Source organism: Bos taurus, chromosome 8, assembly GCF_002263795.3.
Source record: "Bos taurus isolate L1 Dominette 01449 registration number 42190680 breed Hereford chromosome 8, ARS-UCD2.0, whole genome shotgun sequence".
Lineage (NCBI taxonomy): Eukaryota > Metazoa > Chordata > Mammalia > Artiodactyla > Bovidae > Bos > Bos taurus.
In genome coordinates this window covers 83134290-83414634 of record NC_037335.1, presented here as the reverse complement: position 1 = coordinate 83414634, position 280345 = coordinate 83134290, and the positions used below count along the sequence as shown (strand labels likewise).

At 40.0% G+C, this 280345-nt stretch overlaps 3 protein-coding genes and 1 long non-coding RNA gene across 30 annotated transcripts; 2 read left to right on the top strand and 2 right to left on the bottom strand.

Moving 5' to 3' along the window:
• The first annotated feature begins 17606 nt into the window (after positions 1–17606).
• PRXL2C (peroxiredoxin like 2C) lies at positions 17607–35908 on the top strand. Of its 6 annotated transcripts, none has more exons than XM_059889251.1 (6): positions 17607–18387; positions 18862–18930; positions 19803–19856; positions 20171–20276; positions 25542–25583; positions 33816–35908. In XM_059889251.1, exons 1-6 carry the CDS (start codon positions 17722–17724, stop codon positions 33941–33943), a joined length of 1065 nt encoding a protein of 354 aa, XP_059745234.1. In that variant the 5' UTR covers positions 17607–17721; the 3' UTR covers positions 33944–35908. The 6 variants fall into 6 exon arrangements, with proteins under 6 accessions (XP_059745234.1, XP_059745235.1, XP_059745233.1 ...); XM_059889250.1 differs by having other exon boundaries at positions 17620–18387; positions 25452–25583; XM_005210408.4 differs by having other exon boundaries at positions 18174–18431.
• A 48317-nt stretch (positions 35909–84225) lies between these two features.
• Positions 84226–87590, bottom strand: LOC132345989 (uncharacterized). Its single transcript, XR_009495644.1, has 2 exons — positions 86688–87590; positions 84226–85240 (listed from the first exon to the last, which is right to left on the bottom strand). It is a non-coding gene; the product is annotated as an uncharacterized lncRNA (long non-coding RNA).
• A 26-nt stretch (positions 87591–87616) lies between these two features.
• Positions 87617–215917, top strand: CDC14B (cell division cycle 14B). 21 transcript variants are annotated; one of them, XM_024995726.2, is made up of 16 exons: positions 87704–87947; positions 96642–96668; positions 159334–159424; positions 159976–160051; positions 162124–162216; positions 174171–174247; positions 178148–178214; positions 180753–180815; positions 184706–184793; positions 185104–185334; positions 192095–192233; positions 192694–192853; positions 193560–193657; positions 202958–203074; positions 207470–207535; positions 207832–211484. In XM_024995726.2, exons 1-16 carry the CDS (start codon positions 87788–87790, stop codon positions 207866–207868), a joined length of 1590 nt encoding a protein of 529 aa, XP_024851494.1. In that variant the 5' UTR covers positions 87704–87787; the 3' UTR covers positions 207869–211484. The 21 variants fall into 21 exon arrangements, with proteins under 21 accessions (XP_059745081.1, NP_001180167.1, XP_024851509.1 ...); XM_024995729.2 differs by lacking the exons at positions 207470–207535; positions 207832–211484 and adding exons at positions 214635–214698; positions 215752–215917 and having other exon boundaries at positions 87705–87947; XM_024995730.2 differs by lacking the exons at positions 202958–203074; positions 207470–207535; positions 207832–211484 and adding exons at positions 214639–214698; positions 215752–215917 and having other exon boundaries at positions 87703–87947.
• Positions 215918–221520: 5603 nt separating this feature from the next.
• HABP4 (hyaluronan binding protein 4) lies at positions 221521–257624 on the bottom strand. Of its 2 annotated transcripts, NM_001081523.1 has the most exon segments (8): positions 221521–222912; positions 224947–225132; positions 228830–229001; positions 243245–243328; positions 245257–245325; positions 245538–245699; positions 252560–252722; positions 257165–257624. In NM_001081523.1, coding segments are annotated over 8 exon segments (1254 nt in total). In that variant the 5' UTR covers positions 257526–257624; the 3' UTR covers positions 221521–222855.
• Between the last annotated feature and the right edge of the window lie 22721 nt (positions 257625–280345).

Sequence of the window (280345 nt, the reverse complement as noted above, 5' to 3'; positions counted from 1 at the left end):
CAAAGGGAAAATGTACAGTAATACACAAAAGATTAAGATGAAGGGAATCAAAGCACATCACCATATAAAAGTCACCAAACCACAAAGGTAGACAGCAAGAGAGGGAGAAAAGAAGAAAGGCACAACAAAATAGTCATAAAACAATGAACAAAATGGCAATAGTAAGTCTTTACCTATTAATAATTACTTTAAATATGAATAGGTTAAATTCTTCCATGAAAAGGCAGAATGGTTGAGTGGATAAGGGAGAAAAAAAAGATCCCACAATATTCTGCCTACAATAGGCTCACTTAAACTTTAAAAACATGGGCTGAAATGAAGAAATAGGGAAAAGATATTCCAAGCAAAGTTATCAAAAGAGAGTAGGGATAGTTATACTTAAGTCAGACAAAATAAACATTAAACTAAAATTTGTCACAAGAGACAAAGAAGGTCATTATATAATGATAAAGTGGTCAATTCAAGAAGATATAACATGTTTAATATTTATGTACCCTACATTGGAACAACTAAATATGTAAAGGTCATACCAACAGAACTAAAAGAAGAAACAAACAGCACTACAATAACAGCAGGAGCCTTAATATCCTGACTTGTAACAATGGATATAACATTCAGCTACACTTGTGAGTTCAGTTCAGTTCAGGCACTGAGTCATGTCCTACTCTCTGTGACCCCATGGATTGCAGCACACCAGGCCTCCCTGTCCATCACCAACTCCAGGAGTTTGCTCAAACTCATGTCCATTGAGTCAGTGATGCCATCCAACCATCTCATCCTCTGTCGTCCCCTTCTCCTCCCACCTACAATCTTTCCCAGCATCAGGGTCTTTTCCAATGAATCGTTCTTTGCATCAGGTGGCCAGAGTATTAGAGTTTCAGCTTCAACATCAGTCCTTCCAATGAATATTCAGGACTGATTTCCTTTACGATGGACTGGTTGGATCTCCTTGCAGTCCAAGGGACTCTCAAGAGACTTCTCCAACATCACAGTTCAAAAGCATCAATTCTTCGGCCCTCAGCTTTCTTTATAGTCCAACTCTCACATCCATACATGACCACTGGAAAAACCATAGCCTTGACTAGACGGACCTTTGTTGAAAAAATAATGTCTCTGCTTTTTAATATGCTGTTTAGGTTGGTCATAACATTGACTATGCCAAAGGCTTTGACTGTGAAGATGACAATAAACTGTGGAAAATTCTGAAAGAGATGGGAATACCAGACCACCTGACCTGCCTCTTAAGAAACCTGTATGAAGGTCAGGAAGCAACAGTTAGAACTGGACATGGAACAACAGACTGGTTCCAAATAGGAAAAGGAGTATGTCAAGGCTGTATATTGTCACCCTGCTTTTTAAATTATATGCAGAGTACATCATGAGAAACACTGGGCTGGAGGAAGCACAGGCTGGAATCAAGATTGCCAGGAGAAATATCAATAACCTCAGATATGCAGGTGACACCATCCTTATGGCAGAAAGTGAAGAGAAACTAAAGAGCCTCTTGATGAAGGTGAAAGTGGAGAGTGAAAAAGTTGGCTTAAAGCTCAACATTCAGAAAACTAAGATCATGGCATCTGGTCCCATCATTTCATGGCAAATAGATAGGGAAACAGTGGCTGACTTTATTTTTCTGGGCTCCAAAATCACTGCAGATGGTGACTGCAGACATGAAATTAAAAGACGCTTACTCCTTGGAAGGAAAGTTAGGACGTCAGACACAACTGACACGACTTAGCAGCAGCAGCAGCAGCAGACAGCATATGGAAAAGCAGAGACATTACTTTGTCAACAAGGTCCATCTAGTCAAGGCTATGGTTTTTCTAGTGGTCATGTATGGATGTGAGAGTTGGACTATAAAGAAAGCTGAGTGCAGAAGAATTGATGCTTTTGAACTGTGGTGTTAGAGAAGACTCTTGAGAGTCCCTTGGACTGCCGGGAGATCCAACCAGTCCATCCTAAAGGAGATCAGTCCTGGATATTCATTGGAAGGACTGATGCTGAAGCTGAAATTCCAATACTTTGGCCACCTGATGCGAAGAGCTGACTCATTTGAAAAGACCCTGATGCTGGGAGGGATTGGGGGCAGGAGGAGAAGGGGACGACAGAGGATGAGATGGTTGGATGGCATCACCAACTCAATGGACATGGGTTTGGGTGGACTCCAGGAGTTGGTGATGGACAGGGAGGCCTGGCGTGCTGCGGTTCATGGGGTCACAAAGAGTCGGACACGACTGAGCAACTGAACTGAACTGACTAACTGATACCTACTATCACTATACTCTTAGTATGGAATATTTAACATAATTCTAATTAAGTAATTGAATGAATGCCCTTGGTATCTTGCTGGACTCCTGTTAAATTTGTCTGAAACTATCTACTTACTAAAGTATCAAGTGGTTTTAGAATAGAAGTGTTAAATGATTTCTATCTAGAGCATGATAAAGTTGAAATATTGCTATCTGTACAGTTAAATTCACATACAAAGAGAAACCACTGTTCACTCAGTTAATATTTCCAGAACATGTGACATTTTAATTTACGCTTGTACCTTACCACTTGAGGACAAAAGTGACAACTAAAATAGCAACATTGAAATATAAAATCAGAATAAAATCATGCCCTATCACAATATTCTATCAAGGCAAAATTGTAGACTGTGGTTCTCTAAGAATAACTCAGATGTGAAATTCCTCCTCCTAATATTCTCCACCACACTCCTCAACACCCCCCAAAACACACACTCACACATTCTCTTCAGGTTCTAACAAAATAAATTTAATTGTGAGCTTATCAATTATAAGGTAGAAGTTTAATTTATCTTACCATTACAGAAACAGCAAAGATTTTTCATTAAAAGCTAGATTTAGAAGCTTAATATAAAGTACCAGATTTATAATTTTAATTCATTTTGTAATACTGGTACAATAAGATTGTTCTGTAAAATATATGGGAAAATGTTCCAAAGTAACCTATTTTTCTCCTTAATTATTTTCCCAATTCAACAAGTTAATAAAATATCAAAGGAGGTATGGTTTAACATAACTACATTTATTTTTGAAAATTCAAAAGGAATTTTATGATCTTTCATCTGTATAATTAAATTATGATGCTAAAGATTTTAGGCCTTAGGGAAAGGAACTGCACTTTTCCTGATTCTTCCATTACTTTGAAAATATAAATACCAGGTTCCAATGTTTAAACAAATGGGAGTCTGATTTGTTTCTGATATGGATTTAAACATATTATAACATATGCATTTAAAAATATTTTAATTACCTATTTAACTTCATTTTTTAACTACTTGGGAGTGGATAGCAATGTCATCACTTGTTCCAAAGAATGACTCTCATAGCCTTCTCTTTTTGTTTTCTGCACTTTTATCTTCTCAAGACCTGTTTACACAAGAAACAAACTGTCTTCTGTTGTACTGCAATCCAAACACACCGAGTTTTAGCATTCATTGATCTCTCCTTGACATAGAGAAAATTTGAAAAAGTTTTCTTTAAAATCTGAATTAACTTTGATTTGATTTTGCAAAAACTGCATTAATTAAATGTCATGTAAATTAAGAACTTTATCATCTCTGAGCAATTCCAGGATAAGAAGCTGTAGCTTTCAACTGCAGACTGAAAAATCCCTATCATTTAACCTGTAAGTTTCTTTGTGTTCGGTTCAAAGCATCAGTGGCTCTTACAGCTATTTGATGGTCATCTGATACTCCATCCACTACCTTTATCCAATTAAGTCCCTGTTTCTGCTTCAGTTTTTCCTCCTGTAGTGGACATAAAAGAGCTTTAAAAGAAGAATCGAAAAGACAGAAAGAAGACAAGACCTATGAAGAAATAAGTCGACAAAACTGCCTTCTTAAGCAGTTTGGACAGTTCTTCTGAAGAGGGAAAGCTGAGCAGTGCATACCTGGTGGTAAATTCCCACCCTTGTATCTTTGAGATGGAGGTAAATGGGGAAGATGAAAAAAAAATGAAGTTTTCGTTAGAGCACTCATTAACATAATGAGATTAGTAAAAAGGTTAGTAATTGCCAAAGGTTAGAGAGGCAGGAGGGAAGGATGAATGGGGGAGCACAGAGAAATTTAGGGTAGTATATGATAATTTAGTATATGATACTATAATAGAGGATACATGTCATTATACATTTGTCAAAACCCATAGAATATACAACATCAAGAGTAGAATGGTAAAATAAACTGTGAAGTTTGGGTAACAGTGATGTGTTAATGCAGGGGCATCATTTTAACAAATATACATTCTGGTGCAAGATGTCAACATGGGAACTTACATACCTTCTGCTCAATTTTGCTGTGAACCTAAAATTTCTCTTTAAAAAAGCCTATTTTTTAAGTTGATATTTATTTCCCATTCATAGAAAAGATAATAGAGTTTTGTTGAGCTTATTTTACTATATAATTATATCCCTTTCATTCAACATACAGCTATATTCACTTTATTTTTTTTCAATTTTTAGAATTATTTTTCCTTTGTGTTTTAATTATGAAAATATTTGCATGGTTACAAGTCAAAATTATTCTAAAAAAGAACATTAATAGAAAATTTGCTTTCCTCCTCAACTCTGCAATTCTTTTCCTCCCTCTTTACACAGTTTTCTTAGTTTTGGTTTATCCTTTCATTGTTTCTTTTAAAAATACAAGCAAATGCATTTAAATATGGTCACACCCCCTTCTCTTTCTTACACAAAATTCAAATACTATAAAAGTGTTTTGCATCTTTCACTTTTTTTTGCTTAATAATATATGATGATGATCACTCCATGTCTGTAGACAGAGATCTTCCTGCTCATTTTTACAGCTACATAGTACTCCACCAGATGAATGCAACAGGTTTGGGTTTTTTTTTTTAAGTTTCCTGTAATAGAGTTTTGGGTTGTCATAACCTCTCTGTTATTAAAAACAATGCAGTGCTGCAATGAAAAACTTTGAAACATTGACAATAAAAAAAATCAAAGTTAGTTGTATTAAATGCAATAATAAGCTTATAGGAGAGTTCCAGCATCATGGTAATCATTCCTTGTTAGTAATTAGTAATAACCTACCCCCCACATTGGCTTCTTATTGAATATTGCTTTATTTGCCTAGATGTAAACCTCCCACTTTCACTCAGATACATGCTAGCTACCCAAGTGTTTACTATGGAGTTGTAATTCTCTTATAAGCCCCACATTCCTTGCCACAATGATAGGCCTATGCTGAGACACCTAATCCAAATTGGGTCCATCAAAGAACCTCAACTGGATGGCCTGGGTTTAGTAATTTGACTGAAACTGTGCCATTCAGAGCTCTACTCTGCCTTCTAAATTAGAGCTCTAGGAGGGGTATTTTCTGATCACCAATTCCAATGTGTGTGTTGTGGTGGAGGAGGGTGAGGGTTCTCTTCACACCTCCAAGCAATGCTCCAGATAGCAGAATTCAACTCAATTCTGACATTATCTACGAGAGATGGTATCAGATTCCACAGGCTATGGGTTCAGTTCTACAAGACTATCCCCACCTTACTGTGATGTCAGTCACACCTAGTAGGTTCCCAAGTTTTCCCCAACTTCTGTCCAACTTAGCTAAAAATCAAAGGTTCCCATGAGGACCCTCGGTTTTTATTAACTTGCTAGTGTGTGCACAGTCACTCAATCATGTCTGACTCTTTGTGACCCTTTGGACTGTAGCCCGCCAGCCTCCTCTGTCCATGGGATTTTTCAGGCAAGAATACCACAGTGGGTTGTCATTTCCTCCTCCCAGGGATCTTCTCAACCCAGGGATCAAAGCCCTGATTAACTTGACAGAGCAGTTCACAGAACTCAGAGAAACATTTTACTGAGTAGATCACTGGTTTATTACAAAAGAATATAACTCAGGAACAACCAAATGGGTGATAGGGCAACATAGGGGGAAAAGGCATGTACCTCTAGGCTCTCTCTCTGCGTGTACCACCTGCCCGCAAACCTCTGCACATTCACCAGCCTGGAAGCTCTTGGAACTTCCTATTATTGGGATTTTTATGGAGGCTTCATCATGAAGGCACAATCAATCATTAACTCTGTTTTTAGGCCTTCTCTCTTCTCAAGAACATGGTAAGTGGGGCTGAAAATTCCAAGCTTCTAATCATATGGTTCAGCTTTTCTGGTGACCACCCACCATCCAGGAGCTATCCAGAGCTACTACATTAAACTAAAAGATGCCCCTGCTGCTGCTGCTGCATCACTTCAGTCGTGTCCGACTCTGTGCGACCCCATAGATGGCAGCCCACCAGGCTCCCCCATCCCTGGGATTCTCCAGGCAAGAACACTGGAGTGGGTTGCCATTTCCTTCTCCAATGCATGAAAGTGAAAAGCCAAAGTGAAGTCACTCAGTTGTGTCCAACTCTTAGCGACCCCATGGACTGCAGCCTACCAGGCTCCTCCATCCATGGGATTTTCCAGGCAAGAGTACTGGAGTGGGGTGCCATTGCCTTCTGCAAAAGATGCTCCTATCACCCAGGAAATGACAAAGGTTTAGGAGCACCATCAGGAACCAGGGTTAAAGGCCAAATATTAGAACAGAAATGCCTCAAGAGCTCTTATCACTTAGGAAATTACAAGGGTTTCAGGAGCTCTGTGCCAGGAACTGGGGGCAGAACAAATATATATTTTCCATTACCTCACAAGGGGGAATATGTGAGGGGAATGTGTGAGACATGGTTCCGGGAGTAGCCATGTTCTCAGGCACTGTATAACGGGAGAAGCTGAGAAAAGCAACCCGACCATATAGAGATGCAGAACTAGAGAAGAAGGAAGAAGTTCCTGGTGGTGTTATCTTCTGAGACAAGCCATATCTCTGCCTTTCTTGCTATTTTGTTACATGGAACAGGAAATTTCTCTTTTATTCCAAAAAATAAAAAGGAAATTAGGCATTAAGATGTTACATTGAATTGAAAAAGAATTGCCAACCAAAAAGCTCATACTAGAGTCAGAACCTACTTTAATTCTTACTCTATCGTTTTCTCTTAGTCCATCTAGTTTTTCAAACAGAAGAGTTCACTGCTCCTGGGACACAGTTGGTGCTTGATAAGTGAATGTTGATTGAACAGATGAATGAGTAAACAAAGGATGTGCTATTATTTCTTTTCAGTGATTATTTTCTCAACAATCTAAACATGTATTAATAGATTATAATTCAATCTGAAATTATGTTTCTTAAATCTAAGAGTTACTGAATTTCAAGTTGGTTCTCACACAACTGATAAAAGCACTGTTTCATCATCTGTTTACTAAAGAAAGATTCAGTGTCCTGGATTGGCAAGTTTTAAAGAAAGACGGGAAATACTCTCTGACTGGTGTTTTTGTGTAGCTATAGAACATTTAAAATCTACCCACTGCAAATCAACATGAATTTTATCTTCATGTTACTAAATAATAGTTCGGTTCAATTCAGTCGCTCAGTCGTGTCCGACTCTTTGCGACCCCATGAATCGCAGCACGCCAGGCCTCCCTGTCCATCACCAACTCCCGGAGTTCACTCAGACTCATGTCCATCGAGTCAGTGATGCCATCCAGCCATCTCATCCTCTGTCGTCCCCTTCTCCTCCTGCCCACAATCCCTCCCAGCATCAGAGTCTTTTCCAATGAGTCAACTCTTCGCATGAGGTGGGCAAAGTATTGGAGTTTCAGCTTCAGCATCATTCCCTCCAAAGAAATCCCAGGGCTGATCTTCAGAATGGACTGGTTGGATCTCCTTGCAGTCCAAGGGACTCTCAAGAGTCTTCTCCAACACCACAGTTCAAAAGCATCAATTCTTCAGTGCTCAGCCTTCTTCACAGTCCAACTCTCACATCCATACATGACCAGAGGAAAAACCATAGCCTTGACTAGATGGACCTTTGTTGGCAAAGTAATGTCTCTGCTTTTGAATATGCTATCTAGGTTGGTCATAACTTTCCTTCCAAGGAGTAAGCGTCTTTTAATTTCATGGCTGCAATCACCAACTGTAGTGAATTTGGGGCCCCCCAAAATAAAGTCTGACACTGTTTCCACTGTTTCCCCATCTATTTCCCATGAAGTGATGGGACCAGATGCCATGATCTTAGTTTTCTGAATGTTGAGCTTTAAGCCAACTTTTTCACTCTCCACTTTCACCTTCATCAAGAGGCTTTTTAGTTCCTCTTAACTTTCTGCCATAAGCATGGTGTCATCTGCATATGTGAGGTTATTGATATTTCTCCCGGCAATCTTGATTCCAGCTTATGCTTCTTCCAGCCCAGCGTTTCTCATGATGTACTCTGCATATAAGTTAAATAAGCAGGGTGACAATATACAGCCTTGACATACTCCTTTTCCTATTTGGAACCAGTCTGTTGTTCCATGTCCAGTTCTGACTGTTGCTTCCTGACCTTCATATAGGTTTCTCAATGGTAGATACCACAAATTTATTTTATGAAACTACATTGCTTGTAGAGCAAACTTGTTCCATTCATCAAGGGATGCTTGCTCTTACTCTTATTTACTAAAACTCAAAAAGAGGCATTCTGTTTGCATAGCCTAGATAAGTGACATATCTTAAGATCTTTCATCTCAAATACAAACTTACTGAATTAGGGTCCAATGAAGAGCAATAAATTAATTAAATGGAAAAAATAATATAAAGAACTATTAACTATATACAGGCAGTAACCAAAGATGACTCTAAAGAGTATCCTAGGTCTGAGAAAGAGTGCTCAAGGAAGGAATAACTTGTGAGAGGCTCCCTCCCTATGGCTGAGATTCACTTTCTTTCAAGATGTGGGTTTAGCCTATTGGATGATAGAGAAATTTTCTCAGTTGCCTAAGCCAAAGCTGGTATACTGTCTAGGCAAGCAGAAGATACCCCTTTAGGCTGCAGGTGGGTAGAAACTACCAAATAGGCATGCTGAGGGAGCTAGTCATCAGGAGCCCACTGTGTGATACTAAGCCTGGCATGTGTGGTGTCCACATTGGGAGAACAGTAGGAAAACCCTCCAGGGTGCAAGTGGACTGAGGCTGGCAGGTAGTGAGCAGAGGGAGAGCACCAGGGCATCAGGAACCCCTCTCAGAGAAGTATAGTGTGAGGCTCATAATGTTCACATTGTGAGGACTGTGAAAAAGTGGGGGTGGGCCGGGGCTGAAAGCTCACCATGGGATCTCATACTCCCGAGGGCCCAGTGGAACAGAGCGTCACTAAAGTTCCACCCATGCAGTCCTAGTAATCGTGAATTTGGAGCAAGATAAGGCAAAATCAAAGCACATCAAAAAATACAAGAGAAGCCTTTGCTCCTGCAATATCCCTCTGGCACCCCATTTTAAATCACAGGTTTATTATTCAGGTATGGTAAGGCCAAGTCATAGCAAACACCCTCTTCCAACAACACAAGAGAAGACTCTACACATGGACATCACTAGATGGCCAACACTGAAATCAGATTGATTATATTCTTTGCTGCCAAAGATGGAGAAGCTCTATACAGTCAGCAAAAACAAGACCAGGAGCTGACTGTGGCTCAGATCATGAACTCCTTATTGCCAAATTCAGACTTAAATTGAAGAAAGTGGGGAAAACCACTAGACCATTCAGGTATGACCTAAATCAAATTCCTTATGATTATACAGTGGAAGTGAGAAATAGATTTAAGGGACTAGATCTCATAGACAGAGTGCCTGATGAACTATGGACGGAGGTTCGTGACATTGTACAGGAGACAGGGATCAAGACCATCCCAATGGAAAAGAAATGCAAAAAAGCAAAATGGCTGTCTGAGGAGACCTTACAAATAGCTGTGAAAAGAAGAGAAGCAAAGGAGAAAAGGAAAGATATAAGCATCTGAATGCAGAGTTCCAAAGAATAGCAAGGAGAGATAAGAAAGCCTTCCTCCGCGATCAATGCAAAGAAATAGAGGAAAACAACAGAATGGGAAAGACTAGAGATCTCTTCAAGAAAATTAGAGATACCAAGGGAACATTTCATGCAAAGATGGGCTCAATAAAGGACAGAAATGGTATGGACCTAACAGAAGCAGAAGATATTAAGAAGAGGTGGCAACAATACACAGAAGAACTGTACAAAAAAGATCTTCATGACCCAGATAATCACAATGGTGTGATCACTCACCTAGAGCCAGACATCCTGGAATGTGAAGTCAAGTGGGCCTTAGAAAGCATCACTATGAACAAAGGTAGTGGAGGTGATGGAATTCCAGTTGAGCTCTTTCAAATCCTGAAAGATGATGCTGTGAAAGTGCTGCACTCAATATGCCAGCAAATTTGGAAAACTCAGCAGTGGCCACAGGACTGGAAACAGTCAGTTTTCATTCCAATCCCAAAGAAAGGCAATGCCAAAGAATGTTCAAACTACCACACAATTGCACTCATCTCACACGCTAGTAAAGTAATGCTCAAAATTCTCCAAGCCAGGGTTTAGCAATACGTGAACCGTGAACTTCCAGATGGTCAAGCTGGTTTTAGAAAAGGCAGAGGAACCAGAGATCAAATTGCCAACGTCCACTGGATCACCAAAAAAGCAAGAGGGTTCCAGAAAAACATCTACTTCTGCTTTACTGACTATGCCAAAGCCTTTGACTGTGTGGATCACAATAAACTGTGGAAAATTCTGAAAGAGATAGGAATACCAGACCACCTGACCTGCCTCTTGAGAAACCTATATGAAGGTCAGGAAGCAACAGTTAGAACTGGACATGGAACAACAGACTGGTTCCAAATAGGAAAAGGAGTACGTCAAGGCTGTATATTGTCACCCTGCTTTTTAAATTATATGCAGAGTACATCATGAGAAACACTGGGCTGGAGGAAGCACAGGCTGGAATCAAGATTGCCAGGAGAAATATCAATAACCTCAGATATGCAGATGACACCATGCTTATGGCAGAAAGTGAAGAGGAACTAAAAAGCCTCTTGATGAAAGTGAAAGAGGAGAGTGAAAAAGTTGGCTTAAAGCTCAACATTCAGAAAACTAAGATCATGGCATCTGGTCCCATCACTTCATGGGAAATAGATGGGGAAACAGTGGAAACAGTGTCAGACTTTATTTTGGGGGGCCCCAAATTCACTACAGTTGGTGATTGCAGCCATGAAATTAAAAGACGCTTACTCCTTGGAAGGAAAGTTATGACCAACCTAGATAGCATATTCAAAAGCAGAGACATTACTTTGCCAACAAAGGTCCATCTAGTCAAGGCTATGGTTTTTCCTCTGGTCATGTATGGATGTGAGAGTTGGACTGTGAAGAAGGCTGAGCACTGAAGAATTGATGCTTTTGAACTGTGGTGTTGGAGAAGACTCTTGAGAGTCCCTTGGACTGCAAGGAGATCCAACCAGTCCATTCTAAAGGAGATCAGTCCTGGGTGATTTTTGGAAGGAATGATGCTAAAGCTGAAACTCCAGTACTTTGGCCACCTCATGCGAAGAGTTGACTCATTGGAAAAGACTCTGATGCTGGGAGGGATTGTGGGCAGGAGGAGAAGGGGATGACAGAGGATGAGATGGCTGGATGGCATCACCGACTCGATGGACGAGCTTGGGTGAACTCTGGGAGTTGGTGATGGACAGGGAGGCCTGGCGTGCTGTAGTTCACTGGGTCTCAAAGAGTTGGACACGACTGAGCAGTTGAACTGAACTGAACAGAAGGCCAAGTCAGGAGACAACTGCCATTGAAAAGATAGTTTGTTACTCACAGTTCCCAAGAGGAGAAAGGAGGCCATGCCACATAGGGCCACACAGGGATGCATCAGTCAGTCAGGAGGCAGAGGGAGTGAGAGGAAAACATGGGCAAGAGTCTTTATTTTGGTCTTCATGGGAAAGAATGGGAGAGGCAGGGTAAATAGGCCTAGGATTAAGCAGCTTAGATAATTTTAGTGAGCTCCAGAGGGTAGGGGCTGCCCCTGGTTGTCTTATAACTGGCCCTGGAATGATTAGTGAAAAGGAACAGTGGCATAGTGTGAAAGCCCAATAAAAGACTGGTTGAGGGGTATGGGCTCTGAATTCTTTAGTGTGCATCTTAAAGCTGTGCCTGCAAGCAAGCGCTTTGCTGTCTCTAGGAACTGGCTACCTGGCAGTCCCTCCAGGGCCAGCAAGGCCCCAGATGGAAAACCATCAGAAATACATGGTTAATACCACCCCCTACTGACAAGATGTGTTTACTGCAGAGGAAAAATGCTTTATTACCATAGATTAAGCAATGAAGGGGGGATTTGTAGCTGAGATGCATTCATTACTAACCAGCACAACTACTCAGATTATTGATCATCCTGTTTAAAGATTTTCAACCAGTTGAGTTCATCTCTGAGTGTTTATTTTTTTATTTCATTTTTTTGATCAGTGATAGCATCATCTTTGGAAAATTGATCACTCTGTGTTTTGTATTCTGTAATGGTCATTTTAGACTTCTCTCGTGGCTCAGATGGTAAAGCGTCTGCCTACAGTGCAGGAGACTCAGGTTCGATCCCTGGGTTGGGAAGATCCTCTGGAGAAGGAAACGGCAACCCACTCCAGTACTCTTGCCTGGAAAATCCCATGGACCGAGGTAGCGTGGTAGGCTACAGTGCATGGGGTCGCAAAGGGTCAGACACGACTGAGCGACTTCACTTCACTTCAGTGATCATTTTGGCTTATTTTCCAGTGTCCATTTTATTCAAATCATCAATTTAAACCAATCATAGTCTTTTGCCAGAGATTGGTCCAGAGCAGCGTACGTCTAAACTGTGTTGACCTGAAACAAACAGGCTGCCAGGCTTTTCTCCAGAAAAGATGGGTTTATATTCTGAAGCAACAGGGAATTGCAGTTGTAGGTCTGCAACCATGGTGAGCCACATGCAAGTTCACCCACCGCAAGGAAAGATGCACATTTTCATAGAGGGAAAAGGAAGTTGGGAGGCTACAGTAAGCAGAGTCCATAGCTCCTCATTGGCCAAGTCCTTGCCAGGAAAGGAATCTTTCTTAAAACTGTTGAGCTTGGCTATCACTGCAGGGTGTGAGGGCTCCCCCTTCTGGTTTCCCAACTCTATTTAACTCAGGTTTCTGTTTAATAAAATTTTTTATAGCAAATTTAGGTAAGCTAAACTAAAAGGCATGTAGCTGCCCCCTCTTCTGTCTAGAAAAGCTCTCACTCCCTACTTGTCAGAGGGGGAGTGAGTTGGCCTTTGGATAGACATCTACCACTCTCCCCGCCTCCTCAGTTGCTGGCATCTGAAACAAAGAAAACTTACTTTTCCACCAACCCTGCCTGCTTATTGGCTTTTGACTGGTGAGCAGCCGGATCCACTACACACCATTTGGTAACAGTCTGACAAACTGAAGGTCTTTCTAGGAAGCTGGAACAGTGTGTACAGAGGTAAAGAGGTAGAAAACGCAAGATACACTTGGGGACGTACAAATAGTTTAGTTTGTATGAACAATTGTTTCAAAGGCATAACAAAAGGTGTAACTAAATAAGGAGATATTAATAGGTTTATGTGACCTGGTAAGGAGTTTCAGGGAGAAGGCAATGGCAACCCACTCCAGTACTCTTGCCTGGAAAATCCCATGGACGGAGGAGCCTGGTGGGCTGCAGTCCATGGGGTCACGAAGAGTCGGACATGACTGGGCCACTTCACTTTCACTTTTCACTTTCATGCATTGGAGAAGGAAATGGCAACCCACTCCAGTGTTCTTGCCTGGAGAATCCCAGGGACAGGGGAGCCTGGTGGGCTGCCGTCTATGGGGTCGCACAGAGTCAGACACGACTGAGGCGACTTAGCAGCAGCAGCAGCAGCAGCAGCAAACTAAAAGTTTGCTAGAGCTTCTGGGGATGAAAATATCCTGTGTCTCTTCATCACATCTGAACTGGAAAATGCAGCTCTACTGCTACTGGGATCCAGCTTGTGACTACACAGGAGGCTAGCTTAAGGGCAATGCCAGAACAAAGGAGGGTAGAACTAAGAGAAGAGGTGAGGAAGGAATACCACTCCTAGAACCTACCTGGGGCTTCCCTGATAGCTCAGCTGGTAAAGAATCCACCTGCAATGCAGGAGACCCCATTTGATTCCTGGGTCGGGAAGATCTCCTGGAGGAGGGCATGGCAACCAACTCCAGGATTCTTGCTTGGAGAATTCCATGGACAGAGGAGGCTGGAGGGCTGCAATCCATCAGGTCACAAAGAGTCAGACTTGACTGAGTGACTAAGCACAGCACACAATCTGACTTGTCTCTGAATTTCCTGTATGGTAGATAATAAATATCCTTATGATGCAAAACCATTTGAGCCAAGGTTTTCTGTCACTTGAAACCAAAAGTACAATAACTGATTCAAGTTCTCACTATATTTTATTCATACTTCTGCTATATTATTTATTGCTTTTCATCACAACTATTTATTCTGAATTTATCTTCCTGACTATTGTCTCCTTGCCTTGAGCTTGTCTTAGTTAACTTAATCTTTCTAGATAGCAGATAAAAGCTATTATATATAAAATAAACAATAAAATCCTACTGTATAGCACAGGAAACTGTATTCAATATCCTATAATAAAACATAATAAAAAATAATGTGAAAAAGAATATATATACATGGGTGTATATATATATAACTGCATAACTGAATCACTTTGCTGTACATCAGGAACTAGCACCACACTATAAATCAACTATACTTCAATAAAAAAAGAAATGGACAAAAAACCAAATAATCATAACTGTAACGCAGGCTTTAAAAAAAAAAAAAAAAGCATGCAGTATACCAAATAACCAGAAATTAGGAGGTCAGGAAAACCTGATAAGTTGGAATATTTGATGAGCTAGAATATACGATGAACCAAGTGACATAGCCCCAAGTTCAACCAGGAAGTTTGGGGGAGTTTTGACCATCTATTGGGACACCAGTGTGAAGACTGTGGTTGGAGTTAGTTGTTACAGCATCTAAACCCAAGAAATCTGGGTATTGACTACCAGGTAAGGCTCATCTCTGAATAATCTGAATGAAATAGAGCTGGTTGGGAGTTAGGTTGGTGGGTTTCTGTGGACTGGCACACTTGCATTTGGATATGGCCTCTGAGCTCTGCCCTGCTTGTTTCAAACAGTGGAAAATACCAGTTCTATAAAGCACTCTGCCTACTTTTCTCCCACTCATACTGGATCCATGCTAGCTGCTGAAAACTCTCTGGTACCACCATTCTTGCACATTCCGTACATTGACCAATCGGACAAGATTCATAGAGGCCTACAGTGTGCCAGACTTTGTGCCAGTCTGTGAAGATATTACAGTGCTGCAAGAGGCAAGGAGCTTACTGTTTGATTCAAAGATTTCCAGACTTGCTTGGTTCACAGTAGTTTATTTGTTGGTGTCAATAGTTTATTCACAACACCCTTAGGCTGAAAGAAATTCCTATCAGTTTCTTTTACTTAGAAGTTAGATCCAAACAACTTCTGTCTGAACAACTTGGTAGCCATTTTAAGATACAACTATAAATTAAGGGGACTTCCCAGGTGGCTCAGTGGTAAAGAATCTGCCTGCAATGCAAGAGATGCAGAAGACACGGATTCGATCCCTGGTCTGGAAGATCCCCTGGAGGAGGAAATGGCAACCTACTCCAGTATTTTTGCCTGGAAAAACCCATGGACAGAGGAGCGTGGCGGGCTACAGTCCAAAGGGTTGCAAAGAGTCGGATATGACTAACACACATACACTATAAGAAAAAGTAACATCTTTATTTCACCCAGGGCATGCCTACCTGTTGGACATTGCACAACTTCTCCAGTCTTGGAATCAGATTGGACATCTCCAACCTTGTTCCCTAAACACAGTGATTTTTGTGAGGTTCTAGCTTTTTATCACAATTGTTAGAAACCCAGCTTGGCAAAGATTTGACATTATTCAAAATATAGTGAAAAGAAATGCAGTCTCATGGAAATCATGAACTACCTCCCCTCACAAGAAGGATGTCAAACAGATAACCTCTACTTCCCTCAAGTATTTAAAATATGCTTCAGTGCCCCTGAGAGTGCATCTGTGGTACCCCAGCACTGGCAGATCATGACTTAGAAATAGGTCTATGATTAGAACTGTCCCAACCCACAGCAGAGTTTCTCAAACTAGGAGCACTTAAATGTGTGTTCAATAATGGATGTCTTTACACAACCGAAAGCCAGAGGATTCTGGATCAGTCTCTCCTGTACTTTGTGGCAGAGTGAATACTCTGTGCTAGATAAGGGTGATCCTGAAGGTCTTCCACTAAACAAATACCATAAATTTTGTTGTTGTTTAGTCACCAAGTTGTGTCCGACTCTGTGACCCCATAGACTGTAGCACACCAGGCTTCCCTGTCCCTCAGCACCTCCTAGAGTTTGCCCAAATTCATGTCCATTGAATTGGTGATGCCGTCCAACCATCTCATCCTCTGTCACCCTCTACTTCTTCTACCTTCAATTTTTCCCAGCATCAGGGTCTTTTCCAATGATTTGGCTCTTCGCATCAGGTGGCCAAAGTATTGGCGCTTCAGCATCAGTCCTTCCAATGATTATTCAGGGTTGATTTCCTTCAAGATAGACTGGTTTAATCTCCTTTCAGTCCAAAGGACACTACAGGATCATATTTTCTGAATCACAAATCCAGAAACAAAGGTGGGTGAACTTTTAAAGACAAAGAACCCGAATGTTGTCTTGTTCTGCCCTGGAAGGCTTGGACACATTGTCACCATCTATGAGAAACCCCAGTGCAAGACCAACCTCCAAGTCCAGGACCAGCTGAGTCTCAAAGAGGCTGCAGAAATTCCTAAATTCCCATATGCACGCTTGCCTGCAGCCTGCACCAGAAGAAAGCAAGGTGGGATAGAAACAGGCTTAAAAGACTACCTGGTATGCATGTAGCGTAGGACAACTACAAAGCTGATGCAAAGCCAATTAAATCCATTTTTCTCATCCTTCTCAATCCATCATTTACATACATACATACACACACAGTCATCTCACTTAAGGACCCTAGTAAATAGCTTTAGCAAAACAAAAATTTGAAGAAAGAAAATGGACTCCTGAAACAACCTAGCACATTTATAAATAGGTTTATTATACCAGCTCTTAAAAAATATAATTGAGGGAATTTTCTCGATAGCAATGGTCCATATTTTTATGGAGTTGTGGCTCAGTGGTAAAGAATCTGCCTGCAATGCAGCAGGAGACACAGGAGACTTGGGTTGGATCCTGGGTCAGGAAGATCCCATGGAGGAGGGAACGGCTACCCATTCCAATATTCTTGCCTGAAAAATCCCATGGACAGAGGAGCCTGGCGAGTTACCATCCAGGGGGCTGCAAAAGAGGGACTGAGCATGCAACAATAAGTGCATAAACAGGGGTGAATAATCAGGCAAAACTCACCTAACTGTGGACAGATGCACTAATTTTGATAAGTAAAATGTTAACCAACAGTAGAATCTAGGTGGTGGATATAGGAGTGTTCACTGTAAAATTCAACTTTCTGGGCATGTTTTTAAATTTCCATGATAAAATTTTGACAAATGTTTAAATTTTAACTAAAAATAAAATTTAAATCCACACTTAAGATTTATACATTACAGTGTATGTTAACGATAGCTCCAAAAAAAAAAAAAGCACGAGAACTGAGGAGGGAGTGGATTTAAACCAGACTAAATCTAGCGGGGCGGGGGGATGTGCTTGGTAGGCAACTGATTCTCTTGAAAAGGTAACTAAGAGCTAACTGCAGCCCAGATGGCTACGGAGGGCAGGGGCTTTCTTCATATTCCACTCCTTTCTCGCCTTTGGTATCTCGCTCTCCTCTTTTCTCTCTTCTCTCTCTTCCCCCAGTCTCCCCGCTCCACGCCGTCTCTGTCTCTTTCTCTCTTCCCCCCACCCTGTCTCTTGTCTCTGTCTCTCCTTCTCTCTCCGCCCCCGCCCTCCCCCCATCCCGCCTCCCTGTCTCTCTCTGCGTCTCTGTCTCTCTTCCTACCACGAGCGGCTGGGTCAGAAAACTCGAGAGTGGCTCTGTACCCTTCTGCAGCTTCGGAACCATCAGAGCCACGTCAAAAGGAGACTCTCGAGGTCTTGTCTAAGAACCACCGGGTGCACCGGGTTAGGCCCCGGAGCTCCCCAGCGAGCCTGGGCCCCGGGCAGCTCCGCCCCGCGGAGAGCCCCGCCCCTTGCGCTCCGCTTGGCCGCGATCCAATCCACCCAGCCTCGAGCCCGCTCGGTCGTTCTCCGAGGGCCCTCGGACGTAGGGCGCGATGGCAGCCCCCTCCGAGGCCCCGGTCACGCGGCAGGTCAGCGGTCACGCCGCCCCAGCCCCAGTCCCAAGCGGCCCCGCGAGCTGGCAGCCCCTGGCCGCCGCCGTGGCCGAGCTGCCGGTGCTGGACGCCTCCGGGAGGCCTGTGCTGTTTGGTGAGCTGTTCCGAGAGCGCCGGGCTATCGTGGTCTTCGTGCGGGTGAGCACGGGCGACGGGACGATCCAGCGCAGGGACCTCACCTGCAGGCAGGGATGGAGGTTGCTTCCACGGCCTCCCCTGGGGGGAGTTATATCGGGCCTCTGGAAGGGTCCAGGACCAGAGAACGGAGCCCGCCCGGCCTGACCCTTCCTCTAGTGGTCGTCCACTAAAGGTTTCTGGAAGGCGTACTCCGCTCTCGCTTCCTTGAACGGAAAAGGAAAAGCAGCCCGCCAATCCAAGGCCATTTTCTCAGCGAGCGAAGAGGCCTAACAGAGACTGCGTGGGGCCCAATTTCAGTGCACATTTGGGCACCCTTGACATCTCTAACCGTCTTGGGTGTTGCATTACGTCACGCATAAGTACTTGGTTATTTCTGACTCCGAGAGTGTTAGTTGCTAACTTGTCCTTTTTGCCTGTGTTGGGATTTCAGCATTTCCTGTGTTACATCTGCAAGGAATACGTAGAAGATCTGGCCAAAATCCCCAAGAGTTTCTTACAAGTAAGTTTCCCTAGAGTGAGCAGCAGCGTGCCCCGCTTCTGGGCGGCTTGGTGAAACTCACCTGCAGTTTATGAGGAGTGTGATGGCATTAGGGGCGGAATGCACCGCCTCTCCAGCGCAGACGCTCACAAATCCAGATTATCACCATCCCACACATCTCCCCAACACCTCCAAAAAGGGAAGAGACTCATTGGAAGTGTATTTCTGTCCTATTCATTACTGCCTGACTGTAAAAGTACTAACCATAATAATAATTTTGATGTTACCTAATAACCTACCTATTCTCAAATGTTGATTCATAATTACCAAAAACAGAAATGCTAGAAATATTTTCTTTTCTTCAGTTTTATAATACAGACACTCCAAATAGTTGTTCATTACAGGAAGTTACTAGTATAACTTAAATGTGAAAAATTTGTATCCTTAATGGAATTACAGTTCCACATTCTTGTGACAGCCACGTACAGGTGTATTTCTTGAAGCATATAGAGATTTGTCCCCAGGTTAGCTTTTTAGTGAAAGCATTGGTAGCTTCTGTAAAATTAAGATCTGTTTTCAGCAGACCTTGTCAATTGAGATGTGAAAGAATAAAATTGTCTGATTAAATAACCCTACTTTAATAGTTTTTATTCTAGTTCAATGTATGCCTTTTGGGAAAATGTAGAGAATTACTATTATTTTTAAATTCTTACTTAGCAAAAGAATCATCTGAATTAATTGAATATTTTAGCATAATTGCTTTGACTCATACCATTCTTCTGGAAGCCTATAGGTGGCATTAAAATGGAAGAAAAGAATTGAATTAGGGGAAGTTATAATTAGGGGAAACATAATTTCTAATAATATGTATATGTCCTTTTTCTCTCCTAAAGGAAGCAAATGTCACTCTCATAGTGATTGGACAGTCATCCTACCATCATATTGAGGTAAGTATATAGCCAATTGGGACCCTAACAGGCTAAATCTGTTTTAGACATAAAAATTATATAATTACTTAAATCACTAAAGTGTTAGTCACTCAGTCATGTCCAACTCTTTGCAACCCCATGGATTTATAGCCTGCCACACTCCCCTGTCCATGGAATTCTCCAGGCCAAGAGTGGTAGCCATTCCCTTCTTCAGGGGAACGTCCTGACCCAGGGATTGAACCTGGGTCTAAGTTTGCTAAAATTTAGTCAGATTATCACTATTTTTCTCTCATTTGTCTTGATAAAAATTCCAACTGTACTTTTTTTTTCAGCCTTTCTGTAAACTAACTGGGTATTCTCATGAAATCTATGTTGATCCTGAGAGAGAAATTTATAAAAGATTGGGAATGAAAAGAGGTGAAGAAATTGCCTCCTCAGGTAAGACTGTCTCAAGTAGGAAATGCTAATAGTGTATTTCACATTTCACATAAGTATATATATGCATAGGGGAACAAATGGTAAATTCATAAATCAGCCTGCTCTTTATGATTCTAATAAGTGGTCCAGATTCATGATACTCTAAAAGATTCATTTCCTGGATGTAATGACATGGAAGGCTGTTGGTGAATTTCTAAATGAATGAAAAAATGCAAGTTCAAAGCAGTGTTTTCAGTGTGATTTCATTTTTGTGAAAATAAAAACCATTTTCATAAACATAAATATCTATACTATTATATATGTGTATGTGGTGAAAATTGTTTTAAAAGACATTGCAATGTTTACCCCAAGACATAGGAGTGAGAAAAGTGGCTTTTATATATATATATATTTTTTTTTTTTTCACAATGAGTATATTTTACTTTTGTATTTAAAAGAAAAATAATATTGCTTAAGTTAATATATTTTCATACCTCAACACATGGCTTTGAACACTCTTATGTTCTTTAACTGATGAAATGTTAGTTTTCATCTAAAGCCCAACTCAAAGGGGCTGTAAATAGCTCTACCAGCAGAAACAATTGCTTCCCTCATTGTTTTTTAATAGCACCTTGTACTTTATTATATACTCTATGATCGAACTTAAGGTGATTAGTAGAATAGTTAGTTGAAAGGTTTGATGTTTTATTCATCTCTATATGGTCCACATTCCCTGCCCTTGCACAGTTCTTTATAATTAAAAGTGCCATAAGCTTTAGGTGAACTATTGATATGTGTTTTAGATAAAAGGAACTTGGCTTCTGAAATACCAAGCAAGAGAACTCAACTAGAACTCAGATCACTTATTCTCAACAAATGTTGAGAATGACACCCATGGCACCCACTGTGTTGGCTGTTCCCAGGACAACTGTGACAAAAGATGCAGCCCCTGCCCTCCCAATGCTCATAATCTGCCCTGGGAGAAAGAAGCAAACAGTTAATTACATTACAGCTTAGGGCTTGTAAAAGAGGAGAGCATGTATTGGCAATACCTATAATACAGAAATGCCTGTAATACCAGAAAGGCACAGGGAGAGAAGAATCTGGGAGGTCTTCTTAGAAACGGTGTTGTCTAAGCTCACTCTTTAAGGAGTTAGCTGGATGAAGTAAGGCTGGGAATGCTGCAGCTGACAGAAAGTAGCACATCAGTATGAAAAATTTTGACTCTTGGAGAACTGCAGTTCTCTATGTCTCGCCAGAGCCTAGGAGCCAGTTGGGAATTGTGTCAGCCAAGGGACTGAGTCTAGGAACAAGCCAAGGAGTTTGGATTTGTTCTCAAGGCAGTGGGGGAGTCATAAAAGTGTTTGAGTAGAGAAGTCTTGTTGCCAGGTAGAGAAGCAATTGGAACGTGCCAAACAGGAGGTATCAATTGTCATTGGTATTCTTGACAAGTTTGTAGTAACAGGCTAGAAAGAAATGACAGGGCCTGAAGTAGAGACACAGAGGGACAGATCACAGAGCTGCTACTTATGAAGCGGAGTTGACATGATCCCTTCCTTTACTAATGTTTTTGAAGAAAGCGACCTAAACTTTATTAAAACTAATGATGAGGTACCATAGATAGAGAATTTGTTCTTTTTTTTCTCCTCTCTTTTTAGTATAGGAAATTGCAACAGTACAGATCGTGAACGTTAATCTTTGGTAAACTATTCCTGTGCTGTATCAGAGCCTCAGCATATGTAAGGTCTGTTTATCATTTAGCTGCTTTTGATATAAACTGTGAGTTTTACTTTAGTAACACCTCATCATTCATTGCCTCAATAAAGAGAGATAATTGCAAAAAAAAATGAATTTAAAGCAAAATACATGCTTATAATTATAAAGAAACTATATTCAAATCATTTAAACTCCTTTGATCTGTGTCAAACAACTCTTTTTCCAAACAGAAAACATTAGGTTCTCATGAAATCATTTTTTAAAGTTCCCACCTGAAAAAGCACAAGTCTTAGAATCAGTCTAAGAATAATCCTACTTGAAAACAACATTGAAAATAAAATATAATAATTTAAAATTAATGGGACAGGTTATAAAGACAAAGAATAAGAAAATAAAGCCACTAAATTCAAGGAAGTAATGGGTTTACCTGATATTTCATTTTGCCTTACTTGATAATAAGCCAGTTTATGGTATTAAATCTATAGTGATTGCTATAGACAGCAGATAAGTGCATGCAGGAAACATGCTTCTTACAATACTTAATCTAATATTTCAAATTCAAATTCTGGTCTTGAGTCCAAGAATCAAAGTAAAGAGGAAAAAATTAAAAAAAAACAAACAGGAGTTTTACACATAACTAAATTCATACTGGCAAAATTAGATTGTGCTTTACAGCCAAGACTGTGAAATTCTAGGTTGTGGAATCTTCTTCTATTGAATTTTTAAAATTTCAGAAATATTAAATGACCCTTCTTTGGACATAAGGGGATAGTTTGGATTTATGAACATTTATTTTAGGTATAAAATCCTTAAAAACATAAACTTTAGTCTCTTTACCCATGTCTCTAAGTTAATGAGAATGTATTTGTTTCTTGGTAAGATGAATGAATGTCCATCCTCCTATAAACATGAAAGAAACAGAAAAGTTGGAGAGATGAAGAAAATAATAGTTATCTGGATACATTAAGAAATCAGGCAGGTCAAAGGCAGCATAATCATTAAAGTAAAAAGCCCAAAGCACTAGTTGAAGCTGGACCCCAGGGCTGAGGGGTTAGCTCTGTGCTGTGACTCCCACAGGAGAAGATAAATGGGACTGGTAACTGGTGTACACTGGTTGACATGCACCTGGAGAGGCAGGAAGACCTGGGCTGCCATGTCTCACTGCTCTGTCACTCTCTGGCCTTAGAATTGGTGGAGTCCAGATTTTTTTTTAATAAAAGGCAGGGGTAGGAAAAGGATAAATTATTAGACAGGTAGTTTCTTTACTCAAAGGTAGTGAAAGTATCAGTCACTGTGAGAAAGGAAATAGAAAAACTGACAAGCAAAGATGGAGAGGTAGCTATAGTTACTGTTGTTACAGCTAAACCTCAAAGTCTCAGTGGCATATAAAGAATGAGGTTAGTTCCTATTCATTCACATTTCAAGAAGGATATTTCTATTGGGTGCTTCTCCAAGCAGCAATTGAGGGACACAGTAGGAAAGACTCAGGCCTCTTCCATCATGTGGCTCTGCCATTGTCAATCCAAATTCCAAAGGATGTATTTAGGTTGGTGCAAAAGTAATTGATGTTTTAGACCATAAATTTTAAATCATAACTAGACTCAAACACATCTTTATTAATCAAAGTAGGAATCATTACAATCAACACATTTTTGCCAACAAGAAATAAGTTGGTTTATTCCTGTAGTGTAAAAATCCATTCTTTGGGATTCAACGAACTCTTGGAAAGCATTTTCTGCCTCCTGCTGGCTGTGGAAGCATTTTCCCCGCTGAAGAAGTGGTAGTCAGTTGGCAAGAGGTCAGGTGAATATGGCGAATGAGGCAAAACTACGTAGCCCAATTCATTCAACTTCTGAAGCATTGGTTGTGCTATGTGTGGGCATTATCATGGAGAAGAGCTGGGCCCTTTCTATTGACCAATGCCAGGAGTAGGTGTTTCAGTTTTTGATGCATCTCATCAATTTGCTGAGCATACTTCTCAGATGTAATGGTTTCACCAGGATTCAGAAAGCTGTAGTGAATACAGTGACCACGACCTTTTTGTGGTGCAAGTTTGGCTTTGGGAAATGCTTTGGAGCCTCTTCTCTGTCCAGCTACTGAGCTGGTCATCACCAGTTGTCATATAAAATCCACTTTTCTTTGCACATCACAATCCAATTGAGAAATACTTCCTTGTTGTTGCATAGAATAAGAGAAGACAACACTTCAAAATGACATTTTTAAAAATTTCCGGTCAGCTCATGCGGCACCCACTCATTAAGCTTTATCACCTTTCCAATTTGCTTCAAATGCCCAATGACTGTAGAATGGCCTATGTTGAGTTCTTTGGCAACTTCTCATGTAGTTGTAAGAGGATCAGCTTTGATGATCTCAGTTGGTCGTTGTTGGCTTCCAATGGCTGGTCACTACGTTCCTCATCTTCAAGGCTCTTGTCTTCTTTGCAAAACTTCTTGAACCACCACTGCACTGTACATTAATCAACAGTTCCTGGGCCAAATGCATTACTGAGTTGTTTCTACTGCTTTATGATTCATTTTAAACTCAAATGAGAAAATTGCTCAGACTTGGTTGTCTAACATCATTTCCATAGTCCAAAATAAATATGAAATAAATAGCAAGTAATAAGTCATTAGCAAAAAAACATAAAATGAGAAATGTGCATTAAAATGATATATAACATAACCACATTTATTAAGAATGTATTCCAAAATCAAATGGCAAATTTCAACAATGCAAAAACTGCAGCTATATTTGCACCAACCTAATAGAAGAAACATGGATAATCACCTCTGGGGAGGTTTTTAGGAGATGCTGTGGAAGTGGCACACATTATTTTACTCATTGGTTTGATTGTAATCATACAGCCCTACCAAACCCCAGGAAGACTGGGAAATGTCTAGTTGCGGTCCCAGAAAGAGTAAACAAGTTTCGACCAGCATATAACAGTAGTCTGTGCCACAATGTCATCTGAAGAGGAATGTAGTTATCTATTACTAGGTAAGAGACGAAACCAAATGTACACGGGGATTAAAAAGGAAAGTGCTGCCAGTTGGAGAATTCTATAGCTGGCATTTTTCAGTGGCAGAAAATTGTCTGGGTCTGTCATCACTTCTTCTTTTAAAGCAGTAGTTCTCAACTGGGGACAATTTTGACCCCTCCCCCCTGCCAGGGGATATTTGCCACTGTCTAGAGACATATTCAGTTGTCACAGCTTGGTGAATGGTGGTTGCTATGGCATGTAGTAAGTTCAGAGAGCACGGATGATGGTATTCACCCTACGTTACTCAGGACAAAGACTTACCTGGTCTAAAACATCGGTAGTGAAAGGCCGAGAAACTGTTCCTCGAAGGAAGAGAAAAAGGCAAGTCAAGAGTAAGATAACACAAAAGAGAGAGACTGTTTTCTAAAAATACTAACATTATCTTAACATCAAGTCAAATATAAAATGATAACATCTAAAGACAATTCCTAATATTTCAGGACAGAGCCCCCATGTAAAATCAAATATACTCTCAGGAAGCATTCGGAGCCTGTGGAGAGCAGTAACTGGCCCTCTTTTTGATTTTCAAGGAGATCCAGCTCAGCAAGGTGGAACACTCATTTTAGGTCCAGGTAAGCATCAAAGCTGAGCTTCAGCAGTGTGCTTTTCATGCTTTCTAGAAGTCAAGAGGCCATCCACTTTCTTTATAAAGTAGCCACCATGTAAAAGTGGACATGGCAGCAGTCAGGGTGCTCTGCTTTCACAGGGGACATCGTTGGTTTTCAAACACTCCTGTATATTGTTGCTGTCTGTTTACTGGACGTACTGTGGCCGTCATTCCATGCCTGAGGGATTCCAAGTATTTGGGATAGGGAAAATCACTGATGCTTCGGTAATTTGTATGTGGCTATCATACTCTTTAAAAATTTCAGTGGAGGTGAGCAGATGACCCACAAAATGCAGAACAATTATACCAAAGAAATTCTTTGCACTGTTAAGAACGTTCTAGGACCCACAACAGATTTCCTAACCTGGGGATCTGGCAAAGGGACTGAGAACCCCCAGAGAATTTGACTTTGGAGGCCACTGAGATTTGATTACAGAAGTTACACAGGACTAGGGAAACAGACTCTTGGAGGGCACAAACAAGACCTTGTGCACACCAGGACCCAGGAGAAAAGAGCAGTGACCCCACAAGAGACTGACCCAGATTTGCCCAGGAGTGTCTAGAAGTCTCTGGTGGAGACATGGGTTGGTGGCGCCTGATGCAGGGCCGGGGGCACTGAGTGCGGCAGTGCATCCACAGGACCTTTTGAAGGAGGTCGCCTTTATCTTCATTACCTCCACCATAGTTTGGTCTCAGGTCAAACAACCGGGAGGGAACACAGCCCTGCCCATCAACAGAAAATTGGATTAAAGATTTACTGAGCATGGCCCTGCCCCTCAGAACAAGATCCAGTTTCCCCCACAGTCAGCCTCTCCCATCAAGAAGATTCCATAAGCTTCTTATCCTTGTCCTTCATAGGGCAGACAGAATGAAAACCACAATCACAGAAAACCAATCAAACTGATCACACAGACCACAGCCTTGTCTAACTCAATGAAAATATAAGCCATGCTTTGTAGAGCCACCCAAGATGGATGGGTCATGGTGGAGAGTTCTGACAAAATGTGGTCCACTGGCAAAGGGAATGGCAAACCACTTCAGTATTCTTGCCTTGGGAACCCCATGACAGTATGAAAAGGCAAAAAGATATGACACTGAAAGATGAACTCCCCAGGTCAGTAGGTGCCCAATATGCTATTGGAGAAGAGTAGAGAAATAACTCCAGAAAGAATGGAGAGACAGAGTCAAAGTTGTGGATGAGCCCAGTTGTGGATGTGACTGGTGATGGAAATAAAGTCCGATGCTGTAAAGAGCAATATTGCTTAGGAACCTGGAATGTTAGGTCCATGAATCAAGGTAAATTAGAAGTGGTCAAGCAGAAGATGGCAAGAGTAAACATCTATATTTTAGGTGAACTAAAATGGACTGGAATGGGTGAATTTAATTCAGATGACATTATATCTACTACTGTGGGCAAGAATCCCTTAGAGGAAATGGATTTTTTCAGCATTATGTTTCCCATGTAGCTTATTACAAAATATTGAGTAGAGTTCCCTGTTCAATACAGTAGGTCCTTGTTGATTACCTATTATATATATAGTAGTGTATATATGTTAATTTCAGACTCCTAATTTATTCCTCCCCCCATCTCTCCCCTTTGGCAACCATAAGCTGAAGTCTGTTTCTGTTTTGTGAATAAGTTCATTTGTATCATTTTTTTTAGATTCCACATGTAAATGATGTCATATGATATTTCTCTTTCTTTGATTAGTTCATTTAGTATGATAATCCCTAGGTTCATCCATGTGGTTGCAGATGGCATTATTTCATTCTTTTTTATGGCTAATATTCCATTGTGTATATGTGCCACATCTTCTATATCCATTTCTCTGTTGATGGACGTTGGGTTGCTTCCATGTCCTGGCTATTGTAAATAGTGCTGCAGCGAACATTGGAGTGCATGTATCTTTTTAAATTATGGTTTTCTCCAGATTCATACCCAGGAGTGGGATTGCTAGATCATATGGTAGTTCTTGGGGTTTTTTTAAAATTTTTTCTTTCTTTATTTTTGGCTGTGCTAGGTCTTTGTTGCTATGCAGGCTTTTCTCTGGTTGTGGCAAGTGGCGGCTATTCTCTAGTTGAGGTGCACGGGCTTCTCGTTCCGGGGGCTTTTCTTGTTGCCTGCGGAGCACTGTAGCACTGAAGCCCTACTATAGGGCTTCAGTAGTTGTGGCCTGTGGGCTCAGGAGTTGTGGCTTTGGGGCTCTAGAGCAGAGGCTCAATAGTCGTGGCATGTGGGCTTAGTTGCTGCTCAGCATGTGGAATCTTCCTGGATCAGGGGTTGAACCCATGTCTCCTGCATTGGCTGGCAGATTCTTTACCACTGAGCCACCAGCGAAGCCCTATATTTAGTTTTTTAAGGAACCTCCATACTGTTCTCCATAGTGGTTGTACCAGTTTACATTCCTACTGACCCTGTAAGAAGATTCCCTTTTCTCTACACCCTCTCCGACATTTATTGTTGGTAGACTTTTTGATAATGGCCATTCGAACCAGTGTGAGGAGATACCTTATTGTAGTTTTGATTTGCATTTCTCTAATAAGTAACAGTGTTAAACATCTTTTCATGTACTTTGTGGCCATCTGTATGACATCTTTGGAGAAATGTCTCTTTAAATATTCTGCCCATTTTTGATTGGTTGTTCGTTTTTTGATTTGAGCTGCATGAGCTGTTTGTATATTTTGGAGATTAATCCCTTTTGGTTGCTTCATTTCTACATATTTTCTCCCATTCTGTGGGTTTTCTTTCCATTTTGTTTGTGGTTTCCTTTGCTGTGCAAAAGCTTTTAAGTTTAACTAGACCCATTTGCTTATTTTTGTTTTGTTTTCATTACTCTAGTGGAGAAGGCAATGGCACCCCACTCCAGTACTCTTGCCTGGAAAATCCCATGAATGGAGGAGCCTAGTAGGCTGCAGTCCATGGGGTCGCTAAGAGTCGGACACGACTGAACGACTGAGCGATTTCACTTTTCACTTTCATGCATTGGAGAAGGAAATGGCAACCCACTCCAGTGTTCTTGCCTGGAGAATCCCAGGGACAGGGGAGCCTGGTGGGCTGCCGTCTATGGCATCACACAGAGTCAGACACGACTGAAGTGACTTAGCAGTAGCAGCATTTCTCTAGGAGGTAGATCCAAAAGATATTGCTCTAATATATGTCAAAGTGTTCTGCCTCTGTTTTCCCCTAGGAGTTTTATAGTATGCAATCTTATCTTTAGGTCTTTCTTTAATCCATTTTGAGTTTACTTTTATATATTGTATCAGGGAATGTTTTAATTTCTTTTACATATAGTTGTCCAGTTTTCCCAGCACCACTTATTGAAGAGACTGTCTTTTCTTCATTGTGTATTCTTGCCTTCTTTGTCATAGATTAATTGACCATAGGTGCTTAGGTTTATTTCTGGGCTTTCTGTCCTGTTCCATTGATCTATAAGTAGCTTCACTGATCAATTTGGACCACCTAAAATTCCTTTGGCTTCCCTCTGCTAAATGGTTGGGCATTGGAGCTCAACCATGTTCAAGTATTGAACACCCAAAAAGCCTAACTCACTGTCTCATAAACTAATTTTTCTTGGTTCTTCTTTGTCTTTAAAACTGTCCATATTAGTGAGTGTAGCTGCTCCAAGTTATAAAATTAACATTTACTTTAATAAATTCCACATGTCTAAAAGGAAGTCTTTAGAAGGAAGATTTTGACCAAGTATTGTAACTTTTTGCTGCTGAAGCATTATAGCTAGCTAAAATCTTTCATTTTATTTAATCTCCCTTTTCTTCTCACAGATTTACACTAGTTAGACTAGCCAAAAAACAAGCCTTGTTTTATGAGAATGAATCCTATAAATTCTCCTAGAATGACATTGAGTCATACTTCTGAATGAATTATTTCCATCCTCAGACTTGTAAGGCATTATTTTTTGAGTCCCTCATCTTTAAGTTTTGACATCATTTGAGCATGCATTCTGTTGTTTAAGAATGAAGAGCACACAGAAAGCATCATTTGTGTGCCAGGATGGGAACAGACTTAATAAAGAGAAAATTTTGATACTACACTTTGGAAAAATTATAGCTCCTTTAAGGAAAGAGCTGGGTTTACTTATTTATACAAATATCTTATCACGGTTAACCAAGTATTTTATTTTGGAATCCCTTAGAAGAAATGGACTAGCCATCATAATCATCAAAAGAGTCTGAAATGCAGTACTAGGATGCAGTCTCAAAAATGAAAGAATGATCTCTGTTTCCAAGGCAAACTGTTCAGTATCACAGTAATCCAAGTCTATGCCCCGACCAGTAACACCGGAAGAAGCTGAAGTTGAATGGTTCTATGAACACCTACAAGACCTTTTAGACTAATACCCAAAAAAGATGTCCTTTTCATTATAGGGGACTGGAATGCAGAAGTAGGAAGTCAAGAAACACCTGGAGTAACAGGCAAATTTGGGCTTGGAGTACAGAATGAAGCAGGGCAAAGACTAGTAGAGTTTTGCCAAGAGAACACACTGGTCATAGCAAACACCCTCTTCCAGCAACACAAGAGAAGACTCTACACATGGACATCACCAGATGGTCAACACCAAAACCATATTGATTATATTCTTTGCAGCCAAAGATGGAGAAGCTCTATACAGTCGGGAAAAACAAGACCGGGAGCTGACTGTGGCTCAGATCATGAACTCCTTATTGCCAAATTCAGACTGAAATTGAAGAAAGTAGGGAAAACAACTAGACCATTCAGGTATGACCTAAATCAAATCCCTTATGATTATCCAGTGGAAGTGAGAAATAGATTTAAGGGACTAGATCTCATAGACAGAGTGCCTGATGAACTATGGACAGAGGTTTGGGACATTGTACAGGAGACAGGGATCAAGACCATCCCCATGGAAAAGAAATGCAACAAAGCAAAATGTCTGTCTGAGGAGGCCTTACAAATAGTTGTGAAAAGAAGAGAAGTGAAAAGCAAAGGAGAAAAGGAAAGATATACCCATTTGAATGCAGAGTTCCAAAGAATAGCAAGGAGAGGTAAGAATCAGCGATCAATGCAAAGAAATAGAGGAAAACAACAGAATGAGAAAGACTAGAGATCTCTTTAAGAAAATTAGAGATACCAAGGGAACATTTCATGCAAAGATGGGCTCGATAAAGGACAGAAATGGTATGGCCCTAACAGAAGCAGAAGATATTAAGAAGAGGTGGCAAGAATACACAGAAGAACTGTACAAAAAAGATCTTCATGACCAAGATAATCATGATGGTGTGATCACTCACCTAGAGCCAGACATCCTGGAATGTGAAGTCAAGTGGGCTTTAGGAAGCATCACTACGAACAAAGCTAGTGGAGGTGATGGAATTCCAGTTGAGCTCTTTCAAATCCTGAAAGATGGTGCTGTGAAAGTGCTACACTCAATATGCCAGCAAATTTGGAAAACTCAGCAGTGGCCACAGGACTGGAAACAGTCAGTTTTCATTCCAATCCCAAAGAAAGGCAATGCCAAAGAATGCTCAGACTACTGCACTATTGCACTCATCTCACACGCTAGTAAAGTAATGCTCAAAATTCTCCAAGCCAGGCTTCAACAGTAAGTGAACCATGAACTTCCAGATGTTCAAGCTGGTTTTAGAAAAGGCAGAGAAACTAGAGATCACACATCTGCTGAATCATCGAAAAAGCAAGAGAGTTCCAGAAAAACATCTATTTCTGCTTTATTGACTACGCCAAAACCTTTGACTGTGTGGATTACAATAAACTGTGGAAAATTCTGAAAGAGATGGGAATACCAGACCACCTGACCTGCCTCTTGAGAAACCTGTATGCAGGTCAGGAAGCAACAGTTAGAACTGGACACAGAACAACAGACTGGTTCCAAATAGGAAAAGGAGTACATCAAGGCTATATATATTGTCACCCTGCTTGTTTAACTTATATGCAGAGTACATCATGAGAAATGTTGGACTGGACAAAGCACAAGCTGAAATCAAGATTGGTGGGAGAAATATCAATAACCTCAGATATGCAGATGACTGCACCCTTATTGCAGAAAATGAAGAAGAACTAAAGAGCCTCTTGATGAAGGTGAAAGAGAAGAGTGAAAAAGTTGGCTTAAAGCTCAACTTTCAGAAAACTAAGATCATGGCATCCAGTCCCATCACTTCATGGCAAACAGATGGGGAAACAGTGGAAACAGTGGCTGACTTATTGTTTTGGGCTTCAAAATCACTGCAGATGGTGACTGCAGACATGAAATTAAAAAACACTTACTCCCTGGAAGGAAAGTTATGACCAATCTAGACAGCATATTAAAAAACAGTGACGTTACTTTGCCAACAAAGGTCCATCTAGTCAAGGCTATGGTTTTTCCAGTAGTCATGTATGGATGTGAGAGTTGGACTATAAAGAAAGCTGAGTGCCAAATAATTGATGCTTTTGAACTGTGGTGTTGGAGAAGACTCTTGAGAGTCCCTTGGACTGCAAGGAGATCCAACCAGTCCATCCTAAAGGATATCAGTCCTGGGTGTTCATTGGAAGGACTGATGTTGATGCTGAAACTCCAATACTTTGGCTACCTGATGGGAGGAGCTGAGTTATTTGAAAAGACCCTGATGCTGGGAAAGATTGAAGGCTGGAGGAGAAGGGCATGACAGAGGATGAGATGGTTAGATGGCATCACCAACTCAATGGACATGAGTTTGAGTAAAGTCCAGGAGTTGGAGATAGACAAGGAGGCCTGGCATGCTGCAGTTCATGGGGTCGCAAAGAGTCGGACACGACTAAGCAACTGAACTGAACTTATTTGATAAAAAGCCTATAACTCAAGGTCTGCTTGTAAAGTCCACATGCTGAACTCCTACAAGTGGTAAAACAGAGTTGATGGGTTTATGATCCAATTTTCCAGTTTATTGTGATCCATACAGTCAAAGACTTTGGCATAGTCAGTAAAGCAGAAATAGATGTTTTTCTGTCCATGTGTGACATTACAGATTCTCTCAATTTCAAATGAACCTTGGGACATGACCTGAAATATGGGAATGTCATATCCTCGTGCAATGCCTATCTTGTTGACCCTCCCCAGCCTTTGAGGAGTTATGGAACCATAAAGAGGCTTTGTACCACTGGTTGAATAGCATGCTGAGAGACATCAGTTGTCAAAAATGTGGTATCTGTGGGTTTATGATATTTAATCGACAATGGTTAGTGTGGATAGCATATAGGTACAATGCAGAAAACAGGCCTCTTATGATATTTAGTAATCTAATGTTTTATGTTAAAATTCTGGTCTTGATTCCAAGAATTAAAGTAAACAGGATCTAGACTATACTACTATTTCATTTGAGCATGTAGAAGAAATATATTACATAACTGATTGTCTTAATGCTCTTATTTTTCAGCCTCTTTTAGTCTATGGTTATAATATGTGTAGGCTATTAAATTGGTAATTAGGAGTAAATTTTTTAAGGAAGTGGTTTATTCTGTTATCACATTTAAGAAACAGATGATTTTCTGGTTTGATATGTACACTAGTTCCATATTCTTCCTATCTGTCTGACAAGCTGTTTTCATTTAATTACATTTAATGAACTGTGGTTGGAAAAGACTCCTGAGAGTCCCTTGGACTGCAAGGAGATCCAGCCAGTCCACTCTGAAGGAGATCAGCCCTGGGATTTCTTTGGAAGGAATGATGCTAAAGCTGAAACTCCAGTACTTTGGCCACCTCATGCAAAGAGTTGACTCACGGGAAAAGACTCTGATGCTGGGAGGGATTGGGGGCAGGAGGAGAAGGGGACGACAGAGGATGAGCTGGCTGGATGGCATCACTGACTCGATGGACGTGAGTCTCAGTGAACTCCGGGAGTTGGTGATGGACAGGGAGGCCTGGAGTGCTGCCATTCATGGGGTCGCAAAGTGTCGGACACGACTGAGCGACTGAACTGAACAGAAGGTTATAATTTAAGAGTCTTTCCCTTTGGAGCTCATAAAGCATTAAGTACCAACCTTATTTAACCATAATTTTTGTCATGCTTTACTACCTTAATTAAAATTTATTGCCTCATTATATGGAGAATGCTATGTACTCCAGGTAAATAACTTTTTCATTTGGACTAATTAGAAGTTAAAATACTGCTCTGATTCTAGAAAGCAGTACATCTAATGAATAACCCTATATGTTAACCTTTACCTTTTATTCTTATTCTCTTCTAGGTAACAACATCCATTTTATACACCATGATAGGAATAGGTTGGATCATAAACCCATCAACTCTGTTTTACAGCTTGTAGGAGTTCAGCATGTGGACTTTACAAGCAGACCTTCAGTTATCCATGTGTGACATTACAGATTCAATTTCAAATGGACCTTGGGACATGACCTGAAACATGGGAACGTCATATCTCGTGCAGTGCCTATCTTGTTGACCCTCCCCAGCCTTTGAGGAGTTATGGAACCATAAAGAGGCTTTGTACCACCGGTTGAATAGCATGCTGAGAGACATCAGTTGTCAAAAATGTGATATCTGTAATTTTATAGCTTTTAAGGTTTTATTTTATATAACAATTTTGGTAAAAAAAAAAAAAAAAAAAACTAAATTTTACTTACACAAAGTAAGTACACTTACACAAACTTTAAAAGCTATAAAATTATAAATGCCATTCTTTATTTTGCCTTATGCTATATCCATTCAATGAAGATATTTTTGGCCATTAATCATACATTTTTATAAAGAACATATAAGGAGAAAGGGAAGTAACCAAGAACATTTGATCCATTGAGAAAAGCAGGAACTCAAACTCTGTAAACAGCATAATCGTATTTTTGTAGGTATACTTTTATATTTTTGTTTGTGTAAAAAGAAGGACAGGAAGTAAACACACCAGAGTATCATCAGTAGGTATCACTAGGTGGTAGGATTACAGGGGTTTTTTTTTCCTGTACTTTTTTATATTTTCCAACTATTCTGTAATGAACATGATTCATTTTTTGGCAAAGAAAAGGTCTTTAAAAATTATATGAAGAATATGTTCCTACATAGCAAGCTCCACAAAGATGCAGTTATACAGGCTGCAGGCCATACATTTCTAATTCTTTACTCAGAGGAAACACAGCAGACCAAACCTACGTATAGCCTATGTGCACAGGCTTTGAGCACACACCCAGTATCTATTTCACTAGGATTTTGTTTAGGGGGACAGGGGTTACTAGTAAAAGGAGAAAAATATGTTTGCAATATTTGATACGTGTTTAATATATAATCAATATGCTTTTTGAAAGGAATTTTAAGAATTGTTTAAACTGAAAAAATAAGAAATTTTGTAATTTAAATGTACACTATGATTTGGTTGTATACTCTCAAACAGCTTCTACTTCCCACCCCCAAGTTGCTTTTATTTAGTGAACAATTGTCGTCTTTTATTTTTCTTGAGTCTTAATATCTTTAGTGGGAAGTGTCCTAGGAATTCTGATGAAAAGTACAGCAAGATTAAAATATTGATAATTATTAGCAAGTATAATACTGCTTTGAACTTAAAATACGTTTATAACAAGCATATAAAGGTCATACACAAAATATACTTTAAAGTGTCCAAAAATCTGAATCTATTTTCATGTGTATACAGACAGAAATCATGTTTTTAATAATGGAAATGGGATAGCTCATAAAAATTAAAATTAAGGTGTTTTGGACTATTTTATTAAGTAAGGAAACATTGGTGGCCCACATCCCTTTATTAACTTTAGACTTAAAACTGCTGAATCATAGCTGACACAAAATTTATATGTTTACATTTATATTGTATTATAAAAATGTACATATAAAAATGCTATATTTTTTAAAGATACATAAATGCTTCAGCGAGGAACAGTTATATAAATACAGTGCAAGTGTAAATTGCCTACCCAAACAAACTGAGAGAAGCTGATGTTGAAAACAGTTTTTTAAAAAGCAAGCATGGCAGTTTATACTTTATTGTTATTGCCCACCATTAAGCAGACATTAGAAATGTTTGAAGTCTTGAGTAACTGGTCTGTAAGTCAATCTCTGCTGTCCTCACAACAGTGATTTTTTTTTTTTAATGGGTCCTGTATGTTTTGATTTCTTCTATTTAGAAAGTTGGAAATCTTTAATGAATTTAGTCAACGAATGATGTGGCGAAAAAAAAAACTATCACTTTTGAAGCTTTTAGCAAATTTATGATTGAAAACTAACCTTGCATTGAAATTGTAAGACATTGAAGACATTGAAATTGTCCCCTAAGAAGAAAACTAAACAAAATAAATAATGAAATAATGAAAGCTCAAATGGGATAGAGATATAATTTTAAATTCTATAACTTTGCTTTATAGTTTCCAAACATGATATGCTATGCTATGCTTTGCTAAGTCACTTCAGTCGTGTCCAACTCTGTGTGACCCCGTAGACAGCAGCACACCAGGCTCCCCCGTCCCTGGGATTCTCCAGGCAAGAACACTGGAGTGGGTTGCCATTTCCTTCTCCAGTGCATGCAAGTGAAAAGTGAAAGTGAAATTGCTCAGTCCTGTCTGACTCTTAGCGACCCAATGGACTGCAGCTTACCAGGCTCCTCCGTCCATGGGATTTTCCAGGCAAGAGTACTGGAGTGGGGTGCCATTGCCTTCTCCATATGATATAGCTCCTACTTCTAATTGGGTAAAAGTGAATTCTGCATCAGAAAGAAATGAATTTTTGTTGTTGTTGTTTAGTCACTAATCTGTGTCCAACTCTTTTGCAACTCCATGGACTGTAGCCCACCAGGCTGCACTATCTACGGGATTTCCCAGGCAAGAATACTGATTGTTGTTGTTCATTGGCTAAGTTGTGTCTAACTCTCCATGGACTGCAACATGCCAGGCTTCCCTGTCCTTCACTATCTCCCAGAGTTTGCTCAAACTCATGTCCATTAAGTAAATAATGCCATCCAACCATCTTATTCTCTGTTGGCCCCTTCTCCTCCTGCCCTCAATCTTTCCCAGCATCGAGGTCTTTTCCAGTGAGTTAGCTCTTCCCATCAGGTGGCCAATGTATTGGAGCTTCAGCATCAATCCTTCCAATGATTATTCAGGGTTGATTTCCTTTAGAGGGCTTCCCTGGTGGCTCAGATGGTAAAACATCTGCCTGCAATGTGGGAGACCTGAGTTCTATCCCTGGGTCGGAAAGATCCCCTGGAGAAGGAAATGGAAACCCACTCCAGTACTCTTGCCTGGAAAATTCCATGGGTGGAGGACCCTGGTAGGCTACAGTCCATGGGGTCACAAAGAGCTTCAGACATGACTGAGCGACTTCACTTTCTTTCTTTTCTTTCCTTTAAGATTGACTGGTTTGATCTCCTTGCTATCCAAGGGGCTCTCAAGAGTCTTCTCCAGCACCACGGTTCAAAAGCATCAGTTCTTCAGCACTCAGCCTTTATGGTCCAACTCTCACATCTGTACATGACTACTGAAAAAAACATAGCTTTGACTAGGCAGACTTTTGCTGGCAAAGTGATGTCTCTGCTTTTTAATATGCTGTCTAGGTTTGTCATAGCTTTTCTTCCAAGAAGCAAGCATCTTTTAATTTATGGCAGCTGTCACTGCAATGATTTAGAGCCCATGAAAATAAAATCTGCCACTGTTTCCATTATTTCCTCTTCTATTTCCCATGAAGTAATGGGACCAGATGCCACAATTTTCATTTTTTGAATTTGAGATTTAAGCCAGCTTTTTCATTCTCCTTTTTTCACCTTTATCAAGAAGCTCTTTAGTGCCTCTTATCTTTCTACCTTAAGAGTGGTATCATCTGCATATTTAAGGTTGTTGATATTTCTCCAAGCAATTTTTTTTTTTTTTTTTGCTTTTGTGTAGCAGAATTTTATTAAAATATGAAAAGGGACAGAGAAAACCTCTGACACACACATCAGAAGGTGGACAGAGAGTGCCCCCCTCACTAGTGTTAGCAAGGGAGTTATGTACTTTTTAATTAGTAATTACAATAAATCAAAAGAATGTCTTGAGGTTGTAAAGATCTTACTAGACCCACTCCCATAATTTACATTTTAAGATAACAGAATTAGCCAGAGGTTTTCAGGAAAGAGAAACTGTCCTCAAGCAGGATACATTGTTGTTATATAATCCTTCAGTTCAGTTCAATCGCTCAGTCCTGTCTGACTCTTTCCGACCCCATGAATCACAGCACACCAGGCCTCCCTGTCCATCACCAACTCCCGGAGTTCACTCAAACTCATGTCCATCGAGTTGGTGATGCCATCCAGCCATCTTATCCTCTGTCGTCCCCTTCTCCTCCTGCCCCCAATCCCTCCCAGCATTAGGGTCTTTTCCAATGAGTCAACTCTCTGCATGAGGTGGCCAAAGTATCAGAGTTACAGCCTCAGCATCAGTCCTTCCAATGAATACCCAGGACTGATCTCCTTTAGGATGGACTGGTTGGATCTCCTTTCAGTCCAAGGGACTCTCAAGAGTCTTCCCCAACACCACAGTTCAAAAGCATCAATTCTTCAGTGCTCAGCTTTCTTCACAGTCCAACTCTCACATCCATACATGACCACTGGAAAAACCATAGCCTTGATTAGACGGACCTTTGTTGGCAAAGTAATATATCTGCTTTTCAATATGCTATCTAGGTTGGTCCTAACTTTCCTTCCAAGAAGTAAGTGTCTTTTAATTTCATGGCTGCAGTCACCATCTGCAGTGATTTTGGAGCCCCAAAAAATAGAGTCTGACACTGTTTCCACTGTTTCCCCATCTATTTCCCATGAAGTGATGGGACCAGATGCCATGATCTAGTACAGAGTTTAAACTGAATTGTTTGTTGTGTAATCATGAGTTTTGGGCTTAAAGAAAAAAGTTCTATGTGACTAAGACTAAGGAATGTAGAGGGAAAAAAAGATGTTTGTCCTTTCCTCCTCCTTGAGAATTCCAGACCCCTATCTCCACTTCGAGAGCCCCAGACCCCTTCTCTTCAGGAACCCTGGACTTCTTATCAACCTGCCTAGGAACTGATTCTCTCATTCCCTCTTTTCTTTTAGGAGAATTATGTTGCCAAGGGAAAGGAGTGTCATTTTCATTCCATAACTACTTCCTGTTGTTGAGGGGCATGGTCCCTAAATTGTTGAGGCAACATATTCTCCTAACCCTCATATTGAGGCTTTCCGATCCAGGGGTCCCAAGTAATTGTTGGAGGAGGTTGTGGCACTGGTAGGAGCCTGGACAACCATTTGTAACTTAAAAGCTTTCAAACAGTTAGATACAAACCCAGTTGCACAGTTACAGATGCAGGGAGCAAACAGTAAAAACAGAACAATTATAATTATTATGATTATAAGACAGTTTTCCACCATGGGGAGCTAGTTACTGTTTCCCAAGTGAAGTGACTGAGGCTTTAGGAGAATCCATCGCCTGAATCATCTTGTTCATGTGTTTAGTAAAGAGAGTAACATTAGTACTCATATCTGGTATATATGTACAACATTGGGTATAAATAATGGCACAAGTTCCTTCTGGTGCAGCCATTAGAATATCTTAAGGCCAATCTGTTTTGTAAAACCACCTTTCTAATTTTGTATTTTTTCAGTATTAAGGGCTGAAAGTTAGAGCATCAACTGGTAGCATAACATATCATCTGTAGTTTCCAGAGAGGGAACAAATATTGTAGCCAGATAATCATACCAGTGAAATACAGATCTTACCCAACAAGTCTTAAGGTGTGGCAGATTAGGAGGCTTCTCTGGAAGTTCTGAAAATATGAAGCTATGAGGAAAAGTTAGACTTAGGGTGCATCTTCATATCCAGCCAGGGGAAAGCCACACCCATAGGTAAGAACCACATATCCAGTAGGTCCCATTGGGAGCAAACCAGCGTGACTGAGGGATCCAGTCCCAATCAGTTCCTGGCCAGGCAAAAGGAGGACCTAAACTGGGATTGGAAAACACAGGAATGTATATGTCATGAGGCAAAAATCTCACTTGTTTCCAATCATAATTAAGTTGTCAGCTAACTACTGGGGATGGCTCTATTTTTTCCCAGCATATAGGAGCATTAAATAGTAGGCATCACTTTTTAGGAGTTAGCTGTATCACCTCATCCCATATTTGATAAACATCAGGTAGAAAAACACCAGATCTAGACCCATTTACCTTCTATGCAGCAAAATAGTAAACCAAGTTAAAACATATCAAAGTTAAAAGTTACATTATGTCCATAGTTACATCAGTCCATCTTAGGATTGTCAGATGTCATCAGATCAAGAAGAGGCATCACATATGATTGTTGTTGGTGAGAGTATTCTCAGAGTTGAAGAAAGTCCTTTCCTTGAAGTGGAGAAATCCACCATGATAAGTCTTCAATTGATGAGGAGGGGAGTGCTCCACAGACCCAGCAATTAGACCGATTGTGGAATGGGCAGGAAGGTGCTGTCTTGAGGGTCAAACGGCAGGCTCAGGACTTTTGGAGTCAGCAGAAGCAAGTCCACCCAGATTCTCAGGCCCACCTCAGTTCCTGGCTCAAACAGTGGCTTGTTTGACTCAAAGGCTGGGTCAGGGGTTAATCTCCCGGTAATGTCTGTTGAAAAGCTAAAAGCTGAGTCACATAGTTAATTTTAAGGCTTCAGAATCTATGACAATTTCTATGCACAAAAACAGTCTGTCATAGAGACAGTCCCTTCTACTTAGGAGCAGTTTGAGCCCTCATTAAAGCTATGGATAAAACTTTAAACCAACTGCCTTGTGTTTCCTGAGTTAACTTATGCAGATGTCTCTTAATAATGTCATTACCTTTTTTCTACCTTTCCCGAAAGTTGGGGTATCCAGGAACAGTGTAAGTGATATTCTATTCCTAGAGCTTTCAACACCCCTTGAGTTACAGCAGCTTTAAAGGTGTGCATTGTTGCTCTGTCCCAAAGAAAGGCAATGCCAAAGAATGCTCAAACTACCACACAATTGCACTCATTTCACACGATAGTAAAGTAATGCTAAAAATTCTCCAAGCCAGGCTTCAGCAGTGCATGAACCATGAACTTCCAGATGTTCAAACTGGATTTAGGAAAGACAGAGGAACCAGAGATCAAATTACCAACATCCACTGGATCATCGAAAAAGCAAGAGAGTTGCAAAAAAAAAAAAAATCTATTTCTGCTTTACTGACTATACCAAAGCCTTTGACTGTGTGGATCACAACAAACTGTGGAAAATTCTGAAAGAGATGGGAATACCAGACCACCTGACCTGCCTCTTGAGAAATCTGTATGTAGGTCAGGAAGCAACAGTTAGAACTGGACATGGAACAGACTGGTTCCAAATAGGAAAAGGAGTAGGTCAAGGCTGTATATTGTCACCCTGCTTATTTAACTTATATGCAGAGTACATCATGAGAAACACTGGGCTGAAGGAAGCACAAGCTGGAATCAAGATTGGTGGGGGAAATATCAATAATCTCAGATATGCAAATGAAACCACCCTTATGGCAGAAAGTAAAGAACCAAAGAGCCTCTTGATGAAAGTGAAAGTTCAGTTCAGTTCAGTTTAGTCGCTCAGTCGTGTCCAACTCTTTGCAACCCCATGAACCACAGCACACCAGGTCTCCCTGTCCATCACCAACTCCCGGAGTCCACCCAAACCCATGTCCATTGAGTCAGTGATGCCATCCAACCATCTCATCCTCTGTCGTCCCCTTCTCCTCCTGCCCTCGATCTTTCCTAGCATCAGGGTCTTTTCAAATGAGTCAGCTTTTCACATCAGGTAGCCAAAATATTAGAGTTTCAACTTCAACATCAGTCCTACCAATGAACACCCAGGACTGATCTTCTTTAGGATGGACTAGTTGGATCTCCTTGCAGTCCAAGGGACTCTCAAGAGCCTTCTCCAACACCACAGTTCAAAACCATCCATTTTTCGGTGCTCGGCTTTCCTTATAGTCCAACTCTCACATCCATACATGACCACTGGAAAAACCATAGCCTTGACCAGATGGACCTTTGTTGACAAAGTAATGTCTCTGCTTTTTAATATGCAGTCTAGGTTGGTCATAACTTTCCTTCTAAGGAGTAAGCATCTTTTAATTTCATGCCTCAAAGTGAAAGAGAGTGAAAAAGTTGGCTTAGAGATCATGACATCCAGTCCCATCACTTCATGGCAAATAGATGGGGAAACAGTGACAGACTTTATTTTGGGGGGCTCCAAAATCACTGCAGATGGTGACTGCAGACATGAAATTAAAAGATGTTTAACTCCTTGGAGTTATGACCAAAAGTTATGACCAACCTAGACAGCATTTTAAAAAGCAGAGACATCCTTTTGCCAACAAAGCTCTGTCTAGTCAAGGCTATGGCTTTTCCAGTAATCATGTATGGATGTGAGAGTTGGACTATAAAGAAAGCTGAGTGCAGAAGAATTGATGCTTTTGAACTGTGGTGTTGGAGAAGACTCTTGAGAGTCCCTTGGATAGCAAGGAGATCCAACTAGTCCATCCTAAAGAAAATCAGTCCTGAATATTCATTGGAAGGACTGATGTTGAAGCTGAAACTCCAGTACTTTGGCCACCTGATGCGAAGAGCTGACTCATTTGAAAAGACCCTGATGCTGGAAAAGATTGAAGGCAGAAGGAGAAGGGGCCGACAGAGGATGAGATGGTTGGATGGCATCACCAACTCAATGGACATGAGTTTGAGTAAACTCCGGGAGTTGTTGATGGACAGGGAGGCCTTGTGTGCTGCAGTCCATGAGGTCGCAGAGAGTCGGACACCTCTGAGCGACTGAACTGACTGTTGCTCTGAACTTTAGAGTTTAAGATCCCACTTACATCATGAGAAGTCAGTATAGTAAGATTTTGCCCGTTCATTAACCTCCAGCTTTAGTGGATACTGCTTTTGATGTGACAATAGGTGAGGGTCATTGAGCTTGATAAAGATAGAAACAGCATTTTGTGTTCAACCCACAGTTTTTCCATCAGTCCACACTAGTATTTAAAGTTTGTTCCATTAAAAAGAGCTGGTTCCATATTCATGAAAACAGAGGCCTGGACCTTGTTCAATTTATCCATCCCCAGAAGGGGTGAGGGAGACTCTGGCATGATTAGAAACTCGTGAGAAAATAGCACAAGAGTCCCAGTTGCCACTTAAAGGAAGACTGACATAATGTTTGGCTCATCAGACAGTCCCATTACAGTAGTGGATCAGGAGGAAAGCAGGCCAGGGGCTTCAGTGAGCACAGAGAATGTTGCCCCAGTGTCCAAAAGAAATCGACTGATTGACCTTCCCCACAGTTATTAATACCCGGGGTTCCTCAGGTGTAATTAGGATGGGAGCTTGTGTGGGAAACCCCCGGCACCTTCAGTCCAGACTGTCTTGAGAGTCCGACCCCTGGGGCCTACACCTTGGAGGGCAGTCTCTTTTCCAGTATGGTCCTTTGCAGACCGGACCTGGAGCCGGGGACAGCTTAGATGCCTGAGGGCAATCCCACTTGAGATGCCCCTCCTTTCCACAGTCATAGCAAGTCCATCCCTTTTCACCTGGGTTCCTCTGGGCATTTTTTCCTCAGGCTGTTTCATAGCAGATCTAACCACCACGGTTGGAGCTTCAGTCTGTTGCCTGGTTCTTTTTTGCTTCTTCTTTTCCTCCTTATATTCTCTACCATAATATATCATCTGAGCCAGCTGTAACAGTTTTTCTAAAGACTGATTTGGTCCAAATGCCTGTTTTTTGTTTTTTTTTTAAGTTAACAGCAGATATCTGGAGCTGACTGAGTGAGAAATCTTTTAAGATCATTCCTCCTTCTGCACTTTCAAGATTGACGTCAGTAAACTTGTGGAGAGCCTCCCATAGTCTATACTAGGAGTTTATCAGGAGTTTCCTTCTCTCCCTGTTCTGTCAGCAGGCTTAGCATAGTTTAAAGTCTTAGCACGTGCTCTCTTGAGTCCTTCAAAAATACATCTGACAAAGTGGCTCTGTTATAGGAACTGCTTGACTCCTAGTAGGAAGGAGGGCTATTTCATGTTCCCTCTTTCCCTTTGTCTCACGTTCAAGCCATTCATCTCCAAAAGTAGTAGCTTCCCCCAAAACTAGAGTCAGGAGTCAGCGTCTGTCCCAAGACATACATTACATCTCTCCAAGTAAGCTCATAAAGTCAAGTTAGTCCCGTAAAGGCTTCTATGTACTTTTTGGATCCTCTCAATAATCTCGACCGCAATTGGTACTGTTTGAATTTCTATTGAGACAGAGGCAACCCCTCCTGGAAGGGTGCACTGATCACTCAACCTGTTCAGTTGGGAGTCCTGGATACAGAGGCAAGGTAAGAGAATGAGAGGCAGCTGAAGATTCCACACCAAATCTGCACCCTTAGGACACAAGCCTGGCATGTCCCACAGAGAGATAAAGAGCAACACATATGGGACTTCTACCCATTTCTCTTGTTTCCTACAGAACCGTTCTAGTTGTAAAACAGTAATAATTGAGATCCTTCAACAGGTCAGCATTCCCCGTCTTCCAAAGGATACTGTGGCCATTTAGTATCACAGAAGATCAGGCATGTCTTTTTAAATTCCAGGGATCAAACTTGTCCCAGCTTTTTTAAAAAATACATTTTAAAGGCATGGTTCTGGAATTGCTAGCTCCCATCTGTAAGAGAAAAAAAGCAGCATCCACAGCCATGGCTTTTTTCCACCGGAAGCATCTTTCCTTGCTCTAGATGGGGTGTAGACAAGACTCTCCACTGAAGCTTTCCTTCCCTGGCCGGACTTAGTCTGTCCCTTACCAACACAGGTGTCTTACTTGTCCCTCCTGGTTCTACCACCAAGGTGGGGTGGAGATGCACCAGGGGTAGACCTGATGGCATCCCAGACTAATTTAGTTCCATACCACCAAGACCTTTGTTTGCTTTGCCCTTTTCTCTGATATGACCCAGAGTGTAACAGAGTAGCTTTCCCGGAATGTTTCCCAAGCTAGTACTACTAGGGAAAGCATCCATCTTACATGTGCCCATGCCCATTCCTGAGTACAGTCCTGACCTTAATAGAAGCAGTGAGTCATTGCCACATCAGTATAGCAAAAGAGGTGGTGAAGGATTGACTAGTGAGGGAAAAGTGATTTTTTTGTCCTCGAGCTACTAGGACCAATCTTTCCAGTTCATTTCCACAGGTTCCACAAAAGAATACCTAAGGAGTTGAGACAAAAGCCACCAGAGAGCCTCCTATGGTCCACTAAGAGCTAGCGCTACCAAAGGAAGAAAAGCCCACTGTACTTCCAATCTGAACAGATCCTGCAATTCCCAATCTGTGTCCTCAAAAACCTCATGGTCACCATCAGTGCTTCTATCAATATAGATAGGAGGCACAGCCATGACGAAAGACTCACTTTCAGATCACTGGCCCCTGAGGCAGGCAGCCAAGCTAGTAACCTCTAGCCTGAGAGACGTTCCTAGAGCTAGAGTTCCACCTCGTTCCATACATGCCCCTAGTTCCTTTCTAGCAAGGATTGCCTAGTTTAGCAAGGCTAAGTGCTTGCATCAGTTCAGTTCAGTCATTCAGTCATGTCCAACTCTTTGCAACCCAATGGAGTGCAGCACACCAGGCCTCCCTGTCCATCAACAACTCCCAGAGTTTACTCAAACTCATGTCCATTGAGTAGGTGATGCCATCCAACCATCTCATCCTCTGTCATCCCCTTCTCCTCCTGCCTTCAATCTTTCCTAGCATCAGGGTCTTTTCAAATGAGTCAGTTCTTTGCATCAGGTTGCCAAAGTATTGGAGTTTCAGCTTCAACATCAGTCCTTCCAATGAACACTCAGGATTGATCTCCTTTAGGATGGACTGGTTGGATCTCCTTGCAGTCCAAAGGACTCTCAAGAGTCTTCCACAGTTCGAAATCATCAATTCTTTGGCACTCAGCTTTCTTAATAGTCCAACTCTCATATCCATACATAACTACTGGAAAAACCATAGCCTTGACTAGATGGACCTTTGTTGGCAAAGTAATGTCTCTGCTTTTTAATATGCTGTCTATGTTGATCATAACTTTCCTTCCAAGGAGTAAGCATCTTTTAATTTCATGTCTGCAATCACCATCTGCAGTGATTTTGGAGCCCCCAAAAATAAAGTCAGCCACTCTTTCCACTGTTTCCCCATCTATTTGCCACGAAATGATGGGACCGGATGCCATGATCTTAGTTTTCTGAATGTTGAGCTTTAAGGCAACTTTTTCACCCTCCTCTTTCACTTTCATCAAGAGGCTCTTTAGTTCTTCACTTTCTGCCATAAGGGTGGTGTCATCTGCATATCTGAGATTATTGATATTTCTCCTGGCAATGTTGATTCCAGCTTGTGCTTCATCCAGTCCAGCATTTCTCATGATGTACTCTGTATATAAGTTAAATAAGTGGGGTGGCAATATGCAGCCTTGATGTACTCCTTTTCCTATTTGGGACCAGTCTGTTATTCCATGTCCAGTTCTAACTGTTGCTTCCTGACCTGCATACAGATTTCTCAGGAGGCAGGTCAGGTGGTCTGGTATTCCCATCTCTTTAATTTCCCTGTCTCCCATTTCCCTGTCTCCTGTGAATTTTCCACAGTTTATTGTGATCCACACAGTCAAAGGTTTTGGCATAGTCAATAAAACAGAAATAGATGTTTTTCTGGAATTCTCTTGCTTTTCGATGATCCAGCGGATGTTGGCAATTTGATCTCTGGTTCCTCTGTCTTTTCTAAATCCAGCTTTAACATCTGGAAGTTCACAGTTCACGTGCTATTGAAGCCTGGCTTGGAGAATTTTGAGCATTACTTTGTTAGCATATGAGAGAAGTACAATTGCGTGGTAGTTTGAGCATTCTTTGGCATTGCCTTTCTTTGGGATTGGAATGAAAACTGACTGTTTCCAGTCCTGTGGCCACTGCTGAGTTTTCCAAATTTGCTGGCATATTGAGTGCAGCACTTTCACAGCATCATCTTTCAGGCTTTGAAATAGCTCAACTGGAATTCCATCACCTCCACTAGCTTTGTTCATAGTGATGCTTTCCTAAGGCCCGCTTGACTTCACATTCCAGGATGTCTGGCTCTAGGTGAGTGATCACACCATCGTGATTATCTGGGTCATAAAGATCTTTTTTGTACAGTTCTTCTGTGTATTCTTGCCACCTCTTCTTAATATCTTCTGCTTTTGTTAGGTGCATACCACTTCTGTCCTTTATTGAGCCCATCTTTGCATGAAATGTTCCCTTGGTATCTCTAATTTTCTTGAAGAGATCTCCAGTCTTTCCCATTCTATTGTTTTCCTCTATTTCTTTGCATTGATCGCTGAGGAAGGCTTTCTTATCTCTCCTTGCTATTCTTTGGCATTCTGCATTCAAATGGGTATATCTTTTCCTTTTCTCCTTTGCTTTTGACTTCTCTTCTTTTCACAGCTATTTGAAAGGCCTCCTCAGACAGTCATTTTGCTTTTTTGCATTTCTTTTTCTTGGGGATGGTCTTGATTCCTGTCTCCTGTACAATATCACAAACCTCTATACATGGGATCTAAGTGAAAATACACAATAACAGCCTGGATCACAAGTCCTTTGAAAGTCTATGATCCAACAGATTAGATTAGTAGTTTTGATTCCCCACACAATTATGAAGTGGTCAAATAGACCAGGAAAAGCTGACCAAGAAAGAAAAGTTTGGTCCACATGCTTCACCCATTTCTGGCTGCTCCCCTTGCAGGGATGTTGGGTGTCTCTTGGCATTGGCAGTTTGGTTAAAAAGCCTAATAAGGCTCCCCTTTTGGAGGCTGTCTTTATTCATTACAAGGCTCTCCTAAACCGCAGAGCAGGGCTCAATGCTCACTTCGTGCAGGGTGTGTCATTCATTCACACAAGCACACCATAGAGCTAGTAAAGTAAAGCAGAAAACGTGAGTACTGAGAAAGCAGAGAGGCTAGAGCTCTGAGTGTTCTTACCTTGTCTTAAAGATCCTGGACGAGCCCTCAAGATGATAGCTTACCATGAACGGTGTCTGATTCTTTATCTCCGAAGAAGAAGATTTAGCTTTGGGACCAGGGACCAGGCTTGATCACTCAAGAGCTTTCGTGTAGCAGAGTTTTATTAAAGTGAAAAAGGGACAGGGAAAGCTTCTGACATAGACATCAGAAGGAGGACGGAGTGTACCCCTCCAAGCAATCTTGATTCTATCTTGTGATTCATCCAGCCAGGCATTTCTCATGATTGTATATAATTTTCTCTGCATATAATTAAATAAGCCTTGAAGTACTCCTTTCCCAATTTTGAACTAGTCTCTTGTTCCACGTCTGGTTCTAACTGTTGCTTCTTGACCTGCAGGTAAGTTGATCTGGAATTCCCATCTCTTTTAAGAATTTTCCACAGTTTGTTGTGATCCACACAGCCAAGGCTTTAGTAAAATCAATTAAGCAGAAATAGATGTTTTTCTGAAATTCCCTTTTTTTATGATCCAACTGCCTTTTCTAAATCCAGCTTGTATATCTATAAGTTCTTGGTTCACGTACTACTGAAGCCTAGCTTGAAGGATTTTGAGCATTATCATGCTAGTATGTGAAATGAGCAAGATTGTATGGTAGTTTAAACATTCTTCGGCATTACTCTTCTTTGGGATTGGAATTAAAACCAACAGTTTCTAGTCCTGTGTCCACTGCTGAGTTTTCCAAATTTGCTGACATATTGACTGCAACACTGTAACAGCATCATCTTTTAGGATTTGAAAGAGCTCAGCTAGAATTCCATCACTTCCACCAGCTTTGTTTGTAGTAATGCTTCCTAAGGCCCATTTGACTTCACACCCCAGGATGTCTGGCTCTAGGTGAATGATCACACCATCTGCCTGGGTCATTAAGGCCTTTTTTGTACAGTTCTTCTGTGTATTCTTGCTACCTCTTCTTAATATCTTCTGCTTCTGTTAGGTCTATTCCATTTCTGTCCTTTATTGTACCCATCTTTGCATGAAATGTTCCCTTGGTATCTCCAATTTTCTTGAAGAGAGCTCTAGTTTTATTTCTTTGCATTGTTCAGTTAAGAAGGCTTTCTTATCTCTCCTTGCTATTCTCTGGAATTCTGCATTCAGTTGGGTATATATTTATTTTTCTCCTTTGTCTTTCACTTCTCTTCTTTACTCAGCTATATGTAATGCCTCCTCAGACAACTACTTTAAAACTACAATCCCACAACCTCCAGAACAAAAACCAGAATCACAGAAAGTTAACCAAAATGATCATATTGATCACAGCCTTGTCTAATTCAGTGAAGCTACAAGCCATGCCATATAGACCCACCCAAGATGGATGGGTCATGATAAAGAGTTCTGACAAAATGTGGCCCACTGGAGAAGGGAATGGCTAATCACTCCAATGTTCTTGCCTTGAGAACTCCATAAACAGTATGAAAAGGTAAAAAGGACACCAGAAAATGAGCGCTCCAGCTTGGTAGGTGTCCAGTTTCCTGCTGAGGAAGAGCAGAGAAACAGTTCCAGGAAGAATGGACCAAAGCAGAAACGATGTTCAGTTGTGAATGAGTCTGGTGGTGAAAGTAAAGTCTGATGTTATAAAGAACAATATTGCATAGGTACCTGGAATGTCAGGTCCATGAATCAAGGTAAACTGGACATGGTCAAGCAGGAGATGGCAAGAGTGAACAGTGACATTTTAGGAATCAGTGATGTATAATGGACGGGAATGGGTGAATTTAATTCAGATGATCATTGTCTACTACTGTAGGCAAGAATCCCTTAGAAGAAATGGAGTAGCCCTCATAGTCAACAAGAGTCCAAAATGCCATACCTGAGTGCAATCTCAAAAATGACAGAATGACCTTGTTTCATTTTCAGAACAAACCATTCAACATCATAGTAATCTTAAGTCTAGGCCCCAACCACTAATGGTGAAGAAGCTAGAGTTGAATGATTCTGTGAAGACCTACAAGATCTTCTAGAACTAACACCAAAAAAAGATGTCCTCTTCATTATAGGGGATTGGCATGCAAAAGTAGGAAGTCAAGAGATACCCAGAGTAACAGGCAAGTTTGACCTTAGAGTAAAAAATGAAACAGGGCAAAGGCTAATAGAGTTTTGCCAAGAAAATACACTGGTCATAGCATATACCCTCTTCCAATAACATAAAAGACAACTCTGTACATGGGCAACACATATGATCAATACTGAAACCAGATTGATTATATTCTTTGTGGCCAAAGATGGAGAAGCTCTATACAGTCAGCAAAAACAAGATCTAGAGCTGACTGTGGCTCAGATCATGAACTTGTTATTCCAAAACTCAAACTTAAATTGAAGAAGTAGGGAAAACCATGAAAATCCCATGGATCACAGAGCCTGGTAGGCTACCGTCCATGGGGTCTCAAAGAGTTGGACACAACTGAGCAACTTCACTTTCATTTTCAGGGAAAACCACTAGGCCCTTCACGTATGACCCAAATCAAACCCCGTATGATTATACAGTGGAGGTGATGAGTAGATTCAAGGGATTAGATCTGGTAGACAGAGTGCCTGAAGAACTATGGACAGAGGTTCATAACACTGTATGGAAGCAGTAACCAAAACCATCCCAAAGTGCTACATAGTAGGTCCTTATTAGTTATCTATTTTACATATACATGCATGCCAAGTCGCTTCAGTGTCACTTCAGTCATGTCCAACTCTTTGCAACCCTATGGACTGTATCCCACCAGGCTTCTCTGACCATAGGATTCTCCAGGTAAGAATACTAGAGTGGGTTACCTCTTCCTCCTCCAGGGGATCTTCCTCAGGGGTCAAATCTGTGTCTTACATCTCCTGCATTGGCAGGTGGGTTCTTTACCCCCATGCCACTGACAAGCCCCATTTTACATATAGCAGTGTGTATATGTCAATCTCAATCTCCCAATTTATCCCTTCCCCCAAAATATTTGTTTTTAATATGAAGAAATTAACTTGAAAATACCTTCATTTAGAAAACTTTGTCCTGAGCTTACCAGGTACCTCAGTACCTATAAAGATAGAATATTCTCAGATTGAAATGTGGACTACAGAGAAGAATCAGATGAAGAGGTCTACAATTCTAAGTCATTTTACTACAAAATTCAATTTTAAATAAGGTTTCAAGGAATTTTATGTAAGAATTAAAAATAATAAAACCATATTAAAAATAGTTTTCAGCAATATATTAATGACATGGTATTAGAGACAAATTCAGCTTACAAATGGACTTAAGTATATAAATATGGGCTAAGCATAATTATTCTGCTTATTCCCTTTTTTTTTTTTTTTTTGGCCATGTGGCTAGTGAGATCTTAGCCTCCTGAACAGGGATTGAACCCAGGCCCTTGGTTGCAAAAGCACAGCGTACTAACCACTGGACAACCAAGGAATTCCCTTTTTAAAGTTCAGATAGTCAGTATAAAAAGGTTTTAAATGTTTAGAAAAAAATTTAATAGTTTTTGAATAGACTATTATAGGTCCCTTCACATTGAAACAATTGTCAATATTTTAAGAAATTATATAATCTTAATTATTTTTGTGGATTTTTTTCACTCTCAAATGTTTGAGTTTGCACTGTAAGTTAGCTACATGGTCACTGTATTGATCGTCGTTGATGAATGAAGCAATAAAATTAATAAAACAATAAGAATTAGGTATCATTTATTATTATAGGAGTAATGAAGAGTAAGAATAGTTGGCACTTCCCTGGCAATCCAGGGGTTAAGACGCCACAATTCCAATGCAGGGGGTGGGGATTTAGTCCCTGGTCTGGGAACTAGGGTCCCACATGCAACACAGTGCAGCCCAAAATTTTTTTTAAAAGAATAAAGAATAGTTGAACAATAGACATAATAAGCTTGATTTAATTAACAGATAAGAATTAAAAACACCCATCTAGATGTCCATTAATAGAAGAATGGATAAAGAAGTCGTGAAATATTACTCAACCACAGATAGGAATGAATTTTAGTCAGTTCTAGTGAGATGGATGAGCCTAGAGCCTGTTATACAGAGTGACATAAGTCAGAAAGAGAAAAACAAACACCGTATAATAACTCGTGTGTGTGGAATCTATAAAAATGGTACTGATGAACCTGTTTGCAGGGCAGCAATGGATTTGTAGACATAGAGAACAGACTTATGGACATGGGGTAGGTAGGCAGGAGAAGGTGGGATGAAAGGAGAGAGGAACAGGGAAATATATACACTAACATATGTAAAATAGATATCCAGTGGGAATTTGCTGTATGACTCAGGGAAATCAAACCAGATCTCTGTGACAACCTAGAGGTATGGGATGGAGTGGGAGAAAGGCTCAAGAAGAAGGGGGCATATGTATACTTATGGCTGATTCATGTTATTGTATGGCAGAAACCAACACATTATAAAGCAATTATCCTCCAATCAAAATAACAAAACACCATCATTCTCAAGAACACAGAAAACATTGACCATATATTATCCCTTAAAGTAAATCTCGATAAATTTCAAAGACTCAGTTTCATATAGATCATGTTCTGTTACCACACTGCAACTAAGTTAGAAATCAACAACAGCAACAACAACAAACCCTCCATAGACATTTTTAAGTTTAAAAAACAATGCTTCATGGGACAAAATAGAAATTGTGAAGGATGTTAAGAGTAATAACAATACTCTGAATAATAACAATATTCTAAATAATAACAATACTCACAGAATTCTTCAAAAATATTCTATTGTAAATTTATACCCATATTATACTCATATCAGGAAAATTAAAAGGGCTGAAAATGAATGGACTAAGGGTTCAACTTTAAGTTACAAAAGGGGCAAATTAGGGAATTCCCTGGTGGTCCAGTGGCTAGGACTACATGCTTTCACTGCCAGGGGTACAGGTACAATCCTTGACTGGGGAACTAAGAGCCCATAAGCTGCATGGTGAGGCCAAAAACCAAAAAACAAAACAATCATAAAAAGGCAGCAAACTAAACCCGAATAATAAAAGAAAGGACATAAGAAAAGTTAGGTTGGCCTTTGATTATGTAAACAGAGACAAAGAAATAATAGAGAGATACAACAGGCTAAAATCTAGTATTAGGTAGACAAATCTGTGACAAAACTGGAAACAGAGGAAGTATAAATATTAGTAGCAAAAAAAGGGTCCTAACTACACACATAGCAGAGATTAAAATATAAAAACACTGAATAACTTTATGCCAATACATTGGAAAAGTTTAAAGAAATGAATATATTTTACCTAAAAAGTAGCTTTTCAAAAGTCTTAGAAGAAATAGAACACCTGTGTAGCCTTATAACCATTTAAAAATTGAACTAACAGTTTCCTCTTACAAGTAAAACACCAGATCAAGAAGTAAATTCTACCAAATTTTCAAGAAAAAGATACTTCATATCTTCTTTTTATTGAAGTATAGTTGAATCACAATCTTGTGATGTTAATTACTTCTGTACAACAAAGCGACTCAGTTACAGATATTTCCAATCTTATAGAAACTTTCTGAGAATAGAAAAATGTGACTAATTTTACCTTGGCTCCCAGGTGGCACAGTGGTAAAGAATCTGCCTGCCAATGCAGGTTCAATCCCTGGGTTGCAAAGAGTCCCTGGGGTAAGAAATGGCAACCCATTCCAGTATTCCTGCCTGGAGAATTCCATGAATAGAGGAGCCTGGCAGGCTACAGTCCATGGGGTCGCAGTTAGACAAGACTGAGCAACTGAGCATGCATGCATTTCAATCAGACTAGACAATAAAAGATAGGAAAATTATAGTTTGGACTCTCCCATGAACAATTGCAAAATTCCTAAAATGAATATTGGCAAGCAGAATCAAGCAATATATAAAATATTTAATTATCACAACAGAGTTTATTCCAGAAATGCAAATTTGGTTTCACAGTAGCAATTAATAACTCCACCACATTATCACATTTAAAGAAGAAAAAAAATATATGTAGCTATTTCAAAGGAAAAAAAAAGCACATGATAAAATTTAGCATGTGTTCATATTAGAAAAGAAAACCTTAAGAAATCTAGGAATAAAAGGGAATTTCCTTAATTTTATAAAATCTATTTGTCAAAAACCTATGACAAATATAGCCATAACTCTTCCCCTTAAACAAAGGAATATGATGACACTGCTCATTTTTACTGCTGGCATTTGACATTATACCAAATTTCCAGCTACTTCAAAACCACAATGAAACTAACAAAACATATAAGAATTAGAAAAGAAGAAAAACTCTCACTTGTCACATGTGCCGTAATTGTCTACATAGAAAACCAGAAAGAACCTAGAGACAAATTCTTAGAAATGGTAAGATACGTTGCTGAATAGATGTCAATGTTCCAAATTTAGATGCATTTCTACATACCCTTAATAAGAAGAAACCTAATTTTATAATCATTTATGGGAATTCCCTTACAGTCCAGTGGTTAGGATGCTGTGGTTTCGCTGCCAAGGTCCTGGGTTCAAATACTGATCAGGGAACTAAGATCCTGCAAGCTGTGCAGTGCAGCCAAAAAAATAAATCTATAAATAAACATATATAATAATTTATAAGAGCAATAAAGCTTATAAGGGACTCAGGAATAAATCCAACATGTTAAACCTGAGAAAACTATATTACTTTATTAAAGAAATATTTAAAGGACCTGATAAGTATAAAGACAGAACATATTCACCAAGAATTCTTACCCTAAAAATGTTAGGTATTCCCAAATTGATCTACAGATGCCTACCAATCCAGAGTTTTTCATGGAACTTGATATGCTGGTTCCAAAATTTATGTAGAGATCAAAAAGAAAAGCTAAGTCATTCCTGAAGAACAACAGGCAAGAACTGTGTTATTCTAGAAGATATAAAAATTCAGAATATAGCCATAACAGTTTAAGATGGTGTGGAATTGGCAAGATGTATATACACATATGGAATAGATTAGAAAACTTACATATGTTCACAGGCACTTGACACATGACCAAGTCTTGCTGCTAATAACTGGAGAAAGGATAGAGAATTAATAAATAAACGGTGCTGGGATATTTGATTCCATAGGATAAGATTAATACATTAGCGCCATATTTGTGTGTGTGCTTAGTAACCCAGTCGTGTCCAACTCTTTGTGACCCTATGGACTCCAGGCTCCTCTGTCGATGGGATTTCCCAGAAAAGAATATGGAGTGGGTTGCGATTTCCTGCTCTAGGGGATATTCCCGACCCAGGGCTCAAACCTGTGTCTCCTGTGTCTCCTGCATTGAAGGCAGATTCTTTATACACTGAGTCATTGGAGATCGGTTTTTCAACCAAATCTAATTCTCTTTAATGGATTCCTAACTCACACCAAACACACAAGCTTCACAGGAATTAAAGACTTAAATGTGAAAACCAAAATGTTTTTATTTTTATTTCCTATAGAGGAATGTATTTTGAAATTAGAGAAGGAAATTCTTAAATAAGATTTTAAAGAAAACAAAAATCATAAATGAAAGATTGAGACATCAATCAAATCAACATCTTCTAGTCAATGAGTAGCAAAGAGGGAGAAAATAAATTGGGAAAAGACATACACAATGCATGTAGCAACAAAAAATGATTAATATCAAGAATACATTAAGGGACTTCCCTTGTGGTCCAGTGGCTAAGACTCCACACTCCCAATACAGGGGGCCCGGATTTAATCCCTGGTCAGGGAACTAGATCCCACATGCCTCAACAGAGAGTACACAGGCTGCAACTGAAAAAGACCTCACATGCAACAACTAAAAAAGGTCCTGTGTGCCACAATTAAGATCCAGTGCAGCCAAATAAATTTTTCTATATCAGAAGTTCTACAAATCAGTTTTTTTTTTAAGTTAAATAATATAATAGGATAAATAGGCAAAAGAAATCAATCACTTCAAATTTAGAAGACATAGTGCACAAGATTACTCTCCCTTCTGACACCAGCTGCCACTTCAAGGGGGTCCCAAAACCGTATTTTCAGGTTGGATAATTTGTTAAAAGGACTCACTGTGGGGGTGGGGGTGGGGGTGGGAGAGAGGCTCATGAAAGAGGGGATATATGTATATCAACATATAGCTGATCCACGTTGTTGTACAGCAGAAATTAACACATTACAAAGCAATTATACTCCAATTAAAGATAAAAAGGACTCACAGAATTCACTGAAAGTTGTTATACTCACAATTACAGTTTAACACAGGGAAAGGACTAAAATCATTAGACCTTAAATATCTTTAAAAGATTTAAATGAGCCAAGGGAAAAAAGCACATAGGGCCAAGCCCAGGAAAGTACCAAATGTAGAGCTTCTAGTTGCCCTCTCCCCATGGGCACTGTTTCTTTCCCAGCATCGATGGTGATCAAAGGCATAGGGTACTGCCAACCAGGGAAACTCATCCAAGCCAGTATCCAGAGTGTTTACTGGAGCTTCATGGTTAACACCCCAGAAAGCTGACCTTGGTCTCCAGAAGTTAAGCTGATACTGCATGACTAAAAACTTCTACCATAAACTCTATGTTTAAAATTGAACAAATATTCCTTACAACACTGTATAAATTAAAGCTATGCAATGTGTTACTTTGATACATACGTGTAATATGATTGCAGTTGTAATGAAATCTATCACATTCCATTATTATAGTACAACATGTGTGTACTTAGTTGCTCAGTTGTGTCTGACTCTTATATCAAGAATACATTAAGAATATCAAGAATACATTAAGGGACTTCCCTTGTGGTCCGGTGGCTAAGACTCCACACTCCCAATACAGGGGGCCTGGATTTAATCCCTGGTCAGGGGGGTTGTAGTCCAGCAGACTCCCCTGTCCATGGCAATTCTCCAGACAAGAATAGTGGAGTAGGTTGCCATGCCCTCCTCCAGGGGATCCTCCCAACACAGGAATCAAACCCAGGCAGATTCCTTACTGTCTGAGCCACCAGTGAAGCCCATGAATACTGGAGTGGGTAGCCTGTCCCTTCTCCAGGGGATCTGCCCAACCTGAAATCGAACTGGAGTCTCCTGCATTGCAGGTGGATTCTTTACCAGTTGAGTCACTGCAACACTGTTATTTATATTCATATACTATGTATTATAGTATATGAATTATTTACTATGGCTTATTTACTACTTGCTGGCAGTTTGTACATTTAAACATCAATCTTATCCCCTCACCTCTCATGCCCTGGTAACTACCATTTTGCTCTATGTTTGTTTTTTAATGAGTTTGACTATTTTCAGTTCAGTGGCTCAGTCGTGTCCGACTCTTTGCGACCTCATGGACTGCTCCACACCAGGCCTCCCTGTTCATCATCAACTCCCAGAGTTTACTCAAACTCAGGTGCATTGAGTTGGTAATGCTATCCCAACATCTCATCCTCTGTCCTCCCTTTCTCCTCCCACCTTCAATCTTTCCCAGCATTAGGGTCTTTTCCAGTGAGTCAGGTCTTCCCATCAGGTGGCTAAAGCATTGGAGTTTCAGCTTCAACATCAGTCCTTCCAATGAATATTCAGGACTGATCTCCTTTAGGATGGACTGGTTGGATCTCCTTGCAGTACAAAGGACTCTCAAGAGTCTTCTCCAACGCTATAGTTCAAAAGCATGAATTCTTCAGTGCTCAGCTTTCTTTTAAGTGCAACTCTCACATCCATACATGACTACTGGAAAAACCATAGCCTTGACTAGATGGACCTTTGTTAGCAAAGTAATGTCTCTGCTTTTGAATATGCTGTCTAGGTTGGTCATAACTTTTCTCCCAAGGAGGAAATGTCTTCTAATTTCATGGCTGCAGTCACCATCTGAAGTGAGTTTGGAGCCCAAAAAAGCAAAGTCTGGCACTGTTTCCACTGTTTCTCCATCTATTTGCCATGAAGTGGTGGGACCAGATGCCATGATCTTCGTTTTCTGAATGTTGAGTTTTAAGCCAACTTTTTCACTCTCCTTTCACTTTCACTTTCATCAAGAGGCTCTTGAGTTCTTCTTCACTTTCTGCCATAAGAGTGGTGTCATCTGTGTATCTGAGATTATTGATATTTCTCCTGGCAATCTTGATTCCAGCTTGTGCTTCATCCAGTCCAGCGTTTCTCATGATGTACTCTGCATATAAGTTAAATAAGCAGGGTGACAATATACAGCCTTGACAGACTCCTTTCCCAATTTGGAACCAGTCTGTTGTTCCATGTCCAGTTCTAACTGTTGCTTCCTGACCTGCATACAGATTTCTCAGGAGGCAAGTCAGGTGGTCTGGTATTCCCATCGCCTTCAAAATTTTCCACAGCTTATTGTGATCCACACAGTCAAAGGCTTTGACATAGTCAATAAAGCAGAAATAGATGTTTTTCTGAAATTCTCTTGCTTTTTTGATGATCCAGTAGATGTTGGCAATTTGATCTCTGATTCCTCTGTCTTTTCTAAATCCAGCTTGAACATCTGGAATTTTATGGTTCGCGTACTGTTGAAGCCTGGCTTGGAGAATTTTGAGCATTATTTTGCTACCATGTGAGATGAGTGCAATTGTGTGGTAGTTTGAGCATTCTTTGGCATTACCTTACTTTGGGATTGGAATGAAAACTGACTGTTTCCAGTCCTGTGGCCACTGCTGAGTTTTCCAAATTTGCTGGCATATTGAGTGCAGCACTTTCACAGCATCATCTTTTAGGATTTGAAAGAGCGCAACTGGAATTCCGTCACCTCCAGTAGTTTTGTTCATTGTGATGCCTCCTAAGACCCACTTGACTTCACATTCCAGGATGTCTGGCTCTAGCTGAGTGATCACACCATCTTATCTGGGTCATTAAGATCTTTTTTGTACAGTTCTTCTGTGTATTGTTGCCACCTCTTCTTAATATCCTCTGCTTCTGTTAGGTCCATACCATTTCTGTCCTTTATTGAGCCAATCTTTGCATGAAACCTTCCCTTGGAAGCAACCTAGATGTCCATCAGCAGATGAATGGATAAGAAAGCTGTGGTACATATACACAATGGAGTATTAGCCATTAAAAAGAATAATCTGAATCAGTTCTAATGAGGTGGATGAAACTGGAGCCTATTATACAGAGTGAAGTAAGCCAGAAAGAAAAATACCAGTACAGTATACTAACGCATATATATGGGAATTTAGAAAGAAGGTAACAATAACCCTGTATACGAGACAGCAAAAGAAACACTGATGTATAGAACAGTCTTTTGGACTCTGTGGGAGAGGGAGAGGGTGGGATGATTTGGGAGAATGGCAGTGAAATATGTATAATATCATATATGAAACGAGTCGCCAGTCCAGGTTCGATGCACGAAACTGGATGCTTGGGGCTGGTGCACTGGGACGACCCAGAGGGATGGTATGGGGAGGGAGGAGGGAGGAGGGTTCAGGATGGGGAACACATGTATACCTGTGGCGGATTCATTTTGATATATGGCAAAACCAATACAATATTGTAAAGATAAATAAAATAAAATTTAAAAAAAAAGAAACATTCCCTTGGTATCTCTAATTTTCTTGAAAAGATCTCTAGTCTTTCCCATTCTGTTGTTTTCCTCTATTCCTTTGCACTGATCACTTAGGAAGGCTTTCTTATCTCTCCTTGTTATTCTTTGGAACTCTGCATTCAAATGGGTACATCTTTCCTTTTCTCTTTGCTTTTTGTTTCTCTTCTTTTCACGGCTATTTGTAAGGCCTCCTCAGACATCCATTTTGCTTTGTTGCATTTCTTTTTCCTGGAGATGGTCTTGATCCCTGTACAACATCACAAACTTTCGTCCATAGTTCATCAGGCACTCTGTCTATCAGATCTAGTCCCTTAAATCTATTTCTCACTTTCACTGTATAATTGTTAGGGATTTTATTTAAGTCATACCTGAATGGTCTAGTGGTTTTCCCTGCTTTCTTCAATTTAAGCCTGAATTTGGCAATAAGGAGTTCATGATCTGAGCCACAGTCAGCTCCTGGTCTTGTTTTTGCTGACTGTATAGAGCTTTTCCATCTTTGGCTGCAAAGAATAAAATCAATCTGATTTCAGTATTGACCATCTGTTGATGTCCATGTGTAGAGTCTTCTCTTGTGTTGTTGGAAGAGGTGTTTGCTATGACCAGTGCATTCTCTTGGCAAAACTCTATTAGCCTTTGCCCTGCTTCATTCTGTACTCCAAGGCCAAATTTACCTGTTACTCCAGGTGTTTCTTGACTTCTTACTTTTGCATTCCAGTCCCCTGTGATGAAAAGGAGAACTTTGGTGGGTGTTAGTTCTAGAAGGTCTTGTGGGTCTTCATAGAACCATTCAACTTCAGCTTCTTCAGCATTACTGTTTGGGGCATAGACGGATTACTGTGATATTGAATGGTTTGCCTTGGAAACAAACAGAGATCATTCTGTCATTTTTGAGATTGCATCCAAGTACTGCATTTCAGACTCTTTTGCCCCTCAGAACAAGACCCAGTTTCCCCCCCAGTCAGTCTATTTTAGATTCCACCTATAAGTGATATCAAAGAGTACTTTTCCTTGTCTGTCTGGCTTATCTCACTTAACACAATGTACTGAAGCTTTATTAACATTGTCACAGATGGCAGGATAAGCCCCCTTCTGTAGCTCAATAATATTCCATTGTGTGTATATGTATGTGTGTATATATGCCTGTGGGTATATTTCACATTTTTTTATCTACTCATTTGTTGTTGGGCACTTAAGTGCTTTCTTATCTTGGCTATTGTGAATAATGCTGCATATATCTCTTCAACATCCTAATTTCAGTTTCTCTGAGTATATACCCAGAAATGGAATTTCTGGATTGCATGGTAGATCTAGTCTCAATTTTTTGTTTTCCATAGTGATTGGACAATTGTTAATCATATCATTAGTCTATCTGGTATGACCTAACAGTCAGCAAAAACAAGACCAGGAGCTGACTGTGGCTCAGACCATGAACTCCTTATTGCCAAATTAGACTTAAATTGAAGAAAGTAGGGAAAACCACTAGACCATTCAGGTATGACCTAAATCAAATCCCTTATGATTATACAGTGGAAGTGAGAAATAGATTTAAGGGACTAGATCTGATAGATAGAGTGCCTGATGAACTATGGACTGAGGTTTGTGACATTGTACAGGAGACAGGGATCAAGACCATTCCCATAGAAAAGAAATGCAAAAAAGCAAAATGGCTGTCTGAAGAGGCCTTACAAATAACTGTGAAAAGAAGAGAAGCGAAAAGCAAAGGAGAAAAGGAAAGATATAAACATCTGAATGCAGAGTTCCAAAGAATAGCAAGAAGAGATAAGAAAGCCTTCCTCAGCTATCAATGCAAAGAAATAGAGGAAAACAACAGAATGGGAAAGACTAGAGATCTCTTCAAGAAAATCAGAGATACCAAAGGAACATTTCATGCAAAGATGGGCTCGATAAAGGACAGAAATGGTATGGACCTAACAGAAGCAGAAGATATTAAGAAGAAGTGGCAAGAATACACAGAAGAACTGTACAAAAAAGATCTTCACGACCCAGATAATCACGATGGTGTGATCACTGACCTAGAGCCAGACATCCTGGAATGTGAAGTCAAGTAGGCCTTAGAAAGCATCACTATGAACAAAGCTAGTGGAGGTGATGGAATTTCAGTTGAGCTATTCCAAATCCTGAAAGATGTTGCTGTGAAAGTGCTGCACTCAATATGCCAGCAAATTTGGAAAACTCAGCAGTGGCCACAGGACTGGAAACAGTCAGTTTTCATTCCAATCCCAAAGAAAGGCAATGCCAAAGAATGCTCAAACTACCGCACAATTGCACTCATCTCACATGGTAGCAAAATAATGCTCAAAATTCTCCAAGCCAGGCTTCAGCAATACATGAACCGTGAACTTCCTGATGTTCAAGCTGGTTTTAGAAAAGGCAGAGGAACCAGAGATCAAATTGCCAACATCCGCTGGATCATTGAGAAAGCAAGAGAGTTCCAGAAAAACATCTATTTCTGCTTTATTGACTATGCCAAAGCCTTTGACTGTGTGGATCACAATAAACTGTGGGAAATTCTGAAAGAGATGGGAATACCAGACCACCTGATCTGCCTCTTGAGAAATCTGTATGCAGGTCAGGAAGCAACAGTTCGAACTGGACATGGAACAACAGACTGGTTCCAAATAGGAAAAGGAGTACGTCAAGGCTGTATATTGTCACCCTGTTTATTTAACTTATATGCAGAGTACATCATGAGAAACGCTGGACTGGAAGAAACACAAATTGGAATCAAGATTGCCGGGAGAAATATCAATCACTTCAGATATGCAGATGACACCACCCTTAGGGCAGAAAGTGAAGAGGAACTCAAAAGCCTCTTATGAAAGTGAAAGTGGAGAGTGACAAAGTTGGCTTTAAAGCTCAACATTCAGAAAACGAAGATCATGGCATCCGGTCCCACCACTTCATGGGAAATAGATGGGGAAACAGTGGAAACAGTGTCAGACTTTATTTTTCTGGGCTCCAAAATCACTACAGGTGGTGACTGCAGCCATGAAATTAAAAGACACTTACTCCTTGGAAGGAAAGTTATGACCAACCTAGATAGCATTTTCAAAAGCAGAGACATTACTTTGTCAACAAAGGTTCGCTAGTCAAGGCTATGGTTTTTCCTGTGGTCATGTATGGATGTGAGATTTGGACTGTGAAGAAGGCTGAACGCCGAAGAATTGATGCTTTTGAATTGTGGTGTTGAAGAAGACTCTTGAGAGTCCCTTGGACTGCAAGAAGATCCAACCAGTCCATTCTGAAGGAGATCAGCCCTGGGATTTCTTTGGAAGGAATGATGCTAAAGCTGAAACTCCAGTACTGTGGCCACCTGATGCGAAGAGTTGACTCATGGGAAAAGACTCTGATGCTGGGAGGGATTGGGGGCAGGAGGAGAAGGGGACGACAGAGGATGAGATGGCTGGATGGCATCACTGACTCGATGGACGTGAGTCTCAGTGAATTCCGGGAGTTGGTGATGGACAGGGAGGCCTGGCGTGCTGTGATTCATGGGGTCGCAAAGAGTCGGACACGACTGAGCGACTGATCTGATCTGAAGCCCTGGCAAACAAAAACACTCCTGTCAGACATTCCAAAGGCTTAGAGATTATCTCTAAGAAACTGGGAGCAAAGTCCAGACCTCTTTCGGGGAAAGACCAGGTTCTTTACTATGTAACCACAAATTCATAGGAGAAAAAAAATCTCGTAAAAGGCTAATAAACATTTGAAAGTATGTTGAACCTCACTAGTAATTAAAGACTTGCAGATTAAAAATACAATGATATACTATTTTATACTCTGGAATTTGGTAAAAAATAAAAAGTATGACAATACAGGTGTTGGGAATATAGGTTCATGAGTACTCTCATACACTGACAGTAAAAGCATAAGTTGGGGAAACAATTTGTAGGACAATTTGGCAATACCTAATTATAAAATATATATATATACACATATATATATGTATATATATATATGTTAGGTAGGTAGAATAGGGAAAAGGAGTCCAAAATGGCGGTGGCTAAAAGACAAGGAAGGTCCGAGGACCAGAGTGAAAACTTCAGGCAGAACAAACAGCACTCCTGGCTAAGCCCAATTTGCATAGGGCAGGCCCAGGTGGAGGGAAAAAAACATATAAAAGGAGGAGCCAAAGCGCTTTCTCTCGGACTCTATCTCCCGTGTGCGTGCACGCGCTCTCTCTCTCTCTCTCTCTCTCTCTCTCTCTCACTCTCACTCTCCTGCTATCTTCTAAATAAAATAGAGCTGTAACACTGATTTGCCTAAGAGCTGTAGCGCAGTTTGTCCAAAACCCGAGAGCTGTGACGCGCCGAGGGCTTTAATGTCCGTCACTCCAAATCTTTGTTGTGACGAGACAAAGAACTGAGGAACATACACTCGCGTGACATATGTATATATACAGCTCTAGAATCAGTCTTATATAAACTAGATGAAATGCACAAGAGTGTCTACAGCAACACTGTTTGTTCATAGCTATAAGCTGGAGCTTCCTTGGTGGCTCAGTCAGTAAAGAATCTGCCTGCAATTCAGGAGACCCAGGTTCAATCCTTAGGTTGATAAGATTCCCTGGAAAAGGAAATAGCAACCCACTCCAGTACTCTTGCCTGGAAAATCCCATGGATGGAGTAGCCTGGTAGGCTATAGTCCATGGAGTCACAAAGAGTCTGCACAACTGAGTGACTTCACTTTCACAAGCTGGGGACATCCTAATGTCCATCAGCAGGAAAACAGATGAATTGTACAGGGCTTCCCTGGTGGCTCAGATGGTAAAGAATCCGCCTGCAATGCAGAAGACCCAGGTTCAGTCCCTGGGTCAGAAAGACACCCTGGAGAAGGGAATGGCTACCCACTCCAGTATTCTTGCCTGGAGAATTCCATGGACAGAGGAGCCTAGTGGGCTACCGTCCATGGGATCACAAAGAGTCAGACACAACTGCGCAACTAACACACACACACAGAGGTTTTAAATAGTATATATTGCCTGAAGTGAAGTGAAGTGAAATCGCTCAATCATGTCCGACTCTTTGCGACCCCATGGACTGTAGCCTACCAAGCTTCTCTGTCCATGGGATTTTCCAGGCAATAGTACTGGAGTGGAGAATGACTAAATGTATTGCAGTTTTAAAGAAATGTAAAGCAATGATAAATAGTAAGAATAATGAAAATATTTTAGGAGATGAAGGTGGAGGTGATTAGAGTGGCTATGAGGGGCTATGGCTGAGTTGGAAACATTTCATTCTTAAGTGGTGTGGTAGGTACATGGGTATCTGTAGTGTCATTCTTAATACCTTTTGTATTCTTAAATGGTGTGTAGTACTTTTGAAAATTAAATGTATAGGTGTACACACAGATACATATATATATCATTGTTGTTGTTCAGCTGAAAAGTTGGGTCCAACTCTTTTCAGCCCTCATGGACTGCAACACACCAGGCTTCCCTGTCCTTCACAATCTCCTGGAGTTTGCTCAAACTCATGTCTCTTGAGTCAGTGATGCCATCCAACCATCTCATCTTCTGTTGCCCCCTTTTCCTCCTGTCCTCAATCTTTCCCAGCACCAGGGTCTTTTCAAATGAGTCAGCTCTTCACATCAGGTGGCCAAAGTATTGGAGTTTCAGCTTCAGCATCAGTCCTTCCAATGAATATTAAGGATTGATTTCCTTTAGGATTGACTGATATGATCTCCTTGCAGGCCAAGGGACTCTCAAGAGTCTTCCCCAGGACCACAATTCAAAAGCATCAATTCTCTGGCGCTCAAGGGTCTCCTGCATTGCAGGCAGATTCTTTACCATCTGAGCCATCAGGGAAGCCCAGCCTTCTATATATATATATATACATATACATATATATATACATATATATATATATGTATACATATATATACATATATACACACACACACATAAATATATATGAGAATATACATATTCATATATATATATATATATATATATATACCATAGCCTATTATGTAAATGTATTCATTGCTTTGTGCCTTATATTATTACCCAATAACTGCCTTTACACCTTATGCATTGAAAGAGATGTCAGTCATCAATTTTATATTTATACATGGAAAGTAGAAAAATAATTTGTACACCTTTACAACATATAGCTCTACTTTCAGTTCTTACTTAATAACACAGAGGTGTCTTTCTTATTTGGGATCTATGCTGCATTTCTGCCTTGTCAGTGATGTAGACTGATAATCAAGGAAAAGATGTTTTTGAGTTCTTATTATGTGTTAGGTATTATGAGAGACTTAAGGGACAGATAAAGCAGAATTTCTGCCTTTAAGCATTCAGAATATATCTAGGTAGAACAGGGAGAATATCAAGGTAACAACAACAACAAAAAAGGATAATTTGAGGTAGTCGTGTCCAACTCTTTGTGACCCCATGGACTGTAGCCCACCAGGCTCCTGTGTCTATGGGATTTCCCAGGCAAGAATATTGGAGTGGGTTGCCATTCTCTTCTCCAGGAGTCCTCCTGACCCAGGGGTCAAACCCTGGTCTTTGGCATTGCAAGCATATTCTTTACCATCTGAGCTACAAGAGAAGCCAGTAGAGTACTAAAATAAATAATTACTGTGCAGGGGCAGTAAACCATTTAGCATTTTGAAGAAGGTTTTGCAGTGGAATGCAGGAGATTAAAGTGCTTGAAGAAGGTTTGCACATGAATTTTTAAAAACAGCTCACAAGGACCATAAGTGTAATTAGTCTTATTCATCATGAAGGGTTTGATCAAAGCTCTTTTGGAAGTAAAGCTTGTTTCTAGAAAATTATTTCAAATATTATGCCACTCTTCTTATAATGCCATTTTAAAAATAGGTTGCACTCAGAATATTTTAAAGATTTCTTTAGAAATAATTCCAGCTCTGTTATTTAACTTCACTCCGAGAGCAGCCTGTAATCACTGACATTTCCAGACTTTGACTCCCAAGGACTTAAAATGCCATATGTGAATGTATTTACTGATTTGATGTAAACAAAAAATAGCTTATATTTCCAATCAACGTGCCTACCTCTCTTATAACATTCATCTTTCTTGCCACCTAAACCTGTGTGCTTTCCTCTCCATTTTATAAAACTGAAAGCTCAACTTTTGATGTACTGTGTTACTTATTTCTATATTGGCAAATATAAGGGCCTCCTGTGAATTAATTCTGTTTGCCAAACAAGAGGAAAATGGACTAATAGAAAATACTTTAAAAAATATAGTAGAGACTTCCCTGGTGGCCCAGTGGTTAAGAATCCATGCTCCCAGGGCAGAAGGGCCCAAGTTTGATCCATGATGGGAGAACTAGATCCTGCATGTTGCAACTAAAAATCCCACATGCTATGATGAAGATCCTGCACCCAACGATGAAGATCCTGCATGCTGCAACTAACACTGGGGCAGCCACAAAAAAAAAAAAAATTGAAGGGAATTCCCTGCTGGTCCAGTGCTTAGAACTCTGCACTTTCACTGCTGAGGGCACAGGTTCAATCCCTGGTGGGGGAAGTAGGATCCTGCAAGCTGCATGCATCGGCCAAGAGACACAAACAAACAACAACAAAAAATGACAAACATGAAAACCAGAACAAAACAAAAAATGTATCAGAGATATTTTTCCAGGAAAACATACAGATAAGTACATGAAAAGATGGTCAACATCATTAATCATCAGGGAAAAGCAAACCAAAACTACAATGAAATATCACCTCACACCTGTTAGAATAGCTAATAATAAAAAGACAAGAAAGAACAAATGTTGGTGAGGATGTGGAAAAAAGAGAATCCTTGTGCACTGGTAGAGGGAAGGTAAATTGGTACAACCGCTGTGAACAACACTATACTGATTCCTCAAAACATTAAAAATAGAACTACCATAAGATCCAGAAAAATGAATGAAGGAATTCAAAAAGTACAAATTCCCAGTTACAAATAAAAAATCATGGGGGTGTAATGTGCAATGTGGTGACTATAGTTAATAGTAACTTTATTGCATATTGGACATGGTCAAGCAGGAGTAAATTGGAGGTGGTAAGAATAAACATTGACATCTTCAGTTCAGTTCAGTCGCTCAGTCGTATCTGACTCTTTGCGACCCCATGAATCACAGCACGCCAGGCCTCCCTGTGCATCACCAACTCCCGGAGTTCATTCAGACTCACATCCATCGAGTCAGTGATGCCATCCAGCCATCTCATCCTCTGTCGGCCCCTTCTCCTCCTGCCCCCAATCCCTCCCAGCATCAGAGTCTTTTCCAATGGGTCAACTCTTCGCATGAGGTGGCCAAGGTACTGGAGTTTCAGCTTTAGCATCATTCCTTCCAAAGAAATCCCAGGGCTGATTTCCTTCAGAATGGACTGGTTGGATCTCCTTGCAGTCCAAGGGACTCTCAAGAGTCTTCTCCAACACCACAGTTCAAAAGCATCAATTCTTCAGCGTTCAGCCTTCTTCACAGTCCAACTCTCACATCCATACATGACCACTGGAAAAACCATAGCCTTGACTAGATGGACCTTTGTTGGCAAAGTAATGTCTTAGGAAACAGTGAACTAAAATGGACAGGAATAGGCAGATTTAATCCAGATGACCATCATATCTACTACTCTGGGCAAGAATCCCATACAAGAGTCTGAAATGCAGTACTTGGTTGCAATCTCAAAAATGACGGAATGATCTCAGTTCATTTCAAAGGCAAACCATTCAACATCACAGTTGCCCCTACCACCAATGCTGAAGAAGCTGAAGTTGATCAGTTTTATGAAGACGTCCTAGAACTAATACCAAAAACAAGATATTGTCCTTCATGATAGGGGATGGGAATGCAAAAGTAAGAAGTCAAGAGATACCTGGAATAACAAGCAAGTTTGGCCTTGGAGAACAAAATGAAGCAGGGAAAAGGCTAACAGAATTCTGCCAAGAGAATGCACTGGTCATAGCAGACACCCTTTTCAACAACACAAGAGACAGCTTTACACATGGACATCACCAAATGGTCAATACCAAAATCAAATTGATTACATTCTTTGTAGCCAAAGAAGGAGAAGCTGTATACAGTCAGCAAAAACAAGACCTGGAGCCAAGTGTGGCTCAGATCATCAGCTTCTCATGGCAAAATTCAGACTTAAACTAAAGAAAGTGGGGAAAACCACTAGGTCAGCCAGGTACGATTTAAATCAAATCTCCTATGAATATGCAGTAGAGGTGATGAATAGATTCAAGCGATTAGAAATAGTAAACAGTGTGCCTGAAGAACTATGGATGGAGGTCCATAATATTGTATAGGAAGCAGCAAACAAAACTATCCCAAAGAAAAAGAAAAGGAAGGAGACAAAGTGCTTATCTGAAGAGGCTTTAAAAATAGCTGAAGGAAGAAGAGAAGTGAAAAGCAAAGGAGAAAGGGAAAGGTACACCCAACTAAACACAGAGTTCCAAAGAATAGCAAAGAGAGACAAGAAGAAGACCCTCTCCAATGAACAATGCATAAAAACAGAGGAAAAAAACAGGAGGGGAAAGACTAGAGATCTCTTCAGGAAAATTGAAAATATCAAGGGAACATTTTGCCCCAAAATGGGCACAATAAAGAACAGAAACAGTAGAGATCGAGTAGAAGCAGAAGAAATTAAGAAGAGATGGAACGAATACACAGAAGAACTATACAAAAAAGATCCTAATGAACCAGATAACCACGATGGTGTGATCAGTCATCGAGATCCAGACATTCTGGAGCATGAAGTCAAGTAGACCTTAGGAAACCCTGCTGCCAATAAAGCCAGTGGATGTAATGGAATTCCAGCAGAGCTATTCAAAACCCTAAAAGATGATGCTATTAAAGTGTTGCACTCAATATGTCAGCAAATCTAGAAGATCCAGCAGTGGCTACAGGACTGGAAAAGGTCAATTCTCATCCCAGTTCCCAAGAAGGGCAATACTAAAGAGTGTTCAAAAACCATCAGACAATTGCACTCATTTCCCATGCTAGTAAGGGCATGCTTAAAGTCTTGCATGCTAGGCTTCAGCATGATGCAAACCAAGAGCTTCCAGATGTCCAAACTAGATTTGGAAAAGGCAGAGGAACCAGAGATCAAATTGCCAACATTTGCTGGATCATAGAAAAAGCAAGGGAATTTCAGAAAAGCATCTACCTCTGTTTCATCAACTATACTAAAGCCTTCCACAGTCAAAGCTCTTCAAAAGATAGGAATACCAGACCATCTTACCTATCTCCTGAGAAACCTGTATGTGGGTCAAGAAACAACAGTTAGAACTCTGTATGGAATGACTGATTGGTTCAGGATTGAGAAAGGAGTATGACAGGGTTGTCTGTTGTCACCTGGTTATTTAACTTATATGCTGAGCACATCATGAGAAAGCCCGGGCTGGAATTAAGATAGGCAGGAGAAACATCAATAACCTCAGATATGCAGATGATATCACTGCAATGGCAGGAAGTGAAGAGGAACTAAAGAGCCTCTTGATGATGGTGGAGGAGGAGAGTGAAAGAGCCGGCTTAAAACTAAATATGAAAAAAAACTAAGATCATGGAATATGGCCCCATTACTTCATGGCATATGGCCCCATTACTTCATGGCAAATAGAAAGTGAAGAGATGGAAGCAGTGACAGATTTCCTCTTCTTGGGCTCTACAATTACTATGGATGGTGACTGTAGCCATGAAATGAGAAGACAATTGCTTCTTGGTAGGTAAGCTATGACAAACCTATGGCAGTGTGTTGAGAAGCAAAGATATCACTGCCGACAAAGGTCCATATAGCCAAGGGTATGGTCTTCCCAGTGGTCATGTACGGTTGTGAGAGTTGGACCGTAAAGAAGGCAGAGCACCCACAGAATTGATGCCCTCGAACTGTGGTGCTGGAGAAACTCCTGAGAGTCCCTTGGACAGCAAGGAGATCAAACCAGTTAGTCTTAAAGGAAATCAACCCTAGATGCTCGTTGGAAAGACTGATGCTGAAGCTGAAGCTCCAGTATTTAGGTCACCTGATGTGAATAGCCCACTCGCTGGAAAAGTCCCTGATGCTGGGAAATATTGAAGGCAGAAGGAGAAGAAGGTATCAGAGGATAAGATGATTGGATGGCATCACCAATGCAATGGACATGAACTTGGGCAAACTTTGGGAGTCGGTGAGGGACAGGGAGCCCTGGGGTGCCACAGCCCATGGGGTCGAAAAGAGTTGGACACGACCAGGTGACTGAATAACAACAACATTGCATATTTGAATATAGATTTTCAAATATGAATCTTGAAAGTTCTCATCAAAGGAAAAAACTTTGAAACTATGTATTGTTACACAGTTTAGTTTAGTTGCTCAGTCATGTCTGACTCTTTGCGACCCTATGGACTGCAGCACACCAGGATTCCCTGTCCATCACCAACTCCTCGAGCTTGGTCAAACTCGTGTCCATCAAGTTGGTGATGCCATCCAATGATCTCATCCTCTGTCAGCCTCTTCTCCTCCTGCCTTCAATCTTTCCCAGCATCAGGGTCTTTTCAAATGAGTCAGCTCTTCACATCAGGTGGCCAAAGTATTGGAGTTTCAGCTTCAGCATCAGTCCTTCCAATGAATATTCAGGACTGATCTCCTTTAGGATGGACTGGTTGGATCTCCTTGCAGTCCAAGGGACTCTCAAACATCTTCTCCAACACCACAGTTCAAAAGTATCAATTCTTTGGCACTCAGCTTTCTTTATGGTCCAACTCTCACATCCATACATGACTATTGGAAAAAACAGCCTTGACTAGATGGACTTTTGTTGGCAAAGTAATGTCTCTGCTTTTGAATATGCTGTCTAGGTTGGTCATAACTTTTCTTCCAAAGAGCAAGTGTCTTTTAATTTCATAGCTGCAGTCACCATCTGCAATGATTTTGGAGCCCCCCAAAATAAAGTCTGTCACTGTTTCCACTGTTTCCCCATCTATTTGTCATGAAGTGATGGGATCAGATGCCATGATCTTAGTTTTCTGAATATTGAGTTTTAAGCCAACTTTTTGCCACAAGAGAAGCGCAATGCAGAAGACCCTGGTTTAATTCCTGGGTTAGCCCATTGCAGAAAACAAGTGATAGTCCATGATCCATCCATCTCCCCACCTACATGCATACATACATATGTTCATACATCCATAAAAGGGAGAGAAAAGAAAACTTTGCTTTTCTATAAAATGCTGATTTTTTTTAAATTTATTGAAGTATAGTTGATTTACAATGTGTTAATTTCTGCTGTACTCAGTTATAAGTGCTTAGTTATACACATATATATATATGTGTATATATATATATATTCTTTTTCATATTCTTTTCCATTCTGCTTTATTACAGGATACTGAATATAGTTCCCTGTGCTATATTTGTTGTCATTTAACATTCTATATATACTAGTTTGCATCTGCTAATCCCAGCTCCCATCCTTCCCTCCTCCCCACCCCTACTTGGAAACCACAAGTCTGTTCTCTGTATCTGTCTTCCTGTTTCATAGATATGTTCATTTGTGTTATATTTTAGATTCCACATGTAAGTGATATCATACAGTGTTTGTCTTTTTCTTTCTGTCTTAGTATGATAAGACATACTAATACTAATACATTCTGTCTTTCTGTCACTTAGTATGATAATCTCTAGGTCTATCCATGTTGCTACAAATGACATTATTTCATTCTTTTTTGTGGCTGAGTAGCATTCCATTGTATGTGTATACCATATCTTCTTTATCCATTCATCTGTTGATGGACATTTTGGTTGTTTCCATATCTTGGCTATTGTAAATAATGCTGCAATAAACACTGGGGTGTGGGACTTCCCTGGTGGTCCAGTGGTTAAGACAGCAACTCTACTGCAAGGGGCATAAGTTTGATCCCTGGTTGGGGAAATAGGATCCTGTATGCCACATCGAATGGCCAGAAAAACCCCAAACAAACAAAAGAAACATTAGGGTACATGAATCTTTTCAAATTATGGTTTTGCCTGGGTATATGCCCATAGGATTGCTCAATCATGTGACAACTCAAGTTGTAGTTTTTTGAGGAACCTCCACACTGAGTTCCATAAAATGGCTGCACTAATTTACATTCCCACCAAAAGTGTAGGAGGGTTCCCTTTTCTCCACACCCTCTCCAACATGTATTATTTGTAGAGATTAAAAAAAAAATTGTTTTGGCCACACTATGTGGCATGTGGGGTCTTGGTTCCCTGGTCAGGGATGAAACCCATCTTCCCTGCAGTGGGACCAAGGAGTCTTAACCACTGGACCACTAGGGAAATCCCATATTATTTGTAGATTTTTTAATGATGGCCATTCTGACTGGTGTGAGATGGTACCTCACTGCAGCTTTGATTTGCATTTCTCTAATAATTAGCAATGATGAGTATCTTTTCATGTGCTGATTGGCCATCTGTATGTCTTCTTTGGAGAAACATCTAGAATTTGGAGAAATTTCTGTAATTTGGAGAAAGGTCTAGAATGTCAATATATGAATGTAGAAGACAAGTAGAAAATCACCAGTCTGCACTGTATAGTATAGTACAGTATAGTAGCAACTCATTTGGAGTCTTCACTCTGTACTGAATCACTGGGTGGAAGTTTATAAAGTATCTCTTCACAAATCATTTATTAGATACAAACAGAAAAAATACATCTTTACAGTGGAAAATCTGACAGAGAACTGCTTAATGAACGAAAGGTTTCATGGATTACCTGGAATGGGGGAGGCCTTCCCTGGTGGTGCAGTGACATAGAATCCACCTGCCAATGCAGAAGGTACTGGAGACGCAGGTTTGATCCTTGGGTAAGATCACCTGGAGAAGGAAGTGGCAACCCACTCCAGTATTCTTGCTGGGAAATCCCATGGACAGAGGACCCTGGCAGGCTACAGGCCATAGAGTGACAAAGAGCTGGAGATGACTGAACAACTGAGCATTCACGGAATGGGGGAAACGAACATTCTGGATTTTCTAATCTGATGTATCAAGGATGTACCATCACAGCAGAGAACTCCTGTAAAAATGTGCATCATGAAGCTAGTCTTTAGGAAAAGGATTTTTTCCTGGGTCAGGGGGGAAAATGCTATAAAAGACAGTATTAAGACAACTGGTGAAGTTTGACAAAGGACTAAGTTTTTGATAATATTTGATAATATGTTTGTGTAAGAAAATGTCCCTGTCCTTGGGAGATACAGTCATGATGTCTGTAACTTATTCTCAGATAGTTCAGATATTATTGTCCCTAAACTAACTTTTCCATAGGTTTTAAAACTTTCAAAACAAACAAAAAATTTTTAAAAACTCAAATCCTTATACTGTACACCTTAAACTTATACTGTGCTATATGTCAATTATATCTAAATAAAGCTTGAAGAGAAAAGACAAAAATTAAAGATGACTATCATGGAAATGTACAGAACAGTTCAGAAAATAAACTCAGGAAGGCTTTCCCTACATTGGGCTACGAGCTGTTAGAATATTTTAACTGATAGTAAATTATGATTAGATTTGCCATTTTAAAAGTTTACTAGGAGAAGGCAATGGCACCCCACTCCAGTACTCTTGCCTGGAAAATCCCATGGACGGAGGAATTTGGTGGGCTGTAGTCCCTGGGGTCGCTGAGGGTAGGACACAACTGAGTAACTTCACTTTCACTTTTCACTTTTATGCATTGGAGAAGGAAATGGCAACCCACTCCAGTGTTCTTGCCTGGAGAATCCCAGGGACGGGGGAGCCTGGTGCGCGGCTGTCTGTGGGGTTGCACAGTCAGACACGACTGAAGTGACTTAGCAGCAGCAGGGGAACAGGGTGCAACATAGTCCAGGACATGTCTGATCCCCAAACTCAAAACTTGGAATCTATAAATACATTTTAGTGTTATTTTCGCAGTTATATTTCAGTCAGAAGCATTAGTTTAAATATAATTTTTAGTAATACATAAACTGAAAGAATTAATATATTAAATGTGAAAACATAATTGCTTTTCTTTCAATAAATATTGTTAAATGAAAATACACCTTAGCAAACAATTTCTAGAAACTGCCTTTATTATGGATCATTTCAGGTCTTTGACATAGCCCCTACCTTTGGATAAAATGATTCACTACTCACTTGAATATCTTTAAATGGAAAGGAAATTAATGGAGAATCCAACTTCATCTGCCCATTTATTTGTGCTCTGGTATCACTGAGGAAGAAAAAAAATCATGAGTAGTGAAAACCTTCCACCATGTAAAAATTTAAAACTCTAGATCTGTACAATTTACTCTTTCCTGCCTTTCCTACTCCTCTAGGAAATAGTAGGTGCAAGTGGAGAACCAAGATTGAGCTAGGATTTCCTCATAGATGGGAAAATTTGTAACAAAAAGGCAGAAAATCCAGTGTATTGGAATTGGTAGCTAGTTTTCTTTGAAAGCTGAAAAAATATTTGTAGGGAATTTCCTCTTAGCCACAACATGAGATAAAGAATAATTTGCTTTTATCCTTCTAAAGGATATCCTACTAAAGAAGTGACTTGAAATTGATGCCTTTAATTTACTTCTAACTGTGTGGATAAGGGCAGAGTCAGACAAGGATGCCTTTCTTATCCTGCAACAATTGGAAAGAAAAATATTTGTTGTAAGGTGAAGGAAGCTATTAGCTACTTCAGATTACCTGATTATCTCTCCTGATTACTAACCACACAAGCTCTGTCCTACCACCACCAAGCCTCAGTGGGAGGAAGCCTGGTGGGCTTGGCCCAGCAGCTGGGGCCAAAGGCAGGGACAACTTGGGTCTGCAGAGTCCAGCAGAGAACAGCCAAGTCCTACAATGAGGAAAAGGACCAAAACTCCAGGAAGCAGAGACCATCCAGCTCAGTCAGGGTGGGAGAACAGGAGGAAAGTTCCAGAAACTGAGGCATGGCACCAAGAGGTGTCAGAGACGATGGAGAGCAGCAAGCAGGGGCAATGGAAGAGTGGGGGATGAATTGGAATGGCAAGGGGATGGTCAAGATGAAGGCCTGACACCGGGAACAACGCTCGTCTTTGCATGAATGGTATTTTTAAAGGGCCCATGATTCTGTATCTTGTTTTGGGTGATTGTTACGACCTCAGGTGGCCTCAGCCTGCAGTGGCTTGAAGGGGGCTTGCCGGGGTCCAGCCCCGGTGGATCCAGGGAATTCGAAGCGGGGACGGCGTCGGCGAGGATCAGGAAACAACTGCTTAATTAAACGTTAATTAAGGATATAAAGAGTAATAGAAGAAGGATAGCTCAGTAGGAAAATTCAGTGAAGAAAAGAGGCTGAAATAATGATAGCTCAGTGAGGAAATTCAGTGGAGAAAAGAGGCTGAATAATTCAGCCAGAAGGTGAGAGAAAGAAATGGGGAGACCAAGTTTCGGTAAACACGGCCCACACTTTATTTTCCAAAGTAGTTTTTATACCTTAAGTTATGCATAGAGGATAATGGGGGAAGGGGTAGAGTCCTGCAGCAAGCCAGGCTTTCTTCCTGCAAACTTATCATATGCAAAAGCTTAGGTGATTTGCATCATCTTCTGGCCCGGAGGCCTGTTAACATTTTAAGACCCTTTCTTCAGAAAACTTATTTTTCTCTAAAGGTGATTGGTCAGGAGCCACCCTCCAAAAGCATTAGATAAAGTTGCATTTCTACAGAGCAAAGGTGTGGTGGGCTATAACAAGAAAAAGAATTAATTCAAGGGTCCTATGTTACAAACATTAAAGCTACTACTTACACCAATTATATTAATCAATACACTGCCAGGGACACAGCAGGTAAGGGATATGGAAACTTAGCAGCAAACATTGGCCCAACAAGTGAAAATCCCTTCACCAATACAATTTCTAATCAATCTTTTAACTGCTCAAAGGAATCTGTATTTAGACAGTTTAGAACATCTCATGCCTCTCACAGTTGGGAGGCTCTGAGCAATCACATGTGGCCGGAAAAATCTATTCAGGCAGGCTAGAAGACTTCCAAAGGAGTTTGTAGGTTGAAACACTGTCACACCCAGGAATTGTTAACTGGAGCTGTAAGCTAACTCTTTTTTCAGAGAGAAGTAGTGGGGGACAGCCCCCCGTAAAGTCAGAGGTGTAGGTGAAAGCACAAAGCAGAAAGTAGGCAGACTCTGGTTTGGGGGGTAGATGCTTGAGAATTTCCAGGGGAACTCCTGAGGCTCGATCCCACCTTTGCGTATGCCAAGCCTCCTTCCTCATGACCTTTGCCACGGGTGGAGCTCGCTCCCAGCATCGGCTTCCGTTCCGGCCAGAGATTGAGGTCAGGTCATGGCAGTGAGAGCACCAAATCCTAGCCACTATACCAGTGGTCAGTGACAAGGCCCTGGCTTGTTGGCTTTGCAGAAAAAGTATTCCCATAAAGATGGAAAGTAGTAAAACAAGGATTTGTTAGGAGGAAAAAGAGATACATGTAGTGGATAGACACACAGGTGGGCTCAAAGAGAGTGGCGCCCTCGTGGTAGTTTGAATGACTTTTATGGGGTGTTTCTTCTGGGTTTCCTTTGGCCAATCATTTCGACTTGCCTGGTTCAGAGTCCATATTTGGTATATCTCAGCATCCTCCCATGTGTGCACACACATCTCTTAGCCAAGATGAATTCTACATATGGGCAGAGCATCTCTTGACATTACTCTCCTTTGACCTCCAAGTAGCTGCAGTCCATGGGTCACAAAGTCAGACACAACTGAGCGACTAAGCACAGCACAGCCTTTCTGCACATGTGTGGTCGAGGAGGTCTTCTGACTTCAAGAATGCGAAATATGTGGTCTTATATCTTCTACCTGGGCAAGGCTCAGCCACCTCTATCAATTGTCCTGAATATTTTCCTCTTGGAATATCTACATCAGATGAGGGTGAGGTCAGAGGGACTACCTCTTGCCTCAGTTACACAGGTGTATATAATTTTAAAACTCACTGAACTAATACCTAAAATCTTTGCTTTTATTGTATGTTGATGTTGAAGCTGAAACTCCAATACTTTGGTCACCTCATGTGAGGAGTTGACTCATTGGAAAAGACCCTAATGCTGGGAAGGATTGGGGCAGGAGGACAAGGGAACGACAGAGGATGAGATGGCTGGATGGAATCACCGACTCGATGGACATGGTTTTGGGTGAACTCCAGGAGTTGGTGATGGACAGGGAGGCCTGGCGTGCTGCGATTCATGGGATCGCAAAGAGTCGGACACGACTGAGCGACTGAACTGAACTGAATTATACCTTGATTTTTTTTTTTTAAAGCCTGCTGCTGCTGCTAAGTCACTTGTCGTGTCCGACTCTGTGCGACCCCATAGAGGGCAGTCCATCAGGCTCCGCCGTCCCTGGGATTCTCCAGGCAAGAACACTGGAGTGGGTTGCCATTTCCTTCTCCAATGCATGCAAGTGAAAAGTGAAAGTGAAGTCGCTCAGTCGTGTCCGATTCTTTGCAACTCCATGGACTGCAGCCTACCAGGCTACTCTGTCCATGGGATTTCCAGGCAAGAATACTGGAGTGGGGGTGCCATTGCCTTCTCCTTTTAAAAGCCTATCTGAAATAAATACAGCAGGAAATTTCTGTAGCTGAAATCACAATTTTACCGACCATACCCCCAGAGTTTATTCTCAACGTAAGATTAATAAATCCTCACAAAGCCTCCTTTACAATTAAAAGATGAGATGATGAGAGACTGCATTGCCCAAAGATGGGGCTAAAATAGAGTTGTTTGGCCTTGGTATAAACAAGAGTCTCCCAGATGTAGTTGGTTTTCCTCTTTGGTCAGATTGTAATAGGTGTAATTTCTTTTGCACCAGTAGACCTCTGGGCCTTGTGAGAAGTCAGGAGAAGGAACTAAAATTAGTCTGGAAAATAATTTAAAATGCTGTCTCCCCGGTGAACAAAAGAAGCTTGAGATGTATATATTTAATGAGAAAAAATTTGCATTTCTTACTATAAATATAGGCTATACATTTTAGTACCAATCATAGGATAAAAGAACAATGTGCTGTGTGCTAAGTCACTTCAGTTGTGTCCAACTCTTTGTGACCCTATGGACTGTAGTTTGCCAGGCTCCTCTGTCCATGGGATTCTCCAGGGAAGCATACTGAAATGGGTTGTCATGCCCTCCTTCAGGGAATCTTCCCAACCCAGGAATCAAAACCTCATCTCTTATGTCTTCTGCATTGGTAGGTGGGTTCTTTACCATCAGTGCCACCTGGGAAGCCAAAAGAACAATACATAAAGTCAGTAAGCTTCCTTATCCATCAGCAAAGACCAAGCAGAAATTATGTAAAAGTAAAAAAGGCCCTTTCACAACTGCAGCAAAATCATGCAATGCCTCCTAGTTAACCTATGATGGTTTACTTACTGAAGGGCATAAAAAGACATAAATAAATTGAAAATTATACCTTTACCATTAACTAAAGAAATTCAATCCTGTGAATATATATATTTTCCTCAAATTAGTCTAGCTATTGAATGCTATTCCAGGAAAAATCAAAGTAAGAATTAAAATGTATGTAGGAATATAAAGAAAAATTGACTTTGATTATAAACATTTCAAACAGAAAAAAGTGGAAAGACAATGAAAAAACAAGTAACCATTACCTGGATTTAACAATTTTTATTACTTTGCCATAGTTGCTGCATAGATAGAAGGACAGGCAGATAGAAGGTGATATGCTATGCTATGCTAAGTCACTTCAATCGTGTCCGACTCTTCGCGACCCCATGGACTGCAGCCTACCAGGCTCCTCCGTCAATGGGATTCTCCAGGCAAGAGTACTGGAGTGGGGTGCCACTGCCTTCTCCCAGAAGGTGATATAGGGTACACAATTACAGAACCATTTAAATGGTTACACTCTGACACTTTATCCATAAGTTCTTCAGTATGTATCTTGCTGCTTAGTCGCTTCAGTCGTGTCCGACTCTGTGCGACTCCATAGACGGCAGCCCACCAGGCTCCCCCGTCCCTGGGATTCTCCAGGCAAGAACACTGGAGTGGGTTGCCATTTCCTTCTCCAATGCAGGAGAGTGAAAAGTGAAAGTGAAGACGCTCAGACGTATCCGACTCTTAGCGACCCCATGGACTGCAGCCTACCAGGCTCCTCCGTCCATGGGATTTTCCAGGCAAGAGTGCTGGATTGGGGTGCCATTGCCTTCTCCAGATAAACCCTGCTGCTGCTGCTGCTGCTGCTAAGTCGCTTCAGTCGTGTCCGAGTCTGTGCGACCCCATAGACGGCAGCCCACCAGGCTCCTCCGTCCCTGGGATTCTCCAGGCAAGAACACTGGAGTGGGTTGCCATTTCCTTCTCCAGTATGTATCTTACTGGATGCATTATCTGGCTTGGGCTGCTATAACAAAAATACCACAGTCTGAGTGGTTTATACAACAGACAATTATTTCTATTATTTCCGGAACCTGAGAAGTCCAAGATCAAGGTGAGGCAGGAGATAGACCTAGATAGACCCCAGGCTGAGCAGCTGGAATCTGTCCCTTGTGGACAGATACTCAAGGCAAAGAATGGCAGGAGCAAGGAGGAGCTGAATCCTGCATGGACAAAAGATAAAGAGACCACATATTTCTCAGTCTTGAGGACAAGGAGATCTCCCTGACTACATATATGCAGAAAAACTCCTTGGGGGAGTTTTCAAAGATGCGGAGGGTGCCTCCCCATAATAGGTGGCATCAACCTCCCCAAGGCTTCTCTACTGGAATCCATGTTGGCAAAAAGATGCACATGCATGTTGGGGAGAACCCTAGGACAAGTCAGATATGGAAAAGAAATGCGATAATTGACCAAAGGTAAACAAAGATCAGGAAGAACTGCCCTGTATAAGTCACTTAGATCACCTCTCTGGTGTACTCCTCCTCATTAGAGAGGACTCCCACAAACTTTCTTCTCAGGGTGTCTGTCTCCACTCCCTTCTGTCTTAAATAAATAGTTTTTCTATGTGCTCCCCACTTATTGTGCTGTGTCTCTAGTAATAAACTTTGTACCTGTTTGTACAGTTTTTGCCTCCTTGATAAATTCAGTTTTCAATGAAGGCAAGAGTGAGGACAACTTATCTTCTAGCCTCTAGCCCCTGGAGGGCTAGGGGCTAGGATTCCTGGTTTTCACCCAGGCTACTAAGGTTCTGATGCAAAGAACTGACTTATGAATGGGATTCACCTGATGCAAAGAACTGACTCATTGGAAAAGAGCCTGATGCTGGGAAAGATTGAAGGCAGGAGAAGGGAACGACAGAGGTGGGATGCCATCACCGACTTGATGGACATGAGTTTGAGCAAGCTTCAGGAGTTGGAGATGGACAGGAAAGCCTAGCATGCTGTAGTCCATGAGGTTGCAGAGTCGGACACAACTGAGTCACTGAACTGAACTCAGGTTCAATTCTTGGGCAGGGAACTAAGATCTTGCTTCAAGCCACAGCTCACTGCTACCTCCTGGAGGTCCAAGGTGCTGCTGGAGTCGATTGCTGACGATGACGCCCTTCCTGGTTTGTTGACAACTATCTTCTAGATGTGTCCTCACTCTTTTCCTCTTCTTATAAGAGTGCTAATCACAACATGCAGGCCATACCCTCTTGACTTCATCTAAATATAATAACCTCCCAAATGCCGCATCTCCTAATACCATCACGTTGTTCAAAATATGAATTTTTGGGAGATACAATTCAGTCTGTACCACCAGAATAAGATCATTATCCTATATAGCCATATTATTATCATATCCCAAACATTTAACAGTATTTCCCTAATATCACATAGTGCCCAGTCCATATACAAATGTCTTCAGTTGTCCTAAACATGTCATTTCTTGCTGGAGAGTATGTTGGTGTTGTTGTTCAGTCACTCAGCCATGTCTGCAACCACATGGACTGCAGCACGCCAGGCTTCCATGTCCTTCACCAACTCCCGGAGCTTGCTCAAACTCGTGTCCAAGTTGGTGATGCCATCCAACCATCTCGTTCTCTGTGATCCCCTTCTCCTTCTGCCCTCAATCTTTCCCAGCATCAGGGTCTTTTCCAATGAGTCAGGTCTTTGCATCAGGTGGCCAAGGTATTGGAGTTTCTGCTTCAGCATCCCTCTCCTCCAGGGGGTCTTCCTGACCCAGGGATGGAACCTGCGTCTCCTTTGTGTCAACAGTGCAGGCGTATTCTTTACCCACTGAGCCACCTGGGAAGTTCAGGTCATATGCAATAAAACAAAAGAAAAGGAAGAATTCCTTACTAAAAATTCTTGGAAGTGACAAGCCACTATCACAAAATAAAACCTAGATTTAAAAAGCTAGTAATGAGTATGTACTTTCATTCACCCTTGGTAGAAGCGTTTAGCCAAGGAGCTCATGAATATACTGATCTTTAAGAATAATTTTCCATTTGTTTTCAAATTACTAACTTCTTCTCTATTGACATATTGAATATCTGAGAGTACGTGAAAGGCATTTAAGCATGTTTTACAAGGTAAAGGTAATGTGAAGGAGTTTGGCATTTCTCACTGAGTTCCTTAAGCACAAGCCTCTTTGGCTTTGGGGTGAAAGCATCCTTAGTCCTACTTGATCATATGCCTCAACCAGAATTCTCTTCTCTATCCCACCTTCACTCCAACATCCCATTATTCCATTATTATTACTATTATTATTATTTGGTGGGAAGAAATGAACATAACCAAAATACCCAAGTTACCTTCGGGATTATTGTTTTTAAAATCTACAACACTAGGGTCTGATCTGAGGTCCAAAAAAATCAATCAAAATTTACATTTACATCACTATAGTGTTTCCCTGGTGGCTCAGATGGTAAAGAATCCCCCTGCAATTCGGGAGACCTGGGTTTGATCCCTGGGTTGGGAAGATCCCCTGGAGAAGGGAATGGCAACCCACTCCAGTATTCTTGCCTGGAGAATTCCCCATGGAAAGAAAAGCCTGGCAGGCTACAGTCCATGGGGTTGCAGAGTTGGACATGACTGAGCGACTAAGCACACACAGAGGTTATTCAATTTCAGAAACCCACCTACAAGGAAAGATTTCTTCAGACTCTGTTCTCAACCTGTGATGAATTGTGCTGGCCCCAAGAAAGAGACATGGGTTTTCAAACCAAACTCATTGCAGAAGGTGGGTGAGGTAACTGCCTTGACCTGTCCAAATGAGGAAGTGTTCATCTAGAAAACAAGAACCATAGCATCAAACAGGGCATTTGTGTGGAGCCCTTAGTACTGTGTCCAGCATGTGGCGGTAGCTAAAAAAACAAAACTCTCTCTCTCTCTCTCTCTATATATATATATATATATACACACACACGCACACACAAATATCATATATATAATTATATATCTTTTTCTTTTTTCTTGGAATTCTAAGAGAATTTCAGTCTCAGGGTCAGGAACATGGGGGATTTCAGATTAACACTGAGATTATCAGAAGAACCAATGAAATAAAACCAATTCTCCTTAAATATGCTAGTGAAGATTTGAACTAGTGAAGATTTGAGCTAGTGAAGATTTCCTAACGTATTTAGGAAAAATACATTCAAAACTATCTAAACCCTATCTAAACCCTCTAAGTCTTTATGACAATTTGATCTTAAACAAATTATCTTCACATAGTTAAAGCTGTAATTCACTGATTCTGAAATCTATATTATCATCTGAGACTTTAGCATTATATATATACCCACTAGTTTTTATTAACTTTAGAGTAACATTTTAAAATTTTCATAATACGAGTCACCTAAAATATATAAGAAAATGTTCCATATTTGTTTTCCTTTCAGTGTCAATTTGCCTAGTAGAAAGGACTATTTTAGAGAACCCCTCCCTTCCCTTTTTAACTTTATACTGTGCTACCCATGATGTTGAGATCACAACCAGATGCACTTGCACTTGTTCTCTAAGCTCTGCCAGTTCAAGGAAAGACAATCAGAACCCTGGGAAATGTCTGGATTCTGGCCCCAAGCGCTGCCACTGCAACTTATGTGGGTCCCTATGTCCTTACTGTGAAAGGACAGCCTTACACCAAATATTGTCCAAGGTGCTTTCAGGCTCTAAAATTCTATGATCAATGGTCAATCTGAAAAACAAATTAGCCAACCAAAAAAGCAAGCTAAACTACATTTCCTGTGGCCAAATTCTCCAGAGCCCAGAGTTCAGCTTATTGAACAATGGAAAGAGTTAATTTGTTCAAGAGATGTGTTACACTCAAAACAAGTATCAATGAGTAATAGCACTTTTCTGCAACTGTCTAAACACAACCTAAAAACAAAATATAAATTTTGATGTGTATACTTCACATGCTATGGTGTGCTTGGTTATTCAGTTGTGTCAAACTCTTTGTGACCCTATGGACTGCAGCCCGTCAGGCTCCTCTGTCCATAGGCATTCTCCAGGCAAGAATAGTGGAGTGGGTTTCCATGCCCTCCCCGTCCAGGGGATCTTCCCAACCTAGGGATCAAACCCAGGTCTCCCGCATTACAGGCAGCTTCTTTACCAACTGAGCCACCAGGGAAGCCCAAGAATACTGGAATGGGTAGCCTATCCTTTCTCCAGAGAGTCTTCCCGATCCAGGAATTGAACTGGGTCTCCAACATTGTAGGAGGATTCTTTACCAACTGAGCTGTCAGGGAAGACTATGCTTCACATATGGACTACCTATTCCCCAAAATGGAAGATATTTCTACATAATTTCAAAGTGTCATCATGTAACTTCTCTCTTAATGATGTTATACTTAACAAAACCATATAATTTTAATGTTTGTAAAATGTGAAAATGTTAACAGTATAGTTATTGATATTTTTAACTTTTTCTTTTACTGAAATCATATGTATCTTAGTAGAGTTTCTAGCCTGAACATTGCATTTGAAGGTGAGAGAAAACAAATTGATATAAGTGAACTTCTTGACATCTTAACCTTAGCCTGACATTTAGATAAGTCACTCTCAAATAAACAGAATGTCAAAGAGTACTTGAATTTCTTTAATCTAAGGAGCCAACTGGACAACTCCCATGTATCCTCTATTCAAAACAAGACCTACTCAATGTTAACCAGATTTACTGTGATATTTTGCTCAAATTACTATTTGTACAACTGAAACTAATATAATGTTATATGTCAATTATACCTCAATACTGTTACCAAAATCTTAGCTCTCTGTGCACCAGTGCCAAAGGGAAATACGGAGACAGAATTACGGAGGAGAAAGAAAGAATGGCTTTATTACTTTGCCAGGCAAAGGAGGAACACAGTAGGCTAGCACAAGAACTGTGGCCCACTTCCTGGTGAGCAGAGAAAGGTTATATAGTCAGAAGGAGTATTGGATAAAGATCAAGGCAGTAACAGTCTTGTATTTTTCCTTCTGAAAAGTTTCAAGAGGGTGTGGCTGCTGACAAGATTACCATGTGTTCAGGGTCTTAGGTGGTCCAGTTTCCTAATCTTGATAAGCCTCAGTTCAGTTCAGTCACTCAGTCGTGTCCAACTCTTTGTGACCCCATAGACTGCAGCACGTCAGGGCTCCCTGTCCATCAACAACTCCCAGAGTTTACTCAAACTCATGTCCATTGAGTCAGTGATGCCATCCAACCGTCTCATCCTCTGTCGGCCCCTTCTCCTCCTGCCTTCAATCTTTCCCAGCACAAGGGTCTTTTCCAATGAGTCAGTTCTTTGCATCAGGTGGCCAAAGTATTGGAGTTTCAGCTTCAGCATCAGTTCTTCCAATGAACACCCAGGACTGATCTCCTTTAGGATGGACTGGTTGGATCTCCAGTCCAAGGGACTCTCAAGAGTCTTCTCCTAACGCCACAGTTCAAAAGCATCAATTCTTCGTCGCTCAGCTTTCTTTATAGTCCAACTCTCACATCCATGCATGACCACAGGAAAAACCATAGCCTTGACTAGATGGACCTTTGTTGGCAAAGTAATGTCTCTGCTTTTGAATATGCTGTCTAGGTTGGTCATAACTTTTCTTTCAAGGAGTAAGCGTCTTTTTAGTTTCACGGTTGCAGTCACCATCTGCAGTGATTTTGGAGCCCCCTAAAATAAAGTCTGTCACTGTTTCCAGTGTTTCTCCATCGATTTGCCATGAAATGATAAGCCTCTCTGGTCCTTTAATCTTGCTTCAGGTCGTTTCCTTGCTGTTCCTCTTTTCTTTAGCAACTGTTCTGCCATTTGGAACTGAGAGAAAGTCATGGAGGCTGGAGTCTTGCCTATAAGAAATGGGGTACAAAAAGGCCTCCATGCCCAGGAGTCCCACAGGGCTCTGCTCGGCATCAAGACAATAAAACAAAAACCAAGACCTACTCTTGTAAAATGACAGGTAGTCTGAAAAAACGGCAGCCTTTCTATCACTGAGCCTCAGTTCAGTGCGAAAGGCCTCCTCTTCTCAGTCAAAACAGAGGAAGTGGGATTGTTAGGGGAAGCACACTGATTGAAACTGCCCACCCTGGCCAGGCACCATAGTAACCATTTGCATGAGTTGTTTTATGACAGGAGATCCTGATAAGGAATACGGAACTAATAAGCCACCACCAATAAGCCACCACCAACCGGAAGAGTTTGGGAAAGGTCAAAAGGAGACACCGCGTGTCCGTCCACTTCCCAATCCCTCTCGCTAGCATCCATCTTGGCTGAGTGATGCGTGCGCCACCAGGAAAGACTCTGAATTAGAATGATTGGCCAAAGACCACCCGGAAACTAATCCCATCACCATAAAACTGGAGACTGCGACCCAAGCGGCAGAGCAGTTCTCCTAGGATCCCTTACCCTACTGCTCTCCACCCAGGTGCCCTTTCCCAATAAAATCTCTTGTTTTGTCAGCCCATGTGTCTCCTTGGACAATTCATTTCTGAGTGTTAGACAAGAGCCCAGTTTCGGGCCCTGGAAGGGGTCTGCCTTCCTGCAACAGGATGGGTAGGTTTCTGCTTGTATAGGCTCTGTTTGCACCAGTACTTCACAGCCTCCCAACTCTCTTGCTTCTTTGCTACCCTTACAGACAACATGTAGATCATTTTAAATTTAAGGCCTTCCCTGACTGATTTCCTTATGGGGAAAGGGGAGAATGAACATGATTACTAAGTTTCAGGTCTAAGTGGCAGACCTCTAGTTCCAGACTGTTCAAAAGCCACAGTCACACAGACACAGCTTTCCCCAAACCCCATTTCTCCTTAATTAGTAGTGCTTTAGGCAAAGGCCTTCAACTGTAGAAGTCAATGCCCCTCTGGGAGGTACTTCATGGAAATTTGCATTTCTGAGAGGCTTCCTGGGGAACTGACTCAAATTCATCTTTTTTCTTCTAGAGGCTGGCAGCAATTGCAGTGTAAAACGTTTACTGGTGAAAAATTAGGAATTTTGGGGATATGAAATCTAAATACTGCCCTCCAGTCTTGTCAACCTTTTCCATGCCATCATGGAAATTTAAAGGCCTTCCAAAATGACAGTTTTGGTTAAGTTCTAGAAAGACCAGGCATTATTTTAACCCAGTAGGAAAAAAAAAAAGGAATATAACTTTACAGTTTGCCTGATAAAAGGTAATGGATTAAATTCGTCACTTGCTTCAATACTGCAATACTGATTTTACTTCAACGTTCAATATAGTATTTTACCTAAGGACCTGTTGATACCTTAGGTTAAAAAAACAAAAACAAAACTTAGCACCTGGCATGCAATTTGGATGCAGGATTCCGAGATGAAGGACTTCGAGGTGCAAACCATTATGGCAAGTCGTTGTTTCCACGGTAGATTTTTTTGTCCTCTTAAGTAGCCCTTTGCCTGGTCTATTCGAATTGTGGGCATAGGTCAGAATGAAATAAAAAGAGCGTAGCTGATTTAATAGTTACTAAGTTCTGAAATCAACTCTACCTTAAGTCTATAATAACAGCAGACAGTTTAAGAAGTTCATACTCTTCCAAGCCAGTAGCCATTGCAAGAGCCCCTTTCACTCGGCAAAATTGCAGGGAAAACGAAGAAATACTTAAAATATATATACATCCCAAAGAACTGGAGTTAAGTTGTTAGGCTGTGTAAAGCTTCGGTGACTCTCTAAATTTAGGAAGTTAGGAACTGGGGTCTAGGCACTCCGGTAATACAGAAGAAGCAGAAAAGTACGGGAGGTTGCCAAGGGTCACGAGCACACTTTTATCTTTGATTGGCGGAACCACTCAGACTTTTCTTTATGGCGTCACCAACTACCTGCCGGTAGAAAAGCCCCATCTACGTGACGTCACGCCCCGCTGACCAATGGAAGGCCTCAGTCTGCGGGCCCCGAGGAGGTTTGTGGGCCCTTTTTTGTGAATGAAGCTCCACGGAACAGCCCTCCTGGGGTCCCCAGGAGCCGCGGCCCGCTGTGCTCCGGGTCCTCCGCTGCAGCGTCAGTGGCTGCGGTGGGCGCGCGCGGTTATCCCGGGCAGCTCCAGCCGCTGGCGGCAGCACCTTCGGCTTGGCCGCGCCCCCGGGCTGCGGGCACCTGGGGGCGGGCTGGGGGGCGCCGGCAGCGGCAGGAGGCGCTGTAGCGAGGGCTGCTGCGCGGGTCCCGCGGCGGCCGCAGGAGGGAGCGGGGCAGGCGCGGTGGGCCAGGCCCCTCCTCCGGCTCTCGCGCGGCCACCTCCCGCCGGGCTCCGCCAGCGCCTGCCGTCGCCGCAGCGCCGCTCCGCGCCCGCCGCCCCGAGCGCCCGCGCGCGGGGTTGGCGGGGGCTTCGGCGGGCTAGTGGGCGCGCGAGGCCATGGTCGTGGTCCCCTGACGGGCCGCGGCCGCCTCCATGAAGCGGAAGAGCGAGCGGCGGCCGAACTGGGCCGCCGCGCCCCCCTGCTCGCGGCGGTGCTCGTTGTCCTCTCCGGGAGTGAAGAAGAGCCGCAGCTCCACGTCGCAGGAACTGCACCACCTGGACCAGCAGGACGATCTGTACCTGGATATCACCGGTGAGCCGGCAAGCGAGAGCATGGCGCGGCGCCTGGAACACGCGGCACCCGGCTCGGGGGGGCGGGGGGGGGGTCCCAGCCCACCCACCCAAGGCAGCAGAGGCGTCTCCCAGGGCCGACTGACACGCCTCCACGCCACCCCCTAAAAGCCCCCTTCAGGGGGTGGCCACACCCCCCTCAGGATCCTGGCTCTGGGAGCGCCCCCCTACCCCGAGTTCCCATCTGCGTTTGTTGAGAGCTGTAACTTTATCTGTTTTGCATCCTCCTACCCCAGAAGGATGGCCCGAGGGTCACCTTTCTAAATTGCTGGCGTCTGTTCGGCGCCTCGGGATTTTCCTAAATTCGAGTTGATACCGCCTCTAGGGTTGCAAGCTCGGTTGGCCCTTAAGGAGTCTGAACCTTCGAATCACTCCAAAGGATTCCCCGAGCGCGCTGAACGCTCCGGCCCCGGAGCTGCAGTGTTTATTTGGCGTTTGCCAAACCTCCGCTGATCTGTGGGAAATCCCGTCTGGGGCGGCGTTCCTTGGCCGGGCGCGGAAGCCAGATCCTCGCCCTGGTCCTCATTGCACTCGTCCTGTCCCCAGCGCGCGCACTAGCACACCCCAGACCTCGGGATAATTCCCCTGTCTTGCTTCTGGAAGGAATGTCACGTTGATGGCACTTGAACCGTTCAGTGTGATGAATGCCCAGAGTTGTCACTTCTGAGAAATTGCAGGTAGAAAAGCAGCCGTTTGATAGCTGCTTTATTATTAGTGCCTCTTCTACAAGTCTTGAAGACTTTATAAATCCAATTTGGGAGCCGTAGGGTTTGCCAGGATTGACCCTGAAGCTTGTGGAAGGCGTTAAATGTGATGATGTATGTGGAAACGCTTTGTAAACAGCCCAGCTTAGTCTACATTTTGAGGGAATTTTCAGTCTGTTATTTGTGGCGTGGAGTGTGTAAACCTCGGTGTGTAGGGTTTTTATTGATGTAAACTGTTTCCCGCTCATAGCCTTTGATAAACCAGGTGAGCTGGAGTGGTCAGAACATTAATTTAGAAAATGTTCAAACACAGAAATTTATTAGAAATGTTTTTTTAGATTGATGGGCAGTTGGAAACTAAGGTGCATTTCACAGAAAGTAGAGTGTAGAGCGGAAGGTTTCTACATTGAATGAGAGGCCCCTGGGGACTGGAGGAGGCGGGAGGAGGAAGAGGTTGCTGTAAGGCCGTGTCTTCACTGGCACCTGCCCAGCTCCACCTTAGCGCCTGGCGCTGTAGGAGGTGAAGCCCTCTTGCTTAGGCTGCGCCCAGGTCCCACTGGTGTGCACTGCCGAGGAGATGGCCCAGGTGAAGGACACACGCCGTCCTTATGTCTTGTTATGTACACCTCTTCGAAGGACCTTGTTGAATAACATTTGATTTTAGGACAAGTAACACTTACTTGGTACAGAATTCTTAATTCCAAAGGTAAACAGGAGTACTATATATAGAGAAAAGTTGGTCTCAGCAACCGGGTGTCGAAACCTGAAGGCAGCTTACACTGCTAGTCTTTCGTGAATCCTTCTAGAAATAGACTGGCATGTTTACATGTATACATTCTCTACCGTACCCAAGCACCGCAGCATTGTTTTGGACATTGTTTTCAGTGTTTCTTAGCAAAAGGATTGTTTTGTATTAGTACGTGTAGAACTGCCTCATTTGGTTTTAATTACTGCTTAGACCAAAATAGATCTGAAGTATAATACCATAAAGTAGGATATGTGGATTTAAATGTATACATATATACTTTTAAATGTCTATGTTTAAAAGGAAGTTTCTGTCAGCAAAGTCATTGGAGTAAATCTTCCTTCTTTATGGAGAAAAAAATGCAGTGTGGCTTGCTCTACTGAGGTAGTGATCAATGAATTAATATCAGAAAATATCACCAAGCAGAATATTGAGGCAAGAATTGGTGCACCATATATAATCACAATACTCTTATTTATATTACAAGCCCACATAACGGACGGGTCTAATCTCAGTAAGATTAACCCAGGGGGTTAAGGAAATGAACTTCCCCTAGAATTGCTCCATGTGTCCCTTAGTGGCAGTCTTGTCTTCCTGGGAAAAATGGTACTAAATCAGTTTGTTTGGGTGTGATAAGTAAAGTAACTTAGGATGCAAAGTGGGGATTTCTTTTTACTGGGCTTGTAGGCAAGGCTTGAGACCTCATCCTCAGCAAATGGCAACCTGGTACCATCCTTCTCAATTTGTTTTTCCCTCAGTTTTCTGAAAATAGTGTATGCACATTTTTAAAGTCAAAACAGATATATAAATATAATTAGTCTCCCTTTCTGGTAACATCTTATTTCCCTTCAGTTTTCTACTCATTTAAGTTTCTGCAAATTGTGCCATACCAGCAAGAGTTGTTCTCTCTCTCTCTTTTTTTTTTTTTGCGCTCCCCTCCCCAGAAGAGTGGTCTCTTTAATGGTTGCATATTGTTCCATTGTAGGGCTTCCCTGGTGGCTCAGTAGTAAAGAATCCACCTGCTAACGCAGGAGGAGATTTTAGTTTGACCCTTGGGTTGGGAAGATCTCCTGGAGAAGGAAATGGCAATCCACTCCAGTATTCTTGCTTGGGAAATCCCATGGACAGAGGAGCCTGGTGGGCTATAGTTCACGGGATCATAGAAGAGTTAGACACGACTCGGTGGCTAAACAACAAATTGTTGCATTGTATGGCTTAATTGTCATTTATTTAATGCTAATAAATAAATGGCTATTTGGAGGTTTTCCAGTCCTTACTGCACACAGATAGCATCAGTGTGCTTATCTACCTACATGTGTGACTGTGTCTGTAAACATAAAGTGGCCAGGCCAGATTTATACAGTTTTATCCATTTGTGAGTGAACTTTTAGGGCAATTATGAATAATGCTGCTATGAACATTCACGTATAAGTTTCTGTGTGGACATTTGTTTTGAATTCCTTTGGATATATACCTAGGAGTAGAATTTCTGGATCACATGGTAACTCCATGAACTGCCAGACTTTTTTCCAAAGCAGCTGTACCACCAGCATTCTCACTAGCAATTATCAATTATTCCACATCTTCACCAATACTTGTTATAGGATTGTGAAGATTCTTTCCCAGTGGGGTTGGTTTGTAAACATTAATATACATTGTTCTGCCCACTCTGCCTTTAAATATATTACTTTTAATTTTTTTAAAACTTTGGTCCCTTGACATTTCTGTTACAATCTATTTTATCTGTAAGCTGAATTCCCATAGATCCCAGGGTATTTCATGTGTGTACATTTAACATGGAATGTTTAATTTCTATTTTTGCTCCTCTGTTCTTTGTTGCTGCTGCTGCTGCTAAGTCGCTTCAGTCGTGTCCGATTCTGTGCGACCCCATAGACAGCAGCCCACCAGGCTCTCTCGTCCCTGGGATTCTCCAGGCAAGAATACTGGAGTGGGTTGCCATTTCCTCTCCAATGCATGAAAGTGAAAAGTGAAAGCGAAGTTGCTCAGTCGTGTCCGACTCTTAGCGACCCCACCCCATGGACTACAGCCTACCAGGCTCCTCCGTCCATGGGATTTTCCAGGCAAGAATACTGGAGTGGGGTGCCATTGCCTTCTCCTCTGTCCTTTGTTATGTGGTCACTATTTGTTTGGCCCACCTCCTTGATAAACTGGGCACTTCTCTTAGAAGGAGCAGATTGACCCAGGTTTTATTCCTAAGCAGACCCCATCAACCTCTCATTAGCCATTCACTCAGTTCTTGCCGTATGCAGTGGCTTGAATTTTACCTGTTTTCCTGCTGCAGTTTCAGTGAATCATGTGAAAGAAACTATTTACATTAATGCTAAAGAGAAACCGAGTAAAGATAAGATCCTAATGAGTTATCAGTTAGGAAGCAGGAGGAAGAAGGGAAGTGAGAAGGGCTTTTAGTTGAATTTGGAGCCAGGTATCTGGATGAGAGAAATACCCAGGGAAAAAGTGCTGGACACAGTCAGGATCTTTTTTTTTTTGGCCACAAGGCTTGTGGGATCTTAGTTCCCCCAAATTCCCCAGTCAGGTTTTTTATTTTCCTGTGAACCTCCTTGAGGCCAGAAATCTGAATCTTTTTGATTGCTATATATTCTTGTCCCTTAAATAGAGCCCTCCATAAATGACATAGCACATTTCCTTTCGTCTTTATTAATATAGAAACAAAATTTAAAGACTGTACATTACTGCATTATCTCTGTGTTTGATAATTTATAGGATTTAATAGTTGGTACACATCTTCAATTTATTTTACTTTAAAAATTTTTTCCAGACTAGTAGAGAAAATTGACAGTAATTACTGCCTTAAAAGATATTCTTGGTGGTTTGTCTTAAATTGAAGAAAAACTCTTTTTCAGTGTCTGCCATTATATTCTACTGTTTAAAGAGTATATTGTAACAGTAAATAATTTTATTGGAGAAGCTCTAATTGAGGTCAGGGTTGTTATTTAAAAGCATCAATTCATGGTGTATTGGATACTCATCAAATAAAATTGAACAGATACAGCATTGCTCCTCCCCCCTTCTTTTTAGGATTTTAAAAATCATGCTAGATATTATTAGGGAAAATTTATTCATTAGTTCAAGAATTTATTGAATGCTTACTGTGTAAAATAATCATGCATTATTCATTGTTTGCAGTGATAGAAGCATAGTTTTCTTAATAGAAAAGGAATGCTGTTAACCTGGGGCACTGATTAAAGAGGAAATAATTTTTCTTCAAGAGTTTCATGTACTAGGTTACTGAGTTTTAGTAACTGAAACTCATCAAAGTCTGTAATGTTCATTTTTCTTCTTATTCATAACATGTGTATACTTACTCTGTGTATAGTGTGAATTTATTTTCTTGATTTGTGTACTTGCTTATTTCTTCAGCATCTTTATTTCTGATGGTATCATGTTAGTCATCTGCTTTGAGTCTAATTCTTAGGCAACAATAAAAAGGCGGACACTTAACACAGTTTCAGTGTTGCTGCCACATAGAGTGTTTGGGCACAAAGATGAAGGGAAAGTAGAATAACTGGGTTGCAGAGATGGTATTAATGCTAGGAGTCGACAGTCAACACAGATTAACTGCTCTGTGCCTTAGAATGAGAATGGATTTCCCCAGATTTCATTAGGGTTGGAGAGAGCTAGAAGGAAACCACTTTGTGGATTTTTAGGATGGAAGGAAGGCACTGGTGCATACCAGTGACATTTCTTGGATATTTCTGACATAGTCTCGGGGGAACTCTGAATTGACCGGACTGGTGTTTTCTGGAAGATTTTTAAGAGATTATCTAGAAATTTCACAGTTGTCCATTTTTCCCTCTGAGGAATTCGAGATGTTATTTTGGCAAAATTGATGCAACTTCTTTTTGGGAAAGTCTTGATTACCTGCTTTTTATTCTTTCTGACAGATAAAGCTGCTTCACAGTTATATATAAATGATTTATTGAACATCTAGTTATTCCTCTGCTACTTTGTAGATGATGCAAGACAAATAGTATTTATAAAGTTAAATTTAGAGAGATGAATAATTATCTAGTAAACTTGGAAAAATAAGCAAACTAAGTACACAATACAGGTCCTTCTGAGCTCATGCTATTAGGTTGGTACGAAAGTAATTGTGATTTTACATTGTTGAACTTTCCTGCTTGATATTGGGATATATTCTTACATGTGGTTATGTTATACATCATTTTAATGTGTATGTCTTGCTTTTTTTTTGCTAATGACTTATTACTTGCTGTTTATTTTATACTATGGAAATCAAAAAGCAAATTTAAGTGATTTTCTTATTTGAGTTCAAAATAGATCATAAAGCAGTGGAAACAACTCACAACATGAGCGACGCATTTGGCCCAGGAACTGCTAATGAACGTACAGTGCAGAGGTGGGTCAAGAAGTTTTGCCAAGGAGACAAAGCCTTGAAGATGAGACGCGTGGTGGCCGGCCATTGGAAGTTGACAACGGCCTATTGAGAGGACCATCGAAATTGATCCTTTTACAACTACATGAGAAGTTGCCGAAGAACTCAAGCCATTCTGTGGTCTTTGGGCATTTGAAGCAAATTGGAAAGGTGATAAAGCTCAATAAGTGGGTGCCTCAGGAGCTGACTGGAAATCAAAAAAATTGTCATTTTGAAGTGTTGTCTTCTCCTATTCTATGCAACAACAGCAAACCATTTCTTGATTGGCTTGTGACATGTGACAAAAAGTGGATTTCATAGACAACTGGCAACAACCAGCTTAGTAGTTGGACCGAGAAGAAGCTCCAAAGCACTTCCCAAAGCCAGACTTGCACTGAGAAAGGTCATGGACACCGTTTGGTGGTCTGCTGCCGGTCTGATCCACTGTAGCTGTCTGAAATCATTACATCTGAGAAGTGTGCTCAGCAAGTTGTTGAGATGTGCTGGATAAAAACTGCAACACCTGCAGCCAACCTTGGTCACAAGAAAGGGTCCAATTTTCCGAAACAGCGCCTGACCACGCACTGTACAACCGGTGCTTCAAAAGTTGAACAAATTGGACTATGAAGTTTTGCCTCATCTGCCCTACTCAGCCTCTTGCCAATCAACTACCACATCTTCAAGCATCCTGACAACTTTTTGCAGGGAAAATGCTTCCACAACCAGCAGGAGGCAGAAAATGCTTTCCAAGAGTTCGTCAAATCCTGAAGCACTGATTTTTTACGCTACAGGAATGAACCAACGTATTTCTCGTTGGCAAAAACGTATTGATTGTCACGGTTCCTATTTTGTTTAACAAAGATGTGTTTGAGCCTATTTGTAGTGATTTAAAATTCATGATCTGAAACCACAATTACTTTTTCACCAACCTAATACTTTGCAAGTTGGCCATCATTATAGCCCTAATTTTCCAGATATTTCATTCCTTCAACATGTAATGAATACCTACTCTGGCAGGCTTCCCCCATCCCTACCCGCCCCCTGCCCACCCCCCCTTAAGTGCTTAAAATAAGTTACTGCTAGAGATAGTTCCTGCTCTCATGGAGGTGATGTTTTCTGCCTTATTTGAAGCAATAGAACTTGGAGGGTTTGAATGAGAACTAGCCTGTAGGGGAACCATAGTATGGTTGAAATCTTTGGGGAAGAAAAACTGATGGTAGAGTTTTTAAAGAGCTAATTCTAGTAGTTAGGCTCAAGGACACCAGGGAAAGCTGGTGTCTCCCCACTCAAGGACTGAATACAGCTAGATTGTCAATAACCTTTTGGAGCCTGGATTCTCTCCTCTGTTTAAAAAGTCTGCAGAGTTGTTGGGAGAATGAAATGAAAGGGACGCATGTTAAGTGCCTGGCCTGGTGCCTCCATGACAACCAGGGCTCCTAAAATGGTCTCTGGTATACCAAGTGTGCTAGCAGCGGGCAAGGCAGGGGGTACAGCGGGCATGCTGAGGCAGTCAGTCATGGTTGGGAGGGTTTCAGGCTCAGAATCAAACATTTCCCTCATATGTGTGCTTGCACAAAAGGTTCGATGACTCAGAACAGTGAAAATGCAGTGTGTCCCTCCCCCTGCTTCTGAATGTGATCTTTAGGGCAGAAACGCTCCAGATGAGGCTGGCTCAGTATTTGTCAGAGCCGCGGAGGAGGTTTGGCGCCGAGCTGATAATCTTCTCTGCCTTGGGAAAAACATTAACGGTTTCTCTTCAAAGATTTCTTGTAAGAGGAGGAATAAAACAAAACTCTTCTGAGGCTATTGTTATGTATTTTTATTATACTAAAGAGTTCATATATTGCTTACTATTAAATCGCAACCAAGTTTACGGGGGGTGGGGGTGGGGGAGTTCTTCATAAAAAATGCAAAGACCTCATGGGAGAGCCTCAGGTAGAAGGTTATTTAAAGTTAATTATTTACTGATGAAGTACAGATTTTTCACAGTGGCTAACTTAAATCTTGACTGTGCTCTAGTACCTTCATTTTAAAGAATATTTCACAGATCCAAAAGCATTGATACTGGTGGTGCTCTTGGCAGACAGGGTGTTTGTTTTGGGTAAAACAAATTACCTTTCAAGAGGCCTTTCTAATGTTTAATGTGTGGCACAGAAACCTAATTTATTTGGAAGGGGTGGGAGTCAGAAAATAATATAAATAAGGTAAGAAATGATAGCTTTAAATCTACTTTTTTTTTTTTTTTACTACACTGGGAAAAAATAATTTTAGTAGCCAGTATTTTGTTTTTCTTCCCATGCTAGCTACAGAATATTTTTGATCTTAGTAAGTCCTTTAAGGCCTTCACATTAAAATTACTTTTATAATTGTCTTTAAATAGAAAGGAAAACTTGGGTAGATTCGTTTATCTCTATGTCAGAGCTGGTCCTCACTTAGGTCAGATACGCTTATGAGTGAGGTAAGTAGGTGCAGGGGTTGCTGAGGGTGAAAAGTGGAGAGATTGTATTGAAGACAAAGAAAGTGGTGCAGCAGGAGATAACCAATTTTCAAATTCTATTTCTTTACAGTTTTTGATTTTTAGCCTCCAAGGTTGTTTAGTCTAATTTATTTAATTTCTCGAAGTGCTGACCATATTAGCCAGGGATTAACTTAGAAAACAGTTTCCAAAGTGAAGTTGATTTTAACTTCTGAAATACAAGGTTATTTAACTGGAATGTGTACATCTCATCTCGATTCTCAAGTTTATTTGAAAGTTTTAAGCCCTTCTCTCTCTCTCTCTCTTTTTTTCTATAGCTTTTCATGGATTCTGCTCCAACAAAGGTATTCAGATCATTGACTATACTTTGCAGTTCTTTGATGATTTTAAAACTGTAGATTTAACCTGTTAGTCGTGACTCTTGGTTCCGTCCCTTCCTGTTTGCTTGTTTTAATTTTAGTCTTAGGTAGCAGTTTTAGTTTTTTTTTTAACTGTAAAGTATCTTTCGTATGTTTACAACTTAAGTTGAAATCTGTCTTTATATGAAAAGTTCTGTTGGTTTCTGTTACAGGTAATGCTGGAAGTAGTCTCTGTGATATTTTGTTGGGTTAATTATGAATGCTGTGTTTTAGATGGTAGATGTTTTTGGTAATACTAAATTTTTATTTAAAATGAATCTCACTTTTGTAGGCATTTGCTGAAAGGATACTTAGAATGAGCTATTGTAACAGCTGTTCTTGATCCCCACCCCGCCCCCCCGCAGGTTAGTTATTTCTTGGCATTTCTTTGCTTAGAGGCCAGGCATATATCTTACAGTGTTTGATAAGAGGGAAATCTCATGAAATGCCAATTTGAACTTTGGAAACAGGGGAGTTCTTTTATATCCTATTTTTTAAAAATATTCTGATTCTTTGTGATTTTCAACTACAGTTATTTACCAAAAGAACAAATCTGAATGGCCCATATATTATTTTCAGTTAAACATTTTCTGACTTTATTCTCTTCATCTTTTATTCAGCTCCTTTCTTAGTATCATTCATATTCTAGAGGAGCAGTTCTGTTAGAGTTCTTTATTCACCAGTCAGTTCAAAAATTTGGTCCAATTGTCTTTCAGTCTGAAAAGCTGAACAAGTTAGGCAGGGTAAATTTGTTCTAATTGCATAGTATCGCATATTTATTTCATTTCTCAGATAGTTCACTTTTATACTATTAAAATTTGGTTGACAATGTACTTTTGCACAAAAGAAAAACATCTTGTTCCTGATGCTAATGATATTTGTTGTTCCTTCAAGTTCTAATTTGAAACTAAAATTACTTTCTTGGCACTGCTATGCAATTTATGATATTGATCTTTTTATATCCAATCCATAATGCTATAATATCATTACAGATTATGAATTCTGCAAAGTCCTTTATTTTAGGACCATCTCAGCTGAATCATTCTCTGCATTTTGCTCATTTATCCTCATTTGTATTCGTATAAGTTGTGCTATGGAATTTATTCAACAAATATTTATTGAGCAACTGCTTTGAACAAGGCACTGGGCCAAGTGTTACTGAGGAAGGGAGGAGGGGATGTGAAGATTTATTAACAACATGCTTGTTATCACTAAAAGATTGAGAAAGGAATATACTCTTAAGTCATTATCTCAATGAAGACAGGCAATGAAGGAATAAGTCATCATTAAGTAATTTTGCTCTTTAAACAGCATTAGTTTTATAGAAACTTGTGATGGAAATGTCACCTGATAATTCCTACACAAAGTGAATTATTTTTTTCAATATGTGGTGAAAATGATCTGTCTTATGGTGTCTTTCTCATGCTTGTTTTTAACCTTTAAAAGAAACGAGAAAAAGCTTCATTTTGGTACATAACTAGTCATTATATTTATATATATAATATGAATATATGCATGTGGTTAACAATATACTGAAACTATATCTACTAAAACTAAAGTGAAAGTTCTAGATTCCAATTAATTATGTATCTCTAATTTGAATGTCAAAGTGTCACATAGGACATAATTTAAAATGAGATACTTTGTTTTCTTTTTAAGAATATCTTATTTATTGGTAAAGGAGGTAATTACAGAGCACCTTTTAAGTTGAGTATTGCTTCTTAAATTAAAGGCACTAAAGATGAAGATGGCTAAATATTTTAAGAACTAGATTTGGTGTGTGACTTAAACTGAAAAGCATTCTGATTTTCACGTTCTTTTATAGGTGCTGGGGAAGAATTGCTTTGACTCGAATGTGTAACAGAATTAACATTACGATTTTACATTTTGGGAGCTGTTCTCAACTGCTCTTAGAATTTTATATTGTACTTCTGTCATTAGCTTTTTGGAAGCACCAAGTGAAACAAACATCTTAACATGCATTTATTTCCTTTTTGACAATAAACTCAAAAAAGCTTAGAATTTAGCTAGCAAACACAACTGAGGTTGGGATTTTAACCCCACTATTATATTCTAATTTGAAACTACTGGTTTTTTTTTTCTCTGTTGTATTTTTCTTATCTTTCTTTTTTATTTTTTAAATTATGAAAATAAGATAACACATTTACAGGCAACTTGGAAAATACAGAACAAAGTTACATATAGTTCCACTGTACATTATAATTGTTTGTTTTGGTAGGTAAATTAAGATTTTTAATTGGAGTTTCAATATCAAACTCTGAGAAATGAATAGAATGAATGTACAAGAGAAGTAGAAGAATATAGTAGACCTGAAAAGCATTATGAACTAATTCGACATAATTAAGATTTATACAATTTTCACACAATAGTAGGATGCAAATTCAATTCAAATTCCCATAGACTATAAGCTAAGAGACACTGGAACATATCCAAAGACATAAAACCAGGTGCAGAAATTTCATGCTCTAAAGGTATTTAAATTATACACAGAGTGTTTTCTTATTACTGTGGAATTATGTTAGAGATCAGTATCAAAAGATACTTGAAAATGACCCACATATTTTCAAGTGCAGTGTGACATTTACCAGAAGAGTGGCTTAGCCACTGAAAGTCTCAATAAAGTTAGAAGACTGCAAAAACACAGAAAGTGATTGCAGAGAAGAGAGCATTTAAATGAGAAATTAGTATCAAAAATGAAAAGTTAATATCAAAGATATTTTTAAAACTCCCATGTATTTGGACATTAAATGTCTGCTTTTAAAATGAGGGGTATATCTAAGAAGCCATAACAAGGAAAATTGGAAAATGTTTGTAATAGAATAAAAATAAAAAGAGAATTTACCAGAATTTGTTGCATGCAGCTGAAGCTGATCAATGTAATTAAATACAATGTGGAGTCTTGAGTAATGTATGAAAACAAATAATGTACACTGGCATAAAATTTTGTGAGATTTGAGCAAAATCTGTACTTTAGTTAATAATGCTGTATTACATATTAATTTTCTTTTCTTTTTTTTTTTAACAGCATAATATTTCTTTATATTCTCAGAATTGGATTAGAAGTTTCAAGGGTCATTCAATTTTTTTTTTAATCACTAAGACAGAAAACTTTCTAGACTTTTAGCAGCAATACTAGATGCCAAAATACATGGAAGTATATAAAAATTTTGAGTGAATATAAATTTTAAATATAGCATTCTATTTACACTGAGTCAAATAAGTGGAATCAAAGTATAATAAACTTTTTAGCTAGCAAAAATTCATATGTTTTAAAAAATATATACATATTTTCTATATTTACATACATAAAGAAAATTAAAAAAAAAAAGAAACGGACAGATTGGAAAACATAAACTAAATGAAATGGGAGCACTGAATATGAAGTAGAAAAAATGAAACTAACTAGATAAAAGATCATCCTATAGTCCGGGTGTTTTTAAACATGGCTGCTTCTTAGAAACACATCTGGAGCTTTGAAGAAAAACAGTACCGGGGCATTTGTATTTTTCAAAAAGTTCCAAGATAAGTCTGATTTGCATCTGGATTTTAAAAAGTAATTACAGGTTTTTCTATTAAATGATAGTTTTTGTGATACAGAATTCTATTATTTTTCTATTGACCAATCATGATAGTTATTGCATTAAGCAAAAATCACAATAGTAGAAGACATTTATCAGTTTTCACAATCAATAGCTTCACAAAAAATAAAATCATTATAGTGGCAATAATGATCTTATAAGATGGAAACATGATTAACCTAGTAGTATAAAATAGTCACACACAGTTTGGGGGATTAAGTAGAGTGATGTGGTAAGTAGAAGTGCATACATGCAGGTATTTTCATCTGCCCAGCCAGTCTATGTCTTTTGGTTCCTGCATTTAATTCATTTACATTTAAGGTAATTATCAATATGTATAATCCTATTACCATTTTTTAAATTGTTTTGGACTTATTTTGTGTAGGTCTTTTTTTTTTTTTCTTGTATTTTTTCCTTGTCTTGTATTTCCTGCCTAGAGAAGTTCCTTTAGTATTTGTTGTAAAGCTGGGTTTGCGGTGCTGAATTCAGTTAACTTTTGCTTGTCTGTAAAGCTTTTGATTTCTCCATCAGATCTGAACAAGAGTCTTGCTGAGTAGAATATTCTTGATTATAAGTTCTTCTCTTTCATCACTTTAAATATATCACGCCATTCCCTTCTAGTTTGTAGAGTTTCTGTTGAGGTATCAGTCGATAACCTTATGGGAGTTCCCTTGTATGTTATTTGTCGTTTTTCCCTTGTTGTTTTTAATATTTTATCTGCCTTTAATTTTTGTCCATTTGATTTGTCAGTTTATGTCTTGGGGTGTTCCTCCTTGGGTTTATCCTGCCTGGAACTCTCTGTGCTTCTTGGACTTGGTTATTTCCTTTCCCATGTTCGGGAAGTTTTCAGCTGCTATCTCTTCAATATTTTCTCAGGTCCTTTTTCTTTCTCTTCTCCTTCTTAGGCCCCTGTAATGTGAATGTTGGTATATTTAATGTTGTCCCGGATGTCTCTCAGGCTGTCTTCATTTTTTTCATTCTTTTTTCTATATTCTGTTCTGCAGCAGTGATTTCGACCATTCTGTCCTCCAGGTCATTTATCTGTGCTTCTGCCTCAATTATTCTGCTGTTGATTTCTTCTAGTGTATTATTCATCTGTTTGTTTATTCTTTAGTTCTTCTAGGTCTTTGGTAAACATTTCTTGCACCTTCTCCATTGTTTTCCCAAGATCCTGAATCATCTTCACTATCATTATTCTAAGTTCTTTTTCTGGAAGGTTACCTATCTCCACTACATTTAGTTGTTTTTCTGGGGTTTTATTGTGTTCCTTCATCTGACACATAACTTTTTGCTTTTTCATCCTGCTTAAGTTTCTGTAATGTGGTTTTTGTTCTAGCTGTGGGATTGTGGTTCTTCTTGCTTCTTCTGTCTGCCCTCTGATGGAGGAGGCTAAGAGGGTTGTATCAGCTCCCTGATGGGAGGGACTGGCAGATGGAAAAACTGGGTCTTGCTCTGGTAAAACTTTAATCCAGTTGTCTGCTGATGGGTGGGGTTGTGCTCCCTCTCTGTTAGTTGTTTGGCCTGAGGCAACCCAGCCCTGGGGTAGGGCTCTATGGTAGGGTTAGCGGGGACCTCCAAGAGGACTTATGCCAAGGGGCCCCTTCCAGGACTGCTGCTTCCAATGAGCCTGTCCCCACGGTGAGCCACTGCTGACTGATGCCTCCACAGGAGACCCTCCAGCACTAGCAGGTAGGTCTGGTTCAGTCTCCTGTGGGGTCACTGCTCCACTCCCCTGGGTCTTGGTGCATGTAAGATTTTGTTTGTGCCTTCCGAGAGTGGAATCTCTGTTTCCCCTAGTCCTGTGGAAGTCCTGTAATCGAATCCTGCTAGCCTTCAGATTCCCTGGGGATCCCCCTTCCCTTTGTTGTCCCCAGGCTGAGAAGCCAGATGTGGGGCTTAGAATGTTCACAGCAGTGGGAGAACTTCTTTGGCATTATTGTTCTCTAATTTGTGGGTTGCCCACCCAGCAGATATGGGATTTGATTTTATCATGATTGTGCCCCTCCTAACTGTCTTGTTGTAGCTTCTAATTTGTCTTTGGACGTGGGGTATCTTTTTTTGGTGGGTTCCAGTGTCCTCCTGTCAATGGTTGTTCAACAGCTAGTTGCAAATTTGGTGCTTTCGCAGCAGGAGATGAGCACACATCCTTCTACTCTGCCATCTTGAACTGGAAATCTAACACAAAGTCTAGTTTTAAACTATTGTGACTAAAAAGGCTTGAAGTAAAAATCCACTCAGGATATGTTTGAGTGCATTTTATATTTTCTTCCTTGCAATGGGTCCTGCAAGAGCTGCGATAGAGATTTCATAGTTGACCCCGGATCTCTGGGAAGTGACATTAGTACACGGAACTTGGTGATATCTATATCTATATATGAGTATCTCTCTATATCATCTGTATTGCATGGAGGACTTATCTGTGAATGCCATGGACACTCAAAGACAGATGCCTCTGAAATAGTAGGATACTTGGAAAAGAGGTGTGAGCTGTGTTATAAAAGACTCTCTAATATTCCCATGCTGAACCCACAGGAACTGTTCTTGATCATAGTAACACACAGAAGTCTGCTTTCTCCTTCCTCCTGACAGTACCATTGCCACTACTCTGGTGACGTTTGTGTGTATATAGGATGATTGCTGGGACTGGAGATAGTTTCTATTCCGGCATGGGGAAAATATCCTCTTCTTCCCTCCCCCTTGTGTCCTGCTCTTATTTTCCAATAGTAACAAATGTCAAGACACTGCAGTTAATTTGAGTGAAAACAACTTTGCTCCAAAATGGAAAAATACTTTATTTAATGAAATCTGTCTTACTCAAGAGGGCAGGAAAAGGGAGATAAACCTTAAAGCATTATTTAATAGGACCTACTCAGATTATTTTGAACAAATACATTTTTAGAGGCTAAATTAATAGATTCAAAAAACAACCATTACCAGGCTCAGTGCTAAAGGATTTTTTTTTTAAATACTTTTGGGAATTTCTAAAATAAAAATGTTAAATATTCCAAAGGCTAAGCAATAAACTTGGATTTTAAAAAATCCATGCTTTGGATTAAGGATGGTATTTTAAAATTATTTCAAAAAAATGAGTATTATTCTAACATAAAGATTTATGAATAGGATTAATAAATTTTGTTGTTTTATGCCACAAAGTGAAAGTGAAAGTTGCTCAGTTGTGTCCGACTCTTTGCAACCCCATGGACTCTACAGTCCATGGAATTCTCCAGGCCAGGATACTAGAGTGGGTAGCCTTTCCCATCTCCAAGGCATCTTCCCAACCCAGGGATCGAACCCAGGTCTCCCTCATTGCAGGTGGATTCTTTACCAGCTGAGCCACAAGGGAAGCCCAAGAATACTGGAGTGCGTAGCCTATACCTTCTCCAGCGGATCTTCCTGAATCAGGAATCGAACTGCAGGCACATTCTTTACCAGCTGAGCTATCAGGGAAGCCCTTTTTGCCTCAAAAGCAATTTTTAAATAATGCCAAATTTTGGTGTACCTTTTACACAACCCATTTAACTTAGCCATATGTAGTACTGCTTTGTTGTTGTCATCAAAGCATTTTACTAGTTATAAATAGGCATACATGAAACTGCAGTCAGTGTCTTGTTTCTTGTACCTGTACCCTGCAAACAGACTGAGTTAAGGATTCCAAGGCAAGTACTTTCTTTAGGAGATGGTCCCAGGCAGTTGTCAAAGTAGAGTGAATAGGTAAGTGAGAGGGTCAGGAGGTGCAGGCCATAGACAGTTCATTGTCAAGCAAGTTTCTGTTGTGGTAGCTGAAGTTTGAGCCCACCGGAAATCTGGGAGCCACTATAGAACAAGTGAGGGTGGAGGGAGCTGAGGGATATTTGTACATTAGTAGCTCAGAGGGTGAGTGATAATTTTGAAGTGCTGTGAGAGCAGCCCAGATGGGCTCTGCAGGTGGGAGAAGGTCCTGAAAGAATGTTGGTATCATTAGATTATGTGCTGAGAAGGGGAGAATAGGCAGGTGACCCCTGCAGTTGGTTATGGTATAGTTAAATTTTTTTCTGCGTGCGCTTAGTGCTACTAGTGTATTCTTAGCTACTTAGCCCTCAACCATTATCTGAGTTGAATGTGTTATTGTCACTGCTTTGTCCTGGTGGGGCAATTTTGATTGCAAATGTTGAGAAAAGGCAAGCATTATGACAGAGTGCTATGACAGAGTGTGTTAGAAAGACCCAACAGGAAAGTACTAAGCTGTAAGATGCAAGCTTAAAGAGGCCTTTGCAAGGAATTGTTTAAGGAAACAAGGTGTAAAGATTTGTGTGTAATTAAAGATAGTTGGACCACTCAGAATGGCTGCGATCCAAAAGTCTACAAAAATAAATGTGGAAGGTGTGGAAAGGACCTCTTACACTGTTGGGGAATGAAACTAGTAGCATATGGAGAACAGTGAGATTCTTAAAAATGGAAATGAACTGCCTTTGGCAATCCACTGCTGGATACACACTGAGGAACAGAGGGAAAGACACGGTACCCTGTTCATGCAACGTTTATAATGCAGGAATGGAAGAACTAGATGCCATAGCAATAAAGGAAAGCAGCGTGTATATACACAATGGGTATTATCAGCCATTAAAGATACATTTGAATCAGTTCTAATGAGGTGGATGAACTGGAGCCTATTATACAGAGTGAGTGCCAGAAGGAAAAATAATACAGATTAACGCATCTTATGATAGAAGAGTAACAAATAACCGTGTACGAGACGAAAGAGACACGAGTAGACAGTCTTATGACTCTGTGGGAGAGGACGAGGTGGAAGATTTGTCAGTGAATGTGCATGAAGACATAAATATGGAAGGAAGCTGAGTCCAGTTCGTGCACGATCGGTGCTATGCTGGGCTGTGCACTGGAACGGCCCAGGATGTCTTGGGGAGGAGGAGGAGGAGGTTGATGGGAAACATGTATACCTGTGCGATCATTTGATATTTGCAAACTAATACATTTGTATTAAAAATAATAAAATTAGAAAAAAAAAAAAAGCGATAGTTGGAAGTTCTTTGAATTAGTGAAAAGCTTAATTAAGAGCACTGTACCTTGAGTTAACTCCAGTTGTGGTTAATCTAGAAAATAGGACCAGTCATCCTGATGTGTGAGATTGGAAGGAGTAGCATTGTAGGTGTAGAAGCCGATCTGATCTCTGGATCGCGATTCTGTCAAGTGCTTTCCAGGAACCCTATCTCGTCTAAATGAGTTTGTGCTATGAGTTACATTTCATTATTTTAGTAAAGCCAGGTAGCGAGTGTTAGGTACTCTTGTGAATGGTTCAAGATAAATAAACCTATTGCTTTATTAATGATTGCTCAAGAGTTTAACATCACTGTATAATGTGTATACAAAGTGTTACACAGATACAAAGTAGGGGAAATTACAGTTTACCTTATGTAGTGTAAATAAGAGTTCTTTTCCTACTTTTGGATGCTTTTCACATATAAATAAAGCTTTGCATAGCTCATTTTCATTTTCTTTGGAAACAGTAATTCAGTCTGTTGGGGGGGGACAGTGGGGGGATGGGAATCTTGTTAAGAGGTGGAATTTAACAATGCTGAAGCTTTCACAGAAGATCAAGATTCATTATTAAAAGCCTTAACTTTGGAGACATTAGAGATAATTTTTCATCATTTTCCTGAATATGAGTGGGCAGCTTTTAGAACCTATTAGAAGAACTAGTGCTGCGGATCTGTCCTGCCCTACGTAATCCTGTTCCTTGTACTTGAGGTGCATTCCTGATCCTAGGTTCCTGACATGTTTATCATTGGTCCACGCAAGCCCCTTTGTTAGGCTTTCTGGTTTTGAAATATGGCCCAGATCTTTTTCAGGCTTAGGCAACACTTTGAGAGGCTTTGGGGGCAAAGTGGGGAACTCTTGGGCCCTGGAAGGCGCAAACGGAGGCGGCAGCTATCGCCCCAAATCAGAAAGTGGTGGATAAGTTTTTTTTTTTTTTTTTTTAAAGTTTGCGCAGAGGGGGAGGTAGCTCGCCAGGGCGTCTGGCCACAGTGTCCTGTAAGTCCTCTCCTCTCTCCTCTGCTGATTTTTTCTTCCTTCTTCTCTTTAAATCTTTCTCAAGTTTTCTTTCCCTCACTCTCTTTTTTCCTTCCTCTTCTCTTCTCTTTTACTTTCTATCATTTCCTTCTTGTTTCCCTCTTTCATTCTCCCTTCTTCCTTACTTTCTCCTTACTACCTTCTCTTTCTTTCGTTTCTTTTCCTTTACCCTCTTTCTCTCTAACTTTTTCTTTCCTCCTCCCTCTCTTTCTCTCTGTATCTCTTTTTCTAACTTCCTTTTTTCCTTTTTCTATCTTGCTGCATTCCCTGATTCCTTCCTCCTCCGTTCCTCTCTCCTTTTCACTCTTTAGCTTTTTCTCTATCTTTAGATCTTTCTCTATTTTCTTTTTTCTTTTTCACTTTTTTATTTTTTATTTTTATTTTTTGCTTGGGTGAGGCCCCCCTGAGGGGGTTTTCTGCAAGGAGCAGGCTCTGTATATTGTGTATTTTTTAAAAGCTCCTTTGTTTAAGAGAAATCTTTTTTATCTTTTTCAGCTTTAGGCAATGCTCTGGGAGACTTTGGATGTAAACTGGGGAATTTTTAGGCCCTGGGAGGTGCAAGCGGAGGTGGAGTAGTCGCCTTAAATCAGAAATTGTTGGACAAATTTTTAAAGGTTTGTGTAGAGGGAGAGGGGGCTTGCCAGGGCGCCCGGCCGCAGCGTCCTGTAAGCCCTCTCACTCCTCGGGAGGTAGAGCACAGTGTCCCTCCTCTTCCTTGTCAATGGCAGAAAATATAATCTGCGCAGAAGGTGGAGACCCACTGCCATCCACCGCTATAGCCTCTCCCATAGGTCATCCCACAGCCTCATGATGAGGGTCCAGAACATTTTTAATCATATTTATAGGATAAGTTTTTAGTTGTTTTTTACCTTCACCCAAGTATCTAAATTAACAGTAGCCTCTTTAACAGTTTCAAGATTACTTGTATAAAGAGTTGCCATTTTTAGTTTCAGTGTTATCCATGTCAGAAAGTTAAATATAATAGAAGATAAAGCTTTTAGCTTTCAAAAGATCAGGCTTTTCTTTGGCCTTTTAACTTCAGAAACCGTTTTTTCTCTCTAACTCTTTAACACTTTCAACACTTCCCACTCCTACTCGCCCTGTCTATCCTACAGGGGGGTCCGCGGCACCCTGAGTGGGGTCCTATCCGTCCCTAAAATTCAACACTGAGGGAAAGGGTTGGGGACCTACCTTCGAATCGTCCCTGTATCGGGCGCCACCTGCCGGGGTCCTGCCCCGGCTGATCCAGGGTATTCGAAGCGGGGACGGCGTCGGCGACCTATTTATTTAAATATTTTATCAAAGATATAAAGAGTAATAGGATGAGGATAGCTCAGTAGGAAAATTCAGTGGAGAAAAGAGGCTGAGTAGCTTGGTTTACGAGGGAGACCAATAAAACTTCAAGACAAGAAGTTTGCACCACTTACATAGGCCGCAGGCGTCCTTCCGTTCAGGAGACACTGAGGCCTCCCCGGTCGGATCTTAGAAGCCCAGGCATAATTAGTAAGCATGGTGGGTTCCGCGCTCCAGATGGAGACTCAGCCAGAGTGAGAGAGAGAGCGACATGGGGAGACCAGTATTTCGAGAAACTGATCCCAATTCTTTATTTTCCAGAGTCTGTTTTTATACACTGAGATGTTATACAAAAGTCACGTGGGGACAGCAGTCCTGACTTTTATTAAAGTCAGGTGCTTCAGACAAATGTATACAGAGGTCTTAGGGGTGTTACATCATCTTCTGGCCAGGGGGGCCTGCTGACAATTTACGACCCTCTCCTTGTGACAGCGGTCAGTCAATCAGGACACTTATTTCTCCAGGGCTGATTATTCTCAAAACAGATAAATAAAAAGGAAAAAAAAAAGAAATATGGCCCACTAAACGGCACTCAGTATACTCTTCACCTAGAGTTGCCTGTTTTTCCTTTTTTTATTTTTTGAATAGATAATACATGCACATGGTTCACAATTTAAAAGCTACAAAAGGATAAACAGCAGAGAGTAAGATTCCCACTCTCATCTGTCACCTAGTGGCTTATTTCCCCTCTTCAGGATCAGTTGGCGAAGCTTGACCTCCTCTATGACTTACCAGAGGTTTTCTATGTGTTTACAAATATATGTATGTTTGTGTGTGCAGATGTATGTATGTTTGTATCCTCGCATGCAAATTATGGTCCATTATTCCCACTGATCTGTACCTTGCCTTTTTTTTTTTTTTCTTTACTGTTCTTGGGTTGCTCAGTGAGCACAGAATTGGAACAAAGCAAACTGGAAGATCCTAGTTGGTCATGCTTTCAAGCTGCTCTAAATTAAGATGTGATGATAAAAGCCTCTGAGTTAAGTCAGTGTCTGCTTCATGCTAAGGCCCATGCTAAAACCTGTGTCTGTCCTCCACCTCCAAATAAAGTCTCTTAAGATATAGGTGCTCGTTTTTAAAAAGACATCACATAAAGAAAAGAAAAAGATCAGTGATTTTACTAGCATGAGTGGTCTCTATCAGTTAGTTTAGGCTTGGTTATACTGTAGTAAGGGAGAAGGCAATGGCACCCCACTCCAGTACTGTTGCCCGGAAAATCCCATGGATGGAGGAGCCTGGTAGGCTGAAGTCCATGGGGTCGCTAAGAGTCAGACACGACTGAGCGACTTCACTTTCACTTTCCACTTTCAGGCATTGGAGAAGGAAATGGCACCCCACTCCAGTGTTCTTGCCTGGAGAATCCCATGGACGGAGAAGCCTGGTAGGCTGCAGTCCATGGGGTCGCAACAGAGTCGGACACGACTGAAGCAACTTAGCAGCATACTGTAGTAATAAGCTCCTTCTCAATCTCAGCCATTTAAAGTGACAGTGAAAATCACTGAGTCATGTTGGGTTCTTTGTGACCCCGTGGACTGTGTAGTCCATCGAATTCTCCAGGCCCGAATACTGGAATACTGGAGTGGGTAGCTGTTCCCTTCTCCAGAGGATCTTCCTAACCCTGGAATTGAACCCAGGTCTCCTGCAAGATCCCCTGGAGAAGGAAATGGCCACCCACTCCAGTACTCTTGCCTGGAGAATCCCATGGAGGGAGGAGCTTGGTAGGCTACAGTCCATGGGGTCACAAAGAGTCGGACAGGACTGAGCGACTTCACTTTCACTTTCACTTTCTCCTGCATTGTAGGCAGAGTCTTTACCAGCTGAGCCAGGACCGAAGCCCTTAGTTTAAAAGAAAGATTTAATTCTTCTTTCTGTTTCACAGCCATGGTGGATTGGCAAGGGTTTCTGCTTATTGTAATTGTTTGGGAACCGAGGCTTATAAGCAGAACAGTCTCTAACACAGCTGGTCTCTGTGCCAGAGGGGACAAGAATGCTGTGGAGTGTCTTGATCAACAATTAAATACCCATTTGCATTATAGTTCATTGGCTAGAATTATCGCTTGGTCCCACCCAACCACAGAGAGACAGGAATGTGCCTTTTAGGTGAACAACATTAATGACTACCACAGTTAGCCTATTAGATTGTTCACTGTATATTTGTATCTCTGTAAAGAGATATATTTTTATATGAATAAGATAAACATGAAATAACTTTATCATTACTTTTTTCCACTTATGTTACAGCAGAATCTTTCATTGTCCTAAAAATAAATATGTGTCTAAATATGTCTTCCCTGATAGCTCAGTTGGTAAAGAATCCACCTGCAATGCAGGAGATCCCTGTTGGATTCCTGGGTTGGGAAGATACCCTGGAGAAGGGAAAGGCTACCCACTCCAATATTCTGGCCTGGAGAATTCCATGGATTATACAGCCCATGGGGTTGCAAAGAGTCAGACAAGACTGACTTTCACTTTTGCTTTCAAATATGTCTTAGAGGATGTATATTATTTCAGTATATGGATATATAATAATGTATTTCTTTGTGGCTCCTCTACTGAGGAAAATGTACATTAATTTTCATAAAATTGGTAGAAATATTTATAGGTTGTAAGCCATGGATTCCTATCATGGTTTCTAGGTTGTAAATATAAGCTCTATTTAGAATAACCCCTCTTCATCCCCTTTGTCCCTTCATAAAGTACCTTTTCATAGTTTTTAAAACTTGGTTTATTTGGTTTGTTTTGTATTATTTTTGGCCCCGCCGCACATCTTGTGGGATCCCAGTTCTCTGACCAGGGATTGAATCTGGATCCTTGGCAGGGAAAGCATGGAGTCCTAACCAGTTAGGACTTGATATTATGGATAGGTAAATACTGTTGTCCCTCAGTATCCATTGGGGATTGGTTCCAGGAACCCCATGTATATTACTAGGAAATTATTATCTGTGATGATTTACAAATGTGTTTTCTGTTTGTCATTTGCCGTTTGATTATCTTAGAGTTGTGACTGTGATGTGTTTTGCCACACAAAATCTGTAAGGGAATCGGCTACTTGTTCCTCTTATGGCTTCTGGATTTTAAGTCATAACTTTATCTCAACAAAGTGATTAAGTAATTGTTAGGTGTTTAATTTCTCCCACCCTGGCCTGTATGCTGCTGTTCTTAAGCATTTTACTTACATGTATATTATAAACCCCATGATACATTGTTTTTACTTTTGTTAAAACAATCAGCTATTAAAGAGATATAATTGAGAAAAATCTTATGTATTTACCATGTGGTTTCCATTGCTAGTGCTCTTCATTCCTTTGTGTAGAGCCAGAATTCCAAAAGGTATCATTTTCCTTCTGCCTGAAGGATTTTTTTTTTTTAACATTTCTTATAGTTCAGATCTCTTTTATCTTTTGAGTGTTTAAAAATGCCTTTACTTTTGAAAGGTTTTTGCTTAGTATGGGATTCAAGGTTGGCCTTTCTGTTTTTTCTTTCTGCACTTTTAAAGACCTTGTTCTGTTGTCTTGTCACTTACATTGGTTCCTACAAGGAATCTGATATCCTTATCTTTGTTTCTCTGATGTAATGCATACTTTTTCCTCTGGCTGCTTTTAAGATTTTCTCTTTATCACTGGTTTTGAGAATTTGATTATGGCATATTTTCCTTCACTTTGTGCTTAAGACTCTTTGAATTTCTTGTATCTGTCAGTTTAAAGAGTTTATCAATTTAGGAAACTTTCAACTATTATTTCTTTAAATATTTTTTTCTGCCTGCTCCCCTTCCTTAATATACAATTACTTATATATTAAGCCTTTAAAAAATATATATATTAGGCCATTTTAAGCTGCCCAAGAGCTCACTGATGGTTCAGTTTTTTTGGATTTTTTTTTTCCCCTCTCACTTTCATTTGGATAGGTTTACTGCTATACCTTAAAATTCACTAATATTTTCCTATTTTTTTTATCAGCCATTAATCAAATCCAATGTAATTTTATCTCATAGATTGTAGTTTTCATTTTTAGAAAAGCTCAATTTAAACCTTTTTTTGTAGCCTCTGTGTCTTTTTTTTTTTTTTTTTGCTCTATTTAAAAGATAAAAGCACTTTGAGATATAATTCACATACCATATAATCCAGTCATTTAAAGTGTACATTTCAGTGGTTTATTTTTTGTAGTACATTTTAACACTAAGTCCCTTCAGTTGTGTCCGACTCTGTGCAACCCTATAGACGGCAGCCCACCAGGCTCCCCCGTCCCTGGGATTCTCCAGGCAAGAACACTGGAGTGGGTTGCCATTTCCTTCTCCAATGCATGAAAGTGAAAAGTGAAATCGCTCAGTCGCTCAGTCGTGTCCGACTCTTAGCGACCCCATGGACTGCAGCCTAACAGGCTCCTCCGTCCATGGGATTTTTCCAAGCAAGAGTACTGGAGTGGCGTGCCATTGCCTTCTCCTGTACATTTTATGTAGTATTTAAATACTAAATATTTTTTAAAAATATTATTTTGGGGGATAAATAGTATGTTTACAGAGTTGTATGACTATTCTCATAATCTAATTTTAGAACATTTTTGTTACTCAAGAAAGAAACCTTGTACCTAATGGCAATGACTTCCCATTCCTTTCAGCTTCTTCATTCCAGCCCTGGGTAACCACTAATCTGCTTTCCGTCATTGTAGATTTTGGGTATTTCATAGAAACAGGATTATGCTATTAGTGATATGACTAGTTTCTTTTACTTAGCATGATGTTTGTGAGGTTCATCCATCTTGTAGCATGTACCATACTTCATTTCTTTTTATGGCTGAAAAATATTCCATTGTATAACTAGATCACATTAAACATATGTGTACACGTGCGTGTGTAAGCTTATGTGGACATATATTTTCATCTACTTACTGAACATACGAACGCTGTTATGATAACTTTTAATTTTTTTTCTGCTAATTCTAACTTGACCCTCAGTTCTAGGTCAATTTTGATTGATTGATTAGTTCCTTCTTAATGGGTCATATTTTTCTGGTTCCTAGCATGCCTGGCAGTCTTTGATTGGATGCTAAATTTTGCATTAGTGGCTGCTGAATATTTTTGTATTTTTATAAATCTTACTGAGTTTTGTTCAGGAATGCAGTAAAGTTACTAATTTCATACTTTCAGTTCTTGCTTTTATGATTTATTAAGTGGGACTGGATCAGTGCTCAGTTGAGAACGAATTATTCATTATTGAGGCAAGACCTTCCTGAGTCTTACCCAGTGGCCTGTGCAACTTAGGAATTTTCACAGAATGGCCTGGGAAGACAAGTACTCTCACAGCTTGTATGAACGCCAGATGCTGTTTGCTTTAATCCTTTCAGATGGACTTCAGTAGTGTCCTAACATGTGTGTTCTGTACCCTCAAGTACTGGAGAGTTTTTACAGATCTCTGAGATTCCCTCAGACTTCCCAGGTAGCTCAGTAGTAAAGCTTGGCTTTGATCCCTGGGTTGGGAAGATCCGCTAGAATAGGAAATGGCAACCCGCTCCAGCATTCCTGCTTGGAAAATTCCATAAACAGAGGAGACTGGTAGGCTACAGTCCATGGGGTCGCAAAGAGTCCGACGTGACTGGGCAGACACGCACAGGTTCCCTGTCTTTGCAGCCTCCTTCTCTGGTACTCTGTACTGTGAACTTTTGCTGCTTAGTTCCTTGGATTCAGTTTCATCACAGCTCGGTGTCTGATGGGTTCTGCCTTGGTTTATCCTTTCTGTGCAGTAGCCATAAACTGGGGGTAATTGTACGGCTGATTTTTTTTTAATTTACTGTGTCTTGGGGATTGCTGCCTTCCATTGCCTGATATCCAGAGTCCTGAAAACCATTATTTAATGTATTTTGTCTGATTAAAACAATTTTTTAAAGGAGGAATGGTAAATCAGGTCCCTGTTATTCTATCTTGGCTAGCAGTGGAAATCCTGTTTTCTTATATATTTTCTGTTTTCATTTCATTTAAATATTTTCTCCATTTGAAATTTATTCTGCTTTGAGGTCATGGAATTGCTTTTATTTATTTTTTCAGGTGGCTACCTAATACTGTTTATTTATTCAACATCTGATTGGATTTTTCATCTTTGTCATGTGTTGAGTTCCTGTACGTGGCTAGTCTATTTCAGAACTTTTGTTCTGTTGTATATATATCTATTGGGTGCTAGGAATAGTCTGTATTAGTAATGGAGTAATATCTGATAATGCTAACTTCTTCTTAGAACTCATTTTTTAAAAAACCAACTTTTTCTCCAGCTATTCCTGTTTGTTCTTGCATATCTTTCCATATAAATTTTAGGATCAACTTGCCTATTCCATAAATAAACAAAAAATCTTGCTGGTTACTTACATGAATTAACTTGGACAAAAAAAATCTTTAGGATGATGGCTCTCCTGTCCACAAACGTGGTATAATATGCTCAAGTCTCAGTAGCTCATTAATGTGTTAAAATTTCATACTGTACAATGTCTTACATTTTTAACAAGTTTTAACCCTTTTTCTTAGGTACTTTAATCTTTGTTGTTACTGTTATAAATGGGATTTTTTCCTCTTCTGTTTGTTTCACCTATTAATAGTTTTCTGAGCAATTAGCTGAACTGTTTATGAAGAATATTTTAATTTTACTTAGGCTCCACAGTTTCTACCAAAGGGTTTGGAAGGTAGAAGTGGCTAGTCAATGTTTAGATGTTAGAATAAAGACTAGGAGTTACTCTAACTACATTAATACAACATTTACAATGTAGATGATTACCTCATGGCTTTGTTTTTATTATTAAAGTTTAGAGATTTATCATTCTGATCTTATTGGTATTTTATCTTAATTTAGCCCTTGGAAATAAGACTCTATTAATACCCTTGTTTAGCTACCTGTTTTTGAACTATGTAGATTAAGTTAGTATGGCTCATAGTGATTGTATTCAATGAACAGATTTCTTTATTTGATAGGTGAGTTAGGAATTTGCTTCTGAAGCCAATGGCCTTTTAAAAACTTAGAGTTGTACATGGCTGTAAGAAATTAAAGCAAAGACACAAATAAATGGAAAGACTTTCCCTGTCTGTGAATTGGAAAACTTAATATTATTAAAATGTCCATACTGCCAAAAGCAATCCCTATCAAAGTGCCAATGGCATATTTGTAGAAATTGAAAAAGCATCCTAAAATTCATATAGAAAGACAAAGCTTAGGCTTCACACTTTTGATTTCAAAACATATTGCAAAGCTATAGTAATCAAAATAATATGGTACTCAGCAATAAAAAAGGCAAGTATTTTAAAAACTCACTGTACCAAGTGTTGAGGAGGATGTGGAGTATTTAGAACTCTCATATACTGTCCTGAGGAGTGTGAAATGATACAACCATGATGGAAACCAGTTGGTCAGCTGCTTAAAAAGCTAAACATACATGTCCCAGTGATCCCACTCTTAGGTATTTACCAAAGAGAAAAGATAACACCTGTCCACACAAAGACTTCTACATAAATGTTCAAGGCAGCTTTCTTTGTAATAGGCAAAAATTAAAAACCAAGAAGTATCCATTACCAGGCAAATGGATTATCAAGTTGTTATATATTCATACAATGGAATAATACTATTCAGCAATATAAAGAAAAGAACTGTTGATAAGTGCAGCACACCGTCTGGACCTTGAAGTCATTAGGTGGAGTGAAACAATACTGATAAAAAGAAGCATATACTTTTAAGATTCCATTTATATAAAATTCTAAAATTGTTTTAAGTGACAGAATATAAATAAGTGGTTGCCTAGGGATGGATGTCGAAGGGGGTTGGATTACAGAGGCACAAGAAGAAACTTTAGATGGTAATGAAAATATCTATCTTGATTCATTGTGTATATGGATATCAAAGTTGATTTTAAATATGTGCAGTTTATTGTGCATAAAGTATATCTAAATAAAGATATTTTAAACAGTAAAAACAAAAGATAAAAAACAACAAACCAGTATTATACTGGCATAAAGACAGATATAGACCAACGGAACAGAATAGAGCCCCAGAATAAACCATCATGTATATGGTCAAATACTTTTAAACAAAGGTGCCAAGGTTGCACCATAGGGAAAGGATAGTCTCTCAACAATGGTGATGGGAAAACTGGGTATTCACATGCAGAAGAATGAAGCTGGACTCTTACCTTACATCATATACAAAAATGAGCTCAGAATTTTGGTAAGACCAAAAACTGTAAAACTCCTATGAGAAAACATAAGGGACTGAAGTTGGCAGTGATTTCTTGGATATGCGCCAAAGCACAGGCAACAAAAGCAAAAACAGGCAAATAGGACTATGTCAAACTTCTGCTTATTAAAGGATAGAATCAATACAGTGAAAGACAACCTATGGAATGGGAAAAATATTTGCAAACCATATATCTGGTAAATGAGTTAATATTAGGTGTTATATATCCAGAATATATAAATACTCCTACAACTCAATTGACTTCCCTGGTGGCTCAGATGGTAAAGCATCTGTCTACAACACAGGAGACCCGGGTTTGATCTCTGGGTTGGGAAGATCCCCTGGAGAAGGAAATGGCAATCTACTCCAGGACTATTGCCTGGAAAATCCCATGGACAGAGGAGCCTAGTAGGCTACAGCCCATGGGGTCTGTAGCTACAACTCAACAGAAAATAAACAATCCAATTAAAAAATGGGCTAAAGTTGAATAGACGTTTCTCCAAAAAAGATATACAAATAGCCAATAGATTGTACTGGGAAAAGATTTCAGAGTCTTTCCTCCTGTGCAATCTCCTTTACTCTCACACTGAACACTTCACTTCTGACATTTCTGGTTTTCCCCACGCCCAGCAATTCTGTGACACCAGCTGGGTGCTCTACAATTTAATTCTGACAGTATCTATCTGTTGCTAGTGTCAGAGCTCACAGGTTAAGTACTCAGTCCCACAAGACTACGCACCCCCTGCCAATCAGAAATCCATGTTGTTACCTGTGCTTTGACCAATCAGCTGGGTTAATAGAAGGCTTTCAGTGAACATCCCACTTTCTTTCTTCAGTTCAGTTCAATTCAGTCACTCAGTCATGTCCGACTTTTTGCAACTCCATGAACCGCAGCATGCCAGGCCTGTCTCTCCTGTCCATCACCAACTCCTGGAGTTCACCCAAACTCATGTGCATCAAGTTGGTGATGCTATCCAGCCATCTCATCCTCTGTCGTCTCCTTCTCCTCCTGCCCTCAACCCCTCCCAGCATCAGGGTCTTTTCCAATGAGTCAACTCTTCACATGAAGTAGCCAAAGTATTGGAGTTTCAGCCTCAGCATCAGTCCTTCCAGTGAACACCCAGAACTGGTCTCCTTTAGGATGGACTGGTTAGATCTCCTTGCACTTTCTTTCTTAAGTTTCTGCAAAGGTTTGCAGCTTCAAGCTGTCCTCCTGGATCCCTCAGGGTGTTTCTTCTGTGATGTCATAGCTCCCCAAGGAAGCAAAGTTTTGAAAGGACTTGAGCCTGGAAAACTGCAAGTAAAGCATCTTTATATGATGACTTTTTTGGTGGTTTTTTTGCGCCTCTTTCTTTTGGGGAAAAAAAGCTAAAATACTAATCTTGACAGATATATAAAGTAAGCAGTTTTTGGAAGTCACTTACTTGAACCATTTAATTATTTTTCCATAGGCTTACTTGAGGCCACATTTTTAGGGCGGTTATTCTTATGTATGCAATGATTTGGGATACATTTGTTGAAAGTTTTGTTTTATCCTGTTGTCACAAGTAACCTTGGATAAGTTACTTATTCTTCCTTGGCACTGCCTCCAGTCTAAAATGCGAGTGATAATACCTATATCATATGACTGTGGTGAAAAGTGAAATAATGTGTGTAGTGCCTAGATTAGGATGTACTCATAAATGAGAATTTCCTTTTCTTTGAACCTTGTCTGTCCTTCCATTTGTTAAATTTGTTAAACAGGCATTTTCTGAGTGCCTGTTGTGTCCTAGGCACTGTGCTAGGTAGGGTGTGTTTCTGACTACAGGTGCTCTCATTCTTTTCAAGCAGCTGAGAAAATCAGAGTTGTGCTGTGAGCCTGGGGACCAAAGGCCTAAAAGCAGGAGCAAAGTCATAGCTCCTTTACTTTTGTGCTGCTGACAGTGGAGTCCTTTGTCTCTTACTATCCACTTGTCAGAAGGTGTAGATTAGAAACCAAAGGACTTAATTCTTTGGTGTTTATCATAGTAACCATTAACCACATGTTAGCAGATATTAAACATTTCCATCACTGCAGAAAGTTTCATTGGGCTTTGATGTTCTTGGTAGTGTGAGTGAGTTGGATTATTAGTTTTTAGACAAGAGATGTTAGAACTCCAGAATATTCTGCTATGTTTATTTTACTTACAGCAAGTCTTAGTTAGAGGCTTATGACATGATGATATTAAGTCATTTTTCTCCTTATTCTCAATCCAGAGTACTTTTTAAATAATCTGGCTGATAGAATAAAATGGCAGATAAGCTTTCTATTAAAAAATAGGCTTTAGTTCTGTGAATTTTCCTTCATGATTTTAGGAACACTTTGTAGCCTTTTTCTTTTTATAAACTGACGAAGGATAAAAATATTTAATATTTTAAAACTCCTTGCAAGAATAGCTATACTATTTCTTCTTGTATGTTTTTAGTTTTGGTTTCTTTAAGTTGCAGTATAATTTACTATTCATGCATGGTTTGTAGTATATACTTAATAGATCAACGTAGTTCTTAATTATATTCTATACAAAATACTTTATTTTGTAGTGTTTTCATGGATCTGTACCAGTCAAGATTTTTTTTGGCTACCTCAGCTCCTATCTCCTCTGCTTTTAAAAAGCAAAGTTTAGTTCGTATTTAGTAAAATGCACAGATTTATGTATACAGTTTGAAGTTTTATAAGTTTATGCTTCTGTGAACCACTATTCCTTCTGGGCTCCTTTTCACTCAACTCCCTTTTATCCCAAGTAATCACTGTTCTGATTTCTATCAGGATAGACTACTATTAACTGTTTTTGAATTTTATATATCTGTAATCATACAGCATGACCCCTTGTGTCCGTTTTTTGCTTTGCATAACCGTCTTAAAGATGCATCCATTTTATTTTGTATATCCGGACTTCATTTGTTTGTTTTTGCTGAGTAATTTTCAGTTGTATGAATATACCACAATCTGTTTATCCATTCTCCTGTTGATTGACATTCATGTTGTGTCCAGCTTTTGGTTATTATAAAACTGCTACATATATTTGTGTATAAGTCTTTTTGTAGATACATGTTTTACTTTTTGTTGGATATATTCTTAGGAATAGGATGACAGGGTAATAGGGAAAGTGTATGTAACTTCAAAGAAAGTAGGGAAAACCACTAGACCATTCAGGTATGACCTAAATCAAATCCCCTATGAATTATACAGTGAAGGTGATGAATAGATTCAAGGGATTAGGTCTGGTAGGCAGAGTGCCTGAAGAACTACGGACAGAGGTTCAAAACATTGTACAGGAGGCTGTGACCAAAACCATCCCAAAGAAAAAGAAATGCAAGAAGGCATAGGGGTTGTCTGAAAAGGCTTTACAATAGCTGAGGAAAGAAAAGAAGCAAAAAGCAAGGGAGAAAGGGAAAGATAAACCCAACTGAATGCAGAGTTCTAGAGAATAGCTAGGAGAGATAAAAAGGCTGTCTTCAATGAATAATGCAAAGAAGTAGAGGAAAACAATAGAAGGGGAAAGACTAGAGACCTAAAGAAAATTGGAGATTTCAAGGGAACATTTCATGCAAGGATGGACACAATAAAGGACAGAAATGCTAAGAACCTAACAGAAGCAGAAGAGATTAAGAAGAGATGGCAAAAATACATGGAAGAACTGTACAAAAAAGGTCTTAATTACCCAGATAACCGTGATAGTGTGGTCACTCACCTAGAGCCAGGCATCCTGGAGTGTGAAGTCAAGTGGGCCTTAGGAAGCATTACAATGAGCAAAACTAGTGGAGGTGATGGAATTCCAGCTGAGCTATTTCAAATCCTAAAAGATGATGCTGTTAAAATGCTGCACTCGATATGTCAGCAAAACTGGAAAACTAGGCAGTAGCCATGGGACTGGGAAAGCTCAGTTTTCATTCCAATCCCAAAGAAGAATAATGCCAAAGAATGTTCAAACTACGGAACAGCTGTGCTTGTTTCACATGCTAGTAAGGTTATGCTCAAAATCCTTCAAGCTAGGCTTCAGCAGTTATGTGAACTGAAAACTTCCAGATGTACAAACTGGGTTTAGAAAAGGCAAAAGAACCAGAGATCAAATTGCCAACATTCGTTGGATCTTAGAGAAAGCAAGGGAATTTCAGAAAAACATCTATTTCTGTTTCATTGACTACCCTAAAGCATTTGACTGTGTGGATCACAGCATACTGTGGAAAATTCTTAAAGAGATGGAAACCACCTTACCTGTCTCCTGAGGAAAATTTATGCAGGTAAAGAAGCAACAGTTAGAACCTTACATACACCAGCTGACTGGTTCAAAATTGGATAAGGAGTATGACAAACCTGTATATTGTCACCCTGTTTATTTAACATATGCTGAGTGCATCGTGCGAAATGCTGGGCTGGAGCATTCACAAGCTGGAATCAAGTTTGCTGGGAAAAATATCAACAACCTCAGATGTGCAGATGATACCACCCTAATGGCAGAAAGTGAAGAGTAACTAACGGGCCTCTTGAAGGTGAAAGAGGAGAGTGAAAAAGCTGGCTTAAAACTCAACATTCAAAAAACTAAGATCATGGCATCCAGTCCCATCACTTCATGGCGAATAGAAGGGGAAAAAGTCAAAGCAATGACAGATCTTCTTTTCTTTGGCTTCAAAATCATTGCGGCCGGTGACTGCAGCCATGAAATTAAAAGACGCTTGCTCCTTGAAAGGAAAGCTATGACAAACTTAGCGTGTTAAAAAGCAAAGCTGTCACTTTACCAATAAAGGTCCATATAGTCAAAGCTATGATTTTTCCAGTAGTCATGTATGGATGTGAAAGTTGGACCATAAAGAAGGCTGAGTGTTGAAGAACTGATGCTTTCAAATTGTGGTACAGGAGAAAACTCTTGAGAGTGCCTTGGATGGCAAGGAGATCAAACCAATCAATCCAAAGGAAATCAACCATGAATATTCAGTGGAAGAACTGATGCTGAAGCTGAAGCTCCAATACTTTGGCCACCTGACATGAAGAGTTGACTCATTGGAAGAGACCTGATGCTGGGAAAAAATTGAGGGCAAGAGGAGAAGGGGGGTGACACAGGATGAGATGATTGGATGGCATCACTGACTCAGTGGACATGAGTTTGAACAAACTCTGGTAGATAGTGAAGGACAGGGAAGCCATGTTTGCTGCAATCCATGGGGTCACAAAGAGTCAGACATGACTTAGGAACTGAAAAACAATAAATGTAACATCATTTTATATTCCCATTAGCAGTATTTAAGTTCGAATTGTTCCACATCTTCAAAAATTGGTACTGTCGTTCTAACTTTAGCCATTCTAGTGTGTGTGAAGTGGTACTTCATTGTGGTTTTAATTTGCATTACCCTGAATGCCTTTTTTTTTTCATAAGATTATAGGCTATCCCTTTCCTGGTGGCTCAGATGGTAAAGAATCCACCTGCAATGCAGGAGACCTGGTTCAATCTCTGGGTCGGGAAGATCCCCTGGAGAAGGAAATGGCTACCCACTCCATTGTTCTTGCCTGGAGAATTCCATGGACAGAGGAGCCTTGAGGGCTACAGTCCTTGGGGTTGCAAAGAGTTGGACATGACTGATGGACTAACACTTGGCAGCACTTGTAGGCTACTCCTGTAACTTCTTTCAAAAGTGTTTTTAAATCTTTTGTCTTGGTTTCTATTTTTAAAAACTTTATATGTACCTTTAGTCCTGTCTACACCGTTTTCTTAAAAACTGCAGCAAAATTGGCATGTAATTTAGAAAAAATCTCCTTGAGGAGTTTCTTTAGAGAGAAAATTACTTATTGATAGGAATGCTGCTGCTGCTGCTGCTAAGTCACTTCAGTCGTGTCTGACTCTGTGTGACCCCACAGACGGCAGCCCACCAGGCTCCCCCGTCCATGGGATTCTCCAGGCAAGAACACTGGAGTGTGTTGCCATTTCCTTCTCCAGTGCATGAAAGTGAAAAGTGAAAGTGAAGTCGCTCAGTCAGTCGTGTCCGACTCTTAGCAACCCCATGGACTGTGGCCCACCAGGCTCCTCTGTCCATGGGATTTTCCAGGCAAGAGTGCAGGAGTGGGGTTTGGTATGTCCTAAATATTGTTAGAAGGGCCTTAAAATACCACTGGAGATAAGGAATGAATATTGTGATTAAGAATTTGCTTCTGATAAAGGCAATTATATATTAAAAATATTCATTAAAGTAATTTTTGTTTTTCATTCATTGCCATGAAATTTGAAATGAGACCTACCATTTATTTATCTCTCCTTGCCCCCTTTGAAATGCTTTAAAAGGGTAGATCAATTAGAATTTATCTTATCAAACTTCTTGGCTTTGAATCCTAGAAAAACATCTGTCTGCTGAAGTTGACTTCTTTACTTCTATGTGACTCTCTTTCTAGCTCACGTGTCTGATTTCCCTGACTATGATCCAAATGTTTTAGGACATGTTCATGATGCCAGATCTCAACTATTTGTATCATAGTGATGGACACTGACCTGACACCAGTTTGGTCATTCACAACTCTTAGGACTTTTTGATAGATAATAGTAACCACAGAAATACTTGAGGTAGATGGGTACCAAGTTGCTACCAAGTTATAATGAGAACTAATCTCAGATAAAATATTCTTCCACACAGCGAAGTCATTAAATATTCTTATTTAGCAAACAGGCATAAAACATGATGTACCCTGTGATAAGCTTGGTTGCTGTGTTTTTAGGTATTCAGATCACTCCTTTTATGAAATGTTCACGTGAAGCAGACAACAATAATATTCTCGTTACAGGATTCTGTTAGGCACCAGTTAATCATATCTCACAATCAGTAGCTGGACAGAGAACAGTTTAGGCATCTAGACTTGAGTCTCATACAGTATCCCTGAATAAGAGTATCATTAGATTCTTGTAATCTGTGTTTAAGATATTTTAGGCAGTCTACATATATGAACAGCCATTAATTTTACCAGTGAGAACCCACTTCTAGCAACCGTTGTTCTGATTAACAAGCTATTAGTTTCACCAATGAAAAAACATTTTTGGCATTTGATGTTTTAATTATAAGTTCTCCAGATGTATGAATAACAGAAAATCTGCAGTATCACCCCTGAATACGAGTTTCCATCTTTAGTAATAGCTGTCCATCTATGGAGTGTGAATTTCTAATTAAAGCAACTGCATCTAGATCAACAGATTGGCCTCATGGGGTAGCTTAAACCAGCTTAAATCATGTGCATTTCAACCTTTTGAAAGTAAATTAGGTCCCATTTGTTTAGTTTTGCTTTTATTTCCAATATTCTGGGAGGTGGGTCATAGAGGATCCTGCTGTGATTTATGTCGGAGAGTGTTTTGCCTATGTTCTCTTCTAGGAGTTTTATAGTTTCTGGTCTTACATTTAGATCTTTAATCCATTTTGAGTTTATTTTTGTGTATGGTGTTAGAAAGTGCTCTAGTTTCATTCTTTTACAAGTGGTTGACCAATTTTCCCAGCACCACTTGTTAAAGAGATTGTCTTTTCTCCATTGTATATTCTTGCCTCCTTTGTCAAAGATAAGGTGTCCATAGGTGTGTGGGTTTATCTCTGGGCTTCCTATTTTGTTCCATTGATCTATATTTCTGTCTTTGTGCCAGTACCGTACTGTCTTGATGACTGTGGCTTGGTAGTAGAGCCTGAAGTCAGGCAGGTTGATTCCTCCAGTTCCATTTTTCTTTCTCAAGATCGATTTGGCTATTCGAGGTTTTTTATATTTCCATACAAATTGTGAAATTATTTGTTCTAGCTCTGTGAAAAATACCGTTGGTAGCTTGATAGGGATTGCATTGAACCTATAGATTGCTTTGGGTAGTATACTCATTTTCACTGTATTGATTCTTCCGATCCATGAACATGGTATGTTTCTCCATCTATTAGTGTCCTCTTTGATTTCTTTCATCAGTGTTTTATAGTTTTCTATATATAGGTCTTTAGTTTCTCCCAGAATATTGGAAATAAAAGCAAAACTAAACAAATGGGACCTAATTAAAATTAAAAGCTTCTGCACAACAAAAGAAACTATAAGTAAGGTGAAAAGACAGCCTTCAGAATGGGAGAAAATAATAGCAAATGAAGCAACTGACAAACAACTAATCTCAAAAATATACAAGCAACTCCTACAGCTCAATTCCAGGAAAATAAACGACCCAATCAAAAAATGGGCCAAAGAACTAAATAGACATTTCTCCAAAGAAGACATACAGATGGCTAACAAACACATGAAAAGATGCTCAACATTATCAGAGAAATGCAAATCAAAACCACAATGAGGTACCATTTCACGCCAGTCAGGATGGCTTCGATCCAAAAGTCTACAAGCAATAAATGCTGGAGAGGGTGTAGAGAAAAGGGAACCCTCTTACACTGTTGGTGGGAATGCAAACTAATACAGCCACTATGGAGAACAGTATGGAGATTCCTTAAAAAACTGGAAATAGAACTGCCTTATGACCCAGCAATCCCACTGCTGGGCATACACACCGAGGAAACCAGAATTGAAAGAGACATGTGTACCCCAAAGTTCATTGCAGCACTGTTTATAATAGCCAGGACATGGAAGCAACCTAGATGTCCATCAGCAGATGAATGGATAAGAAAGCAGTGGTACATATACACAATGGAGTATTACTCAGCCATTAAAAAGAATACATTTGGATCAGTTCTAATGAGGTGGATGAAACTGGAGCCTATTATACAGAGTGAAGTAAGCCAGAAAGAAAAACACCTATACAGTATATTAATGCATATATATGGAATTTAGAAAGATGGTAACAATAACCCTGTATGTGAGACAGCAAAAAAGACACAGATGTATAGAACAGTCTTTTGGACTCTGTGGGAGAGGGAGAGGGTGGGATGATTTGGGAGAATGGCATTAAAACATGTATAATATCATATAAGAAACGAATCACCTGTCCAGCTTCAATGCAGGATACAGGATGCTTGGGGCTGGTGCACTGGGATGACCCAGAGGGATGTTATGGGGAGGGAAGTGGGAGGGGGGTTCAGGATTGGGAACACGTGTACACCCATGGCGGATTCATGTTGATGTATGGCAAAACCAATACAATATTGTAAAGTAAAAAAAAAAAATTTCAAAATAGTATTAATAAGAAAAAAAAGAAAAAAAAGTAAAGTAAAATAGCATGCCATTTGAAAGTAAACTAACAACTCAGTTTTCATTATATAAAACAAGAGAAGAATTCATCTGGTTAATGTACTCTACCTCCTAATAAATTTAGTTAGTAAATACATTAAAAATCTTAAATAAAAGTAATTAACTGAGAATTACATAATATTTAGTGACAAAGGAAACTAGGGTCTGAAACTCTAATTTTTGTTTTTTCGTCACATAAGCAGAGGGCTTGTGAAACAAAGGGGCTGGAGAGATTTTTTTCCCCCAGTGATTTAAGTTTCAGGGCCTCTTGTTTTTAAAGAGAATGGCCCAAGAGCTGACACAGCCCTCTTACCATTGCCACGCCTCAGTTATTACTCTTACATTAAGTACTCAGTGTATTGAGAGTCAAGCACCATTGAATCTGGCAGCTTTACTGGATTTGTGGTCTCTGATGGAGAAGGTTTAACTCCAGGACCAAAGACAGTCTCAGTCACTCAGAGCTTCGTGTAGATTTTATTTAAAGTGAAAGTGACAGAAAAAGCTTCTGACATAGACATCAGAAGGGGGCAGGAGAGTACCCACCTCACTAGTTTAAGTGAGGCCTTACATACCTCTCAACTAGCAGCTGAGAATAGATAAAAAAAAATACTTTAAGGCTGTGAGAATTTCACCCAAACCCTTTCCCGTAACATGCATCCTGGAGTGACTTCAGCACGAGATTAGCTAGAAGGAACAGGTTAACCCAGATCTCAAGGCTGTGGAAGTTTTACCCAGGCCTTTTCCCATAGCATTCATCCAAAGCTCAAAAAAAAGACATGTCCTTGAACAAGAGATACTGCTGCCTAAAAGGCTTACAATTCTAAGGCAAAAGAATGTGAAAAAGAAAGAATGTTTACCTCCTCCTTAAAGGGACCTTAGGCTTGAACACTTTATCAACCTGCCTAAGTTAATTCTGGCAGAGGAACCAGAAATCAAATTGTCAACATCCCTTGGATCATCAAAAAAGCAAGAGAGTTCCAGAAAAACACCTACTTCTGCTTTATTGACTATGCCAAAGCCTTTGACCGTGTGGATCACAACAAACTGTGGGAAATTCTTAAAGAGATGAGAATACCAGACCACCTGCCCTGCCTCTTGAGAAATCTGTATGCAGATCAGGAAGCAACAGTTAGAACTGGACATGGAACAACAGACTGATTCCAAATCGGGAAAGGAGTTATGTGAAGGCTGTATATTGTCACCCTGCTTATTTAACTTATATTCAGAGTCTATCATGAGAAATGCTGGGCTGGGTGAAGCACAAGCTGGAATCAAGATTGCTGGGAGAAGTATCAATAACCTCAGATATGCAGATAACACCACCCTTATGGCAGAAAGTGAAGAAGAACTAAAGAACCTCTTGATGAAAGTGAAAAGGGAGAGTGAAAAAGTTGGCTTAAAGCTCAGCATTCAGAAAACTAAGATCATGGCATCTGGTCCCATCAGTTAATGGCAAATAGATGGGGAAATAATAGAAACAGTGACAGACTTTATTTTAGGTGGCTCCAAAATCACTGCAGATGGTGACTGCAGCCATGAAATTTGAAAGACACTTGCTCCTTGGAAGAAAAGCTATGACCAACGTAGACAGCATATTAAGAGGCAGAGACATAACTTTGCCAACAAAGATCCGTCTAGTCAAAGCTATGGTTTTTCCAGTAGTTGTGTATGGATGTGAGAGTTGGACCATAAAGAAGGCTGAGCACTGAAGAACTGATGCTTTTGAACTATGGTGTTGGAGAAGACTCTTGAGAGTCCCTTGGACTGCAAGGAGATCCAACTGGTCCATCCTAAAGGAAATCAGTCCTGAATATTCATTGGAAGGACTGATGCTGAAACTGAAGCTCCAATACTTTGGCCACCTGATGTGAAGAGCTGACTCATTTGAAAAGACCCTGATGCTGGGAAAGATTGAAGGCAGGAGGAGAAGGGGACGACAGAGCATGAGATGGTTGGCTGGCATCACTGACGCAATAGATATGAGTTTGAGTAAATTCTGGGAGTTGTTGATGGACAGCGAAGCCTGCCGTGTTGTGGTCCATGGGGTTGCAAAGAGTGAGACACGACTGAGCGACTGAATGGAACGGAACTGAAGTTAACTCTCATTTCCCCCTTTTTCTTTTAGGACAATATTGTTGCTGAGGGGAAAGGGGCAGAGAAATCTGTCAGTAACTGCTTCCTGTGGGTGAGGGGCACCCACCTTAAGTTGTTGAAGCAGTATATTCTCCTTACCCTTTTATTTAGGGTTTCTGATCCAAGAGCCTCAAGTCTTAGCTAGAGGAGGCAGAAGTTGTAGGAGCATAAACAATCATTTGTAACTTAAAAAACCTCAAGCCCCTTAGATACAAAATTCATTATACAATTACAGATAGAAGGAGCAAACAGCAAGAATAAGATGATTACAATTATTACAGTCAAGATATTTTTCTGCCACGGAGAGCTTGTAAACCATGATTGTATCTGTGACCAGGGTGGAACATCTAGGGAGTCCATTTTGAAGGGTGACCAAAATCTTTGCATCACAATTACTTTGTCTTTGAAGTCGGTGTATCCTTAAGAAAGAACAAACTAGACAAGTAGTTTAAAAGGCAGAGACCAAAAATCAGTAAAAGAATTATTGTAATCAGTGATCCAAGCAAGAGTAAGAATCAGGTTATATTTGGTAGTAACTTTGGTCCTCATCTAGACAGAATCAGCACTTTGGCTGCCCTGTTTATAAGAATAGAGCCATTTGGCGTGTTCATAGACATCTTGAATGTGGGTGTAACAAACTCAGAAGTAGTTGAAAGAGTGACAACCTAAACCTTAACAGACAAAATAAGTCTTACCATTGCTTTTTAGAAGAATGAGGCTGAACCCCTATGTAGACAGTTGTTTTAGGGAGACTTATAGCCAGGTAGCTGCTTGTCTAAGTTTGTCCAAGTAGGCTTTAACCTCTTATTGTGGTAGTTATATATAAGCCAAAGTAGTTGTCACCATTAACAATTTTAGCGTTTTTCTAGGTATGAGAAGATGCAAGAATTTGGGCTCAAGGAAATCTTTACCTGAAAATATCTAACTATCCGAAGGCCTGTTTTGTCCATTTTTCCAGAGCACAGAGTGAGTGTTTAGTTTCTGATTTTTGCCCTGAACTCCTTTCAGGGGATGTTGAAGGTCAGCAGCTATAGTGTCCATGAGTTAATCTTTGTAGAGGCAGACAGCAAGTGCCATGCAGGACCCCTTTATGGCCATGAGTTTGACCATGATTTGGGGCATTTCATGACCATCTGTCCCATGGTGCTCTGAAGGCTCATTCCCAGGTCTGTCGAAGATTTCACTGATAGGCCCACTCAGTGTGTGTTACTGGACTAGGCCCTGTGAGCAGCAAGTCTGTGGACCGCACCTGTCTCACTAGTCTCTTGGTCCAGGAAAATATTCCCTTTGGTTGCTTCTTCACACCATTATAATTATGGATTTTATATGGAACTGTATACCCTCATTATATCAGTGGCTCAGTCACACACTTGGTAGTGGAAGGGACAACACTTCTTGAAACAGGCAATATAGAAAACAATATGGTTAGCAGTAATAGTACAATCATAAGAAAGAACTTAAGAACTTCCATTAGGTATAGCCCAGTGACATCTCCAGGTCATCTGACTTAGCTTGTTAAATGATTATAGCTTGCTGTTAATCTCCTGATTGTAGACCCTGAAACATGTGATCTTTATTTAAAGACTGGTTACTGAGATAAACTTTAGAAACAAACTCAGAGTGTCCTTTTTAATAACTTAATTAAACCTCTTAGCAATGTAATATAACCACAAGGAATTACTTCAGAACTGAGCCTTAGAAAATACAGACCTTAATTAGCAAAACTGAAACTTAATATTCAGTGAAACATAATAGATGCCATAGGCCTGACATCAGTTGGGTGGATTTTTCTTTTATAGCTCTCCAGTATACTTTGAGATTTCTGTATATGTCGAGAGACAGTCTTTTTTACCTTGATGAGGCTGTACAGAACCCAAGTCTCCAATTTCTGGAGGCATAAAGTAAAGAGAAAAGAAAAATGTTTTAATTTTACCCACAAGTGTAAATCCTAAATTGTTTTCAGTCATCAGTAACTTGAGGAGAAGAGCTTCTTTATACCTGAAAACAAAGATTAGAAGCCAGTAATATGTCAGACAAAAAGTCATGAAAATTGTGATCATATTTAGCAGTCTGTTTAATCTCATGCAACTAATCCCTTTGTTCTGCCATCCCTGCCCAACAACTGAGGATGCCAGTAAAGCGATAGTCTCCAAGAAGCTCGTGAAGTTCTTTGCCAATGTCTGTAAGACCTGCCCAGTAAAGTGGGTGCCCCAGTCACTGGAGATTGTAGAACATACATTTTAACCATTTTTTTTTTTCCTCCATTGTGAGATATTAACCCTGAAGCCAGAAAAGTCTTTATCTTATCAAATAAAAGTGAACTTTGTCAGGGAGCCAGGAAAAGCCAAGTTTCTGTCTTGGAACTCCCATAGCTCTGACTGTTTGGTTTACAAGCATTGTTTACCCATTTTAAATTCCCTGATGAGGGGTTAATTTTTGTAGACGCAGAATGAGCTTTGTTCATGTGCGCCACAGTCTGCCATCAAAAACCACATTCCAAGAAAACTTTGTTCTTTAACAGGGAGAGAAAACCAAATTTCATTTTGGTGCCAACTTATATTCACTGTGAAACAATAGTTATTCACTTAGTCAAAGTACCAATAAAAGATTTCAAAGGCAGTTTAATGTCTTACGAAACTTGTATCATGCACAAAACTCTCTTACTTGTCACAAACCTTTTTACACTTTTTGTATTGATCACCTCATTTGCGCATTTAGAGAACAGCCACCTATAAGTTTAGACTTACTTTCTTTTTCCTTAATAGAATGTAATTCCATTCCTTATACCTTTTTATTGAAAATATAAATCCTGCTTTTCTTCAGCAACCATGAACAATACTTTATATAATCATTTTGTAGATTGGGGCTTCCCTTGTGGCTCAGCTGGTAAAGAATCCACCTGCATTGTGAGAGTCCTGGGTTCGGAAGAGCCCTTAGAGAAGGGAAAGGCTACCCACTCCAGTATTCTGGCCTGGAGAATTCCATGAACTATATAGTCCATGGGGTCACAAAGAGTCAGACACAACTGAGCAACTTTCACTTTCAAACATAAATCACCCCAAGCTATACCATTTGTAAAAGTATCTTCACAACGTCTATGTTGATTAGATCAATAAACAAACACTAATACCAGGTATCAATTCAATAGTGAGTATTTCCCAGTTCACACAAGCCTGAATTTCATTTTAATTTTCTTGAATTTAGAATTGTTTGATATGTAAGCACTTACTTCTCTTTAAGCCAATTAAATAGAGCTCATTGACCAATTAGCCTTCAGCAACGTTGTCCAAGGACGGAGACACACTGAGACACAAATAAATCTGGACAGACAGAGACCTCACAGTTTTCCACTTGAAATTTAAAATGTCTCTTTGTCCATTTTTTCCCCCTTGGCTTTAAGTTCTACCAGTTTGCTCATGGCTGGAGTCCCAGACAGAGTGGGCTGTGTATCTCAAGAACATGATAAGAGTTAACTTCAGGTTTTTTCCCAGGCATGTTTCTGTCTCTCAGGCAGGGTTGGAGCTCCAAAAAAAGTATTTTAAAAAGCCAGCTTTTTTTTATTGCACATGCAAAAAAAACTAGTTTTGCAATTTCAAAAAGATTTCATTTGAAGCATTTTCTCCAAAGTCTGAGGAATTTCATGGTCATTCAGTGTCAAAAAATGTCTTCTCTCCTTTTTGTAGTCATAGTTTAAATGACTATGACTTTTAAATTTTAACCAAATTTAAACCAAAGAGTGTTCAAATTGCCTCTGATGACAGAGGCAGAGTGTCTGATAAGATGTTCCCCCAGAAGGGATTGTCTCTCCAGGCAGGTGAGGTCTTCTCTTCAAGTAAAGAAAGCCTGTATTAAGGGACTTTTTAGGCTCTGGGGATCAAACTTATCCCAGGTTTTCCAAGATACAATTCAAAGGGGGTGGTTCTGGAAATACTAGCTCCCATCTGTAAGAGAGAAAAAAGCAGTGCCCAGTGCTGTAGCTGTTTTCTACCGGCAGCGTCCCTCCTTGCTCTAGCTGGGGGTGGAGACAGGTCTTCCCCCTAAGCTTCCTTCCCTGGCCAAAGTTAACCTGTCTCTTACTGACACGGGTGTCTCGCTGTCATCCCTCCCTGTTCTACCACTGAGGCATGGTGGAGTTGCACCAGGGGTAGATCTAATGGCATCCTAGACTGATGTACAGTTCCTCACCATTAAAACCTTTGCCTGATTTCTGGTTCTCCTCTGATGCCACCCGGAGTGATATGTGATAGCAAAAGAGGTGGTGAAGGGCTGGCCAGCAAGGAAAAAGTTATTTTTGTCCTTGAGCTATTAGGGCCAATCTTTCCAGTTCATTTCCACAGATTCTACAGAAAGAATGTCTTAAGGAGTTGAGACAAAAGCCACCAGAGTACCTCCTCTGGTCTGCTAACAGCCAGCATTACCAAAGGAAGAAAAGCCCACTGCACTTCCAATCTGACCAGATCCTAGGATTCCCAATCTGTGTCCTCAGAAGTCTTATAGTCACCAGCTGTGCCTCCATTCATATAGACCGGAGGAACAGGTGTGACAAGGACTCACTTTCAGGTTATAGGCCCCTGAGGCAGGCAGCTAAGAGAGCAGCCTCTAGCCTGAGAGATGTTCCTGGAGACAGAGCTCCTCCCAGCTCCCAAATGTGCTCCTGTCTGCAGTGAATGAAAAGACAATGCAGGTGTAAATTTTGGCTTCTAGCAAGACTAGGTGTTTTGCGACTGTCAATCCAAATTTGAGTTCTAAGTAATAGTACACAGTAACAGAATGGATTGCAAGTCCCTTGAAAGTCTGTGATTCCACAGATTAGGTTAGTAGTTTCAATTCCCCAGGCAGTTACGAAATGGTCAAAGAGACCAGGAAAAGGTGATGGAGAAAGGAAGTTTGGTCCATATGCTTCTGAGTTAGTAGAGACTTTACAGTAAAAGAGCAAAAGAGTCCCAACTCTGAGTATTCTTACCTGTCTTGAAGATCCTGGATGAGCCCCCAAGATGATAGCTCACAGTGAACAGTGCCGCCGGATTCGTGGTCTCCAAAGGAGATTTAACGCCAGGACCAAAGACAGTCTCAGTCACTCAGAGCTTTGTATAGATTTTATTTAAAGTGAAAGTGACAGAAAAAGCTTCTGACATAGACATCAGAAGGGGGCAGGAGAGTACCCACCTCACTAGTTTAAGTGGGGCCTTATAATACTTCTCAACTATCTGTTCAGTTCAGTTCAGTCACTCAGCCATGTCTGACTCTTTTTGACTCCAAGGACTGCAGCACCCCGGCTTCCCTGTCCATCACCATCTCCTGGAACTTGCTCAAACACTTGTCCATCGAGTCGGTGATGCCATCCAACCATCTCATCCTCTGTCCTCCTAGTCTCCTCCTGCCTTCAGTCTTTCCCAGCATCAGGGTCTTTTCCAATGAGTCAGGTCTTCGCATCAGGTGGCCAAAGTATTGGAGCTTCAGAATCAATCCTTCCAATGAATATTCAGGACTGATTTCTTTTAGGATTGACTGATTTGATCTCCTTGCAGTCCTGGGGACTCTCAAGAATCTTGTAAATATCGCAGTTCAAAAGCATCAATTCTCTGGTGCTCAGCCTTCTTTATGGTCCAACTCTCACATCCATACACGACTACTGGAAAAACCATAGCTTTGACTAGATGGACCTTTGTTGGCAAAGTAATGTCTCTGCTTTTTAATATGCTGTCTAGGTTGGTCATAGCTTTTCTTCCAAGGAGCAAGAGTCTTTTCATTTCATGGCTGCAGTCACCATCTACAGTGATTTTGGAGCCCAAGAAAATAAAGTCTGTCAGTGTTTCTACTGTTTCCCTATCTATTTGCCATGAAGTGATGGGACCGGATGCCATGATCTTAGTTTTCTGAATGTTGAGTTTTAAGCCAACTTTTTCACTCTCTTTCACTTTCTTCAAGAGACTGTTTAGTTCCTCTTCGCTTTCTGCCATAGGGTGGTGTGATCTGCATGTCTGAGGTTATTGATATTTTTCCCAGCAATTTTGATTCCAGCATGTGCTTCATCTAGCCCAGCATTTCTCGTGATGTACTCTGTATATAAGTTAATTAAGCAAGGTGACGATAAACAGCCTTGGAGTACTCCTTTCCCGATTTGGAACCAGTCTGTAGTTCCATGTCCAGTTCTAACTGTTGCCTCTTGACCTGCATACAAATTTCTCACGAGGCAGGTAAGGTGGTCTGGTATTCCCATTTCTTGAAGAATTTCCCAGTTTGTTGTGATACACACAGTCAAAGGCTTTGGCATAGTCAATAAAGCAGAAGTAGGTGTTTTTCTGGAACTCTCTTGCTTTTTCTGTGATCTAACAGATGTTGGCAATTTGATCTCTGGTTCTTTTGCCTTTTCTAAATCCAGCTTGAACATCTGGAAGTTCTCAGTTCACATACTGTTGAAGCCTGGCTTGGTGAATTTTGAGTATTACTTTGCTAGCGTGTGAGGTGAGTGCAATTGCACAGTAGTTTGAACATTCTTTGGCATTGCCTTTCTTTGGAATTGGAATGAAAACTGACTTTTTCCAGTCCTGTGGCCACTGAATTTTCCAAATTTTTTGGCATATTGAGTGTAGCACTTTCATAGCATCATCTATTAGGATTTGAAATAGCTCAACTGGAATTCCCTGATATCTCAGTTGGTAAAGAATCCACCTGCAATGCAGGAGACCCTGAGTCGATCCGTGAATCCAGAACATCTTCCTGGAGAAGGGATAGGCTACACGCTCCAGTATTATTGTGTTTCCCTTGTGGCTCAGCTGGTAAAGAATCCGCCTGCAATGCAGGAGACCTGGGTTTGATCCCTGGGTCGGGAAGATTGCCTGGAGAAGGGAAAGGCTACCCACTCCAGTATTCTGGCCTGGAGAATTCCATGGACTGTATAGTCCATGGGGTCACAAAGAATTGAACATGAGTGAGCGACTTTCACTTTTTAACTGGAATACCATCACCTCCACTAGCTTTGTTCATAGTGATGCTTCTTAAGACACTCTTGACTTCCCATTCCAGGATTCTGGCTCTAGGTAACCACCATTGTGGTTATCTGGGTCAGTAAGATCTTTTTTGTATAGTTCTTCTGTGTATTCTTGCCACCTCTTCTTAATATCTTCTGCTTCTGTTAGATCCATACCGTTTCTGTCCTTTATTGTGCCCATCTTTGCCTGGAATGTTCCCTTGGTATCTCTAATTTTCTTGAAGAGATCTCTGGTCTTTTTATCTGGAATAGATACAAAATGCCTCAAGGCTGTGAGAATTTTGCCTAGACCCTTTCCCATAACACGCATCCTAGGATGACATCAGCAGGAGATTAGCTAGAAGGAACAGGTTAACCCAGAGCTCAAGGCTATGAAAGTTTTACCCAGGCCTTCTCCCATAGCATTCACCCAAAGCTCAAAAAAAAGACATGTCCTTGAACAAGAGAAACTGCTGCCTGTGAGGCCTACTAATCTAAGTAAGGCAAAAGAATGTGAAAAAGAAAGAATATTTACCTTCTCCTTAAAGGGGCCTTAGGCCTGGGCACCTTGTCAACCTGCCTAAGTTAACTCTCTCAAATCTCTTGTCCAGAGATGAAGCACAGACCAAGATAAGGAAGGATGGTGAAAGGTAACTGCCTGGGGTTATTAACTCATCTTTCCATTTAAGAGTACTAGCTGCTAATGCAGAGAAGGCGATGGCACCCCACTCCAGTAGTCTTGCCTGGAGAATCCCGTGGACGGAGGAGCCTGGTGAGCTGCAGTCCATGGGGTTGCTAAGAGTCGGATATGACTGAGTGACTTCACTATCACTTTTCACTTTCATGCATTGGAGAAGGAAATGGCAACCCACTCCAGTATTCTTGCCTGGAGAATCCCAGGGACAGAGGAACCTGTTGGGCTGTGCTGTCTATGAGGTCGCACAGAGTCGGACAGGACTGAAGCAACTTAGCAGCAGCAGCAGCTGCTAATGCTTTATTTAAACTGTCTGCTGTTGTGATAGATCTCCTCCTGGCTGGAAATAGCTGTTGTTCCACCATACTTTGTATCAGGGAAGTAGGGAGGCTTGCAACTTATTTATTTGATTGCACCTGGTCTTCGTTGGGGCATGTGGGATCTAGTTCCCTGGAACCATGGATTTAACCCAGCCCCTTGCAATGGGAATGCAGAGGCTTAGCTACTGGACCACCAGGGAAGTCCCTGACAGGGAGATAGTCTTGGAAGATGAAAGACTTCCTTTCCTTACTCCCAGAAAAGTACATTTTCAATTATAAATGAACACCAAGATGTTCTAAAAACCTAAGTAAATCCTGATAAAGTAAAAATTTCCTTCACCATCCACTAATTCCAGTTCCATCTCCATAAGCAGTTTGGTAGGGGCATTCTTTCAGTTGCTTTTCTGTTTATTTTCATACAAATAAATTTGCCTATGATTAGTTTTGCTTTCGGAGAAGGCAATGGCACCCCACTTCAGTACTCTTGCCTGGAAAATCCCATGGACGGAGGAGCCTGGAAGGCTGCAGTCCATGGGGTCGCTGAGGGTCGGACACGACTGAGCAACTTCACTTTCACTTTTCACTTTCATGCGTTGGAGAAGGAAATGGCAACCCACTCCAGTATTCTTGCCTGGAGAATCCCAAGGACGGGGGAGCCTGGTGGGCTGCCGTCTGTGGGGTCACACAGTCGGACACGACTGAAGCGACTTAGCAGTGTAGCAGCAGTTTTGCTTTATCATTTTTACATGTATCTATTTGATCAAGTTTTTTTAAATAATTTGTGGAAAAATTACTGTGGAAATATTTCATACTGATCTGCCTTACTAAGTCATTGTATGACTACCATAGTTTTAGATAATTATTCCTCTGTTGCTAACAATTATTTTTTTTTTTTGTCATTTCTATTTTTCTGACTTGCCTTTTCTATACTCAGTATTCTGTGGGATGGTTTGCAATTTTAAGATATTCGATAGGAATTAAAAATATTTCTATAATGCATATTTCTGTTACATAAATTATAAATATTTTCTCCCAGTTACTTTTTTAAAATAACTTTATTTTTTTAATTTTTATTTTCATACTGTAGTTGATTTACAATGCTGTGTTAGTTCCAGATATACAGCAAAGTGATTCAGATAGACATATACACATATCCATTCTTTTTCAGATTCTTTTCCCATATAGGTTACTACAAAAGCCATATAGCTTATTAAAATAGATTGAGTAGAGTTGTCTGTTCAGTACAGTAGGTCCTTATTGATTATATATTTTATATATAGTAGTGTGAAGGACAGGGAAGCCTGGTCTACTGTAGTTCATGGGGTCAAACATGACTCAGCAACTGAACAACAACACTTCACTTAGTATGATAATCTCTAGGTCCCTCCATGTGGTTACAAATGGCATCATTTCATCCTTTTTTATGGCTAATATGCCATCGTACTGTGCATGCTAAGTTGCTTCAGTTGTGTTTGACTCTGCTACCCTATGGACTGTAGTCTTCCTCTATGAGATTCTCCAGGCAAGGATACTGGAGTGGGTTGTTGTGTCCTCCTCCCGTGATTGAACCTGCATCTCTTATGTGTCCTGCATTGGCAAGTGGGTTCTTTATCACTAGTGCCACCTGGGAAGCCCATGTTTTAGGTTGGTGTAATTAGGTTGTATTCAGTTCAGTTCAGTTCAGTTCAGTCGCTCAGTCGTGTCCGACTCTTTGCAACCCCATGAATCGCAGCACACCAGGCCTCCCTGTCCATCACCAACTCCCAGAGTTCACTCAGACTCATGTCCATCGAGTCTCTTTGCATGAGGTGGCCAAAGTATTGGAGTTTCAGCTTCAGCATCAGTCCTTCCAATGAACACCCAGGACTGATCTCCTTTTGGATGGACTGTTGGATCTCCTTGCAGTCCAAGGGACTCTCAAGAGTCTTCTCCAACACCACAGTTCAAAAGCATCAATTCTTTGGCGCTCAGCTTTCTTCACAGTTGTATTAGGCAAATATAATTAGATTGTAATTAGTCTATGTATTAGGTTGGTGCAAATGTAATTGCAGTTTTTGTGTTGTTGAAATTTGCCATTTGATATTGAATGCATTCTTAAATGTGGTTATGTTATATCATTTTAATGTGCATTTCTTGCTTCATGTGTTTTTGCTAATGACTTATTACATGCTATTTATTTTAGACTATGGAAATGATTTTAGACAAAAAGCATATTCAAGCAATTTTCTTTTTTGACTTCAAAATGGGTTGTAAAGGAATGGAGACAGACAACTCACAACATTTGGCCCAGGAACTGCTAATGAACATAGTGCAGCAATGGTTCAAGAAGTTTTGCCAAGGAGATGAGAGTTTTAAAGATGAGGAGTACAGTTAAAATAAATAAATTTTTATTAAAAAATCTTTAAAAATGAGGAGTACAGTGGCTAGCCATTGAAAGTTGACAGTGACCAATTGAGAGCCATCATTAAGCTGATCCTCTTAAAACTACACGAGAAGTTTCCAAAGAACTCAACATTGGCGATTCTATGGTCTTTGGGCATTTGTAGCAAATTGGAAAGGTGAAAGGCTTAATAAGTAAGTGCCTCAGAAGCTGACTAGAAATCAAAAAAAAATTCTCGTTTTGAAGTGTTGTCTTCTCTTCTTATATGCAACAACAGTGAACCATTTCTCGATTGTAATGTGTGACGAAAAGTGGATTTTATACAACTGTTGACGACCAACTCAGTGGTGGACCAAGAAGAAGCTTCAAAGCTCTTTTCAAAGCCAAACTTGCACTAAAAAAGGTCTTGGGTACTGTTTGATGGTGTCTGATCCATGACAGCTTTCTGAGTCCTGGAGAAACCATTGCATCTGAGAAATATGCTCAATAAATTGGTGAGGTATACCAAAAACTATAACACCTGAAGTTGATACTGGTCAACAGAAGGGCCCAGTTCTTTTCCACAACAACACCTGACTGTATGTTGCACAACCAATGCTTTACAAGTTGACCAAATTGGGCTACAAAGTTTTGTCTCATCTGCCATATTCACTTGCCCTCTCGCCAACCGATTGCCATTTCTTCAAGCATCTCAACAATTTTTTTGCAGGGAAAATGCTTCCACAACCAGCAGGAGGCAGAAAATGCTTTCCAAGAGCATTTCCAAAATGATTTCCAAGTTGAATCCCGAAGAACAGATTTTTATGCTATAGGAATAAACCAACTTATTTCTCATTGGCAAAAATGTGTTGATTGTAATGATTCCTGTTTTGATTAATAAAGATGTGTTTGAGCTTAGTTGTAATGATTTTAAATTCACCATCTGAAACCACAGTTATTTTTACACCAACCTAATATATATGCGCCACATCTTCTTTATCCCTTTTTTCTGTCGATGGACATTTAGGTTGTTTCCATGTCTTGGCTATTGTAAATAGTGCTGTGGTGAACCCTGGGGTGCATGTATCTTTTCAAATTATGGTTTTCTCAGGGTATACGACTAGGAGTGGAATTGCTGGATCATATGGTAGTTCTATACTTAGTCTTTTAAGGAAACTCTATACTATTCTCCATAGTGGTTGTACCAATTAACATTCCCACCAACATTATAGGAGGGTTTCCTTTCTCCACACCCTCTCCAGCATTTATTGTTTCTAGATTTTTTAATGATGGCCATTTTGACCAGTGTGAGGTGATACTGCATTGTGGTTTTGATTTGCATTTCTTTACTAATCCGTGATTTTGAGCATCTTTTCATGTGTCTCCTGGTCAGCTGTATGTTGTCTTTGGAAAATTGTCTATTTAGAGCTTCTGCCCATTTTTCTATTAGTTTGTTTGTTTTTATATTGAGCTGCATGAGCTGTTTGTACACTTTGGAGATTAATCCCTTGAAGGTGCTTTGTCTGCAAATATTTTCCTAAATTCTGTGGATTGTCTGTTTGCTTTGGTTTCCTTTGTTAAGCAAGACCTTTTAAGTTTGATTAGGTCCCATTTGTTTTTATTTATTTTCATTACTCTAAGAGGTGGGTCCAAAAAGATAATTGCTGCAATTTATGTCAGAGTCTTCTTTGTATATTTTCCTCTAAAAGTTTTCCGCCTTAACATTTATGTTTTTAATCCATTTTGAGTTAATTTTTGTATATGGTGTTACAGAATATTCTAATTTCTTTCTTTTACATGTAGCTCTCCCATCTTCTCACACCACTTATTGAAGAGATGGTCTTTTCTCCATTGTATGTTCTTGCCTCATTTGTCGTAGATTAGTTGACTATAAGTGCATGGGTTTATCTCTGGGCTTTCTATCCTGTTCCAGTGATCTACATTTTTGTTTTGGTGCTTGTATCATACTGTTTTGATGACTGTAGCTTTATAATATAGTCTAAAGTCAGGGAGCCTGATTCCTCTAGCTCCATTTTTCTTTCTTAGGACTGCTTTGGTTATTAGGGTTTTTGTGTTTTCATGTAAGTTTTAAAAAAATTTCCAGTTCTGTGAAAAATACTCTTGGTAATTTGATAGACATTGCATTGAATATATAGATTGCCTTGAGTATTATAGTCATTTGGACAACAGTGATTCCTCCAATCCAAGAGCATGGTATATCTTTCTATCTGTTTGTGTAGTCTTCTGTTTCTTTCATCAGGGTCTTATAATTTTTCAGAGTACACATTTTTGCCTCCTTAGATAGGTTTATTCTTAAGTATTTTAGTTTCGTTGATAGGATGGTAAAAGGGATTGTTTCCTTAGTATTTCTTTCTGATCTTTCATTGTTAGCATATAGAAATGCAAGAGATTGTGTATTAATGTTATATCCTTTAACCTTAGCCAGTTCACTGATGAAGTCTAGTAGCTTTCTGGTAGCATCTTCAGGATTTTTTATTAATTTGTATAGTATCATGTCATCTGCAAATAGTGGCGGTTTTATGTCTTTTCCACTTTGAATTCTTTTCCAGTAAATTCCCTACATATGAACTACAAGAGCATGTTTATAAGTCCAGTTTGTTGATAAGCCCAACAAAGTTAGCCTATATACCCAACTAATACAACTGGCTATATAGTACTGTACTGTAATAGGTTTATAATACTTTTCACACAAATAATATATAAAAAACAAAAAATAAAACATTTTTATTCTCACAGTAAAGAACCTTGAAAAATACAGTAGTACAGTACAACAGTTAGCACACAGGGGCTGGCATTGAGTGAACAGGCAAGAAAAGTTACTGACTGGAGGGGGGATGGAGAGTGGGAGATGGCAGAACTGAAGAATCAGCAGCAACAGGAGATGCAGTTTCACTCACACTTGACATTAGTAGCACAGGTTCTGGTTCTTTGCTGGATTCAATTCTGTCTACCCTCTTGAAAAAAATGAATCCAATGATGTCTGAGTGGTAGCTCTCTTTTTTTCTCATCACAGATGACACAGTTGCACTGGATTGTATTTTGAATGGCTGCTGCGTCTTTCATGTACCATTCTACGTTTGTGTCCTGAGCCTCAAAAACTGACAATACCTCCTCAAATAAAGAAAATCCTCTTGCATCATGAATCTCTTTGGTTCTTCAGGTACTACTTCTTCCTCTTGTCTCTCCATCCTTTCTCTGGGTCTCCAGTTCTACCAGGTCTTCATCAGTAAGCTCCTTGTGTTGCACAGCAAGGAGTTCAGTGTTATAAGAACAAGCAACGTCTACCATCTTTTCACCTTGCTCCACTCTCTCAATTATTTTCACTTTTGTTTCCATCATTATCGCTTGGCACTTCTTACAGTACCAGTTACATCACTGCTGCTTTTATGCTTGCTCCCAGATATCCTGGGCTTGAAGTAAAGATACTGCACTGCTGTACTGTATACAGTACTGTACAGTATAAAGTACACAAAAGCACATCCACTTGTAGAGAATGCATGCAAGTGACAATGCATGCCAGACATGAACAAACTTACATGATTTGACATGTGAATACATTTGCATCTTTGAAAGCTCACAGCTTTGAAGGTTTGTATGTAGCAGACTTAATGTATTTTTTTTTCCCCTCTGATGGTCATGGCTGGTAGTTCTAGAACTATGTTGAATAACGTGGCAAGAGCGGACATCCTTGTCTTGTTCCTGCTCTTAGAGGAAATGCATTCAGATTTTCACCATTGAGTATGATGTTAGCTGTGGGTTTGTTATATATGGCCTTTATTATCATTGAGGTAGGTCCCTCTATGCCCACTTTATGGAGAGTTTTTATCATAAATTAGGGTGTTGAATTTTTAGTAGAAGCTTTTTCTGTATCTGTTGAGATGATCATAACAGTTTTTATACTTCAGGTTGTTAATATGGTGTATTACACTGACTAATTTGCGGATATTGAAAAATCCTTGCATCCCTGGGATAAATCCCATTGGATCATGGTGTATGAACCTTTTATTCTATTGTTTGATTTGGTTTGTTAGTGTTTTGTTGAGAATTTTTGCACTTGTGTACAGCAGTGATATTGGGCTGTAATTTTCTCTTGTTTGTGTGGTGTCTTTGACTTGTTTTGGTCTCAGGGTAATGGTTTCAGGCCTCCTAAAATGAGTTTTGGAGTGTTCCTTCTTCAGCAATTTTTGAAAAGTTTCAGAAGGATAGGTGTTAACTTTTCTCTAATGTTTGATACAATTTGCTTGTGGAGCCATCTGGTCCTGGACTTTTGTTTGTTGTAAGTTTTTTAGCCACAGTTTCAATTTCAGCACTTGTGATTGAGCTGTTTGTATTTTCTATTTCTTTCTGGTTCAGTCTTGGAAGATTGTACCTTTCTAATAATATGTCCATTTCCTTCTAGGTTAAATAACATTTAGATTTATAGAAACATTACAAAGATAGTACAGAGTGTTCCTGTGTACTCTTCACCCAGTTTTAGTTTCCTTGAATATTATCACTTGAATTAATTTGCTCAGGTTGCCATAATAAGAAATATGCACTCACTGGCTTAAACAACAGAAATTTATTTTCTCACAGATCTAGAGGTTGGAATTCCAAGAGGAAGGTGCCAGCAAAATTCATTTCTGGTGCCTTCTTGCTATGACCTCATGTGGCCCTATCTCTGAGCTGTACATTCCTGGTGTCTTCTCCTCTTCTTATAAGGGCACCAGTCCTATTGGATGAGGGCCCCACCCTTACAGTCTCATTTAACCTTAATTACCTCTTTAAAAGGGCTTTCCTGGTGGCTCAGATGGTAAAGAATCTGAATGCAGTGCCAGTGACCTGGGTTTGATCCCAAGGTTGGGACAATTCCCTGGAGAAGGGCATGGCAACCCACTCCAGTATTGTTGCCTAGAGAATTCTATGGACAGCGGAGCCCATTGGGCTCCAGTCCATGGGGTTGCAAAGAGTCAGGGTTGAGTGACTAACACCTCTTAAAAAGCCCTGTCTCTAAAGACAGGCATATTGAAGACTAGGACTTCAGCACATGAATTTGAGGCAGGGAACACAATTCAGTCCATAACATCATGCTGTATTACTGTGGGACATTAAGAAACCAATACTGGTTGATATGTTATTGATATACTGTTATGTATAGTCTAGGCTTTATTCACATTTCCCTAATTTTCCCATTAATGCCCTTTTTCTACTCCAGGATTTAATCTAGGATGCCACATTGCATTTAGTTGTCATCTCCTTAGCCACCCCTAAGGTCCATGACAATTTCTCAGTTGTGCTTTACATGACATTGACAGTTTTGATGAGTACCGGGCAGGTATTTTATAGAATGCCCCTCAAATTTTCTGTGATATAGATAGCTTATGGGGAATGATGTCAGATTCATGGTCTCCAAAGAAGAAGATTTAGCTTCGGGACCAGGGACCAGGCTTGATCACTCAAGAGCTTTTGTGTAGCAGAGTTTTATTAACGTGAAACAGGGACAGAGAAAGCTTCTGACTAGACATCAGAAGGGGTACTGAGAGTGCCCCCATTCACTAGTCTTATCAAGGCCTTACATACTTTTACCAGACCTGCTCCCACAAGATACATCTTAAATTAACAAGATTAGAACTAACAATAGAAAGGTCTTACCAAACCCACTCCCACAATATATATATATCTCTTAAGATAACATGATTAGTCATAAAACATTCTTGTTAAGGAGAAAATGTTCTGGAGCAAGATACATTGTTATAATGACTAAAACAAAGCAATGCAGAAAAAAGTTTGTCTTTTTCTCCTTGAGAGCCCCAGACCTCTTTCTCCTTCTTGAGGGCTCCAGACCCCTTTCTCCTCCTCAGGGACCCTGGACTTCTTATCAGCTTACCTAGGAACTGACTCTCTCAATATTTTCTAATGACTAGACTGGATTTTTGGAGTAAAATTCTGCAGAGGAAAAGTGCCCTTCTCATTATATCATATCAGGGGGACATGGCATCCACATGATATCTTTGGTGAATTATGAACACTTGGTTAAAATAGTGTTGACAGGTTCCTCTGTGAAGTTGCTAATTTTCCCTTTCCATGCTATATTTTTTGGAAGCCAGTCACTAAGTCCAACCCATACTCAAAAAGATGGGGGGAGTTAAGCTCTAACTCTTAGAAGGAAGTATCTATGTGTATTATTTGGAATACTTATGTAAGGAAGGGAGAAGGCAATGGCACCCCACTCCAGTACTCTTGCCTGGAAAATCCCATGGACGGAGGAGCCTGATAGGCTGCAGTCCATGGGGTCGCTGAGAGTTGGACACGACTGAGCGACTTCACTTTCACTTTCACACACTGGAGAAGGAAATGGCAACCCACTCCAGTGTTCTTGCCTGGACGGGGGAGCCTGGTGCGCTGCTATCTGTGGGGTCTCGCAGAGTCGGACACGACTGAAGTGACTTAGCAGCAGCAGCAGCATGTAAGGAAGATTTGTCTCTCTTTCATTTTATTCAATAGCTTTTATATCAGCTTGTATTCATGTGTATTTATTTTTTACTTTGGGTTATAATCCATATTCAAAAGCAGAGACATTACTTTGACAACAAAGGTCCATCTAGTCAAGGCTATGGTTTTTCCTGTGGTCATGTATGGATGTGAGAGTTGGACTGTGAAGAAGGCTGAGCGCCGAAGAATTGATGCTTTTGAACTGTGGTGTTGGAGAAGATTCTTGAGAGTCCCTTGGACTGCAAGGAGATCCAACCAGTCCATTCTGAAGGAAATCAGCCCTGGGATTTCTTTGAAAGGAATGATGCTAAAGCTGAAACTCCAGTACTTTGGCCACCTCATGGCCACCTCATGGCCAAAGAGTTGACTCATTGGAAAAGACTCTGATGCTGGGAGGGATCGGGGGCAGGAGGAGAAGGGGACAACAGAGGATGAGATGGCTGGATGGCATTACTGACTCGATGGATGTGAGTCTGGGTGAACTCCGGGAGTTAGTGATGGACAGGGAGGCCTGGCGTGCTGTGACTCATGGGGTCGAACAAAGTCGGACATGACTGAGCGACTGAACTGAACTGATAATCCAGTATTATGTACTTCATTGCTCAAATTTTTCAGCTTTGGCTGTTAGGAGTTTTTTCAGGTTGGATCCTGTATCTCACTCTCCTCCCACCCCCTTCTAAAAATGTTTTAATGGTTTCTTTTATAAATTTATCAAATCATTTTTCTTATAGCTTTTGCATATTGTGTCTTCGTTTAAGGCTTAAAGATATATGTCACTTAGGATAAGGCTAGGTTATGTTATGATGGCAACCCCAACATCTTAGTGTCATGTAAGGAGTAAAGGTTTATTTTTTGTTCATGATGCATATCTGTCATTGGTTAAGTAAGACCTGTTATAAATCTTCTTACTTTATGACCCAGGCTGGTAGAGCACAGCTACTACACATAAAACTTTTTATTGAGTATAACATGAAAGTGAAAGTGAAGTCGCTCAGTCTTGTCCAACTTTTTGTGACCCCACGGGACTATAGCCCACCAGGCTCCTCTGTCCACGGGATTCTCCAGGCAAGAGTACTGGAGTGGGTTGCCATTTCCTTTTCCAGAGGATCTTTCTGACCCAGGGATTGAACCCAGTCTCCTGCATTGTAGGCAGACGCTTTATGGTCTAAGCCACTAGGGAAGAATATCATAATGAAGTCTAATTTATTTTATGAAAGTGAAAGTGTTAGTCACTCAGTTCTGTCCAACTCTTCTGACCTCATGGACTGTAGCCCACCAGGCTCTTCTATTCATGGAATTCTCCAGGTAAGAATATTGGAGTAGGTAGCCATTCCTTTTTCCAGGGGATCTTCCTGACCCAGAGATTGAACTCTGGTCTCCCGAATTGCAGGCAGATTCTTTACCATTTGAAAGTGAAGTCACTCAGTTGTGTCTGACTCTTTGTGACTCCATGGACTGTAGCCCACCAGGCTTCTCCATCCATGGGGTTTTCCAGGCAAGAATACTGGAGTGGGTTGCCATTTCCTTCTCCAGGGAATCTTCCCTGCCCAGGGATCGAACCCAGGTCTCCTGCATTGAAGACAGATGCTTTACCCTCTGAGCCACCAGAGAAGTCCTACTGTTTTACCATTTGAGCCACCTTATAATATATACATATATCTATAATGGAGTAGGGCAAGGCAATGCACTCCAGTATTCTTGCTTGAGAATCCTGTGGACAGAGGAGCCTGGCAGGCTGTGGTCCATAGGGTCGCAAAGAATTGGACCCGACTTAGAAATGACTTAGCATGCATGCCTGCATATCTATGTAATGATTCATACACAGAAATTTGTACAAAGTGAACAACTTGGTAGACAGGTTTGTACATCATGGATAAATAACTAGCACATAGATTGAGAAAGAGAACATCATACCCCAGAATCTACCCCTTTGAGCTCTTTCCTAGTCACTCCCCTTCCAAGGATAAACACATTTTTAATTGCCAAAGATTTGTCTGGCTTTGGAATCTATATGAATGTAATCATACTTTATGTACTCTTGTTTGGCTTTTTTCACTGACCAGTATATTGGTGAGAATCATCCATGATATTGCGCATGGTCACAGTTCATTCATTCATTCTTTTTGTTTTATAATATTGCACTGTAAGAAAGTACCACAGTGTTTCAGTCCACAGTTTCTGGACATTTAGTTTGTGTTCGGTTTTTGGCTATTACAAATAATGATTCTGTGAACCACTGTTTGTCCCTTTCTTGGTGAGCATGTGTATACATTTTTGCTGTATATATCCTTAGAAGTGGAATTTTGCCCCCCCTGCCCCAAGTCAGAAGATGTGTGATGTTCACTCCTTATAAATACCAGTTTTCTAAAATGGATGTATTCTGATATTATCTTGATAGCTGCTTGCTGGTCAGAGGGAGAGGTCTATAGAGGTTTTTGTACCATTAATTAAGTGAACTGACCCCGAAGTGATGAATTTCACCTCTACTCATTTAATCTCAAAGGAGTAAGAACAAGCCTACCATGGCCTAGAATACAGGGAACCAGAACTATTATGTTCAGCTTTTTAATCGAGGTAGATGTGTGTGTGTGTGAATCGAGGTAGATGTGTGTGTGTGTAACAGAGGGAGGCTTTTTTTAGGCAGATGAATTTCTTTAGATTTTTATTTAAGCAAATACCACAGATTTTAATATGAATTCTTATTTAGATTATTACATAATTTGTGTTGAATTGTCTTTTAATTTCCCTTTGTTGCAAGTTGTTTAGAAACAGGTTTTAAATATTTTCAGGTTGATAGATTTTTGCTTGTTTTATTGTATTTTCATCAATAAACTTCGAATTTTCTTGTACTGCATTAATTGTATGATCTGTAAGTATGATCTTTGCTTTCCTGAATTTGTTGTGATTTCCTTGTAACCTAGTATGTGAGGACTTCAGTGAATACCCTATTTTTTGAAAATTTTGTGCTCTCTGTTGAAAGTGATTCTCTTTATTTACTAGATCAAGCTTCTAATTCCTTATTTTATGTTTTGGAGGGGTGTTAGCCTGTTATTATGACTTTACTAATTTTTCCTGTTTTCACTAGTTTTGTGTTATAGATTTAAAATGTTTAAGATGTGTGATTGTTGTAATCTCTTGGTAGATTATGTAATCATGAAGCATCTTTGTCTTTATTGCTTTTTGCTGTAAATTCTATGTCATCCATTGTTGATATTGCTATACCTGCTCTTTTTCCTAGCAACTGTGTAATGTATCATTTTCTATCCTTAAAACACTTTCCGTATGGTTCTGTTTTAATTGTCTCTGTAAATATATAGGCTGAATTTGTATTTGTTTATTTAGCTGAGTCAGGTATTAGTTGTGGCATGTGGGATCTTTCACTGCAGCACATAGGTTCTCTAGTTGTGGTACAGGCCCAGGAGCTGTGTTGCAGTGTGCTTTTACTTGCTGTATGGCATGTAGGATCTTAGTTCCCCAACTAGGGATCCGACCCGTGTCCCCTGCATTGCAAGGTGGATTCTTAACCACTGGACCACCAGGGAAGTTTCTATGTTGATTTTTTAAATTCAACTTGAAAAAAATTGTAATAGGTGAATTTAAATATTTTGCATGTTTTATTCTTACCGATATGTTTGGAATTATTTTGTTTTCTGATTGCCATGTTTCTTCTTGGTGTTTGATGCCTTGATCATGTTTTCTTAGTTTTATTTTTTCACTTGCTCCAGTGATTTGAAAGGTATGAAAACTTTATAATTCTTCTTTCTAAAAATTTATTTATAAAATAATTTAGAAATACAGGTGAATATGGAGACTGACATATTATTGGGGGAGGATGTCTGGAGCATCTTTAGACAAGATTACTCTTCCCCATTTTGTTCTGGAGTTGATTGAGGAACATAGGAGTTAAATAGATAAAAAATTAAATGTAAACTTTATTACTGATAACATTATGGAGCTTGGTTTATACCTATATACATTTATATCTGTAAGCTAGTGGAATTACTTACACAAGCAGTCACTGGCATATTGGGCAGCCCCAGGGATAAATTCCAGATGATGCATCTGCAAATTGGTAGAGCCTCCATCATCTTGAATCCTTGGGTTACTGTGCAGAATAGAGCCTCCTCCACAGTAGCATCTGGGCTGGACATGCAGCACCAGGAAGAAATGGCCTCTTTTGTAAATTAAATTATAAAGATTTAAGAGTTGTTTGTTGCCATACATTATTCTGACTAATAAAGTCAACTTATAGGGCATAGAGCAGACCAAAACCATACTCACTGTAGGTAGGTAAGAAAAAAAGGAGCAAGGTAGGACAATGAGGTTTCTTCTTTTGTGAATTTCTTAGTCCCAACCTCTGCCCATTTGTTTGTTGGGAGTGTTAGCTTTTTATCTTTGATTTATAGTTCTTTGTAAATTCTAAATACTAATCTTTTGTTGCTTTCGTGCATTGTACCTGTCTTCCTGGACTGTGAGTTACCATTTTAAATTTTGTTTTTGGGGTCTTAAAAGCAGAAGCATTAAATCTTCATATAATCAAATTTCTCAATCTTTTGCTTTATATTTTAGACTTTTTTTTTTGTTTTTATTTTTTTAAATCCATCTCTACCCCACTGTTTGAGTTACTTTTCTATATTTTCTTCTAGGACTTGTAAAACTTTTTTTCTTATAGTTAAGCTTTTACAAAAATTTTTTTACTTAGTATTTATTTGGCTGCTCTGGGTCATAGTTGTGGTATGAGAACTCTCACTTGTGGCATGTGGAATATAGTTCCCAGACCAGGGATCTAACCTGAGCCCTCTGCATTGGGAGCACAGAGTCTTAGCCACTGGACCACCAGGAAAGTCCCTAGCTAGGCTTTTTTTTTTTTTTTTTTCTTCTTTGGTGTGTGGTGGCCTGTGGTGTGATAAAGATCGAATTTCCTCCCTCCTTACCCCCTAGACAATGTTACTCTTGTTGTTCAGTCCCTAGTCCAGTCAGTCTCTTTGCAACCCCGTGGACTGCAGCACGCCAGGCTACCCTGTCCTTCACTATATCTTGGAGTTTGCTCAAACTCATGTCCATTGAGTCAGTGATGGCATCCAACCATCTCATCCTCTGTTGGCCACTTCTTCTCCTGCCCTCAATCTTTCCCAACATCAAGGTCTTTTCCAATGAGTCAGCTCTTCTCATCAGGTGGCCAAAGTATTGGAACTTTGGCTTCAGCATTAGTCCTTCCAATGAATTTTCAGGGTTGATCCTTTAGGATTGACTGGTTTGATCTTCTTGCAGTCCAAGGGACTCTCAAAAGTCTTCTCAAGTTCTTTGATACTCAGCTTTCTTTATGATTCAACTCTCACATCTGCACATGACTACTGGGAAAAATCATAGTTTTGACTGTGGACCTTTGTCAGTAAAGTAATATCCCTGCTTTTTAATATGCTGTCTAGGATTGTCATAGCTTTTCTTCCAAGGAACAAGCATCTTTTAATTTTGTGGCTGCAGTCACAGTCTGCAGTGATTTTGAAGCCCAAGAAAATAAAACCTGTCATATTTCCATTTTTTCCCCATCTGTTTGCCATGATGTGATGGGACCGGAGGCCAAGATCTTCATTTTTTGAATGTTGAGTTTTAAGCCAGCTTTTTCACTCTCCTCTTTCACTTTCATCAAGAGGCTCTTTAGTTCTTCTTCATTTTCTGGCTTTGGGGTGGTATCATCTGCATATGTAAGGATATTGATATTTCTCCTAGCATCCTGATTCCAGCTTGTGATTCATCCAGCATGATGTACTCTGCATTTTGTTGTTGTTCAGTGGCTCAGTTGTGTCTGACACTTTGTGACCCAATGAACTGCAGCATGCCTGGCTTCCCTGTCCTTCAGTATCTCTCAGAGTTGGCTCAAACTCATGTCCATTGAGTTGGTGATGCCATCCAACCATCTCATCCTCTGTTGCCCACTTCTCCTCCTCCCCTCAGTCTTTCTCAGCATTAGGGTCTTTTCCAATGAATCAGGTCTTCAAATCAGGTGGCCAAAGTTTTGGAGCTTCAGCTTCAGCACCAGTCCTTTCCAATAAGTATTCAGGGCTGAATTCCTTTAGATTGACTGATTTGATCTCCTTGCAGTCCAAGGGACTCTCAAGAGTTTTTTCCAGCACCATAATTCAAAACCATCAGTTCTTCAGCATCAGCCTTTGTTATGGTCCAACTCTCACATCCATACATGACTACTGGAAAAACCATAGCTTTGACTATACAGATCTTTGTCAGCAAAGTAATGTCTTTGCTTTTTAATACGTTGTTTAGGTTTGTCATAGCTATTCCAAGGAGCAAGCATCTTTTAATTTCATGGCTGTAGACATCTTCTGCATTGATTTTGGAGCCCAAGAAAATGAAATCTGACACTGTTTCCACATTTTCCTCATCTTTTACCAAGAAATGTTAGGACTGGATGCCATGACCTTAGTGTTTTGAATGTTGAGTTTTAAGCCAGCTTTTTCCACTCTCTTCTTTCACTTTCAAGAGGCTTTTTAGGTCCTCTTCACTTTCTGTCATTAAAGTGGTATCTGCATATCTAAAGTTGTTGATATTTCTTCCAGTAATTTTGATTCCAACTTCTGATTCATCCAGCCTGGCATTTTGCATAATGTTCTCTGCATATAAGTTAAATAAGCAAGGTGACAATATACAGCCTTGATGTACTCCTTTCCCAATTTGGAACCAGTCCATTGTTCCATGTCCAGTTCTAACTGTTGCTTCTTGTCCTGCATACAGGTTTCTCAGGAGGCAGGTAAGGTGGTCTAGTATTCCCATCTCATTAAGAATATTCCACAGTTTGTTGTGATTCACACAGTCAAAGGCTTTAGCATAGTCAATGAAGCAGAAGTAGATGTTTCTTTGGAACTCTCTTGCTTTTTCAGTGATCCAGTGGATGTTGGCTATTTGATCTCTGGTTCCTCTGCCTTTTCTAAATGCAGCTTGTACATATGGATGTTCTCAGTTCATGCACTGCTGAAGCCTAGCTTGCAGGATTTTGAGCATAATCTTGATGGCATGTGTGCAATTGTACGGTAATTTGAACATTCTTTGGCATTGCTTTTCTTTGGGATTGGAATGAAAACTGACCTTTTCCAGTCCTTTGGCCACTGCTGAGTTTTCTGAATTTGCTGGCATAATGTGTGTGACACTTTAACAGCATCATCTTTTAGGATTTGACATATCTCAGCTAGAAATCCATCACCTTCAATAGCTTTGTTCATAGTAATGCTTCCTAAGGCCCACTTGGCTTCACACTCCAGGATATCTTGCTATAGGCGAATGACCACACCACTGTGGTTATCTGGGTCATTAAGAGCTTTTTTGTAGAGTTCTGTGTATTCTTGCCACCTTTTCTTAATCTCTTATGCTTCTATGAGGAGCTTGCCATATTTGTCCTTTAATGTGCCTATCTTTGCATGAACTGTTCCCTTGGTATCTCCAGTTTCCTTGAGGAGATCTCTAGTCTTTCCCATCCTATTGTTTTCCTCTATTTCTTTGCATTATTCACTTCAGAAGGCTTTCTTATCTCTCCTTGCTATTCTCTGGAACTCTGCATTCAGTTGGGAATATCTTTCCCTTTCTCCTTTGCCTTTTGCTTCTCTTCTTTTCTCAGCTATTTGTAAGCCCTCCTCAGACAAGCACTTTGCCTTTTTGCATTTCTTTTTCTTGGCGATAGTTTTGGTCACTACCTCCTGTACAATGTTACGAACCTCTGTCCATAGTTTCAGGCACTCTGTCTACCAGATCTAATCCCTTGAATCTGTGCCATCACCTCCACTGTATAATCATAAGGGATTTTATTTAGGTCATACCTAAATGGCCTAGTGGTTTTCCTTTCTTCAATTTGAGCCTGAATTTTGCTGATGAGCTGAGCTACAGTCAGCTCCAGGTACTGTTTTTGCTGACTGTATAAAGCTTCTCCATCTTCAGCTGCAAAGACTGTAATCTATCTGATTTCGGTACTGACTATCTGGTGATGTCCATAAGTAGAGTCTTTGCTGGTGTTATTGGAAGGGAATGTTTGCTATGACCAGTGTGTTCTCTTGGCAAAACTTTGTTAGAATTTGCCCTACTTCATTCTGTACTCCAAGACGAAACTTGCCTATTATTCCAGGTATCTCTTGACTTCCTAGTTTTGCATTCCAGTCCCCCATGATGAAAAGGACATCTTTTCTTAGTGTTAGTTCTATGAGGTCTTGTAGGTCTTCATAGAATTGTTCAGCTTCAGCTTCTTCAGCATTAGTGGTTGGGGCATAAACTCAGATTACTGTGATGTTGAATGGTTTGCCTTAGAAATGAAATGAGATCATTCTGTCATTTTTGAGATTGCAACTAAGTACTGCATTTTGGACTTTTTTTATTGACTATGAGGGCTACTCCATTTCTTCTAAGGGATTATTGCCCAGAGTAGTACATATAGTGGTCATCTGAATTAAATATTCCCATCCTTATCCATTTTAGTTCACTGATTCCTAAAATCTCAATGTTCACTCTTGCCATCTCCTGTATGACCGGTTTACCTTGATTCATGAATCAAACAGTACATACAGCCAATTGTCACTACAGCATGTGTTGAGCATTCTTACTTTTACCATGGCTTCTCAGGCAGTACAGTGCTAAAGAATCTGCCTGCCAATGCAAGATACTTGGGTTTGATCCCTGGGGTGGGAAGATCCGCTGGAGTAGGAAATGGCAACCCACTGTAGTATTCTTGCCTGGAAAACTCCATGGACAGAGGAGACAGGCCACAGTCCATGGGGTCCCAAAGAGTCAGACATGACTCAGTGACTGAGTGTACACACACTGTTACTATTGATCTTCAAAGCCACCTGTGTCATAAGTGAAGTTTCTATGTTTATGGGGTCTGTTACTGAGCTCTTATGTATAACAGATAGAGATCTAGTATATGTGTCAATTCTACACGGCTAAATTATTGCAAGTTTTAATATTTGGTAGGGCAAAGGCCCCTTTATGTTTGTTTTCGAATTGGTCTCAGTTCTTCTTGGCCTTATGGTCTTGTAGATTAATTTTAGGATCAGCTTGTTAAGTCTTATGAAAAGTTCTGTTGAGATTTTGATAAGAATGCATTTAGTTTGAATGAAATTACCATCTTTGTGATAGTGAATCTTCCCAATAAAAACCTGCTTTTATCTTTCCTATATTCATAAGTGACTATGCACTTATATTTTTTATTAGTTATTACAAGTAGTACACAGAAAAACTTTCTAAAAACTACTAATCATGTAAATCCAGAAAGTTTGCAAATGTTTATTTATTCTAATAGTTTGTCTACAGATTCTTTTGTATTTTCTAGGCAGACAGTCATGTATAAATAAGTACCGTTTTGTTTCTAAGTCTTCCCTCATTTCTTTTTATCTTGGCATCGGTGAGCACTTCCAGTTATTACATTATTAAACAGAAGTCATGGTAGTAGAAATTTTCATCTTGGTTTTCATTTTAGGGAGATACTTATGAAGTTAAGGCATGAATTGCGGTATTTCCCCAAGGTATCTGGAAGATAACTTTGATCAGTTTAAAAATATTCTCTTTTAGTCTCATTGTATAAAGTATTAATTTGGAATGAGTTGATTTTAATTACTTCTTCTGTGGGTTTCTTCCATAATCTAGTCATGATGTGTTGGACTTTTTAATGTTGAGCCACTGGTAAGATTAAATTTAATATGCTATTGGCTATTTGTATTTCTTTTCTTAATTGTTTATAGCCTTTATAGAATTTTATTTTCTATTGGGTTTTTATATTGTTTTACAGATTTTATCATTGTGATGATTATTATATATTTTCTGCAAGTTTCTGGTTTTTTTTTCTTTATACCTTGAGTTTTGTGTCATGCTTAAAAGTCCCATTTAAATTATAAAATTAGTTGGTATAATTTTTTATAGTTATCTGACAGCTTTTAAAAACTTACTTCATTTGGTCTTTGTTTTATACGTCAGATTGGTACCTTGTTTTCTTTTCATACTTACAGACATTTGTCCATTACTGAGTAAGGCCTTCTTTGTGACTGATTTTTCTCATATACTAGGTTTTCATATTTGCCTGGGTTCACGTTTCTATGTTGCTGTGCTAAAATCTTACTGTTTTAATTATTCTTGCTTTATATTAAGGCAAGTCTCTGAGGCAGGAGTTTAAAATTTTCAGGCTTCAGGCAAAAAGCCTGTGTTAAGATCTTGATTCTGTTACTTTACAAGTTTGTGACTTTGCTCAGGTTAGTTATTTTGCTTCTTTAGGTTAGGTTTCCTTTCCTGAAAAATACTGATAGTAGTAGTAGCATTTGCTTTATATTAATGAGCTTATCAATGTAATACCTGGCACTAAACTCTCAATAATTGTTAGTTGCCATTGTTTTATGAACATTTCTTCCTATGCTCCTCTTGGTTACTCCTCATCTCGAGGAACAAGGGACTAATGACAGATGTGAGTGATGGCTATTAGCCCTCTCTGAGGGACAGTCACTGTTCAGGTGGAGCCTGTTCTTTCTTATTCCCAGGAGATGTGAATTCTCCCTTCTGCTTCTCTGACAGTGAGCTCACTGAGGGCAGACTTCACTACCCCATAGGGAAGACTTGCACTCTCCAGTCCCTCTGCCAGGACTTGTGAAGTCAGTCCGGTTCCAGGGGGAAAACAGAATGGGTGGGAAGCTTATTGTATTTAGAGTTCTTTTCATCATTTCTACTAAAAAGTAGATACTGTGTTATCATTGCCACCTGACTACTACATATATTTCTCAATTGGTTTAGAATATAACTCTCTGTATTTTATGATTAACTGTGCTTCCCTGGTAGCTCAGACAGTAAAGAATCTGCCTGCAATGCAGGAGACCTGGGTTTGATCCCTGTATTGGGAAGATCTCCTGAAGAAGGGCATGGCTACCCAGTCCAGTATTCTTGCCTGGAGAATTCCACGGACTGAGGAGACTGGTGGGCTACAGTCCACGGGGTCGCAAAGAGTCAGACATGACTGAGCGACTAACACTTTTCATCCCAATAGCTAGTTGTTATGTAGGAAAATATTATTAACTTAACAAATACTTACTAAAGGAAGAGGTAGTAAACTAGAGACCCATTACCCATATCAGAACTATAGACAAATTTGGCACAAGGATGGATTTTGAATGTTCTTGTCAATATTTAAAAACCATGAGATTTAATATACCTCTACTGTATCTTTTCTGTCAAAGAAGCAGGAGTGGTAACCATGTGACAGAGTGTAGGGCAAGACAGTTTACCACTTCAGTACTTCAGTTTTGTTTTTTGACTACAAACACATTAAAGGGAGGACACATGGGTTTACAATAGGATAGTAAGTTTAATCATGAACTTTTAATCAAAATGTTTTAAAGAGACCTATTTTCCAGCTCCAGTTTTCTAATAAAGAGCTCTCATCCCCGCACTCTGGCCTCTATTGTAGTTTATCACAATATGACTCTAGAATAACAATTTGAGAATATCTTGTGCACAGGTAATTGGACATAAGAAAATCAGTGATTCCTCCTCATCCTGTAATATATAAAATATTTCCTTTGGGAACTGAATTTCAGGTTTGGACTTGGAGGGAAAATCTCTCCCCATTTCTATGTAGCTCCTTCCGGTTTTATTTGGGTTTGTTAAAAGAAACTGGATTTCAAGAGATGGTAGCACTAACCAGTTCTGTTGTTTGTAAGTGTGCAAAGGATATTTTCTAGATTGTCTTATGCTGGAGAAGGAAATGGCACCCCACTCCAGTACTCTTGCCTGGAAAATCCCATGGACAGAGGAGCCTGGTAGGCTGCAGTCCATGGGGTCGCTAAGAGTCGGATACAACTGAGCGACTTCACTTTCACTTTTCACTTTCATGCACTGGAGAAGGAAATGGCAACCCACTCCAGTGTTCTTGCTTGGAGAATCCCAGGGACGGGGGAGCCTAGTGGGCTGCCCTCTATGGGGTCGCACAGTCGGACACGACTGAAGCGACTTAGCAGCAGCAGCAGCAGCATACTGTGTTTACTGAATGTTTTGTGTCTTAATGAAGTCAGCTTTGGAGGAACACTTTTAGCCAGCAAGTTCACTTTTCAAAAGCTTCATAATTTTGAATAGGTAATATATGCTACAAAATTCAAAAGTTACAAAAACAAATAAATCTTTTTTACCATAACTTCCCTAACTACAGATAGTTTCCCCCTATAAAGGCAAACACCAGGTTTTTTTGTGTTTCCTTCCAGAGATATGCAAGATTTCATATACAGTCATATACATATGTGTTTTAAATGTGTACCTATAAATCATCCAGCCTGTAAACACCTGTAAAGATGTCCCTCTTGGCAATCTTGCCAGTGTTTTCAGCCTTGGAAATTTCTGCCAAATTGCCTTTTGTTGCCCTTCATGGAGGTTGTCACAGTTTGCATTCTTACCCGCAGACCATGAGCGCCTGTTTCCCTACCTCACCAACACAGTGCTTATCAAATTCCTTCGATTTTTGCCAGTCTGAAGGAAAAGTAGTACCGTATAGTTTAAATTTTATTTTTATTATTTTGCCCTAAGATAAAATTGAAGTTGGGTGTGTTCTTGAGATGGATTTAAAATATTTTTCCAGTTTATGTCGTGAATTTGTATTTATTGCCATGAAGACTATTTTTAAAATGTTTATCAGTTTAACAGATTCTCGTAGCTTATATTTTCATTTAGAAAGATATTCTTCATTAAAAAATAATTCAGTGTTTTGTTTTTTACACATAAAAACATCTGGTCTGTCTGGAAGTTTAGAATAAGGTTAGGAGATAATGCAGGTTTACTTTTAAGGCAAAAATGTATATATTGTGATATATAACATGTCTATTCGATTGAGATGACAAAAGTGTAATTGTGGGAAAGAGTAGTTACTGTATTGCTTGTTCGTTTTAAGGGAGAGTCATTGCAAACATTTTTCACGGATTATTAAAGTAACTCTTTTCTGTAGGAATCCTAGAATACAGAAGGAAATAAAAATCCCCCATAATCCCACTACCATATTATATATAACAAAATTAGGACCGTATTCATACTGCAACTTACTTTTGTTTTCACTGGAGACTAACATAGGTTTAGAAAATTCTTAAATTGTCATTTAGCATCGCGTCAGAATTCCTGTTTTTCAACCATCCAAATACTTTTCTGAGGAGAAATCTAAGGCCTTTAAAGGAAGGAATGATAACCTCTGCTTCAGGCGTACCTTTAAATTTTGAACAGTTTTGAAAAGGCCCCTTTAAAAGGAGACACCAGCACTCAGGCGAGCCACTCAGCGAGTCTCCACCCCAGAGTGGAGGGAGCTCCAAGCCCGCGGGGTTGTCGAGGCCCCGACCTCTCCTGCGGCCTGCTGTAGCGTCCCCTGGTGGCGGCGGCGAAGACGGCCGAGCACAAGGAGGGGGTCAGATCCACTGGCAAGCCCTTCTCGTCCGAGAAATCCTTTTAATCGGTTTGGGAGCCGCTTTCTTAACCAGGCCCGCGTTTGCCTCTGTGACCTTCTGCTGCACCTCCCGACTTTGAGTAGAGACTTGCGGCGCTGGAGGGGCCTGGCGCTGCAGATGACCGACCGCCGAGTGGCCCCGAGGCGGGGCGAAACTCAGCCCGGGCGGCTGGGGCTGGTTTCCGCACCCGTCCCTCACCACCGCGTCTGGGGCGTTTGTGAAGTTTTGAACTTCCGGGGTTGGTTCTCCTGAGCTTGCGGTGGGGTGGCCGGCTGAGGGGCGTCGCTGTGCCGAGTGTTTGGGCGCGGCCCTTTAAACTTTTTTGCTTTTTAAACTTCGGGGGTGTGGTCGCGGCCCTCCTCTCCCCCGCCGCCCGGTACTTCCCCTCTGCCCCGCCTTCCAGATGCTGTGGAGTCATGAGCCGGGAGGGTGCAGGGACCCCTTTGGTGGCCGAGGTGATCAGAGGTGAGTGCGGAGGGTGCGCCTCTGGGACACCCCCTATTTAGAGGGCATCGGACAGTGCCCAGGGGTCGAGGAGCCCCCACTGCTGCTCAAGACGCGCCTGTAAACTTTGGGACCAGGGCCGAAGCTGTCTCACGGGCGTGGGTGGCCTCCCGGGACTCCTAGTGCTCAGATGTGGTCCTGCTTTGGGGGTGAATCCGCACTGACGTGTGCACTTGGGACCTTTGTGTCTTACACCGTGGCTCGTAGGCTCTCCACCTCGGAGCGAACTCCCTGGTCGCTGTGCATGGGGATCAAGGGTCATTTGTGGTTGGAAGGAGTAAGCTCCGTCATCTGTTTGAGTGTTTGTGGTTGCAAGACGTTTTAGTTGACGCATTCACAGGAAAAATATAGCAGTTGTGTGCACTGAATTGTAGGCAAAAATTGCTTAAATACTATTTGGGGAAAGGATGCCAGCTGGCATCTGTTGTTTCTTACTATTTTAAGGGTTGTACTTGATTTTGCCATAATTTGAATGTAAGTATTCTACTAGCACTACTATTAGTATTACTACTACTAGTTATTGTGGCATACTGCTTCCCCAAGGATTTTTGGGCAACTCTTTTTGGGGTGGGGTGGGAAAGGAAGGGTGGAGCCTCCTAGCATTCTTGCTAAACCTCACAACAGCCTAACTTCATTTATGCAATGCAGGTTCATCTCATACTCATCATACAGAAAACTTTCATTGCCTCTGTTATAATGGTAATTTGTCTGATTGTAAAAATCACTACAGAAGTAGTGGTTCCGGATCAAAAAAAGTGACCCCCAAGAACACTGGATAAACAGGATTTGTTTTGTTTTCTGTAGCCGTAAACATTAATTTTGAGGCAATTTTGAGAGCGTTGTCTTTCTGCTTAAAACATAGCTTCTTATTGAAATAACTTTTTAGGATGTCTTGAAAATATAGCGAAACATAGGGAGAATCATCAAGGCTGGTGGTCTAGCCGTGAAATGCCTGCTGCCTTGCTGAAATTTTTTAATCTAGAGTAGCTAACGTTTTGCAATGAGAGGTTCATCCAAAAATTGAGTCGTATCACTATGTGAAAAGTCGCTGACAGCTCTTGAAACTAATATTGAAGGCAACTTCTCCTTCTTAAAAATTGCTTATTTATTATTACCCACCAAAATAGAACATTTTGAAGTTACTCACTGATACCCTTACCATAGGTAAAACATGCATGGAAAAGGAATTTTTTTACTTCATCTGAAAAGAGTTGCATCATGATATATGAAACGTTCTTAATAATGTGAAGGAAGGAACATTACAATTTTTCCATTTCAGATCGCCTTTGTTTTGCCATTCTCTTCAGCAGACCAAAGAGTTCATCAAATGTACATTATTTCAGCATAGATAATGAACTTGAATATGAAAAGTAAGTATTGCTTTTTAAAAGATTGTTAGTAACTTTTTTTTATTGTGAAAAATCTAAAGGTATGTTTATAAAATTGGAACATTGCAAATCTGTTGATTGTTAGTTGCAGGATGCTGATTTTAATCCTTGGTCATAAAATAGATCCTTAGGAGGGGAAAAATCAAAAAGTGAAAGAATTCTCCTAAGTTTAACAATTTACATTTGAAATTCTAATAGCTTACAGTATAATGAAATATAAACTAGTATACTAAGTAAGATAATTTTGCCAGTGGAAAAATGTGTGGAAAAATAGCCTTTTTTATTTAGAAAGTATTTTCATGTATTATTTGAGGTTAGATTTAAAGGTGTTGTAGCACTTATCATGTTATTTAACAGTCATCTTTTTACCAAAGTATTTCTTCTATTAGTAAGGCAATAACGTTTAAGTTATATGACCTATAATAATTTGGTGTGTACTTTCTTGCTTTATTTTGATCTCATACCTACAAAAAGGCAGTTATATTCAGAGCATCTGGAACACACATACACATTTTTGTGTTTCATTTTTGCAGCTTCTACGCAGATTTTGGACCACTCAATCTAGCAATGGTTTACAGATACTGCTGCAAGATAAATAAGAAATTAAAGGTAAAGTACTTTTTACTGAGGTTTCACTTAAATAATCATGATTAGCCTGATCTTGTGGGAAGGAGGGGGAATCTATTTTTTAAAAGGCAATGTCATGTTTTTTCACTACAGTGGTGTTTGGGACATACATGTGGTTTATTGTTTTATGAAGTCATAGTATATCTGTTTTTCTAGAGTTTTGATGGAATGGTTTAAGTTTGGGTCATTTGATTCTGATTTGGATTGGTGATGTTTAGATACTTGAAAAGCCAAAGTGGAAGTTGTTAATAAAGTGAATCTCTTATTGTCTGAGTTAATAGAACTGAAACCTAACAAGAGAAGCTTTCCTTCCTTTGGTCATTGTTCTTTCTCCCTTCACTGTGGTAGGGAATGTTAGGAGACTAAGAGAAATCAGTTCATCTTACTTTATTGTATCTTGAATCTCTCATATTTTACTACTTGTGACTCTTTACTTGACCCTTTACACATATGATTAAGGAGTAGGGAAACAGGAGCAAACAGCATATATTTAAGAGTATCACTAAATTATAAGAGTGTATTGTTGGTTTGAACTTAGACCTTATTCATTTATTTTTTAAAAAACTTTGAATTATTAGTTATATAAAACAAAAAGTTTATATACTGCTAGCAATTCCAAGAGTCACTATAAATTCTCAAGTAGAAATACTGGATTTGGGGGCGGGTACTCTTTAAAAACAAGTTTATTCAGTTGATTATTTATTAGACTACTACACAGAAATAAAACTCATTGTCAACTAAAAATTATATTACATTGAAAATTAATTAGTGAGTAAGGCAGATATTTTCTCCCTTGAACATCAGACTTAAAATTACACATTAGAAATATTTGGCCATCCAAGGGATTGGGGGCAGGAGGAAAAGGGGACGACAGAGGATGAGATGGCTGGATGGCATCACCGACTCGATGGACTTGAGTTTGAGTGAACTCCGGGAGTTGGTGATGGACAGGGAGGCCTGGCGTGCTGCCATTCATGGGGTCGCAAAGAGTCGGACATGACTGAGTGGCTGAACTGAACTGAAGGACTTTTATCCTTTGGGTCAATGAAGATTATATTCATCCTTTTTTCAAAATTAAAAAATCATTAATATTCACTAGAACAACTTGTAGCGTATTGACCATCCAACCTGATTGAAACTTTGATTCCTGTTCAATTAATAGTGATAAAAAATGTGTTGAATTTATAGTAAGAGTGTCTTATGCTGCTTGAGGGCTGGTTGGGTTGTTGTTGTTTTTTTAAATCAACTTGTGTCTCTTACTCTGTGTAAACAACTAAAGGAAAATTCATCATGTACACGTTCATCATTGAAATACCCAAAACACTGGCTCACAGAAGTGAAGAAATACTGTGCTTATTCAGCTGAATATATCCTATTTCTTACCCTTAATTGAAACATTTCAACTCAAGTTAGTGAAGTACATGTAAAGAAGTACTAACAAATCATGTTGTTCCTTTGGTTTTACTTTCTATATCCTTTTTATTTTTAACTTAATCAAGAACAGAACATTCTAGCAACACCCCAGGAACAGCCCATTTTCTCTCTCCTGGTTATCTCTGTACCACCCTCCTCACTCCACTCCTCCCTACCCCATTCACTATCCTGATTTCTAACAGAGTGAATTATTTTACCTATTTTTGTACCCTTTTAATTTAAAGGTTTCAGAAATAGATTTTTTTAAAAATCAGACAATAGGGAAAGGAAAAACGATCTCTTTTACTACCTTTTCCAGCTTTTATGTATTCTTTCAGAGATAGTCTATACTTTCAAAGTGTATCTGTGTGTATCTCCTCCTTTTAAAAAAATTGAAGTGTGGTTGATTTATGATATATTAATTTCAGGTGTCTCCTCTCCCACTCTTCAATTATACATTTGTTCTATTCCAAGAGTATGTCTTTTATGGGAATGTACATAGTATTTTTGAGTATCAATTTAAAAAGTCTTTCTGAATGCTTCAACATTGTGAGATCCAGAATTTATTTTAATCACAAAATAAAGTTTTTGAAAACTTGAAATTAGAAAGGAAATACTAGCAACTGTTTATCTTTATGCAGTCCATTACAATGATGAGGAAGAAAATTATACATTTTACTGGCCCTGATCAGAGAAAACAAGCAAATGCTGCTTTCCTTGTTGGATGTTATATGGTAAGTATTTAACTACTTTTCTAATATTTTAGTGAAATCATGTACAACAGTGGTATTTGTAGTTGGCGTTTTGATATTACTTTTTTCTAAGAGATCTTGATTTCTTGCCGGAAAGAATATCTTTTGCTTTATAAAAATTGACCAAGTGGGAAAGTCTATGGAGAGGATAAGGGGTATATGGGAGATGTCTGTAACTTCTACTCAGTTTTGCTGTTCTGAACCTGAAACTGCTTTTTTTTAAAGTCTATTTTTTAAAAAAGATCAACTACCATGAATACCTTTTTAAGTGTTATGGCACTTAAATTTAGAAAATAATGACCCAAAGCTGTGTTTCTATTAAGTCATGATACATGTAGTAAAGTTATGAAAGTAGAGTCAAGATTTCAATTGATTTATAAAAACAAAACCAAAATACATAAAAAGTGTATCACATGTGGTTAGAGTTCTTTATAATTTGAGTACAGGCAATATTTCCCCAACTGAGGTATGATTCTGAACATGTCAAAGCATATAGCAGGACATGGCATGTCAATATTGTAGGAAAATGGGTAACATACTGTGTAGATTATACACAGCATTGAGTGGGTGGTCTGTTTAGGTCATTGGAAGACTATTTTGGCATAGCCAGTATTTCATGACTTACGAATTTCATTTATGTGTAAATGTCATGGAAAGTATTTGGTTATTTAGAGTCAGGTTTTGTGTAGTACTTTCATTCATCTCTAGGAGTACCTAAGTAACAGATTTTCCTAAATAAGCCAAGAGGTCCTTCTTGCAGTGGTGGTCTTCATGTTTTTGGCGGTGTGGAACCTAGCTGCTCTACCAAGTGGGGGAAAATATCGAGTAGTTATTCTAGATAAAAAAAGGGTTGGTGCTGGAGTTCTTGGGGTAAGTTGTTTCTTCCCCCAGGTTGCTTCTGTCATGCTTTCACTTAAAACTGTTTTTCTGACATGTAGTTTGAAAATTTGGAATTTACAGTGATTAGACCAAAAAGTTCATGGTACTTGGTGAAATTGCACCTCAAAATAGTTGGATAGTTTTCTTTTCTATGTTTATGGTGGGGGTTTGTGTTTGTTTATGTTCACAAAAGTAATCGAGAGAAGTGATTCTGAGATAACTAAGTTTTATTATCATCTCTGAATGTATGAAACACAGACTTTAGATTATGTTTCTTAAAATTTGTTTTTTTTTTTTTCAAGCTTACCCAGATAAGGACTTATACTTTTTGGCTTTTGTCATCTTCCCTGATGTTTATTGTACTTAGCAGCAAAACTCCTGAGGGGGCAGTGCTGGTAGGAGGCTATGCAGGATCCCAAGAGAAAGAGAATGAAGAAGGTAGCTGCTTTAAGTGGGATATTTGGTCCCATTACTTGGCTAGTCAATGGGGAGAGGAGCACCACAGATTAAACTGTGATAACTTTCCAGGAAAAAGGACACAGCCAGAATTCTTGGTGTTCATAAAGTATTAAAGGGAACCCTGAAGAAATGGCTTTTGATGTAACAGTAAAAGTCTTTCTTGCCCAGGAGAAAAATCTGGAATGGCTGAAGTTGTTTCATTTAAGAGAATGTTCTCCTGAGCAGAACACACAGCACTCTCCTGAACTACTTTGGGGTCAGTCCATTGTCTCTCTCTGGTCAAATGAGATGATCTCTAAAATGGTGGGATCTTGAGTAGCCAGATATGATGACTTCAGTGTGAAAGAATCCCTTAGAGGGTAGCTGTGGGTATGGTGGGAACCAAGGGTTGTCTTAGAAATAAAACACTTGATAATTTTATAAATAAGAAATCTCTCGTCTTAAATTTTTTGGTTTTTTTTTTTTTTTTTTTAAGGTAGTGAAAAAACTCAATACCCATTGGCATATTGATTGAAAATGTGTTGGCATACTGGTTCCCAGTTTGGTGTTAGCCTTTTGACTTTGTTTATGGTTGTATTTTGGCATGTAAAAGTGTATTTTTCTACAGCTAATATGTTTTAGATTTAGAAATCCTTCCAGGGTTTTAGACTCCCAGGTTAGCACTGATTTGACTGGTTAGGAAAGTGCCAGGTAAACAATTACACTTGAGTTCATTCCTCTGTTCAGTTAGAAGCCAGCTTGGCAGGAGGTTTATGGCTCTTGGCTGTAGCAAATGGCTTTGTAGCCATGACTGGCTCGTTCAAGTAGGAGATTGGGGCTATAACGATGCTAGGTGGGGAAACAGGAGAAAAACTTCTAAGAAAAGGAGATTTATTAATAGTAGCAAAGGAGTGTCAATACATAAGTGTGTATACCCCAAGTACGTAAGTAAGTAAGTGGTATAGGTTTGATCTGATTGAAGACTATGGAGTTCTCCAATTAAAGATTTACAGAGATGCATGAAAATTCCTTAAAAATTGACCTTCAGGTCTGATGACCTTTTCCTGAAGTTGTTTGAGGAATTTTGGAGATAATAAGGCTTTTTAATGATTGACTTAGAGGGTGGTGTAGTAACATTAAAGCAAAAAGTCTGGAGGAAGTACAGTCAGGAAGAAGTATTCCAAATGGACTGAATCTGTTTAAAAGGACTGACTGTCTTTTTATTAAACTCTGGGCCTCTGAAAGGAACTATTCTCCCTTCATCCTTGTATACGCAAAAGGACCTAATAGAGGGTGTGAAGAGAGTGAAAGGATAAAGTTAGTAATTCTGTTTATTTTTTACCCTAACAACAGAAGCAGTTAGGCCTTACAAATACTTAAAATACTCAAATACTTAAAATAGGATTGACATGTCTGTATATTTAGTCCTTTTGTCAGATGGTCGGGCACCATGTGTGGTGTAAGAAATAAGAGCAGCTTGACTTTTCAATGTGTTTCTAACTATTAAGTTTATGTGGTCTGGTAAACAGATTTGCCAGTTATCTGAAATATTAGATTCTTGGATAACAAATTAGGGTAAAACTAAAAATCTTTTTGTATCACTCACAATAAAAGAGTTGAGGGACATAAAAGATAACTGAGTTTTGTGTGTGGTTTTTTGTTTTGTTTTTTTTTGAGAAAAGGATAATTTAATCCTAGCATTTTACAAAATGATAAGTTTGCTGCCATGTTGTGATAAGTCAGTGGCTGTTTCCTAGCCCGATTTTGGGGTGGTGGTACTTTAACCTGTCATTTCAAGTAAGGATGAAATTCTAAGTGGAAAAGTAAATGCTTTTCAAAACAAATTCACTTTTGTGAGGGCATTTCGAAAATCAAAGTTTGAAACTTTGTCATTTTGTTATAAAAAATGTGTACAAAACCATATTCAGACCCTTGAGAAACTTAGAAAAATTTCTTTTAAAAGATACTTTTATCTTTATAGAAGCAGCGTATGTTCACCAGTATAATTTTATCACATGACTTTTCTTAGTCAGTGATCTGTTCTTTCATTTCAGTACATGTTCCATCATCTGTATACCCAGATTATATTTGTATTTCTCAATTAATCCAAAGTGTCTACACCAATATCTAATTCAGGACCATATATTGCTATGGTTGTTGTGTATTTAAATCTCTCTCACACATGGTCCTTTTTAGCTAACATTGATTTTTTTTTTTTTTTTTAAGAAACCAGACCTAGTTTCTTGTAGAAAGTTCCACCTTTTGAATTTCTCTGGTTTCTTCTTTGTGGTTTTTTGTTGTTGTTGTTGTTCTTTTTTTTTTTTTTTTTTCTTTGTGGTATTTTTTAAACTTGTTTCTCCATTATTTGCATTTCTTGCGAACTGAAAGTTGTATCAACAGGTTTGCCTTAGTACTATATGTTGTATCAATCAGAAAACATAGAATACCTACATTACCATTAGTGATGCTAAAAATGGCCACTGGATTAAATGCTAACCATCAAATCTCTTCAATACATTGTTTCGTCCTTATGATTTAAGCATTCTGTGGGGGGTGATTTTGGAACTGTTTGTATATTCAGTTCCCTATCAACCATGCGTCTTACTGTTTTAAACAATCAAATATGCTTGATTGAATCAATCATTTTACTAGGGTATCAGTATAACATTTTTTAAATTATTCATTCTTCTTTCACTTATTAGCTGTCTTACTTTTATGGGAATTAAGCTTTCCCTCATTCAGTTGGGACTCTTTGGTTACCCTGAAACCAATTTTCTTACCGAGAAGGCAGAATGAATAGCCAGTTCCCTTTAATAACCAGTTTTTGAAGTAAAGTATTACATTAATAGCCACAAAACAAAATTTTAAAACCAGCTTTAACAAGATTTCAATAGGTTTTTAACTCATTTGCTAAATATTTGAAAAATGTGCAGCACTATTCTAGCATCTATCGATTAGCATTTAGGAAATTAGAAATTTACTAACCAAATGTACGTCATTGCTGAACGGGATGAAAAAACGAGTGTAATCATTCCTGCACTTGCATTTACATATCATGGTAAATGATGTATAATGATATATTAAAGGGATTTGATTATTGTTGTTCAGTCACTAAATTGTGTCCAACTCTGTCACCCCATGGACTACAGCTCTCCAGGCTTCCCTGTTCTTCACCAACTCTGAGTCTGCTCAAACTCATATCTGTTGAGTTGGTGATGCCATCTAACTCACCCTCTATCTCCCCCTTCTCCTGCCCTCAATCTTTCCCAGCATCAGAGTCTTTTCCAGTGAGTCGGCTCTTCGCATCAGGTGGCCAAAGGATTGGAGCTTCAGCTTCAGTACCAGTCCTCCAGTGAATATTCAGGGTTGATTTCCTTTAGGATTGACTGGTTTGATCTCCTTGCTGTCCAAGGGACTCTCAAGAGTCTTCTCCAGCACAGCAGTTCGAAAGCATCAATTCTTTAGTGCTTGGCCCTCTTATGGTCCAACTGTCACATCTGTCTGTACATGACTACTGAAAAAAAACCATAGGTTTGACTATACGGACGTTTGTTGGCAAAGTGGATACGCTAAGTTTGTCATAGCTTTTCTTCCAAGGAGCAAGTGTCTTTTAATATCATGGCTGCAGTCACCGTCTGCAGTGATTTTGGAACCCAGGAAAACAAAGTTTGTCACTGTTTCCATTTTTTCCCATTTTGGATGCCATGATCTTACTTTTTTGAATGTTGAATTTTAAGCCAGCTTTTTCATTCTCCTCTTTCACCTACATCAAGAGGCTCTTTAGGGATTTGATGGTTAGCACCTAATCCAGTGGCCATTTTTAGCACCAATAGTGGTAATTTAGGTAGTCTCTTTTCTGATGTGATACAATGTATACTAATGCACAAGCCTATTGATACAACTTCCAGTTCACAAGAAATACAAAGAATGGAGAAACGAATTTTAAAGACTATCTTTTTCAGTTACCACAGCGATTAAAATCAAGAACTGAAATAGCTGAACTTGCACCTAGGCTTTTAAATCAAGATTTTAAAAAATTGAAGTACATCAATCGCATTAAAATCTATTAATATTTTAGTGAACACAATTTTTAACATAATTACAGTATATAATGATTCATTTTAGAAATGTCACCTTTTCTATTTAGTTTCTTATGTGCATACTTTATAGTAATAGTGGTATATTGTTACACTGGAAGGAATAAACATTAATTTCTAGTTGCAAACAGCTGTTTGGAAGAGGCCATTGTAAAGGGTTTAGGGATTTCATTTCAGAAGTTGAAGGATTTAGGTTCAAATTGAGCTAGCTTTTAATTTCAGTCTGGTAGACTATCTGGCACAAAGTAAGCATTTACTAAATGTAATTTTCTTTCTTTTTTTGGTTCTGCCTACCATTATTACACCTTAAATCTGCTTTTTATATTAAAAAACAAAAATGATGCCATTGTATTTTACTGGTTATCAGCTTTGGTTATATCTTACTGTCTCAACATTTATATTTTCCTGCACATATACAGTACTTAGCTCTTCCATAGGTTAAATGTACTTTTGAGAACTTGCCTGGGAAATTAACCTTTGTTTCTAACATTTTCTGTGGTTAAAGCATCCTGAGTGTAAAATAAATGACACAAGCAAACTGTTGGTACATAATTTGCAAGTTTGCCCTCTTGTAATGTTTAATAGATTACTTTGTAGAGCTAATTATGATAACATACGGATTCCCTGTTCAAAATGTCACTCTCTATTATTATATTTTTGTTTTAAGCAATTTTTAAGCCTTCAGAATGGTTTACTTGTAAACATTTATACCCAAAATTGTGATACTGATGAAATTCTAGGAATATATTAATTCAGCCATCTGTGAGTAGAATCCTAAATTTCACTGAATTTGAGATTGCTTCAACATTTGTAATAAGAGCTCAGGGGCTTAATTTGTTATTTAATGATGACCTTTTGAACCTGTCATCCATTTTTTCTTAATGATTTAATTATTTTGAACTCAGAAACTCTATGCTGGGTTAAGGTGGCTGCAAGGTGAAGGGATTAGACAAGAATTTAAAATAAGGCGAGCTGAGGGGAAAGTCTCTGGAACAGTGTGTGTGAATCCAGCTCAACAAACAGCAGTCTAGACAAGGTAACAGAGACTGGGAGACAGAACCAGCTGGGTCTGCCAAAGTGTTTGTAAACACCTATCTCTGGGCAAACACCCTTCCTGGGTATCTGTGAAAGGCAGGGCAAAGTTAGTGTGAGGCGCACCAGAGCCACAGAAGGGGGCCGGCGTGGCACTGTGGTGGAGGAAGCTGGCTGTGTCACCATCGTTCATCACAACTTTACTTCCCTTTTCACCTTGCTGAACCTAACTGATATTTCCGCTCTCTGTGAGACTTGCTAGGGGCTAGCATAGAGTCGGACACGACTGAAGTGACTTAGCAGCAGCAGCATTTATGATGTTTGCAAATCTGTGAGGCTTCTGTGGAATTTTGGACCCCCATTCTTGTTTTAGTACTTGTTTTACCCAGTTTCTTATCTATAAATAAGGATTAAGAGTATGACCCAGGGTAAGCAGTTAACACCAGAAGTTAAAAAGTAATAGCTTGCCAGCTTTAGGTAACCCACAGAGTATTTATAATTAGTAGTTTGTTTTTGCTGATGTTTAAAAATTAGGTGTTTTTATTTTAAAAATTCAGGATTTTTGCTTTGTCTCAAAAAAAAGTCCCTGCTACTCACATAGAATATATCCATTTACCCTTATAGCCAAGGCAAATTCCTACACATTCATTAGTTGTCTGGCCATGGTAGAGATGTGTTTGCTATGTCAAAGTTCCAGTTTCCTTTTATCTAAATTGAACATCATTATACCAACCTACTGTACATACAAATAAAAGTAATTTGAGAGATTAAAACCATTGAAATGTAAGGCCATCTGATTTTTTTTTTTTTTTTTTAGGGTGATTTGGGATTTTCTTTTTTTTAACTAGTATTTGTGCAGGAACTGTAACAGTGATTTTCTCTTATTTACTTTTTTAAAATCACATAAATTGCTTATCACAGATAATCTTTTCCTTGTTCAACTTTTTTATTCAGCAGTTGAATCTTTAAACTTGTTTCCAGTTTGCAATGATTTATGAAAATTGTATGTTAATCCGTATAATGATTTTTTAAAAGAAGATCAATCAAGTTCTTGGCATTGGAATGACTGTGTCATCTGGCTGATGTGGAAATAATTAAATACAAGAAACGTTGTGACATTTCTCCATGACGAATAATTGAAAATAGTTTACTGGTTTATTGGGCTGCCACATTTGTTGTTGGAATTTAAATACCCTTTGTTATGATTAACTCAGATGACTTGGTTTTTTAAACTCTGCCAAAGGCTTCTCTAACTATATAGATTAAACTTCAAAATGTTCTGTAGAAGAATAGAAATGAGAAGCACCTGTCTAAATGACTGCACTTTATTGTTTGAGACCTGAACTGTCATGATTAAAACTATAAATGATCAAGTTGTGATCTTTTTGTTTCAGTCCACTAATTTATCCATTGCTACTTGACCCTCTTCCAGTATTGAAACATAGATCAGCAATCCAAAATCAGAAGTTTTCACAGAGGCTGGTTTAGGTAGATGGTGATTTTTTAAATGGGGGCAGTGGAGGTCCTAGAAATGGCTGCAGTATTGTTCAGCAAAAAATAAAACAACCCAAAAAACCCCCACAGTATACAAAACCATGCTTTTCATGATACATGAACAGCACTACTGACTTCCTAAGTATTTTCTACCCCAATATTTTATTTTTCCGGTGAGATTGCCTTTTGCTGCTTCAGAGACATTGCTTACCCTGGAGAGAGAGAGCAGGTTCTCTTTACTTATGTTTCCTAAGCCATGGGGCTTCCTTACTATTACATTTCTGTACTTGCCACATTAAAAAAAAAAATTAGCCACTTTCAACAAACTGAAATGATCAGTTGGTAATAGTTTATTGCATTACTTACTGTATTATCTCTTGGTACTGTACAGACTATGCCATTACTTAGTGACTTAAAACAACAATTGATATTCTCTCTAATGGTTCCTGTGGGGAATGTATTTGAAAGTGGCTGACTTGGGTGTGTCTGTTTCTGGATTCAGCTGGGCTGCAGTTATCTGAAGGCATGACTGGAGAGGATCCAGTGCTTAGATGACCCGGTTTACACGCCCGGCAACTAGCAGTGGTTGTTGGCAAAGGCCCTCAGTTCCTTGCCATGTGGGCTGCCCTCACAAATAACAGCTTAATTTTCTTCGAATGAGGAGTCCTAAAGAAAGCACGGTAAAGGCCACAACATTTTTATGATCTAGCCTCAGAAGTCACATTCTACCATTAAATCCATCTGAGCCACCACAGAAGCTGGCCACTGTTTACAGAGTGGTGACCTGTTCCTTAAGGATGAAAATATCAGGAGATGAATATTTTTGGGGCTGTCTTGGAAGTTAGCTATTACAGTTGTTTAATATCTCGGCGTTTTCTATTTGGGGATAGCAACGTGCAGTTAGAGTGACCATTCTATATATATAGCTTTTCATGAAAATACACCAAAAGAATTTGATAAGCGTATAACTTCCAAATTGCTGGGAATACAGTGATGCATCATAACATTGGATTGATTTAGAGTTTACTAATTTGAGAATTTAGGTTAATATGGGAGCCATTTTAAGGATTCTTCTCAAGAACAAATTAATGATAATTTTATTTGGGAAGGGCTTTTGACTAGGGAAGTGGGTATAGAATTAAGAATTACAGATTGTTAGAAAACATTTCTTTGATTGTTACATGTTTAGTCCTCTGGGGCTGCTATAACAAAATGCCAGAGGCTGGGGAGGCTTGTAAATAACAGAAGTTTCTTTCTTACAGTTTTGGAGGCTGAGAATCCAAGATGGGGCTGACAGCATAGTCCAGTGCGGGCTCTCACATGGTGGAAAGGCCTGGGGGTCTCTCTGAAGTCCCTTTTATAAGACACTAATCCCATTCTTGAGGGCTTCACTCATGGCTGTCTCAAAGGCCACATCTGCTGTTAATACTACTATCACTTTTGGGAAGTTGGGTTTTAAACATGAATTTTAGATAGGACACAAACATTCAGATGATAGCATTGTATAACAAACTTACTCTGAATCTGTAAATTTCCTTCAGCTTATCTCGTTGTACCTAAAGTCTGTGTTTAAAAATTTCATCACTAGGAATTTACGTTTTTATTTCCATAGGAAAAAATGTTACATTGTTTTTGGGTTCTTTGAACTGAATTTGTATTCACAATTATTTAATGTATTAGAGGCTGTTTTTGTTGTGAAAGTTAGAAGGAAATAATACCATTGCAATTTTAGTAACTAAAGAAACCAAAGAACTACAGTCTTAAGTTGGAGGAATTGTCTTTAACCAGTGCTTAAGGAAAATTTTATATAATTTGAGAGAAGGTTGTATTAGAAATGTATATGTATGCAAATACATAAGTGAATCAAATCTTATTCTTACCCTCATTGACCCCCCAAAAAAGATTTAAAAGACTTTTTTCTTAAAGTAATATGTTAGATAAATATAATATTGACTGTGATTATAGATGATTTTGATTAATTAATTCATGGTAGTTTACAACCTTCTGTGAGTCAGTATTGCTGTTCTTAAAGATTTGTCTGAATCTTGATAAGAAAGCATTCCTTTGTTTTTGGGATTGATTGTTCTTTGTGGCTTTATATGCTGCTATAGATAAATACGTGTTAGAAGAGTCTGTATAGTTAGTTGATCATAGTTCTGTATTATTTTTAGAGTAAATGGGGTAAAATCATTTTTAGAAACAGGGTAGACATTTCCATTTATGAGTCTTAAAACAAAATTGATAAGATACCATCTGGAACCTGACTAGTTTTAAGATATATCCTTCTCTAAGTTTCAGAGATTCTTGCTGGATTTTTTATTTTTATAATTTTTCTTAATCCAGTGATGTTTTTATATTTATACCAATGTATTTTATCAATTATTTTAAAGTTTCCTAACTATTATAAGTAGATTTAAGTTCAGCAAATGAAGCATCAAATCAGAGTCCATACATGATTTATGCATGTGGAGTTATGGTGTAACATGAGACTTGGATTCTCACTTCAGAATGTTCACAATTTGGTAGAAGAAACAGCTCGTTTATATAAATCTAAGTAATGGCGATTTTAAAAATTCATAGTTAAATTCTTTTGTGATTTATTTTTACTAGTCAAAATTCAAAGTGTGTTTTATCCCAGAGTAAGCTTTAGAATTGAATTGAATTTGGGTGATAATATATGTATGCCACATCTGATGCTGTGGCCTCTCTCACCCCTTGTCTCTATATATGGGTGGAAAATGCCCTGCTGGAAGACTCTGAGTTGGAAAAAGACGTGCCTTTGGATAGAATGGGGGTCAGAAGTCCTAGGCAAGTTTAACTGGGGCTGTGGTGTGTCTTATTTAAAGGGATACCAGTGGAGCAGGTGAGGAAAAGGAGGAGATAATGAGACTAGTAAAATACTTCTGCAGTACTGGAAATGAGAAAAGCATGGAACAACAGCTATAAACTGAGAGAAAAGACTGCAGACCTGAAATCATATATATGGTCCATAAGTGTCAGGGCAGAAAACAAGATACTTCAGAAATGCAAAGAGGTCCATCGACTGCGGACCTCAAATGCTGAAAAATCTACCTGAAGTATTCTACCAGTTGAAAATTGAAGCATGACGTAGTTCTGAAGATAAAAGAAGCAAATGACAATAGTAAACAAATGAAGTTTTATAGGAAACCTGTACAATATCGTAAATTGTTAAATCTAAATGGATGGAGTTAATCAGCATCTTTGTTCCTCTCATCCGCCTCGCAGTCCCAGTCCCAATCCATCCTCTACTGCCATCTCCACATACTTCTTTACTATCATTTCAGTATTTTAGAAGGGAGGTGAGGTAAAAGCGTGTGTTTAGTCTAACATTTTGATTTATAAAATCTGTTCTTAAAATGCTAATTCTGGGCTTCCCTGATGGCTCAGTGGTAAAGAATCCACTTGGCAATGCAGGAGACATGGGTTCAACCCATGATCCAGGAAGATCCCCAATGCCACAGGAGAAAGTAAACCTGTGTGCCACAACTATTGAGCCTGTGCTCTAGGGCCCGGGAGCCACAAATACTGAGTCCACACGCTGCAAATACTGAAGCCCACGCACCCTGGAGCCTGTGCTCCACAAGAGAGGTCACCGCAATAAGAAGCCCGCACACCGCAACTAGAAAGTAGCCCCCAGTCTTCACAACGAGAAAAAAGCCTGAGCATAGCAGTGAAGACCCAGCACAGCCAAAAAAAGTTTCTTAATTTTTTAATGCTATACTTCTCTCCACAAAAGGTTGTAAATAGTTGTTGGTCAGGGCTCTTATTGCAAGCAACAGAAACCAGCTATGCCAGCAGATCTAAATAAAAGAGAAATTCACTGAGAGGATACTGAGTGACTCGTAGGATCCTTGGGAAAGCTAGAGAACCAGGCTCAGCTGATTGGCTAAAAATTGTACAAAACTTAGTTCTCAGTGACAGTACTATATCTTCATTTAGAAGTAAATTGCCTTTTTCTTCTCTCTTCAAATGTAGGTTATATATTTGGGGAAAACACCAGAAGACGCATATAGAATATTAATGTTTGGAGATGCAACCTATATTCCTTTCAGGTAAATATAAGAACATTATGGTAGATTCATTTAATCAGGCCCTTGCCAGAAATACTGTGGTATGGTTGTTTCTGAAGAAAGAAAACCTGATAATCATTTTGGGGTGGGTGCAAGTAACACCGTAGATCTAGGTTACTCAACACTGACGCTGTTGACGTTTTGTTGGGGTGGGGGATTGTTGAAGGTACTGTAGGACGTTTCACAGCATCACTGTTAAACCACTAGATGTCAGCAATGCCTTCACCCCCAGAAAGTCAATTATGAAAACCAAAAATGTCTCCAGACATTGCCAGATGTCTGTGGTGGTGGTGGTAAATCGCTTCTACATGAGAAATCAGAACCGCTCCCACTGTTGAAAATTTGTGCTTTGTAATCAGATTTGTGCTTTGTAATCAGAGTAAGATTTTACAGACTTTTTAATGATTTAACAGAGTATGTCTATGTCTGTGGAATCTAATAATAGGAGAATTTAGACTTGTGTTTATATGTTTTTTCCTTTCATTTTTATAATAATTCAGTTTTATTTACAAAAATAAGATTATTGCATAATCGTTGGTATGTAATACCAATATTGGTATGTATTACTGTATTTCACAAAAGTATCAGCCTTTGACAGATTTAAAAATCTGTGCCTCACCACATTTTGTTCTAAAGAACTTACTAATTGAAAGTAAGCAAATCAGAGTGAATAAAACTGGATAATATTTTGACAGAAATTATAGTCTTTTATCTTTGCCATTGCAAGAGCCCAGAACAACTACAACTGTTAACAAAGTGTTGCTAACAAGGAACTGTGTGAGAATAGCATTCATCCATAGTCAATTACTTCTTTGATGCTCCATAGCAATATTTAATTAGATTTAACTTAACGTACACATAATTCTTCAACCACTGAATTTTAAAATGTATGTATACATATATATATAAAATCTCTTAATGAATTATATTAGACATTTTTATGCCTGTCTAAATAAAAAAAGTATAAAATATAGTTCAAGTTTTTTTTTTTAAAACCTTTTATCATAGTTATGAAGAGCATGTGCATCTCCTCTTTGGTATTACCTATAACACTCCTTACTTCTTAATTGACTTTTTTTTTGTCTCTGTTCTTTATTTTCTTGAGAGGTAATATTGCAGAGCTGCTAATAGCTTGGCTATTGACCTCAGACAGATGAGAGTTTGACTCTAAGTTCTGCAACTAATATCTCTGTGGTTCTTTACAAATACAAGGCTTGGTTTCTTAGTCTATAAATGGGAATGATAGTAATATCATCCTAATGAAGTATGAGGGTTAAGTAACATCCTGCATATGAAACACTTGGTGCCTGAACCCTAGCTAACATTTGTTAACCATTCATGTTTTTTCCTTTTTAAATCCATGCATAACTTAGACACAATTAAAAACTCCATGACTCATATATACAGCACAGTAAACGTCTACATTTGTGTATGTAGATACCATCCTTTCAAGATACAGAACATTGTCAGTCCCCATAAAGATTCCCTTTTATCCCCTTTCCAAAAGTGTTTCTTATTTTTGAACTTTGTGTAAATGAAATCATAGAGTATGCATTTTTGGAGAACTGGGATCTAGTTTTTTAAATATATATTGTCTGTGAGGTGTATCTTTGTGGTGGCAGGTGTTAGTGGTTTGTCCTATTTTTACTGCTTTTGTAGCCTTCCATTCTATGAATATACCACATTTTATTTGTCCATTTTCTTTTTGATGGATACTTCGGTTATTTTCAGTTTTTGGCTATTATGAGTATAATCTGCTATGAAAATTGTAATTTTTTTAAACTAGTATTTGACATTGTTTTGCTGTTTCTAAGCAGTATTCCTTTATTGATTCTCATCTGCTTTTCCAAGTTTGTTAAATTATCTATGACAAGCTTTCACCCCACAAAGGCTTATATCCAGATTGATAGCTGCTATTATGCCATTTTGAAGAAGTCTAATTGCTTGGGTGGGAGGAAGGAGATGTGGGTGTGTTTAAAGTTGGAAGTGTTAATGAAATAAACATGAGTGAATAAAGAAAGAGCCTTGTCTATTCTGATAATATAGCAGAACTTTATCCAAGCTCAGATCAAAGCTCAATTAGAGCAGGACTTGGCCCACAGGAGGTTATTCACAATTATGCTTTGAATAAATGCTCAAATTGTCACAAAAACTGAATCACCATGCCTTTAACTTGATTGGAAAAGAATTATCAGTAAGTTAGCAATCATAGCTAACTGAGAGGAAATGGTGAAAAACATTGGGATGTGATTTGAGAGTTCATTGTCTTTCTACTGATAATTTTGATTTTGATTTAGATTAAACTTACTTTCCTACCTTAGCTTCTCTATCTTAAAAACATTCCTTATTCCATAAAACAGTTATTTGTACAGAACATTATGTGTAATCATGTAAGTCAGTGGTTCTTGAACTCTTGGAGGACCCAGCCTCACCCCTAGAACTCTGACTCACAGGTCTGGTGTAGAGGTTGAGAATTAAATTTCTAACAAGTGAGGTTGATGTTGCTGCTGCTTGCCCAGGGAGCATGCTCTGAGAACTAAAGCTGCAGGTCATTCTGTTTTTCTCCTTCCTGAATATTACCAGTAAGCTATTGGTAAAGATCATTTTCTTGGTCACGTTGAAACCTTTTCTAGCTTCTGGAAGATCAGCTTTTAAACTCAGAAGCTTATAGAACACAAATGGCGTGTTGTAAGGCCTTGTGTCCAGTCCTCAAGAAGGCTAACATATACTGCAATAATTCTAGTGAATTCAGACAGTAATATCTAAAGCTGTCTTAGCTAAAAAGGATACCCTTTTCTTTAATGTTAATATAGTAGTCTATATTCTTAAAAGTTTGTACAAAAATTAAACATTTTAAATGTACAGTTTGATTTTTCAGGTAAGTAAAGTACTGTGTGAAAACCCAACCAAGGCAGGCAATTAATTATAGCTCCAGTAACAACCTGGTTCCACATAAGGACCAAATAAGTACCATTCTGATTAGGCATAATTGTTTGGCATGCCTAGAATGGTCATAATTAATTTTTATCTTGCTTAATTCTTAAAATTTTCACTTTGTAATGAAATGACTCAAGGGAGACAAAAAGGAGAAGCAGGTGGGAATGGAGGAGTACCTTATTTTTCTGGACAAAGTCTTAACTGATACTGAGACTTGTGTCACTAATCTTGTAGTAAGATTACTGATAGGTATTGATACAGTATTGCATGGGGCTAACTACCTAACTGTTAAAGCACTTTTCCCAAGTGTAGAGTGACTCTAGTAACAGTAGTTGACTCATTCGTTTCTGTGGTTTTATTGGTACGCTTGTCCTTGGAACCAGAAAAAAATTATCCAGTTAAATTGTTAAAAGTCATAAATGCATAATGAGAGAAGCAAAATATTCTTTAGCTTGCACCTGTTATTTCAAATACTATCTTGATCTCCAAATTTTTTTGCTACGTGGGTGTAGATATGCACACACACAACATATATGTACAGAATCAAAAAGCAGTGTTTCCTGCTAACAATTTGACATGGTATTTGAATAACAAATTCAAATGTCTTTTTGAGAGGAGGAGTACATACTATTGAGAAGTTGAACTCAAAAAGGAACTTTTGAAGCTGAACTATTAAAGCCAAAACAATCTAGAGAGATCATTTGAGATTTAGAATGTGGTCATTATTGAACAACATCTATAAAACAGTATCCACTGGAATAGGTGGGAGGTACAGTGAAATGTATAACAGTGACTTATCCTTTATTTAAAAACGAAAAGGCAAAAATTCTTTTTTTTTTTCTTTTGAAACTGAATATGTGTTTGATTTTCAATCAGCTTTGTCTTGAGATAAGTGTAAGCAGAAAATTAACTGAGCTATGTACTTCAATACTTTTGGAATTTCAGAGATGCTGCCTATGGAAGTTGCAATTTCTTCATTACACTTCTTGACTGTTTTTATGCAGTAAAGAAGGTAAGTGACTCATAGGATGAGCCTATTGTTGTGCTGGAGAACTTAAATACAGTGCAAGGAAGACAGGCCTTCTCCAAAGACCTCCTAAGATGTGTATGATGTCAGAGGTGTCCCATTTCCCTGCCAACATTAGAATGACAACTAAACTAGAAAACAGATTATTCTGAATCTGAGTGCTTCTCTGTGTGAGTTGGGGGAAAGGCACTTGAACACAAGAGATGTGAAGAAACAGTTATGTAATTAGGTTCTAAATTCAGAATTGGTTTTGAATGCGTTGTGATGTCAAAGAAAAACAAAAAGTAAATAGATTACTGGTTTCTGAATTCTCTTTGATTTATGTATTTTATGAGTCTGATTGCCAGCAATTCTGTTTACAACAGATATTTCTGTAACACACTGTTAAACACTTTGTTTTTGTATCTTCAATAATTCAATTTCTAGTTCAACAGAAGTATTTGAATAGCCCATTAGTTTGTTACTAGCTTTTATATAAAGAACTAAGTAGGTCATTACTGCTTTCTCAAAGCTATTTAAAAATAACTCCTGTGTTTTATAACGAGGGCTACTTGCTGTCTTTGACTTCAGGGGATAGCTTCCTATCACATTCTAAATGAATAGGGTCCCCTGGAATCAGGTGATACAGCAGACCCTGGTTATAACACTCACTCCCTCCAGTGTTATTTTTGAATATCAGGACAGTGCAGGAAACTAGAATTGTTAATCAGTAGCCCTTAGATCAAATAAGCTTTCAACAACATCTCAAGTTTTGTGTGACTTGTATTTTCAGAGGGAGAAGGAACCCAAGTTTACTGTCTGGTATGATGAAACATGGTGGCTTTCTGAGAATTGTGACAGAAATTTTATGGGCTAAGCTGAGAGACCTAGTTAGTGCACAGATTCAGAGGTTAATTAGTATAGCTTTTGTCCTGTAATAAGGTAGTGAGGATGGACCTTAATTCTGGGGATTTGAGTCCAGTGACTCTGTGGTATAAGGACCTGATGAAGGTTGCCACACACTGAGATAGTTCCACGAGGCCTCAATTTAGGCACTTACTGGGCAGAGGATGCCATCAGGAGGTGGAGGGACAGTTGGTATAAATGACCCCTCCCAGTTACAGTTAACAGTCCTTGCCAGTTGGACCCTAGGAAGTTGCCAGTGCAGGCAGGCATACTTATCCTTGATCCTAGGATCCTAGGATTCCCTTCTCTCCAGTCCTGCAACCACATATATTTGAGAAAAAAAAAAAAGAAGAAGAAACACTTAGGAGGGCTTTGGCGATGATCTACTATAACATTGACTTCGTGTTTTTTTAAATCAGATATTATATACAAAGTTTAATCAGCTGTAACTATAGATCAAAGATTTCTTTTTTCATACTGCATTTTAATTTTTTTTGAGACAACAGCTTCTGATTTTTCCATTTAAAGATTTTTATTTGTGACTGATTTTGAATATTATTGTTTGAAATATTTATAAATATAATAATTATATCTTGATTTTAGTGCTTTTTAAAAAATACTACTCTAATAAGATCTCCGTATGAAATTCAAAGACTAGAAATCCCCTGCAGATTGATGACTTTTTATTGTATCATTCTGTTAGGAACAGCTCTAGTCTAAATATGATATATATTGTTTCAAATTCAAAAGAAAATTCATCTTAGATTTGGTCTTGGAATTAGGACTTAAACAACTATATTTTATAAAATACAATTTTTGTTGTTTGGTATTGTAGCCTTATTTCTCATTCATATTTCAATAGTTTATATTTTGCAGACTGGTTTTGCAGAATCACCCCTTTTCAACCAAGAATAACTTCTTGAGCAAGAATTGTTACTTACATACTGTCTGTCTTAGTAAGCAGGGAGAACGATTGTCAGAAGCCACCAGATTGTCCTTGTCTCAGAAAATAGTTACTTTGCTTACTTTGCTTAGCATACTCTTCTTATTGCAACTCAGAATGAGGCTACAGAAAGGAAAATTCATGTATTTTTTCCTTATTGAAAAAAGTTTTTTTCTCTCAAAAAATTTGAATTTTAGTGTTTGTCTCAGGGCTGTCTTTAGTATAAGAAATACTAATCTTTTAATTCAAGACTGTTCAGAAGAATTTGAAAGTGAAGATATGTATAAAGTGTAAGATTGTTTGATATAAACTAACCCATGGTTTCTTCCCTTTGTTATTGTTTGTTTAGCAACCATTGGGTTATGCATTATATTTGAAGCCTGAATGGTGTTCATCTAATAAACTAGTAGGATTACTTTGAAGGCTTGATAATTTAGATCTTGCATGGATAGGATGATTAATGAAGAAAAATGAAAAAGAAAATCTCATTAAAATATATATTGTTGTAACTGATGTTTCTGATGATAGAAGCATTTAAAAGACATCGTCCACCTCCTTTGAAAGCCATTCCATGGAACATAATCTAAATACAATGCTTTCAAGGGTGCCTTCTGATACTTACTATTAAGAATTTGTATTGAAAATTGTTTCCTTATTTGCGTCTTTATTCTTAAAAGCTTACCTTTGGATTTTAGGCAATGCAGTATGGCTTCTTTAATTTCAACTCATTTAACCTGGATGAATATGAATACTATGAAGTAAGTTTTCAAGGATATTGTTTTTAACTCTTTTTTTATATATGTTTTACTTCCAGAAGTAATATTCTTTTTTTTTTTAATTGAACAATTTAGATGTATATAAAGTCATCTTTCTCTTACTCCTGTTTCTGCAGTCCTAGTTCTTATTGATTTTTTGCACTTGTTACATCCTTTTGGAGTGAGTGAGTGTGCTCCTAGGCATTTTTCTTTAATTTTTAGTTAAAAAAATTTTTTAAGTATTGATGACTTTTATAGAGTGAATTAAATGAGTTAATGTTTATGAAATCCTTAGTATAGGATCTGATGAAATGAATAGCCAGTATACATCTAATTACCTCTGGAAAACACGTATTTTTGTCAGAACCTTTTGTTTATATGAAGTCAAGACATTTTTGGATGCAGATTACAAAAAGTAAACACAAATGGCTTAAATAAAATGGGGAGATTTATTGGTTTACATAAGCAAAATGTCCAGGAGCAAGGGTAATTCATGCATACCAGATTCAGGTATACAAACACTTACCAGAAATTGAGCTGAAACCAGTTTTGTTCCAAGGCCAGTTCTCCCCAGTTCTTATTTATAAGCAGCAACTATATAAGAATTTTCCTGGGTAAAATAACCGAATTACTTAGGTATAGTTTGAATAGCAGCAGCAGTCAGCTCTATTTTCCAAAGGCTGACTATTGTAGCCCCCCCCCCAAAAAAAAGCTATTAAATAACAGTTATTAGGACCAAAAGTTAACTAACTATAAGGTCTGTTGGATAAAGATGGCTGCCAACAGCTTTGATTTACCCTTTTGATTTACTTCAGATCAGATCAGTCGCTCAGTTGTGTCCGACTCTCTGCAACCCCATGAATCGCAGCACACCAGGCCTCCCTGTCCATCACCAACTCCCGGAGTTCACTGAGACTCACATCCTTTGAGTCAGTGATGCCATCCAGCCATCTCATCCTCTGTCGTCCCCTTCTCCTCCTGCCCCCAATCCCTCCCAGCATCAGTCTTTTCCAATGAGTCAACTCTTTGCATGAGGTGGCTAAAGTACTGGAGTTTCAGCTTTAGCATCATTCCTTCCAAAGAAATCCCAGGGCTGATCTCCTTCAGAATGGACTGGTTGGATCTCCTTGCAGTCCAAGGGACTTTGATTTACTTAGCTTACTGGAAAAGAATGTTCATAGCTCCAGCAGGAGACTAACCGGTTCCTCTCATTGGCTTGGCTTAGATCATGTCTCTGCCCCTGAACCAAGCTGTGATTTTGGTAAGGGCAGTGGATGAGCGGGTGCAGAATACTTTGGTCATCCCAAGAGCTGAAATTGGGTCAGCCCTATCAAATCATACAGACCAAAAAGAAGGATGGTACACAGAGAGGAGAGAGACAGGCAAAACCACAGATGTCCTTTATGTTTTTTTAAGGTAGTGTATTTTTTTTTTTTTGAGAAAGAGTAATTTGATTCTCCCATTCTACCCTCCAAGTACATAATGAGTAAGATGTTATGCTAAATGTCTTTTTCAGCCAAGAATACTTGTGGAATCTTGGTTTGTTTTGTTTTTTTTCTATCCTGCTATAGTTATCTTGAGCAGTCTCACTAATAATAGAGTGATTCCACAGACAACACTCTATTCAGCAGCACCTTAAATCCTCAGATAACTATTCTTTCACAATTTCTAAAATAGCTATTATTTTAAACCCCTAGGTATAATTGAACTATTTTCTTGATGAATTGGGTTAATAGGTACTGCTGATCATTATCGGAGAAGGCAATGGCACCCCACTCCAGTACTCTTGCCTGGAAAATCCCATGGACGGAGGAGCCTGGTGGGCTGCAGTCCGTGGGGTCGCGAAGAGTCGGACACGACTGAGTGACTTCCCTTTCACTTTTCACTTTCATGCACTGGAGAAGGAAATGGCAACCCACTCCAGTGTTCTTGCCTGGAGAATCCCAGGGACAGGGGAGCCTGGTGGGCTGCCGTCTATGGGGTCACACAGAGTCGGACACGACTGAAGCGACTTAGCAGCAATAGCTATATGTTTATAAAGTACAATATGCATTTACCATCTTAATTACTGAATATAGTTGAATTATTAACACCATTTTTTGTACTTCCCCTTATGAAAATTGAGCAACTTTCACTTTATCAAAATTAAACATTTAAAATAAAATATACTTTCTCTTTTTAGATAAGCAAAACACCAGTTAGTGTTCCCTCAGTGTTACTTGTTTTTTACTAAGGAGTAATTATAAGTGCTAATTAGCTTCCTTCTCACCAATGCAGCAATTGCAGCATTGCTGTGAAGTAGCAGGGTCACCAACAAATGTCATTTACTTAGAAATTGCATTGAGACACAGGTAACTGTTAAGTAGCTACAGACCATAATGGTAGCTTTGTTTAGTTTCTATGAAAGTGAAAGTCACTCAGTCATGTCCGACTCTGTGAGTCCATGGAGTTCTCCAGGCCACTGGAGTGGGTAGCCATTCCCTTCTTCAGGGGATCTTCCCAACCCAGGGATCGAACCCAGGTCTCCTACATTGCAGGCTGATTCTTTACCAGCTGAGCCACCAGGGAAGCCCTTAATCTCTATATTTAGAAATTTTGGATTGGTAGTTTTCATTGATTCCATGATGCCCATTTTTTCCTGTTTTAACTTTTCTGAATTCAGGATGCATCTTACAGTATATGATACCTGTGATTCAACGAAATCTAATCACAGATTTCTCATTTTAAAACTCTGATTTTACTTCAAAGTCAGAACATCTGGCAATGCTTGTCCTCATTCTTACTTACATCTTTTAGCCTGAAATGAACATGGGCTCATCAGTTCCCTTGACTTATAACTAAGTCAAGTAAATCAGTTTTGGGTTACTTGCTTGACCTATAGATCTTAAGGCAACTGTTGATTTTTTTTTCTTGCCTATTCTTAGGTGGATGAAAATATACTCTAGTTGTAAAGCTGATGGAACTTGTGTTTATGTTCTCTCCTTCCCCACTATCAACTGTCTCCTACTTTCTGCTTAAGTCTTTTTGTAGCCATCTCTATTGTTATTAAACTTGAACTTTATCTTAGAATAATTGTATAATTCAATCCAAAAGACTTAATAACAGGAAGTAAAGTGTTTTAAATTTCAGTTTAGATATGATCTCTGTATTCTTGTGATTTTAAGTTTTCTGGTGAATTTTAGTAAAAAATGTTCATTGATTTCTCTAATTAAATAGGCAGCAAAATGATAGAAAAGTGCCTCTGTAGAAATAAAAAGTAAATATTGAGAAACCAGGACCCTAGATTGATTTTTTTTCTTCTTTATTCTTAAATAAAGAAGAAAAAAAAATCAATAAAGTAATGATTGCTCACATTGGAAGCCAATTAGTAATTCAGGAAAACAGGAAAGTTTCCATATCCCTCATGATAGAAAATTTGGTTTTCTTACTGATTAGCAGCAACTACATAAGAATTTACTTGGATAAAATAAAGTATTTAGGCATAGTCTGGATAGCAGCAGCAGTCAGCTGTATTTTCCAGAGGCTGACTATTGTAGGGGAAAAAAAATGCTGTTTAAGTGAAAGTTATTAGGACCAGAAGTTAACTAACTATAGTCTCTTGGTATCCATGGGGGATTGGTCCCAGGACCCACTGTTGATATCAGAATCCACAGGTGTTCAAGTCTCATAGTCAGCCTTCCAAATCCACAGATGCAAAACCCACAGATATTGAGGGCTGACTATTCCCTGGGAGTATTCATAACAGGATAAATTTTAGTTTCCTGTCTCATGGTCATTTGTAAACAGCTTTTGTGCTAAAGGAAATGGATTTGAAGTCCTTAAGATACTCACTATTGAAAGGGACCTGGAGAGGAGATTAAATATAAGAATGAATTGTGATCTTCCTTTTGCAGAAAGCAGAAAATGGAGATTTAAATTGGATAATACCAGACCGATTTCTTGCCTTCTGTGGACCTCATTCAAGAACCAGACTTGAAAGTGGTATGCAAAAATATGAGACCAGTATAGTTTTGTTATTAAAAGTATCCATCCGCTATTTTCTTTTAAAAGAGGCCAGAGCTCTGCTCTCTTAATTAAGTGTACACTTGAACATTTTATCTCATCTTTCTGCCTGGATTTTAATTTTTAAATTTTTTTTTCATAGTTATAATCAAATTGGTATTCAATCCCCAGTCCAGATACTGTTTCCATGTAGTTACAAGTGATACTGTTTCCATGCAGTTACAAGTGATACTGTTATCCATTGTTTCCTTTCTGCATTTTACAACATCTGGTGAATTTCTTCATGTAGGTTACCATCAGCATTCTCCTGAGGCTTATATTCCATATTTTAAGAATCACAACGTTACTACAGTTATTCGTCTGAATAAAAGGATGTATGATGCCAAACGCTTTACAAATGCTGGTTTCGATCACTATGATCTTTTCTTTGCGGATGGCAGCACCCCTACTGATGCCATCGTTAAAGAATTTCTGGATATTTGTGAAAATGCAGAGGGTGCCATTGCAGTACACTGTAAAGGTATGTTTCTAGTGTTGGTTAAAGAGTGGTGGACATGTATATATGTGTGTATAGAAACACACCGTACTCATTTAGATTATATGCAAGGACACATGAAGATGCCTTTGTTTTAAAGAGTCTTTTTTTTTCCTTTTGTGGTTTGCTTTTTTTCGTAAAACTACTTTATTGAGGTATTGGCATAAAAAAGCTGTGCATGTAAAGAACGCCTTTCTTTATTTATTTTGGCTGCTCTAGGTCTGTTGCAGTGTGCAGGCTTCTCTCTAGTTGTGGCGTGTGGGTTCTCTAGTTGTGTGTGGGCTCTCTAGTTGTGTTGTGCGGGCTGCGGAGCTCACAGGCCCAGTAGGTGTGGCTTGTGGACTTAGTTGCCCTGTGACGTGTGGGATCTTAGTTCTCCAACCAGGAATCAAACCCGCATACCTTGCATTGGAAAGTGGATTCTTAACTACTGGATGACCAGGGAAGTCCCAAAGAATGCTTTTAAACCCCCAATTTCATATGGAAAGTATAATAAATTAAGTTGTATTCATCGGTAACCCTACAAAGGCTTATCACATTCATTTATTCATTAAATGTCTATTCAGCGCCTACTTTGGTAGGTTCTGGCATATGTCAGTGAGCAGAGAAAACTCAAAGAGCTTATCTTTTGGACTTTGTTTTCTAACAAGTAGCTAGATTTTCAGTAACTAGCACAGTGCCTGGTACTTAATAAGTATTTATTGAATGAGTGTGTGGATATACTAGGATTTATTAAACTTTTCTTTTTTGGTTATTCAACTAAAAAGACAAGGGATATATTTTTGTTAAGAAAAATCCAACATTGGGGAAAAGAAAAACTAAACAGCAAACCCTGGAGCATATAAGAAATCTAATTACTGGAGTTCCCACATTATCAGATTCAAATTTTCAGTTTTCACTGAAAATTCAGTTTTCACCAAAATATCTCAAGGACTGCCAAGAAACATGAAAGGATAGCTCATTTCAAGGAAAAAATGAATCAACGGAAACTGTCCCAAAGAAAGACCAGAGGGTGAACTTATTAGACAAAGGTGTTAAAACAACTATATTTTTTTGTTGTTGTTGCCACATGGCATGGGAGTATCCCTGATCAGGGGTTGAACCTATGCCCCCTGCAGTGGAAGCATGGAGTTTTAACCAGTGGACTGCCAGAGAACTCCTAAAACATCTGTCTTAAAGGTGCTCAAAGAGGTAAAAGAAAATGTACACAAAGTCAAGAAAACAATGTATGAATCAAATTAAAATATCAACAGGAGAGACAAAGCATTAAAAGGAAAAAGGAAATTCTGGAACTAAAATGAAAAATTTACTGATGAGATTCACAAGCAGTCATAAGCGGGCAGAAGGAAGAATCAGCAAACTTAAAGACAGAATAATTGAAATGATCGGGTCTGAGAAAAGTAAAAGTGAAGTCACTCAGTTGTGTCTGACTCTGCGACCCCATGGACTGTAGCCTATCAGGGTCCTCTGTCCATAGGATTCTCCAGGCAAGAATACTGGAGTGGGTTGCCATTTCCTTCTCCAGGGGATCTTCCCAACCCAGGGATCAAACCCAGGTCTACCGCATTGCGGGCAGACGCTTTACCATCTGAGCCACCAGGGAAGCCCCTAGGTCTGAGGAACAACAACAAAAAAAAGACTGAAACGGGACCCAAGCCTAAGAGAAGTCTGAGGCACCATGAAGTAAGCCAGTGTATGGATTTTGGGAATCCCAAAGGGACAAGAGAAAGAAGCAGGGAGATTATTTGAAGAATTAATGTCTGAGAACTTCCCAAATGTGATTAAAGACATGAATGTAAACATCAGAAAGCCCAACAAACTCCAAGCATGAAAAACTCAAGACCTACATCAAGATGCAGTCAGTCAGTCATTGTAAAGCCAGAGACAAAGAGAACCCTGAAAGTAACAGAAGAGAATCAACTTATGACATACAAGGATCCCAGTAAGATTATCAGTATATTTCTCATCAGAGACTTTGGAGGCCAGAGGGCAGTAGGTTGCTATGTTTAAAGTGCTGAAGGAAAAAGAGTGTCAACCATAAATCCTATGTCTGGCACAACTGTCCTTCAAAAATGATGGAGAATTTAAGATATCCCTAGATCACTAAAAGCTGAGGGAATTTGCTGCCACTAGGCTTGCCTTGCAGGAAATGGTAAAGGTCGAATGAAAGGACTCTAGACAGTCACTCAGTGCTGTATAAAGAAATTAAAATCTCTGTGAAAGTACGTACGTGAACGGTTATAAAGGCTATTACTGTTGTCACTTTGGTTGTAAACGCTCCAATCAAAAGACAGAAATTGGAAGAATGGCTTACAAAAATAATCTAGCTATATGCTACCTAAAAGATACTAAGTTTAGATCCAAAGACACAAAGAGGTTGAACATGAAAGGATGAAAAATTTCGTGTAGATTGTAACCAAAAGAGAGAGGTGATTGTCAGACAAAATAGACTTTAAATCAAGAAGATTACAAGAGACAAGAACGTTATATATTAACAAAGGTTTCAACAGAGCAAGAATATATATATATATATAGAACAATTATAAACTTTTTACATGCCTAATAACAGATGTTCAAAATACAAGAGGGAAAAATTGACAGACTTGAAGGAGAAAACAGTTGTACTGTAATAGTTGGAAATTTAAATATCCCATCTTCAACAGTGGTTGGGACAGTCAGACAGAAGATAAGGAAATAGAGGACTTGAACAGCACAACAAACCATCTGTATCTAACAGACTTATACAGAACTCTGTGACCACCAACCAACAGAATATAATTTGTCTCAAGTATACTTGGGACATAGTAGTAGTGATGTTAATTTGTTAATGATGCTGTCTCTGCATTTTAAAATGGTTAAAATGATCAGAAACTGACCCCAAAGGGACATAGATCTTTGAATTAAAAAATTTAAAATGACTGTCTTAAAAATGCTCCATGAGCTCTTTTGCTTAGGTCTGTGGCGCCGGCAGGATGGACAAGTGTTGCAGTCTTCATACTGCTGGGAAGCTCCATCGCCATCACAGGTGGCACGATAGACAGTCCAAGAAAGCCTATTAGGACCCAAGGCCAGTCCTTTTGGAGGCACTTCTCATGCAAAGGGAATTGTGGCAGAAGAAGTAGGCATTGAAGCCAGACAGCCAAATTCTGCCATCAGGAAGTGTATCAGGTTTAGCGAATCAAGAATGACAAAATAATCACAGCCTTTGTTGTTTGAATGTTTCTGAGGAAAATGATGAAGTTCTGATTGCTGGATTTGGTTGCAAAGGTCATGCTGTTGGTGACATTCCTGGAATCTGCTTTAAGGTTGTCAAAGTAGCCAATGTCTCTCTTTTGGTGTTATACAAAAGGCTAAAAGGAAAGACCAAGATCATAAGTTTTGATGGTGAAATCCTGATAGTAATAAATTTTCGTATCACCTACCCCAAAAGAAACCTCAGTGAGCTAAACAGAATCATAGAGAAGTAATTGAAATCAGGAAAGTGATTCATAAAAAAAAATCCATTCAAATGATAAAGTTTATATTAGGCATATTTTGCCAAATCTAAAAAATAAAACAAAATCCAACTTTGGTTATTTCATTTTTTTCCAACTATAATAAGCAGTTGAGGTGATTTTCAGCTGAAATGCACAGGATAGCCACCACAATAAAGAATTATCTCATTCCAAATGTCAATAGTGCTGAGGTTGGGAAACTCTGAAGTTCACTGCTGACCAGTTAAAAATCTAAAGAGGATTTGATATGATAAGATCTTTGGTGAAGAAAACTGATGATGGTGTGAAGGTTGGATTATCAAGGGAAAAGGAAGATTCATTGGCAGTGTATTGATTTGCTCTAAGTACTATAATAGAATACTAAACAACAAAAAATTTATTTTCTTATAATTGAGAGTTGCCTGACTAGCTCAGTCAGTAGAGCATAAGACTTACTTTCTCACAATTTTAGAGGCCAGAAGTTGAAGGTGAAGGTGCTGATTTCTGGTGAGGCCTTTTTTCCTGGCTTATAGCCAGCTGCCTTTTCTTTGTCCTCTTTATATAGTCAGTCCTGCTATCTCTTCCTCTCTTATAAGAAAGGACACAAGTCTTATTGTATTAGGTGCCCCCCTCACTCCATAACCTAATTTAACTTTAATTTCCTCTGCAAAGGCCCTTTTTCCAGAAACAGTCTTATGGGGAGGTAAGGACTTCAACATCTGGATTTGGGGAGGCACAGTTCAGTCCATAACATTCTGTTCTCTGGGCACCTAGTATCTATTTGAGGTAAAATGCATTCACTCTTTCCCGACAGTCCCCAAAGTCTTAACCCATTACAGTATCAATTCCATGTGTAAAGTCTCATCTAAATATCTCCTGAATCATGGTTGACACTTCAGGTATGATTTATCCTGAGGCAAATTTCTCTCTGTCTGTGAACTTCTGAAACCAGACAAGTTATGTACTTATAAAGTAAAATAATGTAACGGGCATAGGATAGATATTCCTGTTCCAAATGAGAGAAATCAGAAAGTAGTGACAGGTCCCAGGCAAGTTCAGATCCTAGCAAAGCAAATGCCATTGGATCTTGAGGCTCTTTAGCTCCTTTCTCTGTTCAACAGGTCCACTGGGATGGCAGTACCATCCCCTTGGGCCCAAGGTGGCAGCCCTGCCCCTGTGGCTATGGGCAGGGGCAGCCTGGCCTGCTGAAACTATGCAGGAGGCCCTGCCCTATGAAACCTAGGAGCAGACAGCCTCGACCTCTGGGCCTGTGGTTGTATTGGCAGCCAGGCTGACCTCTGCATCACCCTTAGAGTAATACTAACCTTCTCTTGAAGGATGGGCCTTATTTGCAACCAGTTCCGTTGTCCAGTCCTATGGAATCCCTGAAACCTAAAAAAAAAAAAGCCTTCCTTTATTTCATCCTATTTAGCCCTGTTTCATCCTCCCCTTTAGTCCAAACTGTCAGTGTGTCTTCTACTGTAGTCCTATCAATGTTTTTGGTTTTTGCTGAGATGGCTTTTAATTACCCATGATTAAATCCATGGGTAATATCATTATGGAATTTATTTTTTAATCTTACGCTTGGTATCCAGAATACACTTTCTCTCTTTTTTCAGATTGACTAGGCCTAGAGTTTTCTAAATGTTTAGTTTGTCATTCCTTTTTGCTTAACTATTACTTCTTCGATTCATCTCTCTCTCTCTCTCATGTCAGTCAGGAGAAACCAGGCTGGACCTTCAGCACTTTGCTTATGAATTTAAATCTACTGTGTTAAATGTCCAAGGCTGTCACTCAGAAGTTCTCTCTGCCACAAAGCGCTAGAGCACAATTCAGCTAGGTGGTTTCTGGGTGTTTTTTGCCACTTTCTAATAAGAATTGCTTTCCTTTCAGTTTCCACGTGAGTCTGCACCGAAATCTCCATTAATGTCCATGTTCCTCCTACCAATAGTCTCTTCAAGGCAGTCTAGGTTTTTTCTATTATGTGCCTTAAAACTCTCCTGGTCTTTACAGTCCCAATGCCAAAGTCACTTCCACATTTTTATATAGTGTTTGAGTAGTATGTCACTTCACAGTACCAAAATCTGTGTTAGTTTGAGCTTCTCAGAGAAATAAAAGCTGCAGTGTGGACTGGCAGACTGGAGACCCAAAGAGAGCCAGTGGTGCAGTTGAAGTCCAAAGCCTGTCTGGTAGAAAATTCCCTCTAACTTTGTTGTTCAGTTGCTCAGTCATGTTTGACTCTTTGCAACCCCATGGACTGCAGCAGGCCAGGCCTCCCTGTCCCTCACCATCTCCCAGAGCTTGCTCCAACTCATGTCCTTTGAATCAGATATGCCATTTAACATTAATCTTGTCCTCTGTTGCCCCCTTCTTCTCCTGCCTTCAGTCTTTCCCAGCATCAGGGTCTTACTCTAGTGAGTCGGCTCTTCACATCAAGTGGCTTCAACTTTAGCATCAGTCCTTCCAATGAATATTCAGGGTTGATTTCCTTTAGGATTACTGGTTTGATCTCCTTGCAGTCCAAGGGGACTCTCAGGAGTCTTCTCCAACACTACAGTTCAAAAGCATCAATTCTTGGGCACTCAGCCTTTTTTATAGTCCAGCTCTCACATCCATACATGACTACTGGCAAAACCATAGCTTTGACTAGACAGACCTTTGTTGGCAATGTCTCTGCTTTGGGAGGTGGATATTTTGTTCTTTGCAGACTTTAACTGATTGGATGAGGCCTACCCACAGTATGGAGGGCAGTCAGCTTACTCAGAATCTACCAATCTCATCCAACTACACCTGCCAGATTGACACTTAGAATTAATCATCACAGGAGGCAATGATACTAGTCTAGATGAGAGTAAAGAAGGACAACAGGAATAGAGTGGGGAGAAAAGTCCATGTGCAAATATGTATAAAAGTAGAGTAGAAAAAAATGTTGGGTGAGGGAGAAAGTACAAGATTTTAAGCTTATATTTTTAGAAAGATGGTGGTATTATTAACTGAAAACCCAGAGTATAAAACACTGTTACTGAGAATTATCTCTTAGAAAGCGGATTTGGTTAAACATAGAATCATGTGGGAGATTTTAGGAATCTCTGTTTCTAGGCTGCATCACATACCAATTAATGCTCTCTAGTTGGTTGTACTTTATATCAAAACATGAGAAGCATTGTTGAGGGGAGCAGAATCCTGGGAAGCTTTAAAAAAAAAATTCTACCTGCCCAACAAAATTCTGAAGCAGATGAGACCAGGTCTCATTGGTTTGTTTCTTTCCTAAGCTGGCCTTGGACGAACAGGCACTCTGATAGCCTGCTACATCATGAAGCATTACAGGATGACAGCAACCGAGACCATTGCTTGGGTCAGAATCTGCAGACCTGGCTCGGTGATTGGACCACAGCAGCAATTTTTGATGATGTAAGTGGATGGAAGTGAAAGTGAGTCACTCAGTCGTGTCCGACTCTTTGTGACCATATGGACTGTATAGTCCATGGAATTCTCCAGGCCAGAATACTGGAGTGGGTAGCCTTTCCGTTCTCCAGGGGATCTTCCCAACCCAGGGATCGAATTCAGGTCTTCTGCATTGCAGGCAGATTCTTTACCACCTGAGCCACAAAAGAAGCCCATGAATTCTAGAGTGGGTAGCCTGCCCCATCTCCAGTGGATCTTCCCAACCCAGGAATCGAACTGGGGTCTCCTGCATTGCAGACGAATTCTTTACGAACTGCGCTATCAGTAGTTCCTCAGGAATTCATGGGTCTGGAAGGTGATGGGAATTAGAATTTTTCTTAGTCCCTGGCAACAGCAGTAGGAGAAAGTTGTTGGTATGTTTCTTTCTGGAAGGCTGTATTTTGATATTGTTACTTAAATGCTGTAGGAAACAGGCAAGCCTCTGGATAGAAGGTGACTATTTCCGTCAAAAGTTGAGGGGTCAGGAGAATGGAAAACACAGAGCGGCTGTCTCAAAACTCCTTTTGGCTGTGGATGACATTTCAATCAATGGGGTCGAGAATCAAGACAAGCAAGAACCTGAACTGGTAATCGAACCACCCCCATCACGCTGTTGTCATTGCTTTAAGTGCTGTTGAGAAGGTTTTAGGGCGTGGAGAAAACTGTAGATAAATAAAGCACATTCTGAGGGATTATCGTCACATATTTTTTATACTTATTGCCCTGTCTAGGAACTTTTTAGTCAAAATAGTTCAAAGTTATGTGTCCATAAAACTAAAGTTTATGTTTTGTTTACTCACAAGACACTGGGATAAAAAGAGGTATGTAAAGTAAACCCTTTATATGGACCTAGTGATACCCTCTATCCCCATTTTTTCCCATTTCATGATAGCTGATTTAGGAGACCACTTGGTCACAAATGGGGAACCTTAAAGAACCAAGAGTTTAGGGGGTAGCAATACTAAATATGTTTTGTAGTGGTAAGTAGATTGCAAAATTTAAAGAAAGTGTTTTCAATATTGAAAACCCATTATGCCTCTTCACTGTCAAAATGTTTTATAATAAGAGGGCTATTGGGTTCTTTGTGAAAGTCAGCTTTCAGGTGTCCTGAAATGTGTCCTATAGCTTTATTTTGAAAGCAGCAAGATATTTTAGAGTTCATCAGAAAGTTGAAGTATGAATATATTTGTATGTGTCTGTGTATGATCTGTATGGATAAATATAGCTGCTGTGCTTCACTGCATTAATAAGTACAGCTTAAGTCATTAGCTCAGTGTTTCTCTACTTATACAGTACAGTGATGATGACGAAATCAGTGGAGTGACACAAGGGGATAGACTTCGGGCCCTGAAAAGCAGAAGACAGTCAAAAACAAACGCTCTTCCTCTCACGTGAGTCTGATTTCCTTTGTGTGGTTGTTGTTATTTAATTCGTGTATAAGGTCCTTCCTTCATGAGCATTTTTTTCTATACATTTTCTCCATGGTTGCATGACCATTACGCCACCTTGAAATGAGTATCTACTTTATTTACAATCTAAAGGTGTTGCCTAAGAAACTCTTAGGTATCTTTTATTTATCTCTGTCCTCTGTTGTAACCTCTCTAGCTTGTATAGATAGGAAAGCACTATACAGAAAACTATTTCTCTATGGATAGTAAGTGTCAACTAAAAATTTTTAGGACTTTGAAACCTAGGAGGCAGCATTTCAAGTAACCCTGGGAGAACTGCTCTGAGGAGGTGATGGGGGTGTGCAGGGAGGCACCAGCATATATAGGAGTTTGCAGCAAAAGGCAGGTAGTCTAAGTGTCGAAAGATCACCATTAATAAAAGAAAGCTAGATATCTCAAGTGAAGGAATTTATGGGAAGATGTATGGGAAGATACAGAAGTCTGGGCCCACTGAAATCATTCCTTTGATCAGCACCTCAGCTGTTTGGGTCCAGTATTCTGTGTTTTCATATCCCAGTCTCCTCAAGGTTCACCGTGGGGAGTGGCTGCAGTCTGATGGCTGCTAGATGGCAGGTATTCTTCTCCTTTCTGAGTTCCTTCAGAACATACCAGCTCACCTGTGGCTGGTGGCTGCAATGGCTGATTTCTTGGTTTACTAATATGGTATGCAGTATTCATTTCTCATAACCATTTTACATCCTCAAGAGAGTGACAGCAGATGTAAACTATAGAATGACTGTAGATTTGTCTGTAGTTGTTAAAATTGCAGACTTGTGTAAATTTACTACCATACTGTACATAATTTGTTTTGATATGGTGGAATTTAATTAGTGGTGACATGGTGGCTTAATGTCATGTCATTTTAAGTCAACAATGAATTGATTAAACTATATTTTTATATGAACTTTTTGTTGGAGGAATTCTTTTCAAGTCACAGAAGGAGATTTAAAGTGGAGATAGCAAGTTTTATAGTTATTAGGTTGTCTGTGTGTGTCCTTTTATAGTTCCTCATGTAAGTGTTACTTGAGATTCAATCTCTAGGAATATCCAGGATCGTTAGAAAGATGGTAAAGTAAAAAACTTGGCCATTGTACTTTTTTCCCAAGTTATTCTTTAGGAGATGCTCCCACCTGTGCCATTGGATTCCTTCCTTCTAGTACCTTTCACTGTGGGGTGGGTACCAAATTCTCCAGCACCCCCCCGCCCTGCCTTTCTGGTGATGGAGACAGGTTATCTTATTATTCAGTAAGCATCTTGTAATATGGTAAGAAACTATGACACAGTAGTAGGAGTAGGAGTAGTGTTAGTTGCTCAGTCGTGTCCGACTCTTTGTGACCCCACGGACTGTAGCCCGCCAGGCTCCCCTGTCCATAGGATTCTCCAGACAAGAATTCTGGAGTAGATTGCCATTGCCTTCTCCAGAGGATCTTCCTGACCCAGGGATTGAACCCAGGTCTCCTGCATTGCAGGCAGATTCTTTACTGTCTGAGCCAGAGGAGAAAAAAATTTATTTGGAATTGGAGGATAATTGCTTTACAATGTTGTGTTGGTTTCTGCCATATAACAACATGAATCAGCCATAAGTATACATATATCCCTTCCCTCTTCTCCACCAGCTGCCCCCTCCATCCTTCCCTTCTAGGTCATCACAGAGCACCGGGTTGAGCTCCCTGTGTTACACAGCAAATTTCCATTAGTCATCTATTTTACACAGGGTAATGTATATGTTTCAATGTACTCTTGTCAATTTTTCCCACTGTCTCCTTCCTTCACTGTGTCTCTAAGTCTGAAGAACAGGTCTCTTTAATTAAAAGTGGTCCTTCACTGGTATCTTCTCAGAATCTTAAATTCCAAAGTTCAGTTCCACTTAAAGGATGTATCATCATGGGCCACTGCCTTGGGAGATTCTTAAAAGACCCAAAGGGAAGGAATGAGTTTTCCATAATAAAGTGCCATGTGAATGAAAGGCATCAGTGTTGATTATAGGCATTAATTAAGTATTCTCTTTGCTGTTGTGCATGCACTCAACTAGAATGCTATAAGAATGTGCATTTTTAAATAATTTTTTAAAATTCCAAATGCCATTTTGTTTTTAATTTCAAGTCATCATTTAAGGTCTTAATGGTTCCTTATATTTAAAAATAGTATCGTCCCTCCAAATAATCATTCTGAAGCCAGTTTTCTACAGGAGGAAATAGCTAGTGCCCTAGAGCAGTGCTGTTCAAACCTCAGTGTGCGTTTGAGTCTCCTGGGCAGCTTATTAAAATGCAGATAATGGTCACTGGGTCTGGGATGCCATCTGATTCTGCATTTCTTTCCTGGCAAGCTCCCAGGTGTCAAAGATGCTGCTGGTCCAGGGGCCACACTTGGAATCACAAGCCCTATAAAATGGATGATTTTGTGGGGTTGCTTTTAGTTATGTCCATGTTTTTTGTTCTGTTTTTAAAAATCTGCAGCATCAGTTTATTTCTCAATATCTTGTTGCCTTCTGTTCAGAGGTCAAGTTGCGAGTCAGGGGATGGGAATTCTGCTTAGTCAAGGTTCTTGAGTTTGATGATGCTTAAAGGAAATTTCCTTCAGTAACTCTGTCTGCCACCTTGTGAATATGTTTTATAAGAGTACAAATCATTCGATGCTCCCTTCTAAAAAAATGAAACTATGAAAGTCTCTTCCATAGATCAAAGGTTTGTGGTAACATAAAAGAAAGCAACGAATGTAGACTAAAATTAGAAATATTGTTGGAAACCAGAAGGTGACATGAGATGCTGTGATATTTATCTTGGTATGTGCAGTTCCCTGAGATGGAACTTGATGGATGGCTGAATGATGGTAACTAGCAACAACCCATGGAGAAAATTCCAGCCTCTATGCTATCCATTTGCTTAGTTACACCCCACCTTATCCCAAAAGGTGTAAAAGGCACTGGGCCCTTGTGAAACACTCTTGGCATATGTTAAACAATCTTTTTTTTTGGCCATGCTTCATGGCTTGTGGGATCTTAATTCCCTGACCAGTGATGGAACCCCAGCCCTCAGCTTTCACTGCTGATTCCCTTTAATTGTATTTATAATCCCTTAAACAATAGAAGAATCCCCAAACTGTCTTCTCCCCATGCACACAATTAATAAGCTTTTAAGTCACACTTTTAAAGGAAAAAGCAAAATGCTGAAATTCTAAGCTCTTAATAATGTGTAAAGGCCCTGGAGAATTTAAGATTAGTCACAGTAGATTTTCCATCCTTCTCGTTCCTTATTCTCTCTGCTTTTTCCAACCCTCTTGACTGTTACAATCGTCTCTTCTTTGCTCTTCTTTGTAGTTCCTTTGGCCCCAGAAAAGGTCAACTGGAGATTTCTTTTCCTTCCAAAGTCTTTGTGTTGTTTTAGAAGTTAAAAGTCCCCTTTTAGAAGTAAAAGTCTCCTGAGCAGAAGCTTGGGTTAAAAATCTGAAATGTTTCTCCCATGTGTCAATGTGGACATGTTATTTTGCTTCACTGCTGGTACTTAGCCAAATGAAAATACTTGTAAGAGGGAAAGTGAGTGAAAAAATAGAAAAGTACTGATGATTCTTAGAAGAAAATTGTATAGTACATCCAGTCATTGATTTCTATTTCACAAACAGTCAATATTTGGGGAGAATTAAAGTATTAGAAATTATGAAATTAGTGATTTTGTCAGAGAGCTTCTCTGATCCCGACTACCATGAAGACAGGCAATGAGGTAGCATGATGATCTTCAAGTGATACCCAAAACGTAATGGCAAGTCTTATTGTCTCTGCTAAAATTGATTCGGTAGATTTTATAACTTCATCCATGCTACCTATCTTTCTGCACCATGCTGATGATTTCTGCTAGGTTTGCTAGGGGTAAAGGAAAATGATGTATGAAGAATGGAAGTGCATCCTATGGGAGCAGGTAAAAATACAGATATAGTTATCCTTGAATAATCCCATAGAACCCCCTTAACAGTGTAGGTAGATATGCTTCATCACTGGAAAATAATTATCTTGCCATGAGCTTTACTAGAGGAACAGATGAAAATCTAGAATGCAGACATGTGCTGCGTTGTGTCCACTTATATTTAATTGTGCCTCCTATGAGATTGTTGTTAATTATTAGTTCAGGGGTTTGGGTGTTTTTTTTTTGGTTGGTTGGTTTTGCCTCATTTTTGTCTGTGATTTGGTTTTCTGTGTGGTTATTGTGCTTTTTAAAGAATTTCAATCATATAGCTGTGACTCTAATTTCTGTTATCATACAATTTAAATTAACATGGGGTAGTTATCCAACTAGAGATTGGGTTTAATCTTTTGTTACCAAATGTCAAATTTGTTTAAAACTGAAGACAGCTTTTTCCCCCCAGCATAAAACAGCAAAGTTTGACCCCTGTTTCCTGCCCCTTTGCGTTGCAGGGTATCTGAAATTCACACGTGGCTTTATTTATTTATTTATTGGCTTCTCAGTTTGAACATCTGTTCTTTCCCCTTTGCCCCTTTCCAGATGTTCCCTAGCTGTGCTGACCTCTGCACTGTGTAGTATTGTCATCTGGTGGATTGTTTGTGACTACATTCTCCCCATCCTGCTATTCTGTCTCGATGGTCTAAGAACACAGTAGCCATCAGGACCTTTGACAGATAGCTGCTGTGTAAGTGTCCCATTCCATTTCTCTACTAGTGCTCACCTCTGGTGTCCAGTGTTTTTCTCATGATGCATGTTTTTCTCACTATCAGCTCTTCTAGCTTTGTTTGATTTGCCTTTTTTTCCAAGGTTCTTATTCTGAATCTTTGCTCTTCCTGGGTTGGTGGTAGGGAAGGAAGTCTTCACTGTTAGTTTCGTACAAGGGACGTTAAAAATAACACACTTTGTTTTTAAAATGCACTTACTCTTAACAGATTTTTTTGAAACAGCAATTTATGATGACAGTGAAGTAGTTTCTTTTTCCTGTCAAAAATATATAGTTAGTTTGGGATCCTTGGGATGGCTTTTCTTTCAATCAGTTGTCTGTACAACTTTGCTCTGGTTTTCTTAAGTAGATATCTTTAATATAGTCTTTCTAATCTAGCAAAAAGAATTTTCCCACTGGTTTTCTGCTGTTAGCAAAGGTGATTTTGTAGCCATGAGGTCTCATGAGCATTGCATCCTTTTTCACCTCTGATTCTGCCATTGTACACAGTGCTCTCTCAGCAGGCCCAGTCTTCTATCTTAAGGAAGCAAAATTTTCTCCTCTGCCTTGTTTCACTTCCTCCTCTTTAGGGAATACAGTTAAGTATGGTTTTCAGCACTTGGTGCGGAAGGAAAGTAGGGAAGCAGAGAAGACTGGAGTCTCTTGTCTGTGTGTTTCCATATGACAATTACTGTGCTCCTTGCGCTCCCACTGTCCTCCGTTCCCACAAGTAATCAGAATGTTCTTATTAGACTAGTGGAGGCACAGTCTGTCTTCTCCTAATACTCTTTGTCATTAAATGAATACCTTCACAGTGGAGAGACTCCTTTTCTGCAGAAGAATGTGGCAAGAAGCTTACTGGAGAACATCATGTAGTTAAGAGCAAGAGCACAGAGAAGGAGGATGTGTCTTGTGAAACTGTGGTTCCCTGCTACCCTCTTACATCCAGGCTGCATTCTTTTTTCTCTGAATTTTTTCATTAGCTCAAATTTTAAGAATTTCTTGTCCTGTTCTGACTTGGACTTGGGAGTTATAAAGGAATACAAAAGTGCCTTCTAGGATCTCCTCCAAAGTATAATTCCATTGCAGCCAACTCCAGTTCTTTGTGCTTTCACTGAATGTCTTCAAATGGCTCGAAAAGATTTAAAAATCTAGCAGATGCTTTTCTTTTCAAATTTAAGGAAAATCTGCTTAACATGTTCCTATTTATGCTATTTTTAAAATATCTTATTGGTATAGACTTACTATTTGCTTGCTTGCTATGTCTTTTCAGTTGTGTCTGACTCTTTGCAACCCTGTGGACTATAGCCTGCCAGGCTCCTCTGTCCATGGGACTTGGGGTTGCAATTTCCTCCTCCAGGGGATCTTCCCAACCCAGGGATTGAACCCACTTCTCTTACATCTCCTGCATTGGCAGGCGGGTTCTTTACCACTAGCACCACCTGGGAAGCCCAAGCTTATTATTACATATGCAGTATTTCTGATAAAAATTATCCCTTTACAATGTTTTGTTTTGTTCCTTTACTTCTCTTACTGATCTTAGATTTCACACATTCTGACTCAGGAACATCATGCACTGCGTAGATTTATTCTTCTCAAACTATTCTGAGTGGCCATTAGAACAGGTGGGGTCATTGCTAATAGTATTTAGGCATTTCATGCTTATATTATTTTTCACAAAGTATGTTTAAAAATGGTCTCTATCGGGCTCTTTTTGGTGTTCTGTGCCAGGACATAACGTTTTTTGTCATTACTGACATTTGCCACTGTGTTTCTAGACCCAAATCAGAGTATTTACTTTAGCCTGCTCTGATTAATTTTCAATTTATGGAAACCAAAAGGTTTCAACAGTAACAGTGATGTAAACAGGTATAATCTGTGTAATTATCTTTAGAGGTAACTACTCCAGGGCACTGCTGTCGACATTCGCCTCTATTGGCTGATGATGGAGCATTCATTGCCTGATAGGTTGTTGCCTGGCATGCCTAGAGAGCTCGCCTATAATGGCGCTTCACATGCTGCAAAGGATCTCGTAGACAGTAGGAAGGGGACCTCTGCATGTTTCAGGGCCTCAGGCCCATCATTTTGAAGGCTCTTTTTGTATCGCTGGCGGACAGCCAGTGTAAATAGTGCATGGTTGCATGATGGAGCCTCTTTTTGGAATGAACATTTACTTCAGAGCACTGTATGACTTGATTGATTAGAGCTTTTCAAATTTTTTTGCTTTGCCTCAAGTTGCAGATATTTTTGTATCCAAAATCTGAAAATACTGGCCCTCAAAAGATATTGCAGAGAAGAAAAGGAATTCTAGTATGGGCAGGAGATAGAAAGTAGGACTGAGGGTTCTGTCAGGAAAAGATGGAAAGGAGAAATGACATGTGCTGAATGTTGTCCTGCAAAGCTGTGCGGTTGGCTCGGTGTGCAGGGTGGGAGGTACTGAGTTCTCGCATCCCCATGGCAGAGTAAACACTTCACCCTTGTTGGCTAGCTTAACCCACCGTAGGGTGTTATTTGTAAGATAAGTACTATCTAAGTTGAGTTGCTGTGTTTTCTTCCCACTTTATTGATATATAACCTATAGATGAAATAACTAGTCTGTTTTTAATGCAAATAACTGGTGACCTGAATCTTATTGATGAGATTACCGCATTCCAAATTTCTGTCATGCTCTTATTTTCAAAATTGCACATAAATTATCAGCTACTAATATTACTTCACATGAATTGTTCTCACTAAGTGAGAAGTAAATAATTTTTAAAAGATGTTTCCTATCAGCTTAAAATATGAGTTAGCAGTAATTTCTCACATTATTTGAAAAGTAGAGGTAGTATTTCAGAAAAGCCAACAGGAGTCTCATTTTCTCCATTTATAAAAAATGGAGATAAAAACCATGAGCCCTGTTAAGTGGGCGAGAGGCTTCAGGACAGCAGTGGTAGCGTGAAGCACTGGGCCTGGGCTTCAGTAATAGCGATGGAATTGCTGTTTTGTTTTTCTCTGTGAAAAATTCTAGATTCACAGCCTTAGCAGAGACCACTAAATATCTTCTCCTCACTTTATAAAATGAAAAAGAATTTAAAAATAACTCCTTGTTTTCAATGATAGAATTTATATGCCAGAGCGGTTGGTGCCCTTTTTGATCATGTAACTATGTCAGCATATACATTTTCTGTTTTGTTAAAACAGTCAACATATAGGATGATAAAACTCTATTAGAAACCCTGAATCAAGCATTGACTCGATTACCCAGGATCAGTTTCCTTCAGTGATATTGAAGGCCTCATTCATAAGGCTTTCAGAAATGCTTCTCATTTAAAGAGAAACAGCTTGGCTAGTGCCCCACGCTCAGCTCTCCCTTCCTCTCCCCCAAATGGCTTGAAAACTACTGACCTCCAGACTTCTGCTCTAGTGCAATACAACCCCATTGTTTTTTCAATGATGAAAAGTTAGCATTTTACTAAATGCTAATTATTCTATGGTTTGAGTAATACTAAAATTATAAGAATTTACTACATTTTAAGGACCTGGCTTTGGTTATTAACTATTGTGGTGTTAACACAGCATAGGAGGTAGGACCGACTGCTAGTTAGTTGTGAAGGTTTCTTGTTACACAGGAGCTGGGTTCTCAGAAGTTGTTTGCTATCTCACCTGTATGTTTGGATATGTGAGGATAAAACTTTGTAGTGTTTTCTCTAACAGATAAATAGGAGTTGACTGTGTATAAATGTGTACGTATGAAGTTCAGTGTTTTAGTCATTATCTCTTGAAGAAAACAATTGCTTATAAAATTTTTTGGTGTTTTCTGCTGTTGTCCCTATGACAGTTCCATGGGGAAATTTAAAACACCCTGTATTTTTGAGCAGGTATTCTATGTGGGCTTTATCTGAGGGGTTCTTGCTGATTTGTTCATTTGCCTCCTGGGCAGTCTACTCCCATAGGTATCAGTTCCTTGAGATGTCTAGAGTCTAATTAAATAAAGTTTCACAAAATTAAAACAATTTCATTTTAATGGTAGTTGATGACTTAGTAGGTAATTGTAATCCAGATTTTTAAAAATTGCTTTGAACATCTTTTTAAAATTTGAAATGTTATAAAAAACATGAGTTTGACTTGAGTTTGATTCAAGTTGACTTGAGTTCTGTTACTTGTTCTTCCATCTTTGAAGAGTGAATACTGTGTATATATTTATGTTCATAGTCTTTAGAATTAGGGTTTTAAAATGATTTCTTGTTTCATGACTAGAATTCTAAGAATCTGATTTTACTTTGGGGCACAGAAATTTGTCTTTCTGATTGATTTCTTTGGTGTGGGAATTGCTTGACATGCTGGGTGATTAATTTTCCAAAAGCAAAGTTTTCTGGTTATCTTCGTGTAAACCTTCATAGGGAAATGAGATGCTTTATTTCAAAAGACCTTGATGTAAGAGTGTGTTTCAGATTTTTTTTTTTTTTTTTGATAAATGTGTTTATGGAAAATTCTATCAGTTCTCAAGAAAGTAATTTGCACTAAAGTGCAAAAATGCCCTCCTCTGTCAAGTATTTGCAAATTGTTTCAGTGAATATAATGTTATTTTTTTCCAACTATTTTCAGAGTAATTCTTCAGTCCAGTGTTCAGAGCTGTAAAACATCTGAACCTAACATTTCTGGCAGTGCAGGCATTACTAAAAGAACCACCAGATCTGCTTCAAGAAAAAGCAGTTTTAAAAGGTGAGAAAAGAACCCTACTCTTCTGAAGTGTTTCAAATATTGGCTTTCCAGTTTAATCTTCTGGAAATAGAAATGAAGACAGGAGAAAGCAAAGTCCCAGTGATGGGAAATTAATCAAAATGTTTGACTTGTTCATCATCTGAGAAAATCTGGACCATTTTAATTTAGGGTTATGTTTTGTTTTTCAGAGGTCATTCTTAACATTGGAAATGTGGTCTCTGGGTCATAATACGGGAAAGTTGAGAATGTTGTGTGTACTTCTGAGTTCTTAAATTGAGAACTTCCAAAGCTCTCTCTGTCAGGACTTGGAGGAAATCTTTCTGTCAATATATCAGATGCATCATAATTGTTGGAGAATTAGTTGCACATAAGTGGTGGGAAAATGAGAACTCTTGAGAGTTTGGGAACCTTCTTTACCCAGTAACTGTCCTCTTGGTCACAGTCTATCCCGAGGGGCAGCTCTTTCCCTTTCTGGTCTAGCATCTTGCACTTCCTTCATTAGTATACACTCTGACAAGAAAATGGACATGTTCTGTGACCAAATCCATCACTCACCATTGTCTTTGGATGTTTATCATGATCCGAGACATTTCATTTTTAACATATTCCAAAATCAGATCCCCTTTAGAAGAGAGCAGATTGCCCATTTCCCATCATCTCAGGATGGATAGGCAGGCACCTTTTTTGTGTTTATGTATCTTTGCCTAGAGCTGGCGACCCATGAGGCACGACAGTGTTGTCTTACAGAGATCCCAAGCGACCTAAGATAATCTGCACCAGACTAGAATGTTCTTCACAGTTTTCCTTGCTATTTTTTAACTTCTCTGCTCTCAGACCTTTGAGGCTTTGGGCCTGCCACGACCTTCAGCGCTGAGGTGGTTTCTGGTGCGGCCCCGTGGCAGCCTGTGTCCTAAGGGACTTGCTAACAATCGAAGAGCTCGGTGTGTTTTGCTGTTTTAAGGAATTGTTCAGTTCTGCCGCTGTTTCTCTTTGCAGATTCTTTTGTACAGTTTTTACTACAAACTTTTTATTTAGCTAAGAATGTGATAGTACCTCCAAACAAGTATTAATTGGGCACTGATTCATGATCGTAGGGTTTAAAACTTTTCATTAGGGAGGGTATCAAATACTCTTTAATTCCACTGAGAAGAATATTAGAGAAATGCTGACAAAAAAGTCAAGAGTTTAGGTACATTATAACATAATACTAGAATTTTTTTATAACAGTAAGAAATAGGAAATGATTGATGAATTCTGCCAAATGAATTGAGAGTCATGTTTTCAAAGAAAAGTTAATGACCTGGGTTAACTGCTTATGGAGCAGTTAAGTGAAAAGGGCTACACATAAAACTTATGAAATACTGCTTTAATTTTACAAATGTAAAATGTGTTTTATATATGTGTAAAAGCGTATAGGTATATAAATATTTATCAGCATAAATATTTGTGTGTGTGTGTGTGTGTGTGTGTGTGTGTGTTAGTCATTCACTTGTGTCCGACTCTTTGGGACCCCGTAGACTGTAGCCCACCAGGTTCCTTTGTCCATGGAATTCTCCAGACAAGAATACTGGAGTGGGTAGCTATTTTCTTCTCCAAGATAAAAGGAAAATGTGCTTATAATACCAGTTCTTCTGGTTGGTAGAACAGTTGGGGAGTCTTTTTTTCTTATCATTTTCTTTTTTTCTAACTTTTCTACAATAAATGAGGGGAAATGGGAGTTTTTTAACTTTGACACTTTTATGTAAATTATTAAAAATTTAAGTAAAAGGCCTGCTGCTGTTGATTGTTAGACATATTTTGAACGGACATATTCTTTTCAGACTTCCATCACAGCCAGGTGTGTTTTGCCCATTTAATTCTGCTTTCTGCTTTCCCGGATGGTGCTCTCCAGGTTTCGGATGAGATGACTAGAGTCCCGAAGCCGGGCTGCACATGCCGGACCACACCGCACTCCTCTTAGGGTGTGGCCGGATGGCAGTTTTTCCATCTAGGTCTTGTCTAGTGATCTAAACTTGTGCTTTTCAGCAGAGGTGGTTCCTGATTGCGGGGAGCATCTGCCTGAGGTCCCTGGACTTGTTGCATTGAGGACTTTAAAGTAGAGCTCAGACTGAATAGTTTGCGTATTAAAACGGCCCAAGCAGTTTTCAGGCAATTGGGATAGTGCTGAAAACCAAAGACTTCTTTTAAATTCTGAAATGGACTTTCAGGGATTTGGAGGGGCATAGAAGTAAAACAGCAGGAGTCAGCTGGGTTTCATGGTGCTTTTAACCACGCCCTCCCTCCATGCCAGATCTCCTTTGCCTCTTTTCCTGGCTTTGGCCTGTTTTGACATCACCTTAACTGCGACCACTTGCAGCTCACAAGAGAAAGGCAAATGCACTATGTACAGTCCCACTCCTGCTTCTAGGAAATAATGGGTGTCAGGCACCCAAGCTGTAGCCTGTCTTTTTATCCTATAGGATAGTACTCATTTTTGGTTGGAGGATATGAGCTATTAATTAACTAATTTTAAAGTATTGAATAGAAATCTTTTCTTGGAACAGCAGTACACACATATATACACATATAAAATAGTACCACATTTCCGTGTACATTAAACACTTCGGAGGCACCAGGGCTGACAGCCTGCTGTTACCCCATCTGCGAGGTCCTCTCTCTTGCAGGTTGATGATGTGTCTGTGTGTCGTCATCTCTATTGTGCCACAGAACTTGACCTTTCATTTCTGTGTTCTGTTCTACTCTTAGAGGCTTCCAGGATGAATACCTCACCCAAAGTCACTTTCTATTGATTTGGCTCTTTTGATTTTTGGCAGTGTATTGAGAGGCTGTACCTCTTTGAAGAACTTTTGCACAAACACACTAAAAAAGTATTCATTTGGAGACTGAAAAAATCATTATGAATGTTGTCATTTGTTATTGGGAAGAATTGCCACCATGTGTCTGTCATGGCAGGTGATTATTCTCCCATGTATCCATTGAACACTAGCCACATCTAACCTTAAATCATGAGTGTTAAGCTCTGCTCTGGCACAACCATGACAGTTCAGGCATGGAAACACTGGAGTGTCTGGCGGCAGATGGAGTGCTGAGGGGAGTCTGTGTGGCACCTTCCTCATCCCCTTTCTTAAGTCCAGAGAAGTAATTAATGGACTTCTATACCCCCCACTTGCTGTTAGAGCTAGAAACCAATTTTAATGTCTCTCTTTTAATAATTGCTAAATGCACTGAAGAACCAGCTAAATAGAATTGGCCTGTTTTTCAGTGTTCTCGTATGGACTGTCTGAAAAGCTCTTTTAGAATGAGTCTCAAACATTTCATCATCAAGCCTCTGATTGAGAACCTTTAACCAGCTCATTTGATGTCATTCAATTTGGTTCATGTCTTTACACAGCTCACCCGTTGACTGCATGTTTCTGTAAGCTTATGTTGTTTCTTTGGTCTGTCTTTTGTTCATTTCCTTTTTAAAAGAAATCATAGCTTCATTTGTTTTCTAAGAAAATTGTCATGTACAAGTGTCTTTTTTATTCTAAGTTGCATCATTGGGAACCATCACTTTCTGCTTATTTTTTGTGCCTAATTATATTTTGGAGGAAGATAAATACTCAGACTCTTTCCTCAGCCCCTGAAGCCATGAGTCTCTTCACAGGCCTTTCAGTTGGGAGTAGCTGCATTTCAGACTTTGGCTTTTTAAGTCTTCTCGTTTGTGAAGTTTGCCATCATCATACCTTTCAATGCTTCTTGTCCTTAGAGTCTCAGATCTCGGTGTCTATTCCATCACCTCTGGGCTTTAATTTTTTGTTACTGCCATTATCTTTAAAAACTGTATCACTGTAGGAGCCCCAGAATGTTGTATCTAAATATTCTTTCCTGCTGGTTACATCTGTTCTTTTAAATTATTAATCTTGCTTTGAAATTTCAGATGTCTTCCCACTTGGCTTCCCAAACTGACCTGGACCTTGATACTCAGTACTCTCTTGGGGTCTCGGAAAACTAAGTGATTGATTCAGATGAGCTGCTCTGATAGAACCTCATCATCTAAGTGAGGGTCACCTCCAGACGGGAATTGGTTTCTCTCTCTTCTTTTGCGTCAGTTGTCCTCTGAAAGTCGCTGTTTAGTTGAAAGTTACAGTGATTTCTTGGGGAAGGAAAGAAGGGAGGTAGGATGAAGATCAACATAGATCAGTTGACCCACATACAGAAAAGGGTCAGCGGCTGTCCCCTTGCAGCTGTGCGGCGGTGTGGAGCAAGGCGGGAGCAGGTGCGGGGTGCCGGCTGCACTCTGCTAAACTGGAAACGGCTTGCAGTGCCCCGGCTTTTTCTGTAACCACATTCTGCCTTTGGAAATAATCAAGTAACGCTTCTTTATCTTTTCGTTCTTTCCCACTTTTCCCACAGCCTGATTCCTCAGAGAGAAAGAAGGAAAAGGAATGCTTTGCAACAAATGCCCTTAATGGCATTATGGTACTCTCATTGCTCGGCTGCTTTTGCCCTCCCTTCTTTTTTTATTGTTGTTTATTGTTTTTTAATTTTTTGCAGAACTGAAACTTTTTCTGCTCTGCCTTTTCTCTCCTGTTTGTCTTTACTTTATGGTTGATATTGTACTGTCTTTTCCAAAGTATCTGTCATTAAAGAATTATACAAGTGTATACTTTTTAGCATGTCAATATTTTTATTATGTTGCCTTCCTTGTCTTTGATAACTACTTATGGGACACTTAAAAGCCTTCATGGTAAAATCCTTTTTTTTTTCCCCTGTAGTCCCTCCATTTCAAGGACTAAAACAGTCTTGCGTTAAGTAAAAACCTGTGACCAGAACTGAAGGAAGACTCTAGGAACAGAAAACTACAACAGGACTTTAGCACAATTTATTTGGGAAAAAAAAAAATTGCAAAAGCCTTAGCTGCTTTCCACCTAACAAGTTTATTCAATGAAGAAAATGTCCACTGGAATTTAAATAACTACATGAGCTTGGGTGCAAGTGAATGACTTGAAGAGGGCCCAACTCTCCTATAAAAATGTCTTGAACACAAAAAGCTGTTGTAAATTAGTCTCAGGTGTAAATATCAAAGCCCTCTGTTATCAGGAGAGCTGACTAGTCTGTGTGGTGCACGTATGTCCCTGTGATGGCAATCATTTTAGCTGCTGGCCTTCAGAAGAATTGAAGATCTGATGGAGGTTTTTTACTTATTTATTTGCTGTTCACCCTGTGTCAAAATTTATAAAGCTAAAACAAGCATTACTGAAATGGTACTTTCTGTGATTTGATACTATTTGGTTTAATCATCTTCACTTTAATATTTGTAATACTGTTGTAATGTTAACTCTGTTAAGTACCCAAGCTGCTTGTCTCCCACCAAAGAGTGCTTTATTAACCAGAACCTGTGAAAACCACATTTAAAGACTGTTGCGTGCTGTAATACAAAGTGGTACTTTGGTACCCTAACCCTATCGAGAGAGTGTTAGTAGCAGCTTTAGAAGACTCAGGAAGAGAGGCTAGCTTCAGAGTTGGAAAATTGTTGTAAGTCGTTCTTTTCTGTGTCACTTTGAGTCTGAAGAATGTCAAGGCTGCCCACTATTTGGTTACCCAGTCATGCAAATTAAAATCACACTTCCACGCAGGAAAAACCCCCGCACTGTTGGTGTTTCCCCTGGAAACAGTGATCCCAAATAATGACGACTTTTTTAAAAAGTTATTTTGTCAGGGTCTTTCTCTGTAGCATTGTGAATTTTTGTTGTTGTGTTAATGGCCTCAGGCCTTTTGGTTTCCACTCATGGTTATTTGCATCTAGATTTCCTTATTTGTAAATAAGAAACTCACTGTTGCCTTCGGTTAGGGAATACAACTAATAACTCTTTGCAGAGTGCCTTCTCCCCTCAATCCCACAGAAACACAACAGTCTGTAATGTAAAGCAATCACAAAACAATTTATTTGCTGCTAAAAAGAAATAGGGCCCCAAATAAAAGAATATTTATAATCACCTTGGTTACTTCCATAAGTGAATGATTTAGTTATTGTTAACCAGTGTTTGGCTATCCTAGTTTCGAGAATGAGGAGATATATTGAAAGGCAAAATGCCTTCACATTCTTTACCAGATGAATGCATCAGGTCAGTAGGCAATTCCATTTTTAAAAAGCTGCCTTCTTAATATAGTTACAAAGAATAATGAGTGGTTGGAATAAGCAGATTAAAGTCTGTTAATGTAAAAAGTAATTAGAAGACTGTGGATCTCTTATGGTATCTACTGTCTTGGAGTAAGTTTGCCTAGTTTTGAGGGGAGATGGAAGATGCCGTTGTTTTGATCAAACAAGCAGCTCCTCCTCATTGGGCACCATGTGGTAGGCTGTGCCAGGTTCTAAACATCAGGACCAGACCTCAGAAAAATGGTGGTGTTCTATCCCTGAAAGTTCATAAATACAAAGACCCACTTAGCTGAGGGAAGACAGCTCTTGATGAAGCTTTGAGTGGGAAAAGAAACCTGTTGGCTGTGTTGTTCTGGGAGATACTAAATAGTCAAGCTGTGCCCAGGTATAAAACACTGAATTCTCAGGGCAGCCCTTCTTCCCTTTATACCCTTAAAGGCCATTTCCTACATAACTGATCCCAGCAGTTATGAAAAGCAAACTTCCATCTGAACTGTTCTTGCTCATCGGAACAAGTAAATGCTGTCTCCCTCACAGTGGATAAGCCATCTTATGTTTTGGCCAAGAGTGAAAAATTTGGGCTTCAATGTACTTTTTGTTTTACGAATTGCCTTTTTGTGTGGCTGCTCAAGTTTTCCAGCTATAGTTGCTATCACTGTGGTTCTTTCTAAAAATCCTTGTTTTTGACAGGCTCACTGAAAGTAGTCGTAGCAAACTAGTGATTTGTTAAGAAACATTCCTTGGAACACACAACTTGGGATAGTGCTTCAGATGGATGGTATAGCACGTTGTTAAGGGGGATATTGAGAATCTAGGAAGTCTCTGGGTCTGACTGATGGAAAGTTCTTCCTGCTGTGAATAAAAGACTCTTCCTCCTGTCCCCAGCTGAAACTTCAGCACACCCAAGAATCTTCTCAGAATCTCATTTTTAATTTGTTGTATAAGATCTTGGTATGGAATATGAAATAGGGCATGTCAGATATGGAGAGATTTCTTGAACTTGAGAGCCTTAAACAGCTTTGAAAATACACCAAGAGAGCTCCCATTGGGATAAAAATTAGAAGTGAGTATTTTTAGGTGCTCTTGAAGCTTTCTGGGGACTCAGATCATCAACAGTCAGGGACAGCCCAAAAGATCAGTGTCTGCCAAACTGGGCACCTAGGTGTGTGAACAGACTTGCATTTTGTAATCCTAAAGAAAAACTAGAAATCCCTCTAACCTGTGAATGAAGAGGGGTGGACCCTGAGCAGTGCCTCAATAAAACAAGTAGCCTTACTTGTCAAAATGTAGCTGCATCGAAGTGGCACACTGCTCTTCTGGTCTCCAGAATTTTTCTGTTCTAAACTTGATTCTCTTAGCCTGTCCCCCACCCGCTTGCTTCCCTACCCTCTTCCGCCTCTCACAGGGGTGATTTCTACCTCTTGGGCCCAGACAAGATCTAAAAGAGTTCCCAAGTGTTCTCATGAGGCGATGTGTCTGCCCTTGGAGTGTGAGATGCTTCGGTGAGCTGTTCGGACCATCAGGCGTTCTGGGCCGCGTTATGCAAAGAGCTCCGGGAGTCTTTCCTTTGCTTGACAAATGAGTGTTGCGCTCCTTGGATGTCTGTCAGAAAGTAGCATAGCTGCTTCTCTTCATACATTTTTTAAACTAGTAATTGCATTTTGGAAAGCAAAAGCAACTTTAAAATAGTCTGTTTTAATTCTGCAATAGTTTTCTCCCCTCGAAACTGTTCTGTGAGTCTAGCTGCTGCTCTTTCTTTTCTCCTAAATCTGAGTATTCTCCATGTCCCTACGCGGAAATACTACAGATGTGTTTAATCGACTGGACAGTTCACCTATACTGTGTAGGAAATTACCTCCTTAATTGCCCAGTAGAATTAACTGTCAGCAAATATGTTCATCTGATTATATTACTGCAGTTTTATATCAATGATTTGCAGACTTTTATCTAACCTGCACTCATGTATAGATTATTAAAAGTTTTAAAATGTAACTGATTAATCAATATTTGATCAATCATTGTCTTGATTTTTTTAAGTAAAATGTATATTTCTAATCATATTTTATAAAGCTGAGAGAACTGGTTGAATGAATGTTTATTTTCCTGAAGGTATTTTTAAGATAAAGCTTCATAATGGCCTGTAAACTTTGCATATCTATGTAGTTTGATACATATTGTCACATTTGTGTATTGTAACTGTTTTTATATAAAATGTTGAATAATGGAAGTTGTATAATTATAATCGTATCATTAAAAGTATTAACCAAAGAGCCTTTTGAATTTTTTACTCACTTATTCTGAATCATGGTAAGCTGTGGTTAAAGTGTAAAGTGGATATAACCCTCTGCAGTATTAGTTTGCTAGGATGTGGTCTGGGCGGCTTAACAGAAATTTACTTTGTTACAGTTCTAGAGGTTAGAAATCCCAGGGTCAGGGTGTTGTTAGCTGGGTGGTTTCTCTTCCTCTCTTCTGATGCCTCTCTCTGTGTCCTCTAATCCCTGGTGCCCCTCTATCTGTCCTCCATTTCTTATCATATGAATCAGGTTGGATTAAGGTCTATCTTAATGACCTCATTTTAACTTCATTACCTCTTTAAAGGCACTGTCCCCAGATACAGTTCCATTCTGAGGTATTGGTGGAAGGACTTCAACTTAAGAATTTGGGGGGTATACTGTTTAGTCTGTAATGTCTTCCTCAGGATAAGACAGTAAGTAAGTGAGGGGGCTCCTGATATGGACTCACTCTACAGATACCCACTAACCAGCTCAGGCATGTAAAGGTTTGACCCTTCTAAAAACTGCTAAGGAAAAGACACTTGTAAGTCAGACCCTTGGAGCCTCATGGGTCACACACTGTAGCCCCTTCATTTTACCTGCCAAGGTCCGGCTTAAAGTGCTGAGTAAAGGCAGGACCAGTGCTGGAGCACTTCGTATCCCAGTGTATACCCAACAACACCATCCCCAGCTAATTACCTGCCTTCCCTCTTGGTCTCTTGCAGGGCAGAATCCTAAAAAACCTAATTGCCCGCATCATCATGCAGAGGTTATGTCTAGGATGTAGGAACCTGTCCTGTTAAGGGGTGCTGTCCAGTTCCCCAAGAACTTAGCTTTGATTTGTTCTAGGATATGAGTTTTCAAAGTACAAAGTCAAGGGACTGGTCTTCTCATCCAAACTCCTGCACACCACTGCCCTCAAAGAGCAGTTTGTAGGCTTTGCCGTGTCTGCCTGCTCCTCCATGGTTTACCCTGAGTTGTGTGCCCTCCTACTGACCCACTGGAGCTCAGGTGGCATTGGCCAAGCAGCTCAAGATAATGTGAGCGTGAAGGGGGCAGGCTTGGCAGTCGGGCTCTGAGGCTTGGCCCTGGATGAAACTAGAGGACGTGCCTGCTTCTCTTGGGAGCAGCCGTGTCTTCCAGGGCTGTGCAGTGTGAGCACCCAGCCCTCTGAGCCCCTAGCCCTGTAGATTCTTGCTTGCTTTCTCTGTTGTTGACCACTGTCCAGTTTTCATTTACCACATGGACAATTCACTAAACACCTCTACTTCTGTTCCATAAATAAAACGGGAATAAGAGAATTTTCACCTTAACAATTATGAGAATTAAGTGGGATAATACATGGGACGTGCTTCAAATGGCATTTGGCACCTAGCTTTCAATAATTTCCCTGGTGGCTCAGACAGTAAAGTGTCTGCCTGCAATGCGGCAGACCTGGGTTCAATTCCTTGGTTGGGAAGATCCTCTGGAGAAGGAAATGGCAGCCCACTCCAGTATTCTTGCCTGGAAAATTCCATGGACTAAGGAGCCTGGTAGGCTACGGTCCATGGGGTCACTAAGAGTCAGACACGACTGAGCCACTTCACTTTCACTTTCAATAACTTAATTTTTATTGTGAGTCAGCTCTTCACATCAGGTGGCCAAAGTCTTGGATCTTCAGCTTCAGCATCAGTCCTTCCAATGAATATTCAGGATTGCTTTCCTTTAGGATTCAATAAATTACTTTTTATACATGTAAGATAATTTTCTTTTAATTAGGTAAAGACCAGTTTTTGATAGCAGATGATCGTCTCTCAGTCTCTGCTATTTTTGGTCCCTGCAGCATAATTCCATACAAGTATAAAAAAAATTTTTTAAGAGGCCAGACAATTTGACTTCTGAAGGGAGAAATTCACGCACTGAACTCTCTTGAGAGTGATCAAGGCAGAGTGCTGAAATAATTTAGTAGAGAAGGCACCCTCATATTGAAATAGCAGGTTGGTACGGAGAGGGCAGTCAGCAATGTGCGTTCTGAAATGAGCTCTACCATTTATTCTGTGGATCCTTTATCTGCCTCCTGGCTCTCACTTTGTTCATCCATAAAGCTGGACTAGTAAGTGCACGGTGTTTGGATTAAAAAAGACCAAATTACGTGATTGTGCCTTAGTATGGGGCCTGGTGCCAGTGTGGAGCATAATATCCACCATTGCTCTCTTTTCCTCCACTTTTGGGTCTTAAACGCAGCTGGGGGTACATTGAGAGGCAGTGTAGTGGGAGGAATTCTCCACAAACTTCTCTGTAGAATGCCACGACTTAAGTAACCATTCTCCCCATTGTTGTGCATGTAGGTGGTTTCCAGCTTTTTACTGGTTTACCGCTGCATGAATATTCTCATATGTAAATTCTTCCTGGGTGGTGCTGCTGATTTCCTTAGGTTAAATTCTTTTAAAAGGCATTTCTAGGTCAAGGACATGCAAAATCTTAAAGCTTTTGATGTACACTGCATCAAAAAGCGGCTTGGTTAATAGGAGTTCAGAGCATGGATTCTGGACCCAGACTGGGTGTAAACCTTTGCTCTGCCGCTTATTAGCTGTGTGATTTGGGCCAGAATGACAATATCTAATACAGTTGTTTGAGGATTTAATATTTGTTAATTACTTAGAACAAGCACCTGGTACATACTAAGAGCCATGTATATTATGTTTAATTAAAAAATTAGAATTGCCTACTGCTTTTCAAAAGAACTGTCACACATACCGTCCTCTGTACTCCCTGTGCACCACATTGGCAGCTGCTGTGACACTGCTGAGCTGGCTAACTGGACGGCACTGACCCCATGGGTCCGTGCCATGGGTTGCAGTCACCATCCCTCCCTGCTATATTTAGTCCAGTCTTTGAGCTGCCCCATTATTGAGATTTGGGGCATTTTGTCTTCTAAGTGGTTAGCATAATATACTCCTTTATTATATATAGTCTCACCATCTTCTCGCTTACTGGAGGAGCATATGGACTCTGGGAAACCCTTTCAGATTCCTCTCAGTACGTCACCCCAACTCCCTCGATGGGGAACCTGGCCCCGTCCATGTGGAACGGAAATCCCTCCACCCTGCCCCTGAAGCACATCTGGTCTCTGCCTTTTCTCAACTGTGTCTCATTTCTTTGCTAGCAAGTCTGCATGGCTTTGACATGCTTCTGGATGACAGGTGCTCTATCCACACTGAGATGCCCAGGTAAGGAGGCCTCCTGCAGGGCGGGACCCTGGCTATGGCCCCTCTGATTCTTATATCATCGGTTTAAATGAGGAGAGGCTTTGGGTGGGAATAGGAAGAAAGGGGAAGGCAGTAGGGTTGTGCATTTTTTTACTTTGAGAAAGGCAGTGGTTCTCATGGTGGGTTTGCTTCTCCATGTAAAACAAGATGACTTTTCAGGCAGACAATTCTTCCTTGTGTAGAACTCCAGAGAATGCAGCCAGTCTGGCATTCCTTGCAAACCCCCCCCACCTGCCCCTCCTACTAAATGCCAGTAGTGTTCCCACCCATTGGGTAAGCCAACCCCTCCCCCCCGCCCCGCCCCTCCCAATACGCATTTTCCGCCACTTTCAGGAGGCTGTGCCGCCCCCAGTTGGGAACTGCTGATTAGGTTCAAACACAGCTCCACTGGGTGATGTCACGGAAACAGCAGTAGACTGTGAAGTGAATATTGTGCTCTCACCTTGTTTTACTCTGGTCCAAGCCCCAGCTGGCAGAGGAAGGGCACGAAGGAAAGCTTTCATTAATATAGGAGGCAGCGGGGGCTAACCCTGAGAACAAGGCTCATTTTCATGAAAGTGGGGGACTCAGACTTCAGGCCGGCCTTCCTGCCTGGCCCTGGCTTATCAGTGTAGCAGCCACAGGGAGGTTGCCCATCCTGTGTTCTCCGTCCCTAAGCGCAAGGGGTCTGTTGTGACAGAGCTGGAGAGGATCCCCAAGGATCCTAGAGTACACTGGAGTACCCTAGGCAGACCAGTGATTGGCATATCCTCAAGTAGCAGTTGAGTATTCATTCAGCTTTGGCAGACAGGAGTGGGGACCGGGACATGATGACTGGTGGCCACCCTAGCTCACTCCTGCCTTTTAGAGTGTTTCAGTCTGGCCAACCCCATATTTGTCCACTTTTAAACAGCATGAAACTTGGGGTCTTTTCTCCAGCCAGCAAATTAAACCAGTCCCTGTAGTATCCAGTAACCCCCTAAGACAGGTTCTGGTGTTATAAATACAACTCGTCTGTCTCCCCCGCTTTTCTAGTGATGGTTGGATGTCCCGGGCTGTGACCTTCCTAGACCGACTTTTAATCTGGCTCGGGATCCGCAGGGACTAGATCTCCAGAGGTCTCCCCTGGACAGCACAGCGCTTACCATCGGAAATTTTCTCAAGATGCAATTTAAACCTGTTTCCTCAGGTCCATGCCTCAGCCTCGTAGCATAGGAGTTTCTGCCTCATTCTTCCCCTGGGTATTGAGATCTCAGCCCAAAGCCAGAGCTGGGACTTCTGTAGGCTACCTGCTCCTGGGTTGGGAGCAGGTCCAAGCTGGCACCCCCTCTGTGGTAGTGGTACAATTCCAAATGGATAGCATTCTTTGAGCTTTCTTACATTAGACTCCTTGTGACTATCTGATGGGAGCGGATTCCTCTGTCTCCCTCAAACACAAGATTTTGAAGACTTTGTAGACAAGCCCTCCATAGCATCACTGGCTGAGCATCATCCAACCCCAGGGTGCCAGTCACACAGGTGCACTGGAGGGTGCCCCCAGACGTGTGCCCTGAAGAAGCCTGTTCTCCAGTCATTCCGAGCCCTGTTCTGGGCCTTGGGGATCCTCGGTGAAAATCCCTGAAGGAGGTCTTTCCAACCTAGTCACAGGACCCTGGTCTCCACTTTCTTTGCTGGGCCACCTGGCCTCTGCATTTCTCCAGCTTCCTTTCTCCCAAGCATGCTACCCCTCTCACTGAACGTTTCTTTGGCTCCCCCGCTCACTTACACTCTCACTTTCCCTTCTCACCAGAACACTCTCCTTCTGATCATTTTGCACTGCCAAGAATGTAGGACTTACCTCAGGCGTATTGTTTTCCTCTCTGTTGCTCTGATGCTGCTCTCCTATCTGAGGGGGTGGGTGAAGTGCAGACCAGAGCCACCCACACATCTATGCAGGTCGTTCATCAAGGTGAGTGAGGTCCCCTGGGGCTGGGTTGTGTACACCCCGACTGGAGGTATCCTTGGTGCCTCTGGCAGGGTGGCTATTCTGGAGAAAATACTCTTCCTCTTTTTTAAGAACTCTCAGAAACCCCTGAGGGACTTATGTGTAAGTTCAGTTCAGTCGCTCAGTCATGTCTGACTCTTTGTGACCCCATGGACAGCAGCACACCAGGCCTCCCTGTCCTTCACCATCTCCGGGAGCCCGCTCAAACTCGGGTCCATCAAGTCGGTGATGCCATCCAACCATCTCATCCTCTGTCATCCCCTTCTCCTTTTGCCTTCTATCTTTCCCACCTTCAGGGTCTTTTCCAATGAGTTAGTTCTTCATATCAGGTGGCCAAAGTACTGGAACTTCAGATTCAGCACCAGTTCCTCCAATGAATATTCAAGACTGATTTCCTTTAGGATGGACTGGTTTGATCTCCTTGCTGTCCAAGGGATTCTCAAGAGTCTTCTCCAACACCATAGTTCAAAAGCATCAATTCTTTGACACTCAGCCTTCTTTATGGTCCAACTCTCATATGCATACATAACTTCTGGAAAAAACCATAGCTTTGACCATACGGAGCTTTGTCGGCAAAGTAATGTCTCTGCTTTTTAATATGCTAAGTTTGTCATAGCTTTTCTTCCAAGGAGTCTTTTATTTTTGTGGCTGCAGTCACCATCTGCAGTGACTTTGGAGCCCAGGAAAATAAAGTCTGTCACTGTGTCCATTGTTTCCCCATCTATTTGCCATGAAGTGATGGGACCAGATGCCATGATCTTAGTTTTTTGAATGTTGAGTTTTAAGCTAGCTTTCTAAGTTTTAAGCTAGCTCCTCTTTCACTTTCATCAAGAGGCTCTTTAGTTCCTCTTCACTTTCTGCCATAAGTGGGGTGTCATCTGCATATCTGAGGTTACTGATATTTCTCCCTGCAATCTTGATTCCAGCCCAGCATTTCTCATGATGTAGTCTGCATGGTAAGTTAAATAAGCAAGGTGACAATATACAGCCTTGAGGTACTCCTTTCCCAGTTTGAAACCAGTCCATTGTTCCATGTCCGGTTCTAACTATTGCTTCTTAACCTGCATACAGTTTTCTCAGGAGGCAGGTCAGGTGGTCTGGTATTCCCATCTCTTTCAGAATTTTCCACAGTTTGTTGTGATCCATACAGTCAAAGGCTTTAGCATATTCAATGAAGCAGATGTTTTTCTGGAATTCTCTTGCTTTTCCTATGATCCAGTGGATATTGGCAGTTTGATCTCTGGTTCCCCTGCCTTCTCTAAATCCAGCTTTCATGTACTGTTGAAGCCTGGCTTGGAGAATTTTGAGCATTACTTTGCTAGCATGTGAGATGACTGCAAATATGCAGTAGTTCCCTGGTGTATCAGATGGTAAAGCGTCTGCCTACAATGTGGGAGACACAGGTTTAATCCCTGGGTTGGGAAGATCCCCTGGAGAAGGAAATAGCACCCCACTCCAGTACTCTTGCCTGGAAAATCCCATGGACGGAGGAGCCTGGTAGGCTACAGTCCATGGGGTCGCAAAGAGTTGGACACAACTGAGCGACTTCACTTTCACTTTCACTTTCACTTTGAACATTCTTTGGCGTTGCCTTTCTTTGGGATTGGAATGAAAGCTGACCTTTTCCTATGTGTAAGTTGATGCCACTCTATTCTCATGACAGGTGTTCCCCAACGATGCTCCCAAATCAGCCTTCTGAAATGGGGCCACATTTTTGCAAAGAAACAAGGCAGTTGGTGCTTTCCCCACACTATGGGGCCAGTTTCACCCGTGGTGAAGCTGTGATAGTTTAGAGAGCATTTGTGGTTTGGTTGGGGAAAGTCCTACTGTCTTGGGTCCTGGGAAACCTAAGGCCAAGGAAAAGGCTCTTCTGGAGCAACAGGAGATGGGCAGAGGTGGCCTGGGCAGAGGCTCCTGGAGAGCTTCGGACTTTAGGCTTCATGAGGCCCCTGGGAGAGCCAAGCTTCTGCCCATCTCCACCAGCACCTTGCCAGCAGCCTTGAACCTAGTCTCGTGCCCTCCCAAGACTTGCCATCACCACCTGTGCAGGAGACCTATTAAAGCTTTCTACATGTGTACTAAGTCACATCAGTCATGTCCAACCCTTTGCGACCCTATGGACTATAGCCCACCAGACTCTTCTGTCCATGGGATTCTCCAAGCAAGAATACTGGAGTGGGTTGCCATGCCCTCCTCCAGGGGATCTTCCTGACTCAGGGATCGAACCCATGTCTCTTACATCTCCTGCACTGGCAGACAGGTTCTTTACCCCTAGCACCACCTCGGAAGCCCCAAAGCTTTCTAAGAGTTCTTCAGATGTTTTTAGGAGAATGTGTCACAGTGTGGCATTGCCATGGGCACCACCTCACCCCAGGGAGTAGCTAAACACAGAGCACACCCCGTGTGGTCCTTTGGCTCCCACAGAGGCACACGTATCTTCTGGCCTTTCCTGACCCTCTCTCTGCAGCTTTGCCCAAAGGACTAGTAACATTAACTAGAAATTTCAGGGGTGTGTAGAAAGAACACAGCTTGGGGACCGAATCTTCTTTCTCCTTCATCTTTTCATCCCATTCCGCCCAAATACTAGTTAGGGAGCATGGAAGATGGATGTCTCTTCCTGTTCCCTGACAAGTGATGAGACAATTATAAGACAGCACACAGCAGTTACTCAAGAAATGCTCATTTCCTCAAGTTACCCAGGTTCTGCAATAAAGGTAGAGGAGGACCCTTCAGACTTAAAGGACGTTCAGGTAAAGGGCAGAGCCTTATTGCTAAGGTTTGCCTCCTTGGGCAGTGCTTCCTCTAAGTGAGGATAGTACTCCTTTCAGAAGGAGGGCAGGCTGTGATTGGCAGGGTCACATGGACAGCCTCCTGGGGAAACAGGTTCCTTGACTTAGGTGGTGGTTACAATAAAGTTTTGCACTTTTGTGTTGTATTTAACAATAAAGATTTCTTTTCAATAACTTGCTTTCTTCCTTTCTCACTCGCTTTACTACACAAATACTAAGAGCCTCCACCTCTGGGACATGCCGTGGGCAGTGTCGCTGGCTGCCTGAGCACCTCACTTCAGGCCAGAGTCGGGAGGATGTGGAGGTGAGGCGGCAGGCCCTGGAGGGTGTTCACAGAATGTGATCCCCACAGCCCTGTCTCCTCCGGGTGCTGAGGATAACAGCAGCAGAGTGAAAGGAAACTGGGCACATTTTTTCCTCGAAGTGAACCTCTGCTTGTCCTGCTACACTCATGCTCTGGTCTCCCCGCCCTCTGTTGGCAGCGTCTCTCTCTCCTGGATAAGTTAGTAGGTGGCAGTCCTGTTTTCCCTTCAAGGGCTGACCTTTCCCAGCATCTGAGACCTGGAATCTGCTCTTCCCTAGAATTTGCCAACACCACACATGGTGTGGTTTCAAAGGAGAAGCAATGCCATCATCCATGAAACACCTGTGCCCTGGGCTGGCATGGAGGAGCCAGGGAATAGGGGAGGACAGGGCCTCCACTAGAACCCAGCACTAGAAAACGGGGTGCCTGCTATGGCTTCTGTGAGGGGCCAGCCGTGCATGAGATGAAAATGTCAACTGTTCATCAGTAACACTGGGCTAAAGATATATTTTTCAAAGTAGCCTGGCTAGATGTTCAGACCATCCAGCACCAGGTTCCCAGCCAGCAGCAGCTTCTGCAGTGACTCCGCTTCTTCCTAGATGGTCAGGTTTTCATCTGGTCAAAGCAGGGGCCAAACCCTCATCCAGCTCACACCTCTTTATTGATGAGGCTCTCCTCGCTGCAGGTCCTGGGACCAGCTCATCTCTAACTCCTGCTCTGGCAGCCTGAGCCCCAGAAGTGAGCTCCTGGGTCAGGCGGCTTGGGGCTGGCACACCTGCCTTGGGAATTCAAATATGCTTGACCTCACTTTCTAAAAGGGTTTGTTAGACTCACAAGTTTTCTTAGCTGGGGTTAATTTGCTTAGTATTAAAGTTATCAGCTAGAAACGGGTCCCACCTCATGACAACATATCTATACCAAATCACCTCAAAGGAGTTGTGCAGGGGAAGTCCTGTGGAAGGCCTTGCCTTGTGTACAGGTCCAAACTCAATCCTGCCTCCTGAGTTTCCCTACATCACATTATGGATTCCTCCTGCCCTGTGCTCCTGCCCTGTCTTCTCTGGGGCTGGACTGTGGACAATCCTGTGACAAAAGCCTGACATTCATCTGACCCACCAAATTGGTAAGAGGTAGTCCTGGTGAGCAAATGAAGACCTCTGCAGGCCCAGAACCCATCCCCTATCCCCTCACCAGACTTTCTGACCATGAGATCTGAGACTGCTCCGTGGTACAGGAATTCTCAGTCTCTCTGGGAAGGATGCAGTGTTTGCATATACAACATGAAATCTAGCACAATGGGCTTTGCAAGTGTTATTCATGACACTAAAGGGAATAAGGGAATTTTGAAAGGGATCTCTGTTTTGCCAATCTTCAAAGCCAAGGCAAGGCAGAATGACTTAATGTGACAGCTCAAGCCTGCTGAGTAGTGACACACTGCACCAGCTCACGGCCAAACATGACATTTACTCTCACAAGACTTCTTAACTCAGATTAGGTACTGACGTTCACCATCTTTTTCTGGGGAGGGAGAAGAAAATGATGACCTTAATACTCAGATTAATAACAAGAATCCAAAAGTAGGCTGTCAACCACAGTGGCTTAATGTGACTAAGGGTTCAGCTCTGATTATTCAACAAAATGTGAAATGACTCCACTGTGGTCTTTCCCCATGTTCTTCCTGCTTGACCTGGGTGTCACTAAAAGGATTCAACTCTCTATACACAAAGTTAGGAGGGAATACCAACCTTTATTTACACTTGGGTTCAAGTTCAGAACTGCCATCTTGGACAGTATAGCAAGGCAAAAAAAAGCACAAATCCTGAGACCAAGGTTCAGATTCCAACATAAACATATCAACTGTGTAACAAGTTTGTGACTGTTACCCAGTTTCTTCAGTAAAATGGGAAGAGTGTCGCCCCAGCTTCCGGGGCTGTTAACAGCTGCCTCCACCCCAGCCACCATCGCGGCACGACCCACAGGCAGCTAGCTGAACCGCCATGGGCCTCCCAGTCTCAGCCCTGCTGATGAGTGGGGTTTTCTTGAACCTCCAAGGAAACCCCTAACCCTAACATGCTCCAGAGGCAAGAAAGAGGAACTCGAACTGGTGCAGGTCCGAGAAAGAAAAACTGCTTATGGGTGTTCAGTATTATTTACAAGTCTTGCCCAGGACAGGGACAGACAGCCTTTGAACACAGGTGTTGAATTCTGACACTAGCTTTGAGGGAGAAAATCTGCAACACTCTTTTCCCTGACCCCTTTTCATTTGATTGGTGGGTTAAATAACATGATTTTAAAGATCATATACTTAATACTCATCCTAAAAACCACCCAAACACTAAATATGCACATTTATACGAAGCATGTGTGTATGTGTGTGTTACATACACACAGAAACCACGAGGTAGTTTAAATCACCATGAAAAACCCCAATACTTGCCCTAATTCTCTGCCACAGAGTGGCAACCTTTGAGTGCACAATAGCTATTTAAAATTATTGGTTAAATAAAAAACCAAAAAAATTCCAGGAGAATATAACATTTACAAGTAAATGGTAAATATAACTATTTTAATTTCTTGGTCTCTGAAAACTAGGCTGTGACTGCTTTAAATTAATAGCAGAGTTATATGTATTTCCTCTAATACTGAAGGACACAGCCTTCCGGTATCTATACAACTTACTAAGTAGTCTCAATAGATTCTATTTTACAACTTGCTTTACTCTCCATGCTTTTGTGGAGGATTCAATACAATTTCTATGTACAAGTTTTAAACATTATTTCTGAACTACATTTGGAATTCATTAAATAAAAAAATAATCACCATTATCTACCTTCCTGGGAAAGTGCCAGACTAACCCCCAGCCAGAACTGCTGCTCTTTAGGTGTCTGGAGAAATCCCTGTTCCCACAAACCACCCAGACCAAAAAGAGTGCAATGAGCTCAAACTATACGGGAAAAAGCAACATCTATTGTTCTTAGAGTTGGACTCTCTTCCCCACAGCAAGGAAAGTCTCTTCATAGGTATGCCAGTGCTGTTTAAGTTGCCAGGGAAATTGGGCTGTCTCAAGCCAGAGCAGGGAAGTCTTCAGGGTCATCCGGGTTTGGAGCAACATCTTGTATCTGAAAAAGAGAAGTTTTGAAACCAACTGTCAGTTCACCCATTCCCACCTGGGTGCAGAAGTGTGTGAAACACAGTACCTACTCTCTCAGGGAGGAGCTAACCGAGTAGGGGTAAGCGGCCCCACACTGAGGGAGGGAGGCCCAGTGGGAAGAGAGGAGTGGCAGGGGCTCTCTATGCGAGGCCCTGCTCTGAGCTGCAGCCAAGTTCTGCACAGACCCTGCAGAGGGGGGCCCAGAAGCATGCTTCTCCCTCCTCTGACCCGCTCTGTCCCCACTGCAGAATGGCTGGCAGTGCCTGCCACCCTGCCTCGCCCACGCCCTGCCCCAGCCCTCACTCCCACAAATCCTTACTGTGAGCCTTTATTTGCACCTTGCGTGCATGTGTGCTAAGTCACTTCAGTTGTATCTGACTCTTTGCACCCCTACGGACTATAGCCCAACAGACTCCTTTGTCCATGGGATTCTCCAGGCAAGAATACTAGAGTGGATTGTCATGCCTTCCTCCAGGGAATGTTCCCGACTCAGGGAACGAACCCGTGTCTCACGTATCCTGCATTGGCAGGTGGGTTCTTTACCATTAGCACCACCTGGACCCTTTATCTAGCCCCTCCTTCATCCAATAAACATGACAGAACATTTGCTACATGGAGATACAAGGATGATTAAAGACAGTCCTACCCTCAGGAGCTCATAGAGCTCCTGCAGGAGGAGCATACTGGTCACATCAGTAACAGGTGGCCTGGGAACAGAGGCCCACCGTCAGGGCGTCCAGTGCAACTTGGTGGCCATGCACACATTACAGTTAAGTGATGTCTTCTAAAAGAGAAACTTCTGGAGATAACCACAACAAATGAGCAAAAAGAACAGGATTCTGACACAATGCAGCTGTGAAGGGGGTGGGGCCTGAGGGTGGTGCAGAGCTGGAAGAGCCCCGGTGGGTGGCAGGGCCCCTTGCACAGATAGCCACACTGCACCACAGTGGCAGAGCTGCTATTGGAAAGGGGCAGGCGTGTATTTTCTATTTCCAGAATTGATCCTTTTTCCAAGCTGGCCTCAGATTTACCCAGAAAAAACACTTGTTTTCGTTCTTGCTGAAGTATAACAAGTTAGACTCCTCCCAGGGGTTGCTCCCTGGAATAAGGGAATCGGCAGCAAAAGGAACATTTCCAGGATCAGCCACAAAGAAGGGGCTGCTCCATTTTCACAGGGACAGCACTGGTGCCTCTGCTGGCCGCCAAACCTTATGCCCGATTCCCACTAACCAGGTCTTGGTATATTTATTCATAAAACACTGATGAAGCGTCTAGTACAGCTCATATTACACTAGGCATTGGGGAAACCAGTCTGTCTTCTGGAGACAGCAGACGCTGGCCAACAACTGTGCCGGTGATAGTACAATTAAACGTGCAGATGGTGCTTCAAAGAAAGGAAGGACTCTGACCTGGCCTGGAAGCCTCCTCTGATGAAGGGAGATTAGAGGATCTATCCTAGGTAAACAGGCAAAGGGGTGGGAGGAAGGCCAGCAGGCAGAAAGGCCCCATGGAGCAAGGAACAAGGTTGTGTGTCCCAGAAGTAGGGCAGCGTTGGCTGAAGAGTGGCAAAGAATGGTTTGACGTGAAAAGGTTGCCTTGAAGCTGTTGGAAGGATTCTGTCTACTCTGAAAGCATCAGGGCACAGCGTTGCTTACACGTAGTAAGCAACTGTCAGCTGATCTGATTCAATACCAAGCCTGGGGACCTCACCTGATGCACATGTGTGAATTCTCCAGCTGAGTGTACACTCATAGCAGACAGACTTCCCTGGAGACCCTGGAGGCCAGGGCTACACAATGGTCTGTATCCAACTGATGCCCATCATGCTGATGACCATTCCAAACACTCTAACATGAGACCCACACTAGACAGAGGAGAAAGAACTCCTCTATCTAGATCAGGAAGAACTTGATGATCCTCCAAAATTAAACTATGTAGGCCCAGGGCATCTTCATCCTCTCACTTCAGAAAACCACCCAGGATTTAGAATATACACACTTACCACCACTTCTGCTCTGGATCCATAGTTTTCTGCCCTTCTGATCCTTCCCCGGCCTCCCCGTGTGCCACCTCTGGCTCCACGCCCAGGACGAGGGAGGTTACCAAAATTAATCTCCAGCTGGGATGTGATGTCATTGGCTGCTTTCCGGAAAACATGGGCATCATCTTCATAGTCATCCTTTACCATCTGAAACACAGTTACAGCATCAAACACAGAACATACACACGGCCGTCTCCATGGACACTCACTGGACTGAGCAGGGGAAGATGATGTGGCTGCTCTGCTTCCAGCTGCGTGGGTTTTGCACATTTTGCAGCCACACGTTCTCACACTGACAGGCCTTCTTTTTTAATTTAATTGGAGTAGCTGATTTACAGTGCTGGATTAGTTTCTGCTGTAACAACAAAGTCAGTCAGCTATTGCTGCTGTTCAGTCACTAACTCGTGTCTGATTCCAACCCAATGAACTGTAGCCCACCAGGCTCCTCCGTCCATGGAATTCTCCAGGCAAGAATACTGTAGTGGGTTGCCATGTCCTTCTCCAGGGGATCTTCCTGACCCAGGGATCAAACCTGTGTCTCCTGCACTGCAGGTGGATTCTTTACTGCTGAGCCACCAGGAAAACCCAAGTTGGCTATATAAATGCATAAATCCACTCTTTTAAGATTCTATCACCATACAGATCATCACAGAGTATTGAATAGAGTTCCCTAAACTCTATGCTGCTACTGCTGTTGCTGCTGTCGCTTCAGTCGTGTCGGACTCTGTGCAACCCCATAGACGGCAGCCTACCAGGCTCCCCCATCCCTGGGATTCTCCAGGCAAGAACACTGGAGTGGGTTGCCATTTCCTTCTCCAATGCATGAAAGTGAAAAGTGAAAGTGAAGTTGCTCAGTTGTGCCCGACTCTTAGCGACCTCATGGACTGCAGCCTACCAGGCTCCTCTGTCCACGGGATTTTCCAGGCAAGAGTACTGGAGTGGGGTGCCATTGCCTTCTCCACCTAAACTATATAGTAGGTTCTTAATAGTTATGTACTTTATACATAGCAGTCTCATAGTCTTAATTCAAGCATTTTTGAACTTACTTCAAGTCAGACCAAATATCTATCAGTTTAGTAGGTTAAGATGTAAGATTTAACATGACTAACAGAAATCCTATAAATGTTGCATATCTAAGTGTATTTTGCTGAGATTGAAAAGTTTTAGTTCCTGCCTTTTGTTCACCAATGCTACTTTGATAAATAAGGAAAATTCACCTTCCTAGAAAAGAACTTGATGGAGAAACTGCTCTCAACATGGGTGCTGACTGTACAAATACCATATGTTAAAAATTGGATGATTTACAGTAAATAATTTCGACTCAAAATATATGGAAAGAGTAACACAGCAGTATGATTATCTAAGGGTTGGTACCAAGGCTGAATAAAGAACTCAGGCTGCTTTTTAAAAACCGCCTTAGTTAAAATTCTTTGAGAATATACATTTTATTGTATGGGGCTTCCCTTGTAGTAGCTCAGTTGGTAAAGAACCTGCCTGCAATTCAGGAGACCTGGGTTCAATTTCTAGGTTGGGAAAATACCCTGCAGAAGGAAATGGCAACCCACTCCAGTATTCTTGCAGGGAGAATCTCATGGACAGGGGAACCTAGCAGGTTCCCCCATCCATGGGGTCACAAGAGTCAGACATGAATCAAGAGGTCAAATTAGTTCTGTCTCTTGTTAAAACTGTATCAATAAACCTTCAAATTTGATTTGGTTTCAATTCCTAACAATGAATGAAACAAAAGCTCTCACTTGGAAGTAACATATAAACCTACAAAGAAATATAAACCCGCAGAAAATAGGCCAATGATTGTGGATGAGAATCTCCAAAGTGTTATGTGGTTAAACATCCATTTGCTTGTCCAGCAAATGGAATCAAATTTCCCAGAGCACGTGTTTCCCTTTTGGCCATATGTTTATTCCAGGCTTCATGTTTAACATTTGTGTCCTTAGGCAGATGTACTCTTGAAGCTAAAAAGATGAAGGAAAGAACAATTCAGGAACACTTGCACTCTGGTAACAAGACAAACACAAAAAAATGTAAGTGGCAAAATAATAAACTACTTCCTGATTTAGAAAACAGCTGGCTGTCAAGGCACCTCAGCAGAGACATAGCAGACTTCCCAGTAAGAAGGCACAGCTTGCGATGGAAGTTGAGTAAGCAAATTGTCAGGCCAAAGTGCTTTAAGGGCCTGCTCTATTCATAGGCTACTGTTAGGTCTTAACTTTGGCAAGAACAGAGCTCCAAGGAAACAAGAGGTATTATTCTAGTGCTTTTGTTCTCTTCAGGGTATCCAGAACAAAGTAGTGACACCAAGATTTGGCTTCTGTCTCTTTAAGAACAACTCCTGGCTGAAATCATCAATGCTGTAAGGTTAATAAGTACCAAAGATGTGTGCCTTACTGAGACCAAGCTCAATGACTCAGCTAACCCAGTTGCTTCAAAGATTCCAGGAGACCTCTCTCAGAAGCCAGGGAAGATGAATCTGGTGTGGATTAAGAAGAACAGTTTCTATTTTTACTTAACATGTCAGCTGCACATTTCAAATCCTGACAGCACAATTGTTTTAGGCAAAGCTTTATTTACAAAAGAAGAAAGTGGATAGGGAAAAAAAAAACCCAACCCAACTTGCTGATAGACTTGTAAAAAGACCTCATAGAGCTTTCTGAGAGAATAAGGCTCTGGCCTCGTATGTGTACAAAAAGCCTTTTCTAGAGGAACAGCTCAAAACACAGACTCCTGGAGTTCGGACTGACGGCAAGAGGAGGTAGGAAGGAATCCAGTATCATAAATGATCCCCTAGAGAAACTATTCATAAAAAGAATATAACTAACCAAAATGTAAATGGGAACACAGACAAAACTACATAGTATAAAACTCCTGATTTTCAAATGGAAAATCAATGAATAACATCAAGCAGAGAGGAAGAGTGTTCACCACCACCACTGACACAGAGACTGGTATCAAGATAAATAGCTGTGACTGAATGATACTAACTCTAAATTTTAAAATTACAATGCTTCAGTGTACCCTCCTTTAAGTTTAGGAATTCGAATAGAATGTGATTAAATAACTCTCTGACCATCCTTATCAATATATGCTGGAAAATATTTTCAAAGCTGAAGCCGCCAACAAATAGGTGAACACAAAGCATGTAAAATCAGATCTTAAGAATGTGTTAGCAATCCCAAGTGGATAGCTGGCCATGCTAACAGTGCCTGTCATGGGGGAGGGGCTTCAGGGGTCCTCTGGTGAATTTCTGCAGAGGGAGCAAAGCTACTGCAATATCACCAGAAAGGATTCACCCAACTCCGACTGGTTTAAAGTGATCAACTAGTTTCAGTTAAACACTCTTATTAAGAATTAGAACTGTGAAAAATAACATTGAATCACTTTTTTGCACACCTGAAACTATAAAAATATTGTAAATCAACTCTACTTGAATTAAAAAAAAGAATCATAACTGAAGGTAATCTAATCACGAAAATGCCTAGTTGTTATCCTATGAAATGGCATCATTCAGGGAAACATTCTGGATCTCTCTTTGGACACAAAATTGAAATGTAACTAAAACACAACAGTGTAAGCATAGTCTTCACACAGTTCTGAAGTGAGCAGAAAATGTGCTCACTATAACTGCTTTGGATCAAGTATTAATGGGTCGATTTTTTTCAGTTAATAAAAATATAGTAAAATTAGGCATGCATGGTGACTCTTAGGTTGAAACAGACACGTCTGATTACTATAAGGTTGAAACTAGAATGTCAACTACTAATGTTCCATTTCATTTTCAATAAGGTAACAGTGAAGATTACCTCTAGATATAAAACATCATGCTTACATCATCTCTATATTTAGACTTGTGTATCACCACTGCTTTGGAAGGGACAGTAGACTCAGGTTTCCGGATGTTAAATTCAGGCTTTGGTCTGGTCTGTTCTTGAAGATTTTTCCACTCATCTAGGGTCATCTCTTGAACTTGAGTTTCTTCTTCTACCTCCAATTCAGGAACTCTATAAAGAAGTATAATCATAAAGAATAATTTTTGATGGGTCTGAAATGTCTATTTTATGAAAGAGGAAGTCACACCCATTAGTTTAATGTACTTTCACAGAACTCCATCTCAGATTTAAATAAGGTAAGAAAATCTTTGAACCATAGCTTCCTTATTTTCATAATTTTATGCCATCACTCCCAACTGAAGATACTCCCTGTCTGTGTTCAAAGCAGTCTTTGAAAAATGGGAATATAACCATTCCAGTGACATTAATATTACACTCACTACCAAGCATTCCCTTCCCATATGGCATTACATACAAAATGAGATAATTGTAGAAACAAATGGGAGAAGCTATTGAGACAAAACATATATAGAGAACCATGAACAGAGGTTATAAACAGTGAGTCACAAATGCATTCTTTTGTAAATATCCTCCTTAAATTCATGAATTCTTAAAAAAGACAGACATATAGAACAATGAAACAAAATTTAACATCTAGAAATAAGCCCTCATATTTATGAGCAATTAATTTTTTTGACCAGGGTGCCAAAGACCATTATTTTACATGTGGATATTAAATTTTCCCAGCAACCGTTGTTGAAAAGTTCTTTCTCCTTTGAATTAAGTTGAACTTCTACCCCATACCATAAGTATAGGAGCTAAAAGTATAAAACTCTTCGAAGAAAATATAGGCATAAACCTTGGATTAGGCAATGGCTTCTTAAATACAACACTGAAAGCAGAAGCATCAAAAGAAAAAGTAGATAAACTGGACATCACCAAAACTCAAAACTTTCATGCTGTAAAAGGACACCATCAAGAAAGTGAAAGGATAACTCACAGAATGGGAGAAAATATTTGCAAACCATTTATCTGATAAGGGACTTAGATCTAGAATACAAAAAGGACTCTTACAACTCAATATAAGTAAATGACACAACTAAAAACAGTGCAAATGTCAAAACAATGAATGTGCACGTATTTTTGCACATTTCACAATACGTAGATTCTATATCAGTTTAGGTGGTAGGAATAGGTGTGTTTGCAAATTTTCACAATGAGATGTTGGAAAAATACTAATATGAAAATATATCCAAGCAACTTCCCTGGTGGTCCAGAGGATAAGGCTCCATGCTCCCTATGCAAGTGGCCTGGGGTTCAATCCCTGGTCAGGAAACTAGATCCCACATGCTGCAACTGAGAGTTCACGTGCTGTGATGAAGATGAAAGATCTGGTGTGCAGCAACTGCGACCCAGCACAGCCAAGTAAATAAATATTTAAAATAAAAACATAGCCCAAATATACACTGGCAAAAATATAAAAAGACACTAAATTTTGTAATCTCAAATACTGGAAATGACCCAAAATCATCTGGAGAAGATCTTAGTGGAAAAATTATAAATACTAAGCAGCTAAAAAAGAATCAGAAATACATATATTACTATGGGGCACCTCCAGGATATACTGATAAAACAGTAAGGTAGAATATATGCTTCCATTCACCTAAGGAATACAACATACAAATATATATATATATACAGATTTAAAAAATAAAATCATAATATACACCAGGGAAAGAACAGGGATATACGCTAACTGGAAAATATCATGTCTTAACAGATTGTATTTTGGAAACATGTAAATATTTTGTATAATTATAAACCAGATTTAAATTCAATATCTAAAATTTGGAAGCAAGATTAATCAAATTAGTCTAGTTTATCACACTGGCGATAAAAAGAATCAGAAAAGAGCTATTTGGAGTGCCTTGAAATATAAACTTGATTTTTCATCTCTATATATAACTTTTTAATAATCATGTTACTGAAGATAGTGTTGGTAATGTTATGAATATTTGTCATGTGTGTAGCAAATGACAGTACAATGTTACTGACAACTGGGATTTTCAGCATGGAAGAAAAAGAAAAACAAATGTAAGAAAGTTTAGCTAAAATCTTGTACTCCTAAATTTCAAATGAAAATAATGAATAAACTCATAACATATTTTATCTTAAAAATGTTGTGTATATGTGTATTTCTCAGCTCATCCACTTAAATGTACTAGAAACAGTTAAGAATCTAGTAGTAGTAAGTAACCCCAGTGCCTAGATTATGGTTTCTAAATACCATATTCTATCTTTTAAGTTTATTTTATGGAAGTACATAAAGTAAATTTACAATGAACAGTAAAGTGATTCAGTTATATATAGTTATACATTCTTCTTCATATTCTTTTCCATTATGCTTTATCACAGGATATTGAATTCTCTGTGCTATATAGTAGAACCTTGTTATTTATCCATTCTATGTAAAATAGTTTGTATCTACTAATTCCAAACTCCATCCCATCTACTCCTCCCCAACACCCACTCCCCCTTGGCAACCACAAGTCTGTTCTCTATGTCTGTGAGTCTGTTTCTGTTTCATAGATAAGTTCACTGGTATCATATTTTTGATTCCACGTGTAAGTGATACCATATAATTCTAAATACCATATTCTATTAAAGGACTCTGGCTCCCTGGAAAAATGACTCAGTATAAGGTGTGAACTACAGATGATGAGTCATAAACATGTCTTGCCAGAAAGCAAGCAAGCTATTAAAGATTACTGAATGTGTCTCAAAAGGATCAAGGATCAACTTGAAGAGGCCCCCTTCAGTCAAAAAATGGATCAGTTTAAGTACCAATAAGCATAAAATCTCAGTGGACTAAAACATATCAGATATGTTTAAATCTCTAAGTTCATAACGACACTTAAAAAAAGTCACTGGCACCTTTGAAAGATATGAGGGAGCCAACTCTTTCTAAAAATGAGTGAAAGTAAAATATTTCTTTTATTATCCTTCATTTCCTTAACAAACTTATACCTCACTGTAATCAACTAGTTCTAGGTAAGTTTTTCTTTATAGATCATCCCAGCTACTTAAGTAAAGAATGATAGAATTAGACTATCACTAATTTGCAGCGCTAATAAATCAATGGATAAAGGAAATGATAAGCAGCAGCCTTTCATAAACTTTGCAACAATCTTACCAAAAAGTTGAACCTGAATTTGATCAAACCTCTGCCTCTCAGTATTAAGAAAATTTTTAAAAAATATGAATAACAGAGAAACATGTTCTACTACTCTATAATGCCATGCTGGATTTGGCTTGCACTAAGTAATAACAGCCAATATTTTTTTCAGGAATTTTGTGATTTGGCTGTTAAAGTACAGTTGTTAAAAATTAACTTATAGAGAGAAGAATTACAATCCTGCAGCCTTCAAAATGAAAACCACAATCACAGAAAGTTAAACAAAAATTAAAAGGCAGAGGGTTATGTCCCAGATGAAGGAACAAGATAAAACCTCAGGAAAAAAAAAAAAAAAGCTAAATAAAGGTGAAGATAGGCAACCTTCCAGAAAAAGAATTCAGAATAATGATACTGAAGATGATCCAGGATCTCGGGGGCAGAGGTGGGAAATGGAGAAGATGCAAGAAATATTTAACAAACACCCAGAAGAATTAAAGAACAAATGAACAGAGACGAATTAATACACTGGAAGGAATCAGTAACAGGATAACTGAGACAGAAAAATGGATAGTGACCTATAAGACAGAATGGTGAAAATCACTGCTGTGGAACAAAATGTAGAAAAAAGAATGAGAAGAAATGAAGACAGTCCAAGAGACCTCTGGGACAACATTAAATGCACCAACATTTGCATTATAGGGGTCCCAGGAGGAGAAGAGAGAAAGGGCCCAAGAAAATATTTGAAGAAATATTATTTAAAAACTTACCCAACATGGAAAAGGAAATAGCCAACCATGTCCAGGAAGCACAAAGAGTCCCAGGAAGGATAAACCCAAGAAGGAACACACTGAGACACACAGTAATCAAAGTGACAAAAATTAGAGACAAAATACTAAAAGCAACAAGGGAAAAACGATAAATAACATAACATACAAGGGAACTCCCATAAGGTTATTGGCTGATTTCTCTGCAAGAGAGAACACAAACTCTGCAAGCTAGAAGGGACTGGCATGAAATATTTAAAGTGACGAAGAGAAGAACCTACAAATAAGAATACTCTCCACAGTGAGGCTCTCATTCAGATTTGACAGAGAAATAAAAAGTCTTTTCAACAAGCAAAAGTTAAGAGAATTCAGCACCACCAAACCAGCTTCATAACAAATGCTTAAGGAACTTCTCTATGTAGGAAAAACAACAGAAGAAAAAGACCTAAAAAAACATACTCAAAACAATTTTGAAAATGGTAATAGGAACATACATATTGATAACTAATGCAATTATTGATTAATCAAAATACAAATACATGAAATGCACCAACCAAAAGACATACACTGGTTGGGTAGATTCCAAAACAAGACCCATATATATGCTGTCTATAGAAGATCCACCTCAGACATGGGGACACTTACAGACTGAAGGTAAGAGGATGGGAGAAGGTATTCCACACAGATGGAAATCAAAAGAAAGCTGGAGTACCAATACTCATATCAGACAAAATGGACTTTAAAACAAAGACTTGTTACAAGAGACAAAGGAGGAGGACTACTACATAATGATCAAAGGAACAATCCAAGAAGATATAATAATTCTAATTATATATGCACCCAAAAACATAGGAACACCTTAATACGTAAGGCAAATACTAACAACCATAAAAGGAGAAACTGACAATAATACAATCATTTTTTAAAACTACAGTAATAGTGGGGGACTTTAACACCCCACTTTCATCAACGGACAGATCATCCAGATGGCAAATTAATAAGGAAACACAGGCCTTAAATGACACATTAGACCAGATGGATTTAATTGATATTTATAAAGCTGCTGCTGCTGCTAAGTCGCTTCAGTCGTGTCCGACTCTGTGCGACCCCACAGACGGCAACCCACCAGGCTCTCCTGTCCCTAGGATTCTCCAGGCAAGAACACTGGAGTGGGTTGCCATTTCCTTCTCCAATGCATGAAAGTGAAAATTGAAAGTGAAGTCGCTCAGTCGTGCCCGACTCCCAGTGACCCCATGGACTGCAGCCCACCAGGCTACTCCGTCCATGGGATTTTCCAGGCAAGGGTACTGGAGTGGGGTGCCATTGCCTTCTCCAATTTATAAAGCATTCTACCCCAAATAGCAGGTTACACAAGTGCACATGGAACATTCTACAGGACTGACCATATGCTGGGGAACAAGATGGCCTTGATAAATTTAAGAAAATTGAAACCATATCAACCAATTTTTCTGATCATAATGCTATGAGATTAGAAATAAACTACAAGAAAAAACTATAAAAAACAGAAACATATGGCAGCTAAACAATATGCTACTAACCAATGGATTACTGAAGAAATCAAAGAGAAAATTTAAAAAAATACTTACAAATGAAAATGAAAGCTCAATGGTCCAAACAAGAATGGTCAAGAAACAAGAAAACTCTCAGCTAAACAACTTAACCGTGCACCTAAAACTAGAGAAAGAAGAACCAAACCCAACCTAGAGTCAGCAGAAGAAACTGTAAATATCAAAGCAGAAATACATGAAACAGAGACAAAGAAAACAATCGCAAAGGCCAATAAAACTAAAAGCCAGTTCTTCACTTTAGATAAGTTTGACTTAATTGATATTTATAGATCATCTCATCCAAAAGCAGCAAGACTACACCTTCTTCTCAAGTGCACGTGGAACCTTCTCCAGGATTGACCACATGCTGGGCCACAAGGTGAGCCTTGGTAAATTGAGGAAAATAGAAACCATATTAAGCATCTTTTCTGATCACAATGATATGAGATTAGAAATGAACTACAAGAAAAAAACTCTAAAAAACACAAACACGTGGCAGCTAAACAATATGCTACTAAACCATCATTGGATCATTGAAATCAAAGAGATATACATGAGAATGTATATCCACAGAAAGACACACAAAAATGTTTATAGCAGCTTTATTTATAATAGCAAAAACTAAGTAATCTAAATGATCATCATCAGGTAGATAGTTAAGCAAATATTGGTCTATCTGTAAGGTGGATTATCACTCAGCAATAAATAGGAAGAAACTGTTGACACATTTAACAACCTGGATGCATCTTAAAATATGCATGCTTAGTAAATAATATAGACGAAAAAAGAATACAAAAAGAATACACGCTGTATGATTCCATTTATATAAAATTATAGCAATTGCAAACTAATGTTTAATGACAAAAATGTAGGTCACTGGTTGCCTAAGCGGAAGGGGCAGGAGGGAGGGATTACAAAGGGATACAAAGAAACTTTCTGGACTGACAGATGTGCTCATTACTTTGATTGTTTGAAACCTGTAAGACTGTATATACTAGATATGTGCTGTTTATCGAATTCAGATTATACCTCAATAATGTTGCTTTATTAATAAAAATATATAAAAAACACACCCATTAAAATGTATATTTCAATATTAATTCAAACAAATAAATTGTTTTAAGAAAAGATTTTAAGATAATCAGGGAAACCCAGAAACTGACTAGATATTTAATGAGATTAAGGAATTGCTTAAAAATTTTAGATGAGATAATGATATTCCAGTTATTTTCTTTATTCTGAAACATTTTTGGATGATATGTAACATATCCTGGGAGTAGAAGTGGGTAGAGAAATCTATGAAACAAGAATGACCATGATTTCATAACAGTTTAATTTCAACTACTTACTCGCAGTTTCAATATACCATTCTTATTTAAATAGATTTTTTTCTATAACTTTTAACAAAAGGAGCTAAACATAAAGAAATATTAAGGCATCGTGAGGGTTTTGTAGCCTATTTGTGACAGAATTAAGAAAGTTTGTGGAACTGGATGCTACGAATTTGAGGATTCTTTCATAACTAAGATAACCTAATAGAAGTTAATAAATTCCAAAAAGTTCAGTAAGAATGGGTTCTGTGTTAAGACCACAAGGAATTGGCCTAAAAACATATGTCTAAACATAGAGAAATAGAACAAAAAAGTAGAGGCATGTAAGAAAAGCAGACCTGAAGTGGAAAAAAGACATCCAAAATAAAGCGAATAGTGCAGTTTAGAATAGGGCATTTGCCACAAGTGATTCCCTCCATGGAGGTGATCAGCCTGACACTGTTCACTCAGATGCACCTCATTCAAAGGTGTTCTTACCGATGCCCTGTATGCATTTCCCGTTATCACCTGCCATTTCAACAAGCCCCACTGGGAACAGTATAAAATTACCAAGGATAGGTTCCTTAACCTTGTTGTCTATTGACCAAAAATTATTACACATTCTAGGACTTTTCTGGTGGTCCAGTGGTTGGGATTCTACCTGCCAGTGTGGGGGACACAGGTTTGATCCCTGGTCCAGGAAGATTTCACATTCCATGAAGCAACTAAGCCCATGTGCCCACAACTACTAAGCCTGCACACCTGGATAGAGCCTATGCTCCACAACAGGGGAGCCGCTGCAATGAGAAGCCCGGGCACAACAGTGAAGAGTAGCCCCTGCTAACTGCAACTAGAGAAAGTGTGCACAGCAACAAAGACCCGGTGAACCAAAAATGAGGAAAAACAGAAACAAAACACACTCTAAGCAAACAAACAAAACAGGAAGATTCCATTGTCCCACTTGAATCAGCACTGAATTCAGTTTTTACTGTCATTTTAGCAAAGACTGGCTATTCAACAAGAGATACAGCTAATTCTCAGTTTCAGGAAGGACTAATGCAAGTGTATTTCTAACAGTTATAAAAGCATCATAACTGCTATCAGTCTAAAGTCAACAATCCTTTTTTTGAATAATTCAAATATATTTACAGCTCTTGGTTTATGACAGAAAAATTTTGGAGAGAATTTTCTATCAAAACTGCTTATAAACATAAGGTGTCAAATGTATGACTTGAGAACAATGTGATATGTAAAATTGATAATAATACATTTTATTTCTAAATGAGTGAAATTACAGAAGAAATAGCTGTTTTAACAACAGTTACCTTTATGTAGAAATAAGTGGGTAATGCAACATTCACTGCATGTTTACTGGGTGCCAGATGCTCTTCAAAGTGCTTTACATTAATTTGCCTGTGATAATTAATCCCACAAGTTAGATAAAATTAACAGCTCCATTTTACAGGTAAGAAAATCAAGAAGGGAGATCATACAGCTAACAAATAGCTAACAAGTTTCACATGCAGTCATTCTATCTCCAAAGCCCACATTCAGCCTCTATGCTATGTAGGGAATAGGAGGGCAGAAAAAATGCTTAGATGGAAGACAGTTGAGATATGGACAGAGAAAGCATACAAATCTTCAATTCAGATGTCAAAACCTCCATTCAGACAGTTATCTTTTCACCTGAATTTGTGAAAATGTGAATCAAGGAAAAGTAGGTTCTAGACATAAAACTTAACTCAGTGAATACTTGACTGGAGCACATGGATCTAATCTAACATGTAAATAATACCACCTACTTCCTTCCAATGAAAGGAAAGAGAATTTCATGATAAACTTTGAGTTCCTTATAAATTTGCTATAAAAATTTTTAAAGAGGTATAGTCCTGCATTAAGAAAACTCAGTACATAATAATCTTCATTGTCTAAGCCAATATGCTTGGAAACAAAGTACAAAATAATTCATTGCAGATATTTTGTAATAATGCTTCCTCACCATTCTCTTCTCATGGTTAATAATTTTTAAGGATGGAAGGGGCAGTTGTTGATCCATATTACTGAACAGGCAAATCCTCAGTGATCCTGGTAGCTCTTTCCCTGCTTACAGAACCACCTTCTCCCATTTGCAGTTCTTAATAGCAAGTTCATCTAAATGGCACTCTTAACCTTTCCTACCACTCAGTATAGGGCTTCTCAGGTGGTTCAATGGTAAAGAATCCACCTGTCAATGCAAGAGATGCAGGTTTGATCTCTGGGTTGGGAAGATGCCCTGGAGAAAGAAATGACAACCCACACCAGTATTCCTGCCAGGAAAATTCCACGGACAGAGGAGCCTGGCGCGCTACAGCCCACAGAGTCTCAAAGAGTCGGATATGAATGTTTGTGCTACAAGATCTGGTTCAAATTCTGGCTCTACTACCTACAAAAACTAAGTTGTCTAACCTATACGTCTCAGCATTAGAATAATTAACAGTACCTTCTCCTTCACAAGCAGCAAAAGATTAAGTGAGTTAAACCATAGAAGCACTTAGAGCAGTTACTGGCATACAAAAAATGCTCGGTAAATGTTCAATTTATTCTTAAAGCAAAACACAGTTAGTTGTCACAGGTATCCTCGGACATTAGCACACCACAAGACAAGAAACATATAATACTTCTGTAATGAATCAAGGAAGGAAGGAAGGAAGGTCATAACACATATAATTGTCAACAAAATGTGTCCAATTTGAGGAAAATGTATGTACTCTGGGCCATAGGTTCGAGCATATGTTGAGGGTACATTAAATTTACCAACTAAGTAGCACAGTAGTAAAGAATCTGCCTGCTAATTCAGGAGACCCCAAGAGATGCAGGTTTGATTCCTGGGTCAGGAAGATCCCCTGGAATAGGAAATGGCACTACACTCCAGTATCCTTGCCTGAAAAATTCTAAGGGCAGAGAAGCAGAAGTCTACAGTCCGAAGGGTGCAAAGATTCAGACGCAACTGGGCACAAGCGAGAAGTATGAAACCAAGAGTCTCACTGAATATACATTCTGGCTTGATCAATATCCAGACAAAGCTGAGACCAAGAGCATCTCCATCCTAAGATGTATTTACAAGCCTAATTTTGAAACTATAAAAAACTGTAATTGTATTATTAGAAATGTTAGTAGTAATAATTTTAAAATTTGACAAGGCAGTGCAGAAACACGAATTTCTCAGTGTGCTCAGCAACTAGAGCACAGCTGCTGTGCACTGCAGCTCCTGCAAATCTAAATGGATGTTCACTGTCCACCGTGGTCAGCAGAGAGAGAGAGATTTGCTGACTAGCTCCACCAGGATATCGCAGACAATGAGACTGCCACCAGAATCATTAAGTATTTATTTTGTCTTTCAGAATAACTGATTTAAATTATTTTGTCTAACACTATGAATGCTAGAATACCTCAATTAATTCTAAAGATTATAATTATGCTATAATTTACTATTATTCTGCCTTACATTATCTGAACTTGTATAATGGTTTACTGGCTCCAAGAGGATCCAATTTTTCTGAGGGTATCTAGTTAACTCACTTCTTAACATTCATATACACTGTTGATCTATTTCCTTAGTTAACTCACTGTCTAAATATTCATATTGACTATTAATCTATTTCTTTAATTAAATACACTTCTTAGTTGTTCTGAATAGTAAATTAACAGCTTTCACAATCATCAATCATTGCAGCACTTTACTCTTCTAATAAGTAACAATAATAATAGTAGATATTTATATAGCTGGCCCCACCCCACATGAAACTCATGCACACCCAACCAACCCTTCTGACAGCCTTCAGATGTAGGTGCTATTATTATTCTCATTTTACAGATGAAAAGAACTGAGGCACAGAAAGATGAAATAACTTGCCCAAACTAGTAAATGGCAGAGCTGGGATTTGAACCCAGAACACTGGCCCAGAGTCTCTGCTCTTAACCACTTGATACCCTGCCTCTTCACAGCGGAAGGATGAGTAAGAGCTAAATAAATAGGTGACGGGGCTGTAGAAGAGAAGTATAGAAAAACAAGAAAACAGCACTTGTGAAAGCTTTTTGGCAGGTATGGTTAGGAGCTAGAGAAAGGTGCTTGCGAACAAGAAAAAGGGCCATGTGGTAAACATGTGGAAAAGGCATAGGCGTGTTGAACCTGAGGGCTCTTTGGGGATCAGGCCATGCAGGACTGCGCAGGTCAAGGCAAGGGACAGAAAAAGGACAGGAAGCCACTGGGGGTAGGGTCTTAGTGGGAGCACGCCGATCAGAATGGCAGTGTGAAAGCCACTTTGGTGTGGAACAGGTTGATAGAAGCTGAGAATACAGGGAGCCCCCTTAGGAGCTCTGGTGAGAGAACAGACAGCAGTAGCTGAGACTAAGGTGGTGAGTGGAGATGGTAGATACAAAAAGGTACAAATCCTCAGGGTAGAGTGACAGATTGGATTCTGGAGAGACAGCAGGTCAAGAAGAAGGAAATCTCAAGAATGACTCCTAGGTTTCTGGTTTATGCAACTGGATAAGTGCTGATGCTGTTCTGAAAGACCGAAACACCTAATGAGAATGGGGACTTCCCTCGTGGCACAGACGGTAAAAAATCTTCCTGCATTGCAGGGAGAGCCGGGTTCTATCCCTGAGTTGGGAAGATCCCCTGGAGGAGGGCATGGCAACCCACTCCAGTATTCTTCCTTGGAGAATCCCCATGGACAGAGCATCCGGGCAGGCTACAGTCCATGGGGTTGCAAAGAGTCGAACACGACTGAGTGACTAAGCACACAGTGAAAATGGGGTCTGTGGACCTCAGTTCTGGCCACGGTGGGCATGAGGTGTATTTGGGATGCTGATGGGGAGGTGTTCAGGAGATAGATGGACACAACGGGCCTAGAATCCATATTGAAGGCTGGAGCCAGAGGTATATGTTCCGGAGTCAGGAGATAAACGACAATTCAAGCTGCAGGAGTGCATGAGACATTATAAACAGACATCAGACACATAGAAGAGGGTCTAAGGCAGAGCCCTGAAGAACTCAACATTCTAAAAGAGCAGAAAGACAAGGTTGAGCCTGCAAGGGAGGAACTGATGGTTGTGGTTAAGTGGAAATCAACACAGGCATACCTTGTTTTATTGTGCTTCACAGAGTCTGCCTTTTTTGTTTGATTTTCACAAAATTTTATTTTTTTTAAACCTTCTATTTTTTTTTAATTGGAGGATAATTGCTTTACAATATTGTGTTGGCCTCTGCCATACATCAACATGAATCAGCCACAGGTATACATATGTTCCCTCCCTCCTGAATCCCCCTCCCATCTCCCATGCCATCTCAGCCCTCTAAGTTGTCACAGAGCACTGGGTTGAGCTCCCAGATTCTGCCTTTTTAACATATTAAATATCTGTGGTAGCCCAGGCTAGCAGCACTATTTTCTCAATAGTATTTGCTCACTTGATGTCTCTGTGTCACATTTCGGTAATTCTCGAAATATTTCCAACTTTTCATTACTGTTATATTTGTCATGGTAATCTGTGACCCAAGGTCCACAGACATCACTACTGTAATTGTCTTGGAATGCCACCAGTCGCACCCACATAAGACAATGAACATAATGAGTAACTGCTATATGTGGTTCTGACTGCTCCACTAACTGGTCTTTCCATCTCTCTCCTGGTGCCTCCCTACTCCCTGAGACACAATAATATTGAAATTAGGCCAACTAATAACCCTATAATGGCCTCAAAGTGTTCAAATGAAGAGTCAATCAATACGGCAAGCTTCATTGTTGTCTTATTTTAAGAAACTGCATAGTCACCCCAACCTTCAACAACCATCACCTCCATCAAACACCAGCAACAACATCAAGGCAAGACCCTCCACCAGCAAAAAGGTTATAACTCACTGAAGACACCAATGATGGCATCTTTTAGCAATAAAGTATTTTTAACTTAAGGTACGCACATTGGTTTTTTTAGACACAATGCTATTGTACACTTAATAGACTACACTATAGTGTAAACATGATTTTTATATGCACTGGGAAACCAAAAACTGTTGTGTGACTCACTTTATTGTGATATTAGCTTTAATGATGTGGTTTGGAATCAAACCCACAATATCTCTGAGGTATGGATGTGAGAGTTGGACTGTGAAGAAGGCTGAGTGCCGAAGAATTGATGCTTTTGAGCTGTGGTGTTGGAGAAGACTCTTGAAAGTCCCTTGGACTGCAAGGAGATCCAACCAGTCCATTCTGAAGCAGATCAGCCCTGGGATTTCTTTGGAAGGAATGATGCTAAAGCTGAAACTCCAGTACTTTGGCCACCTCATGCGAAGAGTTGACTCATTGGAAAAGACTCTGATGCTGGGAGGGATTGGGGGCAGGAGGAGAAGGGGACGACAGAGGATGAGATGGCTGGATGGCATCACTGACTCGATGGACGTGAGTCTGAGTGAACTCCGGGAGTTGGTGAGGGACAGGGAGGCCTGGCGTGCTATGATCTGATCTGATCTGATCTGATGCTTGTAAAGTCAAATGTTCTGAGAGATCAAGAAAGTTGTAGACTGAAATATCTGTTAGATCTGGAGACATGTGATGACTGTTTCAAAAGAGTGGTGAGGACAGAGCCAGGCCTGGAGTGAAGTGAGGATGAAATGAAGAGGAAGTGAAGGGGAAGAAATGAAGAAAGAGTGCACACAACCCCGAAAAGGAAGGTGGATGAGAATGTAGGGGCAACGAGAGGCTTAAAACAAGAGAGACTTAGCACATATAAAATGCTGACTGGAAGACCAGATTTGGTGGGAAGAAGGTGAGTATGTCTGAAAAGGAAAGAGCTAACTGAGATTTCAGTGAAGTCAGAAGGAAATACGAACCAAAGGCTGAAGAGGTTGGTGGTGAGACTCTATTTTACCATGAGGAAAGAAGCCCAGGAGAGTGTGAGGTTCTCATCTGATGGCTTCTAATTTCTCTGTGGCATAGGAAGCAAAGTTGTACTCAGAAAATAAAAGAGGAGGTATGAATGTCGGAAGGATAGAAGAAGGAGAAAGTGGGAAGCAGTGTCAGGGCTTTGAGGGGACAAGAAGTGAACCGGTCATTGGAGTGGGTTGGGGGGAAGAGTGATCCAAGAAATGGGCATTGCTGGGCAGTGTTGAGGGTTCATCTCAAAATGCGGTGATCAGGAATTTACAGGAGTTCCCATCAGCCTGCTGAGGGACTTGCAATACTCAGTCTGTGGGTGCAAGTAGAGAGATGGCAGATGGCCATCAGTTGTCCAGGAGGTGGATTCTGCTAGCAAGATACTCATAGACCCCATGGGCAAGGGTGCTAGAGATGGACTAAGGAACTAAGCTCCATGAAGAAAACAGGGAAGGAGGGACCAGAAGAAAATAAAAGGACAAAACATAGGGGTACTGAGAGAGAGAAACTAGTTACAGTACAGGCTGCTGATGATTTGAATTAATTAGTTTGATTATTCATTAACACATTAAGACCAATCCTCTGTGACATGATAAAAGGCTGAGCTTCCTGTTCTATGAAGACTTCGTATAAATCTTTAAGAAAAAGACCAACAACCCAATGGGGAAAATGAATGAAATACCCACTTAGCTGGAGATTCATCCTCCAGAGGGCCCAGGGACTCCTCCACCACTGTGGTCTCTTCCATGGGGGCAGCCGGGTCCGTGTCACTGCAAAGCGGCAAGAACCAGTCTAATCAAACAAATCTGTTTACATCAATGACCTTCTATATTCAAGACAGAAAAAAACACACTTTAATGCCCTTTTTCCCTCAAGGAATTAATATGTACATACAAGTAACCCACATCAAAATAAAAAGAGAAAAAAATGCTCTTAATTGCTAATCCATATAAATTATTTCCAAAAATGTAAAAGTATTTGATAAATACAAGTTTTTATTGATGGACTAAAATTAAAAACATATTGGAAAGGACCAGAACAACTATTCAAATCTGTTATTATCCTAGGAAATTCCAAATATTAACAGGAACCATAAAAATTCTCAATGTGTAAGCCTTAAATGACTTAAAATAGATAAGAATATGCCTATCATATCAAACTTTATCAAACTTTAAAAAATGGCAAGAAAGTAGAAACATTCCATAAAAAGGAATGTGTAGGATTACAAAAAGGTGTAATTACCAGATTACCAGAAAAATAAGGCTTTGAAACATTAATTTATATACTGTCACATCTAAATATACAATCTACAGATTAGAAATTAGAGCACAATGAAAAACAATTTGAATTTAAACTGCATAATAATCTTAATTTTTATGTTGATATTAATCCTATATGAATATTGCTTTTTAAAAAAGTATTAGCAAAAGAAATTTCATTCTCATGAAACCCAGAGGGGCCTGGCGGGTTACAGTCCATGGGGTCGCAAAGAATTGAACATGACTGAGTGACTAAGCACACGACTGGACTATATCATGGTGGCAAATCAAAATCTCAGTGTATTAAATAAGAATTTAAAGTCTCATGCTACAAAAAAACATTCAATTACAGATTATTACCACCTAAGAGCTTTGACTTTGTAACTTACAAAGCAATCTAAAGTAAGTGCCCTGGGATATGCGTCATTGTAACATTGGGACATACCACCTACTAGGAGCACATTTTGGTCTCTTCCAAGGCCAACACTTACCTCTTAGAGTAAGTAATCATTTGGAGCCAAAATGATTTTAAATTGAAATGCAAACTGAAATGAGGTGGTAGTATTAAATAAGGTGGTAAATCAGATGATTCAGAAGGTACTTGTATATTTTAAAAAATATATTATCACAGTAAAATAAAATGAAAAGATCTGTAAACATTTAACAAGTTTCTTTTCAAGGACAACACAGATATGCAATGGTAGTAAATCTAACTTTATATTTGCTGTTATCGTACACATTTCTTTTTAAGGATAAAAATTTAAGAAAAATAAGGTTATGTAAAAAATTTAATTCTTCAAAAGAAGAAATGTGGAAGTCTTGATCTCCTCAAGCCTTCAAACTTGTGTAAAGCTTGCCCTACAACACATCCTAGGGCAACTCATTCCTCATTATTTCCCTGCAGCCCTGAAATAACAGAAACAGCAGAACTAAGTACCTCCCCTAAATAGCAAAACCGGTTCAAATCTGAGATACCATAAAACCTCAGAGAAATGCCAGATTTGAACCTCAGGTGGAACTTGTCATTGAGCTTGGATCTGCAAATAATTTTATAAGATCAAGATGCAATATATATAAAAACTTTGGAAGGTCACAGAGAAATAAAGTATAGAATATCTAGTAATTTAAAAAAGCAATCAGACGCATAGGTAAATATACAGTGCCATGTGCTTGGGATATGAACAAATATACAAATTTACTTGGCTAAATAAGACAAAAGAATTTTGAAAGTGGTTTCAAAGCTAACTACAACATAGCAAACCTGTTTTTAAAAGTTATCTCATGAAACAAAAGCTTAAATTCAATTTCTATATAAAGCACACAAGTATAAAGACACCACAAGCATACCACAGAGGACATAATCTTCAAGACAGGCAAATAAAGGTCCAGATATTTCCACTTAATTGCAGGTTCACAGAAGATACATATTTGCACCATACCTGGTATCTTTACCTGATCCCCAGGTGCGAACTCCATATCCTCCCATGTTGTCTTCAGTTCTGCTTGCTCTAGACAAAGAAAAAGTATTCCCTTAAACTAGAAACCTGTCTCCAGTCAATCTCCAAATTAGAAAAGTTGATCAGAAAGCTGTCCCAGGATCAGCTCCCTCAGGAATAATTGCATACTAATATAAAGTCAACTAAATATTAACATACAACAGATTCACACCATATATTACATCAAGATCTTAAAGAGACAATAGCATTACAAAGAAACTTACATTTTATCATTCCCACCGTATCTCTCAAATTCTCGTTTCCCTCTCTGGTCAAAACCGTCAAAAGTTCTGTTCCCAGGACCACCTCTGCCTCTGCTTCGCATGCCCCCTCTTGGGCCTCCACGTCCTCGCAGTGGTCTGTCTCGATCAAACCTGTCAATTGGTCTAGGAAGAAATGAGTACCATAAAAAGTGGTGAACTGAATTAAAGAGCTAAGGCTTTTTTTTTTTTTTTTGAGGAAAAAAATTCTAGAAGTTCATTATGGCTATAGTATGTTGGAAAGAACATATGTTGTGGCTTGAATAATAAATTAATAATTAAATTTTACTGAGCACATACCACCTTTGACACTGTTTGTGCTCTTGGCATACAGTTTATTCATTATAACTAGTGCCCACAGATGAGGAAAATAGCTGAAGATGATGTCCTTGTTAAATCCAGTGGCCACTTCTGTCTCATTTGACCCCTATGCATCATTTGATACTGCCAACCACTAGTTTTCCTCTGCTCTTTCTGGCTTCCCTTTCCCTGTTTGTCCTTAAAAAGTTCTTTTTGCAATAGGTAACATCCAAACATTCACAAGGTATTCATCCTGTTTCTTGGGTACCCAATTCGACTTCTTGGAGCCAGGGACTGCAGTCACATATAAAGAAAGGAGGGAGGAGGGTTCAGGATGGGGAACACATGTATACCTGTGGCGGATTCATTTCGATATTTGGCAAAACCAATACAATATTGTAAAGTTTAAAAATAAAATAAAATTAAAAAAAAAAGAAAGGTTCCATACCTTGTCTTTTTAAGGAACATGGCTTGGATACCCTTCTTCTGGATACCCACCCATCTGTCTAAGAATATCAGCATTCCCGCCTCCCCACTCCTGCACACACCATCCTCATCTCTATGCTATTGATATGTGACCCTTTCATGTGCCCCTGTGTCTCTCATTTGGGGGTCTCTCTGATTCCAGGTCATAAAGACAGTTACTTCCTGGACATTTCTCCATGTCACCTCATGTCCCTGAAGATACATGACCAACACTAACCAAGGGATTAGTGTTGTGCTCCCCCTATGGTCCCTAACTCACATCACAGAAGTATCCAAAGAATCTGCCTTTTCTCACTCTTCCCCCGCCACACCCCCTGGATCCAGGGCCTGACTGTGCGCTTCTCCTCACTCTGCTCTTGGCTGCCACCGGGTCACAGTCACTCTTTATAGGAACTTGTTTCTCCTCCATTAGACTCAAAGCTTCTGCAGGAAGAATCTCATCTTTTTCATTGTTAAACCTTACGTTAATAAGATAAATTATATATATTTTTAATTTGTCAAGACTTTGAAAAACATTGAAAGCAACAAATTACTTATTGAAATCTAGTGACATTAGTGGCTCAAACACCAGAACTGGAGATGTATTTCAGTCTACTTTTAGGGCTGAAAATGTTACCTTAAAAAGCTACTATAGATCGTGGATAAAAACACACAAAATTCACAATTCTCCTTACTCAAAAAGATGAAAAAATACAGAAGCACTGATCATTAACTTTATGCCAGTCTCTTTCAAGAAACATCACCCTAAATCAGTTTCCCAAGTTGGCTTTTTCTGTCTCCCACCTCCTCTGACCAAAACCAAAATTTTAAATGGAGACTATTGTAGAATATGATTCCACATTACAGTAAATATCTAAAGCAGAGTTCTAAAACAATAATAAATGAAAAGTAACAGTAAGTTCTTAACCGGGAAGCTCGACAGGGCCGTAAAAGGAGTCTACCTAAAAACTGAGAGGAAATGGAGCATAAAACCATATGTGGAAAATAATGCGAGTAAAAATTAGGTTTAAATGTACATGAAATCTAGATCAGATACTGATAAAATAACAAATTCATTAAAAATATGATAGTAACTGAAACTGGTCCCCAAAACAGCTTTGTGGTCTGGTTTATTTTAATCCCTTAAATAATTTTTCTTTATCCCACAGGTTTACCCCACCTCTACCCCATCCCAATTAAAAGTATTCTCAAGTGCTTCCTTATAATTCCCTTCTTATAAAAGACATCCTCTATTTTTTTATAGATTGGTAAGCATTGAGGAATCCTCGACTCCACTTAGGAAGCTTTATCGTGACATACAAGCAAAAAGAAAACAATATTGCACTGGGCCAACCATCCCATCCCACTTTTCAGTTCAATTCAGTTCAATCACTCAGTCGTGTCTGACTCTTTGTGACCCCATAGACTGCAGCATGCCAGGCCTCCCTGTCCATCACCAACTCCCGGAGTTCACCCAAACTCATGTCAATTGAGTTGGTGATGCCATCCAACCATCTCATCCTCTGTCGTTCCCTTCTCCTCCTCCCCTCAGTCTTTACCAGCATCAGGAAAAGCATCTTTTCAAATGAGTCATCTCTTCGCATCAGGTGGCCAAAGTATTGGAGTTTCAGCTTCAACATCAGTCCTTCCAATGAACACTCAGGACTAATCTCCTTTAGGATGGACTAGTTGGATCTCCTCGCAGTCCAAGGGACTCTCAAGAGTCTTTTCCAACACCACAGGTCAAAAGCATCAATTCTTCAGTGCTCAGCTTTCTTTATAGTCCAACTCTCACATCCATACATGACTACTGGAAAAACCATAGCCTTGACTAGATGGACCTTTGTCAGCAAAGTAATGTCTCTGCTTTTTAATATGCTGTCTAGGTTGGTCATAACTTTCCTTTCAAGGAGTAAGTGTCTTTTAATTTCATGGCGGCAGTCACCATCTGCAGTGATTTTGGAGCCAAAAAAAATAAAGTCTCTCGCTGTTTCCAGTTTCTCCATCTATTACATCCCTGTAATCTACTCTCTTACCGGAGTTCCAATAAGTAGACATGAGTACAGGTTTTACAGGTAAAGGGAATGAAGTTTCTGGAGGGAGAAATTGGGAGTTAATGTTTAATGGGTATAACTTGGGAAGATGAAAAATTTTCTGGAGATGGATAGTGGTGATGATTGCACAACAATTAGAATGTATTTAATGTCCCTGCACTGTACACTTAAAACATGTGATGCATCATCATGTGTGCATGTTCAGTTGTGTCCAACTCTTTGCAACCACATGGACTGTAGCCCACCAGACTCCTCTGTCCATGGCATTTTCCAGGCAAGAATACTGGAGTGGGTTGCCATTTCCTACTCCAAGGGATCTTTCTGACCCAGGGATCGAACCTGCATCTCTTGCATCTCCCACATTGGCAGGCAGATTCTTTATCATTTTACTACAAGTTTTAAGGCTCCAGGAGTTGGTGATGGACAGGGAAGCCTGGCATGCTGTAGTCCATGGGGTCGCAAAGAGTGGGACATGACTGAGCAACTGAACTGAACTGAACAAGTTTTAAAAATTCTTCCTGGTGAGGAAGAAAAAAAATTTAGACTTCTGAGTAAGTGATTCTTTTAGGACTGGAGCTGACTTTAAATGACCAGACGTAAACTGCAGAAAGAGCCAAAGAAAGAATCAAACTGTATGGAGTCAGAATAATTACCCAGACTAATTTCCTAACAGTCTGTTCTAAGAGTGTACTTAAGAGTTCATCATTTGGAGAATAAAGAAAAATTCTTACTGCATTAAAAACAGTAGCTGCATTCCCAGAATATATACAAGTGACACGGCTGATCTCTGTACCTAAGCCACACGACAGTTACTTGCAGCACCATCCATGGCTATTGCTTCTATGTGAAAACTATGTTCTGCTCTAGGGGAATAAAAATCCATGCCACTAAAACTCTGGGCATATCCTTATCCATAAATTGAGAGGACTGAATTAAGTAGTCTGTTAAGATTATCGAAATCCTATATACAATAAACATGCCCAATAAACATATATAGATATCAAATAAACAAAGATCAAATTTTATCGTACTGAAGTCTATAGAAAGTGCTATGAGAAATGCTCTTATAGATTACTATTAACAGCAACAGAATAAACTGACATGTTACTAGCGTGGTGATTTATCATTATGGAGTTGGTGATGGACAGGGAGGCCTGGCGTGCTGCGATTCATGGGGTCGCAAAGAGTCGGACACGACTGAGTGACTGATCTCATCTGATCTGATTAATAGTCCCCTCCAATTTTTGTTTGTTTCACACTACAGGTACCAATCCAACCTCATACTGAAGTACCAACTGGGTCCCAGATTTGGATACATGATACACAGTGGGGAACCACTGCTTTAAGACCCTAATTGGGATTCCTACTTTAAGAACTACATCTAGGAAAGGCCTTGTATGTGTAAAAGGCTGCTCACTGAGTATTATTCATGAAGCAAAAAGCTGAGCAAAGATCCAACGCTAATGGAATAATTACATTATAATACTCCAAACAAAAGATCATAACAGAACCATTAGAAATGCTCACCAACACTGTCCATGACATCATCGTTAATGACTTCTACTTGTCAAGTGGAAAAGAAAGAATATATAGTACTCAGTGTATATGCACTGGTGAAGAGTTAAACCGTAGTCACCTCAAATGGTAAAAGAGTGGTTTAAATTTTTTTTTTAATTTTATTCATTTTCTGAATTTTCTAAAGTGACTATAAAATTATTTTTATTAAAGATCTTATGGCTGTTTATCAAATGAAAAGTATTTTTTAAGAAAAGAGGAAAATTATCTTTTCTGATAGTACAAGACTTCACAAAATATATTTTCAAATTTCCTTGAAAGTAAACATTTCCTACATATTCCTAATATGATACACGGAAGGACACAGCCATCACACTTCTACTGTATCCCTGCCAAAATGCAGGACCTTGTCTCATGAGGAAACAGCAGGCAAATTCAACTCCGGACTGTTCTACAGAATAACTGGTTCATGTTCTTCAAAAATGTCAACTCCATAAATAAATGAAAAACTAAAGAGCTGTCTTAAGACTAAATGCAATACATGGAACCTCGCTGGCGATACAGTGGTTAAGAATTTGCCTTCTAATGCCGGGGATGTGGGTTCAATCCCTGGTCAGGGGGAACTAAGCCATGGGGCAACTAAGCCCAGCTGGAGAGCCAGTACACTCTAGAGCCCATGCTCTGCAATGAGAAGCCCGTGTGCCCCAATGAGAGAAGCCCCCGTGTACCACAACAAAGACCCAAAGCAGCCTAAATAAATAAATAAGTAAATGTAATGCACATTCCTGGACTCTGAACTGATTTTTTCCTTGTGCTAGCATATTAAAAAGCAGAGACATTACTTTGCCAACAAGGGTTCATCTAGTCAAGGCTATGGTTTTTCCAGTGGTCATGTATGGATGTGAGAGTTGGACTGTGAAGAAAGTTGAGCACCGAAGAATTGATGCTTTTGAACTGTGGTGTTGGAGAAGACTCTTGAGAGTCCCTTGGACTGCAAGGAGATCCAACCAGTCCATCCTAAAGGAGATCAGTCCTGGGTGTTCACTGGAAGGACTGATCCTGAAGCTGAAACTCCAAAACTTTGGCCACCTCATGCGAAGAGTTGACTCATTGGAAAAGACCCTGATGCTGGGAGGGATTGGGGGCAGGAGGAGAAGGGGACGACAGAGGATGAGATGGCTGGATGGCATCACCGACTCGATGGACATGGGTTTGGGTGAACTCATGGGGTTGCAAAGAGTCAGACATGACTGAGTGACTGAACTGAACTGAAAGGGATATTAATAGGACAATTGGTACAGTTTGAGTAGTCTATAGATTACATGATTCAGATAATTAGATAATAAGTATTGCAGCAATGTTAATGAGTTTGATAACTGAACCATGTTTTTAGGAAACATTCCTGCATCTTACTCTCAAAAGCCAAAGAAAAAAGATGTGTGTGTGTGTGTGTGTGTGTGTAACAGAGAGAGAAAAGGAGAAAGAGAAGGAGAGAGGAAGGGAGGAGTATGATAAAGAAAAGGTGGTAAAAAGTTTTTGGAGAATCTGGACGAGGATATACGGGGATTTCTTATACAATTCTTGCAACTTTCTGTAAATCATCCCTCAATAAGGCATTTTTTTCATGTTAATATATAAAGACTTATCCTTTAAAAGAAACTCATAATTTTGCTACTAAAAAAGCTGGAAACTTGACTTATAATTTATTTCCACAGAATAAATCCCTGAAGTAGGGGGGAAATACACAAATGCTTCCCCAATAAGCAGCTCTGATCTAGAAGGCTTTCTGTGAGCAAGCAGAATATAGTGGTTGCATAACTAATTTGAACTAATCACCCCCAAAAAGCAGAATTAAACCTTTCTCTTGCCTTCATCCTCTAACATGGTGGCAGATATACCATCTCTGTTTTGAATGTGTAATGAAATACATAGTCAAGAAGTTAAAAGACTTTGGGAACAACAGATCGCTTGACATTAAACTGTACATTATTCTAGTCTCTTTTAGCTTTTTAAACTTTCTATTCCTTTAAATGTGATTCACAAGTAGTTTTGTTTTAACCTAAATCCAGTGCTATGTAGGTTTAATAATTAAAAACTTGAGGCAGCAAGTATCCATCCTGTTAATACTAAGCATAAGACATTAAGAACTGCTTCCTGCGTTCAGGTGGGTATGATAGCCCACATACTGCCATGTTACTCAGACTATATCAGCCTGAGACCATCTTCCAGGTCAGAGCACTCTCTAGAGAAGGCATGGAAGCCTTAAACTGGCATTACACATTCTATCAGTTTTTTGGTCAAATTTCATCATAAATTTGTTTAAATTCATTAGTGGTCCAAATTAGTTCTACTAAATCAAGAACATAATTATACCTCTGGGCTAAACTTCAAAAGAAAATTTAGCATACTCCTGTAGAGTTTGTTATAAGAATGTCTTTTAAAGTTATCAAAAAATTATCCACTTTTTATTTTGTAATCATTTCCTGAACCAATGGGAGATCCTTCATGTGTTACCTAAAGCCGTATGACTTGTTACTTAGATTGGCAAACTATTCCCAGGACTGGCACCACCAAAAGTTTGCAAAGGCTCATAGTCCTCTGAAAATCCTTCTGGTTCCTTCAACCCTCCAAGCTGAGGTCTGCAGTACCTACTTTTCATCTGTAAACTTCTCAGGTGGAAAATCCGCCTGCCTCTCGGTGTCATAGGGTCGATATTCCCTGTAGGATCTCCGCTCTGCTCTATCAAGCGTCACCTCTGTCCCTCGGCTATCACTCCATCCTTGCTGCTCCCCTCTTCTGGGAGTTCGCTTCTGGCCTGAGAGGGAGAAATCAAAGGGAAGAACTAGAACCAAAGTCGGCAGCAGCACATTATTACAGGTACTTTTAAATTTCACTTTTCTAGAAATCAATGTCATAGGAATATTTGGGAAGTTTGAAAAACTTTAGAGAGAAAAAAAGTTGCTGATATTACTACTGCCCAGAGTTGTCTTTTAATAAAACTTTGACATTACCATTGAAGCATATGCTTTCCCTTATGTCCTAGAAAATATGATAAGATAAACTATAGCAACTAACCTACAATTAAGTGTCTCACAATGACTTTGTGATAGCTACTGAAGATATATATCAACTACATTTCACAAGAGCAGCTTTATCAAAACATGGTAGTTAAGGTCTTTCCAGAAAAGTAAAAGACAAATACCCTGTGTTTGGAATCCCACCTATAGTTTATCATTCATTACCTAATACACTTTTCATTTTTAAATAGTTTGTACCATTATAATTATTCTCATTTGAAAACAGATTTTCCTGTTCTTTGATGGGATTTATATATTCATAATCACACTTCTCAAATATGAGGCCAAGTTGGTATTTGCCAACTCATGTAAGGGCCGGCCAGCATTTGAAGGGGTATCTCCTGTCCATGGAGAGGCCGGCACTGAGGAGCCTGGGGCTGGGGCCACTCCAGTCATCTCTATTCTCCCTTTACCCTTCTCAGTTTTGACACTTTAAAAATTTTCAGCAGAGTCTATGTCTTAAGGCATCTATTATTTGGTAAAATCAATGTATTATGAAGAACATTGTTACTTCTTAAATAATCTTCCAAAAATATGTTTATTCTTCCCTTGTATACATTTAGTAGGTCTCCATCTCAAATATTATGTATAACTTTTATTTTAGTAGCTTCGATTTTTCTTGGTATAAGTCACCGTTCACATTTATTGTATGGTTGTAAAAATATATTAAATGTATTTCCATTAATGGGTATTATTTAAACTACTGGGTTCCTTTCTTACTTAGGAGATACTCATGACTCTTAAGGAATATATGTTTACCTGTATTCTATTTTCCCATTTAATATTTTCTATCAAAAGTTTATAAAGAAGGCACATGTAAATATTAACCTAGTTTCAATAGCTTACTGATCTCATTTTAAAGCAAAAATCATGTTTGCAACATCACTAACACAAAAGTGTACAATTTATTACTTGTTAGTTAATTACTTGAAATGTGAAATGTTACACAACAGACCTAAGTTCAATCTTAAGTTAATGTCCCATTAACCTAGGAAATGCTCAAATCTGATTTGAATCCTGAAGCCACAATCTAAACTTGTGACATGTTTAGGATACAGGAAAGATGTTATCATAAATAAAGCATTATGCTTTTATTTCAGAAACAAAACAGAGACTAACACTCATACCCAGCTGTCCAGGAGTACACAAAGCCATATCCAAGGGCACACGTTACTAAGAGATATCAAATTTGGAAGAGGCATTTAAAATGTAAGGCAAAAATGTTATTATGAAAGTTAACTAACAAGTTGAAAACTGTAATAGACTATGACATAATAGCCATCAGCAAGTACCTCAACAGTAATAATACTTTCCCCTCAATGTAAAAAGTTATTTTAATACAGTTTCAAATTTCCTATCCATAACCTATAACTTATACTAAATATCTCCACTTAACCACACTTAAGAGCTTATTTCCACCTTCCAGTTTTCAGTTATTTTTAAAACTGTATCAATTAAACTTGGAATTCATCATTCAAAACTTAAAATGACATTTGCTACATACTTTATACTACAGCATCTTCCAAAGCTTCTGTGTATAAGCTGAAAAGCATTAAATATGACCTGGCAATTTATTAGAATAATTATCAATACCCTGCAAACATTTCATTTTCTTTCCAAAATCCAAAAAACAAAGATAATAGAGGTCCAGTTTTTCCCACAACTTACTACTAAGAGATCAGGACTGCAACTGAAGCTAGTCGTTCTGTGCTGGATCAGCAGCTCCAAGTGGATAATGCAAACACTGAATTTTACTAGCCCTTTCGAAATAAAAGGCTGGCATATGCAGTTTGATCACTGATCTAACCCCAGCCCACATAAAGAGACAGAATACTGTAAAATTTACAGTGCAATTTCCCTGAAATAAAGTTGAGCTTTGACTTGGAGAATTTCTGAAAGGCCAGGAAAAGCAAAGCTGAAACAGCTTCTGAAGACTTAAAGAATACATTTTTTGAGTAAGGGTCTATATTGTCAAATAGTGAAGGATATTAAAAATCTATTTCTATGGGAAAATCTTATGATTTTCACATTCTTTTGTGATTAATGTTTCTGTTATATGTCAAACTTGTTTTGACTTTGACTCTTGTCTACACTAAGTATTCACTTTTAATAGCCAAATAAACTTTAAAAACTTGAGTGTTAGAGAAGTACAGTCCATATCAATTAGGGTTACAAAACCTTAAGAGGGAAGCTCTCTAACACCCATTACAGATAAATTCAGTATAGTAACTGCACAAATGGAAATTAATGACCTGTTTGCTCCTGAAATAACACACTTGAAAAAGAACTAGAACTACAAAACTTCCATTCTAACTACAAAATTAACTAAAATTCTTTAATACAGATCTCAAAAACCAGATGACCTGGATTATAAACAATTGACAGAAAAAGTTATTAGCATACTACATTATAATGCTAAGTTTATTTATTATGCTAAATGCAGGGTGCAACTGAGTTTATAACATCTGAAATTTAGGGGAAAAAAAGAAGTAGCTCTGTGCATTTATATGTGTAAATACAAAGTGTTAACAGTAAGAAAAGTATGGATTTTCACTTTACTTCATACACTTCTGAATTGTTTAAAATACAACAAAATGCATGACAATTTTACTAGTAAAAAGGTTAAAAAGCAATACATTAACAGAAAACTAAATTCCGTTTCTCACTAAAAGACAATACATATTTTCACTTCCTAAAAAATAGCTTAGCTTGTCCAATTCTTTTATTACTATATTTATCTAAATAGATTTAAGAGAAAAATAGAACATATACAAAATATACAATATATCTCAAGTCTCACTCACTGTTTAAATAGGCTCATATATGTAATTGCCTATCAAGAAATCTTGGGATATCCCAACAGCATTTAAAATAATTGTCAATATTATAATAACTTAATTTTCTGATTCTCAAGAGATATTGCTGGATTGAACTTTGCACAGATTAAGGTAAACATTACCTAGCTGCAGAAGTCAAGGCCCCAACAATCAAGTCAGGAATTATTCTCTCAGGACTGGGCTGACAATTTTTATCAAGCAAGGAACAAGCCAGTAAAGCCAAGTTGAATACACTGCCAAACACTGGCTGGCGTGGTCGAATCATGCATCTGAAAACTTTTTTCGGAAACCTTAGGACCACTATTTTATTTTTGGAAAACAGAGGAAACACAGGTGGAATCTTGGAAGCTTTACCACTGAAGCAGTTCAGGTGGGAAACGACTCTTAAGCACCATCCATGCCTAGGTGCAGTCAGGAGTACACCAAGCTTTGCACTGGCCATTCTGGCTAAGCAGGGAGTGGGGAACTTTGAATATTCTTGTTGAAAAGGTTAAAACCGCTTTTCTTAAAGCAGCCTGAGTTAATGGCAAGTTACACAAGCCATCAACACTACTTCATGTATTGAAAAACCCGTGCGGGATGACTGTTGTAAGCCACCGTAAGGGAGGTGGATGGGTGAAGGCACAGAGCTTGGAAGGCGCCGGGGACCCCGCGTCAACCCCCGCCGCATTCTGCTCGCGGCTCTGACGTCACAGCCCACCCCCGCGGTCACCCAGGCCTTCCCTCCATCACAGAGGCCCTAGCTCCTCACCCCGGCGATCCTTTCACACACCCCGAGTTCTCGCCGCCACCCCCAGCGGCCGGGTGCGCCCTCCTCCATTCTCCCTAAGAGGCGCTCCCCTCCCTCCTTCCCACGACGCTTCTTTTCGCCTCCCGACGCGAATCTTGCAGAGGTTGGGCTGGAGGATGGAGAAGGTCCCTGCTAGTTTTAGATCTGAGAGCCCTGGGGCAGCGAACCCAGTGTTCGCCCTCATACACCACCCAAGAAATATCCCTCAACTTTGCCCAACTTGTAAAGGCTCAGTCCCACCGTTCAGAAACCCCCTACTCCAAGCCGGCACTCTCCTTCGCTCCCAGAAGGGACTGGGAAAGGCCAGAAGGGGCGTGACACTCCCCCCACCCTGTCCTTTTTCCCACCTTCCTCAGCCACTGGGACCCTTAACTTCGGTCAACTCTTCCCAGCGCCCCCTTCCCTTTCTGGAACAGGTTCCAGCGACCCCAGTCTCGCAGTAGCAGGTCCTGGGGCGGCTGAGGAGGAGTGACCTCCATGACCCCATTCTCCTTCCCCTCCCGCCCACCGCGCCCACCCTGGGACACCCAGGTGCCGGGCTGGGCGCGCATACCGGGCGGCTGCGGGCCGCCCCCTGGGCTATCTGGCTGTTGCGAGCTGGGGGCCGGGAGGCTCTTGCGCTCCTTCTGGGACTCCCTCCGGCCGCCGCCCGCGCCGGGTCTGTGGCCCGAGGCCCCAGCCGGGCTCCTGCCGCCGCGGTTGCCAGCCCCGGCCGCCGCCGCCGCCGCCTCGTCGCGCCTCTTGCGCTGCAGCTGCTGCTGGCGCCGGCGTTCGGCCTCGCGCAGGATGTCGAACGGGTCAGACTCATCGTCTAGCAGCTGGTGGAAGCGGTTGGCCACGACGCAGCCGAAACTCTCCTGCATCGCGGCGCCTGCGGCAGCCGCAGCCACAGGACTTCCCAGAGCGCCCTTCATGCCGCCGCGGCCACTGCGGGCCCGCCGCGGGCAGCCCACGCGAGCGAGTCTCAGCGAAGCCGGCGATGAGGACCCATCCTACCCGCAGCTACTGCCCTCCCAGCCCTGCCCTGCCCAGTCCCGTCCCTCCCAGCGCCCGCCCCCGCACCGCGGCCGCCGCCGCCCGCCTAGCTGCTTCCCACCAGCCAATCAGCGCACGAGGGCACGCCCCCTTTCCTAGCCGGCACGCCTGGAAGCCCAATCAGAGGCCGGCTGCTGTCACGTCAGGCGACCTCTATGCCCCGCCCCACGACTCAGCAGGGAGGGGCTGGACCCAAGGGGCGGAGCTGCTGGGAGGAGCAACGAATCTTGTGGTCCAGGCTGCTGGGCCATGCTGGTGGGTCACGGCCCTCATTTGTGTTTTATCTGAGACTCGGTCCACATTTATCATCGTCCACTCTTCTTTGAAGTGTATATATTGATTCGAAAACTATATAATGTATACTTACTATGTGAAGGTGTTATGTTGTAGGAGATACTAGCTCCCTGTTTCGGAAGATTTTAGTTTTAAGGCAGAAAAGTGCCCTGAAGGAAAAGCACAGACTTCTCTATGACCTACTTAAGAAGCTTGGAGAGGCTTTCCCATGGGAATGACGGTTAAGCTGAGATATGAAGGATAACAAGGGCCAGGAGTAATGGCAAGTGCACAAGTCTGAGGTGGGGTGGAAAGCTCAAAGAACACCAGTTAAATGAATTGCTAAGAGTTGGGGAGTTGGCATCACTGATGCGATGGACATGAGTTTGAGTAGGCTCCGGGAGTTGGTGATAGGGAAGCCTGGCATGCTGAAGTCCGTGGGGTCGCAAAGAATCGGACACGACTGAGCGACTGAATTGACTGAAGAGTTGACGCTGGTGCTGCTAAGTACCTTCAGTCGTGTCCGACTCTATGCAGCCCACCAGGACAGCAGCCCACCAGGCTCCTCTGCCCCGGGATTCTCCAGGCAAAAACACTGGAGTGGGCTGCCATTTCCTTCTCCAATGCATGCATGCATGCATGCTAAGTCGCTTCAGTCGTGTCCAACTCTGTGCGACCCCATGTAGAGCAGCCCACCAGGCTCCCCTGTCCACGGGATTATCTAGGCAAGAATACTGGAGAGGGTTGCCATTTCCTTCTCCAGACTGAAGAGTTGGGGAAGGGCCTTATTTTGGTCTTTATTCCAGGAGCATCGGGAAGCAAACTTAAAGCATGAGCATGTGTTTAAAAAGGCCAGCTTAGCTATAATGTGGAGAACTATGTTGGTGGGAGGTCAAATTGGATGCAGGGAAACCAAGCTGAAGATTCCTGCAGATCTACAGGGAAAAGGTGATGATAGTGACTTGGAGTAGGATGCTGTCAGTGGAGGTGAAGAGAGTAGTAGTAGATCCAAGAGCTATTTTGGAGGTTATATGGACTAAATGATGCACCAGACACAGCTGGTAAGGAAAAAGAATATGATGACTCCCGTTTTTCTGGCTCTTACAACTGGAATGGTGGTGCTATTCACAAAGAAAGCATTAGAAGAGACCACTTTGATGAGACTCATAAGTTCAGTCTTGGACATGTTGAGATTTAAGGTTTTTGTTTTTGTTTTGTTTGGTTGGTTGGTTGTTTTATTCAGTTGAGGCCTTGAAGTTCAGAGGAGAACATGAATTGGACTTTCTCCAGGAATTCTTGCTTAGGCACTCATGGAGACACTTTTATACATCGCCTATATTACAACTCTTCCTTTCTCTCTTACACTTTCCCAAAAGTGTGTTTTGTTGGTGCATCAGGTAGCTGTTTGACCCATTGGGGAACTGGGCCCTTTTCCAGCCTCAAACTTGATTAATCTTAAATCACTCTTTGTACTGCCATTCCCCTACCATGGTTGCTGTAGGAATAGGCTTTTGGTGCGAATCTGGCAGAACAGACCTGGGGAAGTATTCTGGAGAATTTCTTAGAGGGAACTTTTTTTTTTTTGGTGGGATCTGCCATCTTTCCACTTCTGTACTTTGGTCCTTGTTATGTAGGAAGACATGATCCCTCAAGTTGCTTATCCTTATTGTGACTATGAAGATGATGAAGATTGCAGAGCAGAAGGATAGAGAAAACCTAGTTCCTTGATGCTGTGGAGCTGCTGACTTATCACAATCAGGAAACTTCCTACCTCAGACTTATGTAAGGCAGTAAATGGGCTTCCCCGGTGGCTCAGATGGTAAAGAATCTACCTGCAATGCAGAAGACCTGGGTTCGATCCCTGGGTTGGAAAGATCCCTGGGAGGTGGGCATGGCAGCCCACTCCGATATTCTTGCCTGGAGAATTCCCATGGACTGAGGAGCCTAGCAGGCTACAGTCCATGGGATCACAAAGAGTCAGACATGACTGAGCGACTAAGCACACACACACACAAAGCAATAAATGGTCTTTATTCTAAGAGCTGCTGCTGCTGCTGCTAAGTTGCTTCAGTCGTGTCCGACTCTGTGCCACCCCAGAGACGGCAGCCCACCAGGCTCCCCTGTCCCTGGGATTCTCCAGGCAAGAACACTGGACTGGGTTGCCATTTCCTTCTCCAATGTATGACAGTGAAAAGTGAAAGTGAAGTCACTCAGTCGTGTCCGACTCTTCGGGACCCCATGGACTGCAGCCTACCAGGCTCCTCCATCCATAGGATTTGCCAGGCAAGAGTACTGGAGGCAACCCAAGCTGAAGATTCCTGCAGAGCTACAGGGAAAAGGTGATGATAGTGACTTTGACTAGGATACTTTCAGTGGAGGTGAAGAGAATAGTTTTCACCTTTAAACTAGTCTTAGTTGTACTAGTTTCTTGCATCCAAAAGCATTCCATTATAGCATCTTGCATCTTGCTCAGATGCATCATTACCGGCTTTGACTTCCCTTTAATAGCAAATGAAAAAGGAACCTTTAATCATAACTGCTGCCAGGTCTGTGTTTTACTAACTTACTCAGTTTTCTGTCATTCCTGAGGAGGGCAGGGATGATGTCTGTCTTATTCATTGTAACTTACATTCCCAGTGCTTAGCATTCTAGGTAGCTGAATAGTAGGTTCTCAGTAAATATTTGTTGAATGAAGATTTTAAGATATCTGTTCTTTTCCTTCTTGGAGTCAACAGAGGCTTATGATCAAAAGCCTATAATTTTTATCCAAAAGAATTGAAAGCAGGTGTTCAAACAAAACCTTCTACCTGAATGTTCATATTAGAGCTTCACAATAGACAAAAAGTGGAAACAACCAAATGTGCACCAACTGATTAATAGATAAACTAAATGTGCTGCAATGGTTAACATTTGGTCAAAAAAGGAAATGAAGTACTGATACCTGCTACAACATGAATGAATCATGAAAACACTATGAAAAGTGGAAGAAAACAGACACAAAAGATCCCCTATTATATAATTCCATTTATGAAATGTCCAGAATAGGCAAATCCTTAAGAGACAGAAAACAGATAAGGGGTTTGGGGGAGGAATGAGGAGTGACTGCTTGATGGGTATAAGGTTACCTTTTAGAGTGACAAAAATTTTCTAGGACTAATAGTGACGGTTGCAAAAAATGTGAATGTATTAAATACCACTGAATTGTAAAATGGCTAAAATAATAAGTTTTATGTTTAGTTTGCCAAAAATTTTAAAGCTTATATTTTGGAGTTAAATCATGGTTTGAATCCTAGCAATGCCACTAATTGACTTTGTAACCCTGGATATATTCCTTATTATGGTGCCTCAGTTTTCTCATCTGTAAAAAGGAGGCAATAATGGTACCTACTTCAGAGGTTTATTGAGAGAACTGGGTCCAATAATGCATATGAAGTGTTCATCACCATACTTGGCACAGACTACATCCTCAGTAAAAAGCCATTTGATAGTAACTATGATAACAAAAAGAAAAAACCAAAAATGCATGAAATCATATAATTTAGAAAATAAAGCATACAAAAAAAGCAGTGAGGTGTGAAGGCTGGTACTACCAGCCTTCTCATAGCAGTTATTTATTGGTACCAGTGGAAATGCAGTGAAGTTTAACTACACACAAAATGTACACTGTTGTTTTTCAGTAGTTGAGTCATGTCTGACTCTTTGAAACCCCATGGACTGGAGCAAACCAGGCTTCCCTGTCCTTCACTCTCCCAGAGTTTGCTCAAACTCATGTCCATTGAGTCAATGGTGCTATCCAACCATCTCATCCTCTGCTGTCCCCTTCTCCTGCCTTCAATCCGTCTCACATCAGGGTCTTTTCCAATGAGTCAGCTCTTCGTCTCGGGTGGCCAAAGTATTAGAGCTTCAGCATCAGTCCTTCCAGTGAATATTCAGAGTTCATTTCCTTTAAGATTGACTGGTTTGATCACCTTGCTGTCTAAGGAACTCTCAAGAGTCTTCTCCAGCATCACAGTTTGAAAACTTCAGTTCTTTGGTGCTCAGCCTTCTTTAGGGTCCAACTCTCGCATTTGTATCTGACTACTGGAAAAACCATAGCTTTGACTAGATGGACCTTTGTTGGCGAAGTGATGTCTCTGTATTTTAATAAGCTGTCTAGGTTTATCATATTGGAGAAGGAAATGGCAACACACTCCAGTATTCTTGCCTGGAGACTCCCAGGGACAGAGGAGCCTAGTGGGCTGCCATCTATAGGGTCACACAGAGTTGGACATGACTGAAGTGACTTAGCAGCAGCAGTAGCAGCAGGTTTGTCGTAGCTTTTCTTCCAAGGAGCAAGCATCTTTTAATTTCATGGCTGCAGGCACCATCCTCAGTGACTCTGGAGCCCAAGAAAACACTGTCACTGTTTCCATTTTTTCCCCCATCTATTTGCCATGAAGTGATGGACTAGATGCCATGATCTTAGTTTTTTGAACATTGAGTTTTAATCTATCTTTTTCACTCTCCTCTTTCACCTTCATTAAGAGGCTCTTTAGTTCCTCTTCACTTTGTTCCATTAGGGTGGTGTCATCTGCTTATATGAGGTTACTGATATTTCTCCCAGCAATCTTGATTCCAGCTTGAGCTTCATCCAGCCTGGGCATTTTGCATCATGTATTCTGTATATAAATTAAATAAGAAGGGTGACAGTATACAGCCTTGATGTACTCCTTTCCCAGTTTGGAACCAGTCTGTTGTTCCATGTCTGGTTCTAACTGTAGCTTCTTGACCTGCACACAGGTTTCTCAGGAGGCAGGTAAGGTGGTCTGGTATTCCCAATTTTTAAGAATTTTCCACAGTTTGTTGTGATCCACACAGGCAAAAACTATAGCATAGTCAATGAAGCAGATGTCTTTCTGGAATTCTCTTGCTTTTTCTATGATCCAATGGATGTTGGCAATTTGATTTCTGGTTCCCCCTTTGGTTCCTTTTCTAAATCCAGCTTTACATCTGGAAGTTTTCAGTTCACATACTGTTGAAGCCTAGCTTGAAGGATTTTGAGCATTACCTTGCTAGCATGTGAAATGAGCACAATTATGCAGTAGTTTGAACATTCTTTGGCATTACCCTTCTTTGGGATTGGAATGAAGACTGACCTTTTCCAGTCCTGTGGCTACTACTCAGTTTTCCAAATTAGCTGGCATATTGAGTGCAGCAACACTTCAATAGCATCATCTTTTAGGATTTGAAATAGCTCAGCCAGAATTCCATCACCTCCACTAACTTTGTTCATAGTAATGCTTCCTACTGCTGCTACTACTGCTAAGTCGCTTCAGTCATGTCCGACTCTGTGCGACCCTATAGATGGCAGCCCACCAGGCTCCCCCGTCCCTGGGATTCTCTAGGCAAGAACACTGCACCCCACTCCAGTACTCTTGCCTGGAAAATCCCATGGACGGAGGAGCCTGGTGGGCTGCAGTCCATGGGGTCGATGAGGGTCGGACACGACTGAGCGACTTCACTTTCACTTTTCACTTTCATGCATTGGAGAAGGAAATGGCAACCCACTCCAGTGTTCTTGCCTGGAGAATCCCAGGGACAGGGGAGCCTGGTGGGCTGCCGTCTCTGGGGTCGCACAGAGTCGGACATGACTGAAGCGACTTAGCAGCAGCAGCAGCATCATATGGCTCAGAGGTCTGCCTGCAATACGGGAGACCTGGGTCCCATCCCTGGATCAGGAAGATCCCCTGGAGAAAGAAATGGCATCCCACTCCAGTATTCTTGCCTGGAGAATCCCATGGAGGGAGGAGCCTGGTAGGCTACTGTCCACAGGGTAGCAAAGAGTCAGACACGACTGAGAGACTTCACTTTCTTTTCACTTTTCACATGCAGAGAGAAACACTTGGGTGTGGGCCAAGGAGGAGGCACCAGTGAGGCTGTAAAGGGTGTGAGTTTTTGTGAATCATCGAAGAGTTACACTCCACACACTCTGTTTTGCCACTGGATTGTTGCTCCCTCTTTGCTTACTTTTCTCCTCTGTAAAAGTAGGATAATTAAATTGATTCTGTATTCCTCATATGGTTTATGGGAGGATAAAACCAAAGAAGTAAATTTTAAAAGGTTGAAAAATTATATTATTTTATAATGGTTTCTACTTGAATAATATATGCAAGAACAAAAATATGTTTCCTGACTCTAAGAGTATCTCATCTGTCTTTTGTGTCAGTTGAGTTGATTGTGGTAATATCAGTGAAATCATAGTTTCTGCCTTAGTTGTTACCAAATATAAGTGGATTCAAATTCAGTTTGCCACAGCAAATGAATAAAGCAAGTACACAGTTTCAAAGTTAGGGGTTGAAAGTGAAAAGTGAAAGTGAAAGTCGCTCAGTCATGTCCAGCTCTTTTCGACCCCACGGACTATACAGACCATGGAATTCTCCAGGCCAGAATACTGGAGTGGGTAGCCTTTCCCTTCTTCAGGGGATCTTCCCAGCCCAGGAGTCAAACCAGGGTCTCCTCCATTGCAGGCTTTTACCAACTGAGCTATTAGGGAAGCCCAAGTTAGGGGTTATAGAATCATAAATCATTAAGAATCAGGATGCTGAGGTTAGCATGTTGAAGTTGGACAGAAAACACCAAAATTCTGTAAAGCAATTATCCTTCAATTAAAAAATAAAAAGAATCAGGATGCTGCAGGAGAATGCCGAGCTAACCAAAATCTATTAATGATGACCAGAAACAGAATACCAACAAATATTTGTATTCTTAGTGTCACTGAGGTTCTTTCCAGTTTTCTTATGTCAGTATGTTACTGGCTACCACAGTGCTTTATATCCTCAGGCACTCATGTCAAAAGGCATGTTTTTTATTCTCTGTCCTACTATTAAAACGTTGGTCTTGGTTGTAATTTTAATCAGGTCTGGATAAAATAATTTGGAATTTAGAACTTCTAGGTTCCACATTTATTCAGGATCCTTACAGTTGTGAGCAACAGAAATCCTATAATTAAAACAAAGGAATTTGTTGGCTTAAGAAAAAAGTCCAAGAGTCTATCAGGCATAGCTGTGTCACTGACAAACCATACTAGGACTTGACCTCTCATTCCGCCACTTGCCATCTCTTTGCTATATTTTCTTCTATATTTACCTCCCTTTGATCTGTTTCATTCTGTAGATAGTCCCAATAGTGACATTTAAAAATCCTTATAGTTATAAGCCAAGCTAGAAAGGAAAGGGCCTAGTTCACCAGGTCAAGCTGGAGTTAGCCCCCTCAACTGAAGCTGAGTGAACGAAGTGGATCCCCAAGGAAAATGTTTCCAATACCAGCAGACAGGAATGGATGGCTGGGCAGGCAACAAACAGAATTCCCCACAAGTGACGATTAGCATGAACATGTTACTGGCACCCCTCTTGTGGTATTGGATTGTTTTACTTTGTATTATAATTCTTATTCTTATTTGTCCTCCCTAAGGTGAGGAATCTTATATAATTCATTTTTCTGTCCTCTCCTTCCCTTCTTTATGGCCTCATCCTCAGTACTTGCAAAAGTGCTTTTCATCCAGGAAATATTTGTTGTGTGAATTTCTTCTTTGCATGTATGTGCTCCTGACAATTTTGCATGTGTTAAAAGTAAAGTAAAAATGCAACAAACTAATTAATGTGTGCAAGTTAATTAATGCATTCACATGATTAAATGGATGTGACAATGTTTCTTTTATCTGTAAGATTCATTATTCCACACATTTGCTAATAATCATAGTTAAATTTTATATACGGCTTCAGTCAGTCAGTCATTTCAGTTGCTCAGTCATGTCCGACTCTTTGCAACCCCATGAACTGCAGCACGCCAGGCCTCCCTGTCCATCACCAACTCCCAGAGTTTACTCAAACTCATGTCTATCAGGTTGGTGATGCCATCCAGCCATTTCATCCTCTGTTGTCCCCTTCTCCTGCCCCCAATCCCTCCCAGCATCAGGGTCTTTTCCAATGAGTCAACTCTTTGCACGAGGTAGCCAAAGTATTGGAGTTTCAGCTTTAGCATCAGTCCTTCCAATGAACATCCAGGACTGATCTCCCTTAGAACAGACTGGATCTCCTTGCAGTCCAAGGGACTCTCAAGAGTCTTCTCCAACACCACAGTTCAAAAGCATCAATTCTTCAGCGCTCAGCTTTCTTCACAGTCCAATTTTCACATCCATACATGACCACAGGAAAAACCATAGCCTTGACTAGACAGACCTTTGTTGGCAAAGTAATGTCTCTGCTTTTCAATATGCTATCTAGGTTGGTCATAACTTTCCTTCCAAGGAGTAAGTGTCATTTAATTTCATGGCTGCAGTCACCATCTGCAATGATTTTGGAGCCCCCCAAAACAAAGTCTGACACTGTTTCCACTGTTTCCCCATCTATTTGCCATGAAGTGATGGGACCAGATGCCATGATCTTAGTTTTCTGAATCTTAAGCTTTAGGCCAACCTTTTCACTCTCCTCTTTCACTTTCATCAAGAGGCTTACTAAATCTTTCTAAATATTTTCTGTTTAATCCTTACAACAACTGGAAGAGGTGAATACTTCTTCCGTCTCCAAGTTACAATGCCATGTATGTATGGCATGTACATTAATTAATGCATGCATTAATTATTATTATTAATTAATGCGTTAATTAATTAATTCCATGAGATTAATGCTTCAGTAAGTGGTAGTTCTGGGATCAGGAATGTGAGTCTATACTCCTAACCGTAATGCTTTTTGCTAAACACTGAGCTAACAGCTTAGTTGTGAGTAGGACACGGTTTCACTCCTTCAAGAGCTATGCAAGCTGGGAACAGACATTGTGCATTTAAGGCACAGTTCTCAGAAGAGCCCTAAGAGGAAGCTGAGTGGGGGTCTGTAATTTTATCACCAGTAGAATTTTGTGAGGGAGTGCTCACTGAAACACAAGTAGGGAAATGGTATACTTCAGTTCAACTTAGACCCCCTAAAAAACATAATTTTGTGAACTGAAAGCTATACTGTGTCCAAGCTAAGTTTGCATTAACTAAGATGTTGAAATAATGCTGCTCTTCTGCTTAGATTATATTTTAGAAATATATTAAAAAATAAGCTCTCATCTCACTCTCTAAGGATGATCTGTGAACCAGCAGCTGCAAGTCACTGAGGAGCTTTTTAGAAAGGCACAATCTCAGGCCAACCACAGAGCCACTGAATCTGAATCTGCACTTTACAAGGTCCCGAAGAAATGTCTGTACACAGTAGAATCTGGGAAGTGCTGAGCTAAAGTGAAAATACTTTTGTTCCCCAAACACCCCTGACTTCTTCATGCATCGGCGACCTCACATGTGCTGTTTTATCTATCTAATCTGCCCAGGGAGACTATTTATCATTCAAGATTTAGCTTTAAATTCTCCTTTCTTTCAAGGTTATTATTTTCCCTACCAGAAACTGTTGGCCATTCCCTTTTCTGTGATTGCATAACACTTTGTACTGGTATGTCTTATAAGTTTTCTATCAGATGATCTAACAAAAGTAAACACACAGAATGATAATGCAGGATGAGAAGGTGTTATAACTGATCTCCAAAGATGGCTCTCAATGAATGACACTTTCCAGTATCATGTATTGTGCAGTCACCTCCCTCACTGAATCTGGATTGGCTGTGACTATTAAGAAACAGAGTAAAGTAGAAATGATACTGTGCCAATTCTGGGCTTAGCCTTTAAGAAAAGCTTCAATTTTCTTCTTGAACCTAACTTCCATGGTTTGAGGAAGCCCTAGCAGCCATGTGGAAAAGCCACATGAAGAGGAGAAGCCCTAAAATCACGTGGGTATGCTAAGTAGCTTCAGTCATGTCTGATTCTTTGCGACCCTATGAACTATAACCCAACCAGTCCATGGGATTCTCCAGGCAGGAATACTGGAGTGGGTGGCCATTTCCTCCTTCAGGGGATCTTCCTGACCTAAGGATTGGACCCATGTCTCTTACATCTCCTGTATTAGCAGGCGGGTTCTTTACGACTAGCGCCACCTGGGAAGCCCCACAAAACTACATGGGAAAGGAAGAAAACTTAGCCATTTCTGCATGCCAGAAGCTTCCAGATGACTTTAACCCCACCAGCTGCCTAAGATACAGCAAGAACTGCCCAATTGAGTTCAGTCAATCCACAGAATCATAAGATAATAACATGGTTGTTGTTTTAGGTCACTGGGTTTTGAGTTTGGAGATCATCGGATTGGGGGTTCAATAACACAAAGATACTAAATATCCGAGATGTTTCCTTAGCATAGAGAAACTATAAGAGAAAGTGTACTAGAGCAAGCAGTGTGCAGCTCTTAGCACATAGTCATTGTTTGCCGTTACCCCCCACTCCATTACCAGGTAACAGTCACCTCGAAACCACTAACAGTCTCTCAGCCACTGGTCAGCACCACAGTGGGTCCCTTCTCCAAGCAAGCAACTGTTGGTGACCCTTCACCCAACAGCTGGTAGAGTGGTGGTTGTCAGGCAGAGTGAGGTAAGAGGCGAATCCTGCCGTTCTCCCCTGGGGCCCCCAGCTCACCCAGTCTTGGGCCACGAGGTGAGCTGGGGGCCCCAGCAAACAGTCTGGGGACTGTGTTTTGCTGGGCTCCAGAGCCCTGGCCAGGGCTGCCCATTGTCCAGGCCCAGGCCTTGAGGCAGCAGTGAATCTCCCCCCATCTCTGCCTCTGCAACCTAATAGCAGTGTAAGTCTGCCTGGGTCACAGTCTGAAGAACATAGCTCCCGTGGTTTGAATGGCCTTAGGAGCCTGAGGGTCAGTTAAGTTGGGCACCCGGCTCCTTCAGTGATGACAGCTGGGCAGAGTCTGGGGACCTGTCCTTGAGGTAGCCGCCAACTGAGATCTGCTTCCTCTTAGCCAGGACCTGGACCTTGGAGGGTGAAAGCTGAGCCTTGAGACCTTGCCTTTTCTTGTCAGAACACAGAATAACATTTGTTTGGTAGAGACTTACAAGAAGATCGTTACCTGACCATGACCTGACTTCTAGAAGAAAGGCTCTGACACCAAGAAGTCTGCAACAACTAACCATGCTCCACCACTCCTTTCCTGGAAAAGGGCTTTGTTGAAAGTTTTCGGGGAGTTTGGGGTTTTTGAGGCATGAGTCACCCGTCTCCTTGCAAGGCCCTGCAATAAACCTTTCTCTGTTCCGAACTCCAACATTTCAGTATTGGTTCACCTCACTGCGCATTGGGCACATGGACTTGCGTTTCAGTAACAAAAGTACATAAGCATCCTGAGCAAGAAGTAACACAAAGGGCAGTTCAGCACTACAAACGTCTGCATAAAAAGGCATCTCTTCTGGTTGTTTCACTGGTCAACTAAATTTCAAGAGCTTCATGATGTGTAGCTTACATAAGCTCTTCAGGTAAAATGCAATATTTTAAAAAACAAGGACTAAAGATAGTGTCTATGTGCTGAAGACATAAAGATAAAAATAGATTAATAAAAAACTTAGTTTTTTCTTTTTTTTAAATAATTGACATAGTTTAAGCAACAGAAGCACAGTAGGTTCTACTATTTATTAAAATTTTATTTTAAATATTAATATAAGACACTGTTCTCACTGAGTCTCCAATCATGGAGAAAACATTGAGCTCTGGAGGCCCTTTTTGGATCATTTGGGTATGAGAGAATTAGTGCTCTCTTCTACACATTTAAGAATGTCAGAGAACCTCACACCTGTCAGAATGGCTATCATCAAAAAGAGCACAAACAACAAATACTGGTGAAGATGTGGAGAAAAGGGAGCCCTTGTACACTGTTGATGGGAATGTAAGTTGGTGTAGCTACTGTGGAAAACAGTATGGAAGTTTCTCAAAAAACTGAAAACAGAATTACATGATCCATCAAATTCCACTCCTGGGTATATGTGTGTGTGTGTGTGTGTATGTATGTATGTATATATATATATATAAAGAAAACACACTAATTCAAAAAGACACGTATATCCTAATATTCATAACAGCATTGTTTATGATTGACAAGATATGAAAGCAGCCTAAATGTCCATCATCAGAAGAATGAATACGGAAGATATAGTATATACATATACACAATGGAATAATCAGTTCAGTTCAGTTGTTCAGTCATGTCTGACTCTTTGTGACCCCATGGACTGCAGCATGCCTGGCTTCCCTGTCCATCACCAGCTCCTGGAGCTTATTCAAACTCATGTCCATCAAGTCAGTGATGCCATCCAACCATCTCATCTCCTGTTGTCCCCTTCTCCTCCCACCTTCAGTCTTTCCCAACATCAAGGTCTTTTCTTTCCAATGAGTCAGTTCTTCGCATCAGGTGGCCTAAGTATTGGAGTTTCAGCTTCAGCATCACTCCTTCTAATGAATATTCAGGACTGATTTCCTTTAGGATGGACAGGTTGGATCTCCTTGCTGTCCAAGGGACTCTCAAGAGTCTTTTCCACCATCACAACTCAAGCATCAGTTCTTTGCTGCTCAGCTTTGTTTATAATCCAACTTTCATATCCATACATTACTAGTGGAAAAACCATCGCTTTGACTATCCGGACATTTGTTGGCAAAGTAATGTCTCTGTTTTTAAATATGCTGATTAGGTTGGTCATGGCTTTTATTCCAAGGAGCAAGTGTCTTTTAATTTCATGGCTGCAGTCACCATCTGCAGTGATTTGGAGCCCCAAAATATAAAGTCTGTCGCTGTTTCCATTGTTTCCCCATCTATTTGCCATGAAGTGATGGGACCAGATGCCATGATCTTAGTTTTCTGAATGCTGAGTTTTAAGCCAACTTTTTCACTCTCCTCTTTCACTTTCATCAAGAGGCTCTTTAGTTCTTCTTCACTTTCGGCCATAAGGATGGTGCCATGTGCATATCTGAGGTTATTGGTATTCTCCCGGCAATCTTGATTCCAGCTTGTGCTTCATCCAGCCCGGCATTTCACATGATGTACTTTGCATATAAGTTAAATAAGTAGGGTGACAATATACAGCCTTGATGTACTCCTTTCCCATTGGAACCAGTCTGTTGTTCAATGTCCAGTTCTAATTAATGGAATAATATTCAGCCATAAAATTTTGCTGTTTGTAACAACATGGATGGGCTTGGAGGGTATATTCTGCTAAGTGAAATGTTAGAGAAATATAACTACTGTATGGTATCACTTACATGTGGAATCTAAAAAATAAACTAGGAAATGTAACAATAAGGCAATAGACTCATAGAGAACAAACTAGTGGTTACTAGTGGAGAGAGGAAAGAGGTGAGGGGCAAGATATGGGTAGGGGATCAAGAGATACAATTGTGTATAAAATAAATAAACTACAAGGATGTACTGTACAACACAGAGAATATAGCCAGTATTTTATAGCAGCTATAAATAAAATAGAACCTCTAAAAATTGGCTTAAAACTCAACATTCAGAAAACTAAGATCATGGCATCCGGACCCATCACTTTATGGCAAATAGATGGGGAAACAATGGGAACAGTGACAGACTTTATATTTTGGGGCTCCAAAATCACTGCAGGTGGTGACTACAGCCATGAAATTAAAAGATACTTGCTCCTTGGAAGAAAAGTTATGAACCTAAACAGCATATTAAAAAGCTGTCCATCTAGACAAAGCTATGGTTTTTTCAGTAGTCATGTATGGATGTGAAAGTTGGACTATAAACAAAGCTCAGCACCAAAGAATTGATGCTTTTGAACTGTGGTGTTGGAGAAGACTTTTGAGAGTCCCTTGGACAGCAAGGAGATACAACCAGTCCATCCTAAAGGAAATCAGTCCTGAATATTCATTGGAAGGACCGATGCTGAAGCTGAAACCCCAATACTCTGGCCACCTGATGCAAAGAACTGACTCATTGGAAAAGACCTTGATGCTGGGAAAGATTGAAGGTGGGAGGAGAAGGGGACAACAGAGGTTGAGATGGTCAGATGGCATCACCAACTCGATGGACATGAGTTTGAGTAAGCTCCAAGAGTTGGTGATGGACAGGGAAACCTGGCATGCTGCAGTCCATGGGGTCACAAAAGTCAGACATGACTGACCGACTGAACTGAACTGATGTTGCACACCTGTAAGTTATGAAATAGTGTATCTTAACTATATCTCAATTAAAATTTTAAAAAGAAAATAATGGCAGAATTCTCTCTTGCTTTAGGGTCTTGCTGTTTGGAGCTGTTTCTTTAATAAGACTCATTCTCTAAATTCTTTTCCATCCGTGCTCAGATGTCTTCTTATTAGAGATACCTTCCCTGGACAGTCCATTTTAAACCCCATTTCCCAATTTATCTTCCTCCACAGCATTTTTCGTGATGTATATTCATTTATTTGTTGTCTATCTCCCTCCACTAGAATGTGAGCTCTGAGAACAGAGACATTGCTTTGTCCACTGCTGTATCCTCATTGCTGAGAACAGGGATTGGCACATAAGTGGCACTCAGTAAATATTTGTTGAATGAATGGTGGTAGAATATCTAAAAATGTACTTTCAGCTAAACAAAAATGCTAAGCAATACAATGTACTTTATTCCTTTGCTTAGCATCAGAGATGGTTTTGGCCATTGTAGGAAGTCTTTTTTAAATGGCTGGGTTTCCTAAGTCATTATATAATTACCCTCTTAAGTCTGAGTGAGCACTTAAAAGCACAGTTTCTAAATTGTTTTGCTTATATAACATTGCTGTTATTGACATTATCAATTTAGCAAGCATTGTGATGGGGCATACTATTAAAACACAGCCTAGGAGAAGTCAGCTTGTGATGAGCACTGCAGCATAAAGAAGAGTAGACTTGGTGCCAGTACTCCCCTTGCCCCGTATCAGCTAAGTGACCTTAGCAAAGCCACATAATCTTTGGGATTTTTTTCTCCGACTGTAAAATGAAGATAAACTGCCAAGTCTACCTAACAGAGATATTGTGAGAGTCAAATAATAAAATCTGTATAAGCACTTTGAATGCCTGAAAAGCATCATGAGAATGGAAGGCATTATCATTATGTCAAAGTAGTGATCAGTCATCAATTTTGGGGCACCTGATATAACCAAAGGACTCTGCCTCTACTATGGGAGAAATCTGTATCTATGCTCATGGAGAGGCTTTCTGTTGAGATGGAGATATGGGGGGCAGTATGTACATTGAAAATGTGCTCTAACTAATAAGGCAGTCATTTCCAAAATGTGCCTTAGATACAAATATAATTTTTAAAAGAATTGGCTGACTCAAATGGACCTTGGCACATTAATTTTTATCAAGGAGGGTGACTGAGCCATACATAGGTCTCATATAGTAGACACTTACCAGTTAGATACCACCCCTCTGTGTGCATGCATATGTCTATATCCCTTTTGGGCTTCATTCTTTTGTTCATATTGCTTTTTAAAAAATTATATAAGGAATTTTTTTTCCTTATATAAAAATTATATAAGGAATGGGGGGCTTCCCTGGTAGCTCAGAGGGTAAAGCATCTGCCTGCAATGCCAGAGACCTGGGTTCGATCCCTAGGTGGGGAAGATCCCCTGGAGAAGGAAATGGTAACCCACTCCAGTACTCTTGCCTGGAAAACCCCATGGACAGAGAAGCTTGGTAGGCTACAGTCCATGGGGTCGCAAAGAGTTGACACAACTGAGAGACTTCACTTTCACTTTCATATAAAGAACACATGAACATTTCCACTGAAAAAGAAAAGGAATATAAAAACATACCAAGAATAACAAGAAAGTCTCCTTTCATTCCTTCACCCATCAGATATCTCTTGTCACACTTTAATATCAACAAGGGAGAATAACCAGAGACAAGAAACCTTTAAAAACCATATAGGGCTACTTTGCAGTGTTATTGTTGGTCACCTAGCCATGTCTGACTCTTTGTGACCCCATGAACTTATAGCTCACCAGGCTCCTCTGTCCATGGAATTCTCTAGGCAAGAATACTGGAATGGGTTGCTATTCCCTTCTCCAGGGGATCTTCCCTTCCCAGTGATTGAACCTGGGTCTTCTGCACTGCAGGCAGATACTTTACTGTCTGAGCTACCAGGGAAGCCCACTTTGCAGACTTCCATGCAAATATATTTGAGCACCTATAGCAAATGGATAATTTCCTAGGGAAACTCAGATTAGCAAAATTGAACCCATTAGAATTACAAAGCTTAAAGAAAACAGTTTTCATAGAAGAAACAAACAAAAAAAAATTATCAAATAACTACCCTAAGAAAAAGCACAAGGCCTGAATAATTTCCTAGGGGAATACAACCAAACCATCATATCAAAAGCATTAAAAAAGAAGGAAATCTTACTTGTTTTTTCCATGAAGCAAGTATAACACTGCTATCTAAACTAAATAGGGTACAAAGAAAGACTATTGGCCAACATTTTTCATGAATATTGACACAAAATTCTAATCAAAATATTAGAAAAAATAATTAGCAAAAATAATTCAATGCCATGTTAAGAAAATAATGCAGAATTACCAAGTGGGTTATGTTCCAGAAATGAAAATTTGGCTTAATATTTAGAAATCAATTAGTGTCATACATAATATTAATAAAGCCAAGAAAAAGAATCAAAGAAGCAGAGCAAGTCTTTGAATAAATCAATACCTATTCATTATAAAAACACACAGGAATTAAAGAATTCTTTCTTAACATGAGTATATATCCATATATGTGAAAGTCAAAGTCGCTGAGTTGTGTTTGACTCTGTGACCCCATGCTCCTCTGTCCATGGAATTCTCTAGGCCAGAATATTGGAGTGGGTAGCCTTTCCCTTCTCCAGGGGATCTTCCCAACCCAGCGACTGAACCCAGGTTTCCTGCATTGCACATGGTTTATTTACCAGCTGAGACACAAGAAAAGGATATAATACATACCTTACTCTTAAAACTAGTTTCCTATTTAATCAGCAAACATTGCAGGCAATTAATTCTTCTAAGACTGGAAATAAGACAACTATGTGGATTATCCATTACTATTCAACATTGTACTACAGGTAGTCAATTCAGTTCAGTTCAGTCCGGTCGCTTAGTTGTGTCCGACTCTTTGCGACCCCATGAATCGCAGCACGCCAGGCCTCCCTGTCCATCACCAACTCCCGGAGTTTACCCAAACTCATGTCCATCAAGTCGGTGTTGCCATCCAGCCATCTCATCCTTTGTCATCCCCTTCTCCTCCTGCCCCCAATCCCTCCCAGCATCAGAGTCCTTTCCAATGAGTCAACTCTTCGCATGAGGTGGCCAAAGTATTGGAGCTTCAGCATCAGTCCTTCCAGTGAATACCCAGGACTGATCTCCTTTAGGATGGACTGGTCAGATCTCCTTGCAGCCCAAGAGACTCTGAAGAGTCTTTTCCAACACCACAGTTCAAAAGTATCGATTCTTTGGCATTCAGCTTTCTTCACAGTACAACTCTCACATCCATACATGACCACAGGAAAAACCATAGCCTTGACTAGACGGACCTTTGTTGGCAAAGTAATGCCTCTGCTTTTGAATATGCTATCTAGGTTGGTCATAACTTTCCTTCCAAGGAGTAAGTGTCTTTTAATTTCATGGCTGCAGTCACCATCTACCGTGATTTTGGAGACCAAAAAAAATAAAGTCTGACACTGTTTCCACTGTTTCCCCATCTATTTCCCATGAAGTGATGGGACCAGATGCCATGATCTTAGTTTTCTGAATGCTAAGCTTTAAGCCAATGTTCTCACTGTCCTCTTTCACTTTCATCAAGAGGCTTTTTAGTTCCTCTTCACTTTCTGCCATAAGGGTGGTGTCATCTGCATATCTGAGGTTATTGATATTTCTCCTGGCAATCTTGATTCCAGCTTGTGCTTCTTCCAGTCCAGCATTTCTCATGATGTACTCTGCATATAAGTTAAATAAACAGGGTGACAATATACAGCCTTGACGTACTCCTTTTCCTATTTGGAACCAGTCTGTTGTTCCATGTCCAGTTCTAACTGTTGCTTCCTGACCTGCATATAGGTTTCTCAAGAGGCAGGTCAGGTGGTCTGGTATTCCCATCTCTTTCAGAATTTTCCACAGCTTATTGTGATCCACACAGTCAAAGGCTTTGGCATAGTCAATAAAGCAGAAATAGATGTTTTTCTAGAACTCTTGCTTTTTCAGTGATCCAGCAGTATTAACCAATACAATTAAGACAAGAGAAATCAATTAGAGGCATCAGAACGTGTAAAGAAGAAGTAAAAATAATTTTATTTGTAGATGATATGATAGTATACCTGAAAACCTCTCAAAAATCAATGATAAAGTTAATTTAAATATTAGAAGAATTCAATAAAGTAGCAGAATGTAAAATTAAAATTTTAAAAATCATTAACTTTTACAATAGAAGCAAAAGCAAAAATAAACAAATGGAATCTAATTAAACATAAGCTTTTGCAAGGACAGGAAACCATAAACAAAATGAAAAAACATCCTATGAGCTGGGAGAAAATGTTTGCGAATGATGCAACTACCAAGAGATTAATTTACAAATAGCTCATATAACTCAATAACAAAAGAAACAAACAACCCAGTCCAAAACTGGGCAGAAGACTCAAATACAAATTTCTCCAAAAGAAGACATACATATGGCCAATAGGCACATGAAAAGATGCTCAATATCGATAATCATTAGAGAAATAAAAATCAAAACTACAATGAGGTACCATCACACACTGGTCAGATGGCCATCATTCAAAAGTCCAGGAATAATAAATATTGGAGACGGTGTGAAGAAGAGGGAACCCTCCTACGTTGTTAGTGGGAATGTAAATTCATACAACCGTTGTTGAAAACAGTATTCAGTTCAGTCACTCAGTTGTGTCCTACTCTTTGCGACCCCATGAATCACAGCATGCCAGGCCTCCCTGTCCATCACCAACTCCTGGAGTTCACTCAGACTCACGGCCATCGAGTCAGTAATGACATCCAGCCATCTCATCCTCTGTCGTTCCCTTCTCCTCCTGCCCCCAATCCCTCCCAGCATCAGTCTTTTCCAATGAGTCAACTCTTCGCATGAGGTGGCCAAAGTACTGGAGTTTCACCTTCAGCATCATTCCTTCCAAAGAAATCCCAGGGCTGATCTCCTTCAGAATGGACTGGTTGGATCTCCTTGCAGACCAAGGGACTCTCAAGAGTCTTCTCCAACACCACAGTTCAAAATCATCAATTCTTTGGCATTCAGCTTTCTTCACAGTCCAACTCTCACATCCATACATGACCACAGGAAAAACCATAGCCTTGACTAGACAGACCTTTGTTGGCAAAGTAATGCCTCTGCTTTTGAATATGCTATCTAGGTTGGTCATAACTTTCCTTCCAAGGAGTAAGTGTCTTTTAATTTCATGGCTGCAGTCACCATCTGCAGTGATTTTGGAGCCCAAAAAAATAAAGTCTGACACTGTTTCCACTGTTTCCCCATCTATTTCCCATGAAGTGATGGGACCGGATGCCATGCTTTAAGCCAATGTTTTCACTGTCCTCTTTCACTTTCATCAAGAGGCTTTTTAGTTCCTCTTCACTTTCTGCCATAAGGGTGGTGTCATCTGCATAACTGAGGTTATTGATATTTCTCCCGGCAATCTTGATTCCAGCTTGTGCTTCTTCCAGTCCAGCATTTCTCATGATGTACTCTGCATATAAGTTAAACAAGCAGGGTGATACTATACAGCCTTGACGTACTCCTTTTCCTATTTGGAACCAGTCTGTTGTTCCATGTCCAGTTCTAACTGTTGCTTCCTGACCTGCATACAAATTTCTCAAGAGGCAGGTCAGGTGATCTGGTATTCCCATCTCTTTCAGAATTTTCCACAGCTTATTTTCATCCACATAGTCAAAGCCTTTGGCATAGTCAATAAAGCAGAAATAGATGTTTTTCTGGAACTCTCTTGCTTTTTCGATGATCCAGCGGATGTTGGCAATTTGATCTCTGGTTCCTCTGCCTTTTCTAAAACCAGCTTGAACATCAGGAAGTTCACGGTTCACATATTGCTGAAGGCTGGCTTGGAGAATTTTGAGCATTATTTCACTAGCATGTGAGATGAGTGCAATTGTGCAGTAGTTTGAGCATTCTTTGGCATTGCCTTTCTTTGGGATTATAGAGGTTCCTTAAAAAACTAAAAATAGATTGCCATATGGTCCCACTCCTGGGTGTATATCCAGAGAAAACTCTAATTCAAACATGCGTGCACCATGATCTTCACGCAGCACTATTTTCAATAGCCAAGACACGGAAGTAACCTAAATGTTCATTGACAGAGAAATGGATAAAGAAGATGTGGTACATGTATACAATGGAATATTACTCAGCCATAAAAAGGATGAAATAATGCCACTTGCAGCAAAATGGATGGACCTAGAGATTGTTATACTCACTGAAGGAAGTCAGAAACAGAGAGAGACAAATATCATTTATCATTTATATGTGAAATCTAAAAAAAAATGGTACAAATGAATTTATTTACAAAACAGAATCACAGATGCAGGAAACAAACTTATGGTTATAGGAGGAAAAGTGAGGGGAGGGATAAATTGGGAGTTTGGGATTGACACATACACACTACTATATACAAAATAGATAACTAATAAGGACTTCCCTGGTGGCTCAGATGGTAAAGCATCTGTCTACAATGCGGGAGACCTGGGTTCCATCCCTGGGTTGGAAAGATCCAATGGAGAAGGAAATGGCAATTCATTCCAGTACTATTGCCTGGAAAATCCCATGGACAGAGGAGCCTGGTAGGCTACAGTCCATGGGGTTGCAAAGAGTTGGACATGACTGAGTGACTTCACTTTCACTTTCCTAAGGACCTACTGTATAGTACAAGGAACTCTACCCAATACTCTGTAATGACCTATATGGGAAAAGAATCTAAAGAAGAGTGGATATATATATATCTATGGCAACCCACTCCAGTACTTTTGCCTGGAAAATCCCTTGGACGGAGGAGCCTGGAAGGCTACAGTCCATGGGGTTGCAAAGAGTTGGACATGACTGAGCAACTTCACTTTCACTTTTCACTTTTATGCACTGGAGAAGGAAATGGCAACACACTCCAGTGTTCTTGCCTGGAGAATCCCAGGGACGGGGGAGCCAGGTGGGCTGCCATCTATGGGGTCGCACAGAGTCGGACACGACTGAAGCGACTTAGCAGCATATATATATATATATATATATATATATATATATATATATATACACACACACACATATACATGCAAAGATGGGCTTGATAAAGGATAGAAATGGTATGGACCTAACAGAAGCAGAAGATATTAAGAAGAGGAGGCAAGAATACACAGAAGAATTGTACAAAAAAGATCTTCATGACCCAGATAATCACAATGGTGTGATCACTCACCTAGAGCCAGACATCCTGGAATGTGAAGTCAAGTGGGCCTTAGAAAGCATCACTACGAACAAAGCTAGTGGAGGTGATGGAATTCCAGTTGAGCTATTTCAAACCCTGAAAGATGATGCTGTGAAAGTGCTGCACTCAATATGCCAGCAAATTTGGAAAACTCAGCAGTGGCCACAGGACTGGAAAAGGTCAGTTTTCATTCCAATCCCAAAGAAAGGCAATGCCAAAGAATGTTCAAACTACTGCACAACTGCACTCATCTCACACACTAGTAAAGTAATGATCAAAATTCTCCAAGCCAGGCTTCAGCAATACGTGAACCATGAACTTCCTGATGTTCAAGCTGGTTTTAGAAAAGGCAGAGGAACCAGAGATCAAATTGCCAACATCCGCTGGATCATCGAAAAAGCAAGAGAGTTCCAGAAAAACATCTATTTCTGCTTTATTGACTATGCCAAAGCCTTTGACTGTGTGGATCACAATAAACTGTGGAAAATTCTGAAAGAGATGGGAATACCAGACCACCTGACCTGCCTCTTGAGAAATTTGTATGCAGGTCAGGAAGCAACAGTTAGAACTGGACATGGAACAACAGACTGGTTCCAAATAGGAAAAGGAGTACTTCAAGGCTGTATATTGTCACCCTGTTTATTTAACTTATATGCAGAGTACATCATGAGAAATGCTGGGCTGGAGGAAGCCCAAGCTGGAATCAAGATTGCCGGGAGAAATATCAATAAGCTCAGATATGCAGATGACACCACCCTTATGGCAGAAAGTGAAGAGGAACTAAAAAGCCTCTTGATGAAAGTGAAAGAGGACAGTGAAAACATTGGCTTAAAACTCAACATTCAGAAAACTTAGATCATGGCATCTGGTCCTATCACTTCATGGGAAATAGATGGGGAAACAGTGGAAACAGTGTCAGACTTTATTTTTTTGGGCTCCAAAATCACTGCAGATGGTGACTGCAGCCATGAAATTAAAAGACACTTACTCCTTGGAAGGAAAGTTATGACCAACCTAGATAGCATATTCAAAAGCAGAGGCATTACTTTGCCAACAAAAGTCTGTCTAGTCAAGGCT

Excerpts from the sequence above, each read along its gene's own strand:
- PRXL2C (XM_059889250.1), top strand. The coding sequence starts at position 17,722 with ATGGCTACGGAGGGCAGGGGCTTTCTTCATATTCCACTCCTTTCTCGC. Across the intron at positions 18,388-18,861 it reads CGGGAGGCCTGTGCTGTTTG|CATTTCCTGTGTTACATCTG; the intron begins GTGAGCTGTTCC and ends TTGGGATTTCAG. Across the intron at positions 18,931-19,802 it reads TCCCCAAGAGTTTCTTACAA|GAAGCAAATGTCACTCTCAT; the intron begins GTAAGTTTCCCT and ends TCTCTCCTAAAG.
- CDC14B (XM_059889097.1), top strand. The coding sequence starts at position 87,788 with ATGAAGCGGAAGAGCGAGCGGCGGCCGAACTGGGCCGCCGCGCCCCCC. Across the intron at positions 160,052-162,123 it reads AGATAAATAAGAAATTAAAG|TCCATTACAATGATGAGGAA; the intron begins GTAAAGTACTTT and ends ATCTTTATGCAG. Across the intron at positions 174,248-178,147 it reads GCAACCTATATTCCTTTCAG|AGATGCTGCCTATGGAAGTT; the intron begins GTAAATATAAGA and ends TTGGAATTTCAG.
- HABP4 (XM_024995690.2), bottom strand. The coding sequence starts at position 257,525 with ATGAAGGGCGCTCTGGGAAGTCCTGTGGCTGCGGCTGCCGCAGGCGCC. Across the intron at positions 229,002-243,244 it reads GAGGATGAATCTCCAGCTAA|AGTTCCTGAATTGGAGGTAG; the intron begins GTGGGTATTTCA and ends ACTTCTTTATAG. Across the intron at positions 225,133-228,829 it reads AGTCTAAATATAGAGATGAT|ATGGTAAAGGATGACTATGA; the intron begins GTAAGCATGATG and ends ACTGTGTTTCAG.